At 42.9% G+C, this 243,793-nt stretch overlaps 4 protein-coding genes and 1 long non-coding RNA gene across 10 annotated transcripts; 4 read left to right on the forward strand and 1 right to left on the reverse strand.

Annotated features, from left to right (window-relative positions):
• The first annotated feature begins 12,159 nt into the window (after positions 1 to 12,159).
• LOC149981485 (uncharacterized) lies at positions 12,160 to 31,670 on the forward strand. Its single transcript, XR_016482772.1, has 2 exons — positions 12,160 to 12,391; positions 28,999 to 31,670. It is a non-coding gene; the product is annotated as an uncharacterized LOC149981485 (long non-coding RNA).
• Positions 31,671 to 98,926: 67,256 nt separating this feature from the next.
• Positions 98,927 to 225,725, reverse strand: brf1b (BRF1 general transcription factor IIIB subunit b). 3 transcript variants are annotated; one of them, XM_021612195.3, is made up of 19 exons: positions 225,415 to 225,725; positions 224,765 to 224,973; positions 204,798 to 204,878; positions 198,054 to 198,227; positions 193,616 to 193,647; positions 191,509 to 191,581; positions 175,661 to 175,810; positions 173,571 to 173,664; positions 171,240 to 171,366; positions 170,854 to 170,893; positions 170,463 to 170,558; positions 169,786 to 170,091; positions 141,445 to 141,506; positions 140,830 to 140,911; positions 140,147 to 140,199; positions 138,350 to 138,627; positions 121,048 to 121,099; positions 101,886 to 102,081; positions 98,927 to 101,307 (listed from the first exon to the last, which is right to left on the reverse strand). In XM_021612195.3, the coding sequence occupies exons 2-19, from the start codon at positions 224,946 to 224,948 to the stop codon at positions 101,270 to 101,272; spliced, it is 2,118 nt and encodes a 705-aa protein (XP_021467870.2). In that variant the 5' UTR covers positions 224,949 to 224,973; positions 225,415 to 225,725; the 3' UTR covers positions 98,927 to 101,269. The 3 variants fall into 3 exon arrangements, with proteins under 3 accessions (XP_021467870.2, XP_090099217.1, XP_090099218.1); XM_090243091.1 differs by having other exon boundaries at positions 225,368 to 225,680; XM_090243092.1 differs by lacking the exons at positions 191,509 to 191,581; positions 193,616 to 193,647; positions 198,054 to 198,227; ... (1 more) ...; positions 224,765 to 224,973; positions 225,415 to 225,725 and adding an exon at positions 183,852 to 183,932.
• On the forward strand, positions 183,925 to 188,434 carry btbd6b (BTB domain containing 6b). Of its 3 annotated transcripts, none has more exons than XM_036985218.2 (5): positions 183,925 to 184,093; positions 185,507 to 185,801; positions 185,947 to 186,037; positions 186,346 to 186,464; positions 186,929 to 188,434. In XM_036985218.2, exons 2-5 carry the CDS (start codon positions 185,596 to 185,598, stop codon positions 187,959 to 187,961), a joined length of 1,449 nt encoding a protein of 482 aa, XP_036841113.1. In that variant the 5' UTR covers positions 183,925 to 184,093; positions 185,507 to 185,595; the 3' UTR covers positions 187,962 to 188,434. The 3 variants fall into 3 exon arrangements, with proteins under 3 accessions (XP_036841113.1, XP_036841112.1, XP_036841111.1); XM_036985217.2 differs by lacking the exon at positions 183,925 to 184,093 and adding an exon at positions 184,968 to 185,255; XM_036985216.2 differs by lacking the exon at positions 183,925 to 184,093 and having other exon boundaries at positions 185,298 to 185,801.
• On the forward strand, positions 205,868 to 214,668 carry LOC110529728 (uncharacterized). Its single transcript, XM_021612196.3, has 14 exons — positions 205,868 to 205,950; positions 206,080 to 206,138; positions 206,215 to 206,301; positions 206,542 to 206,669; positions 207,024 to 207,167; positions 207,448 to 207,525; positions 207,628 to 207,798; positions 208,024 to 208,120; positions 210,028 to 210,251; positions 211,869 to 212,058; positions 212,200 to 212,408; positions 212,514 to 212,631; positions 212,742 to 212,947; positions 213,468 to 214,668. The coding sequence occupies exons 1-14, from the start codon at positions 205,919 to 205,921 to the stop codon at positions 213,573 to 213,575; spliced, it is 1,851 nt and encodes a 616-aa protein (XP_021467871.3). The 5' UTR covers positions 205,868 to 205,918; the 3' UTR covers positions 213,576 to 214,668.
• Positions 225,726 to 225,929: 204 nt separating the features above from the next.
• xrcc3 (X-ray repair complementing 3) lies at positions 225,930 to 243,489 on the forward strand. 2 transcript variants are annotated; one of them, XM_036985219.2, is made up of 7 exons: positions 225,930 to 226,157; positions 238,716 to 238,853; positions 240,547 to 240,759; positions 241,029 to 241,183; positions 241,499 to 241,711; positions 242,133 to 242,179; positions 242,446 to 243,489. In XM_036985219.2, the coding sequence occupies exons 1-7, from the start codon at positions 226,085 to 226,087 to the stop codon at positions 242,738 to 242,740; spliced, it is 1,134 nt and encodes a 377-aa protein (XP_036841114.1). In that variant the 5' UTR covers positions 225,930 to 226,084; the 3' UTR covers positions 242,741 to 243,489. The 2 variants fall into 2 exon arrangements, with proteins under 2 accessions (XP_036841114.1, XP_036841115.1); XM_036985220.2 differs by having other exon boundaries at positions 225,962 to 226,087.
• The last annotated feature ends 304 nt before the right edge of the window (positions 243,490 to 243,793 follow it).

Raw genomic sequence — 243,793 nt, forward strand, 5'->3', positions numbered from 1 at the left:
AGGCTAAAATCCAAAAGGAACATTTTCAAATATATGATAAAATGTATATTTTTTTCTTATCCATTTCTCACACATCCATGTACTTTTATGGAAAAAAGTAGGAGGATTATATAGCATGTACGTTTGTAGTCGTACATCGTAAACGTCAAAGCTCTCTGGTGTTGTTAAATAGTGGTCGTTTACCCACTACTGCAATCACGGACTGGTTGTGTGATCCACTAAGTTATTAACCAGAAGGTGATGAGATACGACAGCTGTGAGTTTGAAGCCCATTCGGGCTTGAAGCCCTGCTGGTCCCAGAGTAAAATAGGTCAAATGTGACGAAGTACCTGATTATAAAAATGCATATAAAACTTTGTGGACGTAGCCTACATTTAGTTGTACCTGTCCATGTAGCCTCATAATATACAATATATGATTATTAGACCCTAGCAGTGTGTTTGTGTTCAAGGCTGAAGAAAGTCATAGCTTCTTATTGAATTCATTATTAATCTTAATTTTCAAGATGTTGACTGCACTTCTCTTCTCAACACAATAACACAATGAATGTAATTTCAAAGGGGGGAAAAACGTTCCATGGGAGAGTTGTGACACAAGTTGTGACATCACAAGCTGTGACAGTTGTCAGGAACTTGGCACACTACGCTGTGAGCTATTTGTCCAGACACATTACCACACGTGACGTAGTTATTTTGATTATCAGAACGTGCTAGTGGACTACTTTTGTGAAAATGTGTTGGATCACATCTAGCTACATCGACCATTTTAAATTGGCTGATTCTAAATCTGTTAACAAATCAAATCAAATTGTATTGGTCACATACACATGGTTAGCAGATGTTCATGTGAGTGTAGCGAAATGCTTGTGCTTCTAGTTCCGAAAGTGCAGAATATCTAACAAGTAATCTAACAATTCCCTAACAACTACCTGATACACACAAATCTAAAGGGGTGACTGAGAATATGTGGATATAAAAATATGTGACGAGCGACGTAGGCAAGGTGCAATAGATGGTATAAAATACAGTATATACATATGATATGAGTAGTGTAAGATATGTAAACATTATTAAAGGGACATTATTTAACGTGGCATTGTTTAAAGTGACTAGTGATCCATTTATTAAAGTGGCCAGTGATTGCGTCTCAATGTAGACAGCAGCCTTTCTGAGTTAGTGATGTCTGTTTAGCACTCTAATGGCCTTGAGATAGAAGCTGTTTTTCAGTCTCTCGGTCCCAGCTTTGGTGCACCTGTACTGACCTCGCCTTCTGGATGGTAGAGGTGTGAACAGGCAGTGGCTCGGGAGGTTGTTGTCCTTGATGATCTTTTTGGCCTTCCTGTGACATCGGGTGTTGTAGGTGTCATGGAGGGCAGGTAGTTTGCCCCCAGTGATGCGTTGGAACGGATATAATGATGTGCTCAGCTGGTCGTCCTCAGCATCTTGGCTAAGGTACAACCCCCCCCCCCCCCCCATGTTTATAGTGTATGGTAGGAACTACTTTAAAACAAGTGGTATATAGCCTAGTTAACATTCAGCAGTTGTAAGAGGGGTGTCCTTTACCATGAAACACTGTCCATTGGTGGAGGGGGAAATGTCTGGTTGTGGAATAGTAATCCAATACACATGAGATGAATGTGTGCGATCACATTACAAAATGCCTGTCCCCAAGCTGCATAGTCTAGTCTATTTGTTCTGTTTTTCCTACGAGGAAAGGGGAGTGCTGAAAAACACTCCATTGCTGAAGGCACCTCTTAGCCCCCAAAATGAAGCATTCTCCTGGGGCACTGGTAGCTGGGAATGCTGCAATTGCCTCCACACCAGATCATTAAAAACAAATGCTGCATAGTGGCACACAAGCTCCATAGGGACCTGAGGCAAACTCTCAAAATACTGGAAATATGAAGGCCTACAGGCACTATTAGGCTACGCTAAGGTATATGCATATGATGTGAGAGCCGTGATAAGGTCTATCTGCATATGTTGCCATCTTAACTGCCTGGAGGGAAGGAAGGGGAGCAGGAGGGATGGTGGGTATAAATAGACAGAGTTCAACTATGAGATCCTTCGGGGTCCAAAAGTGGGGGCTCGTCTGGGCCTGGGTTTTGATTTCCCCCAAGATGAGGAGAGAGGTACTTTGGGTACAAGCTGTACCTTAACATCTCTTGTAATCTTGCCACTTCTCAAATCGAATCAAATCATCAAATAAAATGTTATTTGCCACATACACATGGTTAGCATATGTTAATGCGAGTGTGGCGAAATGCTTGTGCTTCTAGCTCCGACAATGCAGTGATATTCAACGAGTAATCTAACCTAACAATTTCACAACAATTACCTTATACACACAAGTGTAAAGGAATGAATAAGAATATGTACATAAAAAATATATATTAATGAGTGATGGTACAGAACGGCATAGGCAAGATGCAGTGGAAGGTATAGAGTACAGTATATACATATGAGATGTAAACATTATATAACGTGGCATTGTTTAAAGTGGCTAGTGATACATTTATTACATCAATTTTTCCAATTTTTTTTTTTTGATTATATTTTTGTGCAGACCTCACTACCCTCTGGAGAGCCTTACGGTTATGGGTGGAGCAGTTGTGATACAGCCCGACAGGATGCTCTCGATTGTGTATCTGTAAAAGATTGTGACTGTTTTTGGTGACAAGACAAATTTCTTCAGCCTCCTGGGGTTGAAGAGGCGCTGCTGCGCCTTCTATACCATGCTGTCTGTGTGGTTGGACCAATTCAGTTTGTCCGTGATGTGTATGCCGAGGAACTTAACTTTCTACCCTCTCCACTACTGTCCCGTGGATAGGGGGGTGCTCCCTCTGCTGTTTCCTGAAGTCCACGATCATCTCCTTTGTTTTGTTGACATTGAGTGTGAGGTCATTTTCCTGACACCACACTCTGAGGACCCTCAGCTCCTCCCTGTAGGCCGTCTTGTCGTTGTTGGTAATCAAGCCTACCACTGTTGTGTCGTCTGCAAACTTGATGATTGAGTTGGAGGCGTGCATGGCCACGCAGTCGTGGGTGAACAGGGAGTACAGGAGAGGGCTGAGAACGTACCCTTGTGGGGCCCCAGTGTTGAGCATCTGCGGGGTGGAGATGTTGTTACCTACCCTCACCACCTGGGGGCGGCCCGTCAGAAGTCCAGGACCCAGTTGCACAGGGCGTGGTCGAGACCCAAGGTCTCGAGCTTGATGACGAGTTTGGAGGATACTATGGTGTTGAATGCTGAGCTGTAGTCGATGAACAGCATTCTCACATAGGTATTCCTCTTGTCCAGATGGGTTAGGGCAGTGTGCAGTGTGATTGCGATTGCGTCGTCTGTGGACCTATTGGGGCGGTAAGCAAATTGGAGTGGGTCTAGGGTGTCAGGTAGGGTGGAGGTGATATGGTCCTTGACTAGTCTCTCAAAGCACTTCATGATGATGGAATTGAGTGCTACGGGGCGGTAGGTATTTAGCTCAGTTACCTTAGCTTTCTTGGGAACAAGGACAATGGTGGCCCTCTTGAAGCATGTGGGAACAGCAGACTGGGATAAGGTTTGATTGAATATGTCCGTAAACACACCAGCCAGCTGGTCTGCGCACGCTCTGAGGACGCGGCTAGGGATGCCGTCTGGGCCGCCAGCCTTGTGAGGGTTAACACGTTTAAATGTTTTGCTCATGTCGGCTGCAGTGAAGGAGAGCCCGCGGGTTTTGGTAGTGGGCCATGTCAGTGACACTGTGTTGTTCCTCAAAGCGAGCAAAGAAGTTGTTTAATCTGTCTGGGAGCAAGACATCCTGGTCCGCGACGGGGCTGGTTTTCCTTTTATAGTCCGTGATGGACTGTAGACCCTGCCACATACCTCTCGTGTCTGAGCCGTTGAATTGCGACTCTACTTTGTCTTTATACTGACACTTAGCTTGTTTGATTGCCTTGCGGAGGGAATAGCTACACTGTTTGTATTCGGTCATGTTTCCGGTCACCTTGCCCTGATTATAAGCAGTGGTTTGCGCTTTCAGTATTGTGCGAATGCTGCCATCAATCCACGGATTCTGGTTTGGGAATGTTTTAATAGACGTTGTGGGTACGACAGCGCAGATGCACTTGCTAATAAACCCGCTCACCAAATCAGCATATTCATCAATGTTGTTGTTCACCGCAATGCAGAACATATCCCAGTCCACGTGATCGAAGCAATCTTGAAGCGTGGAATCCGATTGGCCAGACCAGCGTTGAACAGACCTGAGCGCGGGAGCTTCCTGTTTTAGTATCTGTCTATAGGCTGGAAGCAACAAAATGGAGTCGTGGTCAGATTTTCCGAAAGGAGGGCGGGGGAGGGCGTTATGCTTCGTGGAAGTTAGAATAACAATGTTCTAGGGTTTTGCTAGCCCTGGTTGCGCAATCAATATGCTGATAGAATTTAGGGAGCCTTGTTTTAGGATTAGCCTTGTTAAAATCCCCAGCTACAATAAATACAGCCTCAGGATATGTGGTTTCCAGTTTACATAGAGTCAAATGAAGTCCATTCAGGGCCGTCGATGTTTCTGCTTTTGGGGGGGGGGGGGGTGATCACACCACGTCTCACCACGTGATCACACCACGTCTCGTTAATCATAAGGCATACACCCCGCCCTTCTTCTTACCAGAAAGATGCTTGTTTCTGTCGGCGCGATGTGTGAAGAAACCAGCTGGCTGTACCGACTCCGATAGCATGTGTCGAGTGAGCCATGTTTCCATGAAACAAAGAAGGTTACAGTCTCTGATGTCTCTCTGGAAGGCTACCCTTCTCATCTGAATGGCCTGTGGGTAGGGTGAACCCTCTGATTATTTTCAATGGCAAAGCAGGTCCGGAAAGATTGCATTTTTTGACCCTTTGCAGACAATAATGCAACCATTTCTCTCTCTCTCTTCAGGTCAAATTTTACGAAAAGCACAAACCTAGACAGAATGCAAGTAGAGTACCTAAGTAGCTACAGTTCGGAAGAAGCTCTTTACCACACACTGGCAAGAGACACACTGATTGTTTTGTTATGGTCTAAGATATTACAGTAAAGATTATGAAACAGTGTGTCTATCTTTTTGCTCTTCATATTTGGGATTTCACAGAACAACAGGAATGCGTACTCGTCACAAAGAACTCTGTTCAATCAAGTGGTCACAAAATATTTTAAGCAGATCACTGTGTGTGTGTGTGTGTTGTCATGACGTTGCCTGTTGGGTGAGTGCCTTGCGAAAGTATTCGGCCCCCTTGAACTTTGCGACCTTTTGCCACATTTCAGGCTTCAAACATAAAGATATAAAACTGTATTTTTTTGTGAAGAATCAACAACAAGTGGGACACAATCATGAAGTGGAACGACATTTATTGGATATTTCAAACTTTTTTAACAAAACAAAAACTGAAAAATTGGGCGTGCAAAATTATTCAGCCCCTTTACTTTCAGTGCAGCAAACTCTCTCCAGAAGTTCAGTGAGGATCTCTGAATGATCCAATGTTGACCTAAATGACTAATGATGATAAATACAATCCACCTGTGTGTAATCAAGTCTCCGTATAAATGCACCTGCACTGTGAAAGTCTCAGAGGTCCGTTAAAAGCGCAGAGAGCATCATGAAGAACAAGGAACACACAAGGCAGGTCCGAGATACTGTTGTGAAGAAGTTTAAAGCCGGATTTGGATACAAAAAGATTTCCCAAGCTTTAAACATCCCAAGGAGCACTGTGCAAGCGATAATATTGAAATGGAAGGAGTATCAGACCACTGCAAATCTACCAAGACCTGGCCGTCCCTCTAAACTTTCAGCTCATACAAGGAGAAGACTGATCAGAGATGCAGCCAAGAGGCCCATGATCACTGGATGAACTGCAGAGATCTACAGCTGAGGTGGGAGACTCTATCCATAGGACAACAATCAGTCGTATATTGCACAAATCTGGCCTTTATGGAAGAGTGGCAAGAAGAAAGCCATTTCTTAAAGATATCCATAAAAAGTGTCGTTTAAAGTTTGCCACAAGCCACCTGGGAGACACACCAAACATGTGGAAGAAGGTGCTCTGGTCAGATGAAACCAAAATTGAACTTTTTGGCAACAATGCAAAACGTTATGTTTGGCGTAAAAGCAACACCCTGAACACACCATCCCCACTGTCAAACATGGTGGTGGCAGCATCATGGTTTGGGCCTGCTTTTCTTCAACAGGGACAGGGAAGATGGTTAAAATTGATGGGAAGATGGATGGAGCCAAATACAGGACCATTCTGGAAGAAAACCTGATGGAGTCTGCAAAAGACCTGAGACTGTGACGGAGATTTGTCTTCCAACAAGACAATGATCCAAAACATAAAGCAAAATCTACAATGGAATGGTTCAAAAATAAACATATCCAGGTGTTAGAATGGCCAAGTCAAAGTCCAGACCTGAATCCAATCGAGAATCTGTGGAAAGAACTGAAAACTGCTGTTCACAAATGCTCTCCATCCAACCTCACTGAGCTCGAGCTGTTTTGCAAGGAGGAATGGGAAAAAATGTCAGTCTCTCGATGTGCAAAACTGATAGAGACATACCCCAAGCGACTTACAGCTGTAATCGCAGCAAAAGGTGGCGCTACAAAGTATTAACTTAAGGGGGCTGAATAATTTTGCACGGCCAATTTTTCAGTTTTTGATTTGTTAAAAAAGTTTGAAATATCCAATAAATGTCGTTCCACTTCATGATTGTGTCCCACTTGTTGTTGATTCTTCACAAAAAAATACAGTTTTATATCTTTATGTTTGAAGCCTGAAATGTGGCAAAAGGTCGCAAAGTTCAAGGGGGCCGAATACTTTCGCAAGGCACTGTAACAAAGCATTGAGATTAACTTTTGTTATTGACCAAATACTTATTTTCCACCATAATTTGCAAATTAATTAATTAAAAATCCTACAATGTGATTTTCTGGATTTTTTTTTTCTCATTTTGTCTGTCATAGTTGAAGTGTACCTATGATGAAAATGAATCTCATCTTTTTAAGTGGGAGAACTTGCACAATTGGTGGCTGACTAAATACTTTTTTTGCCCCACTGTAACTAGCAACAATGACAAGAAGCTGCTATGTGGGGAATCGTAGGTGGCTCATTTCAGCTAGTTTTGTCTTGTTCTTGATACCATGTCTTGTTATGAGATGTTTTGACTGATGTCACATCTATACAATATGGCAAAATGTTGCTAGCTAGCTAACCAACAATGTAACAATGTACTTACAGAGAACAAGTGCTCATTGTGCAAATGTATTAAGGCTTTCAATAAACATTGGACACAAAATATAGTTTTCATGTTGTCAACTATTTAAGTCAACCCCATCTGTTTTGCCTCATTGTTCCGCATGCATCGGTTTTGTTGCCAACCAACCAACCCGTCTATACAATCACCCACAGGATTACATAACTATTCAATTCATTTATCCTGTTAAGGAGACTACAAAGTCTTGTTGACACTTGTGATCCGTTTCTCTTTACCTTCGGACCCACTCCTTTTGTTTTTTTTCAATCAGAGCTCTTCCCAGTTTTCTTGTGGATGGATGATTTGTTCCCCTTCATTAGAATACAGGGAGAAAAACGGGGTAATACAATTAAAAAAATTAAAGAATAGAGTGTTGAGCAACAATGTCACATTTTATATTACTACCTATGCTTTTCATGGCTCTTCCAACATAGAAATTGAATTGAGTTGATGGACCTTATTCACGCGATGGACATTTGAAATCCAAGCTAACTGAAGTGCTCCATTGAAGTCAATGAAGAATCTGGAACTTTATTTTCAACAAGAGTAATTGCAAATAACCATGACTGTCCATTTGGCAGGGGTGCGGTCAGTATGACAGAACGATGTGCAACGTTGAATTCTATGGAAACAGTACTGAACGTCCAGTTGAAAAATGTTGTGATTATGGTGGCCCAGAGGACAATTAACGTATGTTGTGCCGCATGAGTTTTGCAATTTCATATTGATCAGGCCACATCTCCTACCAAACGGCAGCAAATGTTCCTCAAAGGCTGTTGAAGAACGGTGCGAGAAACATGTCGTCCTTTACAAACCGCCACACAACGTAGCAAACGTTGAGCGAACTGAACAAACCCCAGGTCATGATAAGGAGTAATCAGGGAATCTCCCCAACTTCGGTTGTATGTGTGTGCACGTCAGTTTTAATCAAGACCAAGGGTAGGGTGTTCAGTATGACTGAATGGTGTTCAACGTTTTATTCAATAGAAGCTCTACTGTAGTTGAAGAACGTTGTGATTATTGTGGCCCAAAGGGCGATTGTGTATGGTGCACTGCAAAAGTTTTGCAATTTCAAATGGTCACACCCATATTGTTAGGCCACAGCCACCAAATGGGAGCAAACATCAAAACGGGAGGTAACATCAAACTCAAAGACTGTTGAATAACAGTGCGCACCATTTGGGGGAAATGTGTAATTCAGTCAAAACCGCCACGCAACGTAGCAATATTTAAACTGAATTGAACGCACCCCAGGTTTGTGTGGGTGGGAGTGTGTGATCAGTGTCACATGTGTTAGATGTCCAGCTTGTGAGGAATGTCTGCTGCCCCAGCAACATAGTGTCAGGTTGATACATCAGCAGCCAGTTGGCGACTCGAATCAATCAATAAGGCTGTTGCCACGATGCTGGCTTTAAACTGGGGACCATGACGCAGACTGCTCCAGACAACGCTCCACTACACCAGAGCCTGGGTTGACAGGGAGTTTTCACAGACAATATTGCACATAAACACACACATTAGCACACATAGTAACTCAGACACACACAAACAATTTTACTAAAACATAGACATTAGGATACCGAAACATGCACACAAACTCATAATCTACACTGCATCCTCACCTTGGCTGGTATAGGTGGTTTGAAGGTCTCTCTTCGAGGAGATACTGAGTTTTCCCTCGGTTTTCCCTCTTTCAACACCATATTTATGTGTCTCAAACACACACACACGCACACACACACAAAAGAAACACTCACGCATTCACACACACACACAAATTCTCTCTCCCACACCCGCCCGCTCTGTCTCACTCATACTTCAAAGGTCAAACGTGAGAAGTTAGCTGCAGCTTGTACATCTCAACACCACCTTAATATTCCTTCATGCTCAGCCTGGACATACTGTAAATAGCAGGGCAAGAGAAAAACATCACCACAACAAGAGGCAGAAATAATTAAATGCATATATCACAGGAGATGTCAGCGTCACATATTTCTCTCTGATATACGCCGCCCTGCCAAAGAACCAGGCTGCCACGCTAACAGCTATTTCCGCTTCCCAAAAATTATATTTGGTCTGATTCCTCCCTACCCTCTGCAACAATCTCTCCGATATCTCCTTCTTATGACCTCACAAGGACTGATTGATGTATGGCATACTGTGTCCCATTAATGGAAAACTAGCCACACAACCATCCGTTAAGTCAGGGTTGCCCAATCCTCTTCCTGGTGAGCTAGGGAGATTCTCAAGTAGGCAAAAGTCCTTTCTTTTTTCAACTCCTCTGTCCTCCTCCGTGATCTGGAAACCGATAAGCGGATGCCATATGTAGGAGTGCAATTCGTTAATAGGCGAACAGAGGAGTTTGCTTCTCGATTGCCCCCTTCAGGCCGAGGATACTTGGGTGTATCCTATGTGCAAGGGTTTTTAAATTGTCGTAGGGAAAATAATTGTATCTAAAAAAATGACAGGCATATGAGTAAATTTATTTTTACCACTGTACACATACAGTTCCAGTCAAAAGTTTGGACAAACCAACTCATTCCAGGGTTTTTCTTCATTTTTACTATTTTTGACATTGTAGAATAATAGTGAAGACATCAAAACTATGAAATAACACATATGGAATCATGTAGTAACCAAAAAAGTGTTAAACAAATCAAAATATATTTTATATTTGAGATTCTTCAAAGTAGCCCCCCTTTTCCTTGATGACAGCTTTGTACACTCTTGGCATTCTCTCAACCAGCTTCATGATATATTCACCTGGAATGCATTTCAATTAACAAGTGTCCATTGTTAAGTTAATTTGTGGAATTTCTTTCCTTCTAAATGCGTTTGAACCAATTAGTTGTGCTTTGAAAGGTAGGGGGGTACAGAGAAGATAGCCCTATTTGGTAAAAGTCCATATTACAGTATGTCAAGAACAGCTCAATTAAGAAAAGAAAATGACAGTCCCATCATTACTTTAAGACATGAAGCTCAGTTAATACAGAAAATGTAAAGAACTTGCAGTCGCAAAAACCCTCAAGCTCATGAGGACCGCCACAGGAAAGAAAGACCCAGAGTTACCTCTGCTGTAGAGGATAAGTTCTTTAGAGTTACCAGCCTCAGAAATTGCAGCCCAAATAAATGCTTCACAGAGTTCAAGTAACAGACACATCTCAACATCAACTGTTCAGAGGAGACTGCGTGAATCAGGCCTTCATGGTAGAATTTCTGCAAAGAAACCACTACTAAAGGACACCAATCCCTACCAGATTTAGCTTATCAACCAGCTAACCTAAACTTACTACGCAAGTTTACAATAGGGAGTGGTTGTACTCAGGAGTAGGGCAGACAGAGTGCAGTGTTGCTGCTCGCTTGACCCAATGAAATCAATAGAAACATTTATAGTTCATCCCAAACATCAACATTGATATCTATGGCAATGGGACAGACAACCAGCCCTGGTCCCGACTCTGAGCCATAGCACCGGGAAGATGTTTTGAGTTATGAGAGCTGGGAGGAGGGGGCTGGGCGGTGAAACAAATGCACCTGTAAAATGAAGCATTGCATGCATATATCATCACATTTGTGAAGTGGCATAAAGTACAACCTTGTTGTTTGTAGGATTTGTACACATGGGATTTTTTGGGGGGAGCCTATAGAAGCCTATAGGGTCCGGGAAATATTTTGCCTTTTTATAAATGCATTTTATTAAATTCTTCGTAATTTATAGTGGTGAGAGAAAGTTTATGAACCCTTTAGGATTTTCTCTACTTCTGCATATATTTGACCTACTGTATGTAATCAGATCTTCATCTAAGTGAATATGATTAAACAAATTACCAGAGGCATAAAGTAACTATTTACAACTACTGTCGTTACTGTAATTGACTAGCTATTTTGAGTATTTTTTAAAAGTCAGTAGTTTTACTTCTACTTGAGTCAAATTTCATTAAAGTAACAGTACTTCTACTTGAGTAGGATATTTCAGCACTCTTTCCATCCCTGGTGAGTGAGTGAAAGAGGGAGTTTGTGAGTGACTGAGTGATTGACTGAGTGAGTGAGTGAGTGAAAGAGGGAGAGAGTGAAGGAAAAAGTATGAATGGGTGAGTAAGTCAGTCAGCCGGTCCCATGGCACACACCGGTTGAATCAACGTCGTTTCCACGTAATTTCAATGAAATTTTGTTGAACCAAATGTAGAATAGACATGGCGGCAGGTAGCCAAGTGGTTAGAACGTTTGGCCAGTAACCGAGAGGTTGCTGAATTGAATCCCCGAGCTGACAAGGTAATAAATAATCTGTCGTTCTGCCCCTGAGCAAGGCAGTTAACCCACTGTTCCCCGGGCGCTGAAGACATTGATGCCGATTATGGAAGCCCCCCGCACCTCTCTAATTCAGAGGGCTTGGGTTACATGCGGAAGACACATTTCAGTTGAATGCATTCAGTTGTACATCTGACTAGGTATCCCCCTTTCCCATTGAATTGATGTCTGTGTCCAGCGGGTAGTAACAGAAGGGTGAGTGAATGGATTAAATAATCTGTTTATTTCTTGCGTCTGAAGTATATTGAAGTCTGACAAATGTATCGTTATTAGTTCTGCACTTTGTTTTGTATTGCTTTTGTATTTATCAATGCATTTTAATTGCAGTGAATGTTTCATTTATTTTCAAATGTTAAGAGTTTATTTTGACACTTTATACCTCTACTATTCTGTATCTAACATCATCATATCTCAACTCCATTTGAAAACATTTCAATAGTAGGAGACTTTGTATTTCAATTGTTTATTTAAACAGGGACAGACGATTAAAACCTTGACACATTTAATACAACAGTCAGATGAATTGCACCATCCCTAAACTAATCTCCAGTGCTTTTCGGCAAAAAGAGCACATTTGTAGGCCAATGCTTGTGCTGCAACAGAAGTATGACTGCATGCACCCAGGCATTTTGTCTGATATTCTTCTCAGCGCTGTACTGCATCGCCCCCATTGCGTAATCTCAGTTGAAGAGAGTGGGAACGTGAGCGAAACATATTCTCTCTCACCCCAGAGGCAGTTTGGAATATCAAAGGAGTCTCGAGTCAGTCAAGGGAGAAAAAAACAACTCAGCTGTAGTGAAAGAACGTCAGACCACGTCAATGGTAATGACACACACGTACGGATCTATTCCATTGATTTCGGCACCATTTGGTTAGGTGTGGATTTGTTTCAGTATGTAAGAATGCTTATTTTTAATTGACTCTCACATAAATATTTATTTTACTGTACATTTTATAGTGTTTCAACTGAGGAGGGGATTTGGTAGTCTGGTGGAACCAGCATGATTGCTGTGTTCACCATTCTGTTTTACTATAAATAAAATAGATGCAGCGATCAAGCTAGGGATTTGGGTATTCTTGGTGAGTGATGATGTCTACTCCATGCACACTCACTTAAAATACATATTTACACCATTTTAGAGCTTTGACCATCCGCTCTGTAATGTCTCATATTTATTTTAAACACATACTCACCCTGACAGCTCCATTTGATAACACCTTGACACTAGGATATGTGGTTATTGTCTCGCACAACTGTCAATCCACAGTACACTGCAGGATTGTTTAAGCTATACACTTATCTATATGCACTATGGCATATTATTTCATGTACTTCCATACAGAATATCATTTTTGTCATAATTCCATTGCAATATGTGTGTTTGAATGTAGTCAATGCAGCCTTTAAATGTGGTTTCAAATGACGACACCACATCATACTAATCAAAAGCTTGGTAACTATGTCCATTAGGTAAATAAAGGCAAACTAATAACTAACGAGAGGATAATTAAAAAGCTTTTGTTTTCAATCATTGGTAATTACACACAGGCGATATGCTTGATAAATTGCTATATATATATATTGACGTAGGCCTGAGTCATAAGGTTGACATGAGAGTCCTGAAGTGAGTAATAAGAAAGGAAAATGAGCTTCCATCCAACAGTAAAGCCAAATCCCCACGAGCCTGCCTTTTGAATGTCAGACATTTGCATCGCTGATCTACCTCCGCTCCCTTGTTTGTGTGATGAGCCTGAATTCCATTATATTGCATTATGTTTCCCATAATGAGATACTGTAACCGATGGGTTCCATTTAAAGAATAAAGTGGGGGTTTTTCTATCCTTTTGAATGATTGACGACATCTAATAAAATGTCATTATGAAACAGAATGTTAATTTTCCTGCTGGAAGTTGTGTTGATGGGTGTTTGCGAGCATGCGCGCATGTATAAGTGAGTGTGTGTATGAGAGTGTGTAAATGGTCACCCTGATAAATAAAACTGCTCATTCCGAGGTCATGCCAGCTTTACAAATAAGCCATCCCCAGCAGAATATTCTCATCCTCCCCGCAGTTAATTTGCATGACAGATCTGCATTGGACGAATAGATTAAACACCCTCTCTCTCTTTTCTGATTGGTGGGCAGCACTGGTGGATTAGCATACTTAGAATTTGACTGACAGTTATGTCTGATGTCCGTGGATTTAAAAAAAAAATGTTTTTAGGTAAAGCATTTTTTAGCCATGCGTAATCCATAGGGAAGAAGAGGTTGTACTAATTTGCTCGCTTGAAGCGAGTTCATTGAGAGGGCTTTTAACTTTCAGGTCCGTTCACAACCGATAAGGTTGCAAATAAGAAGGTTGGGCTTGTTAAACTCTGGTGCGTTTCGCCTGAATATTGCCAACAAAACTAATAATGCCTCATATAGAGCCGGGTGGCACTCCAATCAATCAGCCATTACAGCAAAATAACAAAGTCCTCACCTTCCCTTCTTAACATATCACTCATGGATGTTCTGTTAGGGTGACGGCTCCTGTTCAATTTACAGTGTCATTAAGCATCGCTCTCCTTAAAGGCAAAGGAAGCAATCTTGGATCCAGTGAGGTTCTGAGCGCACAGTATTAGAGCCAAAGTGTCAGACATACCATGGCAAGTAGTGAGAGAGTGGTCTGTCAGGGTAAAGGGAAGGGTTATGAGTTCATGAGACGGCCATTACGATATCAAATGTATTTGAAAACAGAGTTAAGTTGAAGCTAAGAACACAGTAAACTATGTCAGGCCAGAATGGTGCATAGAGAGCATCACAGAGTCTTATAGCGTGTCATGACATTGCGGAATGTGATTGCTGTTCCCGAAATGAATGAGAGATGATTGGAGGGGAGGTAAAAGAGGTGGGGAAAGCCTCTGCATGCCAAGGCTTATTTGCCATGTGATTGAGAAATATTGTTATGTGTTTTGGCCCCACACTCTTAAAAATGCTGGGTTATTTGGTTTACCCAACTGCTTGGTTGAAGGCATTGGGTCACTTAGTTGGGTTGTTTTCTTTAAAAGGAGCAAGGTTAGATTGGTCAGATCATAATAATAATAATGATATCAGATGACTGAAGGCGTAGTTTAGTAGGGGCGATGCTTTCAGATAGTTATTTTTAGCCACCTGTGAGAGTATGTTACGGTCAAACATTTACATTTTTGAAGCGTCAATGATGCATACAGAAGTGTTTGAGTTCCCTTAAGCCTATGTAAATCCCATTGTTGGGATGCAATAATGTGGCAAACCTTATTATGCAATTAGGTTTTATATTATAATCTATTATAATATGTAATAAATCATCTTAATATTCTAGAAGAATGTGTAAAATGCCAAAACAAATAATAATTTTCAGTATGTAAACTTATCATAATGAACAGGAATGACATTTACCCTCACAGGTGGCCAATAAGACCTATCTGATAGTCACACCTCCTGAAAATAAGGATTACATGAAAAAAATATCCAGCTGCTAGGTCAACCCAGCATGAAATTAAAAAATACCCAATTGATGGTAAAGTTAAACCATGTTTGGGTAATCCAAATAACCCAACATGTTGGGATATTTATGCAACCTGTAGAAAAACCCATCACATTCATGCTCTTTGGCCCTTGGACAAGAGACAAACTTTGCGACTCTGTTGCAAAAGGCGGGCTTCCCCCTATGGGATGTAAACCGGTCATTCACCGGCCAGGTTGCTAGGGTTGCCTTATCTAACTCTCCTAAACAAGTCAGCTGACTGGGGTCAGCCAATCACAGGCCCTTATCTGGTGGTCTAACATACCCCCACTACTATCTGTACCCAGTGGTGTAACGTACTTAAGTAGAAATACTTTAAAGTACTTCTTAAGTAGTTGTGGTGGGTATCTGTACTTTACTATTTATATTTTTGACAACTTTTACTTTTACATCACTACATTCCCAAAGAAAATAATGTACTTTTTACTCCATAAATTTTCCTTGACACACAAAAGTACTCGTTACATTTTGAATGTTTGGCAGGTCAGTAAAATTGTCCAATTCACGCATTTAAAGAGAAAATTCCTGGTCATCCCTGCTGCATCTGATCTGGCGGACTCACTAAACACAAATGCTTTGTTTGTAAATTATGTCTGAGTGTTGAAGTGTGCCCTTGGCTATCCATAAGTTTAAAAAATAAGAAAATGGTGCCGTCTGGTTTGCTTAATAAAATTAATTTGAAATTATTTATACTTATAATACTTAAGTATATTTGAGCAATTGCATTTACTTTTGATACTTAAGTATATTTAAAACCAAATACTTTTAGAGTTTTACTCAGTAGTATTTTACTAGGTGACTTTCACTTTTACTTGAGTCATTTTATATTAAGGTATCTTTGCTTCTACTGAAATATGACAATTGGGAACTTTTTACACCACTGCCTGTACCTCAGTCTCTCGCTACAGCTCCAACAGCTAGTTGACCAACCTCTTGGCTGCATCAACACTCTGAGGACTCACCTGTGGACAGCTCACCCCATGGATACTTCCCTCTCTGGACATTCTCTACTGTGTAGTGTGTACATGACCATTGTAAATTGTAGCCCTGTCTCCTACTGGTCATTTATATCCTCTAAGCGGGTCACTGGGACAGTTGTACCTATAATCTAAACCGGCACCTCTTTCTGAGACCACCACATGGTGGCGCTCTTTTTCACAACCCAACTGGTTGGGTTAATAATCCAGCGTGTGTTCTGTCCAATATTTACCCAGCTCTGGTTTACCAAAGAACCAAAATTGGGCTGTTTTTAACCTAGCATTTTTCTGAGTGCACTATACTCTTCGACATAGAGTTGTGATGGAAGAGTGCTCAGGTTACTCTGAAGAAGACGCCATTTGGCGCCAAAAAACGTCAGTATACCTGTGTGCCTCTGATCACAGAACAAAGCCTGAGTGTAAGAAGATATATGATGATATATTTTTAAACAGAATTTGTACTCTAAGAAGATTTACTCTAAGAAGAAGATATGATGGACAAGTGATCTTCTATGTAAATGTTGCCACTAGGAACTGAGGTCACTGACTGAGGTCACTCCACGCTGCTGTCCAAAGAGAGAAAAAAGGAAGTAGAGAGAGAGAGATCAAGAGCCAAAGATGGCTTCATGAGTTTCCTGAAAGCCTATTGTAACTCTAACATTACATTGAGACGTTGAGTTTATTGCATGCAATGGAATGGGAATGCACCAAACACACCCAAAGTCACACAAATACCCAAACACAGGTGTCATGCACTTGTGATCGTGAACATGCATACTGACACGCACGCACGAACACACACACACACACACACACACACACACACACACACACATATCACTTTCATGTTGACAGGGGCAATATTTAAATACACACACACATATAGCATATGAGTGAAATGAACTTGGATTTCTAACCCTGTCAACTCAGAGGGGACCCTGGTGAAACTGCCCAAAAAACTGAGCCCGTAATTGATCTGACACACAAGACCAACCTGATTGGCTCTCAAAACCCTTCAAAGCATTGGGGGGAAAATAACATTAGCCATCCCCGTCCACCCTTCGGAATCCATTTTCTGTAATTCTGACATTCCGACAAGGCTGGGAGTGCAAAGCTGGTTGAGCTGATTAACAGAAAGTGAACAGGGGAATTTAATTAGCGATGCTCAAGGCATGCGAGGTCCAGGAAAAAAGCCTTTTCTGTCAGAACCTTGGAGTGACAGCGGCTCAGGCCTGGTGAGGAGACAGACAGGAGGTAACAGTGGAGTCATAACTAATCCAGACATTTAATATCCCTCTCGTCAGGGTAAAGTAACAACACCTTTAGCAGCGTGTGTGCAATCTTACTGTAGGTGACAGAGTCAATCAGAAACAGTGTTTGGAGTGATTATATACGGGGCCGTGAGATGCAAGTTTTGGTTACTCCAATTTGCATCACATAAATGGCTCCCAGAATTTTAATCCAAACCGCATTTGAACTTTGAACCTGAATTACGAATCTAATTTGAATTAATTTCCAGTATAACGTTGATGCATGGTAGAGATACTGGGTCATTACTACTGCACATGTGACAGGGTGCACAGGTCCCATTAGTTATAATGTGCCTAGAAAAAGTGTGGTTTGTGTAGGCGTGTGCTGCTGATTTCATTGATAATGAGGGTAGTGTTTAATTGCATGTGTAATGATTCAATCCATCATCCACACTCAGTGGCAATGGAATTCTATCCTTCAGGTAGTCTAGTGAGGAGAAAAGATTCAAGGAAAAAAGACAGAGTGTAAGCAGCAAGCCAGATTTGAGATCCAACAGAGAAATATTTTAAAACAGTGAATTGCTGGGACTAGTCATCCAAGAAATCCTTTCGAGGTATGAAAAAAAAAGAAAGCCAACTGACATTTACTCCTGAGGTGCTGACTTGCTGCACCCTCGACAATTACTGTGATTATTATTATTTGACCATGCTGGTCATTTATGAACATTTGAACATCTTGGCCATGTTCTGTTATAATCTCCACCCGGCACAGCCAGAAGAGGACTGGCCACCCCTCATAGCCTGGTTCCTCTCTAGGTTTCTTCCTAAGTTTTGGCCTTTCTAGGGAGTTTTTCCTAGCCACTGAGGAGTGGCTGCAGAAATCTACACCTGCATTGCTTGCTGTTTGGGGTTTTAGGCTGGGTTTCTGTACAGCACTTTGAGATATCAGCTGATGTACGAAGGGCTATATAAATACATTTGATTTTGATTTGATTTGATTTGACAGTGACTAATAACTGTTTACAATTTCAGTAAAGAATCCCTTAAAAACAGATTAGTTAATGTAAGGTAATTAATATGTAATTGGCATTTTATCATGTGAGTTTAAGTACAGACCAGGTTAATCAAATAGGGGAGAGTGGGGTAAGTTGAGCAGCCCCTTGTTTCTAGGAAACCATACACAAAATCTATAATTTGACCAAATATTTAGGAAAAGGTCATCAGTTCATGGAGTCTGTGAAGGAAGAAACCACATGGAATAAGTGGTAAGCAAGTTAGGTTCCAAAAACAGATTTTCACCAAGTCAAAATAATGTATTGTGATGAAGCTGCAATATGTAACTTTTTGGACATACTGACCAAATTCACATAGAAATGTGAGTTATCGATCTTTCATTCTCATTTAAAGATTAAGAAGCGTTAATATGTTCTATGTGTGCTATTTCTATGCATCCAGTTAGTTTTTGTATCTTTTACTTTGAGTTTTGTACACCAGCTTCAAACAGCTGAAAATACAATATTTTTGGTTATTGAAAATATATTTCACAACGGTTTAGATGGTACAAGGATTCTCAACACTTGTTTTGTCACAAACTAAAATTAGGCAAACTATTTGAATTTTTGCAAACAGAAAATAGAGATTTATGCATATTGCACCTTTAAAGGCTTCATGATGATTGTATCTGAACCAATGTGGTACATTACATTCGGGAAGGTAATCAGATACATTTCCTTTTTCAACATTATTTTAAAATGTATTTAAAAAAAAAAAATGTTCTCATCAATCTACACATAATAGCCAACAATGAAAAAAACAGAAATACCTTTTTTACATAATTATTCAGACCCTTTGCTTTGAGACTCGAATTTGAGGTCAGGTACATCCTGTTTCCATTGATCCTCCTTGAGAGGTTTATACAACTTGATTGGAGTCCAACTGTGGTAAATTGAATTGATTGGACATGATTTGGAAAGGTCCCACAGTTGAAAATGCATGTCAGAGCAAAAACCAAGCCATGAGGTCGAAGAGAGCTAGAGCTCTGAGACCCAGATTGTGTCGAGGTACAGATCTGGGGAAGGGTACCAAAACATTTCTGCATTATTGAAGATCCCTAAGAACACAGTGGCCGCCACCATTCTTAAATGGAAGAAGTTTGGAATCACCAAGACTCTTCCTAGAGCTGGCCAAACTGAGTAATTGGGGGAGAAGGGCATTGGTCAGGGAGGTTACCAAGATCCCGATGGTCACTCTGGCAGAGCTCCAGAGGTCCTCTGTGGAGATGGGAGAAATTGTTCCAGAAGGACAACAATTTCTGCAGCCACTCCTCAGTAAAAGGCACATGACAGCCTGCTGTGAATTTGCCAAAAGGCACCTAAAGGACTCGCAGACCATGAGAAGCAAGATTCTTTGGTCTGATGAAAGCAAAGAACCAAGATTGAAGGCCAAACCTGGACCACGCTGGGCCAATTGTGCACCGCCCTATGGGACTCTCTATCATAGCCAGATGTGATACAGCTTGGTATCGAACCAGGGACTGTAGTGACACCACTTGCACTGACATGCAGTACCTTAGACCACTGCATGTGCACTTTTTTTTCACATACATTTGCAAAAATGTCTGAAAACCTGTTTTTGGTTTGTCATTATGGGGTAGTGTGTGTAGATTGATGAGGGAAAATATCTATTTAATCAATTTTAGAACACGACTGTAACGTAACAAAATGTGGAACAAGTCAAGTGGTCTGAATACTTTCCGAACACACTGTATAAAAACCCTGGATTACTGATGCTATGTATTGCTCATTGACCAATACATCTCTCACAGAAATTATCAATGAACCTACCAGGTACAACCCCAAATCTGTAAACATGGGCACCCTCATAGATACCGTCCTGACCAACCTGCCCTCAAAATACACCTCTGATATCTTCAACCAGGATCTCAGCGATCGCTGCCTCATTGCCTGCGTCCGTAATGGGTCTGCGGTCAAACGACCACCCCTCATCACTGTCACACACTCCCTAAAACACTTCAGGGAGCAGGCCTTTCTAATCGACCTGGCCCGGGTATCCTGGAAGTATATTGACCTCATTTCGTCAGTAGAGGATGCCTGGTTATTCTTTAAAAGTGCTTTCCTCACCATCTTAAATAAGCATGCCCCGTTAAAAAAATGCAAAACCAGGAACAGATATAGCCCTTGGTTCACTCCAGACCTGACTGCCAGTGACCAGCACAAAAACATCCTGTGGCAGACTGCATTAGCATCGAATAGCCCCTGCGATATGCAACTTTTCAGGGAAGTTAGGAACCAATATACACAGGCAGTTAGGAAAGAAAAGGCTAGCTTTTTCAAACAGAAATTTGCATCCTGTAGCACAAACTCCAAAAAGTTCTGGGACAATGTAAAGTCCATGGAGAATAAGAGCACCTCCTCCCAGCTGCCCACTGCACTGAGGCTAGGAAACACTGTCACCACCGATAAATCCACGATAATTGAGAATTTCAATAAGCATTTTTCTATGGCTGGCCATGCTTTCCACCTGGTTACCCCTACCCGGTCAACAACCCTTGCACCCCCCACAGCAACTTGCCCAAACCTCCCCCATTTCTCCAAATTCAGATAGCTGATGTTTTGAAAGAGTTGCAACATCTGGACTCCTACAAATCAGCTGGGCTAGACAATCCGGACCCTCTCGTTCTAAAATTATCCACCGCAATTGTTGCAACCCCTATTACTATCCTGTTCAACCTCTCTTTCATATCGTCTGAGATCCCCAAAGACTGGAAAGCTGCCGCGGTCATCCTCCTCATCAAAGGGGGTGACACTCAAGACCCAAACTGTTACAAACCTATATCTATCCTACCCTGCATTTCTAAGATCTTCGAAAGCTAAGTTAACAAACAGATCACCGACCATTTAGAATCCCACTGTACCTTCTCCGCTATTCAATCTGGTTTCAGAGCTGGTCATGGGTGCACCTCAACCACGCTCAAGGTCCTAAACGATATCATAACCGCCATCGATAAAATACATTACTGTGCAGCCATATTTATCGACCTGGCCAAGGCTTTCGACTATGTTAATTACCACATTCTTATCGGCAGACTCAACAGCCTTGGTTTCTCAAGTGACTGCCTCGCCTGGTTCACCAACTACTTCTCAGACAGAGTTCAGTGTGTCAAATCGGAGGGCCTCTGGCAGTCTCTATGGGGGTGCCACAGGGTTCAATTCTCGGGCCAACTCTTTTCTCTGTATACATCAATGATGTCGCTCTTGCTGCTGGTGATTCTCTGATCCACCTCTTCTCAGAAGACACAATTCTGTATACTTCTGGCCCTTCTTTGGACACTCTGTTAACTAACCTCCAGATGAGCTTCAATGTCACACAACTCTCCTTCCATGGCCTCCAACACCTCTTAAATGCAAGTAAAACTTAATGCATGCTCTTCAACTGATCTCTGCCTGCACCTGCCCGCCGTCCAGCATCACTACTCTGGATGGTTCTGACTTAGAATATGTGGACAACTACAAATACCTAGGTGTCTGGTTAGACTGTAAACTCTCCTTCCAGACTCACATTAAGCATCTCCAATCCAAAATGAAATCTATTTCGCAACAAAGCATCCTTCACTCATGCTGCCAAACATACCCTCGAAAAACTGACTATCCTACCGATCCTTGACTTCGGCGATGTCATTTACAAGATAGCCTCCAACACTCTACTCAGCAAATTGGATGCAGTCTATCACAGTGCCATCCGTTTTGTCACCAAAGCCCCATATACTATCCACCACTGCGACCTGTATGCTCTCGTTGGCTGGCCCTCGCTTCATATTCGTCGCCAAACCCACTGGCTCCAGGTCATCTATAAGGCAGGGCTTTACCTAGCAAAGACTTATCTCAGCTCACTGATTACCATAGCAGCACCCACCCGTAGCACACGCTCCAGAAGGTATATTTCACTGGTCACCCCCAAAGCCTATTCTTCTTTTGGCCGCCTTTCCTTATAGTTCTCTGCTGCCAATGGCTGGAACGAATTGCAAAAATCACTGAAGCTTGAGACTCACATCTCCCTCACTAACTTTAAGCATTAGCTGTCAGAGCATCTCACAGATCATTGCACCTGTACATAGCCATTTGTAAATAGCCCATCCAACTACCTCATCCCCATATTGTTATATTTTTTTTCTCTCCTTTGCACCCCAGTATCTCTACTTGCACATTTATCTTCTGCGCATCTATCACTCCAGTGTTTAATTGCTAAATTATAATTACTTCGCCACTATGGCCTATTTATTGCCTTATCTCCCTAACTTACCTCCTTTGCACACACTGTATATAGATTTTTTCTATTGTGTTATTGACTGTACGTATGTTTATTCCACGTGTTGTTGTTTGTGTCGCACTGCTTTGCTTTATCTTGGCCAGGTCACAGTTGCAAATGAGAACTTGTTCTCAACTTACCTACCTGGTTAAATAAAGGTGAAATAACATTTTTTTTAAATGTAAAATAAAAAAGACTTGAGAGTCTTTGAAGCCACCGGTCAGCCATATTGGCACTCCCCAGTAGGAGCAGTCTTCCATAGGAATGAATTGAAGTCTACAGTATTTCAATGAAATGTTTGACGGACAAAAACATTTTTATTTTGTAGCTTTAAAGAAAAAGTTGTTATATATTATTTCATTTTTATATGTTTAGCTCGCATAATTTAATTTTAAATGGCGCATTAAAATTAAGGTGTCTGTAATATAATAAATGTGGCAAAAATGAATGGAGACATTTATGGCTGCGCAGTGATATTAATACAGCGCCACCTGTCTGTCATCCAGGGTTTATACACATCATAGATCTAAACCAAAGTAGATATATTTAAGATTGTTCAATACATCAGTTGGGATCTCTATAAGCTTTGATATGATGTCCTAAACCTAGCATGGAAGTAGATCCTTGTAGTTGTGTAGGCTAATATAGTATTTGCCTTGTGTCATGTTGAGCAGATTTGACCATGGGGTAAGTTGAGCCAATGGTTGAGCCAATGGCAAGTTGAGCATATTTAAGTGGAATGCATTATTGCTGAGATATGAGGTAACAACAGGGCCTGGCCTTTGTTAAAAGTGTTTTTAAAAAGTACAACATGTTTGTTAGGTGTTAAGCCTGTGTTAAAAGATGCATAAAATGATTAAAAGACAAAACAAGCGATTGTAATTTTGTTGAATTGTGTTTGGGACAGAAAGATAAACATGGATTCAGTACATACAGTACATTTGTAGGCGGGTTAACTTACCCTGTCCCGTGGCTCAACTTACTGTTGTGCCAAGTTGTGACAAAAGACCACTTTTTTTGGACAAGCTATGTTTTCAATACTGTAATGTTTACATTAATTCTGCTTATTTCCAGGGTTACACAAGATCCTGAAATCCTTGTTAGAAAAAGTACTATATTTCCCTTGACGGAGTGATGCTGAATGTAAAACATTGCTCAACTTACCCCACTCTCCCCTACTCAAAGTTTTCAGGAGGCAATCATTGGCAGCCATATTGATATGAACTAGGGTTACAGCAGTGAACGTACAGTATATGATTTGACAACACCGACATCCTTGCCTCTGTTGTTTTGTATCCCAATGGGAGGAGACAGCCTGTCGGGAGGCTATCACCTGATCCACCCAACCACATGGCTTTGACAACTCTCCTCTATCCACACATCTGGAGTGGGACTGGTCCCAACTCTTCACCCAGGCCTTAGGCAATATGTCAGGCTAGGCCGAGAGGAGAAAGGCCATTAATGTTGACAGCAAAGGGGTTTGAAGTATCAGCTTTAAAGAGTTTCTCCCTTGAAAGCCCTGGCAGCCCACAACAATGAATAAACATAAATGATACTACAGGGGATTCACTCACTACACATACATAGGCACACACTCATTCACACATTTGCACACACTCTTACACAATTTCAACCAGATATTGCAAACACACACACTTGAAAACACACACACACACCAATATTTACAATAAGTACAACACAACATAATATATACATGCTACACTACTGGAAGAGTGGGCGGGGGGAACAGTCCTATTGTTCTCGGGTGTGAGCCACACGTAAGTCTGAGAAATTATATCGAACAGAACGTTTGTATCAAGAGCATAGCAAGGTGATGGAGAAGATTAAACAAATTTTGTAAGCCTCCCGGGTGGTGCAGTGGTTAAGGGCGCTGTACTGCAGCGCCAGCTGTGCCATCAGAGACTCTGGGTTCGAACCCAGGCTCTGTAGTAACCGGCCGCGACCCGTGGGGCAACGCACAATTGACCTAGCATCGTCCAGGTTAGGGAGGGCTTGGCCAGTAGGGTTGTCCTTGTCTCATCGCACACCAGCGACTCCTTCTGGGTGCAGGTTGCCAGGTGCACGGTGCGCTGTGTTAAGAAGCAGTGTGGCTTGGTTGGGTTGTGTATCAGAGGACGCATGACTTTCAACCATCGTCTCTCCCGAGCCCGTATGGGAGTTGTAGCGATGAGACAAGATAGTAGCTACTAAAACAATTGGATACCACGAAATAAGGGGTAAAAATAAAAAATGTAAAAAAGTTTTGTATGTTGAAAATACTGGAGACAGAATTGCATTCACTACAGATTGCCTTTCGGGGTCCAAAGAGTCTCTCGTGAGCTTGACTGCTCACTTTATCAACAAGGACTGGAACAGATGTCAAAACTATGACCCAATACATACTGGAGAATACATTGCACGAGTGGGCTATGGACAGTTAATGTGTTCCCAGTGCTACCCAAAGCTATGGGGCGCGCCCCCTAGGGGAGGGTGTGAGGGGTCTGCAGGGGGGGGGGGGGGGGGGGGTGCTCAGTCCAGCTTAAAAGAACTCAGTCCAGCTTTAAACTTACTCTTGAACGTTGTAATAGCAGAATGCATAATTTGCAATTTAGAAATTGGGTAGTGCATAATCAGTTCCTCTTGTCATGTCAGTCATTGCATACCTTAGAGAGCTATTTGTTAGAAATGTCCAGATCAACTAGCCCATGTCAGCTAACATTATTTTATTTAGGTTTTTATCACATAGATATTGTTTTGTCACTCAAATAACATGTGTAGAATTGCAGGAAATAAGCTTTAACCCTGCAAAATTCTCTCCACCAACAAGAACAGTGTGAACAGTTTGTGTTATGACCAGTGCTTGCGCCCATAGAAATAGACATGGCATGTCACTGCACACATAGTGGATGTCCCCAATGCTGGAAGGTGGGCCCGAGTGAAATAGTTTGGGAACCCCTGTGCTACGGGACATCCGCCAAAACCAGATTTGTCAGTTGGACTGCCAGGTGGTGAAGTGTGATTCATCACTTCAGAGACTCTAATGGTGGCTCCCAAACTCCAGAGTCCAATGGCGGCGAGCTGTACCACTCCAGCCAACAATTGGAATTGCACATGGTGATCTTAGACTTGTGGGAGGCTGCTCAGCCATGAAAACCCATTTCATGAAGCTCCCGACTAACAGTTATTGTGCCGACGTTCTTCCAGAGGCAGTTTGGAACTTGGTAGTTAGTGTTGCAACCGAGGGTATACGATTTTTACGCGCTACACGCTTCACCACTCGCCAGTCCCGTTCTGTGAGCTTGTGTTGCCCACCACTTCATGGTTGAGCCGTTATTTCTCCTAGACTTTTCCACTTCACAATAACAACACTTACAGTTGACCGGGGCATCTCTAGCAGGGCAGAAATTTGATGAAGTGACTTGTTGGAAAGGTGGCATCATGACGGAGCCACATTGAAAGTCATGGAAGCTCTTCAGTAAGGCCATTCTACCACCAATGGAGATTGTCTATGGAGATTGCATGGCTGTGTGCTCGATTTTGTATACCTGTCAGCAACAGGTGTGGCTGAAATAGCCAAATCCACAAATTTGAAGGGGTGCCCTTATACTTTTATATATACTGTATAGTGTACATTGATGCTACACACAAATCCCACTGCTGCTACCAGACTCTTATTATGATTGCTAAATAATTACCAATTTAAACTCCTGCCCCCCAATCCCCCCTTCTCCAAAACACATGTTAATATTGGACTATAAATTGTGCCTTCCTGTATTATACTTAACTAACATGTATATTCTACTGAGCCATTTACTTTATGCTTATGTTCTTATATTTTATTATTTCTTACTGTTGTTGCATTGTCGAGCAGGAACCAGCAAGTAAGCATTTCATTGGAAGGTGTATACCATGTGTCCCGTACATATAACTAATAAAAAACTTGTGAGCAAAAGACAGACCTAACGGTGTACTCTGGGGACTATTGACAATGACAAGTGGGACATAGAGTAGTGGGACATAGCAAAGCTCATCCACATTGAACCCAATAGAAGAAATCACCCTGGTGATGAACAATTCTGAGGCCTCTGTCTCATGCATCCACCAGTGAGGAAGGGGATCACAAAAGGCCAAGGTTGGAGAGACAGTCTGTTAGACAACCTACAGGTAACAGCTAAAATAAAGGAAACACTTGAGTAAATTAGAGATATAAAGTATATTGAAAACAAATACTTCCACACAGGTGTGGAATCAACATCCCATCATGCTCAGGGTCATGTATAAAAATGCCCAGTTGCCCATTATTTTGGCTACCATGGCTAGAAGAAGAGATATCAGTGACTTTGAAAGAGAGGTGATTTTTGGGGCACATTTGGCAGGAGCTTCAGCAACGAAGACTGCTCAACTTCCTGATGTTTCACGATATGCCATGGTCGTCTCAGTCACCAGATCTCAAAGCAATTGAACACTTATTGGAGATTCTGGAGAGGCACCTGAGACAGCGTTTTCCACCACCATCAACAAAACGTGGAAGAATGGTGTCATATCCCTCCAATAGAGTTCCAGACACTTGTAGAATCTATGCCAAATCACACTGAAACTACTCTGGCAGCTCGTGGTGGCCCAACATAGTCTATTAAGACACGTGATTCCTTTATTTTGGCAGTTACTTGTATATGACAATGGACTCGGCCAGAGGCACCTAGGGGTCTGGATGAGAAGCTGGAGCGATACCTTAGAGAACCTGTTCTGGATGGCCAAATAGGTATGTTAAACAACTTCAATGTTTTCTCTCTTTAATGAACAGAAATGTTTTTCTCAAAACAATTTAAACATATTCTTATTTGTATTATCACCCTAAGGTGACCCCCTGCAGTGGTGGAAGCTGTCTCCATTAGCCAGATGGTTCCTGACTGCACCACCCTGCCCTGTCCCCAGTGAAAAGGTCTTTAGAGTCTTTAGCCCTCGCTAGAAGACTGTGTTTCAGACATAAGGAAGTGGATGGCTGCAAACTTTCTACCTTTAAACTCGGACAAAACATAGATGCTTGTTCTAGGTCCCAAGAAACAAAGAGATCTTCTGTTGAATCTGACAATTAATCTTGATGGTTGTACAGTCGTCTCAAATAAAACTGTGAAGGACCTCGCCATTACTCTGAACCCTGATCTCTCTTTTGACGAACATATCAAGACTGTTTCAAGGACAGCTTTTTCCATCTACGTAACATTGCAAAAATCAGAAACTTTCTGTCCAAAAATGATAAAGAAAAATTAATCCATACTTTTGTTACTTCTAGGTTAGACTACTGCAATGCTCTACTTTCCGGCTACCCGGATAAAGCACTAAATAAACTTCAGTTAGTGCTAAATACGGCTGCTAGAATCCTGACTAGAACCAAAGGATTTGATCATATTACTCCAGTGCTAGCCTCCCTACACTGGCTTCCTGTTAAGACAAGGGCTGATTTCAAGGTTTTACTGCTAACCTACAAAGCATTACATGGGCTTGCTCCTACCTATTTTTCTGATTTGTTCCTGCCGTACATACCTATACGTACGCAACGGTCACAAGACGCAGGCCTCCTAATTGTCCCTAGAATTTCTAAGCAAACAGCTGGAGCTGGCTTTCTCCTATAGAGCTCCTTTTATGGAATGGTCTGCCTACCCATGTGAGAGCCGCAGACTCGGTCTCAACCTTTAAGTCTTTACTGAAGACTCATCTCTCCAGTGGGTCATATGATTGAGTGTAGTCTGGCCCAGGAGTGTGAAGGTGAACGGAAAGGCTCTGGAGCAACGAACCGCCCTTGCTGTCTCTGCCTGGCTGGTTCCCCTCTCTCCACTGCGATTTTCTGCCTCTAACCCTATTACACGGGCTGAGTCACTGGCTTACTGGTGATCTTCCATGCCTTCCCTAGGAGGGGTGCGTCACTTGAGTGGGTTGAGTCACTGACGTGATCTTCCTGTCTGGGTTGGCGCCCCCTCTTGGGTTGTGCCATGGCAGAGATCTTTGTGGGCTATACTCGGCCTTGTCTCAGGATGGTAAGTTGGTGGTTGAAGATATCCCTCCAGTGGTGTGGGGGCTGTGCTTGGCAGAGTGGGTGGGGTTATATCCTGCCTGTTTGGCCTTGTCCGGGGGTATCATCGGATGGGGCCACAGTGTCTCCTGACCCCTCCTGCCTCAGCCTCCAGTATTTATGCTGCAGTAGTTTATGTGTCGTGAGGATAGAGTCAGTCTGTTATATCTGGAGTACTTCTCCTATCTTATCCGGTGTCCTGTGTGAATTTAAGTATGCTCTCTCTAATTCTCTCTTTCTTTCTCTCTCTCGGAGGACCAGAGGCCTAGGACCATGCCTCAGGACTACCTGGCGTGATGACTCCTTGCTGTCCCCAGTCCACCTGGCCATGCTGCTGCTCCAGTTTCAACTGTTCTGCCTGCGGCTATGGAATCCTGACCTGTTCACCGGATGTGCTACCTGTCCCAGACCTGCTGTTTTCAACTCTCTAGAGACAGCAGGAGCGGTAGAGATACTCTTAATGATCGGCTATGAAAAGCCAACTGACATTTACTCCTGAGGTGCTAACTTGCTGCACCCTCTACAACTACTGTGATTATTATTATTTGAACATGGTGGTCATTTATGAACATTTTAACATCTTGGCCATGTTCTGTTATAATCTCCACTCGGCACAGCCAGAAGAGGACTGGCCACCCCTCATAGCCTGGTTCCTCTCTAGGTTTCTTCCTAGGTTTTGGCCTTTCTAGGGAGTTTTTCCTAGCCACCGTGCTTCTACACCTGCATTGCTTGCTGTTTGAGGTTTTAGGCTGGGTTTCTGTATAGCACTTTGAGAAATCAGCTGATGTAAGAAAGGTGAATATAAATACATTTGATTTGATTTGATTTTAGCACAATAGGGAATATCCTGTAGTTGCGGCCAAATATATTGGCACCCTTGCATTTTTCTCAAATAAGTAAAACAAAAAAATAAAGTAGTATCTACACCAGTTCATTGGATTTCAAAATGTTTTTTTTTTAAACTTAAGTTTAAAATTGGAATTTAATTGAATAGACGCTGCATTATTTAGACCTCAAAATGGATGTTGGGGTCCATGTGACTGTGAACTCCCTTTTTTTGTTTATAAAAATTTGACATTATTTCAAAGGTCACTTGCAAAAGGTCAGGCTTAGTTGGATTAGCCCACTGTGGAGATTGGAGTGTATACACATTGTCCAACATTGACCTTTATGAGCATGGAAAAGGCAAGCTTTTAAAAATGAACTCTGTTTGCAGAGAGCCCCTCATACTCCCTCAGGAAATAGTGCACCATATGTATTTTTCAGGAATAGTGGGACTATTCTTTACTTATATTGACTGGTTTTGATGGATATGCCACTGAGATGCGCTCTGATTTTGACAAAGGGAAGTCCTGGAAGAATTAAGTTTAAAGGAACGGCTGCTCATTCATATGGCCAAAGCAAACTCTAAAACGATTTCCGTCGTAGGGTTGGACCATTTGTTCATGTTCCTCTCGTAAGGGTTGGTCTAAAGATTCCACATTAGAGAACCCTGAATGAACTCTGTTTAGTAAATACTCATTTTCAGAGTACTGTAGGTCAAACAGAGGGCAAATATAACTGACTCACTGCTGAACTAGAGGTTTACTTTATATTAAGAAGGGGAAGAGGTGATGCATTGCCAATGAAATAGTACCACCAACAGACTATTGTGTATGATGTCATTGGATATATTTTGTATTCAGACCATTCTCTGGTGAAACCGCCATCATACAGGCTCTTGAAAGGGACATTACAGGCTGTTGGTTATGCATTTTTACTTTGTCAAAGAGACAAGATTTCTCTATTGGACCTTATGACATAAGGTATGCCCAAAAGAGTCATAAAATGGCTGCCACATCATGAAGTTGGTATAAATGTTTCACCTCCTCCTTTCAGTAAATTCTATGTGTAGTTACGATTCACCCAATAACCTTTCGGCGTCTCCAGGGCACCAGCATATCTTACTGGCTCCTCTGGAAATGTACTGGGAAAGAAAGGATTGAGGAAGGTGGGGGCAAGTGGTTCCTGGTATAGATCAAAGCACAGCTATAATATACACGGTCAGCAGAGGCCAATGCTTTCCCCAGCGGTGTCAGCATCCATGATGATAAATCATCCAAGTTCACTAGGTGCATCCTGGGCCCTTGGAAATCCACACAGGACCACAGAGCACTAGGAGCCCAATGGAGCTAGTTGTTGGCATCCAGCGAGGATCACCTTTCTGAGATTCTTTAAAAACAAATACAATGCAATTTGATCCAGTCCCTTCACTTTTGCAGGATACAGTGGGGCATCCATGGACCTACTGTATTTTCCATATTCAACGCAAGGGTCTGTGGCCATGGTAGTGAAGACTTCCTCTGTGTTCCTGCTCTTCACTTAAAAAAAAAAATCCTTCTCTGTTTGAAAGCTGTGCCATTTGGCTATGTACTTGTGTACACACATGTTTTCCTGGACTTTGCACACGGACAGTGCCATGTATTTAATTTCCTATCATACTGTACATAGCCAACTCCATCCTTACACACAAGCCTTGCAGTGGTGGAATCATATTTTCGCAGTTGCACTTCCTCATCTTGGTTTAGATTCTACAGTGTTGCTGAATTAGCTGCAGATAATGGGTACTGTAGCGTGACAGGGGTGATGAAGGACTGACAGGTCTATGGAAGAGGATTACAATTTTGGTTCCATGGAAATACAGTGTCACATCATTAGTGTGAAGCTGGAATCAACCAACGGCAGTTCGAGTCATAGATTTTAGTGCAAAAGGCAGAAAGACAGCCACCTGCTTAAGACCTGATCGCTCTGTCACTCTAGCAGTACTATTAGAGTAGTAGTAAGAGGGGAATTCAAAATATATTTGCAGAATATATTTATGAAATACATAACATTGAGCACATTATAGAATATGTATGAAAATATATCTTAATTAAATATACTTTTGTACCACATGTATTATGCTGAATTGTAATGTGACCTCTGTTATCTTGGCATTAGGTTCCCAAAGTGTGGTTTGCATGCAAAAGTCCAAATCAATTATGCAGCGATTGACGCTACCTCCCACTTATGAAACATAGAAAGTTTAGCTGTGTTTATTTTGAAAAGAGACATATGAACCTAGAACATTCTCCTTTGCTGTCAATCACAATTTTAAATGTTTTAAACTATTTAAATGTTCCCAAGCCCCACCACCACCAACAGGCAGAGAAGCAGTTGCAATTTTGAATTTTCTTCAGATGAAGGAGAAGAGCAGCTCTCGGTGCCAAAAGTATTTCTCATTGATAATGGCATTTTATTTGATTATACAGTAAAATCAAACATTGATTTAAAATATATCTTTCCACCTGGCAGGTGAAAAAGGAAGAAGATATTTTCTTCAACTACCTGCAAGCAAGAGTTTTCACAGAGCTAGCTAACAAAGCTAGCTAGCTAGCTCTTTTAGCTTGCCAGTGTGACTGACCAAGGTACTATTTTTGGGGGATATTAAAAGCTATGAGTTAATATGTCATGTATGTGTTAGACAATTTAATTACCAAAGCTAGCTAGTTAATGTTAAATAAGGACTATGCAGAAATCGCTCTGCCAAATTTGAATACTGTGTCTAATTTCAGCTTATGTGACAAAACAAGCAAGGATAGTGTAGAGAATCATTGTACCATCTAAACCGCTGTGAAATCTATTTTTCATAAACAAAAATATTGTATTTTCAGATGTTTTAAGCTGGTGTTCAAAACCGAAAGTAAAAGACGTAAAAACTCAACTTAAGAATGGGAAGCATAGAAACAATGTACATAGAACACATCTACCGCTTCTTAGACTTGCTTTCAATGAGAAGGACAGATCTATTACACACATTTCTATGTGAATTTGGTTGTGTCACCCAAAATGTTACATATTGCAGATTTAAATGTTGGTTGCCAAGCAATGTGTTGCTTGCTATTTTAGTGAGTACTGGGTTTCTCTGACAGCAATATAACTATAACTGGCTAGGTTGCTACATTATTTCTAGCTAAAAATAATTAAATTTCTTCCCTGCAGTGGATGTAAATAGTATGTAGAACGATTAGTACACAGTATGCCGTTTTAATAAGTAGTAGGCAAGACACGGACACGGCCATTGTCATTTTTAGAGAAAGTTGGAGCTGAGAAATTCACTGTTGCCAGATGGACAGGCCTTGGGTGAAGTGCAGGTTTGACATGTCTGCTCTTATCTATGTAAGGACAACAAACAGTTCTTTAGTCTTCAGTTCGAGATGGTACAGTAATGCTGTTAGATTTTCCGCATTGCATATCACATTCATAACAGGTAGAGAGTGCAGGCTGTAAGGGATTATAAAGCCAATACGACACACTCGATACGTTCATTACCCTTGCGACGACCTCTGGGGCGGTAGTCAGTCCTGATGCACTGTGGGAATGAGGAAGAATTGCATTTTCCATGTTTGCTGAGCTGTGCACCTGAAGACAGGTTTGACAAATGGGGGCTTGGGATGTGATTCGCAAGGACCTCTGCACAAACCCAATACAACTCCACAACAAACTCAATACATCCCAGTGCAATTTCACCGTAACCTCGATGCAACCTTGACACAATTTTCATCCGAATCTCATTGCAAACCTAGGACAACTTCAGTACAACCTCAGCACAGCCTTACTAAGTACAACTTGAACAAAGAAACCCTGCAGTCGTGTAGCATAATCAGAAACCTAACCCTAACATAACCTCAACACAACCTCTCCTAAACATAATCACATTCATCACACCATCTCACCACAAACTGAACAAAAATGTATCCCCTCAACGTTGTTACAACAACAACAGCACATCACAACAGAAGCTGTTCAAGACACACAATTACACACATCTCATTCATACTCTTCTACTAAGAATACTTTAAAGTGCACCCTTCTTTCCCTGAGGAAATTACTGATCTGACACTGGATTTGTGAAAGCAATCAGGTAGAGACCATGGCTGTGTCTGAAATAGCACCCTATGCACTATACAGTACACTACTGTACTGTACTACTTTTGACCAGAGCCCATAGTGTGCTATTTCAGACACAACCCATGTCTTCACCTATCCAATCACTTACATATCAGGGATTAGGAGGAGTTGGTGTAAAATACATATTGGTGTATTTTAACCCCTTTTTTTCCCAATTTCATGATATCCAATTGCTATCCACTTACGATCTTGTCTCATCACTGCAACAGCTCGGGCAAGGCAAAGGTCAAGTCATGCGTCCTCCGAAACATGACCCGCCACACGCCCGCTTAACCTGGAAGCCAGCTGCACCAATGTGTCGGAGGAAACACCGTTCAACTGGCGACCAAAGTCACAGGCGCCTGGGACGCCACAAGGAGTCGCTAGAGAGCAATGAGCCCCCCCAGCCAAACCCTCCCCTAACCTGGACGAAGCTGTGCCAATTGTGCACCGCCCTATGGGAACCCCGTTAACGGCCGGTTGTGACACAGCCTGGGATCGAACCTGGGTCTGTATTGATGCCTCAAGCACTGCGATGCAGTGCCTTAGACCGCTGCACCACCCTAGAAGGATACATTTCAAAGGTATTCATACAGGGCCTTGGTCTAAAAACTGCGTAGCCTCTTCTCACTGTCTGGGGAATAGGAGGACTGGCTGCTATTTATCTGACTGATTGACTTGGCAAATGTAGACTTATCCTAAGTCTTGTTTGCAGACCAAGGTCACATGCTCTGTCTGGCTAAACATGAACTTAACTGCTACCATGCCCCCAGTGCTGGAGGTAGGATGCCACTAAGTGCAGAATCAGATTTCTGGAAAACAGAGTTTAGACTGTAACGACCCCCACCACCAATATTCCCCACACTCCTCTTTTGCATCCCAAATGGCACCTTATTACCTGTATAGCACAATACTTTTGACCAGGGACCTATGGGCACTGGTGCACTTTGATGGAAATAGGGTGCCATTTGGAACACAAGTCCTTTCTCCCCTGGCCCCAGTCATGATGGATTTCCACCATTGCCCTGCACAGTGCCTCCCTCCCCTTACTCCATTTGCAGGTGTTTGCCTGCTAACAGCTGTCAGGTTCCCCAGCTAAAAGATGAATGGGGTCTTTCTCCCCATGCTGTTCTGTCTTTCTCTCTATCACGCTCTCTCTCTCTCTCCGTATTGTTTCCTCTCTCTTCATACTAATCTCTCTCGCCATACTACACCCACACTCTCTCTCCATACCTCTCCTTTTGCACTACTCCACTTCTTTCTCTCCACTTATGTCTCTTACTGCACAGTTAACAAGCTCTCTTTTAAACCCCTCACTCCATTTCTCTCCCTCTTCACCACTTTCCAATGCACCACGTTCCCTCCATTTCTCTTGTTTTTATACCTCACTCATTCTCTCACACATTTCTGTCTCCCTTTTCTGTGATCAAATGTTTTCTTTATTAATAAATGTCAGCAACCATTATACAGATATCAGAGTTTCTGTCTCTCTCCCTATCACTCCACTTGACCCCCATGTCAGCCTTGGGCTACAGTTTGTATGTGGGTTTGGGGGTTCTGGTGGCTGTCACACAGCGAGTGTTTTGCAGGACTCCCCTGATCTCCGGAAAAGTCGGAGGGAACATGAAATAGATCAAAAATGCATGGTACCTAGTGATAATTGGAATTAATCCCAAAGAGCAAACATGTAATTAGCAGTTTTTTCTCTGTCATTACCAATTTACCATGTAATTTCTTATTAGTAAAATAGGTGGTAATTTTCGGCACTGGAAAATAAAGTGCAAATATGAATTTATTTTAAATACATTACATAGACACTCTGTAACATCACACACTCGCCAGGGGGGAAGGGCATCTGTCATTCTCGCTCATATCTCTCAGGTCTCAGTATACATGACAGCCAGCAGATTCCCCATTTAGTGACTGCCCTTCTCCCCTTCTCCCCCATTAGTTGTCTCTATTCTCTCTCTCCCACCATATATTTTTTTATTTTCAAATATAAAATCTATCCTGTTCTCCCTCCCTCCTTTTAATACTCTTTTTTTCAGACATGTCTTTCTTGCTCTCTCCCTGCCAGTTCACTTTCCTTCTGCTTTCCCATTCTCTCAAACATACACACTCTCTTACTGTCGCTTTCCCTCCATCTCTCTCACACACAATTCCTCTCTCTGCCTCTCCCTCCTTCCCTCCCTCTCTCTCCTGGGGCAGTCCCTGGGTATAATGTGACGGTGCTGACAGTGAAGTATGACAGTAAAGAGAGGTTTGACCTTGTGTTGATGTTCCAGGAAGGCTGATGTCACAGACACCCCGAGCTGCTGCTGATGTGTCTATATCCTGGCTCTCTTCTCAGCACAGATTTACTTGCAGGCCGAATGGATGACCAAGTTTTACTCTACAGGGCCGGTTTCCCAGACATAGATTAAGCCTAGTCTTGAGTGCTTTGTATTATTTTTTTTCTCCATTGTTTGTGGTCAACTTTAAGGAGCTGTTGTCAAGCTAATGTTTAAGTTGAGACGATAGGACTTTTCCACGAGCAGCACCGCAGATGTTACAGATGAGCACAATGGAAGACGATGCACTCACAGTCTTACGGAATTTGTTTCATTAGTCCACTGTTGATGCATGTCAGCAATCAAGTTTTCAAGATATAGAACGTTCAAAATACAGAAAGTTATATGATGCAAATGCATCATATTGTGACACTTTCTGTATTTTGAGACTGTATCGACAGTAGACTAAAGAAATACCAAAAGTATTTTGCCATAAACTCTACTGAATAAAGAGCCAAATTAACAGTACATGTAAATGCAGAAAGTAAACAGCATAGTGGGTCAATTTACGCAACAACTAAGAGCGTTGAAGCGCAAGGCTTAACTACTAAGCTGTTTTGGTCCAGTCGGCTACTACACTATAACAGCGTGAAGTTAACCCACGCAAAAATACTGTGTGTGACTGTGTGAGAGAGAAGTCTTGCATCTCGCTCATTTCAATATCTGCGATGCTGCTCGTGGCAATGTCATTTAGTTGAGTCTACCTTTAACGTCTCTTTTCGGTGAACTGAGAAACAACTCAGAATGCGCATCACTAGTGCTGATTTTGTCACACCCTGATCTGTTTCACCTGTCTTTGTGATTATCTCCAACCTCCTCCAGGTGTCGCCCATCTTCCCCATTATTCCCTGTGTATTTATACCTGTGTTCTCTGTTTGTCTGTTGCCAGTTTGTTTTGTTTCGTCAAGCCTACTAGCGTTTTTCCCTCTGCTCCTGTCTCTCAATTTGTTCCTGTTTTGTAGTTTTCCCGGTTTTGACCTTTTCTGCCTGCCCTGACCCTGGGCCTGCCTGCCGTCCTGTACTTTTGCCCCACCTATCTGGATCACTGATCTCTGCCTACCCTGACCCTGAGCCTGTATGCCATCCTGTACCTTTGCCCCACCTATCTGGATTACTGACCCCTGCCTGCCCTTGACCTGTCTTTTGCCTGCCCCTGTTTGATTAAGAAACTGTTGTTAATTCGATGTTGTCTGCATCTGGGTCTTACCTGAAACTTGATAGTACGAACTGGCCATGACTGACCCAGCAGACCCGGGCCAGCTGTGCAACACCATCTCCTCCCAAGGAGCCACCATCGGTAGGCACGAGGAATTGCTTCATGGCCTTGTGGAGGGGACCCAAACGTTGGCTGAATGCCACGACCAGGCATTGGACATTTTGCTGGAGCAATTCTGCGGGTTGTCTGGGAGGCAGCCTACCACGGTGGTAACCCCACAGCCCCTCAGTAACTCGGCTGTTAGCAGCGTTGTCACATCGGTCACTCCACCTTCTCAGGAGCCCCACTTACCTCCCCCCGTACGCTTCAATGGAGAGCCGAGCACCTGTCAAGCTTTTCTAGCTCAGTGTGCCCTCATCTTTGAGCTTCAGCCCTCCTCTTTCCCCTCGGATCGCTCCGAGATAGCCTACCTCATCACGCTGATGTCCGGGAGGGCTCTCACCTGAGCGACTGCTGTATGGGAACAACAGCCGGCCATATGCGTTAGTCTGGAGGGGTTTGTGGGAGAGGTAAAGAAGGTTCTTGATGCCCCGTTCTCTGGGAGAGAAGCTGCCCGGAAGCTAATCCAGCTTTGGCAGGACTCCCGCAGTGTGGCTGACCATGAGGTGGATTTCCGCACATTGGCAGCGGAGAGTGCTTGGAACCAGGATGCACTGTTCGATATGTTCCTGCACGGCGTCTCGGAGGAGGTCAAGGACGAGCTTGCTGCTCAGGAGTTGCCTATGGATCTCGATTCCCTCATCGCGTTGACCATCCGTATTGATGGGTGATTACAGAAATGACAAAGAGAGAGGAAATATGATTTCGGTCGCACGTCCAGGGATTCCACCTTGCCTCCGAGTCATCCCGGAAGCCCCCGGTGGTCCCGTTGTCGAGAGAACCTGAAGCTTCCTGACTTCCCCCCAAGAGTCGCCGAAGATGGCCAAGTCACCACTTCCCGAGCCTATGCAACTAGGCAGAGCTGGGCTGTCGCCAGAGGAACGGAAATACAGGATCAACACAAAATGTTGTCTGTATTGCGGGAATCTTGGTCATTTTGTGTCCTCTTGTCCTTTGAAAAGACCAGGCTCACTGGTAGGAGCGAGTACTCTGGTGGGTCATATGGAGAACTTTTCTGCTTCCCTTGCCAGTCTAAATCGCTCTAAAGCTTTATGGACGCTACCCTGGCTTCCTGAGCTGAACATCCCCACTCAGCCCCTCTCCATTCCCATGGATGTTAGAGCGCTGGACGGGCGCTCTATAGGCCGGTTCACTCATGATACCACTCCCATCAGCCTACGAGTGTCAGGGAATCACAGCGAGACTATTCCATTTCTGCTCATCAAGTCTCATCAGATTCCCATTCCAGCGACACAATCCCATCATCAACTGGTCTACAGGTGCCATCATGGGATGGAGTCCATTCTGCCACGCCCATTGTCTGAAGTCAGTGCAACCTGCCACGGGATGTCTTCCTTGGGGCTCGGGAAGGTGCCCTGGACCTCTCCCCCATCCCTGTGGAGTACCAGGATCTCCGGGAGATGTTTAGCAAGGCCCGGGCCACTTCGCTTCCACCGCACCGACCCTATGACTGCGGGATTGGCCTTCTGCCTAGCATCAAGCCGCCCAGGGGACATCTGCACTCTCTATTCGGACTGGAGACCAAGGCTATGGAGACATACATTGGGGACTCCCTAGCTGAAGTATTTTTCCGTCTCTCTTCCTCTCCCGCCGGCGCAGGATTCTTCTTCGTGGAGAAAAAGGACAAGACCCTGCACCAGTGCATTGACTACCGGGGACTCAATGACATTACTTGTCTTTTGCCTGCCCGTGTTGTTAATTCAACGTTGTCTGCATCTGGGTCTTTTCTATAACATAATAGATTTATGATCAGTTTAAACTTTTAGAGATGTTGAGATGTTTCTACAACTTGATTGTCCACCTATGGTAAATTTAAATTGATTGGACATGATATGGAAAGGCAGACAGCTGCCTATATAAGGTCCCACAGTTGCCAGTGCAAAAAAACAAGCCATGAGGTCGAAGGAATTGTCCGTAGGGCTCCGAGGCAGGATTGTGTTGAGGCACAGATCTGGGGAAGGGTACCAAAGCATTTCTGCAGCAAGGTCCTCCATCATTCTTAAATGGAAGATGTTTGGAACCAACAAGATTCTTCCTAGAGCTGGCCACCCAGTCAAACTGAGCAATCGGGGGAGAAGAGCCTTGGTCAGGGAGGTGACCAAGAACCCGATGATCACTCTGACAAAGCTCTAGAGTTCCTCTGTGGAGATGGGAGAACATTCCAGGAGGATAACCATCTCTGCAGCACTCCACCAATCAGGCCTTTATGGTAGAGTGGCCAGGCAGAAGCCACTCCTCAGTAAAAGGCACATGAGAGCCTGCTGTGATTTTGCCAAAAGGCACGTTAAGGACTCAGACCATGAGAAACAAGATTGTCTGGTCTGATGAAACCAATATTGAACTCTTTGGCCTGAATACCAAATGTCACTTCCTGGCACCATCCCTACGGTAAAGCATGGGGTGGCAGCACCATGCTGTTGGGATGTTGTTCAGCAGCAGGGACTGCATTCCTATTCAGGATGGAGGAAAAGATGAACGGAGCAAAGTACAGAGAGATCCTTGATGAAAACCTGTTCAAGACCTCAGACTGGGGCGAAGTTTCCCCTTCCAACAGGACAACGACCCTATACACACGGCCAAGACAACACAGGAGTGGCTTCAGGACAAGTCTCTGAATGTCCTTGAGGGGCCCAGCCAAAGCCCGGACTTGAACCCAATCGAACATCTCTGGAGAGACTTGAAAATAGCTGTGCAGCAACGCTCCCCATCCAACCTGACAGAGCTTGAAAGGATCTGCAGAGAATTAGGGGAGAAACTCCCCAAATTCCGGTGTGTCAAGCTTGTAGAGTCATACCCAAGAAAAAAATCGCTGCCAAAGGTGCTTCAACAAAGTACTAAGTAAAGGGTCTGAATGCTTACGTAAATGTGATATTTAAGTTTTTCATTTTTTATAAATGTGCAAAAATATCTAAAACTTGTTTTTGCTTTGTCATTATGGGTTGTTGCATGCAGATTTATGAGGTAAAACAATATATATTTTGGGATAAGGTTGCAATGTAACAAAATGTGGACAAAGACAAGGGGTCTGAATCAATCAAATAAAATGTTATTTGTCACATGCGCCGAATACAACAGGTTACCTTACTGTAACACCTTACAGTAAAATGTTTACTTAAAAGCCTTAATCAACAATGCAGTTTTAAAAAAATACCCCCAACAAATGATTAAAGAGCAGCAGTAAATAACAATAGTGGGGCTATATACAGTGGGGCAAAAAAGTATTTAGTCAGCCACCAATTGTGCAAGTTCTCCCACTTAAAAAGATGAGAGAGGCCTGTAATTTGTCTATTTGGAAGACCCATTTGCCAAACAGTTATATTTTTGTTTCATCAGACCAGAGGACATTTCTCCAAAAAGTATGATCTTTGTCCCCATGTGCAGTTGCAAACCGTAGTCTGTCTTTTTTATGGCGGTTTTAGAGCAGTGGCTTTTTCCTTACTGTGCGTCCTTTCAGGGTATGTCGATTATAAGACTCGTTTTACTGTGGATATAGATTATTTTGTACTCATTTCCTCCCGCATCTTCACAAGGTCCTTTGCTGTTGTTCTGAGATTGCTTTGCACTATTCACACCAAAGTACGTTCATCTCTAGGAGACAGAACGTGTCTCCTTCCTGAGCGGTATGACGGCTGCATGCTCCCATGGTGTTTATACTTGCGTACTATTGTTTGTACAGATGAACGTGGTACCTTCAGGCATTTGGAAATTGCTCCCAAGGATGAACCAGACTTGTGGAGGTCTACAATTTTTTTTCTAAGGTCTTGGCTGATTTCTTTTGATTTTCCCATGATGTCATGCAAAGAGGCACTGAGTTTGAAGGTAAGCCTTGAAATACATCCACAGGTAACCTCCAATTGACTCAAATTATGTCAATTAGCCAATCAGAAGCTTCTAAGGCCATGACATCATTTTCTGGAATTTTCCAAGCTGTTTAAAGGCACAGTCAACTTAGTGTATGTAAACGTCTGACCCACTGGAGTTGTGATACAGTTAATTATAAGTGAAATAATCTGTCTGTAAACAATTGTTGGAAGATTTACTTGCGTCATGCACAAAGTAGATGTCCTAACCGACTTGCCAAAACTATAGTTTGTTAATTAACAAGAAACTTGTGGAGTGGCTGAAAAAAAAGTTTTAATGACTCCAGCCTAAGTGTATATAAACTTCCGACTTCAACTGTACATGTATGTAGAGTTAGGGGGGCCATGCTCATAAAACAATGTTATCATACTCCCTCATCTTAAACGGCACTGACCGCCGCTGGTTCTGGTTCATACCAAGTCAGTGAATCAATTCTCCTGATTCTGTCTTCCATTAGCAGTTTCATTCATTCATGTTTTTTCTTCTTCAGTGTGATTCCCTATAACCACAGCACCAAATTAAAGAAACGTACTGAAAACAATAAGAAATTAAAATGTTAAATGTTGTGCATTGCGTACCCTAATTATCATGCCCCAGTGGTCACCTTGCCTAGAGGAGGATATTTTGCACTGCAATCGTGCATGTTTGTAAAGCTCAATACGCCACCACACTGTAGAAATATAAGCTAATTAAAACTTGAGGTAAATCCCTAACTGCATTATTCAATTCAATTAGCCCTCGCTCCAGTTCAATCCTTTTCACTATCTCTTCCTTTCAATAACTGGCTGATGCTGGTGAAGGGGTTTAAATATGTCTCCTGTAAACCTGCGTGAAGAATGCCATAGCCTATTATGCGAGGAACAAGACCTTCTGCAAGGAACTTGTCCTCTGTTTGTCCTACCATACTAAACCTACCAGAATGAGTTCATAATAGTGATTGAAGTTTGACTCTTTTTACTGACTCTGATCTTTTCAACTCGTTCAGTCAAAAGAACAAATGTTTCAACTAATTTTGTTCATTAGAACTACAATATCTCACATTGTCATTCTAACTTTTTTATCCTTTACTGTATGTGAATGCAAGAACTGTGAGTACATTATTTGTTTGACCCAAGATAACAGGAAGCAGCAGCTCCACCACCACGACTCATGCCTGGAGCGCCTCGGGACTGCCATGGACCAGGTGCTCCAGGCTGTATGCCAACACCTCCACCTTCCCAGCTCCCTGCAGGTGGTTTCAGCCACCCAAGCACTATCTACATCACCTGGTCCGATCAGCAATGTCCACCTGCCCCTCCCGGAACGATTTGATGGCACCCCAGCTCATTGTAGTGTGACCTCCACCTGGCCCGTCATACCGGGACGGCCTCCGAGAAGGACAAGGTGGCCTTGGTATTCTCGGTGCAGACAGGCCGGGCTCTGGAGTGGGCGCACGCCATTTGGGAGAGGGATGGACCAGAAGTGCAGTCCTATGAGCGCTTCACCCAACTCTTCCGTGCCGTCTTCGACCACCCTACAGCGTCGGAGTACGCTCTGGATTTCCAATGGACGTGGCTGCGTCCATTGGCTGGAATGACGAGGCCCTGTTGATAGTTTTCCGCAGTGGCTACAGGCGGACATCCAGACTGAGCTGGCATTTCGCGATGAGGACCTCACGCTGGACCCGCTCATCGCCATGGCTATCCACCTGGATAATCTCCTGCGTGCCTGTCATCGCCAAATCCTGGGGGTTCGGGACTCTCCCAGGAACCTCCAGCGAGACTGAGCCCATGGAGGTGGACACTATGCACCTTCTCCCCGTGGAACATCAATGCCGCCGTCAACAAGGTCTCTGCTCCTACTGCGGGGAGTCAGACCACTCCTGGAACACCTGTCCTAGAAGGAGAACCAGGCAAGGAAGCGACAGGCTGAGGAGCGCTCCTGCACCTTCCCAGGTAGGCATGGACGTGCCTTGGTCTTCTCTGCCCTCCTCCCTGTCATCTTCCATGACTATCCTGGCCCCCCACTGAGTCCTGCCCTAGTGGACTCAGGGGCTGCAAGCAATTTTCTAGACCGGTCAGTGACCTTTCATTACGCATTCCTCTAGTCCCTTTACAACCCCCTATCCCAGTCCATGCCCTAGACAACCGTCCCCTAGGAACAGACTGGTGTGCCAGACCACAATTCCCATTTCCCCCACAGTTACTCACAACCACCATGAATGCATCACTTTCCTCATCTTAGACTCTCCTGCACACCCCGTAGTTTAGGTTTCCCCTGGCTACAGTTGCATAACCCCAGTATATCGTTGACAGAGAGGAGGTTGTTGGGTTGGTCGCAGGAGTGTCAGGGGAGGTGTCTCTCTTTGTCAATCTGTGCCACGTCCCTATCCCGGAGGAGCACGACCCTATCCAGCAGTTTTTACCTAATTAAGTACAATACTATTGGAGATTCATGTTGAAAGCTCCATTTATATTCCTAAAACATACTGTAAGTTGAAAATTACGCTGTTGCTGCTCCCTGTTGACAATAATGTTTGATAAATAGTCCAGTATCAAAATACTGTTTTGAAGTATCCTAATCAAAAAACAGTTTGTGATGTATTGAAAATTTTAACATAAAATGTACTATCCTACACATACATGTTCCACAATAGTAATCATTTAACTGTTGTTTTGCTTTTTACAGACACCTTAAAACCTCTTGAAGCTAGGGGGCAGTATTTTGATGTTTGGATAGAAAACGTTCCCAAAGTAAATTGCCTGTTTCTCAGGCCCAGAAGCTAGAACATGCATATAATTGGCAGGATAGGATAGAAAACACTCTAAAGTTTCCAAAACTGTCAAAATATTGTCTGTTAGTATAACAGAACTGATATTGCAGGCCGAAAACCTGAGGAAAATCCAACCAGGAAGTGCTGTTTTTCTGAAACTACTCTGTTCCATTGCAAGCCTATCCTCCATTTAAAGGGATATCAACCAGATTCCTTTCCCTATGCCTTCCACAGGGTGTGACCAGTCTTTAGACATAGTTTCAGTCTTTTATTCTGAAAAATGAGCGAGAATGATCACATCGTCAGTGGATAGGCAGATGTCCTTAGATTTGTTCATGCGCGCGCCACTGGAGCGAGGCCTTTCCTTTCTCTCTTGTATTGAAAAGTTTACCGTCCGGTTGAAATATTATCAATTATTTATTGTAAAAACAACCTGAGGATTGATTATAAAAAACGTTTGACACGTTTCTACGAACTTTATGGATACTATTTGGAATTTTCGTCTGCGATTAATTTGATTGGTCACGAAAGTCAGAAAAGCAATCTACTTTGCTGTTTGCTGTTTGTAATTTTGTCTGCTGAGAGCTTTCTTCACATAATCGCATGGTTTGCTTTCACCGTAAAGCTTTTTTGAAATCTGACATGCCAGGTGGATTAACAACAAGCTAAGCTGTGTTTTGATATTTTGCACTTGTGATTTCATGAAAATTAAATATTTGTAGTAATTTAATTTGAATTTGGCGCTCTGCAATCCCCCGGATGTTGACGAAAATGATCCCGCTAAAGGGATTGGTGCGCCAAGAGGTTTTTAACTGCATAACTGCAGTGGCAACTAATCACTCATATTGATTAGGGGGGGAAATCAGGTTGTATGTGCTGTTGTAACTAACACAACTCAAAAACCATATGGAAACTGGAAAGATTGTTTACATCACTTGTCAGCTGACAACCTGCTGAAGACAACCAGTTACATTTTGAAGTGATTCATTTTGATTTGGGGGTTGACAAAAAACAGAGAAATGCCACACTTATTTGTCAATCACTCATATTGAAATCAATAGAACGAGAGGAGGGAGTTGGGTTGCACTTCCTGTTCAAACTAACCTAACTAAAAAAAACACAGAATCTGGGAATAATGTGTATTATTATTATTAGTTGCATTTTGTTTCAAGTAAGTGGTAAGTTAAACGCAACACTATTTTATTCATTCGATATCAATTTAAAATCAATAGAGTGGTGGCAAAAGTTTGGGATGTATACACTTTTTAAACTAACACTGAAAGGCCACACTGAATCTGAGAATAATTTCCATATCACTGGTTAGAAGAGAATTTTCTACATTCTTACATTTCTGCCGGAAAGTGGAAGGAAACAAGTCAGTTGCTTTGTTATTTAACTTTAACGAATTACGACCTGCCATAAGATATCAACAGTGACAAGGGTTGGCTGTTGAGTGATAGTTTGACACTCAAATCCATGTATAGGTGTGAGGCCATAGACTTTTATACAGAGTGCACCTGAATTGTCCCTGCCATTTGAGTTTGAAAATGATAGAAGTCCTAAGACCGCCAAGCACGTATTACAAAATCAACAGTACAAAACCAATTATATTATCATTGTTATTACTATAAATGTTTATACTATCACTAATCTAAGGTAAAAAGTATTATGTGCAATTACCCTCAATTCGATGTGGTCAAGAAATTAGGTTGTGTAATGTAGTAACACATACTGTCCACATACAGGAAACTAGCGCAATATAAAATAATCAAACATGTAAAAATAAATCAACATTTAAATTTAGGCTGATAGTGTACACATATATTTATCACGAGTTTAACCATTTACAGAGTAAAAAATGCTCTTATTGTCACGTTCTGACCTTTATTTCCTTTGTTTTGTCTTTATTTAGTATGGTCAGGGCGTGAGTTGGGATGGGCAGTCTAAGTGGGTTTTTCTATGTTGGGGTTTTGCGTTCAGCCTAGTATGGTTCTCAATCAGAGGCAGGTGTCGTTAGTTGTCTCTGATTGAGAATCATACTTAGGTAGCCTGGGTTTCACTTTTGGTTTGTGGGTGTTTGTTTTCGTGTGAGTGTTTGTTGCCACACGGTACTGTTTTTCATGGTGTTCAGTTGATGTCTTAAAATAAACGTTAAGGACACTTACCACGCTGCGCATTGGTCCTCCGATCCTTCTCGGAATGCCATTACACTTATGCACAATTTAACTGGGCACTCCAGACAAAGCTTCCATAGTGACTGTGCAGCAGCCCGTTCATTCGCACTGCTTACTTACAGTATTATAACCTATCAAGCCATAGTATTGCTAATATTCTCTTCATTGTTATTTCAGATCACAGTGTGTGGACACTACAATTGGATAAATACAGCATTATTGGACAATCTCACAGCTACATTTCTGACAGAAACCTGTATTTCTGTTAAACTGCAATCAAGATTAAAGACCAGAAAAACAGAGGAACAGCCTCTCTCCCATGTCCCCAGAGCACAATCTCCATATCTTTGCCTACTCACACCAATGTTGATTCCCTGAAGTTCTCAACCTCTTCAACACACCATCACAATATGGGAGTGATTCAAAGCTGCAAGTTCATTTGATGTATTACCAATATCCTATAGGATTGAATCTTTGGGGCTCCCAAGTGGTGCAGCGGTCTAAGGCAGTGCATCTCAGTACGAGAGCTGTTACTACAGACCTTGGTTCAATTCCAGGCTGTATCACAACCGGCCTTGATTGGGAGTCCCATACGGCGGCGCACAATTGGCCCAGCATTGTCCGGGTTAGGCTTTGGCCGGGGTAGGCCATCATTGTAAAAAATAATTTGTTCTTAACTGACCTGTTCAATAAATATTACATTCAATCCAAATAACTAGTATTTCAATAGAAAAATCCTGTCAGATTTTGGAACCAGTCCTATTTGACTCCTATGGGATTATATCCAATAGGATTCTATCTCCTGCAGCAAAGCACCCCAACAACATGATGCTGCCACCCCCGTGCTTCACGGTTGGGATGGTGTTCTTCTGCTTTGCATGCCTCCCCCTTTTTCCTCCAAACATAATGATGGTCATTATGGCCAAACAGTTATATTTTTGTTTCATCAGAACAGAGGACATTTCTCCAAAAAGTACCATCTTTGTCCCCATGTGCAGTTGCAAACCGTAGTCTGGCTTTTTTATGGAGGTTTTGGAGCAGTGGCTTCTTCCTTGCTGAGCGGCCTTTCAGATTATGTTGATATAGGACGCATTTTACTGTGGATATAGATACTTTTGTACCTGTTTCCTCCAGCCTCTTCACAAGGTCCTTTGCTGTTGTTTTGGGATTGATTTGCACTTTTCGCACCAAAGTACGTTCATCCCTTGGAGACAGAACGTGTCTCATTCCTGAGCCAAGACCTTTCCTGAGGCCTTGGCTGATTTATTTTGATTTTCCCATGATGTCAAGCAAAGAGGCACTGAATTTGAAGGTAGGCCTTGAAATACATCCACAGGTACACCTCCACTTGACTCGAATGTTGTCAATTACCCAATCAGAAGCTTTTAAAGCCATGAGATCATTTTCTGGAATTTTCTGTTTAAAGGCACGGTCATAGGCCTACTCACAATATATTTGTGGATGCGTGTTCAATAGGATTGTGTGCATGCATTGAGTTATTGAGCTTGTTTCGGCTGATCAGTCTGAGTCTATGGTGCTACAGATGACAAACATTCTGTTTGCCTTCCATTTGGGACTTATATTAGCCTACCGATAAACAACATTTGCATAAAAGCATCACTCCAGCATGTCACAACTGAATGGAAGGACATCATATAGGCACTGCTGATTAGATTAAGAATATTTAACATCTATTTAATGCAAACAGATCCAACATAACGTCATAATTTGTGATCACGGATGCATATGAAATTTGTATTTTTTGTAATTTTCCGTTATCGGGAAAAACTATTTATTTCAGCTGTCAGGACGCATCTCTAAACAACTAAGCTGCCAGGACAAAATTCAAAATAACCAAAGAAATGGGTGGGTTTTAACTTGATTCTCATGGTACAATTGGGTAGAGCGAGGCTGTAACTCCGCTTGCTCACTTTCACATCTCACAACTCTCTCCGTCACTCCTATACAGTGCATTCGGAAGGTATTCAGACCCCTTAACTTTTTCCACATTTTGGTATGATACAGCCTTATTCTCAAATGGATTCAATAGTTTTTTCCCCCTAATCAATCACAATACCCTATAATGATGAAGCAAAAACTGAATTAACATATTTAAATAAGCATTCAGACCTTTTACTCAGTAATTTTTTGAATTACCTTTGGCAGCGATTACTGCCTTGAATCTTCTTGGGTATGATGCTACAAGCTTGGCACACCTGTATCTGGGGAGTTTCTCCCCTTCTCTGCAGATCCTCTCAAGCTCTGTCAGGTTGGATGGGAGAGAGTCACTGCACAGCTATTTTCAGGTCTCTCCAAAGATTCTAGATCGGGTTTAAGTCCGGGCACTGGCTGGGCCACTCAAGGACATGCAGAGACTTGTCCTGAAGCCACTCCTGTGTTGTCTTAGCTGTGTGCTTAGGATCATTGTCCTGTTGGAAGGTGAACCCACTCTGGAGCAGGTTTTCATCAAGAATCTCTCTGTACTTTGCTCCGTTCATCTTTCCCTCGATCCTGACTAGTCTCCCAGTCCCTGCCGCTGTAAACATTTCCACAGCATGATGCCACCACCACCAACACCGCCACCACCCTGCATCCCACTGCTGGCTCGCTTCTGAAGCTAAGCAGGGTTGGTTCTGGTCGGTCCCTGGATGGGAGACCAGATGCTGCTGTAAGTGGTGTTGGAGGGCCAGTAGGAGGCACTCTTTACTCTGGTCTAAAAAATATCCCAATGCACCCTGGGCAGTGATTGATTGACAATGCCCTGTGTAGGGTGCCATCTTTCGGTTGGGATGTTAAACGGGTGTCCTGACTCTCTGAGTGACCATCGGACTCCTGGTCACCTCCCTGACCGAGGCCCTTCTCCCCAGTTGAGCAGTTTGGCTGGGCGGTCAGCTCTAGGAAGAGTCTTGGTGTTCCCAAACTTCTTCCATTGAAGAATGATGGAGGCCACTGTGTTCTTGGGAACCTTCAATGCTACAGACATTTGTTGGTACCCTTCCCCAGATCTGTGCCTTGACACAAGCCTGTCCCGGAGCTCCACAGACAATTCCTTCAACCTCATGACTTGGTTTTGCTCTGACATGCACGGTCAACTTTGGGACCTTATATAGACAGGTGTGTGCCTTTCCAAATCATGTCCAATCAGTTGAATTTACCACAGGTGGACTCCAATCAACTTGTAGAAACATTTCAAGGATGATCAATGGAAACAGGATGCACTTGAGCTAAATTTCAAGTCTCATAGCAAAGGGTCTGAATACTTATGTAAATAAGATATTTCAGTTTATTTTTTTATACGTTTGCAAAAATATCCAAAAAGCTGTTTTCACTTCGTCATTATTGGTTATTGTGCGTAGATTGATGAAGTGGTCTGAATACTTTCCGAATGCACTGTAACTTGATGTTTACTGCTACTACTGTATGAGAACTAGCTCAATGGTGATGACATTTACTACCAAGCCATAAATGTACATGATATCTAACAAGGGAGAGCGAGGGTAGGAAAAAATATGAAACAACGATGCGCGTTCTGTCTTCATAACTGAAATCTGCCCATAGTTGGTAAAAAATCAAATCAAATGTTATTGGTCACATACAGATGGTTAGCAGATGCTATTGCGAGTGTAACGAAATGCTTGTGCTTCTAGTTCCGACAGTGCAGCAATATCTAACATGTAATCTAACAATTCCACAACAACTACCTAATACACACAAATCTAAGTAAAGGAATGGAATAAGAATATACACTACCGTTCAAAAGTTAGGGGTCACTTAGAAATGTCATTGTTTTTGAAAGAAAAACACTTTTTTTTTGTCCATTAAAATAACATCAAATTGATGAGAAATACAGTGGAGACATTGTTAATGTTGTAAATGACTGTTGTAGCTGGAAACGGCAGATTTTTTTAATGGAATGTCTGCATAGGCATTATCAGCAACCATCACTCCTGTGTTCCAATGGCACGTTGTGTTAGCTAATCCAAGTTTATTATTTTAAAAGGCTAATTAATAATTAGAAAACCCTTTTGCAATTATGTTAGCACAGCTGAAAACTGTTGTCCAGGCTCAAATTTGCCAGAATTAAAGCACTTTTTTCTGAAACTCAGTCTATTGTTGTTCTGAGAAATGAAGGCTATTCCATGTGAGAAATTGCCAAGAAACTGAAGATGTAGGCAGAGTTGCAAAGAAAAAAAAAACATATCTCAGACTGGCCAATAAGAAAGAAAAGATTAAGATTGGCAAAAACACAGACACTGGACTCTGCCTTGAAGTCCAGCATCCTGGGGTGGCCTCTTCACTGTTGACGTTGAGACTGGTGTTTTGCGGGTACTATTTAATGAAGTTGCCAATTGAGGACTTGTGAGGAATCTGTGTGGACCATTTCAGTTTGTCTGTGATGTGTACGCAGAGGAACTTAAAACTGTTTTCTGAAGTCCACGATCATCTCCTTTGTTTTGTTGACATTGAGTGAGAGGTTGTTTTCCTGACACCACACTCCGAGTGCCCTCACCTCCTCCCTATAGGCCGCCATGTCGTTGTTGGTAATCAAGCCCACCACTGTTGTGTAGTCTGCAAACTTGATGATTGAGTTGGAGGCGTGAATGGCCACGCAGTCATGGGTGAACAGGAGGGGGCTGAGCACACACTTATTTTCCACCATAATTTGCAAATAAATTCATTAAAAATCCTACAATGTGATTTTCTGGATTTTCTTTCTCATTTTGTCTGTCATATTTGAAGTGTACCTATGATGAAAATTACAGGCCTCTCTCATCTTTTTAAGTGGGAGAACTTGCACAATTGGTGGCTGACTAAATACTTTTTTGCCCCACTGTAAATGTCTTACTCACGTCGGTCACAGAGAAGGAGAGCCCACAGTCCTTGGTAGCGGGCACTGTATTATCTTCATAGCGGGCAAAGAAGGTGTTTAGTTTGTCTGGAAGCAAGACATCAGTGTCGGTGACGTGGCTGGTTTTCCTTTTGCAGTCTGTGGTTGTCTGTGGAACCTGCCACATACGTGTCGTGTCTGAGCCGTTGAATTTCTACTCCACTTTGTCTCTATACTGACATTTTGATTGTTTGATTGCCTTGTGGAGGGAATAACTACTCGTATTCAGCCATATTCCCAGTCACCTTTCCATGGTTAAATGCGGTGGTTCGCGCTTTCAGTTTTGCTCGAATGCCGCAATCTATCCACGTTTTCTGGTTAGGGTAGATTTTAATAGTCACAGTAGGTGCAACATCTCCAATACACTTCCTTGTAAACTCACTCACTGAATCAGCGTATACGTCGATTTTGTTCTCTGAGGCTACCCCGAATATTTCCCAGTCCGTATGATCAAAGCAATCTTGACGCGTGGATTCCGATTGGACCAGCGTTGAATAGCCCTTAGCACAGGTACATCCTGTTTGAGTTTGTACCTATAGGAAGGGAGGAGCAAAATTGAGTCATGAGGAGGGCCTTGTATGCATTGCTTGTTGACATCGCTCCAATATCCAATAGTTCTTCCCGACTGTATGTAATAACACTTAAGATTTTCTGGGCTAACATGTATGTATGTAATAAATAATACATAAAAAAACTAAATACTGCAAAGTGTCCTAAGGACTAGAAGCTAGCCCTCTCTGTCGGCGCCATCTTGAGTAATGATTTGCAGCTTTCTTGGACCATAAACATGTAAGAAGATTCTTAGGTAGCTAAACCTATTTCCAATCTTTATTTAGGCTCTTTAAAACACTTACTTCTTTCCCTGTTATGACAATCATCTAATTCGACTATCAACTGTCAATTTATGAACACGATTGCAGGTGGTCAGATCTGCACACCAGTAAAATGCTAACGTTACACTGCAAGTCAGATGGCTCGTTGCCAAAAATGGTGCAGGTTCAAAATGATAACCAGCTAATGTAAGCTAGCTACGTTGGCTATTAGCTCTTATCTGATATCTTAGCACCATGTTTATCTAACCAGCTAGCTAGTATAGTAGCTGATTTAGCTAGCTAGCTAACACCACATATGAAAGGATTAGTTATGGTAATCTTTGCTAACAAGGCGCATAGCTATCTGCTAGCTAACTAGCTAGTTTGCTTATTGCATGCATGTAGGGGCACATTATTAGTAAATTAACTAAACTAATATTTGCAACCGGAGTTCGATTTTGGACACTGTGTCAATTCATCCATTTCTCAGTACTGCACCCTTCTGCTGGAGAATGAGATTCCTTGCTGCTGATGATGATGATTTTCACAGCTAGACATTCCTCGGCATTGTGCAGTGCTCGTTGCTCAGGTGGTGAGTGGCGGCTGGCATAGCAGCAGTTTTGCTATGTAGAGGGACTCTACAGTTCGGCCGATTAGCGGTCGTTTTCTAGTATAAAGTTTAGATGACTGACAGGGCGCTGTTGCGAAGCCACCGTGCAGATATTTTTGTTCTCCTCCACCAATGTAAAAAGGGTTGCTTCAATATGGCCTCAAAGCCTCTCATTGGCCAATATATTGCATCAGCAATCCATGTTTTATGCACATCACTAGCTTTATCAGGGCCTCAACCTGAGAGCTCCTCTACTGTCAGACAACAGCCAAGGAAACAAAGAATAAACAAACGTGGGCTGTGCCAGATTAGTAAACAACACCATTCCAAGTGAGGAAATGTATCTCCTTTCCTCCAAAGTGTGCTCTGGTTCACTTCCCGTCATTGATTTGAAAGGAAATCGCTGATACAACAAATGGTTTAGTGGAAACTCTCACCAGCCCATGCCTCCACCAATCCAATGATTTTAAATGTGTGGGGGAAAGTAAACAAGTGCACACTTCAGGAGTATTGGGACACACATTGAGTGACAAGGACCCTGTTCCAAATATTTTGGCCCAATCCCAAATCAACCTTATAGACCTTACATCATGTATTCTTGTAGAGATCTGAGAGAATTTTATAGGTAAAAGCAATATATTGAAAATTCCTTGCCTGTCACAGAGAAAGGTGGCGCTATTAACATATTGCTTGCACCTCTACATGGGATTGGATATCTGAAAATGCATCCTTTCTTTGCCCCTTCCTTGATGAAATCACTGGTCTAGAATGATTGGATTGGTTAAAGCAAGAGGTAAGAGTTCCATTACATTGCTTTTACCCAATCCAATCATGTTGGATCAGTGATTACATGAAGGAAGGGAAGAAGGAAGGATTTATTTTCATTTTCAAAGTATTCAAACAGAAACGTGTTACTTCCTCTTTTAGCCAGGAATGGCCATGTCGTGCTAGATTCCTTTAGCAACCATCAGGAGGCAAGAGAGGGTGCCTTGCCAGTGTCCCCCTTGGCATCCCTGGCATCACTGAGACAGGCTCTAGTCCCCAGGGCCCAGTGCCTGCTTCGCCACGCACGTGCGCAGTCTGGCACGGGAGACGCAGCAGACGGCGACATGCGAACACACTGGGTGCCACGCAGCTCCCAACAAAACATACAGACGTCTTCATTAGTGATGGGAATGATAATGGATGATCTGACTAGTGGTTGCGGGCATCAACAAGATCAAATACAACAGAAGGGCGATCAGAGAGAAAGTTCACATACTCACACAATATGTTTTTTTTTTCCCCGAACGCCTAAAGAAAAAGACTCGTATGAAAAAGACACAAATGGCTCTATGATCTTCCAATGGATGATCAGGTAAAAGTATATAGGCTAGACAGATTTCCATTAAGGCAGAGCAAAAATCTAGTTCTGATATACACTGAACAAAAAAAGAAACGCAACAATTTCAACGATTTTACTGAGTAACAGTTCAAATTTGGAAATCAGTCATTTGAAATACATTCATTAGGCCCTAATCTATGGATTTCAAGACTGGGAATACAGATATACATCGGTTGGTCACAGATACCTTTAAAAAAAAGTAGGGGAGTGGATCAGAGCACCAGTCAGTATCTGGTGTGACCACCATTTAACTCATGCAGCTCGACACATCCCCTTCGTATAGAGTTGATCAGGCTGTTGATTGAAGCCTGTGGAACGTTGTCCAACTCCTCTTCTGGCATGGCTGTGCGAAGCTGCTGGATATTGGTGAGAACTGTCGTACGCGTCGATCCAGAGCATCCCAAACACGGTCAATGGGTGACATGTCTGGTGAGTATACAGGCCGTGGAAGAACTGGGACATTTTCAACTTCCAGGAATTGTGTACAGATACTTGCGATATGGGGCTGTGCATTGATGATGATGATCATGATGAAACATTAGGTGATGGCGGCAGATGAATGGCACGACAATGGGCCTCAGGATCTCATCCAGGTATCTCTGTGCATTCAAATTTCCATCAATAAAATGCAATTGTGTTACTTGTCTGTAACTTATGCCTGCCCATACCATAACCCCACCACCACCATGGGGCACTTTGTTCACAATGTTGACACCAGCAAACCCGCTTGCCCAAACAATGCCATACGTGCTGTCTGCCATCTGCCTGGTACAGTTGAAACCAGAATTAATCTGTGAAGAGCACACTTCTCCAGTGTGCCAGTGGCTATCGAAAGTTAGCATTTCCCCACTGAAGTCGGTTACGACGCCGAACTGCAGTCAGGTCAAGACCCTGGTGAGGACGATGAACATGCGGATGAGCTTCCATGAGATGGTTTCTGACAGTTAGTGCAGAAATTCTTTGGTTGTGCTGTCCGGGTGGCTGGTCTCAGATGATCCCGCAGATGAAGAAGCTGCATGTGGAGGTCCTGGACTGGCATGGTTACACGTGGTCTGCAGATGTGAGGACGTTTGGACATACTGCCAAATTATTTAAAACAACGTTGGAAGCAGCTTATGGTAGAGACATTAACATCCAATTATCTGGCAACAGCTCTGGCGGACATTCTTGTAGTCAGAATGCCAATTGCATGCTGCCTCAAAATTTGAGACATCTGTGGCATTGTGTTGTGATACAAAACTGCACATTTTAGAGTGGTCTTTTATTGTCCCCAGCACAAGGTGCACCTGTGTAATGATCATGATGTTTAACCAGCTTCTTGATATACCACACCTGTCAAGTGGATGGATTATCTTGGCAAAGGAGGAATGCTCACTAACAGTGATGTAACCCAAATTTGTACACAGAATTTGAGAGAAATAACCTTTTTGTGTGCATGCAACATTTCTGGGATCTTTTTTTTCAGCTCATTAAACATGGGACTAACACTTAACATGTTGGTTTTATTTATTTGTACAGTATAGATCTGAATATAGATATTTTAATTTGCTCCACGAATGAGCCCCATCTCTGAAACCAAAATGGCCGCTCACTCGTCCCTCTACCAACCATTTCAGTTCACTTAAAAAAAGAAGCTATATTTCCTGCAAATACACTGTTCCTCTCCCATTGTGGCAGAAGGCACTGGGAGACCTTGGCAGCGCCACTCAAGCTAACCTCACCATGTTACCACGCCATCTGCTGTGCCTTCCTCCATCTTGTTCTCTCCAATTAAGCATCCCCTGATCCCAATGAGTTTACAGGAAAAAGCATGCCACGTATAAACCAACTGTGGCCTTAGTGCGAATGGAAATGTATGTGTTATTAGCAGCGTCAATTAGCCCTGTTTTCATCTGTTTCCAATGTGGTTAGTGTATTAGTTTAGTGCTAAGAGGCCACATGGGTTTTCCGGGGTGTCAATCATGCTCAATACCACATGGCCCTTGTGGATGTGAATTGTCATAACCATTAAATCGATCGTGACAGAATTCTGATTGGGAAAATTTGTTTTAACACAGTTGCACAGTACACGCATGTCAATACTAAATAACTGTTAAATGTTTTGTCATTAGCGGCAGCTAAATGTAATGTTAAAAAAGAACTCTGATCATTATCGAATTGATGAAGGACCAAAGGGAAGTAATTAAAGCAATAATGATCAACTAATCGACATGAAATATGAGCATACGTGTAACTTGGCATTGCTCTTTTTATAGCTCACCCAATATTTACTTGCTGACTGTGCTTAGAGAGGAGTTTGCAGGGGAGACAGATGGTAGTAGGAATATCGGGTTTGGCTCACGTCAACTCCGGGGAATATCTTTCTTTTGGTTATGTTTTAAGATGTCTTTCCCTGTCAAAGCTATCTGCCTCCTCCATTTTTTATTGCCATAGCACACACTGATATGGCAAGAAAAAAACCTGTGCATTGCCATATTTGCGAACATGAAGTCAACAGTGAAGAGGCAACTCCGGGATTCTGGCCTTCTAGGCAGAGTTCCTCTGTCCAGTGTCTGTGTTCTTTTGCCCATCTTAATCTTTTATTTTTATTGGCCAGTCTGAGATATTGCTTTTTCTTTGCAACTCTGCCTAAAAGGCCAGCATCCCGAGTAATCTCTTCACTGTTGACGTTGAGACTGGTGTTTTGCGGGTACTACTTAATGAAGCTGCCAGTTGAGGACTTGTCTGTTTCTCAAACTAGACACTCTAATGTACTTGTCTTCTTGCTCAGTTGTGTACCGGGGCCTCCCACTCCTCTTTCTATTCTCCTTAGAGACAGTTTGCGCTGTTCTGTGAAGGGAGTAGTATACAGCGTTGTACGAGATCTTCAGTTTCTTGGCAATTTCTCGCATGGAATAGCCTTCATTTCTCAGAACAAGAATAGACTGACGAGTTACAGAAGAAAGGTCTTTGTTTCTGGCCATTTTGAGCCTGTAATCAAAACCACAAATGCTGATGCTCAGATGCTCAACTTGTCTAAAGAAGGTCAGTTTTATTGCTTCTTAACAGTTTTCAGCTGTGCTAACATAATTGCAAAAGGGTTTTCTAATGATCAATTAGCCTTTTAAAATTATAAAATTACTTGTATTTTTAAATGTACTTGTATTTGCTAACACAACGTGCCATTGGAACACAGGAGTGATGGTTGCTGATAATGAACCTCTTTACACCTATGTAGATATTCCATAAAAAAATCTCCCGTTTCCAGCTACAATAGTCATTTACAACATTAACAATGTCTACACAGTATTTCTGATCATTTTGATGTTGTTTTAATGGGCAAAATAATTAGCTTTTCTTTCAAAAACAAGGACATTTCTAAGTGAGCACAAACTTTTGAACGGTAGTGTACATACACATATGAACACTCATACACAAAGTGGCGCACACGGCACTCTCTCACACACGGACGCACACACGCACAATGAAAATGCAATGCACATTGATTGAACAAACCCAATGTGCACAGACTTCAGTTCAACCTCTAGTTTTGATTTACAATCGGTTGAGTTGTCAACTAACGTGAATGAAATGTGAAATCAACAAAAAAAAATCGTTGTCCGTCCTTTAAAGGGATGGTTAACAAAAACGTTATGTTATGATTAAGAGTAAAATAGTATGGTTAAGACGTGATTAGTTTCAGAACATCGAGACTGATTCAAGGGGGAGCAAATGGTTAACGAATTATGCAAGTATAGTGCGTTGCACCTTTAAAGCCTTCATGACGTCTTATATGGCTATTTTATATGTATTTTTGACTCTTTAAATTCAACATGTGATGTATTTTCTATTTAGCTCATACACACCTGTCTCTTGAGGCTCTTTTCACAGGAGCTAAAAAAGGATTTTTACTCCGTTCTGAAAATATGATGTCTGTACATAATGTCTGTTACACACTGTCTGCACGACAAGCTCAAATTACAGCAAGGAAACTACCTACAATTTGGATATCTTAAACACTGGATTTCATATCACGTAATTATTCTCAGAATGTAAGTCTTTACTGACGTTTACTAATCCGACAGACAAAATGAAACGCCCACTTTGAAAGCAGTGAGAAAGTCTCGAGCTTTGGTTTCAAATCCCCCTCTGCAACAGAGGAGACAGACTTTGACAGTGTAATCTGACATTAAGAGAGTGCACGTTATAGGACTCAGAGTATATCATGTTCAGGCAAATAGGTGATTGCTAAGCTTGACTTTTTTTGTCTTTTGCAAAGTCTTGAATTGCTTTTGAAGTACTGCAGACCAGCATTAGTATATTTATAGCAGACAAAGTTACACAAGCAACATCCAATTTGCTCTCCTACACCCCTATACTTACCCACTGTATAAAGGGAATTTCCCTGTTGTGTGTGATGTGGCTCTGAAAATATATTTTTTATAAAACGATTTAATTACTCTGTGCATACAACGCACTGGGCACAGATCTTAGTTCAACGTTTAGTTTTGATTTACATTTGGTTGAGTTGTCAACTAACGTGAATTCAACGTGAACACTAACAACGCTACAACTCTAATGTGGCGTACTTTGTGTATAAATAGCCTTTACAAACATTTATGTGTCACTACATCCCTGTTTGGCCGCCTTTGGCAGCTTTTCTTCTTACCCCACCCAGAACATGATGTGAAGACATGCTAAACCATGTGGAAGGAGTAATAGTGTGAGAGGTCAAGGGTCGCAACCTCTCGGTGCACTTCAATGTAAACGTAGAGGCCAGCTGCAACAGAGACAATTGAGTTAATGTCAAAGACACATGCTGAGTAGAGTGGCGAATAATCTGAGGCCTGAATTGACAAACAAGTGTTTTCTTCTCTCACTGCTGGGGGGCTCTAGTACTCTTCCTCTCTCTCCTCTCACTTTCACCATCTCTCTGTCAATGCAAAGTTGTGTGTACCTAGTTAACAACAAAGTTCCCACAACTTTAGAGAACATTCCATAAAGAGTCTCATTATGTCATTAACTAGCGTTTTCATAGGAATGTTCACACGAGACCATTCACTTAATGTCAAATAGAACTTACCCAGAACGTGGTTACCATGTTCTCAAAATATAAGATAATAATGTTCTAGGATAATATTCCATCAATGTCCCACCAAACATACACAGAAAATGTTTGCCTTGTTCTGAGAATATTTGCTATCAATGTTCTAGACATGTTATATGAGAACGTTTAAAGAACATTTGTGTCCAGTTTTCTGTGAGTTAGGAGAATATTCCATCAACATCCCACCAAACATACACAGAACATGGTTGACATATTCTCAGAATATAAGATATTAATGTTCTAGACCTTTTTCATTGGACTTTGCAAGAACATTCATGTGTCCAATGTTCTGTAGGTTAGGAGAATGTTCTATCAATGTCCCACCCAAACATACAAAGAACATGGTTGACATGTTCTCAGAACATACAATACTAGGCATGTTTCATGGGAATGTTGCAAGAACATTTGTGTCCCCCACAAACTAATTACACATCACTTCTTGTTACTGTTGCCGAGCAAATCAAGGCCCTGGATGGTGAACCACCGATCCATTCTTTGTCTGTTGGCAAGGTTAGGGATACTCACACACACACACAGTGCTTTCAACATACAGTGTTTTCAATGTACATATTTGACATACATGATTATATTGTGCATGTTATTTTATACAGTAATTATTACTCCACATGTCTTCACCTGGGATTTGAAACTCAGAACATCTTGGTTAACAGTACCCCGATCTTCCTGCTATGCCACAATGTCCGTGTCAGGTATCTATAGTTAATCCGACTATTCTTTCATCATTGATTTTATTGACTAATTTCAACATTTTAAGGTATTTTTGTATAGTTGTCCAAATGTAGGTGGGGCAAATTAACTTGTTTTTCTTTAAAAGTTGTTCTTGAGTGTACTTTTAACAGAGCTGAGATTTACTTCGAAGTGCGTTCACCCTATTGCTTAGACATATCAAGATATTTCAGATCTACACAAGTGCCTAGGAAGGAGAGGTTAGGGTTTCTTCTGGACAGGGCCCAACCATACTGGCCCAGGCCCTAGAGATATCCCTTATTGGGACAGTGTTTCCCAAACTCGGTCCTCGGGACCCCAAGCGGTGCACGTTTAGGTTTTTGCCCTAGCACTACACAGCTGATTCAAATAACGAATCATCAAGCTTTGATCAGCTGTGTAGTGTATGTGCACTGCAAACGTGCACCCCTTGGGGTCCCGAGTCCCCTAGTGGTCATAATTCAGACCCTTTGACTTTTTCCATATTTTGTTAGATTACAACCTTATTCTTCCACAAATAAACAGGTATTTTCCTTTCCATGGTAGCAAGATCTAATCGAGTATGTCGACATCACCGTCAAACCATTTTATTGGTAAACCGAACAGTAATGTAAATGTTTTGTTTTTTTGTGAATCTATACGTAATATAGTACACATATCATAATTTGTCTGTAATCCAGAGAGGTTAGAAAAGTATGTGAGCCCTTTGGAATTACCTGGATTTCTACATAAATTGGTCATAAAATTGGATCTGATCTACATCTAAATCCACAACAATAGACAAACACAGTCTGTTTAAACTAATAAAACAATTAAACATTTTCATGTCTTTATTGAACACACTGGATAAACATTCACAGTGCAGGGTGGAAAAGGTATGTGAACCCTTGGATTTAATAACTGGTTGACCCTCCTTTGGCAACAATAACCTCAACCAAATGTTTTCTGTAGTTGTGAATCAGACCTGCACAACAGTCAGGAATAATTTTGAACCATTCCTCTTTACAAAACTGTTTAAGTTCAGCAATATTCTTTATTCCAAAGGGTTCACATGCCTTCAGAAAGTGTTCATACCCCTTGACTTATTCCACATTCTGCTGCGTTACAGCCTGAATTCAAAATGGATGATTTTTTTTCAGACACCTCTACACACAAAACCCCAGAATGACAAAGTGAAGACATATATATTTTAAATGTTTGCAAATGTATTGAAAATGAAATACAGAAATACCTAATTTATGTATTCACACCCTTGAGACAATACTTTGTAGAAGCACCTTTGGCAGCAATTACAGCTGAGTCCTTCTGGGTAAGCTTTCCACACCTGGATTGTGCAAAATTTGCCAATTATTCTCTTGAATCTTCTTCAAGCTATGTCAAATTGGTTGTTGATCATTGCTGGAGAACCATTTTCAGGACTTGCCATAGATTGTCAAGTAGATTTAAGTCAAAACTGTAACTCGGCCACTTGGGAACATTCACTGTCTTCTTGGTAAACCACTCAAATGTATATTTTGCCTTTTATTTTAGGTTATTGTCCTGCTGAAATGTGAATTAATCTCCTAGTGTCTGGTGGAAAGGAGACTGAACCACGTTTTCCTTTAGGATTTTGCCTGTGCTTATCCATTCCTGGGCTTATCCATTCCGTTGCTTTTTTATCCTTAAAAAACAGTCCTTCCTTCTTTTCACTCTGTCAATTAGGTTAGTATTGTTGAGTAAGTATAATGTTGTTGATCCATTTTCAGTTCTCTTATCACAGCCATTAAACTCTGTTTTAAAGTCACCATTGGCATCATGGTGAAATCCCTGAGTGGTTTCCTTCCCTTCCGGCACCTGAGTTAGGAAGGACACCTGTATCTTTGTAGTGACTGGGTGTGTTGATACACCATCCCAAGTGTAATTAATAACTTCACCATGCTTAAAGGGATAGTCAATGTCTGCTTTTTAATTTTTACCCAGCTACCAATACTACCGAACTACCCTTCTTTGCAAGGCATTGGAAAACATCTCTAGTCTTCGTGGTTGAATCTGTGTTTGAAATTCACTGCTCGACTGAGAGACCTTACAATTACATGTATGTGTGGGGTACAGAGATAAGCACATCTTTTACTCCTGAACTTATTTAGGCTTGCCATAAATAAGGGGTTGAATACTTATTGACTCAAGACATGTTAGCTTTTCATTTTAAATGTATTTGTAAAAACATTGGATATTGGATATTGTGTGTAGGCCAGTGTCAAAAAAAATATTTAAATGATCCTTTTTACATTCACGCTGTAACACAAGAAAAGGTTAAGGGGTGTCAATACTTTCTGAAGGCACTGTAGTCCGCAATCACAGACCCAGGTGGCTTGTCATTGTTGATAGACAATCATTTTTTCCCCTGCCCAAAATGTAAGTTGCTCCAAAGCTTTTCACTATCATTCTTCATATCATTTATCTTTGTTTCATAGTATAGTTTCTTATTCTTTTTGTTAAGTTTAGTGACATGATTTCTCAATTTACAGTACATTTGCCAATCGTCTGTGAAGTCAGACTTATTTGCTATTTATTTTGCCTCATTTCTCTCAACCATACAAATGTTCCATTCCTAATAAATCCACAGAGATTGAACAGTGTCAGTCATTTTCTTAATGGGTGCATGCTTATTAGTAAATGGAATAAGCAATTTCGTAAATGCATCAAGTGCAGTGTTCCTCATTACACACCACAGAGCAGCAAATATTCTTACATCTTCAACAGAGGAATCACTGCAAAAACCTCTTGTAAAACCTTATACACTATATTAGGCCCAGCCTTGGAACTTGGTTTTCCTAGATATGGCTAGTATATGATGACTACATCCAATGGATGTGGATACTGCTTTAGAGCAGATTTCTGCAGCATTATTAAAGATGTGATCGATACATGTGGATGATTTCATTCCTGTGCTATTTATAAATACCCTTGTAGGTTGACTGATAACCTGAACCAGATTGCATGCACTGGTTACAGTTTGAAGCTTTTTGTGGGCAGCTTGATGAAAGCCAGTAAATATTTAGATCACCCAGAAAATACAACTCTGTTGATATCATATACGTTATCTAGATACTGTTAGCACTTGGTCTACACCAAACATTAGGAACACCTTCCTAATATATTCCTCAGAAAAGCCTCAATTCTTCAGGGCATGGATTCCTCAAGGTGTCAAAATTGTTCCACAGGGATGCTGGCCTATGTTGACGCCAATATTTCCCATAGTTGGCCCACAGACCTCCCGGTCGCGGCCAGTTACGACGGAGCCTGGGCACAAACCCAGCGTCTCCGGTGGCACAGCCGGCACTGCAGTACAGCACCCTTAACCACTGCGCCACCCGGGAGGCCTCAACACATCACTTTTAACAGGGAAATCATAACGAGTAATAGGACACACCTGAGTGTCATTAATGTCTCTAAGACGCTCTCTGCCGCCCTTTGGTGAAAGGTGGAACCATGACACATCTACACTGATTGAAGTGGATTTAACAAGTGAAATCAATAAGGGATCATAGCTTTCACCTGGATTCACCTGGTCAGTCTTTGTCATGGAAAGAGCAGGTGTTTTTAATGTTTTGTATACTCAGTGTATAGCAACTTCCCACAATGCTTTAAGTTAGGCAGGTGAACCTGTAGCCATATTACTTCAACAGCATTTGAAATGAGATCCTCTCTAAGCTTTACAGGAATATGACTCTGAATATAAACTGCAAAACCACCTCCATTGGCATTTCTGTCGTAACAAGGAATAGATAAATAGATGCCGTAACAAGGAATTTCTACCACTGTGTCATCAAAGGAATTAATTAAGTGAGTTTCGGAGATAGTCAGTACATGAATGTTATCTGTTACTGGCAAGTTATTAATTTGATGAACCTTGTATCTTGGGCTGCATATGTTCATGTGTGTTATTTTTAGCACTTTTCTAGGATTATTGATTGTTTTTATTGCTTTAGGGATGGATCAAAATTTACAGAATGGTTACCTGGAGGAAAATATATTTTTTTCAATGATTTTTCAATGTCAGTCAAGGGGAAGGTTTGGAATTTTTTCAATATTTCTCAGTGTTTTAGAATTAGTTGCTTATTATGCCGCCCCTCATCTCTAATTTTCTGCTGGGAGCGCAATGTCAAGTGCACCTATAGTCTATTCAGTGTGGTCTCAATCAAATGCTCCATAGCCTATAGGCTACGAAGTGCATGCTCCGAGAAACACATAGGAAAGTTATATTTCTAAGATAGCTGCTGGGATGGTGTAAATATAACTGGGCTGCACTACACACTGCAATGGATATTCCAACCCTGAGCTCTGGCTTGCTCTGCACTTGCTGATCATAAACGTTCTTGTGTGCTGGCTAACCAATGGCTGTGCTTCCGAAAATACATTTTGATTAGTCCTTGCGTGCGGACTAGCCTACTCACTCCCGAGTGGCGCAGTGGTCTAAGGCATTACATCTCAGTGCAAGAGGTGTCACTACAGTCCCTGGTTCAAATCCAGACTGTATCACATCTGGCTGTGATAGGGGTCCCATAGGGCGGCGCACAATTGGCCTAGCGTTGGCTGGGGTAGCCCGTCATTGTAAATAAGAATTTGATTTTAACTGACTTGCCTAGTTAAATAAAGGTTAAATAAAATAAATAATATGGCCTCTGTTCAGTTTGAGAAGGAGAGTATGAAAATGAGGACCAGAGGTCAACTCTGATTGCTTGCTACTATTACAATAGATTTTATAAAATATATGTTTTTTGCTCATTATGTATTTATCAGAGTTATTGACCTCACAATAAACCAGATTAGAGTCATTTACATTGTGGTGCTGAAACTTGAAGCAGCAGCCACAGCACAATTAATTTGAAATGGACAGCTCATGGTGCTGAAAGTAAGCAAATTCGAGTATGCATAAATCATTTCAATGTCTTCATTTTAATTAGACTTTGTGTTGGAGCCTATTTAAGAGGCAGGCCTACCTGTTTGACAGATGAAATGAGGCTGTAGGCAGCTATATCCATAGATTTGTCGGTCAATTCCTCCATTCACCATGCACTCAATAAATAACAGCCCTTCACTTACACGGAGGGAGGCTAAGTCAAAACCAAAACTCAAATTCACAGGTATGTGAGGGCAGGCTACGCCATCGGCCTACCTTTTACTAAAGAAAAAGGCCTACTTCTTGTTAGCTTAAGATATTGAAGAAAATAAAACGGATCTGATTATATATAACAGTGATCTATAGCAGCGCCTTGGGCCGCAATGCTTTATGCTAGAAAAGCAGCCTACTCGGGAAAGATGTGCCTCCGATGCATATGGGGATGTCATTGTTTGATTCTTTGACATTCAGAGGCTGAGCTACAACTGTCGATAGCTGAGGAAACAATTTTTTACTTTGCTTGGGAAGCAATCGAAATTATGTTACTATCAATTGATTAAGCTATTCACTTTCTGTACAATAGAAGATGTTTAAACCCAGACAGCTTTTAATGAAACACTTGTGACCTCTTGTTGGGTTCAAATAAAATACAATTTTATTGGTCACATACACATGGTTAGCAGATGTTATTGCGAGTGTAGAGAAATGCTTGTAGCAAAGTTTCCTAAGGACTAGAAGTGAGGCAGATGGGTTAAACCACAGAAGAAGAGGAGCAATCAGTTAAAAGCTTACCTTTTTCTACGTTGGTAAGCGGAAAGGTAGGCCTAACTTTTGAAAGTACCATACTCACATTCCTAATGACGTCTCAGATTGTATTATTTGCATTTCCTAACTAGCAACAGAGATGTATTGGCTGTCTAGATTTGCAAGGATTTGACTCCGCCCAGTAGAGGGTATAAATATATGTACTTGTGTAAACATGTCTTTGTCTTTGCAGCTGTTTGACCCAGTGGGTGAACTTCATTTGTGCTTTTCCTAGTCATTCTTCAGTTTTACTCTATTTAGAATCTAACAAGGGTAACTCCCCTAGCAAGTCTCAAACCCAGGCCACCAGCACCAATGACAAACACCCTAACCACTGTCCTAATAAGGGATATCTCTAGGACATGTGCTTGTAGGTCCTGTCCAGAAGAAACCCTAATCCCTCCTCCCTAGGCACTTGTGTAGATCTGAAACAACTTGATACAGTAGGTGTAAGCGTTAGGGTGAATCCACTTCCTTGCAACATTCTCATGAAACATGTCTAGAACATTATCTTAAATGGTGAGAGCAACCATGTCCTGTGTATATTTGGTGGGATGTTGATGGAATATTCTTCTAACCCCCCTAAAACTGGACACAATGTTCTTGCAACGTCCCATAAAACACATCTAGAACATTGTTGTGTGTTCTGAGAACATTGTAACTATGTTCTAGCTAAGTTCTATTTGACATTAAGGAATATTCTCTTAACTTTATCACTAGAACATGCTAAAAAGGTTCTCAGAAGGTTTGTCTAACACAGAAAGGGGAATTTTCTAACGGCAAACTTGACACTCAAACATTAGGGGAACATTATTGGCAATATTCCAAAAATGTTCTCTCTCTCTCCCTAGAATTGTTAGCTGGGTAGTTGAATATTGAGGTTTTGATCATATTGAACACACATATAGTGATTGTGCTGTCATTCAAATATCACTCCTTTATCAAACTCAGCTGTTTACACAGTAGCTACCACAATACTCCATCCAGTAACATCCAAACCTGTGTGTGATAGGATTTGAATGGTGCTTGTTAAGAATCTGCATATAGAAAGTCAGACCAAGGACAACTAATAGGGTTCTGAGGGTTTTTATGAAGACATCTTTTTAAATTTTGACAATTATGTGAAAAAGCAGTGCTATAGTGTCAGTGGTATTATAAGGGCACAAGGCGAGACCCAGATGCAGACACGGGAGGCAGATGGTTTGAGTCTCTGATATTTATTATAATCTAAGGGGTAGGCAAGAGAATGGTCGTGGACGGACAAAAGGTCAAAACCAGGTCAGAGTCCCGAAGGTACAGAGTGGCAGACAGGCTCGAGGTCAGGGCAGGCAGAATGGTCAGGCAGGCGGATTCAGAGACCAGACAGGCAAGGGTCACAACCGAGAGAAGGCAAACGCAGGAGAATGGGGGGAAAAATGCTGGTTGACTAGACAAACAAGACGAGCTGGCAACAGACAAGCAAGGACCACAGGAACAAGTACCCAGAGACTAATGAGGAAAACAGGTGACACCTGGAGGTGGGTGAAGACAATCACAAAGACAGGTGAAACAGATCAGGGCGTGACAGCTGTAGTGTCAAAAGAGCGTGAATTGACGCACAAACATGTTGGGAGAGGTGTTGACTAATGGAATAGAATTGTTTTAAAATGTTGCTATTTTATTTTGAATACTAAGACCCCTTGAAGTATCAAAAAAATATCCAAACATTATTTGATGAAATAAATTGTTTTGGCCTTAACGCTATTAGGCCACACAAACACAGTGAAAAACAGACTACATTGAACAGGTAGTCCCCCCAAAAAATCCAAAGGAATTTTGCCGCAGATGCGGAAGTGCGAAATAGGTGGATTCGGTGCATTGAGACGCATCCAATGCAAAAAAAATGCAATCCAATGCAAAAAAAAATATATATATACTGTATGTATATCTTGCAGACATCGACCTTAGGGGGTTTTAATGAGTAAACGCCATATAATGTTTACCCATTAAATTATTGGGAGCATATTTAGAGTGTGCGACTATCTTCATGTTTAAGTATTTACTTTAAAAAAGACACCACATTACAAAATGTGAGCTGTAAAAACATTCAACCCAAAAGCACGATGGAGCCGATGATTTTAAGCGCCAAACTATGTCAGTCTGTCTTTTGACCCCAAAGGGTGCTCAAGTAAGCACCGGTGTGTGTTGCCATGGCGTCAGTGCACAGGCAGACTAGAGCGGTAGAGTGTCTTGAGGGGTGGAGTGGGATAAGGGGAAGGTGTAGAGGGGGAGAAGTTTGTGTGGTAAATGTTGGCCTGTTGGATCTGATTATTCATATGAATGTTGTGCACTTTTAATAAACATCTGTTGACGAAGGGAGCAGCGCACAGCTGAGCCTCAAGGGGTGTTGTGTTTGTGTGTGAACCTGCTTTCTTTTATGTGGGTGTGTGTAAATGTGCTTTCTTGCGTGTGTGTGTGTGTGTGTGTGTGTGTGTGATTTAGTTTATAAACTTGCTTTCTTGCTTGTGTCTGTGTGTTTGTGTGTAGGGGGAGGGCGATTTCTAAGGACAGGGGTCCCTTATCCAATAATGAATTAAATAACATCAACAGTAGAGTCTGGTTTTGGGGCCAAGGGCCTAGGAAGAGATTTGAGTTACCAAAAGGAGCATCTGGGAAAACCAGGAAAACAATCTGAGATAGCTAGAGATTTTCCCTAGTAAATATAATGATTTCAGAGGAAACAACAACCTGGCATTTGTGTATCTTTTCACCCATTACATGGAAATTATTTCCTCAATGGTTTTCCTCAGGGTACTTTAGTGGGCTCGAGTGCATTATGCATATGCAATCCCCACGAACTTTAGGGAAATTGCCTTGGAAATTGACAAGTGCAGTGCGCTTGTCATCAACGCACCTTTGATTGAATCCAGTCCTAGGGTTTGAATCCCGTATAGGAATTAAGATCTGTGTCACTCCTGCTCCTCCCCTCCGGCGTAAGACGCCGTCAGGTACTAACCGCCGGTCCTGGGATTCATTATTACGCACACCTGGCATTCATCATTACGCGTACCTGTGCATGTGACTCACACCTGGACTCCATTACCTTCATCATTTCCTCCCCTTTATATGTCACTCTCCCATGTTCACTCACCAGTTGGTATTGTTCTTGTGTATCGGCGTACTGCCGTATGTTAGTGGCAGTTTGTTGTGTCATTGAACCGTTGCAACTGCTTCCGACTCACCACCCCATCATTACAATCTGCTTTTGTGTTTCTATGTTATTATAGTTGAAATACTTCAAAGCAAATTGAGGACTCTCTCTAGCTGTTGCCCACACCATAATATAGACCCACTGCTGAGTGCGAGATCTGTGAACCGACAATGCTGATGGTGCTGGGACCTGACGCTCTCCTCTGGACCCCAGTGAAGAGTTGATTAATGGCAGAGTCAATACTACAGGGAAGCCCTGGTGCTAACAATGACGCTGTACTACTACCTAAACCATGAATATTTGGCCCCATAATAAGCCCAGGGATTCCTCTTCCATCCCTGTATCTTTTAGGTGTAGGATGAAGTTGCCCCTAGACACTGATCTGGGGTCATTTTAGCATTTATCCTTCTAATGATTAAGTTTCAATTTGGGGAAGGGGAACCTGATCCTAGATCTGATTCATTAACCTTTAGCCTTACAATGTGGTGAATTAATTGAAGTGAAACATTCAGAATGTTCCTTTCAGTTGCAGATAGAAATGTATTGAATATAACTGGAACAATTGCCTATTTGTCTTGACAGATAACAATAGATCATCTGTTCTTTATTTATACAACCCATTTCTACCTGAACTTGCTGTAATGTTGCACCCTCTTGGTTTAACACACGTATGGCTACAATCCCTTAGCCTAGTGCTGGAAAATGTATTTTGTTTGCACATTGTTTTGGTAAGGAGTCTATAAGGAGGCAGGAAGAAAGACACTAGAAAGTAACCTAAAAAACCTGAAATTACCTCTGTCCCTCCCACTCCAGAATCTTCCCTCACCCCCCTCTGCAAGGGGGAGAGGGTGCTGCTGACAGCAACCCGTTACAGCCGGGATATTGCACAAACAGTGTTTAACACCGCCCTGTTTGGTGATAGAGGAATGAGAGAGGAGTTTTTGCTCACTCCCACCTGGCTCTCCTCCTCCCACACAAGTGCTCCATCCATTTGCCAAGCGTTCCACGGTCCAAAAGAAAAAAACTAACGCCCCTGCCCTGATCTGAGCAGGGTGATCGCCACTAGCTCCGCTCATCAAGAGAGAGCTCTTATGGGGTCCATTTGAAGCGCAAACCGGCACGTTACTTTGACACCGTGTGGGATGGATGGTCTCCAAAAATCATTCATTATGCTAATGGTTAACAGGTATTATCAATAGAGCTCTGTTCCTGGGAATGAGGAGGTGAGAGGCCACACTCTTCAATATGATAACATCTACCGGTGAAACGCTATAGTACAGGGAAGTTATATAAGTGGGCAGAGTTGGTAGGCACCCACAATGTGGTGTGCTCACTGTTTTCAGCCATTGTTTGGAGCACATTATGTAATCTGCAACATTACTGATTTGTATTGTTTGTGTCTTTTGCTATCCACATTTAAAATACAACCCTAATCCCTCTTGTTTTTAAAGTTAAAATACAAACTGTATACATGTTGATGCAATGCTTATGAAGATGCTGTGTATTGGCTTATGGAAGGTGATATTTAGTTTGATGAATGACTTTCACACTGAAGTGACATCTGCCTTTGCATAGAAACCGAAGGCTAATGGGCTAGACTCAATCTATTTGTGGCGTGCGTGCGTGTGTGTGTGTGTGTGTTGTCTGGGAGGTACGGAGCAGAGCAAAATACACATTTCAAAATGAGAACAGACAACAAGTGACTGCCTGCTTCGCTACAAGGTGATGAATTTGCCCCCAGATGCTGATTTTGGGTCAGTTTAGCATTTTCCCCACTAATGGTTAAGATTAGCAGGATGCTGATCTGTACGTTGAATACATTTCATCCTGGATCCCACAAGGTTCCCTTTCTACTTGTCCCTTTCATTGCCATGGGGACAGAGGGGTGAGAGAGGGATAGACGATTCCATCAATCTCATCTAATAGTAGTCTGTTAGTGGGGAAGGCAGTGCTCATGTTAGGTAAAATACTATAAAGAAAACTGCTGCCACACACACACACACACACACACACACAGACACACACAGACACACACACACACACACACACACACACACACTTGCAAACAGTGGGCCTAACATTGAGTTGGACGCTCAATAAATTAATAAACAGAGCTTCAAACCATTTCTCAGATCTAGGTATAAAATGTACTCCTTGAAAATCAATGCATTGATATTATACCGTTCAATTTGGTAGGACCAGGCAGCGTGGTGCCCAGTCGTCGGAATGGCCGATGACCATGAGAAGTAGTAAAGCCTGTCGCATGCTTCCCAGTCCAAACAGTTTACGCATGCTTCCCAGTCGAAACAGTTTACGCATGCTTCCCAGTCCAAACAGTTTACGCATGCTTCCCAGTCCAAACAGTTTACGCATGCTTCCCAGTCAAAACAGTTTACGCATGCTTCCCAGTCGAAACAGTTTACGCATGCTTCCCAGTCAAAACAGTTTACGCATGCTTCCCAGTCAAAACAGTTTACGCATGCTTCCCAGTCGAAACAGTGTACGCATGCTTCCCAGTCAAAACAGTTTACGCATGTTTTCCAGTCCAAACTTTTCAGTGACGTTTTGGTTCTTGAGGCAAGTCGAAGTTCGGAAGCCGAAGTCTACTCCCCTTCGTCAGTGATTAGTCAACAATACTACTCCTAGTAGGAGGTGAAACTACCGGTGGGATTCTTCAATTCAGTAGTTGTTGTCATTCAACGAGAGGCGACTAGTTTTCATGCACATTTCTTCACTTGAGAAATACTCCACCAAACATCTTAGTTATATGTACAATTGCGTGACTAAGACATCCTAGGCAAAAAAAAATTAATACAGATTTATTTATTTATTTTAGATGAATTCAGACTATTTTTTTAGGAAGTATAAACTGGCTATTTTGTTGCTACGGTGTCTCAAGAGGGACAAACAGTAATATTGCTGCCTTTTTCTCTCTTTTCAAGGTTTTTTTAAGGGAATATGCGAGGCACAGACGTTCGCTTCGCCTAGCCGAGTTCTGCTGGGAGCAAACCGAACCCAGTATGCGGCGCCTTTATTCACCTGCCAGTGTCTCAGACCTCTTATTTGATTTTTTTCTAAAGAAGTAGGGTAGTCCCACTTCTCTTGTATTTTTGTTTATTGGATCGGATAGAGATGTCACACCCTGATCAGTTTCACCTGTCTTTGTGCTTGTATCCACCCCCCACCGAGTGTCTCCCATCTCCCCTCATTATCCCCTGTGTATTTATACCTGTGTTCGCTTGTCTGTTGCAAGTTAATTTTGTTCGTCAAGCCCACCAGCGGTTTCCCCCTTGCTCCTGTCTGTTTATAGGTTTCCCGGTTTTGACCATTCTGCCTGCCCTGAGTCTTCCTGCTATGACCCTGAGACTGCCTGCCATTCTGTACCTTTTGAACTCTGATCTGGATTACTGACCTCTGCTTGCCCTTGACCTGTAGTTTTGCCTGCCCCCTTTTCTAGTAATAAACTTTTGTTACTTCAACACTGTCTGCATCTGGGTCTTCCCTAAAACATGATAAGAGAGATAGGAAAGATTGAAAGAGTTGCTGAAATAGCAGGGGACCAAATTCTAACCCATACTGCTGCGCCACATACAGTTGAAGTAGGAAGTTTACATACACCTTAGCCAAATACATTTAAACCCAGTTTTTCACAATTCCTGACATTTAATCCTAGTAAGAAATGCCCTGTCTTAGGTCAGTTAGGATCACCACTTTATTTTAAGAATGTGAAATGTCAGAATAATAGTAGAGGATGATTTATTTCAGCTTTTATTTCTTTCATCAGTCCACCTGACTGTGCTGCTGCTCCAGTTTCAACTATTCTGCCTTATTATTATTCGACCATGCTGGTCATTTATGAACATTTGAACATCTTGACCATGTTTTGTTATAATCTCCACCCGGCACAGCCAGAAGAGGACTGGCCACCCCACATAGCCTGGTTCCTCTCTAGGTTTCTTCCTAGGTTTTGGCCTTTCTAGGGAGTTTTTCCTAGCCACCGTGCTTCTTCACCTGCATTGCTTGCTGTTTGGGGTTTTAGGCTGGGTTTCTGTACAGCACTTTGAGATATCAGCTGATGTACGAAGGGCTATATAAAATAAATTTGATTTGATTTGATTTGATCACATTCCCAGTGGGTCAGAAGTTTAGTATTTGGTAGCATTGCCTTTAAATTGTTTAACTTGGGTTAAACGTTTTAGGTAGCCTTCCACAAGCTTCCCATAATAAGTTGGGTGAATTTTGGCCCATTCCTCCTGACAGAGTTGGTGTAACTGAGTCAGGTTTGTAGGTCTCTTTGCTCGCACAAGCTTTTTCAGTTCTACCCACAAATGTTCTATAGGGTTGAGGTAAGAGCTTTGTGATGGCCACTCCAATACCTTGACTTTGTTATCCTAAAGCCATTTTGCCACAACTTTGGAAGTATGCTTGGGTTCATTGTCCATTTGGAAGACCCATTTGCGACCAAGCTTTAACTTCCTGACTGATGTCTTGAGATGTTGCTTCTATATAGCCACATAATTTCTCTCCTCATGATGCCATCTATTTTGTGAAGTGCACCAGTCCCTCCTGCAGCAAAGCACCCCCACAACATGATGCTGCCACCCCTGTGCTTCACGGTTGGGATGGTGTTCTTCGGCTGGCAAGCCTCCCCCTTTTCCTCCAAACATAATGATGGTCATCATGGCCAAACAATTCTATTTTTGTTTCATCAGACCAGAGGACATTTCTCCAAAAACTACGATCTTTATCCCCATGTGCAGTTGCAAACCGTAGTCTGGCTTTTTTATGGCGGTTTTGGAGCAGTGGCTTCTTCCTTGCTGAGGTACCTTTCAGGTTATAGGACTCATTTACTGTGGATATAGATACTTTTTTACCTGTTTCCTCTAGCATCTTCACAGGGTCTTTTGCTGTTGTTCTGAGATTGATTTGCACTTTTCACACCAAAGTACGTTCATCTCTAGGAGACAGTACGCGTCTCCTTCCTGAGTGGTATGACGGCTACGCCTTCAAGCATTAGGAAATTGCTCCCAAGGATGAACCAGACTTGTAGAGGTCTACACATTTTTACTCTAAAGTTTTGGCTGATTTCTTTTGATGTTCCCATGATGTCACGCAAAGAGGCACTGAGTTTGAAGGTAGGCCTTGAAATACATCCACAGGTACACCTCCAATTGACTCAAATGATGTCAATTAGCCAATCAGAACCTTCTAAGGCCATGACATCATTTTCTGGAATTTTCCAAGCTGTTTAAAGGCAGAGTCAATTTAGTGTCTTAACTTCTGACCCACTAGAATTATAAGTGAAATAATCTGTCTGTAAACAATTGTTGGAAAAATTACTTGTGTCATGCTCAAAGTAGATGTACTAACTGACTTGCCAAAAGTATAGTTTGTTAACAATACATTTGTGGAGTGGTTGAAAAACAATTTGAACGTCTGCAACCTAAGTGTATGTAAGCTTTCGACTTCAACTGTATGTCCTAGAAGCAGCTGCTTATAATATTATTATTAATATTATTATTATTTTAACAGTACACTTTTACTCTAGCCCTGGACAAGCAAACCTGACTGAACTTGTCAACTAACCATCAAGCCCTCTGAGTTGAATCAGGTATGTTTGTCCGGGGCTACAACAAACATGTACCTTTGAGGATACTTGAGGACCCGAATTGGGAAACACTGCACTAGGCCACCCTAGGCCACTCAGAACGCTTTCTGACCCCAACAGACCCCGGGGAATCATCTGCTTTATACACTGCCCTGTTGTCACTTCAAGTGCTGAAATTCAACTTGACAACCTATTGTCACAGCCTTTCTATGTATCACATAATTTCCCCAAACACAGCACTGACATACTGGGGGCGTAGAGATAGAGCTCTGTGGAGTTCCGCAGAAGTTGTCTCTAATATCCTCAATTTAGCCCTGTGGAAGACCATTTGTGCTCATCACGCCAATTTTAAACACAGGATCATTTGAAAGACACCACAGTATCACACACAACCATGTGGGGCAAGCATGAGGAGGCTATTGCTGATTGCATATCGAATCCGAACGGACTAAAGAAGCCCTGAGGGATTTTTCCCAGTGTGATGATGGGCCTCCATTGGGGACAGAGTGGAGCGTAATGAATAGCCACAGTTGGGACAGGTATTAATCAGGGGTAATCACGTTTGAGGGACTTGCGCTGACGAGGAAAAATATAACCCTTATGGCCTGTGGTTACAGCCATCCATCAGCTTTTCAAGCTAGCTTTTCAAGCTATTTCCAGTTGGGGAGAGTGTGTATCTTTCATTTTGGGCATGTTAACCTTCAAGTTAATGAATGTGTGAATGTAACTTCTGATGTTTTCACAAACACCACATTTTCATGTGTGAAGGGCGTCTGTTTTTGTATTACGTTTGTGTGTGTGTGTATAAATGTTTTTGCCATGAATTTACGTGTGTGTGTGTGTGTGTGTGCAGAGAGGATGTGTGTGTATTCTTGTGCATGCATATGGGTGTGTGTGTGTGTATGGCTGTGTTTGCAAGCCTATGCCTGCATATGCGTGTGTGTTTGTTTGTGTGTGTCTGAGTGCATGTCTGCCTATGGGGAAGCACGATGACCCCTTTAACATTTCCCCAAATCTCCCTAATCCTCATGATTACAACACACAAGCTCCCCCGGCTGAGCTCCAATCATCCCCCCCTCTCCCTTATCTCCTTTAGTGGGGCAACAACCCCCCCCCCCCCCATTAATTACATTGATGCATCCCCTCAAGGGGGGTTTCAGAGGGAGTAGGGGGGATTGACATCTCTAATGGCGGCGTTTAGGCATCAGAGAGGTAACAAACGATCAGGACAACCATGCAGTCCCCAGAGACAGCACACTGACAAGGCATTACAGACTGCTCGCGTCATGACAGTCATGGTGGCCACACAGCAGCAATTGGTTTGTTGAGATTGTCCAATTCATCTATGACAATAAGAACACATGCTACCACAATGATTTTCCCAGTCGGTGGAATAAAAGAGGTTGGATTTTCCAGTTGCAAGAACAGCCAGTCGGTAGATAATGAAAGTGAGTATTTTCTTGTCGCTTGGCATTTGTCTATAGCTCTGTTTTGACTCCAATTAAACTCTATTGAGAGGAGATTCAGCATTGACGTTTTTTCTCTTTTGCTCTTGTTTTGTTTTCACTTGTCGGCTGCGCCCGTTTTGCTCCATTACCCTTTTCGGAGAAGTCGATAAAAAACAACAACATGAAAATACAAAGTGAAAAAAGTCAGTCTGACAAGATAACAAATACACTGGTGTACAGAAACTGAATGCGATGCGTGTCACACATACACACACACACACACACACACACCAGTGTTAATTTTGTCAACAATAACTATAAGGAAAATGTTTAATCACAAACTTTTTTTCCTGCCGAAAATGAATGACGATAACAAGACAAGATGCCATGATAAAAACATAACTGTAACTATTTATTTTTCATTTTAGTTGGTGGAAATGTGACGAGATGAGAAGCTCCTTTAAATCTGTTTTGTCCAATCATTAGCATGCACGCCTTTGTAGCATATTGAATGCAATTCTCTCATTGGCAGAATTAACGTCTTTCAGTTGCACGGTCTGATTGAGCTCATCTGCCCAGCTTTCCTACACAGCTCCCGGGAGGTCACTGACTCACTTCAGTCGCTCATCAATTTTTTTATCTGATGCACAGCCAGCAAGAAATGAGAGATTGACATGCATATCTAATGTTAGCTCTCAGTGTACTTTTAAGGGCCAGCCGTGCTGCCCTGTTCTGAGCCAACTGAACAGAGTGGCAGAACATGAGCATTTTCAGGAGTGAGTTTAGGAGCTATACAGAACACAGTACATTATTAGGTAAAAGGATCCAGGTAGAAATTGCTCCTAACCACAGATCTAGGATCAGATTCATCACTGCCTTCAAACCTAACCTTATGAAACATTATGAAACTATATAGTATCTGACCCTGCCAGGCGGTGAAGCGTGATTCATCACTTCAGAGAGTCTAATGGCGGTTCCAAAACCCCAAAGTCTAATGGCGGTGAGCTTTACACCACTCCAGCCGATGATTGGCATTGCTCGATTTTGCACACATCCGCAACGGGTGTGGCTGAAATAGCCAAATCCACTCATTTGAAGGGGTGTCCACATACTTTTGCATTTTTAGGGTATATGGAATATTTTGTAAAACATCTCTAAGAAAACAGTGTGTGTGTGTGTGTGTGTGTGTGTGTGTGTGTGTGTGTGTGTGTGTGTGTGTGTGTGTGTGTGTGTGTGTGTGTGAGGGAGTGTTTCTATCCAATAACCTGTCATCCAATCACTGCACTTGTTACGGTATGCAGATGGACAAAAGCCAATCAGTATGCATGAACGTGCATAATGGGTATGTCTGAAGGGTTGTGAGGATCTGTCATAAACATATGGTGAAGTTTGTATTGTTCAGGACAATGGAAGGAATTCACTGGCTCTTGGGCTCACACTCTCCCTCTCTTTCTCTCTTGCACGCTCTCTTTCCATCGGTTTCGTTGTGGACGATGAGCCTGTGTGTGTGTGTGTGCTCGCGGAGTGAAGTCGTACGAGTGAGACAGAATGAGAGAATGAAAAAAACACATCTCTATTATTGCCATCTCTATGATCTCCACATCCCCTCACGCAGAAAGTCAATGGACTATGAGGGCAGTATTCCTATGATCAGAGTGCAGTGACCAATTGCTTTTACCCAGGGGACAAAGGTCAAGGGTTAACAACTATCAGAGCATGAGCAGGGAGACCAGCCAGCCAACCACAATCTTCTAAGATGTCATACATGCACGCATGCACGCATGTACGCACGCACACACACGCGCACACACACCAGGCATAAGCGACATAAGCAGTCACTTATGTCACTTGTTTTTTGGGGGGGAACTCAGTCAGGGTCTCAACTTACTGTTGAGAGTTGCAATAGTAGAATACACAAGTCAAAGTTTCAAAATTTGGTTGTGTTTAAGCAGTTTTCCTTTTGTTATGTCAGTCAATGACAGTCACTCAATTGTCACTCACAAAAAAAATGTAGATTGGCAAGATTAGTCTTGTCAGATAATCTAAATTAGTAGTAATCGTGGCTGAATTATTGACCGGGTGTCACGCGGGACTAGGTGGGTGAAGGAATCAGACGCAGAGAGTTCCACTGGGGTAAATTACTTTTTACTTTGGCACACAAAATGATAAGCCCAACAATACAGGGTGCGGACATACAACGTGACAACCCAAAAAACACAGGGTGCCAAGTTCAGAAAATAAATCCACCTCTACCTAAAATGCACACACGTAACATAAAGACAATCCCACACAAAACAAGGGCGGGTCTACCTACTAAATATAAGGAAGCTCATTAAACCAAACAACAGAAACACAGGTGAAACTAATAAGACAAAACAAACAGACAAACGAAAAAGGGATCGGTGGCGGCTAGTAGGATGGTGACGACGACCGCCGAGCACCGCCCGAACAGGCAGGGGAGCCAACTTCGGCGGAAGTCGTGACACCGGGCATCAAGGGCACGTCCCCAGGGGCCCTGACCTACAGGGGGGCTCCATTGATTTTGTTAGCCACTTTCACTAAGATATCATTTTAACGGCATAAATTGTGGCAAAATGTGTAGAATTTCAGGAAATTAGTTTTAAAACTCCAAAAAATTATCTCCACCCCTATGGCAAATATGTAGAATTGCATGAAATGAGTTGCTGTCAAGAGGACAATTTTGGAATTGACTCCCATTCAACTCAAAATCCGAATTCAATTGGTCACACTCCACACAGGATGTAGAATTTGAATTTGTGTTTGAGTGACAGGAAGTAACATTTAATTCAGTGAAATTCAAAGAAATTCCACTCAGTCATAGAACATGAGTGTTTAATTGAATCTGACAGGTCACACTTTCAGATGCCAAAGAATATATCGCTTTTCTCTGGAAACAATGTTCATATACTCTTTTAAAGGTCCAATGCAGCCATTTTTATCTCAATATCAAATCATTTCTGGGTAACAATTAAGTACTTTACTGTGATTATTTTCGATTAAAATGGTCAACAAGAAACAAAAATAGATTCTTAGCAAACAGAATTTCTCTAGCAATAATTTTGCTAGGACTGTTTGGGAGTGGTCTGAGTGGTAATGGAAAAATGGAAAACAATCTGTTATTGGCAGAGAGGTTTGGAACTCTCTTTCCTATTGGTCAATTAACTAATTTACCACATATTAAATTCACCAGGCAGGGCAAAACTCCATCCCACCAAAATAGGCTAATGTGGCTATCATAAAGAACACCAAATGCCATGATGATCTGGACGAGACTGCCAAATTCAGCCAAAGGCAAGAATCTCTGGATTAACAATCTAATGTTAGCTAAAAATAGTACTGAAAAAAAATTGGCAACATTTCTTTAAATGGACATGTGAACCGTTTTGTGCAAGTTTTAAATTGACTCAATACATGTTAGCAAAGGTGTCAGCTAGAGATGAAGTGCAAGAGCTTTCAGGGATTTGTAGTGTTGCATGATTTCGACGTTGATGCTAATTAGCATTTTCCAATCTGAGAGTAATAGAGCTGAATATATTAATAAAAAGTCACCCTGTCCAAGAGAGATTTGCATGGTTATGAAAACGTCACACCAGGGGAAGCCTACAGGAAACACAGCCCTTATTTTAAGTGTTTCTAAGATCCCCTATGGGAAAAATGAATGGTTTTATGGGTATGATGACACCACTGTGGGGCTATATAGACAATTATATTCCACCAACCATTTCATTTGTTTGGCTTCTTTTTGAAGGTTTCAGGGTCAACTTGAGGGTTGAAATAGTACATTCTGGGAAATGTTGTTGATTCCCCCATATAGAGTTTTTTGGGGGTGATTAATGAAAAGTGATAATGCCCGAGAAGCCGGTCTTTGGAGGATATATTGGGACAGTATTGTTAGGCCTGAGATGAAGTCGACGGCAGGCAAATCGTGCCAAAATATCCTCCAAACACCAGCTTCGAGGGTATCACTTTTAAACAACAGGTTACCAACATATTCAAATAATGATTGACATATTTTCATTTAAAACGTTATTTTGATACATTTATTCATAATATTCCATCCTTTCACAAGATACAGTCCTGACACAAATCTAGGGATTTCTACCCAAGCCGGCTGGTCGTTCATTAAGTCGGTTCGGTTCCTAAAGATGCGACCCACTCCTTCAGTCTTTTTGTTCTGTATCTATGGACGCGACCCAGTCGTTCGTTCTAAATGTTCCATTGCCATACTGGCTGGCAATGTTCTTATCCCTTGCTTGCTAGCTAACCAACTACGACTATATCACAGTCACGTCAAAAAGTGCAGCCAGTATAAAAGCAAAGCAGCAGCATTTGCATTTGTTTGGATGCATATAATATCATACAATAAAATCGCAAAGGGCTGCATTTGGCGTCGGAGGGCTCTTAACCAACCGTGCTAGTTTGTTTGTTTCTTCGCATTGTTTGTAACTTGTTTTGTACGTTATGTTGCTGCTACCGTCTCTTATGTCCGAAGAGAGCTTCTGGACATCAGAACAGCGATTACTCACTTCGAATTGGACAAAGAGTTTTTCTTTAATGAGTCGGATGGGAAGGATATACTCCAAACATCCGAACAAGCCCTCATCCCCGTCATTCGCTGGAGATAGAAAATGAGATTTTGTGGAAAGAGATCAGGGTGCCTTGTGAGGATCAGGTGGTGAGTGGCTAATTTGCCTTTGATGTCCGTACTGTTAGCTAATGTTCAATCGCTGGAAAACAAATGGGACGAACTGAAAGCACGTATATCCTACCAATGGGACATTAAAAACTGTACTATCTTATGTTTCACTGTGTCGTGGCTGAATGACGACATTAATAACATACAGCTGGTGGGTTATACACTCTATTGGCAGGACAGAACAGCAGCATATGGTAAGACACGGGGTGGGGGCCTATACATATTTGTAAACAATAGCTGGTGCACGATATCGAAGGAAGCCTGCCTGATCATCCTGCCTGCCCTGACCTTGAATCTACCTGCCCTTTGGTACCTATCAGACTCTGGTTTTGACGTTTTGCCTGTACATGACCGTTCTCTTGCCTACCCCTTTTTGGATTAATAAACATTGTAAGACTCCAACCATCTGCCTCCTGTGTCTGCATCTGGGTCTCGCCTAGATAGTACAAACTGGCCATGACAGACCCAGCAGACTTGGACCAGCTCCGCCACGTTGTCTCCCTGCAGGGAACCACCATTGGGTGACATGAGGAGTTGTTTACAAAGCCTTTAGGAAGGGCTCAGTTCCTTGACGGAACGCCACGACCATGGGTTAAAGGCTATTATGGAGCAAATCAGGGAGTTAGCTCAGAGGATGCCTGCTGCCCAAATCACCCAGTAAATGTTTTCCCTATCTGTGGTGAGTTTGTACAGCCTATCCCGGCTCCCCGAGAACCATGCTTACCTCCTCCGGAGCGATATTCAGGGAACTCTGGTACCTGCCGGGGTTTTCTTTCTCAGTGCTCGCTTATTTTTGAGCTACAGCCATCTTCGTTTCCTTCAAACCGATTGAAGATAGCGTATATTATTACGCTAATGTCGGGGAGGGCTCTCTACTGGGCTACGCCAGTTTGAGGAATTCATGGCAGAGGTGAAGTTTTTGAGTCTCCGGTATCCGGGAGAAAGGCAGCCAGCAAACTGCTTGACTTACGTCAACACTCCTGTAGTACGGCAGACTACGCAGTGAACTTTTGCACGTTGGCCGCCGAGAGTGCCTGGAATCCGGAGTCTCTTTTCGATAATTTTCTGCACAGATTATCTGAGGAGGTAAAGGATGAGCTAGCTGCTCGGGAACTGCCGGTGAACCTCGACTCCCTTATTGCCCTAACCATTAAAATCGATGGAAGCCTAAGGGAATGCAGGAGTGAGAGGAGGTCTCGGGCACACTCGTGCACTCGCTATGGCTCGTTCACCTTTGAGGGAATCCGGAAGTTTCCAAAGCAGCTTTTCCGACAGGATTCGAAGCCACCGAGCAGTCTCGTGAATCTACGACGGGTGAGTTGGATACTCCTGAGCCTATGCAGTTTGAAAGAGCTAGGTTATCAGTTGGGGAATGCTCACAGAGGATGAATAGTAACTGTTGTCTGTACTGTGGAGGGGCAGGACATTTTATGCTCTATTAGGAAACCCTTGTCTCTAGTGGGTACCAGTACTATGGTGAGTCAGACTGGGAGTTCCCTAATTCCCATCACCTGTACACCCTTTTTGTGCTTGTGCTGTGGGGGGAACAATCTAAGTCTCTCCGAGTGCTCATTGACTCTGGGGCTGATGAAAGTTTAATGGATGCCACTTTTGCCTCGGAGCTTGGTATTCCCACTCAGCCTCTGTTCACATAGATGCTAGGGCACTGGACGGCCGCTATATAGGGGAAGTCACCCATAGTACTGTGCCCGTTCAATTACGGGTTTCCGGTAACCACAGTGAGACCATAGAGTTCCTCCTCATTGCATCTCCCCATGTTCTGGTTGTTTTGGGATTTTCCTGGCTCCAAAAGCACAATCCTGTGATTGACTGGACCACAAGCTCCATCTTGGGTTGGAGCCCATTTTGACATTCCCACTGCCTTCAAGCAGCACAGCCTTCCCCTAGTCATCTCCCTCAGGATGTTAGCAAGACTTGGGATGTCTCTGCTATTCCCACTGAATACCATGACCTCCTGGAAGTGTTCAGTAAGGCACATGCTACTTACCTTCTCCCACACCGTCCTTATGATTATGCCATTGATCTTCTCCCAGACATTACACCACCTCGGGATCGGTTGTATTCGTATTCTCTGTCTGGACCAGAGACCAAAGCTATGGAGGAGTACATAGAGGAGTCTCTGGCCACTGGGGCCGTCTGCCTGTCTGCATCTCCTGCCAGCGCAGGGTTTTTCTTTGTGGAGAAGAAGGACAAAACCCTGCGACCGTGAATTGACTACCGGGAACTTAACGACATTACTGTTAAAAATCGTTACCCCCCAACTTCTCCTCTCCTCAGCATTTTAACCTCTCCAGGGGGTCACCATGTTTTCCAAGTTGGACCTTCGAAAAGCCTACCACCTGGTTCGGATATGCGAGGGGGGTGAGTGGAAGACAGCTTTCAACACAGCCAGTGGACATTAAGAGTACCAGGTCATGCCATTTGGACTCACCAACGGCCCGCTGTTTTCCAGGCTTTGGTCAAGAACGTGCTCCGGGACATGCTAAAATGTTTTGTGTTCGTTTACCTTGACAACATCCTGTTTTTTCCCCCGATCTGCATAAAAACATGTACTTCATGTCAGACAGGTTCTTCAGTGCCTCCTGGAGAACCAATTGTTTGTGAAAGCCGAGAAGTGTGAGTTCCACTGCTCTACTATCACCTTTCTGGGATATGTCATTGCTGAAGGCAATGTTAAGTTGGATGCTGGAAAGGTGAAAGCAGGGGATTGGCCTCAACCAAAGTCCAGGGTGCAGTTGCAATGGTTTCTTGGTTTTGTTAACATCTACCACTGTTTCATTTGGGATTATAGCACCCTGGTGGCCCCCCTCTCAGCACTCCCCTCTCCCAAGGTACCGTTCAAATGGTCTCCAGCTGTTGACAAAGCCTTTGCTTCGGTGGCGTGCCCGAGCGCTCTGACAGCACGGCTCCGACCCCAGCTTCGACGCATCCACCTCCACTATGAATGCTAACGAAGGGTCCGGATGCGCCAACACGGGCGCGTCAGTAAACAGCGCCTTCAACTGGTTGAAAGCTCCATCTGCCTCGGCCGACCACCGTAAACGCACCGGCCCCCCCTTCAGCAGTGAGGTAATAGGCGCCGCCACTTGGCCAAAACCTCAGATAAACCTCCGGTAGTAATTGGCAAACCCGAAAAACCGCTGCACCTCCTTTACCGTGGTCGGAGTCGGCCAATTACGCACAGCGTTAACGCGGTCACACTCCATCACTACCCCTGAGGTGGAAATGCGATAACCCAGGAAGGAAACGGCTCGTTTGGAGAACACACATTTCTCAGCCTTGATGTATAGGTCCTTGCGTACCAGAGAGACATGTGCGGCGCGTGTGGCAGAATAGATCAAGATGTCATCAATGTATACCACCATACCCTGCCCGTGCAGGTCCCTGAGAATCTCATCTACAAAGGATTGAAAGACGGCTGGAGCATTCTTTAACCCATACGGCATGACGAGGTACTCATAGTGGCCTGATGTGGTACTAAATGCTGTTTTCCACTCGTCTCCCTCCCGAACACGCACCAGATTATACACGCTCCTGAGGTCCAGTTTTGTGAAAAAATGCGCTCCGTGGAATGATTCCACCGCCGTAGCGATGAGATGTAGCGGATAACTAAATCCCACTGTGATCGAATTTAGACCTCGATACTAATCAATGCATGAACGCAGTCCTCCCTCCTTTTTTTTCACAAAAAAATAAACTTGAGGAGACGGTTGACATGGAGGATGTACCCGAATGTACCCGTCTCAGAGATTCCATAGCCAACGTCTCCTCCTGTGACAATGGGTACACGTGACTCCTGGGAAGTGCAGAGTTCTCCTGGAGGTTTATCACGCAATCCCCCCGTTGATGGGGTGGTAATTTGGTCACCTTTGTTTTTACAAAAAGCGATAGCCAAATCGGCATATTCTGGGGGAATGGGCACAGTGGAAACCTGGTCTGGACTCTCCACCGACGTGACACCGATGGAAACTCCTATACACCTACAGCGCCTTGCGAAAGTTTTCGGCCCCCTTGAACTTTGCGACCTTTTGCCACATTTCAGGCTTCAAACATAAAGATATAAAACTGTATTTTTTTGTGAAGAATCAACAACAAGTGGGACACAATCATGAAGTGGAACGACATTTATTGGATATTTCAAACTTTTTTAACAAATCAAAAACTGAAAAATTGGGCGTGCAAAATTATTCAGCCCCTTTACTTTCAGTGCAGCAAACTCTCTCCAGAAGTTCAGTGAGGATCTCTGAATGATCCAATGTTGACCTAAATGACTAATGATGATAAATACAATCCACCTGTGTGTAATCAAGTCTCCGTATAAATGCACCTGCACTGTGATAGTCTCAGAGGTCCGTTAAAAGAGCAGAGAGCATCACGAAGAACAAGGAACACACCAGGCAGGTCCGAGATACTGTTGTGAAGAAGTTTAAAGCCGGATTTGGATACAAAAATATTTCCCAAGCTTTAAACATCCCAAGGAGCACTGTGCAAGCGATAATATTGAAATGGAAGGAGTATCAGACCACTGCAAATCTACCAAGACCTGGCCGTCCCTCTAAACTTTCAGCTCATACAAGGAGAAGACTGATCAGAGATGCAGCCAAGAGGCCCATGATCACTCTGGATGAACTGCAGAGATCTTACAGCTGAGGTGGGAGACTCTGTCCATAGGACAACAATCAGTCGTATATTGCACAAATCTGGCCTTTATGGAAGAGTGGCAAGAAGAAAGCCATTTCTTAAAGATATCCATAAAAAGTGTTGTTTAAAGTTTGCCACAAGCCACCTGGGAGACACACCAAACATGTGGAAGAAGGTGCTCTGGTCAGATGAAACCAAAATTGAACTTTTTGGCAACAATGCAAAACGTTATGTTTGGCGTAAAAGCAACACAGCTCATCACCCTGAACACACCATCCCCACTGTCAAACATGGTGGTGGCAGCATCATGGTTTGGGCCTGCTTTTCTTCAGCAGGAACAGGGAAGATGGTTAAAATTGATGGGAAGATGGATGGAGCCAAATACAGGACCATTCTGGAAGTAAACCTGATGGAGTCTGCAAAAGACCTGAGACTGGGACGGAGATTTGTCTTCCAACAAGACAATGATCCAAAACATAAAGCAAAATCTACAATGGAATGGTTCAAAAATAAACATATCCAGGTGTTAGAATGGCCAAGTCAAAGTCCAGACCTGAATCCAATCGAGAATCTGTGGAAAGAACTGAAAACTGCTGTTCACAAATGCTCTCCATCCAACCTCACTGAGCTCGAGCTGTTTTGCAAGGAGGAATGGGAAAAAATTTCAGTCTCTCGATGTGCAAAACTGATAGAGACATACCCCAAGCGACTTACAGCTGTAATCGCAGCAAAAGGTGGCGCTACAAAGTATTAACTTAAGGGGGCTAAATAATTTTGCACGCCCAATTTCTCAGTTTTTGATTTGTTAAAAAAGTTTGAAATATCCAATAAATGTTGTTCCACTTCATGATTGTGTCCCACTTGTTGTTGATTCTTCACAAAAAAATACAGTTTTATATATTTATGTTTGAAGCCTGAAATGTGGCAAAAGGTCGCAAAGTTCAAGGGGGCCGAATACTTTCGCAAGGCACTGTACCTGAACATTCCCCTGACCACCCCTGAAGAACCCCTGTCTCCAGGAAATGAGCGGATTGTGAATAGCCAGCCAGAGAATCCCCAACACCACTGAAAACGCGGTTGAATCGATAAGGTAGAAACTGATGCGCCCCCTATGATCCCCCTGCGTTACCATGTCCAGCGGAACTGTGGCCTCCCTGACCAACCCTGACCCTAACGGTCGGCTATCTAAGGAGTGCACGGGGAAGGGTGGGTCTATCTGCACCAACAGAATCCCCAATTTACGGGCGAGTCCTCAATCCATAAAACTCCCAGCTGCGCCTGAATAAACTAGCGCCTTATGCTGGAGAGAGGGAAAAAACGCAGGGAAAACCAACAGGGAGCTCTGGGTGAGTTTGGTGCCTACTCACCTGGGGTGGCCGAGAAGTGTTCCGCCTGCCATCTCGACTCCCAGACGGACTCCTCCAGCACCGGTCCGAAGTGTGTCCTCTCCAGCCACAGTAGGTGCAGGAGGAGCCTCCTCCCCCGGTCCCCCTAGATGCAGCTCCTCCCAACTCCATTGGAGTTGGAGCGGGAGGGCTGGGAGGTGGAACTGACAGGACCCCCTCTGAACGCCCGCGGGCAGCTAGCAGGTTGTCCAGTCGGATCGACATGTCTATAAGCTCGTCAAGGGAGAGTGTGGTGTCCCGACAAGCTAGCTCCCTGCGGACGTCCTCCCGGAGGCTGCATGGTAGTGGTCCATCAGGGCCCTGTCATTCCACCCTGCACCAGCAGCCAAGGTCCGGAACTCCAAGGCGAAGTCTTGCGCCCTCCTCGTCTCCTGTCTGAGGTGAAACAGTCGCTCACCCACCGCTAAATATGAAACAGAAAAGGGGATCGGTGGCAGCTAGTAGGCCGGCAACGCCGAGCGCTGAGCGCCGCCCGAACAGGAAGAGGCACAATCTTCGGTAGGATTCGTGACACAGTCCTCCATAGGAATGAATGTAAATCTGCAGTATTTCAATTAAATGTTTCAAGGACAAAATTATTATTTTTATTTTGTTGTAGTGGGGACAGTCACATAGTATATAGTTTTTTAATGTTTAACTTGCATAATATAATTTACAAGTATGCATTAAGATGTCTGTAATAGAATACATTTGGAAAAAAACAAATATACATATTTTTTTAGAATGGTGGGGTAGTGCCAAGATGGAGGCTAGGTAGCTTCAACAAAGATCCCCCTACCAGTTATCTAGTGTATATATAAATCATTGGTTAGAACCAGGTATAAACAGGGCTTCTGAAACACAATACTGATGTATACTAAATAAACACAGTACATTACATAGTCACCATAATACATAAATTGCACTGACCTTCTAGCTCAGCACATTGTCTATATGTACACCCAGATACTGGTATGAACTAACGTGCTAAATTGGCATTGTGGCCGACCACAGGCACGTACGTGGTCACCAACAGATTTGGGGTAAAAAAAACATTTATTTGCATTGAGGATGAGATGGTGCTCATCGCACCACTTGACAAACCTTTGAATCTCTGACCTGTACCAAGTTGTATCAGCATCTTTACACATCAGACTAAGAATGGCAGAATCATCAGAGAACTTGACATTATAATTATCGTAATTACTGGTATTGCATTCATTTGTGTACAGTGTGATAAGATGGGAGAACTCACACAACCCTGCAGGGCCCCAGTGCTAATGTCTAGACTCAGAGAGTATACTGTTAACTCTAACTGGTTGAGTATGGCCAGTCAGGAATGAGTGGTACCACCAACATTTTATTTATTTAACTAAGCAAGTCAGTTAAGAACACATTCTTATTTACAATGACGGCCTACCCCGGCCAAACCCTCCCCTAACCAGGACGAAGCTGGGCCAATTGTACGTCACTCTATGAGACTCTCGATCATGGCCGGTTGTGATACAGCCTGGGATCGAACCAGGGCCTCTAGTGACGCCTCTAGCACTGAGATGCAGTGCCTTAGACCGCTGCACCACTCTGGAGCCCCAACCGCTAATGGTGTAGTCGTTAACACCCATCTGCTTTAACTGGCTGAGTAGGACATGTGGCTGTAGCATGTTAAACGCTGAACTGAAATCAATAAACAGCAGTCTAGCATAGGCCTTGGGGTTTTCCAGGTGCTTAACAATGAGATGCACTATGCTGTTGATTGCATCATCAGTCCCACGATTTGCCTTTAGGCAAATTGATAAGAATCTAACAAAGGGTTCACATGAACGGAGCTCGCACACCCGGGTGCCAAAGATGTGTATGTCGATTAAGGCAGCGTGAATTTCGATCAAGGCAGCCCCCCACACCTCTCTGATTCTCTGACTCTCTGATTCTGGGTTAAATGTGGAAGACACATGTCAGTTGAACAACTGACTAGGTATCCCCCTTTCCCCTTATCTTTTCAAAACACGTAATTACAATAGGGGGGGGGGGGGGGGGGGGTCACAGCAACTGGTCTGTAGTCATTTAATTCAGAGATGGGACAGTATGGAAGTATACGGACCTCTGAAAGATGGAGCACTAAGCTGGGATAGGTTCCTCTGTACAAGTTTTTAGAAGAAAAGCAGAGATGCCATCATGGCCCGTTGACTTATTTGTTCAGATGTGCTTACTGATTTCCAACCTAAGCAATAACAATCAAATTTAGCATACAAACATTTAATTCATTAGCTTTTGTCAGTTCAGCTGGTGTGTACAAGGATTTTGGGGGGGGGGGGTTCATGTTGGTTATTGTCTTCATCGACCCATGTCTGCATGTCAGGTACTCTGACATGCAGACAGACATAATTAACTTGTGGCTAAGAGCAACTCTACACACAAATTGTCAAACGGGAAGATATTAAATTGAATTTGAAAACCATATGAGCCTCTTAACGGTGGACTTATTCGTGTATCTCTTTCGCTGTTCTTTTAGGCCCTGTACACACTCAGGTTGTACAACTGATGTACAACGTATTTGACACAATGGTTCTGATACAAGTGATATTTTTGTGATACAATGGAAAGTTTGTTTGCACAGAAAAGTTCACAGCCATTGTGCTTATTTTTGTGCCAATAAACTCAATTGTATCACAACTGTGCCAAATGTAGCATGGGTGGTCACATATAGTGATTCTCTGCACATAGTCATACTATCTGTTGATAAGCAACTGCTTGCTAAGGTTAGGGTTAGGTTTAGAACAAGTGTTAGGGTAAGAGTTAAGGTTATGTTTAGTAGATTGTTAGTTGAAATGTTACTCATCTACAGTACAGATGTTAGAACATCTACAGGATTATCCAAATAAAATGTTACTGATCTACAGTACAGATGTTAGAGCATCTACAGTACAGATGTTAGAGCATCTACAGTACAGATGGATTATCCAAAGAAAATGTTACCGCATGGGCAACACTTTTGACAACTCCACATGGACTACTCTTCTGACCACCCTGCCACTCTCCAGTGCCAAACTTGTTTTTTGACGTGTTCACGAAGTTAATATGGTCAATGAAAGAATCCCGTTCCCTAAAGGTTGCTATCCGACCTACGCAGTAATGACACTGCAAATGTCTGCTTCTCTAACTGCATTACCGCCACCTGTCCTCCTCTTCCCTCTCAGATTTGATCAATTTTTCTCCCCTTTCCGTTTGATCATACTCGTAACTGATCCCTTTGTTTGAGGTGCCCCTTGTAGTGCTGTATCACATTAGACTCCTTCAAAGCGTGTGCCGACCTCTTTAGCTAAGGGTTTTTGTGTAGCGGTTGAAAGATTTTGTGTGTCTGCATTATTGACTAGACCACATGGTGGGTGTAGGGTGAAGTTGCCCCTAGATGCTGATCTTGGGTTAGTTTGGCTTTTTCCTCCCTAAGGGTTCAGGCTAGGATTTGGGGAGGGGAAGCTGATCCTAGATTTGTACCAAGCGGAAACTTCACCCCCAAGTGACCTGGTGCCAGTGGTCGGGTATCTGTTGAAAAAGATTGAGATGATGGTCACTTTCTACACATACTGTAAATATGTGTGCTTGTTGTGACTGCGTGTGCTTATGGGGTTAGGGGATGAGTGTATTTCTTTTTAGCAGGCCTTCCTCTACAAGGCTGTGACCCTTCTCCCAAGGCTTCCCCTGTTCTTTTCAATATTCTCCTGTTAAACTCTTACACTTCTGTAGACAAATGTGATTCCTATATGTTTTTTTGTGTGTGTTTTTGTTAAGTGTCCACATTCATAATTACTCATACATGTTCTCGTTGTAATTTGCAATCAGGAAATAGGTACAGTATAACTATAGCATTTTTTAGTCAAGGCCTTAATGTTCAACGATTCAATCTTATCGTACAAAATTGTGAAAGACTAATTTGCTCATTCACAGACGAATAAGAGTGGAAACCAGCGCACACACACACACACACACACACACACACAGACGGCAAAATAATTTTGGGAATCCTACTAAACAGACTCCTACCCCTTACAAAAAACTCATCCCTGAATCCCAGAGTGGCTTTTGACTCGGAAAAGGAACTTTAACTCTGTTAACCGTCAGGTACTGCAGAGAGTCGTCATGAGATCTGGCTGCCTTTCAAAATGTGTTAACATCCTCTGTCTCCTGCATGGCAGTATGAAGGCTGTCATCCTCTCCGGTGGTTAAAGCACAAAGCCAATCGAGGACCTAGATTAAATCAGTTCAGCGTTAACCCGATAATATGTTTTTATTTAGGCGATATGTCGGAAGTGTAACTGTGTTGGAGCTGCTTGTGTGGTCATTGTTACGAAGCCACACATCCCACTCGCTCTAGAAGTTCAGAACAAGAAAGTGTTCAAATTGAAAATCATGAAATTAAAAATGAGGTTTTCAATCAGCCTAATCAACGTGTAGATTACATCACACATTCCAGCATGGGATTCATACTAATCCAACTGTGCAGCCAATAGCAATGTCCATGATAGGTATAACACCGGGAGCTGCTTGTGGATTTGACAGCTGTAACGCAGTTCCACCTCAGACACATCAAAACAACAGCTATATAGGAGTCAGCTAGCATGGATCTGATTGAATCTAGCCTGAGGTAAGGACCGGAGTAAAGCAAAGCTGCATCATTGCACCAACCCTCTTCTTCAAACCAGCATCAGAGTCCTGGAGTGAACCAACTACTTCAGTAAAGAAGTCACAATTATGAAACATCAACTCCGATGGGCAGGTCACCCTGTGAGTATGAACAACTCAAGGCTTCCTAAACAGGTCTTCTACTCCCAGCTCAGAGATGGATCCAGCACCCCTGGAGGTCAGAAAAAGCATTTCCATGACCTTAAAGCACAGATCAAGAAACAGGGAAGAGTGGGTTATGTTGAGCCATTCTTTACATTCAGGATCACTACGTCAAGGTGAATATATCTACATATATTTCAGGATATTGTCTCTTTGCAAAACTTACACTGGGTATGGGGTAAATTTTGCATAGGGACAGGGTAAGTTGAGTCGCCTTGGTAAGTGGGTGATGGTGTCCTGTGACAGTGGGTGATGATGCTGGTAGGTCAAAGTTTAATTCATGAAATGGGGGTGTGGTATATTGTATATCTTAAAATGTATGCCTACATTCAGATATATACAGTGCCTTCGGAAAATATTCAGATTTGACTTTTTTAAATTGATATGGGAAAACAATTGAATCAATCTACACACAATACCCCATAATGACAAAGCAAAAATTGGTTTTTAGAAATGTTTGCTAATTTATAAAAATAAAAAAAAACTGATATAAAATATACATAAGTATTCAGACCCATTACAAGTTTGGCACACCTGTATTTTGAGAGTTTCTCCCATTCTTCTCTGCAGATCCTCTCAAGCTCAGTCAGGTTGGATGGGGAGCGTTGCTGCACAGCTATTTTCAGGTGTCTTCAGAGAAGTTTGTTTGGGTTCAAGTCAGTGCTCTGGCTGGGCCACTCAAGGACATTCAGAGACCTGTCCCGAAGCCACTCCTACGTTGTCTTGGCTGTGTGCTTAGGGTCGTTGTCCTATTGAAAGGTGAACCTTTGCCCCAGTCTGAGGTCCTGAGCGCTCTGTAGCAGATTTTCATCAAGGATCTTTCTGTACTTTTCCCCGTTCATCTTTCCTACGATGCTGGTACCTGCCACTAAAAAACATCCCATCCAGCATGATGCTGCCACCACTATGCTTCACTGTAGGAATGGTGCCAGGTTTCCTCCAGGTGTTACGCTTGGCATTCAGGCCAAATAGTTCAATCTTGGTTTCATCAGACCAGAATATCTTGTTTCTCATGGTATGAGAGTCTTTAGGGGCCTTTTGGCAAACTCCAAGCGGGCTATCGTGTGCCTTTTACTGAGGAGTGGCTTCCGTCTGGCCACTCTACCATAAAGGCCTGATTGGTGGAGTGCTGCAGAGATGGTTGTCCTTGAACCTTCAATGCTGCAGACATTTGTTGGTACCCTTCCCCAGATCTGTGCCTTGACACAATCCTGTCCCGGAGCTCTACAGACAATTCCTTCGACCTCATGGCTTGGTTTTTGCTCTGACAAGCTCTGTCAACTGTGGGACCTTATATAGACAGGTGTGTGCTTTTCCAAATCATGTCCAACCAATTGAATTTACAACAAGTGGACTCCAATCAAGTTGTGGAAACATCTCAAGGATGATCAATGGAAACAGGATGCACCTGAGCTCAATTTCGAGTCTCATAGCAAAGGGTCTGAACACTTACGTAAATAAGGTATTTCTGTTTTATGTTTTTAATATATTTGCTAACATTCTAAAAACCTGTGTTTGCTTTGTCATTATGGGGCATTGTGTGTAGATTGCTGCGGAAATGGTAGACAACAGGAACTAGAGACATACAGGAGCACTGGAAAAATACTGGTAGGCTTGACAAAACAAAACGAACTGGCAACATACAGAGAACACAGGTATAAATACACTGGGGATAATGAGGAAGATGTGCGACATCTGGAGGGGGGTGGGGACAAACGCAAATACAGGTTAAACAGATCAGGGTGAGACAGGTGTGAATACCTCCCGAAGGCACTGTAGATCACTCTGTTCAATATCACTTACCCTTCCATTTCTTGATTAGTTGTCTGGGACAGAGATGTTGTTTCGATGTGCCAATTCGAAGGTACTAAGCCCATGAAACTGGTCCGGGAGACTCTTGATACGTTTATCAAGCTCCATGTCATCAGACAAGACCTTGTGTGCCTCTGTTACTCTCTCATAGCCTTTCTTTCACACAGGTACATGTTCGTTATCCTTTGTGTACCTCTTCAGTGTCATTCAGTCATTTTTTTTATATCTCTTGCTGCTGCTCAAATGGACTTCTTCCATTCTCTCACTTCCTTGGCGGCTCTCGTAAGAACCTCAATGGGGGCTAGACCCTTACTTATTTTACATTTGTATACACGGGGAATGATTGTCTTCTCTGTAACAATAAAATTCACTATCTTAAGTTTATATGCATGACACATTGCAAAAATACTACTATATTAGCCCACATACATACAGTGCCTTCACACCGTTTGAATACAGTATTCATACTCCTTGACCTTTTCCCCAATGTGTTGTGCTACAAAGTGAAATTAAAATGGATTAGATTGTCATTTTTTTGTAAACGATCTACACAAAATACTCCAATGTCAAAGTGGAAGAAAAATGTGAAGATTTATTTGTAATGAATGGAAAATAAAACGCAATATATTTTGATTAGATAAGTATTCAACCCCGAGTCAATACATGTTAGAATCACCTTTTAGCAGCAATTACAGCTGTGAGTCTATCTGGGTAAGTTTCTGGGTAAGAGCTTTGCACACCTGGATAATACAATATTTGCACATTATATTTTTTATTTATTATTCAAGCTCTGTCAAGTTGGTTGTTGATCATTGCTATACAGACATTTTAGACATTTTATTCAAAACTGTAGCTAGGCCACTCAGGAACATTCAATGTCGTCTTGGTAAATTAAATACATTTAAAAATAATCATAATTCCAGTGTATATTTGGACTTGTGTTTTAGGTTGTTGTCCTGCTGAAAGGTGAATGTGTCTGTCTTGAAATTCACTGCTCAACTAAGGGACCTTACAGATAATTGTGTGTGGGGTACAGAAATGGGATGGTCATTAAAAAATCATGTTAAACACTATTGCACACAGACTTAGTCCATGCAACGTATTATCTGACTTGTTAAGCACATTTTTACTCTTGAACTCCTGAACATTTCAGCTTTTAATTTTTCAGAATTTGTAAACAAATCTAAAAACATTATTATACTTTGACATTATGGAGTATTGTGTGTATCATCAGTGACACAACATCTAAATGTAACCCATTTTAAATTCAGGTTGTAAAACAACAAAACATGGAAAAAGGGTGTGAATACTTTCTGAAGGGACTGTAGCTACAAGGATGCACTTTCATGCTCGATTTAGGACCTCATATTGTAGCTTATAGAGACCCCAACTGATGTATAAAACAATCTTAAAATGATCTACTTTGGTTTAGATACAAGCATCATGAAATACAAATTCATTTTACTTTTTGAAAATCATTTTTTTGGACCTAACATGCTTACCACTTTTTCCATGTGGTTTCTTCCTTCAGACTCCGTTAAATTATGACTTCTTACAAAATACTTTGTGTATGGTTTCCTAGAAACAAGGGGTGGCTCAACTTACCCTACTCCTCCCTATGGATCCAAACAACTGGGTAATCCATTCCCTTGACAGATCCTCATGGAAGACCAAAATCACTAATGGAACACAACTCTTCGAGGCCGAAATAAAGATAACGCTAGCCGGGAAAAGAGCACGCCGCAAAGGACAGACACCGGTGCCAACAACAAGCCCTGGCCACAAGATGTACCATCCCTGCCCCCACTGTGACGAAATGTGCAGGTCACGCACGGATTGGCCTATTCAGCCATCATTGGAACCGTGGCCAGTCACACCATAACCCGGACCTGTGACAGCTGGAGGGAAATCATACTCGACTACGAGGGATCCCAAAGGAAGGACGGTTTGTGTAGCTGCATTGGTAGCCTCTTGATACTTGGCTCTATGGCCTACAGTGAATGTGAGAGAAAGAAAGATGGAGGGAGACAGAGAGAACGAGAAGGAAGGGAAAGACCGATACACACCGAGGAAAAGAGAGAAAAGGCAGTGACAGCCATAGAAAGCGAAGGGGGAAAGAGCAAGGTAGAGATACAGTACAGTAGACACAGGAAAAGAGAGTGATCGTCTCCTCTGCCCTACGTATCAGTATGTGCAGTGGGGCTCGAGAGCTGTCCTCCCTCATCGATCACCCTCATTTCAGGGAGGTGAGGATGAGGCACAGTCCAATTCAAGGTCAGGCCATGTGTATCTGCTCCACGTGTGCATGCATTGTGTGTGTGTGGGTGTATGTATGCTTGCATGTGTTTAGTACTGCTTATTCTATACAAGTGGGATTGTGTGCACATGGCAGTAGTCAGTGTAAACATCTATATTCTGTGGGTGCGTGCTTACTAGTGTGCATGCATATACACGTGTACAACCAGCTCCTGCCTCCCCCGCCCCCCACTCCACTCGGCATAAGTACAGTAGCTGAACTCCTGCTATCAGCACATGCAGCCATCTCCACAAGAAAATGTCTAACTAACCCAAGATAGACCAGAGCCTGTCGTTTTTCAATGGGAGCAAACTAATCATAGTGGGCAGAACAAGCAAGGAGGTGGGCAGAGCCAAGCTGGAGCTAGTGAGATCCTATTGGTGCGTTCATCCATTTATTTGCAAATTTCTGTTAGGAATGCCTATGCTGTGAAGTGTGCATGTGCAATAACTAAATTCGCCTTTGCACCCCTTCTACATTTAAAAATAACTTTAGCAAAGGGTAAAGTCTACAAAAAGCTGTTCACTCTGTTACAGATTCTAGTTTTGGAAACAGAAAACTTTATAGAGATCAAATGTTTCATCAATGAGAAAATTAGCAGAATGTCGGCCATTTTTCTCCATCTTCTCCCACGGCTGGCCACTGGGCTTCCTCTCATCACCATATTTGGTAGTGAGTGGAAATGCCAACCGGATGCTTCACATTTATACATCCGGTGAAATATCTGGCTCATTGTTCTATCTGTGATGTCAAGCTTGCATGGGGTCAGCACCGATACACACATTGTGAGAGAAGTTAGCTGTCAAAGTAATTTCAGACCCATGCTCCGTGTTTATGAAAAACATCTTATTCATCTTAGCAATGCCGCTGCCCTGAGGAAGACTGTGCTCCAGATGGCACCCTATTCCCTAGTGCACTACAGTCGTGGCCAAAAGTTTGGAGAATGACACAAATATTAATTTCCACAAAGTTTGCTGCTTCAGTGTCTTTAGATATTTTTGTCAGATGTTACTATGGAATACTGAAGTATAATTACAAGTATTTCATAAGTGTCAAAGACTTTTATTGACAATTACATGAAGTTGATGCAAAGAGTCAATATTTGCAGTGTTGACCCTTCTTTTTCAAGACCTCTGCGATCCGCCCTGGCATGCTGTCAATTAACTTCTGGGCCACATACTGACTGATGGTAGCCCATTCTTGCATAATCAATGTTGGAGTTTGTCAGTATTTGTGGGTTTTTGTTTTTCCATCCTCCTCTTGAGGATTGACCACAAGTTCTCAATAGGATTAAGGTCTGGGGTCTGTGGCTTCTTTGCTGCCCTTCTTGACACCAGGCCATCCTCCAAAAGTCTTCGCCTCACTGTGGGTGCAGATGCACTCACACCTGCCTGCTGCCATTCCTGAGCATGCTCTGTACTGGTGGTGCCCCGATCCCGCAGCTGAATCAACTTTAGGAGACGGACCTGCGACTTGCTGGACTTTCTTGGGCGCCCTGAATCCTTCTTCACAACAATTGAACAGCTCTCCTTGAAGTTCTTGATGATCCGATAAATGGTTGAATTAGGTGCAATCTTACAGGCAGCAATATCCTTGCCTGTGAAACACTTTTTGTGCAAAGCAATGATGACGGCACGTGTTTCCTTGCAGGTAACCATGATTGACAGAGGAAGAACAATGATTCCAAGCACCACCCTCCTTTTAAAGCTTCCAGTCTGTTATTCGAACTCAATCAGCATGACAGAGTGATCTCCAGCCTTGTCCTCGTCAACACTCACACCTGTGTTAACAAGAGAATCGCTGACATGTCAGCTGGTCCTTTTGTGGTAGGGCTGAAATGCAGTAGAAATGTTTTTTGGGGATTCAGTTCATTTTCATGGCAAAGAGGGATTTTGCAATTAATTGCAATTCATCTGATCACGCTTCATAACATTCTGGAGTATATGCAAATTGCCATCAAACAAAATGAGGAGGCAAACCTTGTGAAAATGTATATTTGTGTAATTCTCAAAACTTTTGGCCACGACTGTACTTTTGACCAGAGCCCTAGTGTACTACTAAGGAATAGAGTGCCAATTGGAATGCTGCCTTTGACTTGAGTGAAATGGATTATCTCTGCCTCTGTAATCATTGTAACACGCCTTGGTAGATTTGTGGAGTGGATATGTGTTTGTAAAATTAAATGCTAAAATGTGTATTTATTTTTAGAATGTTATATTCAAAGTTTTCCCACAATAAACATCCGGTCACATTGTACAATTCAAGATATCATTAAAGATGGGCTACTTGGCTTCAGCACCCAGAGAAACAACTGTGTTTTCCTGTTTGGGCTACAGTTGATCATACCAGATTGTGCAATTGGGGCGTGCTGTGACTCACCTGAATCAGTCTTGGAACCCCCAGGGTGTCTGTGCACATCTTTGGTCAAGCCCAGCACTAACACACCAGACACAGACACCCTGGGGGTTCCGAGACTGATTCATGAATTTCAGCCTCTTTCTCCTCCACCTCTCTTAGGCTCTCCCTTCTTTTTCTTCCTGTGTCTACTGTACCGTAGCTCCACCTTGCTCTCTCTCCCTTCTCTTTGAATCAGTGCTCTTATAAGCTATGTTCCAGCACCTCCTGATTAACAAATTAAGCACTGGTGCATACCCTAGGGATCCTCCAGTGATGGATTGGGAAATGTGTCATGTAGGTATTATGTGTTTGGATGCAGTGCATTGTAAGACTTGTTATGAGCATATATGGCATTGTTATAATGCCTTTATAGTCACCTCATAACGATCCGGACTAAATAGCATCATTGTCGGATGAGACAGTTGAAAATGTTGTCCATGGAGAGACATAACATATTATAAGCCTAATAAGACATACAGTTAACACCAACACTAAAATAAAGAAAACACCAACATAAAGACATTGGGCCACCACGAGCCAGAACAGCTTCAATGCACCTTGGTATTGATTCTACACGTGTCTGGAACTCTATTGGAGAGATGTGACACCATTCTTCCACGAGAAATTCCATCATTTTGTGTTTTGTTGATGGTGGTGGAAAGCGCTGTCACAGGCGATGCTCCAGAGTCTCCCATAAGTGTTCAATTGGGTTGAGATCTGGTGACTGGCACACACGCACGCACGCAACACACACACACAAACACACACACCATTAAACCCCCTATGCTCCTTTGAGACCCCTCTGTCAAAGTCACTGAGATCTCTTCTTCTAGCCATGGTAGCCAAGATAATGTTATGTAACTCTGCCAGACAAATAAATATTTGGACACCTTGTAACGATTTCGTTCTAATCCAAGTCAAGGTCATGCTTTTAAATATTCAGAGTATATGATACTGCTGCAAATTCACAAGAGTAAGAGTTTTAAGAAACACCACATTAAAATGTCAGTGTCAGTTCAATATTTCTTAACACCTACTCCTATCTTTCTCTATTTCACCCTTTCTTCCCACCAATTCCACTCTTTCTTTCCACCTGTCCTCGCTTTCTCTATTGATTCAAGCCCCCTTCCCACCCAGTGGAGTCCCCCCCCCCCCCCCCCTCTGCTTGACAGTGAGATACATAGCTGATACGATCATATCATCCAATTAAAAAAATACACACTAACTGAAATGAGTTTATTCACTGATAAAAATGGAATGTGTGTGATTGTGTTGTTGTGAGGAACTATTGTCCCTTAACTAGGGCCGGGATTCAATGCAAGGAACGTTATTGTGTACCACAGTACACTATACCACAGTACACTGTAACCGACTTTAAACAGTAATTTACGATTGAGCTGCCATAAGCACTGTGAATGCTATCTCTGCGAACGTCAAGGAAAATGCCTTTAAAAGGCACATTGTCGGATGTATAGCGATGTGCGCTATAACACACCTTGGATTGAATCCAGGCCTAGATTAACTTGGAATGCTGTTAGGAAATGTTCTGTTCAAAAGCTGGTGGAGTTGACGTGTAGAATATCAAAATACAGAACACCAGGATCTACAATCCTTTTCAGTTTACCAGTGAATTCATATAAAATCATAAAATGACAGAATTTTGTCATAAAACATACTGTAAGTAAATGTACAAAAACACAAAAGCAGGCTAATATTTCATCTGAAATGGCCATTTGAGGCGAAACAACATATATAAACATACAAACAGACTACCCAACAAGGATTGATATTTACATTCATACATAGTTGTAGTTCTTCATATTTGCTTTTGAAAAGTATGCACAAGATAAAATAGCTAAAATACAATGACATTTCTACAAACAAACAAAAGCATTTCAGTAAACTTTCTTTTCTTTTTTTCCTTCCTTTTTACAATGATATACAGAGCTCTACCAAGAGATAGCTGCCTTGGAGTGCTTGTACTATTCTAGGTTTCATGGATACATCAGGCCTCACTTTGTCAAAGCATAAAAGTGCCGCTAGTGTGGAAAGTGACCGTATTACTCCTAATAATCGTAGCAGCATTTTATTTTTGAATCTTTCATTATCAAAACAACCTGGGAAAAAAAATCGGCAACGAGCAGCGCTTATACACGATGCACACAATTTATTTGAAGTGATACGGTTTGTTATGACAACAGCAGCACTTCTTTGCTTTTTCAAAATACCACCCACTGAGTTTTGCATTAGGTACATATTTTACAAAATGAATGCCAGTTAATTTCATTATTTAAAAAACTGCATTTGTGAATACCATCATTTGATGACGATCATAAAGGAAGATTCTACAGAGATCAAAGGACAGGGGGTAAACAAGGATGGACGTAAGCACAGTATCAATTCCCTTTCAACCACATGACAGTCGGTAATAAACAACAAGATAAATACGTCCAAATGTTAATTTCAATGACTGGAATTGAAAAGGGACTGACCAACTCGGGTATTTATTGAGAGAATGGTGATGGGCATTTTGTGCCCATTGTGCTACTCAGTGCCCATAGATGCATTGAATAGCCCTGCCAGCTGAAGCCAACGTCCCGTTTTGACAATTATAGCACCGCTACGAAAGGCGAGCAAGGTTGAGTGGATACACTCCGGTATGCCCTTTCCCTGACCGTTTCCCAAATGGCATTCCCTATATAGTGCACTACTTTTGACCATAGTGCATTATGTAGGGAATAATAGGATGCTATTTGGGACGCAGGCCCTCTCTACAGAGCATAATGCAATGCGGCAATGACAAAAGGCCCATTGCAGTACCAGTGAACTGGCACGACCTAGCTGTTCTCGCCGACTGCTCATTGAGTGGACAGACGGGTCAGTGTGAACTCTGTAACAATAGAAAAGTAGGTGACCGAGGATTGTGGATATTTGTGAAAAATATTTTTCAAAAGGAAAGCACAGGATCAGCGTCCCCCCCCAAATTCTAACCTTCATTACTGGCAAAACTGATTCAAGATCAGCATCTAGAGGAAATTTCACCCTACGCTTCAAGATGGCTAAAGAGGTATAACCACATTGTAGCCATTGAAGATAATGTGAAGCCATTCACTGAAGCCAGTCACTTGCAATCTGCATATACCCTGCACTGCTTTAACTTCACTGCTTCGCGTATATATGTATCTTTTGCTAATGCACTCCAGAGTTCCCAACCCCAAAATGGTACCCCTGTCTTTCTAGAAGACCGGGGATGGCCAACCCTCCTCATAGAGAGCGACTGGTTGTGCAGGAACACACCTGATTCTACTAACCAATTCCTGATCATGACATTGATTGGCTGAATCAGGTGTGTTTGAGCAAGGCTGGAATAAAATCTTGCATACCCCGTAGCTCTACCCACACCCAGCCACACTCCATGTTCACCTTAGCAGTTTATCTGAACAGTGGATGTCCTTTTCCTCTCCTCCCTTCCTCTGGCGACTGTCCCCCGCTCAAAGAGGTCAATGGTGAGACAACTATTTTGGAGAATCCGCAGTATTTGATGAAAGAAGAGGAAAAATCGAGCCTAGAAAATCTCTTCCTCTTCAGCCTCACAGCCGTACTCTAAGAGAAAAAGAGAAAGGGAGTGAAATGCTAGTGTGCAGGTCCATTGGGTTAGCATTTCAATCAGCACCATCACAAGCTCACAGCGCTAGGATTATGTTGCCTGGGGTATGCCTTCAGGGCTGATGCAATTTATTTTACCAGGCAAGTCAGTTAAGAACAAATTCTTATTTTCAATGACGGCCTAGGAACAGTGGGTTAACTGCCTGTTCAGGGGCAGAACGACAGATTTGTACCGTGTCAGCTCGGGGGTTTGAACTTGCAACCTTCCGGTTACTAGTCCAACACTCTAACCACTAGGCTACCCTGCCGCATGCAATTTTTAACAACGTTGATGAAAATAAGCCATAACACCTACGATTCACACGCGTTGAAAAGAGCTTGCAATGAATTGTTACTTACCTATTGTGCCATGGATACGTTCTATAGTCAAGTCTGTAATGACATGCTATGACTCGCTTGTGTGTGTGTGTGTGTGTGTGTGTGTGTGTGTGTGTGTGTGTGTGTGTGTGTGTGTGTGGTGTGTGGATGTTTTTGTACTGTAATGTGTGTGTGATCTGCATTGCATGTTCACTCACCGTTTCCTCCCAGGAGCTGCAACGCACTGACACAGGGCTCCTCCACTTCTTCCTCCTCATCATCCTCTGCCACTTCGTCATAGGCCACCGGGCCACTCTCCACCATAGTGGGTCCTGGAGGGGCCGAGTTGGGGGTAGGCGGGCTGGACAAGTTGGGCAGAACAGCGGTTGCAGCCGGGGTCAGGTTAGGGGTCACCTGGAAAAGGAACGTGTTTACGTTAAGCAATACTGTTCCTCGGCGTACACATCACAAACAAACTGAATTGGTCCACCCACACAGACAGCATCGTGAAGAAGGCGCAGCAGCGCCTCTTCAACCTCAGGAGGCTGAAGAAATTCGGCTTGTCACCAAAAGCACTCACAAACTTCTACAGATGCACAATCGAGAGCATCCTGTCGGGCTGTATCACCGCCTGGTACGGCAACTGCTCCGCCCACAACCGTAAGGCTCTCCAGAGGGTAGTGAGGTCTGCACAACGCATCACCGGGGGCAAACTACCTGCCCTCCAGGACACCTACACCACCCGATGTCACAGGAAGGCCATAAAGATCATCAAGGACAACAACCACCCGAGCCACTGCCTGTTCACCCCGCTATCATCCAGAAGGCGAGGTCAGTACAGGTGCATCAAAGCTGGGACCGAGAGACTGAAAAACAGCTTCTATCTTAAGGCCATCAGACTGTTAAACAGCCACCACTAACATTGAGTGGCTGCTGCCAACACACTGACTCAACTCCAGCCACTTTAATAATGGGAATTGATGGGAAATGATGTAAAATATATCACTAGCCACTTTAAACAATGCTACCTAATATAATGTTTACATACCCTACATTATTCATCTCATATGTATACGTATATACTGTACTCTATATCATCTACTGCATCTTTATGTAATACATGTATCACTAGCCACTTTAACTATGCCACTTTGTTTACATACTCATCTCATATGTATATACTGTAGTCAATACCATCTACTGTATCTTGCCTATGCTGCTCTGTACCATCACTCATCCATATATCTTTATGTACATATTCTTTATCCCCTTACACTTGTGTAAGGTAGTAGTTTTGGAATTGTTAGCTAGATTACTTGTTGGTTATTACTGCATTGTTGGAACTAGAAGCACAAGCATTTCGCTACCCTCGCATTAACATCTGCTAACAATGTGTATGTGACAAATACAATTTGATTTGATTCATCTGCTTATGGCCATTGGATACCACTTCTGCCACCGAAATGTCGCTAAATCATGTCTCTAGCAAAAATTGAAAATATTAATTAAATGAGGGAGTGAGTTAGAGAGAGCAAATGGAGACAAAGAGGTAAGAAAGGGGAAAAAAGAGCAACAGAGGGAGTGAGGGATAAATCAGGGACCGCATATCCCAGCAGGCATGTTTGCAGGAGTGAAGGGAAGCAACGCCGGGAGGTGTGAGAGGCCTAATTAATCATCATGTACTGGAAAAGAGGAGGCTATTTGAACTAATTATAGCATGGCCCTCTCTTTTTTCTCTCGCTCTCTCTTTCTGTCGCTGCCTCTTTCCTTCTCTCTCATGCTAGGGCATAATGAGGACCATCTCCAGGCGGTGACAGTCAAGTCATGACCACCAGTAGGAGACCTGATGGCAGATGGTCAGGGAGAACAAGTTGACTAGCCTCAAACCCCTACAAGGCTCTGACCAAGGGTCTTCAGTACTGTTCACAGGCAGGCTTGTTGAAGCCTGGGCCAGTGGGGCCTGGGCCAGTGGGGGAGATTGACAGAGAGTGGAGACTGGGATAGTGTGAAGCCATGTTGGCCTTAACTAGTGGGTTCACCAACGAGAGGAGAGACAGCACAATGGTTGGGCCAGGGCAGGGAGGATCCCGATTGAAACTGCAGCAGAGCCATGTATACAGAACAAAAATATACAGTTGAAGTTGGGAGTTTACATACACCGTAGCCAAATATATTTAAACTCAGTTTTTCACAATTCCTGACATTTAATCCTAGTAAAAATTCCCTGTTTTAGGGCAGTTAGGATCACCGCTTCATTTTAAGAATGTGAAATGTCAAAATAACGGGGTCAGAAGTTTACATACACTCAATTAGTATTTGGTAGCGTTGCCTTTAAATTGTTTAACTTGGGTCAAACGTTTTGGGTAGCCTTCCACAAGCTTCCCACAATAAGTTGGGTGAATTCTGGCCCATTCCTCCTGACAGAGCTGGTATAACTGAGTCAGGTTTGTAGGCCTCCTTGCTCGCACACACTTTTTCAGTTCTACCCACAAATTTTGTGTAGGATTGAGGTCAGGATTTTGTGCTGGACACTCCAATATCTTGACTTTGTTGTCCTTAAGCCATTTTGCCACAACTTTGGAAGTATGCTTGGGGTCATTGTCCACTTGGAAGACCCATTTGCGACCAAGCTTTAACTTCCTGACTGATGTCTTGAGATGTTGCTTCAATATATCCACAAAATTTTCCTGCCTCATGATGCTATCTATTTTGTGAAGTGCACCAGTCCCTCCTGCAGCAAAGCACCCCGACAACATGATGCTGCCACCCCCGTGCCTCACGGCTGGGATGGTGTTCTTCGGCTTGCAAGCCTCCCCCTTTTTCCTCCAAACATAACGATGGTCATTATGGCCAAACAGTTCTATTTTTGTTTCATCAGAACAGAGGACATTTCTCCAAAAAGTACAATCTTTGTCCCCATGTGCAGTTGCAAACTGTAGTCTGGCTTTTTTATGGTGGTTTTGGAGCAGTGGCTTCTTCCTTGCTGAGCGGCCTTTCAGGTTATGTCGATATAGGACTCATTGTACCTGTTTCCTCCAGCATCTTCACAAGGTCCTTTGCTGTTGTTCTGGGATTGATTTGCGCTTTTCGCACCAAAGTACGTTCATCTCTAGGAGACAGAACGTGTCTCCTTCCTGAGCGGTATGGCGGCTGTGTGGTCCCATGGTGTTTATATGTAACAGATGTGAAACGGCTAGCTTAGTTAGCGTGGGCGCTAAATAGCGTTTCAATCAGTGACGTCACTTGCTCTGAGACCTTGAAGTAGTAGTTCCCCTTGCTCTGCAAGGGCCGCGGCTTTTGTGGAGCGATGGGTAACGATGCTTCGAGGGTGACTGTTGATGTGTGCAGAAGGTCCCTAGTTCGCGCCCGGGTATGGGCGAGGGGACGGTCTAAAATTATACTGTTACATATACTTGCGTGTTATTGTTTGTACAGATGAACGTGGTACCTTCAGGCGTTTGGAAATTGCTCCCATGGATGAACCAGACTTGTGGAGGTCTACACATTTTTTTTCTGAGGTCTTGGCTGATTTCTTTTGATTTTCCCATGATGTCAAGCAAAGAGGCACTGAGTTTGAAGGTAGGCCTTGAAATAGATCCACAGGTACACCTCCAATTGACTCAAATTATGTCAATTAGCCTAACAGAAGCTTCTAACACCATGACATCATTTCTGGAATTGTCCAAGCTGTTTAAAGGCACAGTCAACATAGTGTATGTAAACCTCTGACCCACTGGAATTGTGATACAGTGAAATAATCTGTCTGTAAACAATTGTTGGAAAAACTACTTGGGTCATGCACAAAGTAGATGTCCTAACCGACTTGCCAAAACTATAGTTTGTTAACAAGGAATTTGTGGAGTGGTTGAAAAATGAGTTTTAATGACTCCAACCTAAGTGTATGTAAACTTCCAACTTCAACTGTAAAAACAACATGTAAAGTGTTGGTCACATGTTTCATACGCACAAAAAGGTTATTTCTCTCAAATGTTGTGCTCAAGTTTGTTTACATCCCTGTTTGTGAGCATTTCTCCTTTGCCAAGATAATCCATCCACTTGACAGGAGTGGCATATCAAGAAGCTGATTAAACAGCATGATCATTACACAGGTGCACCTTGTACTAAGGATAGTTTTGTCACACAACACAACACAATGCCACAGATGTCTCAAGTTTTGAGGGAGCGTGCAACTGGCATCCTGACTGCAGGAATATCCACCAGAGCTGTTGCCAGATAATTGAATGTTAATTTCTCTACTGTAAGACGCTTAAGAGAATTTGGCAGTAATTCCAACCGGCCTCATAACCGCAGACCATGTGTAACCACACAGCCTAGGACTTCCACATCCAGCTTCTTCACTCGCGGGATCAACTGAATAATCAGCTGAATCAGCTGAATAAACTGTGGGTTTGCACAACCAACGAATTTCTGCACAATCTGTCAGAAACAGGGTCTTGACCTGACTGCAGTTCGGCATCATAACCGACTTCAGTGGGCAAATACTCACCTTCGCTGGCCACTGGCAAGCTGGAGAAATGTGCTCTTCAAAGATTAATTCTGGTTTCAACTGTATCAGGCAGATGGCAGACAGCATGTATGGCATCTTGTGGGCAAGCTGTTTGCTGATGTCAACGTTGTGAACAGTCTGCCCCATGGTGGCGGCTGTGGTTATGGTATGGGCAGGCACAAGTTACAGACAACGAACACAATTGCATTTTATCGATGGCAATGCATGAGGCAAATGGTGGTCACACCAGATACTGATTGGTTTTCTGATCCATGCCCCTACCTTTTTTTAAAGGTATCTGTGACCAACAGATGCATATCGTATTCCCAGTCATGTGAAATCCATAGATTAGGGCCTAATTGACTGATTTCCTTACATTAACTGTTACTTAGTGAAATTGCTGCATGTTGTGTTTATATTTTTCAGGTTAGTGCACCTGGGCCACGTGCTCCTGGAGGCAGGTTAGTGCACCTGGACCACGTGTCCCTGGAGGCAGGTTAGTGCACCTGGACCACGTGCCCCTGGAGGCAGGTTAGTGCACCTGGACCACGTGTCCCTGGAGGCAGGTTAGTGCACCTGGGCCACGTGCTCCTGGAGGCAGGTTAGTGCACCTGGACCACGTGTCCCTGGAGGCAGGTTAGTGCACCTGGACCACGTGCCCCTGGAGGCAGGTTAGTGCACCTGGACCACGTGCCCCTGGAGGCAGGTTAGTGCACCTGGACCACGTGCCCCTGGAGGCAGATTAGTGCACCTGGACCACGTGCCTCTGGAAGCAGGTTCCACCACTCACTTTCTGTACTGTATCCCTCTCCTTTATCTCTCCATTTACATTTCTCTCACTGTCAATAAAACATGTACAAATTCCTAATAAATATATGTAAAAAAAAAAAAAAGACAACATAAAAGTGAACCTTACAAAGTGAACCTCTATGGTTACTCTTTCGAAAGATGCCCCTTTGACGTGTCTTGTAAACGTTTCACTCCTCTCTCTTTCTCCTTTCCTGAATGCAGGCTTTACTTCCATTCTGAACACTATGCTCCAGCCAATTAGTGGACTTTTTCATTGGTTCCCTGGAGGTAGCATTGGGTTGCCTGGCAACGGGCAGATGACCCCCACAAGGTTCTTGTGTGAGGTCCTTTCTACTGCTGATTGGTGAGCTGTGAAGTCTCATTCAGTTGTCAGAGCACTGAGGGAGCCCAGAGTAGACCACTAACATGCCAACTCCTGTGATAATCAACATTTAGCCCCATGCTAATACCTTATTAACCAAATGCTTACCGAACTTGAGTTACGTGCTAATACAATGTCGACTGCTGACCCTAAGTTGAACAAGAGCAAACCTAATGAGTACAGTGGACTGTATCAAAACAAAACAATGGTAAGTAGTCACTTACAAAACAGGGTATGGAGCGATCTGAAGTGTAAGATTGAAGGTGCTATTTGGTTTAGGGGTCAAGGGAAATCAATGATAATCAAGGCCCTATTCAAATAAGTATTAAAAAATACAGACCTGCCAACTTCAGACTTTTTTATGAGTACCTCTTCAGCACGGTGGCGGTACTCCCAGCCCCGGACCCCATGACGCGCACGTTTAGCTTAATAATGATGTTGGCAGAAAACTGCCTCAGTAGTGATGGGTTCTGACTTCTAAACTTGAAAATATGAAATATCCTTATTCAGGGAGAAGGGAATGCAGAACGTTTACATTCTGTCAGAACATGTTATTGTTAGACATCATGTATCTTATGGAAAGAAGAAGCGCCACAGTCTGGTACAAGTCAACAGGACAGCCAACAGTGAGTTGGGGAGGAGTAAGGAATTTGGCCGAGGTCAGCTCAGATGAAGTGAGAAGTAATCACCAAAGTCCAGTCTAGCAACAGAGATCTATTGGCTGTCCAGATGTGTAAGGAGGAGACTCAGCATAGGAGGAAGGTTTAAATACCAGTGCTTGTGTAAATATGTCTTTTGCAGCTGTGTGACCCAGTGGGTGAATAAACTTGGTTTAAGCTTTACTAGACATCTGAGTTTTTACTCGGTTTATTTAGAACCTAACAGTTGGCACTGCGAGCAGGGTTCACCACGATTTACAGTTGAACTACAGAGTCAGAATCAGTGACAGTTCCTACATCTGTTACCACTCATTCTAACATCTTGGGGAGATGAGAATCGTAGGCTGAACAATTTTAGGATATGGACCTAGAAAGCCTGAGTTTATTCAGTAGGCCAATTGTGTAACGACTGGTCGTAAATATATGGTGTAGGGTAGGTGTTACATCTGCTCCTCCATGCCCTCTACTTCTCATCCTGTGTCTCCCTAACCTGCCGCCACTCCCCCAGTGCTGTCTGTCTGTCTGTGGGTGTATGTGATTGTGTGAGTGGAGACAGGTGTGCTGGAGTCAGAGCGGATCCCCACCAACTGCAACCTGTTCCATAATCAAGACCTCTACAAATATTTAGCCCTGCCACTTCCACTCTGCCAGATCGTAGCCTCTGCTCAGTCAGTCTGCGTTTCAAGCCATTTGTTCCTGCATAGATCTTATCCTGTTGTGCCTATTTTTCCCTAGCCTGACCCTGCTTTTCTCTCCACTACTGTTTCTGTCCGCACTGACTCTGGTCCCTGTCTCCAGTCCGCTCGTCTCGTCAGTCCTGCTTCCCTGCCCTGAACCCCCACTCTACTGCTTCCTTGGATTCCACTCCGGACCTGCTTATCCTGCCCCTACTCCCCTTGCCCCAGCCTCAGTTCCTGGTTCCCTACGACCTGCCTGAGCTTTCCCTGGCCTGCACCCCCCCAACACAAACAGCTGAGACTGGGTTTAACAGCTGAGGGGGTTTAATCTCGTGAGACATTTTATTTCCTCTTATTCTGAAATAAATGTATAGAATTGACGAAAGGGAGGAGGGGTCACGAGAAATTAGATTGGAGTTAATGTTGTAAGTGTTAAGAGTTTTAAAGAATAAATTCTGTCAAGCGACAGCATTGGGGTTGCCAAACCTGAAATTACTTTTTAAAATGTTTGTTCATGAACATGTAGGGCATTGTGGTGTGGTGGTTAAGGAAACTCATGGGGAAAAGAGAGACCAATGAATTGTTAAACTTGGTTGAGAGATAAATGTCACCGTGTCTAAGGGTAGTACATGCTAAATAAGAGTACATTAACGTTGGGGTGGATTAAAACAAACAATTGGAGGGAGGACAGTGGACTCATGTTTTGATTGTAATGAAAACTTTTAGGTTGCTGATTAAGATGTACACTTTCACTTCCAGAAGAGGAGGGGCTGTCATCATATCTCCCTTTAGAATGTTTCCTGAGACTGTTGTCTTGGGAGAGCAGTTGTAATGAACACGAGGGGAGACAGAGCTTGTTTCAAGCGCAGGGAGCAGCAGGTGTTTGCAAAGGACCACAGGAGGAGGCTGGGTCCTGGGGCAGGCAGAAGGTCATACACAGGGAGTCCAAAAGGGCAACAGTACAGACATGGAAAAGGCTAGTAACGTAGTTCGGGAGATCAGGCAATAGGTAGATAACAGGAAATTCGATAGACTAAAGTACAGGCAGGGTGTTAGTGAGGCAGGTAAAAAATATCATACACGGGAGGAGTAAATCACAGGAAAAACAGAGCTCAGAAAGACGTGTGTCACAAAACAAACAATACCTCACAGTGATGGGGTGCAAAGAACTGAACTAAATAGTGTGTGATAATAACATACAGGTGTGTGAACAGGTGATTAGAATTCAGGTGACTGGGATCTGGAGAGTGAGCTGCGTTCAGGGGATCTAGGTGTTTGAGGGTTTGAGTTGGAAGTAGCAGTTAGTGAAATTCTGCAGTTTTAATAAGTATAAAGGTATCCGGATTCAGCCATAAAGGGAGCTCCCAGATAAGTAAGACCTGGTCATGTGTTTGTTTTTTCCCTACGGTTTACCACACACACAAGCACGCACACACAACTCACCGGTTATGAATATTTGTTAGTGGTGTTAATACCGTGTATGATTTATTGTGTGAGGTCTTTTTAATTTGGTTTTAAACTGGGTACGCAGAATGATGGAAATGTTTGACATGTTGTTAAGTGGTTCCTGAATTACAGGGAAAGAAAAGGAAAATAAAATACTTAATGGTGTTAAATTACCTTTGTCCTGACTTTCTGGTGAGGCCTGATCAACCTCAATAGAAATGATCAAGACAATAGGTGAGATTTAAGCATAATATGAATGTGGGACACTCGTCTCTAGTCTATTTTACCATTACCTTATGGGATACAAACTCTTGATAAATTGACCAAGAACAGTGTGAACCCCCCCCCCCCGGCAGAAGAAGTAGTGACAAAGGCATTCACTACGGCCTTGTCTTTCACCACTCCTACCTGTGATCTGAGTCCGAGCCGTCAACCTGTGTACGAGCAGCAGGAGTGCGGCATGAGGCCTGAGACCGTGCATGTGGAGTGAGCATGGAGAGAAATCACGTCCAAACTTCTCTCATGCTGCTGGTGTACTGGTGGGAAAAATGCACCAGCAAGAATGGACTGCACAGAATGGTGGTGGCAGCTCAGTTGAGAGACCCGTGTGCTTGGGAAAATCTGATTCATTTCCCAGATATTGAAATCAGGACATTATCATGGGCCATCAACTGTAACAGGCACGAGTTACCTATGTGCTGTTGGGAACTGTAACGCTACCTGTATCGCTACCTGAAACGCTAGCTGTATCGCTACGTGTAACTCTACCTGTATTGCTACCTGTAACATTACCTGTAACGCTACTGTAACGCTACCTGTAACGCTACCTGTATTGCTGCCTGTATCGCTACCTGTAACGCTACCTGTAACGCTACATGTAACTGTACCTGTAACGCTACATGTAACGCTACATGTAACGCTACCTGTAACGCTACCTGTAACGCTACATGTAACGCTACATGTAACGCTACATGTAACGCTACCTGTAACGCTACCTGTAACGCTACCTGTAACGCTACCTGTAACGCTACCTGTAACGCTACCTGAAAAAGAACATGAAGACACGCTAAAAGGATGAGTCCAGGGAGAAACGGGGGGTGGTCAACCATGCCAATAATTGTTTATTTGGGGTATCAGGTTGATTGTGGAGGTCTGCACACTGCAAAATGTATAGTAATTTAGACTAAGAGTGCATTGAGATACCGATCTGTCATTAACATGCCACTCGTGACAGTAAAACAGGGACAAACGGGGGCTGTAATGAGAAAAGTTAATATGGGTAAAATATGGTCCGGTTTGTAAATGTACATTCTAACCGTGACAATGTGTGCTAAGTTGAGGGGCTTGAATTCAAGTGATGGACTCAACATAGAGTACTAAGGACTGTAATTCTAAATTTGGGTTGGATAATTTATCAAATGTTTTAATTATGATTAGAAGATAAAGAGAGAGAGAGTGAGCACTGCCCCTCAGCTGTGAGGAGAGCACAAACTGAGGGGAGGGTGCACTGCTTGAATTTATTGAGGGTTTTAATTACTTTAAACCTTATCTTTTAGTGTCCTCCGAAAGGGAGGTTATTAGAGAACCCACTAGATGATAGCTTGGGCCAACCATGAGGGGGTACTGGATAGTAGGGATTTCGTTTTACAATATCATCAGAATCATAATGTTAAAGCGCATCAATACATGTGGATTGCTGGATGATACCGTACAACTAATTACGTACAAGGCTCATAGTCTGTGTCTTGCTTTGTCACCCGAGGATGAGGATGAAGGAGACTTGCATGGAGACTAGCATCCCATGGGCATAGAACAGAATGGATGGATGGCTCTCTCCCCAATCTCATCCGCATCAAGGGTGGTGTGAAATTGTTAACATGTATTTTTGTCTCTTCCCTGTTCAAGTCAATATGTTTCTAGATGTCGTGGAACATAAGAGTGATCATTGTTCCAGAAGAGGGATTGTTTGGAAATTGACTAATTGACTTGAGAATGTTTTAGTATGTTTATAACTATAGAAGTGGATTAGTAGTAGTGACTAATGTGTTATGGGTTAGATTAAATGATTTATGTGCAAATCTATTTGTAGCAGGAGGCAAGGTACGTACAAATCAAATCTTATTTGCCACATGTGCCGAATACAACAAGTGTAGACTTTACCGTGAAATGCTTACTTACAAACCCTTAACCAACAGTGCAGTTCAAGAAGAAAATATTTAAGTAAGCTAAAATGAAAAGTAATAATAAAAAGTAACACAATAAGAATAACGAGGCTATATACAGGGGGCACCGGTCCTGAGCCAGTGTGCAGGGGTACAGGCTAGCTGAGGTAATCTGTACATGTAGGTGGGGGCGAAGTGACATATGCATAGGTAACAAACAAACAGCGAGTAGCCAGTGTACAAGAGGGGGGGGGGGGGTCAATGTAAATTGTCCAGTGGTAGATTTTTTAAAATTGTTCAGCAGTCTAATGGCTTGGGGGTAGAAGCTGTTGAGGAGCCTTTTGGTCCTAGACTTGGCGCTCCGGAACCGCTTGATGTGCGGTAGCAGAGAAAACAGTCTATAACAGTTTATGGGCTTTCCTCTGACACCGCCTATTCTATAGGTCCTGGATGGCAGGAAGCTTGGCCCCAGTGATGTACTGGGCAGTTTGCACTACCCTCTGTACACCGACATCAGTGCATTCTGTGGAGTCCCAAAAATCAAGGCATTAACGTTACAGGGAATTGGGAGAGCGGGATGGACCGTGTCTGGGGTGGAGATCTGTGTGGCTCATAAATTAAGGAAGGGGTTAGTAGAGTCTGGGGAACAATACCACTCCGCTGTGCAGAGTGATACCATGGAATAGCTCAAAGAACAGGAAGGACAGCTAACTGTGCACAATATAAAGACAAATATGAAGTTAAATCGTTACGTCACACATACCCATATTATTGTGGCAGAGATACTGTTGTCATTTCAGAGACTATTGTTAACTTTCAATGATGAGTTTGTCAAAGAAGGTATCGACCGTAGCAGAACACAGGTCATTGAAAATGTTGGGTGCTAGGGAACCGGGTATGAGTTGGGAGACAGGCAGGGAGTATCTGAAAGGGTTAGTCCTAGATCTATCAGTGAACCACAAAGACAATAGGAGAGCAGGAGACAGATTCCATGCAATAGCTATTCTCACGGCAGTCGCTGTAGATACAGTAACTGAAGGAGCGGCAGTATGGCGAAGGATATTATAGTAACAGCATGGAATTGGACTACGGCTCAAATGAGGGATTTTGAAGTATGCGTCATGGGCAGTGTTAGTAGTAGCAGGGGTTACCTTTGTAGCATTGTTGGGATATCATCTTCTGAGGGAAACGTATATACAGTGCTGAGTTACCTCCAGATGAGGTAAAGTTGATTAAGGCCACCACACGTGTATATCGGGTGGCCATTCAGGAGGAAGGAGATGGAGAGAAGTGAAATTGATATGGCTTGGGAACATCTTTTTGAAACATGTGGCCGGACAGGGGAAGACTGGGTGAAAGCATAAGGAGGTTTTTTAGAACCTTCATTTTTGTGGAACCCAGCAGAAAAAGTATCCCGAAGGCATAGAGTCAGGTGAAAAGAGATTGGGAATCGTTATGTTATCAAACTGGTTTTTCCTTGCATTTACAGTTGAAGTCGGAAGTTTACATACACCTTAGCCAAATACATTTAAACTCAGTTTTTCACAATTCCTGACATTTAATCCTAGGAAAAACCCTTTCTTAGGTCAGTTAGGATCACCGCTTCATTTTAAGAATGTGAAATGTCAGAATAATAGTAGAGAATAATTTATTTAAGCTTTAATTTCCTTCATCACATTCCCAGTGGGTCAGAAGTTTACATACACTCAATTAGTACTTGGTAGCATTGCCTTTAAATTGTTTAACTTGGGTCAAACGTTTCAGGTAGCCTTCCACAAGCTTCCCACAATAAGTTGGGTGAATATTGGCCCATTCCTCCTGACAGAGCTGGTGTAGCTGAGTCAGGTTTGTAGGCCTCCTTGCTTGCACACACTTTTCCAATTCTGCCCACAAATTTTCTATAGGATTGAGGTCAGGACTTTGTGCTGGCCACTCCAATACCTTGACTTTGTTGTCCTTAAGCCATTTTGCCACAACTTTGGAAGTATGCTTGGGGTCATTGTCCCTTTGGAAGACCCATTTGCGACCAAGCTTTAACTTCCTGACTGATGTCTTGAGATGTTGCTTCAATATATCCACATAATTTTCCTATCTCATGATGCCATCTATTTTGTGAAGTGCACCAGTCCCTCCTGCAGCAAAGCACCCCAACAACACGATGCTGCCATCCCTGTGCCTCATCATTGGGATGGTGTTCTTCTGCTTGCAAGCCTCCCCCTTCTTCCTCCAAACATAACAATGGTCATTATGGCCAAATAGTTATATTTTTGTTTCATCAGACCAGAGAACATTTCTCCAAAAAGTACGATCTTTGTCCCCATGTGCAGTTGCAAACCGTAGTCTGGCTTTTTTATGGCGGTTTTGGAGCAGTGGCTTCTTCCTTGCTGAGCGGCCTTTCAGATTATTTCGATATAGGACTCATATTACTGTGGATATAGATTATTTTCTATCTGCATCCTCCAGCATCTTCACAAGGGCCGTTACTGTTGTTCTGGGATTGATTTGCACTTTTCACACCAAGGTACGTTCATCTCTAGGAGACGCGTCTCCTTCCTGAGCGGTATGACGGCTGCATGGTCCCATGGTGTTTATACTTGCGTACTTTTGTTTTTACAGGTGAACATGGTACCTTCAGGCATTTTGAAATTGCTCCCAAGGATGAACCAGACTTGTTGAGGTCTACAATTTTTTTTCTGAGGTCTTGGCTGATTTCTTTTGATTTTCCCATGATGTCAAGCAAATAGGCACTGAGTTTGAAGGTAGGCCTTGAAATACATCCACAGATACACCTCCAATTGACTCAAATGATGTCAATTTGCCAATCAGAAGCGTCTAAAGCCATGACATAATTTTCAAAGCTGTTTAAAGGCACAGTCAATTTAGTGTTTGTAAACTTCTGACCCACTGGAATTGTGATACAGTGAATTATAAGTAAAATAATCTGTCTGTAAACAATTGTTGGAAAAATGACTTGTGTCATGCACAAAGTAGACTTCCTAACCGACTTGCCAAAACTATAGTTTGTTAACAAGGAATTTGTGGAGTGGTTGAAAAACGAGTTTTAATGACTCCAACCTAAGTGTATTTAAACTTCCGACTTCAACTGTATAATTATGCATAGCTTGACACATTATTAGTCTTGTGCTATCACTCTCTTAGGAACCAGTAGGAGGAAATAGAGACAGTCAAAAGCTCCAGCTGAAATGCCATTATCAGTTGTCCGACGAGAAAGGGAAATAAGAGTGTGCATAGTGTGATTACAGATCAGAGGCCATACGTCTCGGAGATGATGATAATCATGTTTTGTTTCTTTCTTTTTTTTTCTTTTTCATGTGAATTTTTACCCCCTTTTTCTCCCCAATTTCGTGGTATCCAATTGTTTTAGTAGCTACTATCTTGTCTCATCGCTACAACGCCGTACGGGCTCGGGAGAGACGAAGGTTGAAAGTCATGCGTCCACAACCCAACCAAGCCGCACTGCTTCTTAACACAGCGCGCATCCAACCCGGAAGCCAGTCGCACCAATGTGTCGGAGGAAACACCATGCACCTGGCAACCTTGGTTAGTGCGTACTGCGCCAGGCCCGACCACAGGAGTCGCTGGTGCACGATGAGAAAAGAATAAGAATCCCTACCGACCAAACCCCCCCTAACCCGGACGACGCTAGGCCAATTTTGCGTCGCCCCACGGACCTCCCGGTCGCAGCCGGTTACGACAGAGCCTGGGCGCGAACCCAGATTCTCTGGTGGCACAGCTGGAGCTGCAGTACAGCGCCCTTAACCACTGCGCCACCCGGGAGGCCCATGTTTTGTTTCTTGAACATGTTTTATTTTTTTGGTTAATTTCTAAGTAATTTCCAAGTTTATATAATGTTAAACAGTATGGAATTATTGTTCAAAAGGGGGGACTGATGGGTTCTGACTTCTAAACTTGAAAATATGAAATATCCTTATTCATGTCACTGAGGAAGAGAGGGGAATTTCCTATGGAAAGGAGAAAAGCCACAGTCTGGTACAAGTCAACAGGACAACCGTGAGTTGGGGAGGAGTGAGGAATTTGGTTGAGGTCAGCTCAAATTAAGTGAGAAAGAACAATAATCATTTAAGTCCTGCCTAGCAACAGAGATCTATATATTGGCTGTCCAGATGTGTAAGGAGACTCAGCATAGGAGGAAGGTTTAAATACCAGTGCTTGTGTAAATATGTCTTTGTCTTATGCAGCTGTGTGACCCAGTTGTGGTTTGAGATTTACTAGTCGTTCGTGAGTTTTTTCTGTTTATTTAGAACCTAAGAGTAGGAATGGTAGGATATAGACTGCTATGGGTACTTGGTAATTGGCTGGTCTTTAGAAACTACCTAAAAATATATTTTCAATCAGGGCTCTCCCTAGCATTTTCTGACAAGGTGGTGCTGATGAAGGTCAAAGGTCGTGACCCCCTCAGGGAGTTGGAGCATTTAGCATTTTTAAAAACCTGTAACTGCCATTTCCTGAAACCTAGTGTCTTAAATTAAATCAAACAATATAGCCATAACAGTAGTCTAGTGTTTGATCCAGAATTAAATTGAGGTGGTCTCAATGACACCTTTACATGATTGTAGGTCAAATGTAGGGGTAATTTTTATTCCAACGCAGGGGTGTCAAACTAATTTTGCCTTGGGGGCCACATTCGGTCATCAACGAGGTCCGGAGGGCCGCACTGAATTTAAAAAAATATTTCCTAGCTGTCAATTTTTTTTATTATTTCCCTGACTGTCTAGCTTTCATTCAGGTGATTATGAGCGAGCTGGACACAGTCAACAAACTGTTAGAATGTAGGTCCATTATAATTTCTACACAGTTTCGATTTGGTTTTAGTTATTTTGAAGTACAGTGTATATATACAGTACCAGTCAAAAGTTGGGACACACCTACTCATTCAAGGGTTTTTCTTTATTTGTACTATTTTCTACATTTTAGATTCTTCAAAGAAGCCACCCTTTGCCTTGATGACAGCTTTGCACACTCTTGGCATTCTACCAGCTTCACCTGGAATGCTTTCCCAACAGTTTTGAAGGAGTTCCCACATACGCTGAGCACTTGTTGGCTGCTTTTCCTTCACTCTGTGGTCAAGCTCATCCCAAACTATCTCAATTGGGTTGCACTCCATCACTCTCCTTCTTGGTCAAATAGCCCTTACACATCCTGGAGGTGTGTTGGGTCATTGTCCTGATGAAAAACAAATGATAGTCCGACTAAGCGCAAACCAGATGGGATGGCGTATCGCTGCAGAATGCTGATTAAGTGTGCCTTCAATTCTAAATCACAGACAGTGTCGCCAGCAAAGCACCCCCAAACCATCGCACCTCCTCCTCCATGCTTAATCTACTCTCCGTCTCACAAAGACACGTCAGTTGGAACCAAAAATCTCAAGTTTTGACTCATCAGACCAAAGGACAGATTTCCACCGGTCTAATGTCCATTGCTTGTGTTCCTTGGCCCAAGCAAGTCTCTCCTTCTTATTGGTGTCCTTTAGTAGTTGTTTCCTTGAATAAATTTGGCCATAAAGGCCTGATTCACACAGTCTCCTCTGAATAGTTGATGTTGATGTGTCTGTTACTTAAACTCTGTGAAGCATTTATTTGGGCTGCAATTTCTGGGGCTGGTAACTCTAATGAACTTATCCTCTGCAGTAGAGGTAATTCTGGGTCTTTCTTTCCTGTGTCGGTCCTCATCAGAGCCAGTTTCATCATAGCGCTTGATGGTTTTTGAGACTGCACTTGAAGAAACTTTCAAAGTTCTTGATGTTCCGGATTGACTGACCTTCATGTCTTAAAGTAATGATGGACTGTCGTTTCTTTTTGCTTATTTGAGCTGTTCTTGCCATAATATGGACTTGGTCTTTCACCAAATAGGGCTATCTTCTGTATACCACCCCTACCTTGTCACAACACAACTGATTGGCTTAAACGCATTGAGGAAAGAAATTCAGGAAAATTACTTTTTACAAAGAACACATTTAAATGCATTCAAATCAAATCAAATGTTATTGGTCACATACACATGGTTAGCAGATGTTATTGCGAGTGGAGCAAAATGCTTACGCTTCTAGATCCAACAGTGCAGCAGTATCTAACAGGTAATATCTAACAATTGCACAACAAAAACTAATATCTAACAAATTTCAAAACAAAACCTAATACACACAATGTAGTAAATGTAACCTTTATTTAACTAGGCAAGTCAGTTAAGAACAAATTCTTATTTACATTGACGGCCTACGTAAAGGAATGGGATAAGAATATATAAGTATAAAATATATGGATGAGAAGCGACAGAGAGGCTAAGATAGAATAGATAGTGAAGGATACAGTATACAGTATATACATATGAGATGAGTAATGTGAGATACAGTGCCTTGCGAAAGTATTCGGCCCCCTTGAACTTTGCGACCTTTTGCCGCATTTCAGGTTTCAAACATAAAGATATAAAACTGTATTTTTTTGTGAAGAATCAACAACAAGTGGGACACAGTCATGAAGTGGAACGACATTTATTGGATATTTCAAACTTTTTTAACAAATCAAAAACTGAAAAATTGGGCGTGCAAAATTATTCAGCCCCTTTACTTTCAGTGCAGAAAACTCTCTCCAGAAGTTCAGTGAGGATCTCTGAATGATCCAATGTTGACCTAAATGACTAATGATGATAAATACAATCCACCTGTGTGTAATCAAGTCTCCGTATAAATGCACCTGCACTGTGATAGTCTCAGAGGTCCGTTAAAAGCGCAGAGAGCATCATGAAGAACAAGGAACACACCAGGCAGGTCCAAGATACTGTTGTGAAGAAGTTTAAAGCCGGATTTGGATACAAAAAGATTTCCCAAGCTTTAAACATCCCAAGGAGCACTGTGCAAGCGATAATATTGAAATGGAAGGAGTATCAGACCACTGCAAATCTACCAAGACCTGGCCGTCCCTCTAAACTTTCAGCTCATACAAGGAGAAGACTGATCAGAGATGCAGCCAAGAGGCCCATGATCACTCTGGATGAACTGCAGAGATCTACAGCTGAGGTGGGAGACTCTGTCCATAGGACAACAATCAGTCGTATATTGCACAAATCTGGCCTTTGACAATGATCCAAAACATAAAGCAAAATCTACAATGGAATGGTTCAAAAATAAACATATCCAGGTGTTAGAATGGCCAAGTCAAAGTCCAGACCTGAATCCAATCGAGAATCTGTGGAAAGAACTGAAAACTGCTGTTCACAAATGCTCTCCATCCAACCTCACTGAGCTCGAGCTGTTTTGCAAGGAGGAATGGGAAAAAATGTCAGTCTCTCGATGTGCAAAACTGATAGAGACATACCCCAAGCGACTTACAGCTGTAATCGCAGCAAAAGGTGGCGCTACAAAGTATTAACTTAAGGGGGCTGAATAATTTTGCACGCCCAATTTTTCTGTTTTTGATTTGTTAAAAAAGTTTGAAATATCCAATAAATGTCGTTCCACTTCATGATTGTGTCCCACTTGTTGTTGATTCTTCACAAAAAAATACAGTTTTATATCTTTATGTTTGAAGCCTGAAATGTGGCAAAAGGTCGCGAAGTTCAAGGGGGCCGAATACTTTCGCAAGGCACTGTATGTAAACATTCTTGAAGTGGCATTATTAAAGTGACTAGTGTTCCATTTATTAAAGTGGCCAATGATATCAAGTCTGTAGGTAGGCAGCCACCTCTCTGTGCTGGTGGTGGCTGTTTAACAATCTGATGGCCTTGAGAGAGAAGCTGTTTTTCAATCTCTCCAGCTTTGATGCACCTGTACTGACCTTGCCTTCTGGATGGTAGCGGGGTGAACAGGTAGTGGCTCAGGTGGTTAATGTCCTTGATGATCTTCTTTGCCTTCCTGTGACATTGGGTGTTGTAGGTGTCCTGGAGCGTAGGTAGTTTGCCTCCAGTGATGCGTTGTGCAGACCGCACAACCCTCTTGAGAGCCCTGCGGTTATGGCCGGTGCAGTAGCAGTACCAGGGAGTGATACAGTCTGACAGGATGCTCTCAATTGTGCAACTGTAAAAGTTACTGAGGGTTTTCGGTGACAAGACACATTTTTTTCAGCCTCCTGAAGTTGAAGAGGTGCTGTTGTGCCTTCTTCATCACACTCTGTGTATGTGGACCATTTCAGTTTGTTGGTGATATGTACACCAAGGAACTTAACACTTTCCACCTTCTCCACTGCTGCCCCATCGAGGTGAATAGGGGGGTGCTCCCTTTGCTGTTTCCACGATTATCTATGTATGATTGGCTCAGCTCCAACTTCAAACGGTTGAGTCTAAAACCACAATGTGCCAGCTAGAAGCCTCTTTTTGAATATTTTAGAGTAGTTTTTTAACCAGAGTACTTTGACCTTAAATTGCGGGCATGGTATGCAAAATGTTTGCAGGTTGGCAGGTCTGAAAATGGTCATCCTAATTTTTCCAAGTCGCATTAAATACAGTTTATTTTACAGCTCAGTTTAAGGTGGTATTTACGTTGTATTTACTAGGAAACTAGGTGGTAACAATGGATACTTTCTGATACTTACCTCACATAATTTATAACTACTTGGTACCAAATGGTACAAACTACGCTTATGTAAATTAATCTCAAAGAAACTAAATTGTAATTTGTATGCAATTATTATATAACTGTAATTTCAAAGTAACTATCTGTTAAATACCGGGTTGTAAAAAAAAAGGTTTACAGAATTTAGATTTTGTTGTGTGTGGTGGGGCTCACCTGTGAAGCGGCTCTCTTCTTCTTGGTTGCAGAGGATATAAGTGGACGGAGTCTGAAAGAGAGAAGAACGTCTAAACCATCAGAATTGAAAAAGAGAGCACAAGCATGAGTAACCTTAGCTAACACTCGATGAAAAAACAGAATGCTACACAAAAATGTACCAAACTAGCACACCTCCTACATTCTAGGACTCCTGAGTGGTGCAGAGGTCTAAGGCACTGCATCTCAGTGTAAGAGGCGGTCACTACAGTCCCTGGTTGGATTCCAGGCTGTATCACATCCGGGCCGTGATTGGGAGTCCCATAGGGTGGCGCACAATTGGCCCAGCGTCGTCCGGGGTAGGCCGTCATTGTAAATAAGAATTTGTTCTTAACTGACTTGCCTAGTTATATAAAGATACAAAAATTATAATCATTTTCTACATTATAATTGAACGCAAAAGATTCACCAACCTCTCCTCCAATAAAAAAAAAACGAGTTTTCTGGAAATAAACTATTTATTACAGCAAATTAACAACCCCGCCCACCCTTCAACCTACTTGCCGTTTTGACTTTCAAACCTGCGCATTTGAAACATTTCAGTCCAAGACCTTCCCCGCTGGGGTTCAAGAAACCCTCTGGCATTGATGAAACGCTGGGGCTAAATTGGCTAGAAATCAGCTTTTAACATCAAACGCTACTATTTAAAGCTAATGCTATTTAAGGCTTATATCAAAAAGCGCTCTCTTACAAAGTTAATTAGTCTTAAGGGGGAAGTGGGGGAAATGAGGGATTCTGGAAGGTTGGATAGAAAGTGACCTTGACGTGTTTCGGTGTGGAGAAGGAGAATGCGGTGGTACTGTATTTCTCTAAGGTAGGCTACGTCTGTAAGGCTGTTTTATGGCACCTGTTAGTTGGGGAGTTTCCTCTAACTCAGGCATCCGGCCACATTGGGACGCATGAACATGGATGAAATCATACATGCATTCATCAATTGTCTGCTTTTGTCCGTCAAATGACAGCCCAAGTCAACTATTTTCATACAAGTTGCATAAATAAAAGACGGACCAATTTGTGCATTTTTTATCTGACAATCATCTCTGTTGTCCATCATATATCAACAGATGACTCCGGTTGAAAGAGGAATTGCTCAATATGGAATGTTCACACAAAATGTAAATGTGGCCACAGCCTAAATAAGACACCACTGACTACTCTATCCATCAGTGTCGTTGTAATATTGCCTTTATAGAAGGCAGGTGTAGCATATTAAAAAGGAAAAGCAGCAAGAAATATTTTAACAAAACACACAAGTGCCCTAGCCACACCAAACCCAGACATATACACAACTAAGTCGCTCAAACATAACTCATATACCCTGACAAATTAATTCATTAAATATAGTTTACACACAAACAAATGCAAATACAAACTCCCTCCCTTCCTACCCCCCTCCCTCCAGCGTGACACACATACACAACACTCCCTCCCTCCCTGCATGGAAGAGAGAATTTCCCCCATCTCCTCTTCCACCCCCCTTGTAGAGAAATAGGGGGTCTCCCTGAGGACTCAGTGGGAGTGCTTTCCCCTTCGATAAGGGAAAGTGCCACTAATTAATCTGATTAGGGAAAGGGAGGAGGCAAAAAAAGGGGTGTGGGAGGGATAGCGTTTCTCGTTTGCCAAGCAGGGCTCTCTCTCCCTTTGTCGAGCCTCATTAAGAGAGGCTGTAAGCATTAGCCATCTGCGTAGTTTGACGGCACATGCTTCTAGAAATACAGTGGGTTGAACCTCCGTCTTCCATTGAAAGCAGTGGCTAGCGGTGCGCTAGTAGTTTGATTCTAGGCTAGCAGACGTTGAATCAAACTGCTGCTTTAGCCACAACAGTTTTCAGTATTCAGTGTGTTTGTTAGTGTTTTTATAACTCAAATGTTCCAAATTCAATCTCACTGCCACATAGAAAGACCTATTAAAAATGGGTGGAATATGAAGAAGAAGCATGTCATTTCCAGCCATCCCATGTCTACGTCCTCCCCACAACGACCACAATAACCTTCCTCGGCGTGCCAGCGAGTTCACCAGTGCCACACTATCATTAGGACTGCTGTGCGCCCTTACTGGAGAAACACAACCATCCCTGGGGTGGGTATGGCGAGCGCAGCAAACCGTAACACAACCGAGTAGAGTGAGTCAATAGCCTTGGACAGAGAGCTCTCTTTCGCCCAGCTGTGACTAATACACTTACAGCATGGGCCAGATAATAGCCATGTAGCCCGCGGGTCCTGAGTTTCGCGCTTGCACGCTTCCTAAAGTTAAATACAGTCGATGCATATATAGCTATATAATCCTGTCATAGGCGGATCATGGTGTGCTGTGCAACCAGCTAACCAGCAGACATACAGAAATATTCTGGATGCAAGCATGAAACGGAATTGAGGTGTGAGGAATCTTAGTCATATGCACACAGTGTGAATACAGTCACACAGCTGATAGGCGGATCAAAGAGCGTAAGGTTGATTGAACTCAAGGTCGAAAGGTCAGGTTTGTTTTTTGTTATCGTATACCACAGCATTGTTGAATACTTTATTCTGATGTGCTTGTAAGGCATTCTAGAGTGTGCATTATTTTCAGATAAATGGACAGTTGGAAAAGTTATTGTACACCAATTGTTTTTTGTTCCAGCAATAGGTGCCTTATTAACGTTTTAAATCAATGCACCAAGCGGACCTTACTTGTTACAAAGTGACAAAAAACGAAATCAACAACCACACATACAGAAATGTCTGGATGCGAAGGTGAAATTGTATTGAGGTGTGAGGAATCTTAGTCACACGCAGTGCATATACAATAAAACAGCTACTCGGTTGGGTTGATTGAACACAAAGGTCAAAAGGTCCGCTTGTTGTGTGTAGAAGCGCTTTTGATTTTTGTTATCATGCCAGTTAGTATTCTGACCTTCCATTTTGGTCCAAAAGTAATGGAAGGGAATCAATAGCAATTCTACAGAGCACACTGCACACTGGGCCTTAATGCTGTCTGTGAGGGCAACTATGCAACCGCAGACAGACCCGAGCAAAAGCATCTGCCAATTCAATCAGATATTATATGGTTTTCAAATTCAATTCTCAAAATGCATCAGGGTATTTTCCTAGAACGAGCTGCCACTTGCCGATGCAATAACGAGTATCCATTTGAAGGAAACGCATGTGCGTATTACACACACACACTAGCACGCGACACAGAGTGGTAGGTAGCCTAGTTAGGGTGGCAGGTAGCCTAGCGGTTAGAGCGTTGGGCCATTAACCGGGAGATGGCTAGAATCCCCAAGCTGATGTGTCCCTGAGCAAGACACTTAACCCTAATTGCTCCAGGGTCACTGTTGATAATAGCAGACCCTGGCTGTGACCCCACTCTCTGAGGGTGTTCCAGGGGGAGTTGGGATATGCAAAAAACACATTTCCAATTCAAACATGCGTATTAATACACACTTGTACATGAGTTAAATGTGTTTCCATCGCAAAAAAAGCGAATGCGATAAACAGCAAACTTGCCCAATCTGTTTTTGGTGCTTGCTTTCTAGACAACAGTGGACAGGGTAGGTGGACAGGGTAGGTCATGTCATGAGATATGGATAAGGTCAATATCATTTATATTTGATAATTGGCAGCCAAGCATTGATCATCATGTCACCAGCATTCAAATAATAACCTATCATCAATACTTATAGAAAATCCCCGTCCATCACTTAACCACCATAAAGTTTATCATAACTTATACTGAGTGTACAAAACATTAAGGATACCTGCTCTTTCCATGACACAGACTGACCAGGTGAATCCAGGTGAAAGCTATGATCCTTTATTGATGTCACTTGTAAATCCACTTCAATCAGTGTAGATGAAGGGGAGGAGACAGGTTAAAGAAGGATTTTTAAGCCTCAAGACAATTGAGACATGGATTGTGTAAATGTGCCATTCAGAGGGTGAATGGGCAAGACAAAAGAGTGAAGTGCCTTTGAATGGGGTATGGTAGTAGGTGCCAGGCGCACCGGCTTGCATCAAGAACTGTAACGCTGCTGGGCTTTTCATGCTCAACAGTTTCCCATGTGTATCAAGAATGGTCCACCACCCAAAGGACATCCATTCCCTGTGGAATGCTGTCGACATGAAATGAGGCTGTTCTGAGGGCAAAGGGGGTACAAAAAGATCCCACCATGTCGAACTAACAAATTGTGAAATGTATATGTTACAATGACACTATATGAAATTATACCGACACTTCATGTTTCCATCACACCTGTCACAATTTTTTTTAATGCATTACATGACTTAACTCGCATAAAAACTGTGGATGGAAAAGTGGTTAATGCTAGTGAGGCATCCTAAAATCAGGACCATTTCCACCCTAGAGTCTTCACCAATATGGTAGTTAATTACATGAATGGGGCTCCGATTAAAAAAGACTGACTGCGCTGTTGAACTCCACAGACATTCTCTGAGGAGCAGCTATACTGTTCAGTCATGTAACAGTTATATCAAAATGGTTTCTGTGGGCAACTATAAGCACATTTGTAGAACTTTTGCTACTCGTCTCCCTTTAAAAAATGTTTTTACTTAACTGGCCTTTTCTCATTAGCCTGGGAGGGGACGGCTTGGGGACGGATACATGACCTCGTATGATATGAGCTCCCAGATGGCCCTTGGGGACTGATTTGACACTGTGTGAGGCTAACGCAGAGTGACACCCATTCTGTTGGGGGTGGTGAAATGTGACCGGGGGCCACGCACTGAGGTGCTACGGCTGCTCTGACGGCCTTGCAGTCTGGGGGCCCTCTGGTTTGGACTGGTGTGTGTGCGTGTGTCTTGGATCTGCCTGTCTGTCTGTCTCTGTTTTTGTGTGCCTTTCCCATTTCATGTGCATGCTTTCATGTCTGTGTGCGTGTGCTCAAGAATGTGTGTGAAGGGTGTGTGGGAGCAAAGTGGATGTGACTATTGCGTATGTGAGGGGGTAAATTGTGTGTGAGCAAGTGTGTGATTGGGAGGAGGGTCTGTGAGCACTTGTATGATGAGGGTGAGGGTGCAAGGCGGCTGTCGAGGGTTTTAGAATGCGTGTGAATATGTGTAAGCATTGTATATGTGATCAGAATGTGGCCGTGAGGAGTGTAAGTGTGTGAGTGTGTGTGAGTGATCAGAAGGTGTGGTCCCGAAACAGTTAAGATATGTGCATGTGGGTTTAAGTGTGTGTGAATGACATTCTGAGCCTAGGGGTAGATTTTGGACCTGGGTGTGGATTTTGACGATGAGGTAGATTATGTGGCATTAGTTGACAGTGGCTGACTGAAGTGGAGTGAGAGACACAAAGGAACCACTCACTGAAACCCCCACAGGGGCGGAAACTTCACAGTTTGGCACGAGACACACAGCTGTCAGACACACCCCTCCCACCCTCCCTCCCCAAGCACAAGTCAAAGTCTGGGGGGGCAGGGGTCAAAACTCTCACTTTAGTGTTGGGGTCAATTCCAATCTACGTACATTCCAGTCCTTTCAGGAATAGCCCCATTCCACTGTGACGTCAGCATAAACAACATGCTGTCTGAGAAAGGTGAACGGTTGCTAGCCTGAAAAGCAATGACTCTCGGAAAATGACAAAAGTGAGCTATTGTGTGCCATATTTATTGCTTTGAATGCATAGGAAAATGTATAATATACACTACCGTTCAAAAGTTTGGGGTCACTTAGAAATGTCCTTGTTTTTTTAAAGAAAATCCATTTTTTGGTCCATTAAAATAATATCAAACTGATCACAAATACAGTGTCGACATTGTTAATGTTGTAAATGACTATTGTAGCTGGAAACGAGTGATTTTTTAATGGAATATCTACATAGGCGTACAGAGGCCCATCATTAGCAACCATCACTCCTGTGTTACAATGGCACGTTGTGTTAGCTAATCTAAGTTTATAATTTTAAAAGGCTAATTAATCATTAGAAAACACTTTTGCAATTATGTTAGCACAGCTGAAAACTGTTGTTCTGATTAAAGAAGCAATAAAACTGGCATTCTTTAGACTAGTTGAGTATCTGGAGCATCAGAATTTGTGGGTTCGATTACAGGCTCAAAATGGCCAGAAACAAATAACTTTCTGCTGAAACTCATCAGTCTATTCTTGTTCTCAGAAATGAAGGCTATTCCATGGAAGAAATTGCCAAGAAACTGAAGATCTCGTACAACGCTGTGTACTACTCCCTTCGCAGAACAGCGCAAACTGTCTCCAACCAGAATAGAAAGAGGAGTGGGAGGCCCCGGTGCACAACTGAGCAAGAGGACAAGTACATTAGAGTATCTAGTTTGAGAAACAGACGCCTCACAAGCCCTTAACTGGCAGCTTCATTAAATAATACCCGCAAAACACCAGTCTCAACATCAACGGTATCAGAGGCGACTCCGGGATGCTGGCCTTCTAGGCAGAGTTCCTCCGTCCAGTTTCTGTGTTCTTTTGCCCATCTTAATCTTTTCTATTTATTGACCAGTCTGAGATATGGCTTTTTCTTTGCAACTCTGCCTAGAAGGCCAGCATCCCGGAGTCGCCTCTTCATTGTTGACGTTGAGACTGGTGTTTTGTGGGTAACATTTAATGAAGCTGCCAGTTGAGGACTTCAGTTTCTTGGCAATTTCTCGCATGGAATAGCCTTCATTTCTCAGAACAAGAATAGACTGACGAGTTTCAGAAGAAAGGGGGCGGCAGGTAGCCTAGTGGTTAGAGTGTTGGACTAGCAACTGAAAGGTTGCAAGATCGAATCCCCAGGCGGACAAGTTAAAAATCTGTCGTTGCCCCTGAACAAGGCATTTAACCCACTAGGCCGTCACTGAAAATAAGAACTTGTTCTTAACTGACTTGCCTAGTTAAATAAAGGTATAATTTAAAAAAGGGCTTTGTTTCTGGCCATTTTGAGCCACAAATGCTGATGCTCCAGATACTCAACTAGTCTAAAGAATGCCAGTTTTATTTCTTCTTTAACTGTTTTCAGCTGTGCTAACATAATTGCAAAGGGTTTTCTAATGATCAATTAGCCTTTTTAAATGATCATCTTGGATTAGCTAACACAACGTGCCATTGGAACACAGGAGTGATGGTTGCCTATAATGGGCCTCTGTATGCCTATGTAGATATTCCATTAAAAATCACCCGTTTCCAGCTACAATAGTCGTTAACATTAACAATGTCTACACAGTATTTCTGATCAATTCGATGCTATTTTAATGGACAAAAAAAATTGCTTTTCTTTCAAAAACAAGGAAATGTCTAAGTGACCCCAAACTTTTGAACGGTAGTGTATAAGAATTTAGAAATAATAAATAGTTGTGATATATATTTTGCTTTCATCCGAGTTTAGTTTATAGCAGAAATGGCTCGCTCACTAACTAGCAACAAACTTCTTCGGCTGTCCCCATAGGAGAACCCTTTGAAGAACCCCTTTTGGTTCTATGTAGAACCCTTTTGGGTTCCACTGAGGGTTCTACCTGAACAAAAAGGGTTCTCCTATAGACCCTTTCCCAGTACACGACACATTGACGTCATGCACAGATGCGCGCGACTCTTGGCGGCAGTTAGAAATTCATCGCCATCTGCGCCCATAGCCTAGATTGAAGTTTTTATTATTTCTAAACAAAATAACTTTTTGGGGTTCTCATACGCTTACAATGATGTTATGAACAGCTTGAACAGTCACTAAGATTACATTTGTTTGTAATCTTAGCAAAATAACTATTTTGTATGCAGTTGTAGCAAAAGCTAGCAAAAGAGCCATTTTACTGGTTGAAGTTGAAGTGTTTTTTAAGCATTATGTAGTTATGTAGGCTCCCGAGTGGCACAGCGGTCTAAGACACTGCATCTCAGTGCTAGAGGCGTCACTACAGACCCTGGTTCGATTCCAGGCTGCATCACAACCGGCTATGAATGGGAGTCCCATAGGGCGGTGCACAATTGGCCGGGTGTCATCCGGTGTAGGCCGTCATTGTAAATAAGAATTTGTTCTTAAATGACTTGCCTAGTTAAATAAAAAAATATGAATAACATTTGCGATGATGACACAAACATTGTGTTAAGCAGGACATTCATAGGCTAATGTAACAAAAATATAAATGTATTTAATTTGACCATGGGAAAAAAGATACTACATAAAGACTGTACTACAGGTTAAATTGAATTGAGCCTCGACTTTCATTTCATCATATTTGAAACCAAGATTGAGGAACATCTTTTGTGGTAAAAGGGGGAGATGGGACCGCTTGTGTGAAACCGGGGTCACCCAAAAGGGGAAAGGAATCTTCCAGTAGAATTGGCTGGCATAGGGACCACGCCCAAATGTGCCCAAATGCCCGCCCTGTGCACCGCAGGTGCCCTCTCAGCCTTTAGTCAGATGGTCAATACAAGCTCTAATGGAGCGAGTACACCAAAGACAGATCTGCCAGTTAATTATATCATTAATTCCTAGGCTTCTCCAAGCTCCCCCTTGCACCCCCCTCTGAGATGGGGGGCTAGGCAGGGTTGGATGAGTATTCCCATCTGCTTAAAATTTGTATTTTATTTGTACTGATATTTTCTTAGAGTTATGTCTGTCTGAGATGTGGGTCGGTTAGGGTATTACCAAGATTCAGGACTTAGACTGAAGGCTTTGTAAGTCAAAGTAACATAAGTAACACAAGTCTTTTTTTAAAGCAAATCTGAGCTCAGATCAATAATGGCAACATGGAAACTTCATCACAGTTATCAATTGGGGGCAGCAGGTAGCCTAGTGGTTAGAGCGTTGGGCCAGTAACCAAAAGGTTGCTGGATTGAATCCCTGAGCTGACAACACAAAAATCTGTTGTTCTGCCCCTGAACAAGTCAGTTACCCCACTGTTCCCCGGTAGGCTGTCATTGTAAATAAGAACTTGTTCTTAACTGACTTGCCTAGTTAAATAAAATAAAAATATCAATGAGAGAAATGTAACGCTTCTACAGTTACGAGATACATATTAGAGGGCTTTGCAGCAAGCATTTAAATGACAGCCATTGGACTTGACTGTAAAATGTGTGGTGGTGATATTAGAACATCTCTCCCCTCCACCGGTTCAGAGCGAGAGCTTTTTCCAGGCAGGCCCATATGTCACCACGTCAATAATGCTTGTCAATTCAATCTGACAGCAGGGGAAGGGAAGCCATATTTCACTGGAGCCAATATCGCACAGCAGATGTGTGGATATAAATATATTTGAAGGGAGTGTGCACTCGACCATACCATAGTGGGTGGTGGTAGTAGCAGTGATCACCCACAATGGTCCTTTCTGTCCAGCTGGTGTGGGTACCAGTATGAAGGGGCCACACCCTGATTATTTCCCCCCATCGCCTTCCTGCAAAGGGGTGAGCACAGATGGAACACGAGTATTGCCAGGTCCCTCACTATCTGGTGGGTGGAGGCGGACGACCTGTGGGGCGTGGGCCCAAAGGGCTAGCAGGAGCCTCGGAGCTCCACCACTGTGTCCGAGCGTCTGGAAAAACGCTCCTGCGGCACGGCCATTCAGAGCCAATATGTAGAGCGCTGGCTAAAGCCACCTAGTGCGAGGCAGAATGGAGGCAGACGGCCAGGGACAGCCTGGAGGATAGTGCTATAGGCTGGAACATGCCAGAAGTGAGGCCTTCTGGTATGTTCCAGCGCACTGCTGCTTTCACACTCCACTATCAGCACTGAAGAGCGAGGTTATGGATTCTAACCTTTTTTCAGGGGGGCTGGCTCAGGGAACATGAAGCCATCCCTTTCCCCAAGGATAAAGCCATTAAAGATGGAGTACAATGTCTCCAATCCAACAGCCGATACGGGCTACCCCGGAAGAATACAGATGCAATCCGACCAGGGGCCGTGAGTTTGCATCAGCAGTTTTTCCCCTGCACACGTGATTTCACCTCCTCTGGCTGACCAGCGGGCCTTATCACGCTTCTTGCAGACACATTCTGGAGGGCACGGAGGGTCTCGGGAATAGGAATGAGATGGGGAATCTTCGGAATGGAGGAAGAAAGAAGTGACTATTATCTGATGCTCCCACTGAGCAGGTCAGCAGCGGGGAGAGATTTAGTTACACCCACCCCACCCCCCACTGTATCTCACTGTTGTGACGGCACTCTCCCCCATCTCTGCACACCCAATTTCACAGTTGGTATTCTCCAACTGTAAATGGGACTGCCTGTGGGGGGCTTTCTTCCACAACCCCCAACACACAGACACGCTCCCCCTCTACATTTTTCTAACTCTCAATAACATTCACAAATAGTATTGCGAACAGACCGCTTGGTTGGATCAGGTCAGGTTTGTTATCTACTAGGGAAATGTTCACCATGCCCTTCCCTGCAAAACATTGATCATCTGAGATTTATTTGTATTTTTATCATTGTCACATACACCAGATAAGTGCAGTGAAATGTGTTGTTTTACAGGGTCTAGATCATGGGAGATTTTATGACCACTGCGACTACACTGCCAGTCAGTAATATCAAATGGCTGTTCTTGAATTGCATTTAGTCTCATGTTCTCATTCTATACATGAATCTCCACCCCTAACAAAACAATAGGGTAAGAGGTGGAGTTTCTTTATTATAATCCTGCACTGAATATTTACTCTAACAGTGGTCAGAACGCCTGTTCAGCCCAGGCCTATCTAGTAGGACTACAGCTGAGAGCTGTGCCCATGGCAACCCGGTGAGTGGGAGGGAGTTCCCACAGAGACAGCTTGAGACACAAGAAATGTCTGCATCACCTTCCCTTGACGCAGAGAAGCAGATGGAGAAAGAGGGCCGGCACAGAAATGTGTGTGGATCACCACATAGATAGATTTGCAGCACCAAGGCTCCGTGATTTATCTTCACCAGTTGCCCTGAGCAGTTCAACCTCTGAGTCTATGAGGATTCATGACTTCCCTCAAATGGTTAACAACCTGCTTGTTGTTGTGAATGAGTGTTCTTGTGAAAGGGACTTAATGTAATTTACCATTGGTAAATAAGAGCAAAAGTATCAAATGTAATAATGATTATATTGCCTATCACATTAACAAATGTAGCCAATTGAATGGCTGATTGTCTACGATATAAAGAGTACACACTAATACATGAATTAAAACATAATAAACATCAATGAATCAATAAACATGAACTAATGCACACCCTACATAAGGTGAAAAAGATATTTCCTTCATACGTCAGATATAAGTGTTAACGTTTAGCATGGAAGGCAAAATTGACAAAATTACATCCACTGAAGTAGCATCCCCTCAAGAGCTCCTAGCCAAGGAGATTGTATGGTCCAAGCCACCTTTGCCACATTGGGCACTTCCCAAATATAACACCCTATTCCCTACATAGTGCACTACTTTTGACCAGAGCCCAATCAGTACCATAGGGGTACTATTACCTATTCATACTAGGCGGTGTCTGAGGAAGGCCTCAAATAATTGCCAAAGACTCTATCCACCCCAGTCATGGACTGTTCTCTCTGCTACCGTCCAGCAGGAGGTACCAGAGCATCAGGTCTCGGACCATCAGGCTCCAAGACAGCTTCTACCCTCAAGAAATAAGACTCTTGAACAGCTAAACAATGGCTGCCCACCCTCACCCACGGACTATCTGCACTGACTCTATGCACACCAACAGGTGTATACCCATACATTCACAAACACTGACACTGACACGCTTGCACACAAATGTTGCTGCTATAATTGTTATTAATTTATTTATATTATCTATCCTGCTACCAGTCATGTTTTTACCCCTGCTTACATGTACATATCATATCTACCTCTACTCCAGTATCCCTGCATATCGAAATTATGGTGCTGGCACTGACCCTGTATATAGCTTACATTCTCATATTTGTATTATTCGTTTTTTAAAACTTTATATTATTTAATCTTAACTTGATATTGAATAATGCATTTTTGGGAAAGAGCTTGCAAGTAAGTGTCTCACTGTTCTGTTTTACACCTGCTGTGTCCTGTGCACTTTGATTTGAGTTGGGACACAGCCATTGTTCCTAACAGCAGGAAGTGGTTTTCGAGCTCAAACATCAAGGTGCCCTCCAGACTGCCTGACCACAAGCTACAGATAAATCACTGCCCTCAACAATGTGGAACAATAGTGGGTGAGCCATCTATGACCTCTGTTACCATTCACTTTACAGAGAGGTCAGATGTCAGTGCAGCTGAGGGAAGTTCCTTTGAAGAAGGACTTCCACCCGGCCAACAGTCTCCACTGCTAATCTTTAAGAGAAGACTCTGACTAGCTGCTGTTTCGCACAATTGCACAGACGGACAAGGGGTGCCAGTGGGGGAGACAGTGACTGTCTGGCTAAGAAGAGGCTGGGATTCTTCCACACACAAATAAGTGGCTGCCCCTGACAAGAGAGGCACTGCGAGAGTGGAGCGTGGGCAGAGATTTACTGACATAAGAAATGCATCTGCGAGCTTGAGCCATCCCTCAGACTGTTTGAGAACAGAAAGAATGCCAGGCGTTCCGGAAAATACATCTCAGGAAAAGAGCTCTCTGGTGCATTAAGCAGACTAAACATTACAGAGTCTGCTATGTGATCTGTATAGTCCATAGGAAAGAGAAGCCCACACAACCAGACATCCAGGTCCTGTTCTGCACACGTCACTCTGCAAGTCCTTTCCTGCCTACGGGTGGAGACAGGGTCTGCTCGCGTGCCTTCCCTCCGCTCCCCACAGGCATGGCTCAGGGAGACACTGATAGGCCAGATCCTGCCCTCTGGGGAAATCGTCTGTCAACAACTCCAGTGTTTACCAATGCAGGGATACTGGGGATGTGGCACGACATGACAGAGATGCTGTGGAGAGTTGACGAATCAATCTGTCGGTTGGGGGCTGTGCTTAAGGGCATGGAAGGGGGTGGGGGTCTAGGGGAGAACCAGGGGGTCTGGCTGTATGGTGCATCATTCACACACAGCCACAGCACATTCCACACCCAGGTGCCTCCATAACAGGTCCCCTCAACAGCAACCGGATGGGCATCTGAGGGCTTTGGCATGAACCAGAGCATCTGTGTCATCTGTTGGTTTGCAGAGGTAGCCTTTCGCACGGGTGCTGGGAGTGGGTTAGCAGGCAAAGGGGGAGGGGGAGTCACAGCAGAGGGAAAAGTAGCAGCCGGATGGAAATGATGACATTTCAAGAGGAAATTGGAGATAGTTTGAGGGGGAGAAGGCGAGAGGCAATCTCTCAGAGACGAACCCTGCAAAACACATCAGGGTGCCCCAGATCCTGGGCTGCTATTTCTGGCCAGCGTGAGACGAGACAGCCTGTGCTTCTTGCTCCAAACTTTGACCTTTGTGAGGTCAATAAAGACACAAACAAACACACCTGACCCCAAGGTTGACATTATTGTATTGTATCGAAAACTAGTCAGGAGAAAAAAGGTCGCCGGGAGGCTGGAATTACGAGCCCTTTCAAATGCAGAACAGCTCTGTGTGTCTGCTGAAGTTTCCTGCTGTGTCACTGGTCCCGAATGCTACCAGTAAAACGAAAATCATATCAAGGTCAAGTAAAGGGTACGGTTGAGAGGCTCCTGCGGGACTCCCTGAAAAGAGATCAGCACACAGACTTTTCTGCCACCGTTCGTTACAATTTACACTTAAAACAACCAACCTTGACTAGTCAGGGATTGCAGCTTTCATAAAGAGAAAGGGATGGGGCGGGAGGGAGGAGTTGATGAGGGACAAAGAACTACAGGGTAATTAGTTTTGACCTCTCTGGAAGAGCGCTTTTCCATCTTTGTTAGTTTGGTGGGCGCGGAGGGGGCTTTCGTCTGGCAGCTGGTGGAGGACTTGTAGTGAAAGGGAGGGGTGAGACTTCTCGTGATCTGTGGCTGTGGGAAAGTTTCAGTGTTCAGAGTGTGTCTGAATGCGAGACAGAAAATTAATTCTAAGAGTCTCTGCTCTGCGAGTGAGAGAGCACCACAGATAGCTGAGCACGTTCAGACTCGGACAGTTAGCTCCAGTTCTGTCAGTGAGAAAAGAGTTTCAGCCCTGTAATGGGGGAAATATATGTTTAATTACTGTATTGGACTGACTCTGCTGTTGTGTTTGTTGATGTCTCTGTTGATGTGTCCTGTACATCTTGCTGGGCCATTAATGCAGATGACAACTACTTCTCAATTAATTTACCTGGTTCAAATGAGAAGGGAAAAAAAACATGCATCAGATACTGTTCCAAGTTTGTGTCTAAGAAAGTATTTCAATTCAGTGACAAAGTTCTCCGCTCTGAGTGGGAGGGGGAGGCTAGGATGATATTATCAACAACACTAGCTGTGCGTCATCCGAGGAGAAGGAGTCTGGGGGGGTTGTGTAAGCGCGGCGGCGCACTAACCAACAGGATCACAGCGAACAATGGATTTACTGTCAGGCTCCCTTCTCCCTTTCCACTCCTTTCCTCTAAGGGCTTTTAAAACACAACGCACGCTCTGAGGTACCAGGTATAACAGCCAGATCCAAGAGCAGGCTAAGCCACCTGAATCCCACAAGCTCGACTCGCATCGCGGTTCCTCATACAAATGGGAGGCAGCAACAACTTTAAAGAGAGCAATCTTGCCTCCGACTAATGTAAGATGCATCACAATGACAAGCACTGAGCATTTTATGTGACAACAAACTGAAATGTGTTGTGCGGGGATACCAAGTCACATACCAAGTGCTAGCTTTCAAACATTCAAGAGAAACACTTAGAGAAAGTCACTCTGTTCCCTCAGTCTCAGATATCTGGCTGTGATTCAATACTAGATGCTGATATAAAGTTGAGGGAGTATTAAAAATGCACACATTCTTATTTGAATCCAATGAGGAAACACGTACGAAACAGAAACAAAACGTAGCCATTTCTCACTGACGGGAATAGAAGGTGCTTTATGAACAGAAGTGAGGCTGGCATACCTTATAGTTCAGGGTGCTGGCCCAAGCTAGACAAAACCAGGCCAGCTAAAGTGCACACAGGGAAACGAATCTTACCCCCCTCTCATCATCCCAATAGACAGAGTTCCAGATGCTTTCCCATAATCCAGCAGGAGGCTCAGATCCGCTGCTGTAGCACTGGAACTAAAACTCGAGTTCATTGTCATATTTTTGGCCTTTCTAGGGAGTCTTTCCTAGCCACCGTGCTTCTACACCTGCATTCCTTGCTGTTTGGTGGTTTTAGGCTGTGTTTCTGTACAGCACTTTGAGATATCAGCTGATGTAAGAAGGGCTATATAAATAAATTTGATTTGGTTCACGTCGTCTACTCCCCACCTCCCCCCACGTAAGCTGATCACATTCTGAGAACCGGTAGTCTGTTCGGTTGAAGCCCAGAGCCTCAGCAACTTCAAGGTTGCAGTGATGGGACACAAGTGCATCAATGAGTCAATAAGACTGTAAGGCTTTGTGCTCAAACAATAGGAGAAGACGTGCAACCTTAAATATGACGAATGAAAGGCTGGACCCTTCTTAGTTGAAACATGATGTCTAGGTCTTCAACGTTCATAAAAAATCATACCGTAATGCTTGTATCTAATTCATTAACACACTGAATAGCCAGAAGTGACACGATTCCATCAAATGAGCTCTACTTCCATGGACACATAACATTCATAACTGATGGCAGTCAATCCATTGTTAGTGGGAGAAAATTGAATATAAACCCAGCATCTGCCTTTTGATGAAGAATCGAGGCCTGAAGGGATAGCTCCAATCTGTTGGAGTTGACCAGAGACTAGATAGTACCGACCCCGGCACCTGAGCCTGCTGAAGGGGGAGTAGGGTAGGTGATGGGGGGCTTTGTAATTCTACCGGCAGTCTACTCATCAGCTCTCCAACAGTGCCTCACATCTCATTTTCATTACCAATTCAGAATTCATTACCAAAATGTTAATTATCATTAATGTGGCCGTGGCATGATCTAGAAATTATTGGCAAAATGAGAAATGGTCTGCCGTGGCGTGTCAGTAACAGAAGTCGTGATCTCATGCTCCGTCTGCTCTGCATTCATTACATCTCTCACAAGGACATTTGGAGTCCAACTGGAGGATTAATTGGAGAGAGGGGGGAAGACGGACACCTCAGACATGACGTCCAGAGGGCAAGATTGGCTTGTTTTCGGCAAACCAGCCTAGGGATCAGAAATGGGGTGGGTGGTAGTGGGGGACTGAGGAGGGTGTACAATTTGAACACCTCCAGAGGCAATAGGGGACCTTTACGCCACAATTGGTGCCTATTATTGGTGGTAAAAAGGGCCTGGTTCCTGTGGTTATGTGAAAGTGTTTCCATGTTGTCAGGAAATTATAAAAATGGCTTGTTGAATAGCCTGTCTGTTTAATACCTCGATAAGAGAGAGGCATCATAAGCAACATTAGCCTTGTTGTATTTTCTATCCCAGAAGTGCTTCTCAGAGCCCAGCTATTGGGATATTTTCCAACCAAAAGGACTTTTCGCAATCTAAACATTTCTATATAACTCCAATTCCTTCTCTGTTGAAGCATAGTCCTGACATTAGCATTTCACTACTGTACCTTCTCCTATATTCACACATGAATAGCATTCAAATCAAATCTAACTCCCATCTAATTTTTGTCACATACAACGAATACAACCTTACCGTGAAATGCTTACTTACAAGCTCTTAACCAACAATGCAGTTTTAAGAAAATAGAGTTAAGAAAATATTCAATAAATAAACTAAAGTAAAAAAAAATAAAAAAAAGCTATAAAAAAAAGCAACACAATAAAATAACAATAATGATGCTATATAGTCGAGGTAATTTGAACATGTAGGTAGGGATAAAGTGACTATGCATAGATAATAAACAACGAGTAGCAGCAGTGTAAAAACGTTAGCGCAATGACTGGAAGTCTATGGTTGTTAGCAATTGCTCTAACACTAGTTAGCCACTTCCTTAAACTGCACATAGAGACATAAAAATGGTATCCACAAGTTCATCTGACTCTGGGAAAGTAGATAAAGGGCTTTCATTGCCAAAATCCCAAAGTATCCCTTTAAGAAATAAAACCTGCAGACCTACTAATGAGAACAGAATTAGCTCAACCCAAGCTAATTCTCCCGTGTGGATCAGTTGGTAGAGCATGCTGCTTACAACTTCAGGTTTGTGGGTGTGATTCCCACGGTGGACCAGTAGGTAAATGTAGGCACTCACTACTGTAATTGCTCTGGATTAGAGCGTCTACTAAAATGTAAATGTTAGTTACACTCATCCATATGTGAAGGCTAGGTTACTTCTAACAATTCTAGTTGAAATCCCCTTACCTCTTGCCCATGATGGTGGTGGCCAGGCCCATATTGGTCTTGTTGGGCTGCTTCTTGCGGCGGGTCAGCCTCTTCCGCCCAGGGGGGCCACTAGGTGGCTCTTCCGTGGAGGTTGGCTGGGCAGGGCTGCTGTTGCCACTGCCACCCTTGCTGTTAAGGTCACGCAGCACGTCGTAGTTGATCTTGCTGGAGATCTTCTTCTGCTCCAGCATCTTCTCGATGGCCTCGCCCGCCGTACTGGCACGGATGGGCTCCCGCTTCTTGGACGTTTTCTTGGGCTGCAAGGGGAAGAGAGAGGGGGGAGAGTTGAGAAGATCTGGAGTGTGTTCATTAGTGCACACCATAGTAAACCGGAGCAAAATGTTTTGCAACGAAAACAAGTGTTTGTTATTGGACAAGTTCAGGTTAGTCCCTCCCCATTTCAGCCATTTGCTTACGTTTGGTTCCTAGTGAATACCCCCCTGATATGTCGGGAGGAATTTAAAATTGGTTGAATGAGTTCCATTAGATTGTTGGAAGCATTAAGATTACCTTTATTATTTCTTTTTTATTTAGGGAGGAATTTGCGAGACTTAATAATGCGATGCAGATATACTGTACATACTACTATGTCAGATATGATAGATGTATAGAGTGGCATTCTCTAATCTGGTCCTGTAGACTTTTGTTCCAGCCCAGCAACCAGTAGTTCTCCAAGACCAGAGACGGAGAACTCAGCTGCAGGACATTGCAAGCCGGGAGACACCAAGTTGAGAGTTACATTCACAGATTGATATATTGATATTAGTGATAACGTATCAAATGGTAAACTCATTAACTAGAATCGCTGTTGATAGTAATAACAACAGTAGCTAGTTAAGTGTTGTATTAAGTCAAGGACGATACGCCCTTTTTCTTTGGGGTCAGGAAGCATGATGTCACCCTAAAAAAGTCTGTGATTAGCGAGATGACAGAAGCTCAGTAGGCCCTGAAACCTTTCCATGCCTCTCGGTCGGCCGTGACCTTCAAGTGATCTCCGAAAGACCTTGGGTGTGTCCCAAATGGCACCCTAATGTAGTGCATTACTAATTTTGACAGGGCCTATAGGGCTCCGGTCAAAAGTAGTGCACTATATAGGAAATAGGGCACCATCCGGGACGCAGGTCCTGTTTATCATACAGAACGCTGTATCAGCACAAGGAAAACCCCCACTGCCTTGACCACAATAAGACCCCAACTACTGTGGACCTTGAGCCCCTCCTCCATAGTTGTGCCTCTTGACACTGATCTTGGGCCAGTTTTACATTTTCTCTAGTAATGGTTAAGGTAAATATTGGGGGGAGAGGAAGCTGATCCTATATCTGTACCTAAGGGTAACTTCACCCCTGAGCATCTGGAATAGGTATCATGTCCTCTCTGCACCTCATTAGGCGGTCTGCTACTCTGCTAGAGTACGGCTAATCCGACCGGGTTGAAAGCGGGCAGATGTGGAGATGGCGAGACAGGTTAGTGCAGGGTTAGCGCACCCCTGCCATAGTAGTCATATTCATATAGTCTCTGGAGCCTCTGCATTGAAACTGAAGACCAGAACAGAGCACAGGCTGATTTGGCTCAAACTGAAAATATGCGAAAGCTCTAGACAAACAGCTGTTCTGTGTCTGTAGCCAGCCGTGGGACTGAGGAAGGGCCACCTCTACACACACGTGCACACACAATTCTTGAGCACACAGCTGCAAAAGCATGCACATGAAACAAACGCATATAAAACCCAGACAGACAGAAACACACACACACCATATCCACCCTTCAATTCCTTACCTTTTCCTTGTAGGTCCCTTGCTCTTTCTCTTTAGTTATCCTCTCCTCCTTTTCTAAAAAAAAACAAGAACAAAACAACTGGATATATCACCTCCACAATAGACAGTAAGGACTGAATAGGTCATTATGTATAGACAATAGTATAGTATAGGTAATTACTGTATTCTGGTACTGATAGAATAGAAGACTTAGTTACAGCTGTATTTCAGAGGGAATAGAGGATGCATCCCCAAATGGCACCCTATTCCCTATATAGTGCACTACTTTTGACCAGTGCCTTATGGGAGGTAGTACACTATAAAGGGTATAGGGCGTAATTAGGCACACATCCTTTTTTGTTGACCCTAGCTATTAAGCCACTTACAACAAAATAACAGCCTAATAAATTCCATTGGTTCAACTGGGCGAGGGTGAATTAACATAAATTAACATAGATAAATATATTGAAGGGACTTAAAGGGACAAGTACTTAAAATGCTCAACAAAGAGGTTAATGACCATGATGACAGCAGAAAATCTTAAACAAACATTTTTGACCATCGAGGATTGGGAACAATTGGTTCGTTACAGAGCTGGCTAATATGAAAACCTGTTTGGGAACTGCGTCGTAACACGGTGGATCAATATGAATATGTGTATTTTGAATGGGGCATGAGAGGTTTTGCCTTTGTCTGTTCACTCACCTTTCTGCTCCCTCAGATATTCCTCATTCTGCTTCATCCACAGAGCCGTCTTAACTCTCACTTCTTTGTCGTTGAGGATATACTGCAAGAAGGAAGGGGGAAGTAAGGGTTTTAGTAAGGTGCTATAACGGTAAAGTGCTAGGGTACGTAGACTAGCAGTTAGAGCATAGGGCCAGTAATTAAAATGTTGCTAGTTCGAAATCCCTGAGCAGACAAGGTGAAAAATCTGTTGATCTGCCCTTGAGCAAGGCACTTAACCCTAATTACTCCAGTGTCGTTGTTGATAAAAAACATTTTTATTTAACTAGGCAAGTCAGTTAAGAACAAACTCTTATTTACAATGACGGCCCAGGAACAGGGGCAGAACAACAGATGTTAACCTTGTCAGCTAGGGGATTCGATCTATCAACCTTTCGGTTACTAGTCTAACGCTCTAACCACTAGGCTACCTGCCACCCCATAATGGCTGGCACTCTGTGGGAATTGGGATATGGAACAACAAAAAAGCTCTCATGTAAGGGACATAAGTAGAGGAAGCTTGTGTTTAAAGAAAAATCATTATGATTTGTGTTAAAAGTATTCTTATCTCAAAAGCACTTAAGAGGAAGAGCATACCCTCTCAATTTCATTATCGTCGATGCCGTCCAGGTCCAATTCCCCGCTCTCCGACTTGCCATCTGAGAAGAGAGACAGAGAACAACACATTTACCAGTCTAATAACAACACTTGTCTTCACATTTTCTGGAAGACAGGGCTCCGTTTAATGTCGTATCAAGGGTAGCATTCCAAATGACACCCTATCCACAATATAGTGCACTAGTTTTGACCATAAGGCTCTGGTCAAAAGTAATGGACTATATAGGGAATAGGGTGGTATTTGGAATGCAGACAAAGCCTCCTGTTTTCACGTTTTTAATAAAGAGGGCAGTTTTTTATTTTTTATTTGACAGGGACTTGATTTCCATGTTTCCAGGGGGACGGGGCAAAAGGCTTGATTATCTGATAATGATTTCCCCATTTTCTTTTGGTGCCCTCGAAACCTTGCATGCCTTCAGGCGTGACTCTGTGATTACTGCGCAGTCAGGTAATTCATTGGAGAGGGAGGCCATTTTGAAACGGAGAGATAATCTTCTCCGCCTCGCTGGAGTCTGGAGTGTTCAGAGTCTCTGAGACAATGCGATGCTACGCTGTTTAGTATTAACCCAAGTTGCATCAATAATGTAGGCGGACCCCGGGCCGCCTTTGTGGTATGCTGTAATTGTCGTAACAGGCTTAGCGGTGAGAGCTGAGAGGATTGAGTTTTATTTGGAGAGATTTTGGAATTGTCTTCCACTGCAATGTGTGTTTTGTATTAATCTCCAGCACCCATTATAATGTTGCATTTTCAGGCAGATACAAGGGAAATACACAGAGAGCCTGGTATAATGACTGACACCATTACATATTCATATTGTGTGATGCAGTTCATCAATATGCTCACGTTTATCAGTAGCTTGACATGGGTTAAATATGGATATCCGAGTCTGAAATTATTTGGGCAAATTCAGAATATTGGGGATATTGATTTACATGGGGTTTTGGTCGGGAAATGCTAATATAAAAAAATAAGTGTGGATTGCAGACATTCCTTATCCAAATACTTATTTTAAGGTAAGGAAACAAATATCCCCCTTGTTAAAATTTGAAATTGCATTTGGAGCCGATTAAATGGCAAATTCTTATTTCAACATGCGAAGAAATATTGAATTACAAGGTGCCTATATCCCTCTATGAATAGTTAAAATCCAAAGGTAGAACTGAGGAAAAAAACTATAGAAAGTTGACTTGTGGCATAAGAGATCTGACCTCTACTTAGCGAAAAAGGATAACATTCTCAAAAGCGATACAGTAAAAATACTCTCCATAAAGTCCAAATACTCTTTACATAGAAGGACTGGATGTGTGACCAGGACACCACTATAACCAAACAACACAAATAGCCCTACCTAAATAAGAATCTAAATAAGATTGTCCTGTCCCCATAGTTCATTTCACCTCAATAAACTGTCCCTAAGCAACGGTTTGTGACAACAGTGCAACTTTCAAAACCAGCAGAGCACAATCTCATTTGACCCATCTTTCTTTTTCAAACTCTTCCAATGGCTTCCATTTATAAAAGAGGCATCATCCCTGACATTCTTCTCCCAGGATCTCTTTCCTCCGTTTCTGAGACTCTCCTGACTTCAAAAACGTATTTTGTGTGATAAAAACAAGCTTTGCTGGATCATTAAGAGCTATGAAAATTTCATTTATCCGTTATTTTACCAGGTAAGTTGACTGAGAACACGTTCTCATTTACAGCAACAACCTGGGGAATAGTTACAGGGGAGAGGAGGGGGATGAATGAGCCAATTGTAAACTGGGAATTATTGGGTGACCGTGATGGTTTGAGGGCCAGATTGGGCATTTAGCCAGGACACTGGGGTTAACACCCCTACTCTTACAATAAGTGCCATGGGATCTTTAATGACATCAGAGAGTAAGGAAACACATTTTAACATCCCATCCGAAAGACGGCACCCTACACAGAGCAGTGTCCCCAATCACTGCCCTGGGGCATTGGGATATTTTTTTGACCAGCGCAAAGAGTGCCTCCTACTGGCCCTCCAACACCACTTCCAGCAGCATCTGGTCTCCAATCCAGGACCAACCCTGCTTAGCTTCAGAAGTAGGCCAGCAGTGGTATGCAGGGTGGTATGCTGGGATAGTTTAACAGCTTAGCGCAATATCTACTAATAGGGACCTATGCCGATATTCTTTAAGCAGGTTCGGTAAATGTTGAATGGCGTAATGGTAGACTTAGGGAGATGACATCATCATCATAAACACTGGGGAAACTTCCTGGTTTAGAAGCTCTTTTTGGGAAGAGCCATATGTTATTTAGATGTAGGCCGATATAATGTAGGGAAGGTATAAGACACCTTCCCTACATAAGGAGCCACGTAGCATAGATCTAAATTGATAGCTTTGCAACAGAAAAAGGCAACCAGAAACGAGCATTCAAAAGAACGAGCCGTGTGTGCCAAGCTGCCAAGAAGATCAAGGGAACGCCAGAGAACGGGGTTGGTGGAAACCCATCATGAGAAATAGCAGCCTAGATATGGGTCACAATCTGTCAGCCATCTTAGTGCCTTCATTATGCTGTCATTTGGGGGTTTGGATGGGACCCTGCAACGACTGATACAGGACGTCGTACTGTGATGAAAATAGCAGTTGTGGGGGACAGAGAGAGAGAGAGAGAGAGAGAAAGAGAGAGAGAATGAAAGAAAGAGAGGCAGATGGAGGGAGAGGTAGAGAGAGAAAGACAGAGAGAGAGGGAGATTAATTTACAGATCTGGGGATTATCTATCCAAGTGTCACTGTGAATTTCAATCCAAATGACACAGCAGTATAGAGTCTCCTTATTGGTGACAGATCTAGTCACAGGCAGCTACCATCTTTGGACTGTGCTTCCATGTATAATGGCAACAAAGCTGCCAAACCTCAGACTCTAACGTTCTGTATATTCAATCAATTCCATTGTGTATTCCATTCAATTACATTATTTTCAATTAACTTTCAATTCAATGGAGGGCGAGAGAGAGAGAGAGAGAGAGAGAGAGAGAGAGAGAGAGAGAGAGAGAGAGAGAGATAGAGAGAGAGAGAAACCCAAAGACAGACATGAAAAGAGAAGTGAAAGGGGAGGGCAATAAAAAGCAGAGTAGAGCAAGATTGTTTCCAGCATATATTTCCAGCATATTGACAGGGGTCCCCAGTGGCCAGACTGTCTGTTGGGTAAGATTGGAGTTGGGGCTGCCAGTAAACATTAGCCACAAATGCACACAGGCAGAGAAATGACTCCCTGCACGTTCAGGGGCCGTCTTGGGGTCAACAACAAGGCAGTACAGAGCTGCACAGACACAGGGCTATGTAGCGTGCAGACAGGAATACTGTGTGTGACTGTGTGTGGACTGCTTGCTCAGAGTGAAGAGTGGAACTGATATTTCCAATATTCGAATGGTGAGAAAGTTCCAAAAGTGTAAACTTTAATAGGGAGAACCTGGTTACCGAGATTTACCGCCCAAACCCACTCCTGTTTCCTGTTGTGAATAAATGTTCATTTTTATTACCTTTTATTTATTCAGGGTAGCCCAATTGAGACCAGTGTCTCTTTCCCAATGGTGACCTAAGTACAAACATTTTCTCACAAACAGGAAGATAAATGTACATTACAAATAAAACAAGAAGAATAAAAATAACCACAAGGCACAACCTCAACACCACAATTTCTACAAATAAACCACTACAATCAATCGAAACAACTGCAATTAATGAATTCAACACCAGAGTCCTAAACTGCACTAGTGGCACCAGGGAATTAAGATGCAACGATTTTGGGGGATTATTTCAACATTGGGGGGAACTAAAACTAAAAGAGGATTTAGCTAAATGGTTGAGACCAGAGGGACATAAATAGTTAATCAATCCTTCGAGCAGGTTTGGTAGCTCATTATTTTATGCGTTAGAAACAAAGTTAAGTAAACTGGAATCTTGAGTAGAAGTGATCTACGGGACTTTAAAGAGGACCAGCCAACCTTTTGATACAGGATGCAGTGGTGAGTATTAAAACTGTCCCCTGTGATAAAGCGAAGGGTGCTATGGTAGATGGCATCCAAACGTTTAAGAATAGTGGCTGCTGCAATCTGATAAATGGTGTCAACATAGTCAAGAACTGGCAGAAAAGTTGACTGTACAATCTGCTTCTTGCTATTTAGGGAGAGCCAAGATCTACTTCTAGCTTATCCATATACACTGCTCAAAAAAATAAAGGAAACACTTAAACAACACAATGTAACTCCAAGTCAATCACACTTCTGTGAAATCAAACTGTCCACTTAGGAAGCAACACTGATTGACAATAAATGTCACATGCTGTTGTGCAAATGGAATAGACAACAGGTCGAAATGATAGGCAATTAGCAAGACACCCCCAATAAAGGAGTGGTTCTGCAGGTGGTGACCACAGACCACTTCTCAGTTCCTACGCTTCCTGGCTGATGTTTTGGTCACTTTTGAATGCTGGCGGTGCTTTCACTCTATTGGTAGCATGAGACGGAGTCTACAACCCACACAAGTGGCTCAGGTAGTGCAGCTCATCCAGGATGGCACATCAATGCGAGCTGTGGCAAGAAGGTTTGCTGTGTCTGTCAGCGTAGTGTCCAGAGCATGGAGGCGCTACCAGGAGACAGGCCAGTATATCAGGAGACGTGGAGGCGGCCGTAGGAGGGCAACAACCCAGCAGCAGGACCGCTACCTCCGCCTTTGTGCAAGGAGGAGCAGGAGGAGCACTGCCAGCGCCCTGCAAAATGACCTCCAGCAGGCCACAAATGTGCATGTGTCTGCTCAAACGGTCAGAAACAAACTCCATGAGGGTGGTATGAGGGCCTGACGTCCACAGGTTGTGCTTACAGCCCAACACCGTGCAGGACGTTTGGCATTTGCCAGAGAACACCAAGTTTGGAAAATTCGCCACTGGTGCCCTGTGCTCTTCACAGATGAAAGCAGGTTCACACTGAGCACATGTGACAGACGTGACAGAGTCTGGAGATGCCGTGGAGAACGTTCTGCTGCCTGCAACATCCTCCAGCATGACCGGTTTGGCGGTGGGTCAGTCATGGTGTGGGGTGGCATTTCTTTTGGGGGCCGCACAGCCCTCCATGTGCTCGCCAGAGGTAGCCTGACTGCCATTAGGTACCGAGATGAGATCCTCAGACCCCTTGTGAGACCATATGCTGGTGCGGTTGGCCCTGGGTTCCTCCTAATGCAAGACAATGCTAGACCTCATGTGGCTGGAGTGTGCCAGCAGTTCCTGCAAGAGGACCAGAACTCCATGGGTTGATAAACTTGATTTCCATTGATAATTTTTGTGTGATTTTGTTGTCAGCATATTCAACTATGTAAAGAAAAAAGTATTTAATAAGAATATTTCATTAATTCAGATCTAGGATGTGTTATTTTAGTGTTCCCTTTATTTTTTTGAGCAGTGTATATATATTTTTGCTTTAAATCTTTGTCAATCCAAATGCTCAGATATTTATAGGAGGGAACCTGATCGATGGAAGAACCATCCAATGAATAAATATGTAGTCCATCTGAAACTTTTTTGTGAGAATTGGAGAACAACATATATTTAGTCTTACCTGCATTAAGTACAAGTTCTAAACAAACAAGGGCTTTCTGTAAGGCAACAAAGTCACATTGCATCTCTAACATAGCCTGGTCAACAGTTGGGGTAATGGCATACATATCAGTGTCGTCTGCATAACCGATAGACCAATATTATTGATTAAATTGTAAAGAGAACAGGCCCCAGTACTGACCCCTGCGGTAAAACCTTTTGTAATATCCAGGAAACTAGACTTGACACCATCAGAAATCACGCATTGAGTACTATCTGACAGACGATTCTCCAACCACATGCAAGAAGCCTGATACAGGCTATTTCACTCAACCTTAGAATAAGAGTGTTTTGGTCAACAGTGTCAAAGGCCTCGGAAAGGTCTATAAATAAGGCAGCACAATGATTTTTATGATCTAAACAATTCAACACATCATGTAAAACAAGCGTAGCAGCTGAAACAGTGTCCAGGTCTAAACTGAATTGGTGCACATTAAGAATAGAGAGAGAAGTTAAAACAATTCTTAGCTGACAGGGAAGATAATTTGGAGATTGGACAGTAGTTATCTAAGTCAGAAGGATCTCCTCCTTTATGTACGGGGAGGACATGTGCTGCTTTCCAGATTTTAGGGATAACAGCAGAAACAAAATATGGGTCAATGGTTCTACAAGAATGGTGCAGAGAGCTGCAGTAAGAAGGGATTAAGTGAGTCAGCGCATATGGATTTTTTTTTAAACATCAATCTTTAGCAAAGCACTTAGTACATCATAGATATCAAGTAGCTGAAATGAAAATAAAATATGTAAGTCTGTTTGTGCATCATTCCCTACAATCTGTTCTGAGGTGACTAGAGGACTCTCTAGTAGAATTATATTAATTTTTAAAGATTATCCTTTCAAATACGTTGCCAGCTGAAGCAAAATACACTACAAATGTACATTTTGTTTAGTATGGGACCAGAGGCTGTCAAAATGTGCTGTAGTAAGAAGGGGGTGTAGTTTTGTTTCAAAGATTTGACCACTTTCCTGAAATTAGCTGGATTACCACCACTCTCCGATACACAAATAAATATGGTGATTTTGCTTTTCTAACCCCAGATATAGACATTCATTTTTCAATTGTCTGAAGGACTGCCAATCTGATGTAGAATCAGTCAGTCTAGCGTTAGCCCAAACTAAATGTATTTCCTGTAATTTCAGACAATTTATGCGTGAACCAAGGATTAGAACTGTTTTCACCCTTAGCATTTTGTGCGGTGCATGTTCATCTGCAACATCTCTTATGCAGGCAATGGGACAATGGTTACTGAACTGATATATCCCATTGGCTGTAAACTCATGAGGGGTATTAGAATAATATCGAAGAGAGAAGATTTTTCAGGGTGTTTAAAGTTGGAGCGAGTTGGATTTAGCTCAGTACAAATATCTTTAAGCCCATCAGATACTGGAATCAACCAATCCAGATTAAGATCGGCAATTATTAATAATTCGGATTTAGCATAGTTAGACAGCAGGTGACACAATTTGATCAGAGCATTAATTATAATACATTATCTCTATGAACAGCATGATGTGAAATGGGACTGTTCAATGATATGCGATGTCTAAATCTGGCTTCTCTACAACCTTCTCTGCTCTACTATCTGCATGATCAGTCATCAACGTTCCGGGTGGGGACAAACAGCTCATCTTAGTATAGAATGCAGTTCACAATGCATGTATCATCTCATCAGCTGGAAGCTTTTCTTCTTGTGACAGGTACATTTGCTGCAGAATAGCCTATGCTACAGTAAAATTAGGACTAATACAGTGCACACAACTTGACTTTCCCCATATTTTGTTACATTACAGCCTTATTCTAAAATGTATTACATTGATTTTCCCTCAGCAATTAACATGCAATGCCCCATAATGACAAAGCAAAAACAGGTTTTGAGAAATGTTTGCCCAATTTAGATTTTTTTGTTGTTGTTGAAATATCACATTTACATAAGTATTCAGACCCTTTACTCAGTACTTTGTTGAAGCACCTTTAGCAGCGATTACAGCCTCCAGTCTTCTTGGGTATGATGCTACAAGCTTGGCACACCTGTATTTGGGGAGTTTCTCCCATTCTTCTCTGCAGATCCTCTCAAGTTCTGCCAGGTTGGATGGGGAGCGTCGCTGCACAGCTATTTTCAGGTCTCTCAAGAGATTTTAGATCGGATTCAAGTCCAGGCTCTGGCTGGGCCCCTCAAGGACATTCAAAGACTTGTCCCGAAGCCACTCCTGCGTTGTCTTGGCTGTGTGCTTAGGGGCGGTGTCCTGTTGGAAGGTGAACTTTCGCCCCAGTCTGAGGTCCTGAGCGCTCTGGAACAGGTTTTCACCAAGGATCTCTCTGTACTTTGCTCCGTTCATCTTTCCCACGATCCTGACTAGTCTCCCAGTCCCTGCCACTGAAAAACATCTCCACAGCATGATGCTGCCACCACTACGGTTCACCGTAGGGATGGTGCCAAGCGTCCAGACGTCCAGACGTGACGCTTGGTATTCAGGCCAACATTATTTTGGCAAACTCCAAGTGGGCTGTCATGTGCCTTTTACTGAGGAGTGGCTTCCTTTTGGCCACGTACCATAAAGGCCTGATTGGTAGTGTTGCAGAAATGGTTGTCCTTCTGGAAGGTTCTCACAGAGGAACTCTAGAGCTCTGTCAGAGTGACCATTAGGTTCTTGGTCACCTCCCTGACCAAAGCTCTTCTCCCCCGATTGCGTAGTTTGGCCGGCCGGCCAGCTCTAGAAAAGGTCTTGGTGGTTCCAAACTTATTCCACTTAACAATGATGGAGGCCACTGTGTTCTTGAGGACCTTCAATGCTGCAGCATTTCTTTAGTATCCTTCCCAGATCTGTGCCTCATAAAAATCCTGTCTCGGAGCTCTATGGATAATTCCTTTGTTTTTGCTCTGACATGCACTGTCAACTGTGAGACCTTTTATAGACAGGTGTGTGCCTTTCCATTTAATTTCCAATCAATTTAATTTATCACAGGTGGACTCCAATCAAGTTGAAGAAACATCTCAATGATGATCAATGCTCAATTTCGAGCTTCATAGCAAAGGGTCTGATTACTTATGCAAATAAGGTATTTCTGTTCTTTATTTTAAATTTTTAACAAAATTGTCTAAAAACCTGTTTTCGCTTTGTCAATATAAGATACTGTGTTTAGATTGATGAGATTTAAACACATTTCTTAAAATCAATTTTAGAATAAGGCTGTAGCGTAACAAAATGTGGAAAAAGTCAAGAGGTCTGAATACTTTCCGAATGCACTGTATATCTGAAACCGGTCGACTTATTTTTAAATTGTAAAGATGATTTTTATTTTTGCAGCTGCAGAGTTTTAAAACAACATCACTCTAAAATGGCTGCTTTAAATCAGTACAAAATAGATGATCCTGTTCAAGATTGATATATATACACATATGTACCAGTCAAAAGTTTGGATACACCTACTCATTCATGTTTTTGTTTTTTTCCCACTATTTTATACATTGTAGAATAATAGTGAAGACATCAAAACTATGAAATAACACATATGGAATCATGTAGTAACCAAATAAGTAACCACCCTTTGCCTTGATGACAACTTTGCACATTCTTGGCATTCTCTCAACCAGCTTCATGAGGAATGCTTTTCCAATGGTCTTGAAGGAGTTTCTGAACCCAGAACTGTTTATGTTCATGCCTTATCCATGCTGCCATTCAAGTCAAAGAAGGAGTGGCAAGGAGTGGCATGATAGCACCCAGGCTAGGAACAGGCCGCATTAGACTGCCTTTTCGACAGTCAGCATATTTCAAGGAAGAGTGTGCTCCAGCTACTTCTGTACACTTGACTGAGCATTGTCCCAAATTACATAACAAATTATGTAAATAATTACGAATTATACATGAATCAGCCTTGGCACTCCTGTCGTAACTAACAAACACACACACACACACACACACACACACACACACACAGACAAACAAACACACACGTGAATATAATTAGCCTAAATATGATTCAAATAATCCCAAAAATGTACCAAAACGTGTTATGTTGCAGCAAATTGCCTAGTAATGGTTATGAGAGCTATAAAAGCTAATTTCACCTCAAAGAACACCGAGTGAAACATTTAGTGCAATCCTACATAATAGCATTGGAATATAAGAGGAACACTGCTTTTGGGCTATACAAGGATACATCTGCCGAATAGAAATGTATAGAAACATTTTACATTTTAGTCATTTGGCAGACACTTTTATCCAGGGCGATTTACAGTTACTGTATTCATCTTAAAACAGCTAGATGGGACAACCAAATATCACAGTCATAGTAAGCACATTTTTCCTCAACAAAGTAGCTAGCAGTAAAATAAGAGCTAGTAAGAGGGAAAAGAGTCAAGCGCAAGTGTTAGATCACGAAAGGTTTTACTACATTTTGGGGGGAGGGTTGAGGAGGGGGTGCTGTGGGATCATTTAAGATACTCTTTCTGATGTTTTCAGAAAGATGGGCAGGGACTCTGCTGTCCTAGCTGGTTCCACAATTGGGGTGCCAGGGCAGAGCTTGAACTGGGCTGAGCGGGAGCTGCCCTGCCGTAGGGGTGGGAAGGCCAAGAGACCAAAGGTGGCAGAATGGAGTACTCGGGTTGGGTGTAGGGTTTGAGTAGAGCCTGAAGGTATAGGGAGGGGCAGTTCCTTTTGCTGCTCTGTAGGCAACTACAATGGTCTTGGTGTTAATGTAAGCTAGTGGAGTGTGCGGAGGAGTGGGGTGACATGGGAACACACAAACATTCTAGAAACATTGTACTAATGACTTTCAGAGGAATCCTATTCTATTCACATTGGGCAAATATTATGATATCATATCGCATTGCATTATACAACTACAGTCGTGGCCAAAGGTTTTGAGAATGACACAAATATACAGTTTCACAAAGTCTGCTGCATCAGTTTGTATGATGGCAATTTGCATATACTCCAGAATGTTATGAAGAGTGATCAGATGAATTGCAAAGTCCCTCTTTGCCAAGCAAATGAACTGAATCCACCAAAAAAAATGACCACTGCATTTCAGCCCTGCCACAAAAGGACCAGCTGACATCATGTCAGTGATTCTCTCGTGAACACAGGTGTAAGTAAGTGTTGGCGAGGACAAACCTGGAGATCACTCTGTCATGTTGATTGAGTTCGAATAACAGACTGGAAGCTTCATAAGGACACCCTTGGTGCTTGGAATCATTGTTCTTCCTCTGTTAATCATGGTTAACTGCAAGGAAACATGTGTCGTCATCATTGCTTTGCACAAAAAGGGCTTCACAAGCAAAGATATTGCTGCCAGTAAGATTTCACCTAAATCAACCATTTATCTAATCATCAAGAACTTCAAGGAGAGCGGTTCAATTGTTGTGAAGAAGGCAATTTATGTGTGGGGTTGCTTCTCAGCCAAGGGAGTGGGCTCACTCACAATTTTGCCTAAGAACACAGACATGAATAAAGAATGGTACCAACACATCCTCCGAGAGCAACTTCTCCCAACCATCCAGGAACAGTTTGGTGACAAACAATGCCTTTTCCAGCATGGTGGTGCACCTTGCCATTAGGCAAAAGTGATAACTAAGAGGCTCAGGGAACAAAACATCGTTATTTTGGGAACATGGCCAGGAAACTCCCCAGACCTTAATCCCATTGAGAACTTGTGGTCCATCCTCAAGAGGCGGGTGGACAAACAAAACCCACAAATTTTGACAAACTCCAAGCATTGATTATGCAAGAATGGGCTGCCGTCAGTCAGGATGTGGCCCACAAGTTAATTGACAGCATGCCAGGGCGGAATGCAGAGGTCTTGAAAAAGAACGGTCAACACTGCAAATATTGACTCTTTGCATCAACTTCATGTTATTGTCAATAAAAGCCTTTGACACTTATGAAATGCTTGTAATTATACTTCAGTATTCCATAGTAACATCTGACAAAAATATCTAAAGACACTGAAGCAGCAAACTTTGTGGAAATTAATATTTGTGTAATTCTCAGAACTTTTGGCCACGACCGTACATAAAAATAAGTGTTGCATCAGATCGGCAGATGGCTATATATGACGTATTTCAGGAAGCTAGGTGTATGTCACACGTTACAAGAGAGACATTTCAACATATTATTATTTTTAGCAATTGCGTTTTTTTGGTAGAAATACCTTCTGGAACATGTGAACTTTCATGGGCCTTAATAACAAACTTGTATTCCATCTGTAAATACAAATAGCATTGTTAAATTACTAGTTGATTTGCCGCGGAAAAATACAGGAACCTTCCCGCTAGCCATGATTGGCTGAGATAATGGATGGAATTGTATGTGCAGAGAAATAAGTTTGGATTGGCCTGCCATGTAGCGTGCTTCTGTCTATAACGTGAGCTGATCAATATGTGTTGATAGTCCTTTCTACCTCAGCGCTTTTGGAAGATATAACGTTTGCCATCGAGAACTACAAAAGGTTTACTACTTTTCTCAACAACATTGATACCCTGAATTTAGCAGCCGCGATCGACAGATCAGTTGGAAAAAATTGTGATGGGCTACTTTCTGCAGACGCAACGGTCAGTGTGAACCGGAGTAACTTGACACAATGCTGGCCAAACAAGATGTATACTGAACAAAAATATAAACGCAACTTGCTAACATTTCAACGATTTTACTGAGTTACAGTAATCTGCAGATTGAAATCAATTCATTAGGCCCTAATCTATAGACTGCACATGACTGTGCAGTGGCGCAGCCATGGGTGGGCCTGGGAGGGCATAGGCCCACCCACTGGAGGGGCCCAGCCATTCAGAATGAGTTTTTCCCCAACAAAAAAAGGGCTTTATTACAGACAGAAATACTCCTCCGTTTCATCAGCTATCCGGGTGGTCTCCGATGATCCCGCAGGTGAAGAAGTCAGGTGTGGAGGTCCTGGGCTGGTATGGTTACACGTGGTCTGCAGGTGTGAAGCCGGTTGGACCTACTGCCAAATTCTCTAAAACGATATTGGAGGCAGATGGTAGAGAAATTAACATTAGATTCTCTGGCATAAGCTCTGGTGGATATGGCTGCAGTCAGCATGCCAATTGCACGCTCCCTCAAAACTTGAGACATCTGTGGCATTGTGTTGTGTGACAAAACTGCACAATTTAGAGTGGCCTTTTATTGTACCCAGCCCAAGGTACACCTGTGTAATGATCATGCTGTTTAATTAGCTTCTTGATTTGCCACACCTGTCAGGTAGATGGATTATCTTGGCAAAAGAGAAATGCTCACTAACAGGGATGTAAACCTGTTTTTTGTTCGTATGGAACATTTCTGAGATCTTTTATTTCAGCTCATGAAACATGAGACCAACACTTTACATGTTGTGTTTATATTTTTGTTCAGTATAGCTATAAACAAAACTAAGTTAAATGGTTCCCGTCTGCCATGAAGTGTTCATCCATGTATACTGGTAAGAGTCTATCTACATATTCAGATATTATGCGTTTCTAATTTTGCCAGAAAGTCATTTTCATTGCAAGTTAAAGCCTACTGTGAGAAAGCTAGCGAACGTTAGCTTGCTTGCTGGCTCACTAGCTAACATTACGTGTATGATCTGTGTAGTAATATTATTTGAATCAGAAATCCAATTGTATTTCTAGTTATAGCCTAATGTTAGCTAGCTAACATTGAACCTAGTTGGTTAGCTGTAGCTACATGCAGATTCATACTACAGCTATAACAATGTTTGTTTTGTAGTAGTATGAGTTGGGATTATGCCGGTTCATTGTTTAGCTAGCTAGCTAGCTACATGTCTAAACAAAAGACTCCATTTCGCCAGATGATTACATGACCATCAAGATAACCAGGTGTGTCTGGGGGTGATTACGGCCATCTATTGCATTTCATGAACATGTGTACATGTCTATAGACAATAGTGACCCATCCACTTCAATGAGGGGTGGTTATAGCATTTATTTCGCATGACCCATCAATTTAGACAAGTGTATCAGGTAAACATAATCTAATAATTATAAAATATTTTTATCTGGACACTTTCTGTTTTTGATATTGCTACCATGCAAGTGACCATTTCACTGTACCATTCACAACCTCTGTATCCTGTTCATGTGACAAATAAACATAGATTTGTATTATATATAGTGTGTGTGTTTAGCAGAGACAGTAATGTGAAGAACAACATGACCTGCACCAAAGTCAGATTATGATATACAGTGCCTTCGGAAAGTGTACTATTTCCACATGTTATTACGTTACAGTCTTATTCTAAAATGGATCAAATAAATAAATATCCTTAGCAATCTAACCCATAATGACAAAGCTGAAACACATTTTTAGACATTTTTGCAAATGTATTACAAATAAAAAATAGAAATACCTGATTTACATAAGTATTCAGACCCTTTGCTATGAGACCTGAAATTGAGCTCAGGTGCATCCTGTTTCCATTGAACATCCTTCAGATGTTTCTACAATTTGATTGGAGCCCACCTGTGTAAATTCAATTGATTGGACATGATTTGGAAAAGCCAACACCTGTCGATATAAGGTTCCACAGTTGACAGTGCATGTCAGAGCAAAAACAAGCCATGAGGTCGAAGGATTTGTCCATAGAGCTCTGAGACAGGATTGTGTAGAGGCACAGATCTAGAGAAGGGTACCAAAACATTTCTTCAGCATTGAAGGTCCTCAAGAACACAGTGGCCTACATAATGTTTTAAATGGAAGAAGTTTGGAACCACCAAGATTCTTCCTAGAGCTGGCCGCCCGGCCAAACTGAGCAATCGGGGGAGAAGGGCCTTGGTCAGGGAGGTGACCAAGAACCCAATGGTCACTCTGACAGAGCTCTAGAGTTCCTCTGTGGTGATGAGAGAACCTTCCAGAAGGACAACCATTTCTGCAACACTCTACCAATCAGGCCTTTATGGTACGTGGCCAAAAGGAAGCCACTCCTCTGTAAAAGGCACATGACAGCCCACTTGGAGTTTGCTAAAAGGCACCTAAAGACTCTCAGACCATGAGAAAATCTCAGACCATGAGATTCTCTGGTCTGATGAAACCAAGATTGAACTCTTTGGCCTGAATGCCAAGCGTCATGTCTGGAGGAAACCTGGCACCATGAAGCATAGTGATGGCAACATCAGGGACTGGGAGGCTAGTCAGGATTGAGGGAAAGATGAAAGGAGCAAAGTACAGAGAGATCCTTGATGAAAACCTACTTCAGAGCGCTCAGGACCTTAGACTGGGGCGATGGTTCACCTTCCAACGACCCTAAGCACACAGCCAAGCAACGCTGGAGTAGCTTCGGGACAAGTCTCTGAATGTCTTTTAGTGGCCCATCCAGAGCCTGGACTTGAACCCTGGAGAGACCTGAAAATACATGATCAGCAAAGCTCTCCATCCAACCTGACAGAGCTTGAGAGGATCTGCAGAGAAGAATGGGAGAAACTCCCCGAATACAGGTGTGCCAAGCATGTAGCATCATACCCAAGAAGACTTGAGAAGTAATCGCTGCCAAAGGTGCTTCAATAAAGTACTGAGTAAAGGGTCTGAATACTTACGTAAATGTGATATTTCAGTTTATTATTTTTAACAAATTAGCAAAAAACTCTAAAAACTGTTTTGGCTTTGTCATTATGGGGTATTGGGTGTAGATTGATGAGGGAAAAAAAAAAACAATTTAATACATTTTACAATAAGGTTGTAACCTAACCAAATTTGGGAAAAGTCAAGGGGTCTGATTACTCTCCAAAGGCACTGTAGGCCAAGGACTAGATAAAGTGTATTTTTATCTGGAGATTACTACACTACTCACTCTGTTTAGCACATGGCCTCACATGTGAATCCTTAAAGAGATGGGTGTGGCTAAGGCTTAAGAGAGTGTGAACAATGATTAGTGGGTGTAGAACTCTCCAGTAAGTGTACCAAAACATTCAAGGGACATTTTCTCAAAAGTGGGGTTACAAGTTTGTCAACTTTCAAAGCAGAATTACTGTACCATTATTCCTCAACTGCAGTGTAAGATATACAATTTTCTAGCTCTGAGTCTACTTTTAAGCAATTTAAAAAACGCAATTTAAAATGTTGCTACATTGGACCGAATCCAGGTGGTGGGTCACATATTTGTAACATGACACATTACATCATATTACTGGGGCATGTAAAGCTCCCCTTCAACATTATCTCACTTATAAGCATAAAATGTTTCTCAGGACAATATCCAGGCTTCTCTGCTTTGTAGCCCAAGTGTGTTTTCTGCGTGACAGGCCCTGAGTGTAGCTGATGTGTGTGTGACTGTGTACACCAGGAGGGGAGAAAGAGAGGAGGGTGCCACTTGCTTGTCTCCCTTCCTGTCAGTTGTCATCCGTTCAAGGCGAGCTCCTCTGTGGTAAGCTGTCAGTTCCACAAACACATTTAGATACAGTGTGTACACACACAGAGACACACACAAACACTGCATATTCTGTCTCAGGAACCACACTAATAAGATATAAGAAATAACAAATCTCCTGAGATAACACTGCAAAAAAGACAAACCGGAACAGTGTTGCCTGTCCCTTTAAGATGAAGGCCAGGTGGTACGGCAGAGCAGAGCTGCAGCTGTACTGTCACTGGCAGGGGGGTAGGCAGGTTGGCCGGAGCAGCTGTCTAATTACATCACGGCAGGAGGTCAGTGCATGGCCAATCACCCTCCTTCGCCGACACACCTTGCAGCTCCAATAGAGGACAGAGGGAGAGAGGAAGGGACCGTCTGCATGGACAGCATAATAGAGACCTAGAAAGTCACTCAATGACGTTGACCATAGTACTGCTTTCTGCATTGAAAAGGAACATGAGGAAGGTCTGTACCCAATATTTCCAGTGAAAGAAAGAAAGGAAAGCTTTCGACAACACATGGCTAGAAGCCAGGCCTGGCTAAACATGCATTTGAAGTACCAAATACATATGTGAAAATCTTATAGTAAATAATGTTGTGTTTCTTCAAAAACACATTCAAAGAGGTACCAGTTCCAGAGTTCATGTAAGTCTAGTCTATATTAGGAAATAATGCAACTAGCTGATAGGAGCATATTGGCTCAAAAGGCAGAAAACCTGATTCAACAAGCAGCCGGTATAGCCACTAGTAGGAATACCATCAAGTGAACCATTGTCCATGCTTTCCTTTCAGACTACAAGCCACACCATTTGCATGTTACACCTTGATGTCAACGTAAAATGCTCAACGTAAAATGTCACTCAGGGGTAGGTACTCAAGCCAAACTCATTTTGAGAGATTATAAAAATCCAGAAACGTTGTTGGTATTGCATTTGTTGGATTGTAAAAGTAATTCACAATATATATATTTTATTATAAAAGTCAGTCGACACGGTTTACATTTAATTTGTTAATCGAACTGGCCAAGGCTTTCGACTCTGTCAATCACCACATTCTTATTGGCAGACTCAACAGCATTGGTTACTCAAATGATTGCCTCGCCTGGTTCACCAACTACTTCTCTGATAGAGCTCAGTGTGTCAAATCGGAGGGCCTGTTGTCCGGACCTCTGGCAATCTCTATAGGGGTGCCACAGGGTTAAATTCTCGGGCCGACTCTCTTCTCTGTATACATCAATGATGTCGCTCTTGCTGCTGGTGATTCTCTAATCCACCTCTACGCAGACGACACCATTCTGTATTCCTCTGGTCCTTCTTTTGACACTGTGTTAACTAACCTCCAGACGAGCTTCAATGCCAACTCTCCTTCCGTGGCCTCCAATTGCTCTTAAACGCAAATAAAGCTAAATGCATGCTATTCAACCGATCATTGCCCGCACCTGCCCGCCCATCCAGCATCACTACTCTGGACGGCTCTGACTTAGAATACGTGGATAACTACAAATACCTAGGTGTCTGGCTAGACTGTAAACTCTCCTTCCAGACTCACATTAAGCATCTCCATTCAAAATGTACATCTAGAATCGGCTTCCTATTTCTCAACAAAGCTTCCTTCACTCATGCTGCCAAACATACCCTCGTAAAACTGACCATCCTACCGATCCTTGACTTCGGCGATGTCATCTATAAAATAGCCTCCAACACTCTACTCAGCAAACTGGATGTAGTCTATCACAGTGCCATCCGTTTTGTCACCAAAGCCCCATATACTACCCACCACTGCGACCTGTACTCTCTTTTTGGCTGGCCCTCGCTTCATACTCGTCGTCAAACCCACTGGCTACAGGTTATCTACAAGTCTCTGCTAGGTAAAGCCCCGCCCTATCTCAGCTCGCTGGTCACCATAGCAGCACCCACTCGTAGCACACGCTCCAGCAGGTGTATCTCACTGGTCACCCCCAAAGCCAATTCCTCCTTTGGTCGCCTTTCCTTCCAGTTCTCTGCTGCCACTGACTGGAATGAACTGCAAAAATCACTGAAGCTGGAGATTCCCATCTCTCTCACTAGCTTTAAGAACCAGCTACCAGAGCAGTTCACAGATCACTGCACCTGTTCATAGCCCATCTGTATACAGCCCATCTATCTACCTCATTCACATACTGTATTTATTTATTTTGTTCCTTTTGCACCACAGTATCTCTACTTGCACATCCATCTTTTGCACATCTACCATTCCAGTGTTTAAATGCCATATTGTAATTACTTCGCCACCATGGCCTATTTATTGCCTCAACTCCCTTATTTGACCTTATTTCAGTCACTGTATATAGACTTTGTTTTCTTTTTTTTCTACTGTATGTTTTGTTCATTCCATGTGTAACTCTGTGTTGTTGTATGTGTCGAACTGCTATGCTTTATCTTGGCCAGGTCGCAGTTGCAAATGAGAACTTGTTCTTAACTAGCTTACCTGGTTAAATAAAGGTGAAAAAAATAAATAATAATAATTTCATTGGGGGTAATGGAAAAAACGCTCAGAAGTGGGGTGTGGGAGGGGTTGGGCAATTGTACCGTAATATTGATTGATTGTGTTGTTTATGTGATTCCAATAAAAATGAATTGTTTGCTAAGAAAGAAAGAAAGAAAGAAAGAAAGAAAGAAAGAAAGAAAGAAAGAAAGAAAGAAAGAAAGAAAGAAAGAAAGAAAGAAAGAAAGAAAGAAAGAAAGAAAGAAAGAAAGAAAGAAAGAAAGAAAGAAAGAAAGAAAATTCAGGCCGAATCGGAAGGATTGGCAACCGTAGCCTCAAACCCACGTTGCAGTACACCACCAAGCGAGGTTTGTAATTCACAGAGACGGCTTGTCTGTGAGGTAAATTCTGCTAAACTCAGCCCTGAGTTTAGCATTTTTGTTCAAAATGGCAGAGTTCACATAAAGTTAATGCCAAACATCGTTTTTAAAAACAGTCTACAACAAAAGACAAGTTTGCTCAAACCATGCAGAATATAACCATAACCAATATAACCACTGGTCTTGGATTGGATTTACTGGATAATCCTATATCTGGCTAGCGCCGTCAAAGTCAGGTGAACAGCCGCTGCTCTAGTTTGGGGAATAGGTCTCTCCTTATCCTGTATTTAGGCTAGATACTTCTGTTTAGATCTAGTATGAAGAGACATTTTGATGACATCAGCATGAACTAGTTACAACTTTATTCTGAGGGAGATGCCTCTGGGGAGTTAAAAGCGGCGTCCTCTCCTTGGGAAAGTGGGACTGCTTTAAATAGGCACCGGGTTCGAAGGAGGTCGTCACATCATCGGTCATTTTGGCTCATCACGGAGCGCCTATTAGACCTATTAGACCAGTAGCCCAGTAGACCTCACACACACACACACACACACACAGATAATGCGGAGACAGACAGGCAGGGAGGCACAGATTTATATAATGCCACACAAACAACACACACACACACTTTTAGGCAAATACTTGAGCAGACACACTCACTTTCGGACTTTATGGGAATGCTATGAGGTCCAAAAGTTATGGGCAGAGTTAGAAAGTTGGCTGTCAGAAGTATTACAATGTAATTCTACTTTAATCCATCTGTCTGCATATTTCAAGACTTGCAGTGAGATACGCAATGGCTTAGACAATACTCTTCTTGTCAATTATCTTGAAAAAGCATACTTAAAAACTATGAATCAACCAATCCTCCATCGTTAAGTCAATGGAAAGATCATATGCTTCATTATCTAAATATTGAAAGAGCGTGAGGGTTGGAGAGGAACAAAATGGTGCAATTTGAGGACGTGGCGGAGAGTAGTGCAGGCAGTGGAGATAGAGGTGGGAACAGGTGGGTCTGGTCAGGTGTGATGTTGTTGATGTTTGTGTGCATCTGTATGTTGTCTTTTGTATGTTTTGTATTGTATTAAATAATTAATTAAATAAATAACACCAACACATTATCACCGACACATACACGGCAGGGTTTTAAATGAGCAGGACGCTGAGCCAGTGAGCCCACGCCTATATTTCTGTGTGTGTGTGGGATTGGGGAGATTTATCTCTGCTAAAGCCACTAAAGCCCAATGTTTACGAGTCCTGGGGCCTGAGCCTCTCCCAAAGAAGCTTTCCCTCCAGCCTCTCTGCTCTGTCCAAAATTATTCCCTATATAGTGCACTAATTCTGACCAGAGCATTATGGGTCCTGTTCAAAAGTAGTGCACGATATAAGGAATAGGGTGCCATTCGAGACACACACCTCAGCTTCCCAGGCACAAGGACAACGATGAATAATATCCATCCACTCCGCATAGCTACCGTTACCAGCTAGCTAGCAACCTATAAAGAATGCTAGCCCAACTACATTTCACATCACAGACTTTAATTAGGGTTATTGTATTCAGGGAGCATGTTAGCTAGTAGTGCTAGTGCGCTAAATATTTTATTAGGGTTCCTGTATTCAGGAAGCGTGCTAGTAATGCTAGCACCAGCTTTTTACTAGGCTTACTGTAATTCAGAAGTGTGTTTGGGTGCCTCAAGGAAATATGAGCCAGTTTGTTTGGACAGGCGACAGTGGCCAAGTGGAGAAGGAAATGGGAGGTCAAATAGGGGTAGAGGGGTAAAGAGGGTCGGGTCAAGAGGCGAGCAGCTGTGAGGATCTGCAAAGCCTGACCAATGATCTACTACTATAACATTCTATTTCACTTCTCATACCATTTCAATGAATGTGGAATTTCTCCAAATCAATAATATCATACTATCACAAAGAAAAATAACTTGGTGTTTTTCTCTTGTCCCTGATAATGATGCTGTTAGCCTGAATACTGTTTTTATTCACATTAAACACAATTTAATTATAGGACAAACTACTACAATGTAGCCTACATAGTCAAAAGGAAGCAGCAGAACTGTAGGAAAATGACTAGGTAGTTTATATGGACTAGAAAAGTGTAAAGAAGGTCAACATCAGTCCCCAATTAATCTGAAGGAATTGATTGGACTAAAGGCTTCGCACACAACCCTTCAAACGCCAATCAATGTTCTACAATACCATCCAAGGGTCCCTTTACACTCACAGAACTAGGCATGCGTCTCAAATCGCACCCTATGGTCAAAGCTCTGGTCAAAAGTTGTCCACTGGCCTCCCGGGTGGCGCAGTGGTTAAGGGCGCTGTACTGCAGCGCCAGCTGTGCCATCAGAGTCCCTGGGTTCGCGCCCAGGCTCTGTCGTAACCGGCCGCGACCGGGAGGTCCGTGAGCCGACGCACAATTGGCCTAGCGTCGTCCGGGTTAGGGAGGGCTTGGTCGGTAGGGATGTCCTTGTCTCATCGCGCACCAGCGACTCTTGTGGCGGGCCGGGCGCAGTGCGCGCTAACCAAGGTTGCGCGCTAACCAAGGTTGCCAGGTGCACGACACATTGGTGCGGCTGGCTTCCGGGTTGGATGCGCGCTGTGTTAAGAAGCAGTGCGGCTGGTTGGGTTGTGTATCGGAGGACACATGACTTTCAACCTTCGTCTCTCCCGAGCCCGTACGGGAGTTGTAGCGATGAGACAAGATAGTAGCTACTACAACAATTGGATACCACGAAATTGGGGTAAAAAAATAAATAAAAAAAAGTTGTCCACTATAGTCGTGGCCAAAAGTTATGAGAATGACACAAATATACATTTCCACAAAGTTTGCTGCTTCAGTGTCTTTAGATATTTTCGTTACTATGGAATACTGAAGAATAATTACAAGCATTTCATTAGTGGCAAAGGCTAAGGCAACATGAACATGATGCAAAGTTGATGCAAAGAGTCAATATTTGCAGTGTTGACCCTTCTTTTTCAAGACCTCTGCGATCTGCCCTGGTATGCTGTCAATTAACTTCTGGGCCACATCCTGACTGATGGAAACCCATTCTTGCATAATCAATGCTTGGAGTTTGTCAAAATGTGTGGGATTTTGTTTGTCCACCCGCCTCTTTAGGATGGACCACAAGTTCTCAATGGGATTAAGGTCTGGGGAGTTTCCTGGCCATGGACCCAAAATATCGATGTTTTGTTCCCCAAGCCAATTAGTTATCAATTTTGCCTTATGGCAAGGTGCTCCATCATGCTGGAAAAGGCATTGTTTGTCACCAAACTGTTCCTGGATGGTTGGGAGAAGTTGCTCTCGGAGGATGTGTTGGTACCATTCTTTATTCATGTCTGTGTTCTTAGGAAAAATTGTGAGTAAGCCCACTCCCTTGGCTGAGAAGCAACCCCACACATAAATGGCCTTCTTCACAACAATTGAACCGCTCTCCTTGAAATTTTTGATGATGTGATAAATGGTTGATTTAGGTGCAATCTTACTGGCAGCAATATCTTTGCCTGTGAAGCCCTTTTTGTGCAAAGCAATGATGACGGCACGTGTTTCCTTGCAGGTAACCATGATTGACAGAGGAAGAACAATGATTCCAAGCACCACCCTCCTTCAAGCTTCCAGTCTGTTATTCGAACTCAATCAGCATGACAGATTGATCTCCAGCCTTGTACTCGTCAACACTCACCTGTGTTAACGAGAGAATCACTGACATGATGTCAGCTGGTCCTTTTGTGGCAGGGCTGAAATGCAGTGGAATTTTTTGGGGTTCGGGATTCAGTTAATTTGCATGGCAAATAGGGACTTTGCAATTAATTGCAATTCATCTGATCACTCTTCATAACATTCTGGAGTATATGCAAATTGCCATCATACAAACTGACGCAGCAGACTTTGTGAAAATGAAAATTTGTGTCGTTCTCAAAACTTTTGGCCACGACTGTAGTTGTATAATGTAATGCGATATGATATCATTATATTTGCCCAATGTAAATAGAATAGCATTCCTCTGAAAGTCATTAGTACAATGTTTCTAGAATGTTTGTGTGTTCCCTCCGCACACTCCACTGGCTTCCAGTGGACTGTATATAGGGAATAGGGTGCCATTTGGAATGTAACCTATGATTAATGCAGTCCATTTATGTGGTCAACATTGGCCAATGGGTGAGGCAGTGTCACATTTGGAATTCGGCCCATATGCCTTAAATGTCTAAGGTGTCTGTGTATTTCATTGTTTATAGTCTCCTATGAATCATCCTCACTAATAACCAATGGAATTTTCTCCTAGGAAGTGTGAAAACGCTGGCTCTCAGTATCCAGCATATTTTGGGAATGAATGCTAGTGTTTCTGGTAGACTTCCAGTCATTGCGCTAACACTAGTTAGCATTGGCTCTCTGAACTCCTAAATATAAATATCTGTGCACTTCATTCCCCTTTTCAAGGGATTAATGCAAGGGCACCGATGAAACGTTCTGTTAATGTTTGCCAACACAATCCCCCTACCAAATCTCAAAGAACACTGACGATAAGGCTCCAATAAAAGCATTTTATGGATTGGTCAACAGATCAAGGAGAAATACTAGGGCTTCAAAATAAGGTTGTCAGAACAAGGGTTGGCAAACAACCATCCATGAATCAAATCAAATGTTATTAGTCACAGTGTGCCGAATACAACAGGTGTAGTAGACCTTACACTGAAATGCTTACTTGTAATATCTGTCGAAGTTGGATATTGTACACGATCAATGCTTTGGTACCTAAATAATAATTTGGTAAAATGGGAATCCTTCATATAATTTCAAAATGTTTAAATAATACTCTATGCTTGTTTTGTTCCATAATAATAACATAGGGTTTAAATAACAGTAGAGTTTACCCTATGAGACAGGCCTTTAAAATTCAACCTGAACTTCCAGTGACTCTGTTTGGGATAGCGCCCTGCAGATTAATGAAGATTTATGACAACAGTCTGACCACTGGTCAGGATAATATCAGCCCAGCCCAGCCTCACTGAGCTGCTGAAACCGAGGCAGAGAGAATTTGTACCAAATGGCACACTATATCCTATGTAGTGCACTTGAAGTGCAATACTTTTGACCAGGGAGTAATAGGAGCCATAGGAGCCATAGGGCTATGGTCAAAAGGAGTTCACTTTAAATGTTTTATTTATTTTAATTTTAACAGGGAAGACATATTGAAACCTTTTCCAAATTCGCCCTGAATAAAACAATATACAGTTGAAGTCTGAAGTTTACATACACTTACGTTGGCGTCATTAAAACTCGTTTTTCAACCACTCCACAAATTTCTTGTTAACAAACTACAGTCAAATTGTTAACAGACAGATTATTTCACTTATAATTCACTGTATAACAATTCCAGTGGATCAGAAGTTTACAAACACTAAGTTGACTGTGCCTTTAAACAGATTGGAAAATTCCAGAAAATTATGTCATGGCTTTAGAAGTTTCTGATAGGCTAATTGACATAATTTGAGTAAATTGGAGGTGTCCCTGTGGATGTATTTCAAGGCCTACCTTCAAACACAGTGCTTCTTTGCTTGACATCATGGGCAAATCAAAAGAAATCACCAAGACCTCAGAAAGAAAATTGTAGACCACAAGCCTGGTTCATCCTTGGGAGCAATTTCCAAATGCCTAAAGGTACCACGTTCATCTATACAAACAATAGTACGCAAGTATAAACACCATGGGACCACACAGCCGTCATACTGCTCAGGAAGGAGACGCGTTCTGTCTCCTAGAGATGAACGTACTTTGGTGCGAAAAGTGCAAATCAATCCCAAAACAACAGCAAAGGACCTCGTGAAGATGCTGGAAGAAACAGGTACAAAAGTATCTATATCCACAGTAAAATGAGTCCTATATCGACACAACCTGAAAGGCGCTCAGCAAGGAAGAAGCCACTGCTCCAAAACCCAGACTACGGTTTGCAACTGCACATGACGACATGTGCAGTACATTTTGGAGATAGTACATTTTGGAGAAATGTTCTCTGGTCTGATGAAACTAAATTAGAACGGTTTGACCATAATGACCATTGTAATGTTTGGAGGAAAAAGGGGGAGGCTTGCAAGCTGAAGAACACCATCCCAACCGTGAACCCCGGGGGTGGCAGCATCATGTTGTGGGGGTGCTTTGCTGCAGGAGGGACTGGTGCACTTCACAAAATAGATGGCTTCATGAGGATGGAAAATTATGTGTGAAGACAGTGAAGAGCCGACTCCGGGATGCTGGCTAAGGGATGCAAAGAAAAATCCATATCTCAGACTGGCCAATAAAAGATTGGCAAAATAACACACACTGGACAGAGGACCTCTGCCTAGAAGACCAGCATCGCCGGAGTTTCCTCTTCACTGTTGACGTTGAGAGTGGTGTTTTTTGTACTATTTAATGAAGCTGTCAGTTGAGGACTTGTGAGGCATCTGTTCCTGTAACGGCTGTTGGAAGGAGAGGAGCAAGGTGCAGCGTGGTACATGTTCATACCTTTAATTTGAACTGAACACTGAAATAACAAAAAGAACGAACAAAACCGAAACCGTTCTGTCTGGTGCAGACCCACAAAACAGAAAACAACTACCCACAAAACACAGGTGTGAAAAGGCTACCTAAATATGGTTCTCAATCAGAGACAACGATAGACAGCTGCCTCTGATTGAGAACCACACCCGCCAAACACACAGAAATAGAAAACATAGAACACAACATAGAATGCCCACCCCAACTCACGCCCTGACCAAACCAAAATAAAGACATAAAAAGGATCTCTAAGGTCAGGGCGTGACATTTCCTCAAACTAGACACTAATGTACTTGTCCTCTTGCTCAGTTGTGCACCGGGGACTCCCACTCCTCTTTCTATTCTGGTTAGAGACAGTTTGCGCTGTTCTGTGAAGGGAGTAGTACACAGCGTTGTACGAGATCTTCAATTTCTTGGCAATTTCTCACATGGAATAGCCTTAATGTCTGAGAAAAGGAATAGACTGACGAGGTTCAGAAAAAAGTTATTTGTTTCTGGCCATTTTGAGCCTGTAATTGAACCCACGAATACTGATGCTCCAGATACTCAACTAGTCTAAAGAAGGCCAGTTTTATTGCTTCTTTAATCAGCAAAACAGTTTTTAGCTACGCTAACATAATTGCAAAAGTATTTTCTAATGATCAACTAGCCTTTCAAAATGACAAACTTGGATTAGCTAACACAACGTGCCATTGTAACACAGGAGTGATGGTTGCTCATAATGGGCCTCTGTACGCCTATGTAGATATTCCATTAACAAATCTGACGTTTCCAGCTGCAATAGTCTATTACAACATTAACAATGTCTACACTTGTATTTCTGATAAATTTGATGTTATTTAAATGGACAAAAAAATGTGCTTTTCTTAGCAAAGGAGAAATGCGCACTAACAGGGATGTAAACAAATTTGTGCACAACATTTTTGAGAAATAAGCTTTTAGTGTGTATGGAAAATTGGGATATTTATTTAAATTAGGATATTTAATTTCAGCACATGAAACATGGGATCAACACTTTACATGTTGCGTTTATTTTTTTTCAGTATATATACATTGTGTAGTATACATAGTGAAGAGAACAGGTCCCAAAATCGTCTGCTGTGGTACACCTTTTTGTACCTCAAGAAATTCAGACTTAACCCCATCAATTCTCTTCATAGGGTATAGGGTGCCATTTCGGAAGCAGCTACAGAGAGAGGTGGTGGGCGTATTGATTGGTTAAGTGAGGCTAGGGGATGTGCTGGAGTTAATACCTTTTGTCACGTTCTGACCTTTATTTCCTTTGTTTTGTCTTTATTTAGTATGGTCAGGGCGTGAGTTGGGGTGGGCAGTCTGTGTGTTTTTCTATGTTGTGGTTTTGAGTTCAGCCTAGTATGGTTCTCAATCAGAGGCAGGTGTCGTTAGTTGTCTCTGATTGTGAATCATACTTAGGTAGCCTGGGTTTCACTTTTGAGTTGTGGGTGTTTGTTTTCCGTGTGTGTGTGTTTGTTGCCACACGGTACGGTTTCGTTCATGTTCACGTTTATGGTTTTGTATTTTCATAGTGTTCAGTTTATATCTTAAAATAAAACGTTATGGACACTTACCATTGGTCCTCCGATCCTTCTCGCTTCTCAGAGGAGGAGGAGGAGGAATGCCGTTACACCTTTAGCCATCCAGTCGGGAGCAGAGAACCAGAGAGCTTTTCGCTCGGCACACACTTGCTCACATCATTGATCCGGTATGTTAAATAAAATATAGAACCCACTTAAGCCAAATTAAGGCATGTGGTCAAATCAAAATCAATCAAATCAAATGTATTTATATAGCCCTTTGTACATCAGCTGATATCTCAAAGTGCTGTACAGAAACCCAGCCTAAAACCCCAAACAGCAAGCAATGCAGGTGTAGAAGCACGGTGGCTAGGAAAAACTCCCTAGAAAGGCCAAAACCTAGGAAGAAACCTAGAGAGGAACCAGGCTATGAGGGGTGGCCAGTCCTCTTCTGGCTGTGCCGGGCGGTCAAATGCAGTCAGGGCTATAGGGGAGTCAGTGGGTATGGTGGGTAGAGAGTGTTTTAAGTTGTGTTTGAATGACCCCTCAACCCGCGACTGATGTGAGGGGTGTGTGGGGAGAACTCTGAGGCCAAAATGGCAGTTATTAAGAAAAGAGAGAGAGAGAGAGATTTGGTGATCGCTTGACTGACAAGTGCTCAATAGGAGATTCTGACCAAAACGTCATGCTGATAGACACACAAAAAATACATCTAAATTATGTCCTTTCACAACCAGTATACAACCTGACTGTGACAACACAAACGTTTTGCACACTGGTATTACTAGCAGTTTGGGGGTGGACTCACAATATCACTCAAACACAGCTCAAGGCTTTCCCGGACGATTATGGTTAGGGGTAACAACACGCACTGTAATCTTGGGTTATTACACGGTTAAAAGGGAAGTTTAGGACTTTAATTTGATGTTAGATGGTTCCTCACCCTGAAAGTAGTCTATGGGCCTGGAGAAACTAAAATCCATGGTTCAGTTTTCTTTAAATGGATACTTTGGGATTTTGGCAATGAGGTCCTTTATCTACTTCCCCAGAGTCAGATGAACTCGTGGACACCATTTTTATGTCTCTTCGTGCAATTTGAAGGAAGTTGCTAACTAGCGTTAGCGCACTAGGTAAGTAGCATTAAAGTAATGACTGGAAGTCTATGGGTATCTGCTATGGGTAAAACTACTTCTACCTCCTTCATACTGCACATAGATATAAAAAATGGTATCCACTAGTTCATCCGACTCTGGTGAAGTAGATAAAGAAAATTGCCAAATCCTGAAGTATTTCTTTAAACAGCCATCACAAACTCCAGCTAACATAAGCCACTGCTAGAGAACAATCAATGGAAGTGATATGAGCAATTGTGCATTTACCAAAACACTATGGAGCTGATTTGATTTGGCAATGTAGTCTGGACTCACCACTGTCCTTGTCCTCTGCAATGCACTCATGGATGGACTCACTGAGCCCCAGGCTAGCCGCGCTAGGCAAGGGACCCAGGATGGAAGCTAGGGAGGGCCCTCCTCTGGGTGGTGGATGTGGAGGGGGTGCCTCCTCTGTCACTCCTTCTTCCCCTCTTTCGTCCCCTTGCTGTTCCCCCTGGATGACCTGGCAGAGGAAGTCCTGGTTCAGGTGTTGGGCGACTGCCTCCAGCTCCTCGTCCTCCTCGGGGTCCACCTCCCTGGGGCTGGAGCACGAGGCCTGAGAAAGCACCTCGTCCAGCGGGTCTGAGGGTCAGAGTGGAGAGGATGGGTCTTGGGGATATATACAGTACATACACATATTCAGGGATTGAGTCACATAGGTGTTATGTGCATAGCTGTACTTTAGACACACACACACGCTGCTCTTTTCAGAGAACTCAAAATGACAATCATCCGCAGTTCTCCGCCTGCCATTTTCAAAGGGCAAAAGTGTGACCTCATGACACTGATGAAGCACCTTGTCAGAACTGACCTACAGCGTCGCCTTGATTAAAAAAACGACAGAAGCCACAGAGACGTGCTTCTTGTTGAGTTAGTATAAAAAACACACTAAAGGCAGTGGGCACACACACGCACGCACGCACGCACGCAAACACACACACACACACACACACCTATTTCTTTGGCATAGGCAGCGTAGATCCCTCTGAGCTTTGGCCTGCTGTTTTCCAGCTCCGTCTCGATCTCGTCTCGATACAAACTGATTTCACCTGCAGGGGTAGAGAGACGGTGAAACTGAGATGACCCTTCACATTACATTGTTTGTTTTCACATTTACAATTCTCTCAATCCTACAGTGACCTAGTTGATCGCATGCATTTTATGACATTTTACATTCATTTACATTACATTTTATATCACAATTATTTTGATGAGATTTTTGAGTTTTATTTACATACAAAATGCTCAAAGATCTAATCAAAAATGCTCACAGACTTAAAGTTTCAAAAATTTGTGGTAGCCTGCGCTGAGGCTACCTATTACCACAATATAAACCAAACATACCTTGAACTTCATCCAGCTTTTTGGCTAACTCTTGTTCAAGCTACAATGGGGTAAGGGAGAGTCAAAGTGAAAAAAACTATTGATGGGATTCAGTGAATTGCAGATTTACGGATAGTGCTTTCAGAAGTGTATTGGAATTGCACAGTAGCATGTTCTGGATGGATGAGTTGACACTTGATATGGAAACTGGCAGTCTGGTCACATACCAGATTACTTCTCATCCACGTTTGTGGTAAAAACTGAACGAGTCACGCCATGCAACTAAAAGTTTCTAAATCAAGTGTCAACTCCTTCCATTCGGGCCACGCTTCTGTGCAAATCAAATGCACTGAGATATGATTGACAGGGCAAGCCAGCCAATGCCTGGAAAGAGTCAGATAACGTACCGCCTGCATCTTGACCTTCCTCTGTCCAGCAGTGAAAGAGGGTGGGTCACACTCCTGCTCCAGATCCACCCGCATGAACTCATCGATGGTCAGCTGACTGGTGGGAGTGTCCTCGAACTCTGTCAATCTTGACAACAGAAGGAGAGGTGTGTCACATTCTGACCTTAGTTCCTTTTTTCTGTCTCTATTTTGGTTTGGTCAGGGCGTGAGTTGGGGTGGGCATTCTATGTTTTTCAGTCTGTTTTGTTCTGTTTGTTGTATTTCTATGTGTTTGGCCTGGTATGGTTCCCAATCAGAGGCAGCTGTCAATCGTTGTCTCTGATTGAGAACCATACTTAGGTAGCCTGTTCCCACATATGTTTGTGGGTAGTTGTTTTCCGTTTTGTGTATTGCACCTTGCAGAACTGTTCATTTGTAGTTTTGTTTGTTCAAGTATTCGTATTGATTAAAAGATATTATGAAGACTTACCACGCTGCACCTTGCTCTTCTCCTTCTCCCGACAACAGACGTTACAGAACTTACCCACCACCAACGGACCAAGCAGCGTGGTAAAAAGGAGGAATGGACATGGGAGGACATTCTAAACGGGAAGGGAGCCTACACATGGGAGGAGATCCTGGCTGGAAGGGATCGCCTCCCACGGGAACAGGTGGAGGCAGCCAGGAAAGCGGAGGCAGCCAGGAAAGCGGAGGCAGCAGGAAAAGGGAGCCAGCGATATGAGGGAACACGGCTGGCAAGGAAGCCCGAGAGGCAGACCCAAAAATGTATTGGGGGGTGGCATACGGAGAGACTGGCGGAGTCAGGTAGGAGACCTGAGCCAACTCCCCGTGCTTACCGTGGCGAGAGGTTGACCGGGCAGGCACCGTGTTATGTGGTGAAGCGCATGGTGTCCCCAGTGCGCACGCATAGCCCGGTGCGCTACATCGCAGCTCCTCGAATAGGCCGGGCTAGAGTGGGCATCGGGCCAGGAGGGATGAAGCCAGCTCAGCGCATCTGGTCTCCAGTGCGTCTCCTCGGCCCGGGTTATATGGCACCAGCCCTACGCACGGTGTCCTCGGTTCGCCAGCACAGCCCAGTGCGGCCTGTTCCAACTCTCCGCACTTGCCGGGCTACAGGGGGTATCCAACCAGGACGGGTTGTGCAGGCTCGTTGCTCGAGACCTCCAGTGCGCCTCCACGGCCCAGTGCATCCGGTGCGTCGGCCAAGGAAGAGGCCGCCTGTATGTCTCCCCAGCCTGTCCGGCGCCGCCAGAGTCTCCCGCCTGTCCGGCGCCGCCAGAGTCTCCCGCCTGTCCGGCGCCGCCAGAGTCTCCCGCCTGTCCGGCGCCGCCAGAGTCTCCCCCCTGTCCGGCGCCGCCAGAGTCTCCCTCATATTCGGGGCCCGCGGTAAGGGTCCCCACACCAGAGGCACCACATAAGTGGGTCAAGACTAAGGTGGAGTGAGGTCTACGTCCCGCACCAGAGCCGCCACCGCGGTGAAATGCCCACCCAGACCCTCCCCTATAGTTTCAGGTTTTGCGGCCGGAGTCCGCACCTTTGGGGGGGAGGTTTGTTATGTCACGTTCTGACCTTATGTCTATATTTTGGTTTGGTCAGGGCGTGAGTTGGGGTGGGCATTTATGTTTTTCAGTCTGTTTTGTTCTGTGTTGTATTTCTATGTGTTTGGCCTGGTATGGTTCCCAATCAGAGGCAGCTGTCAATCGTTGTCTCTGAGAACCATAACTTAGGTAGCCTGTTCCCACCTGTGTTTGTGGGTAGTTGTTTTGTGTATTGCACCTTGCAGAACTGTTCGATTGTCGTTTTGTTGTTTGTTTTGTTCAAGTATCCGTATTGATTAAAAGGTATGAATACTTACCACGCTACAACTTGGTCTTCTCCTTCTCCCGACAACAGACGTTACAAGGTGTCACTATCTGGTCAAGTTACAAAGGACGGATGAAGACCTTTTCTCTATACACACTGATGATGGCCTAACAGCTGAAATATTTGTATTTTGCTCTTGTTACATTCAAATAAAAGCAATAAATAACTCTGAAAATCAATTTCTTAACTCAAACCTTACCACCAACTTCCAGCCTTAATTTAACCATAACCCCAGAGCTTGCATGGTCATCTAGCAGTGTATGTGTTAGGGTGCGGGGTTAGGGAAAGCATAGGCTTTACCAACAGTCTTCAATGGACCAAACTGCATTTGCCAACATGATGGGATCTACTAAGCTGCAGTAGGCTAGTGAAGGTTTGGTGGCTAGCGAGAGGATATGAGCCCTGTCCAGAATAGGATTCCAGCCATGACAGAGACATGCCCTCATCTGCTCCCCTCTTAGCTCGTACCTTTTCCTCAGTGTGGCCTCGCACACTTTCACCACTCCGATCACGTCCTTGACGGTGCGGCGGAACTCGTGCATCCGGGCAGCCACCAGCAGCGCTGGGGAAGAAGCGAGGATTACAGTGATCAACCAACACACACCTCTCTTTTTCACCCACAGAAGAACACACGTGCATAGTTTAAAAAAAATCAGTCTCTCGATGTGCAAAACTGATAGAAACATACCCCAACCGACTTACAGCTGTAATCGCAGCAAAAGGTGGCGCTACAAAGTATTAACTTAAGGGGACTGAATAATTTTGCACGCCCAATTTTTCAGTTTTTGATTTGTTAAATTTTGAAATATCCAATAAATGTCGTTCCACTTCATGATTGTGTCCCACTTGTTGATTCTTCACAAAAAAATACAGTTTTATATCTTTATGTTTGAAGCATGAAATGTGGCAAAAGGTCGCAAAGTTCAAGGGGGCCGAATACTTTCGCAAGGCACTGTACTTCCAAAGTTGTGGCAAAATGGCTTAAGGACAACAAAGTCAAGGTATTGGAGTGACCATCACAAAGCCCTGACCTCAATCCTATAGAAGATGTGTGGGCAGAACTGAAACAAGTGTGTGCGAGCAAGGATGCCTACAAACCTGACTCACTTACACCAGCTTTGTCAGGACGAATGGGTCAAAATTCACCCAACTTATTGTGGGAAGCTCGTGACAGGCTATTCAAAACGTTTGACCCAAATTAAACAATTTAAAGGCAATGCTACCCACTGGGAATGTGATGAAAGAAATAAAAGCTGAAATAAATCATACTCTCTACTATTATTCTGACATTTCACATTCTTAAAATAAAGTGGTGATTCTGACTGACCTAAGACAGACATTTTTTACAAGGATTAAATGTCAGGAATTGTGAAAAACTGAGTTTAAATGTATTTGGCTAAGGTGTATGTAAACTTCCGACTTCAACTGTACATGCTTAGTACTTTTGACCAGTGAACCAGTATCTATACCCTAATGTTCTGTGCACACTGGTTGGGACTGCAATAAGTAGGCTAGACCCAATCACTTGTTTCCATGCGTGAAGAGACAAAAGAGGCTGTTGTGCCATCACCGCGTTGCACTTGCGCACACTTTTGTCGTTCTATATCTGAACAGACCTCACGGATAGAAGAGAAGGCTTTTCTGTTTACAGCTCATCTTCCACCCCAGAGGACAGAAGCCATTTAAAGCCATGTGTCCTAGTCTAAACTTCCCCTCCTTTGCTCCAAATACTTTGAATGATTAATGAATAAATTATGAATTATTTAGATATCGCAGTAGGCAGCAAATATTTGGGAGGGAAGGCGGGTGGCAGTAGTGGTTGGGGGGTTTTAAGAGCTGAACCTTACACTTGAGGAGGAAGCTTGTTGTGCTATTTATTCCTAAACTATGGGATATTGCTGACTCCACAGCGCAGAATAGAATAGAAGCTTAAATGCACTGCTTTAGGGGTTTGAGGGCAGAGGGGTCTCAAGCTGTTAAATTTTGAACACTGTGTTCTTAGACTCCAGGCTAGGTACTGAGTAGGCTTTACAGCTTTTCATGACTGTTGCTTCTCTGCCACCCACAGCACATTCATAACCCACAGCACCTTCATAAAGAACTATTAACGGTCACTTCAATCTTTTTTTACATTTATTTTTTAACCTTTATTTAACTAGGCAAGTCAGTTAAGAACAAATTCTTATTTACAATGACGGCCTACCCCAGCCAAATCCGGACGACACTAGGCCAATTGTGCGCCGCCCTATGGGACGGCAGGATGTGATACAGCCTGGATTTGAACCAGGGACTGTAGTGACACCTCTTGCACAGAGATGCAGTGCCTTAGACTGCTGTGCCAATTGGGAGCCCAATGTTAAGACCAATGTTTCAGTCACAAAGACAGTTGAATCTATGGTTCTAGCAACCTGTCTTTTTTAAAAGTGTTATGCTGGCACTTTTGGACAGGAAGTCTTGTGTAAGGACAATTGCGCCGATCAAGACCTTCAGGTGGAGAGACTGGTCACTCCAAAGGTCAGGCCACGTCCTAAAGTTCATCCCCATAGCAACCAACGTACCTGCCCCACACAGCCCAGAGGGCCTGCGTCCCGTGTGCATCCAGTCCCTCTTCATCCTCTGTAGTAGGCGCAGTGCAGTCATGGACACCTCATGGGTCTTCTCCCCAAATTCCAGCATGTGGGCGAAACGAGGGATGTACAGGCAAGGGTCTTCGGGAAGGAGGAGAGGAAGTTAACAATACAAATATGTAACATCATAAAAATATAAGGAGGATGAAGGCACTCTTCATTAAGGGTGTGCCGACCTGGCCATACTCATATTCATAATCGTATCTGTAAATTGACAGTTGATCGGATGATACTCGTGATCGGAAATATAATAATACCTAAGTACAGTGCCTTCAGCAAGTATTCACACCCCTAGACTAAAATAGATTTAACAGAGTACCACAGTATGAGTCATAATACCCATAAAACCTATCAGTCAAACAAGGAAATGGTTCCAATAGTTTTTCCAATGAATAGTGGAAAAACTATTGGAACCATCTCCCTGTTTGATCGCTAGGTTTTATGTGTATTATGACACCTCTACTGTGGGGCTCTATTGTCATTTTTTGTCAACGATCTACACAAAATACTCTGTAATGCCAAAGTGGAAGAAAAATTCTAACATCGGACAATAAAACACTAATATACAGTATCTCTAATAAATAAGTATTCAAGCCCGAGTCAATACGTTAGAATCGTCTTTGTCTTTCTGAATAAGTCTTTAAGAGCTTTGCACACCTGGATTGTACAATATTTGCACATTATTATTTTCAAAATTCTTCAAGCTCTGTCTAGTTGGTTGTTGATTATTGCTAGACAGCCATTTTCAAGTCTTGCCATAGATTGGCCTTGTGTGTTTGGTAATTGTCCTGCTGAAAGGTGAATTTGTCTCCCAGTGCCTTTTTGAAAGCAGACTGAACCAAGTTTTTTCCTCTAGGATTTTGCCTGTGCTTAGCTCTATTCTGTTTCTTTTAATTCTAAAAAACTCCCTATTTCTTGCCGATGACACGCATACCCATAACATGATGCAGCTAGCACCATGCTTGAAAATATGAAGAGCGTTTCTCAGTGATGTGTTATCTTGGATTTGCCCCAAACATAACGCTTTGTATTCAGCACAAAAGTACATTTTTTGCAGTATTACTTTAGTGACTTATTGCAAGGATGCATGCTTTTCCCTCTTTTTACTCTGTAATTTATGTTTGTCGTTACTCCACAATACTATGTTGTTAATCCATTGTCAGTTATATCCTATCTCTTCCATTAAACAGTAATTGTTTTAAAATCACCATTGCACTCATGGTGAAATCCCTGAGCGTTTTCCTTGCTCTCCGGCAGCTGAGTGAGCAAGGGCGCCTGTATCTTTGTAGTGACTTGGTGTATTGATACACCATACAAAAGTGTAATTACTAACTTCACAATGCTCAAACATTCAATGTCTGGACACTGGTCTTACACATAATGAACATTTTATGATTCTAATTCCCACGTAGGCAGGAAATTAGAGTAAATACATTTTACCTCAACTATGGCGTGGGGTTGGAGTCAATTCCATTTGAATTCAGTCAATTCAGGAGATGAATGAGAAAGTGACATTTTAAATTCTTAAATCGACATTTCAATTAACTTTCAGAATTTATATGAAAATAACCCCAACTCTCATTTACATACAATTCCATGTGCAACTTAACAAATGCTTGGCAGCTAACTCTAAACTCGCCACTGGAGCCAAGGTTACTGAATGGGTGAGTGACGGTTATAAAGCAATAAGGTGAGACAGGCTTTGCTTAATTAAGGGCTTGAGGTAGTGTTATGTCAAGAAATATGATCCCATAAGGGCCCTTTTTTTTTTTTTTTAATACAGTGTGGCTAAAGAAACTGCGAGTTTAAATAGGAAACTGGATCTGGTGAACTCATACCCCCTATATACCATAAAAAACAGACTTCAATTTGAGTTTTCATAAGTACCTTTCACTGATATCCTTTCTACTGTATAAAAGGAGCTTGAAGAAGATGAAAAGACATTCAGCAACTCTTGGTAGTACAATGGCAGATTTGGCTGGTTTTTGTTAAAACCAATGCGTTTCAGCAAATGTCATGGAATTAATTAATTAAAGGTGTTGAAAAGCACAGTTTTGAGTCCTCATCATCGGCTTCAGGGCAAATCTGGGTCTGTTTTGTAGAGCAGTGCTGCTCTGTGGGGACAGTTGTTCTCTGTGGGTGTGGTGTCACACCAAGGATATATGCCCAGTATCTTATATAAAGTAAGTGAGAGATAGTGTCACCTAGATCTAGCTAAGTCCTTGGCAAACTGTGTAGCTGTCCCACCAAGGCTTAATATTTCCCTGCAGTCCCTATTCCAGTGCCTATTCCAAGCTATGGCCCACTTTATACAGAGCAACTGGCATACTAGGCAATATAACCAATCATAGACCTCCTTTTATTTGAATCATTGCACATCCTGAGGGCGACCATTTTGAATCTATTTTCATGTTCACTCTGTTGGTAATGTTTAGAAATTGGATCAAAATTGTAAAAGTAGCAGAGATGCTACTCTGGAACTTTGATAAGCCCATAGAGTTTATGTTCAACAATATATATATATATATATATATATATATATATAAAAAATGCAAGATAAAAAAGAATTGATATAATATAATTCAATATCATGTTTACATTTTTCAATAACCACCAAAAACTCTGAAATCTCCATCCCTAACTACAACATTTTCAGACAAGATAGAACGGCCAAAGGGGGCGGTGTTGCAATCTACTGCAGAGATAGCCTGCAGAGTTCTGTCCCACTATCCAGATCTGTACCCAAACAATTTGAACTCCTACTTTTAAAAGTCCAACTCTCTAAAAACAAGTCTCTCACCGTTGCCGCCTGCTATAGACCACCCTCTGCCCCCAGCTGTGCTCTGGACACCATCTGATTTCCCCCCCATCTATCAGAACTCATGCTGCTAGGTGACCTAAACTGGAACATGCTTAACACCCCAGCCATCCTAAAATCTAAGCTTGATGCCCTCAATCTCACACAAATTATCAATGAACCTACCAGGTACCACCCCAAAGCAATAAACACGGGCACCCTCATAGATATCATCCTAACCAACTTGCCCACTAAATACACCTCTGCTGTTTTCAACCAAGATCTCAGCGATCACTGCCTCATTGCCTGCATCCATAATGGGTCAGCTGTCAAACAACCTCCACTCATCACTGTCAAACGCTCCCTGAAACACTTTAGTGAGCAGGCCTTTCTAATCTACCTGGCCCGGGTATCCTGGAAGGATATTGACCTCATCCCATCAGTAGAGGATGCCTGGTTATTTTATTTAAATGCCTTCCTCACCATCTCAAATAAGCATGCCCTATTCAAGAATTTTAGAACCAGGCACAGATATAGCCCTTGGTTCTCTCCAGACCTGACTGCCCTTAACCAACACAAAAACATCCTATGGCGTTCTGCATTAGCATCGAACAGCCCCTGTGATATGCAACTTTTCAGGAAAGTTAGAAACCAATATACACAGGCAGTTAGAAAAGCCAAGGTTAGCTTATTCAAGCAAAAATTTGCTTCCTGCAACACAAACTCAAAAAAGTTCCGGGACACTGTAAAGTCCATGGAGAATAAGAACACCCCCTCCCAGCTGCCCACTGCACTGAGGATAGGAAACTCTGTCCACTATAATTGAGAATTTCAATAAGCATTTCTCTACGGCTGGCCATGCTTTCCACCTGGCTAGCCCTACCCCGGTCAACAGCGCTGTACCCCCCACAGCAACTCGCCCAAGCCTTCCCCATTTCTCCTTCTCCCTAATCCAGTCAGCTGATGTTCTGAAAGAACTGCAAAATCTGGACCCCTACAAATCAGCCGGGGTAGACAATCTGGACCCTTTCTTTCTAAAATGATCTGCCGAAATTGTTGCAACCCCTATTACTAGCCTGTTCAACCTCTCTTTCGTGTCTTCTGAGATTCCCAAAGATTGGAAAGCAGCTGCGGTCATCACCCCTCTTCAAAGGTGGGGACACTCTTGACCCAAACTGCTCAGACCTATATCTATCCTACCCTGCCTTTCTAAGGTCTTCGAAAGCCAAGTCAACAAACAGATTACCGACCATTTCGAATCCCACCACCCCTTCTCCGCTATACAATCTGGTTTCAGAGCTGGTCATGGGTGCTCCTCAGCCACGCTCAAGGTCCTAAACGATATCTTAACCGCCATCGATAAGAAACAATACTGTGCAGCCGTATTCATTGACCTGGCCAAGGCTTACGACTCTGTCAATCACCACATTCTCATCGGCAGAAATCATCGCCTTGATTTCTCAAATGATTGCCTCGCCTGGTTCACCAACTACTTATCTGATATTCAGTGTGTCAAATCGGAGGGCCTGTTGTCCGGGACTCTGGCAGTCTCTATGGGGGTGCCACGGGGTTACATTTTTGGGCCGACTCTCTTCTCTGTATACATCAATGATGTCGCTCTTGCTGCTGGTGAATCTCTGATCCACCTCTACGCAGACGACACCATTCTGTATACTTCTGGCCCTTCTTTGGACACTGTGTAACAACCCTCCAGACGAGCTTCAATGCCATACACTCTCCTTCCGATCGCTGCCTGCACCTGCCCGCCCGTCCAGCATCACTACTCTGGACGGTTCTGACTTAGAATATGTGGACAACTACAAATACCTAGGTGTCTGGTTAGACTGTAAACTCTCCTTCCAGACTCACATCAAACATCTCCAATCCAAAGTTAAATCTAGAATTGGCTTCCTATTTCGCAACAAAGCATCCTTCACTCATGCTGCCAAACATACCCTCGTAAAACTGACCATCCTACCGATCCTCGACTTCGGCGATGTCATTTACAAGACCCTGCCACATACGTCTCATGTCTGAGCCGTTGAATTGCGACTCCACCTTGTCCCTGTACTGGTATTTTGCTTGTTCGATTGCCTTGCGGAGGGAATAACTACACTGTTTACATTCAACCATATTTCCAGACCTCTTTCCATGGTTAAATGTGGTGTATGGCGCTTTCAGTTTTGCGTGAATACCGCCATCCATCCACAGTTTCCATCCTTCCATGGCGAGGGGCAGTCATTGCACTAACGCTAGTTAGCAATTGCACTAATGATAGATAGCAACTTCCTTCAAACTACATACAGAGACATAAAAACATTTGACTCTGGGGAAGTCGATAAAGGGCTTAATTACTAAAATCTTGAACTATAGCTTTAAGTACTATGTAAAAACATGTTATACAATGTTGTTACTAATGTAATTACATTGTTGCTACACAGGTTAAGAGCAACTTAATGTAAAGTGTTACCACTTGATGATAAAGAAATAAGAACAGTAGTTCAATTCGAAAGCTTCTCTAATAACAACCCAACAGAGATAAATACTAGTCTGGTATCTAATCTGTCATTGTCAAGCCAAACATGAGTAACAAGTAACAAGGACTTGGCATGATAGCACAAACAGACAGCACTCAGGCTAGATAAATACTAGCCTATGATAACAATTTCCACAGTGGTTTATTGATATCATCGGATTGACCTACTGCGGTTTTCTACTGTGCTATCTTTTATCACAATAGACATGATTGTAAATATTGGTCTGATATACACTAAGTATACAAAACATTAAGAGCACCTGCTCTTTCCATGACAAAGACTGACCAGGTGAATCCAGGTGAAAGCTATGATCCCTTATTGATTCCACTTGTTAAATCCACTTCAAATTAGTGTAGATGAAGGGGAGGAAACAGGTTTTAAAGAACGATTTTTAAGCCTTGAGAAATGGATTGTGTACGTGTGCCATTCAGAGGGTGAATGGGTAAGAAAATATTTAAGTGCCTTTGAACGGGGTATGGTAGTACAGTAGGTGCCAGGTGCACCGGTTTGTGTCAAGAACTGCAACACTGCTGGGTTTTTCAAGCTCAACAGTTTTCCCTATGTATCAAGAATGGTCCACCACCCAAAGGACATCCAACCAACTTGACACAACTGTGGGAAGCATTCAAGTCAACATGGGCCAGCGTCCCAGTGGAACGCTTTCGACACCTTGTAGATTTCATGCCCCAATGAATTGTGTCTGTTCTGAGGGCAAAAGGGTGGGGTGCAACTCAATATTAGGAAGGTGTTCCTAATGTTTGGTACACCCAGTGTACATATCATATACATTTTGCTCCAAGCAACATTAGCACCGAAGCAGACATTTCAAGGAAGCCATTCACAACAAAGAATAATGCAGTTTCAATGAAGAATGAACCCCAGGATATGCTTCATATTACACTGGAATTTAAATTGATCTGGAAGTCACTATTTCATTGTAACTGCATGGATAATATAATGTGTGTGTGTCAAACTTTGATTAGCGAGTGTGATGAATGGTAATGGGTTGAGAAGGATCTTCAAACAATAGCAGAGTAGTGTAAGTCTACTGGGCGGCTGAGTGCCAACTCTGGACTGGCTGACCTGAGTTGCCTCCCAAATGACATCCTATTTCGGATATAATGCACTGATTTTGACCCCTATGGATTGACAACTCAAATCGCTCAACAAAAAAAAGAAAAAAGGGCTTTCTAATTAGCCTTCTTACCTAATGACAGCTTATAGCTGTAACAAAACAATACCTTTACATTCAATATTGTTTAGACAATCAAATAGTTTAATTGAAACTTAAATAAACCATTTCCAGAATCGAATATAGGCTGCAAAAATACATTTATTTAGTAGGCTTTCACCAGCTGCACCGGTTTAAACATGATATAGCCTGCATAGCCTATGGTCTAAATCATGGGTTTCAAACATCTGGCCCACGGGTGGTTTGAGTAAAAATAAAATTTAAAAAAATAAACGTTTTGTATTTAAAAAAATAAAATAATGGGGGTGTGTGGGACGAGCTCAATATCCTAAAAATCAATAAAACCAAATCGAACTGTGTAGAAATGATAATGGACCATTCATAAAGTGTCTTGACTGTGTCCAGCTCGCTAATAATCACCAAAATTAAAGCTAGACAGACAGTAAAGGCGCATCGAAAATAAAAATGTAACTGACACTCTTTGTGTTAATGAAGGAAAGCCTGAATTAACGTAATAACTAACTGATAATAAACTGAATTAGTCTATCGTAAACAAAGAATCCATCTACCGGGTTGTTGACTTTGTCCACAATGACTCGTAAATCCTTCCAAACCAAACCGGGGCTTTCACTTGTGCAGGACCTGTTTCCAAGACGGTGTATTTCATAACATTTATTTTTACTTATCTGGTTACGTTAGGCTAGCCAGGGAAAGTAGTCTAAACTTGACAACGTATTCTCACGTGGGGGGATGAAACATATGTTCTAGCACTACACAAATAATCGACAGTTCCTTTATCCATTGCATGTACTGTACTGTATGTCTGCCCCACCGCACACAGAATGGGATTCACAACACAATGCAACACAACAAGCTCCAGGGTTTGTAAAAAAATATTATCTTGATTTAAAACATTTCCAACCTTCAATATAATTGCTCTGAACCACGAACTGACCCGTGGGTTGAAATAATTTTTTCATTACACCCACCAAATAATTTTTCTATAGGTCAATCGGGAGGAAACGCAGATATCTGACCAGATACAGGACTCTACTGTACTGAACTATACTCTACAATTGGGGCGGCAGGGTAGCCTAGTGGTTAGAAGGTTGGACTAGTAACCTAAAGGTTGAAAGTTCAAATCCCCGAGCTGACAACAAATCTGTTGTTCTGCCCCTGAACAGGCAGTTAACCCACTAGGCCGTCATTTTTCTTAACTGACCTGCCTAGTTAAATAAAAGGTTAAAAAAAAAAAAAATTAAAATCATGGACTTGTCGTCTATGTTTTGGCCAAATCAAGTCCGGTCCAAAAAACAACCTCCTTAGACGTTGAAATCAAGACCGGGGCAGACGACCCGGTCAATGTATTTTCCAACGTCCATGGACGTGGGCGTCGAACTGTGCTCACTGGGTATCAATTGCCAACCATTAAACGATGATGAATAGCCTACTATCAGTGGCATTGATGTAGCCTATTCTTGATTAAGCTTCCTCTGCATGCCACTGTTTAGAATTTATAATAGACAATAACAAGACCACAAGATCTGCCAGGCAAAATACCATTGTCTGAAATTGTATTAAGTATAAGCTGCTTACTTCTGGACCCGTCCGTTTTTAAACCCCTTCCAAACGATTCCATTTTGTAGCTCCGTGGCCCTCTGTTGGAAAACCGGGGAAACTGGCCTGGGAACAGGACAAACAGTTGAAGCCCAACCCCCCCTCTCCCTACCGTTTACCAGTCCTCCGGATTTTAACATGGCTCCTGGCTGCGAACAAGCGTCCAGTAACCGAACCTGAACGTTTTTCTCTGTCAATCGACCCTCCCGCATTTCAATCAGGTAAAGATTTATTAACTGTTCGGTCGTGGGGTTTCCCACGACTGGAAATGTTGCTGAATCGAACGCTATAGTTGGCATCACTTCGACTGTACAGCCTGTGCGATTAGGGGAAGACATTTCAGCAGATATTTTCTGTGTAGCCTACTTCGTCTTCTTAAAAATGCACCGTTTCGAGAGCAACATTTTGGGCTCATATAACTTGAAATTGTGTACATTGTGTCTAACTGAAAGACTGGCGATTGCATCTCACAATTGTATCCAAATATTTCAATATAATTTACATAATTGTGCAAGCACTTCGCTTCATTTGTTACATGGAACGCAATTAAAAACGGCGTCCGTTTGGCGAGCCATGTCCCGCACTGTCAGCAAATTAATTGTTTCTCAAGTAGGCTTTTGCACCTTGAATATGCTATAGCTCGATATGCTCTATAAAACACACATGATATATATGTCTGTTCAATCCAGTTTTCGTGGAGCGTGTTTTGGTTCATAATTCGTAGTTTAAGTAACTTTGTGCAGTAAACTATTCATGTGGCGTACAAACCAGATGGATTTCATAGTAGGCTACAATGTAGAATATATCATACGCTATCTATGAACCAAAATCACAAACGGGGCCTCTTCTGATATAAATATGCCTGAAATGAACCATATTGCTCCCATTTATGTGGGCAATTTAAGTAGTGACGAGAACGTTACGGTAAGGGTTAACTCTCTTGCTCGGATCTTCGCCATGTAATATTGTACAGATCAACTGTGGGAGGCGCATGCGGAATACTGACGTGCAAAGGCATCAGGGAATCTGATTTGTCAAACTCGAACTGGGCGCCCGCCCTCGATACACAAAACTACAGTACCTACAGTCATAAGAGTAGAATGATTGTTGGCACAGGGATGGATCACGTACCATTTGGATAATGATTTGAACTCGCGTCCGCCTGGATATCTAATAATTGTGACAACATCGTCGCCGCAGTGGAGTTATGCAACATTGTAACAATTTGCAACAGTTCGCCCTTTGTGCAACGTGGATGTGATTATTTTAGAGGGGATACATTGTCGCTTAAAAGGAGGACGCTATGAGAGATTAAATTGTAACCGCTTCGGATGTAATTCCGCTGGACTGACACCTTGATGTTGCTGTGCAAATATTTTCAGGGTGCGTAGGGGTTTTGTTTGATTGTACATAGACCTACGACCGATGACAGAGGGTATCGGTTTATAAACGTGTTACATTATGTGGAATTATTTTTTTTAAATCTGAACTGTTATACATTACTTATTTGCACTTTAAATGCACGTCGCCTTGTCCAAAGGTTGATAGGTGGATTTGTTTTCTGATGCCAGAACCCCCAGATTGCCTGTATGGCCGAATCATGAAGTTTTTTACATTTTTGCTTTTGCTTCCAGAAACTTTAAAAAGGACTAAAAAGAGTGGGAAGCAGTCCGGCAAGCTGCCAGTATGCTATGAAATCGTGACTTTGTCCGTGAAGAAGAAGATGGCTGCAGAACTGTACCCTGCCAGTTTAAACACCAACCTCCCTAACAGCAACGGCGCGGTAGTGACTGCAGCCAGCAAGAAAAACATCGTTCAGGTCACCCAAGCTGTGACCGTGCCGACTACGACTGCCACTCAGCAAAATATCAACAACAACAACGTCGAGACTACCAGTTGGCAGTCCACTCACCCGACATTGCGAGAAAGGTATGTCAAGCTTCAGTTCTCGTTCTATTTTATAATGCAAATATTATATTATGCAAAACCTTGCGTAGTGATTGCCCCTCCGTGATTAAATATGTCATCGATTTAACGTGGCATGATACATTATATCTTATTTCGCTTCTTTCAGGAATGCCTTGATGTTCAATAAAGAACATATGGCCGATGTTCATTTCATTGTGGGTCCCCCTGGTGAATCACAGAAAGTTCCAGCGCATAAAGTAAGTGCGCTTTTCTTCTGCGCCACAGTCTCAGCGTGTTGGCTCTGTAGATTAGAAGTCTGAAGCAGTCATGTAGGCATATGTATAGTAGTAGCCTACCATGCTTTTCCTGCCATTGTGGCCCATTGGACACTGGATTTTCTATTTGTTTTAGGAATTACATTAAACTGTCATATAATTTACATTTAAGTAAATATAAGCACAACAACTGTGTAATGTGCACATGCTTTATTAAGAATGTATCCCATCTTGCCAAACAATATGCATAACCATATTGAAATAACCCACTTTCCCTCTTGTGTTTACAGTATGTTTTGGCTGTGGGCAGCTCTGTTTTTGGTGCCATGTTTTATGGAGACCTGGCAGAAGGGGAGTCTGAGATTCACATCCCAGACGTGGAGCCTGCTGCTTTTTTAATTCTGTTAAAGTGAGTAACACATCTCTGTGTAAGACTTGCTAATGCATTTCAGTCCTTTTTGTCAGCAAAGTTGCCATGCTTTTGTCATATAGCCAATATATAGGGGCGGCAAGTAGCCTAGAGGTTTGAGAGGCAGGCCTGCAATCTGAGGTTCGCTGGTTTGAATCCAACGTTTCCTATTTAGTGCCCATCAGCAAGGAACGTAACCCTTTAACTTCCTTTAAACCCCTTGGTGTGATTGTTTGATTTCAGGGGGTTGGGTTGGACAATAAAGTATTTTTTCATGTATTGCTGTGGTTGGGGTCAATGTCATTTACATTCAGGATATTCATTGAATTGGCTCATTGAAATGGATTTGGTCCCCAACCCTGATCGATTGGATGTTTAGCAATCATTCTATCATACATTGTGATGGTGGATGTGGTTATAATGGCTAAAATCCTCACTCCCCCCCCCCCCCCCCCCCCTTCCAGGTATATGTACAGCGACGAGATTGAACTGGAGGCGGACACGGTGCTGGCCACTCTGTACGCCGCCAAGAAGTACATTGTGCCTGCCTTGGCCAAGGCCTGCGTCACTTTCCTGGAGACCAGCCTGGAGGCCAAGAACGCCTGTGTGCTGCTCTCTCAGAGCCGCCTCTTTGAGGAGCCAGAGCTGACACAGCGCTGCTGGGAGGTGATCGACGCCCAGGCTGAGCTAGCCCTCCGCTCCGAGGGCTTCTGTGAGATCGACCTGCAAACCCTGGAGATCATCCTGCGCCGTGAGACGCTGAACACGCGTGAGGCAGTGGTCTTCCAGGCAGTGCTGGAGTGGGCGGTGGCTGAGTGCCGGCGCCAGTGCCTGGGTGCCACGGCACGGAACAAGCGAGCGGTGCTGGGCAAGGTACTGTACCTGGTGCGCCTCCCCACCATGACTCTGGAGGAGTTTGCTGACGGCGCGGCACAGTCGGACGTGCTCACCCTGGAGGAGACGCACGACATCTTCCTGTGGTACACGGCGGCCAACAAGCCCAAGCTGGAGTTCCCGCTGGCTCAGCGGACAGGCCTGACGCCGCAGCGGTGCCATCGCTTCCAGTCATCGGCCTACCGGAGCAACCAGTGGCGATACCGGGGCCGCTGCGACAGCATCCAGTTTGCCGTAGACAAGCGTATCTTCATTGCCGGCCTGGGCCTGTATGGCTCGAGCGGCGGCAAGGCTGAGTACAGTGTCAAGATTGAACTGAAGCGGCAGGGTGCCACACTGGCGCAGAACCTCACCATGTTCGTGTCGGACGGCTCCAGCAGCACATTCTCAGTGTGGTTCGAGCACCCGGTTCAAGTGGAACAGGACACCTTCTACACGGTCAGCGTCGTGCTGGACGGCAACGAGCTGAGCTACTTTGGGCAGGAGGGCATGACTGAGGTGCAGTGTGGAAAAGTGACATTCCAGTACCAGTGCTCCTCGGACAGTACCAATGGGACGGGCGTGCAGGGGGGGCAGATCCCCGAACTGGTCTTCTATGCATGAACCCTAGGGTTGGTTTGTAACACATCCCCTCCCCTGCGTGGAAGTGCATTCTACCACTGGATTCGTTGAACATGCTGGGGATTATTAGAGGGTCCAAAAGCAAAAGAGTTCCTTTGCCTTCTTCAACAATGTAGCAGCAGTGAGAAATTATGTAAATGAAAACATGCCTGTTAGTCCTTTGACAAAATGTTTGAGTGATGGAATGCTCTTTAAATTTTTATTTATTGAGATAAAGATAAAACCTATGATTTTAACTATTGAGCGCTGTGGCATGCAGCCTGGTGTAAATATTACAGAGAAGTTGTATTATTGCACTCCTACTGGGCCACTCCCTGTTAGCGTGTTGTTTTTTGTAAATAACTTGAGGCTAATTTGTTTACAGCTTGAGGTTGGCTGACAAATGACATGTCTTGTATTTAGTGCGCAGCTTAATGGAACTGCAGAACATAAAGAAAACGTTTTTGTGACTCAAACTCAAAGGTGTTGATACTTGTTCTTTGGTAACACGCCCTGAGATTACATGACAGAGTATACTGTTAGACGATGAGAGAATTAGGGGTCACCAGGGAACCATTTTCTTACATAACATCTCCACCTCTTCCAATAGCAAAATGATGCATACCATGTAGTCTGGAGTTTGAAATACTCAGTCATGTATTTTTTGACACAAAATGAGGCGTAATGGAATTATGACTCTTTATTATGCTGCAGCAAACTCAATTTCGAATAGGCCGACAACCTCATATAGTGAAATGTTAAAGAACTAACAGTAAAATCATGTTTCGGCTTGCCACTTGTGCCTTTTTAGGAGGGTTTGATCACCAATTTAAACTTGAAAGGCAAATGACCTTCGCACAACCCTGACAAATCACAACGGATTCATACGTTTCTCTCACGCTGTGCTTTCAAGTGTTCCACAGGACAACATAATCGCTCTGTAATCAAAACAGAATAATTTGCATAAATTGCAGAGGCGACGAAGCGACTCGCAGTGCCCTTTTTTCCTGTTTCAACCAAAGCTTTTTACTCACATCTCCAACATATTCAGGGGACTGTCTGGCTCATCTTTCTGGTTGGGTGCCACCTCTCAAAGTTGTTAAGTGAAATTGGGAGATGGATTTGAATTCAATCCATTGAAATGTGCTTGCAGTGCTTTCATCATTCTAATGAGGGGTAAACACTAGAGCAAGTTGGAGATGGTAGAATGGCAGACTTTCTGCTGACAGGCAGCTGGATAGGAATTACCTAGCAGGGAAGACATACTGACATGCAACTCAGGGCCCATATTCACAGTCTCCGAGTGCTGCTGACCTAGGATCAGTTTTGAATTTTCGCCAATATGAATTTATGGACAGGGGGAACATATTAGGGTAGCCTAGCCGTTAAGAGCGTTGGGCCAGTAACCGAAAGGCCGCTTATTCGAATCTCTGAGCCGACAAGGTGAAAAATCTTTAGGTGTGCCCTTGAGCAAAGTACACATTTTTCCAGGTTCGCGGTTGATAATGGCTGACCCTGACCCTGGGATATGCAAGAAACACATTTCCAATTCATGCATATAATACATGTGTGAAATAGGAAATGTATTATTATTATAGATCAGCACTCCTCTGGGTCTGTATTCAAAGAGCATATCAGAGTAGGAGTTCTGCTGATATAGGATCAGTTTTTCCTTTTAGACCATAATGAATAAGATTATATAATTCTTGGAGGGATTTATTTTAGTTTTTTGTTCCTTTTTTGTACTTTTTTTTAACCCCTTTTCCTCCCCAATTTCGTGATATCCAATTTGTAGTTACAGTCTTGTCCCATCGCTGTAACCTCCGTACGGACTCGGAAGAGGCAAAGGTCGAGAGCCAAACACGACCCTGCCAAGCCGCAGTGCTTCTTGACACACTGCTCGCTTAACCCGGAAGCCGGCCACACCAATGTGTCGGATGAAACACCGTACCACGGGCGACCATGTCAGCTTTCATGCGCCTGGCCTGCCACAGGAGTCGCTAAAGAGCGATGGGACAAGGACATCCCGGCCGGCCAAACCCTCGCCTAACCCAGGCGACACTGTGCGCCGCCTCATGGGTCTCCCGGTCGCAGCTGGCTGCGACACAGCCCGGTATCGATCCCGGATCTGTAGTGACACCGCTAGCACTGCGATGCAGCGCCTTAGACCTCTGCGCCACCCGGGAGGCTCTTCTTGGAGGGATTTTAAGTCTATTAATCCCAGGTTGTGTACTTGGATGATTACCTCGTTTACTCTCTGTACCCCTCTCATTACATTAGTCAGATGAGAACGAAGCAGAGATGTTGATTTTTTACGGGAGGGGAGGGGATGGGAGGCGGGCATAAAATGACTGCATAGCAAGTTGTCAAAACACTTGAAAGGTATGGGGACACAGTGCCCCCACTGGTCAAATTGCAAAATGAGGTACAGCACTTGTCTTCACAATGTGTATGCTATTCAAATGGAAAAGTCTTAAGAGAGATCCTTGGGACGTCCAACTCTTGACTTCATCCCAATGAAGTTGACATTTAAAATGGTTAGGGTTCAGGGTAGGGATGTCCCAAGGGTGCAACGGCTGCTGGCATATGTAAAAGTGCAAACACTCATATGGTCTGCATATTTCTTGGCAGGGTGATTCCAAAGACTGTACAGTATGAAGATAGGCAGAAACTGCTTCGCCAATAGAAATCCCCGATCACACTTGACATTGGCGAGCTAAGCTCATGCGCAGAAACACTTTATCGGGTAAAACGGTCGTCTCGTGCCGAACTGCGCATGTGCAGACCGGCAAATCAAACACACTCCTATATAAAGTTGTTTTTGACTAAAAAGTTTGTCACAAAATGAAGTTAGAGTAATAACATGTTCATCCTACTTGAATCTAGGTTGTGCCTTTTAGATTTCGAGAAACAGCTATGGAAGAATTTTTCACTTCTCTCCTTGACTTCTCATACCCCAAACCCCGGCCTGGTCTTCTTGGTCTGCTTCGTAAGCGTTCCCGGAAGTCTCTTGATGTTGGGCCTCGGGGTTTAGAAACTGTGGTGATTCACTGTGATGTGTCCAATCCTTCAATAGTTTTTCCCTTTCTAGAAGATGACTCATCTATCTGTTATCCAGTCTTCCATCAGTGGCCATAATTGAAATGAACTAAATATGGAAGGTATTGTTGGTCACTTAAAGTGTAGGGACATAAAATAGCCTTTTAGCTTTCAGATGGTTTGTTAAAGATAGAAAGAAAACAATGAGTGAGATACATTTACAATCGGCAAGGATTGGATAGCTGTAACAAACAAGCCAAAGTTCCACCCAGCCTATCAGCAGTGAAGCAAGTACCATATTGCTTATACCTATCCAATCCCTTTCAGATCTGACCAAGTACTCACTGGCCAGGTTGGAGGGCTATGGATCGATTTTGGAATTCAGCCCTTGAGCTAAAATAAGGAGTAAGGTGACGTTGCCCCTAGACAATGATCTTGGGTCAGTTTTAAATTTTCCAAACTAATGGTTAAGGCTAGGATAGTGGAAGTGGAAGCTGATCCTAGATCTTACCTATTGCTGGGGAGTTGATGCAGAGCTCTCGAGCCAGCAGGAGGAAGGTCTTCCCTAGGATGTACACGTTCACCTGTAAAGCGGAGGAGAGTTGGGCTCTGTTCCAAAACTTTAAGAACGCATCTTTCCTGCCTGCCTACCTTGAAATTCCTGATCGGATTGGTGAAAGCCATGTTATTTAACTGTTTCCCACACCTGTCAATTTGTGTTAGATCTGTTATTACATCAATGAAAGAATGCACATCCTTCCCGCCTCCCGTCCTTGAAGAAATCCCTGATCTGACGTGGCTGGATTGGTGAAAGCTATGTGTTAGAACCGTTTCTTAGACCTATTGATTTGTGCTAGATCAGTGATTATGTCAAGGAACGGAGGAAGGAAGGCTGTTTTTAAAGTATTCAAACAAGGCCTTGGCCCCTGTTCCAAAACTTTAGAAACATATCCTTCCTTCCTTGAGGTAATTAATTATCTGTACCTACATGGGTAGATAAGTGAAGGCAATGTTTCCAATTACTTTGTCCAATCAAACCTAGGCAGATCAGTGATTTCTTCAAGGAAGGAAGATTGCTTTGCTGTCAGCTAATTATCATTTAAAGCTTAATAGTTGCAGTCATATGAAAGTTAATTCAATTTCAAAGCAGCACAATTGAGGAATTGTATATGGAACTGGAGTAGGTAGAGAAAGTATGTTTATATTGTGTTCATAGATGTAAAGTGTGTAAGGGGGTGAAGAGCACATTACTCAAAACCCTTCCACCCTGTGCCTTAGCCCCCAGTGTCATGAGAAGTTGCCCCAACTCTGTACATACTGATCTAAGGTCAATTTTGTATTCCCCGGCTAATGGTTAAGGTTAGGCTATGGGGTGCATCAGCTCTTCCCAGATCAGTGTCTATGGGCGACTTAGGACCCACTCGGGGGACCAGGGTCACATAGCACTTAGGATTCCGTAGCCTGGTCTTAAATCGGTTTGTGCTTTCTTGTAAAGTCATATGGTTGTTGTTTGGCATCAATGGCATGAAAGCCACTATGGGAGTGGGCTATATAGCACAAACAGATCTGGGACCAGGCTAAGGATTCAGTGCATTGGTGGCATATTTCTGGAGAGGCTCCACCCTTGACACCCTGGCCTGACCACGGCCTTCCAATACCAAACAGGGGTGAGTCTAGGGTGGGGGCCGTGCTCCCAGGACAGCTGGCCTGGACTGGGGGTAAAAATATTGCACTGCGCCAGCTGTGTCGGACAGAAACGCTTCCCCCAGGGACCCAACAACTGAACATTAAATTCCCTGCATTGAATTGACATACTCTCTGTCCTCTAGTGGCTAGATACCCCATGGGAGATTAGGACTTTGTTCTTCATACATTTAATGATGTTTTGGGAGGTTTTACTATGTGAGGAGCTGAAATGAAAATGGTTTGGTTATGACGGATCTGAGATTTAAAATGTCCTTCATCTGAATATCCTTTGGTTTTTCATTTTTGGTAGGAAGTTCAGTTGTTTAATTTGGTGGTCAGCTGACTTGCTTGTGTCACACTCCCTGCAGACCACATCATTCATTGTGATGAGGCTATACCCAATGGCATTAGTATGTGGATATCACATATCGCCTGGGGCCGTATGTTTTAAGCATCTCAGGCTAGGAGTGCTGATCTAGGATCAGCCCCCCCCCGCCCATGCAATCTTATTCACTGTAATCTAAAAGGCTAAATGGATCCTAAATCAGCACTCCTGCTCTGAGACACGTCGTACATACGGCCCCCTCAAATACTTGAGAGCAGTGCATGATTTAGTCTGTGCTGTACAATGGATCCAATGGAGTAGTCCCAATAGTGACACTTTATCAGTAGTTAAAGGCAACCTTTACCTTACTTCCCTGAATGGTTGTCCTGCATGGCTACATTCCGTTTCTCTACCACTCTCACAATGTGTACACTCGAGCACTACCCTTATGGATTTAAAAGAAATAGACTGGTGCCAATAATAAGGTGGGAACTCCCTCCAGCCATGCTTTCACCAATCCAATGCTTTTAAATGCATGAGGAGTGAAGTGCACACATCTGGAGAAGGGTAGAGAATCGTAATGGACGAAGACAGAGACTAAACGTACCTGTAGGAGATCACTCAGGTCCAGAAGCATGTCTGAAGAGGGAAGGAGCGTTAAGGAAGGAAAGGTGACAGCAACCAGGGCTTTACCGCAAAGAACAGAGATACACCATGGTTGTGTTCAGTAGGCACTAAACAGAAAGTAAATGGTCTGAAACTGCAGGGTACTATATGAACTCAGTTGCATGACCCATTTCTCAATGGGTTCAGCACTTACAAATACTGTTCAAAGCAAAGTATACAACATTATTACAAGCCAAAGGCTATTTTAATTATTTATGTTTTTTGCCGAAATGGCCCAAATCGATCTGTCAATAACATTCTAAGAATGACCTAAAACATGTATTCTTAATAATGCTAATAAGTAAGAGGTGCAATGTACTTTTCCATCAACAAAACTGAGAAAACAAATTCTAAAAAGAGAATGCCGTCCTTTCAAACTGAAAATAATGTAAAAACATTCAATCCGGTGTTCAAGACAAGTAAGTAAGTCTAGGGCCTTAGAATTGTGCACTAGGTTTGTTTTTTGCCAATTACTACGGTGAGTGAGACGGTGCATACGTTGATGCCGGGGTCTTACTGCAGTCAAGCATCGGGTGACTCAAACTCCCCTGATGCTTGGCCCCTTCGGCTGCCGATGCGCGGCTAAATATAGAACTGGTCCCGCAGTGCCTCAGCTCCGCCCTAGCAACCTGCAGACGAGTTCACCTAGAGACGGGACAGAGGGAGCGAAGTGGATTGACTCGGGAAGACTGCCGGCTGAAGCTCACCTCACAACGTGGTGAATGGACGGAAGTGTGCAAGCACACACAGACACACACACAGACTGGAACATACATTCCTAATTGGAAGACAAACACACACCTGGAACACAAACACATATTATAAATGACTACATACCTAGCGTACACGACTACTATTTACACATTGCAAACTTCACAGCCATACACACACCTGACCAACCTCTTATTTACCATTACAAACAAACACCCGAAAAACACGCGCGCGCACACACACACTAACCAACACACACTGGATAGGCTACATTGAAAACAATCGACTGCCAGTTGAAAACACACACTTCCCTTCCGCCCTCTGATGTACACACACGCTCGTACCTGAGCAACACACACACGGACACACAGACACCTGAGGTGACACACACATAGCAGGTGTGGCCGGTGGAGAGATTACAGGGTCCATTAATCTCAGCGGGGTGAGATTAGATAAGCGCCACAGAAAGGGAAAGGATAATCTGATAGTTCCGCCGCCATTCGACAGATAATGCAGACCGTCGCTAAACCTCACACACTAGGGATGTGTTCCAAATGGCATCCTATCCCTACATAGTGCACTACTTATGACCAGGGCACCCTATTCCCTAGATAGCCCTATGGGCTTTGGTAAAAAGTAGTGCAGGTACTTATATTTTCCTACTAGCACTGATAACTACTTTGTTGACGGAAAATGTACTTGCTATCTTAAGATGAATGCACTAATGCAGGGGTGTTTAACTAATTTAACTAAATTCGGTCTTCAATGAGTTCCAGAGGGAAAATGTGCTTTATTTCTTTGCTGTCAAAATTTGCTAAAATATTTTCCTCTTTCCATCATTTATGGAATGTTTTATGCTCCCTGACTGTCGAGTGATTTCAATCAACTTTATGAATGTAGGTCCATTGACTGTGCATAGTGGTTATTAGCGAGCTGGACAGAAGAAACTGTTTGACACACCTGCACTAATGTAAGTTACGATGGAGAATAGTGTCTGCTAAATTACCAACATGTATATAGGGATTAGGGTGCCATTTGAGATGCAGTCAATCACTCACAAGTAGGGGGTTCCCCTGCCAGTATCATAGTACTGTCAGTTGCCCATAGCTCGCTTTCAAAGAGGGACAGACAGGCGTGGGGCAATGTTTTTACACTTTGGGTTTGTGATAAAATAGTTTTGGCGTTAAAAATAACAGCGACGAGATGTGTATTTGTTCCCAGAAAGCATTAACGAAAACGCTAATTTCCGAAGTGGTCCACAAGAAAAAAACCTAGGAATTGTACCTTGTATTGATAGTTCTTCTCCAATGGACTATTTGGGTAGTTCGAATCCACTGAGGATTTGAATAGCAATATCAAGGAGAGTGATAGGTTAGACAGTCCTGTATAACGCATTCGCCTTTGGGCGAGTGGTGTTAATGTTACTGGATGAATCCATGTAGATAAGGCTAGACAGTTCCCTTCAACGGTTGCTTGTGTGTATTATAGTCTAGTAAAAGGGTGTGGTTGTGTGTAAATCAATAGGATTGAATGAAGCCCCTGAGGACCTGTATCTTTCTATCTGAGTCCCCTGTGACTAACCGGAGGAGCCCAACCCAAACCCGACCTAACCCCCAAGGAAAGAGAGGTGCACCCTTCTCCCAGCAACGCCACAATACACAGACAACTGCTGAGATTCTCTGGTGTTACACAAACACATTTCTCTTTAGTACAGGCCTTGAACGTTACAGTGGTACAGAACCCGGGTTGGACTGCTGAAGTGACAAATGAAGACTTAGTATCACTACTGTGAACCTAACACCAGCAGTGATGTGGTGGTGCTATACCCTGAAGCAGGACACAGCGACCTGAGAGGGATGGCTAGAGGTAGGCCAGATACAAGCATCATCAAGTCACTGTAAGATACAGTAATTCCTTTCTCCCCATCACTTAACCATATGTGGTTACGTCAACTGTAAATAGAATAGAATCTACAACGTATATGGTCCTCCCATTGTTATTCTAAAAGAGTCCATGCAAACACACATATGAAGAAAACGCTGGTCAATGGTCAATAAGAAGACTTTCACGTTACTTTGCAAAAGGTACTACTGAGCACGACCAGGGTGAGTAGAATCTCTGCCCAATCAGTGCGACCTTAATCAATTCACTTCCATGGGAGGAAGAAAAACAGCAGTGCTCCAGACCTTCAGGCTTATATTTGAATATCCTTGATGTAGATCAGTCATGGCTGGAGACACTTTAAATGGGAAGGACAGGCTCATAGTAATGGCTGGAACGGAGTTAATGGAATGGTCTCAAACACATCAAACACCTGGTTTCCATGTGTCTGATTCCATTCCATTCACTCCATTCATTAAAATGAGCCGTGCTCCCCTCACCAGCCTCCTCTGATGTAGAATTACTTATGGTGGTCGTGTGGCGCTGGGTCCAATTCCGCTGGGGCCACAACTCAAAATGCATCCACACATGACTGTAAGTCACTTTGGATAAAAATGTCTGCCAAATGGCATATATTATATTATTATATATTATTCCTCACACAGACAAGATGGCCTCCCTTTATGACAACAGCTTCACCAAACTTACACCTTTGTTTGCTTTACACTCGTCCACACTGTCGCACCTGAGGAAAACATTTGTTGTTCCACTCTCCACCGTTTAACAGCAATAACTAAAACGCTGATGACATCCTCAAGGTTGTGGAACTATAACTGTAATGGCTCTTACGGGAAAAGGTGGGAGGGCAGGAGTGGCGCTTCCTCAACGCGACACCAACAGAAAGCAGATGAGCTTCCTCAAAAGACCAATTAGTGAAAAAAGATCAGAATGCGGGCTGCCTGTGTAAACGCAGCCTATGTGATTTATAATCTGGAGTAGGGTGATGTTGCCCCTAGTAGACACTGATATTGGGTCAGTTTTGCATTTCCTCCACTAATGGTTAAGGTTATAATTGGGAGAGGGGAAGCTTATAATGCATTCTGATCACTGAGCGGTTTGATCTGGACGCTGTGGTAAACATTCCAGCTCTTCTGCGGCCTTGGAATTGGGAGGTGTGTCGTTGGACCTGATTGGAAAATAATGGGTCTCTGAGAGATGGGTGTGTAGAAGCACGTGCTCCTCTCTATTACACACATGGATGCACAAACACATCCACAAATACACACATCCACAATAACACACACAGACAATACGTCACAAATACAATCATTCTCCCTTTCTCTAATCTCCCCTGGGCAGATTCTGTGTGTAGACCGAAGAATCTGCCGGGACTAAATGATATGCGAGAGATAACGAACAGCCTTAGTTCTGGTTTTTGTCACTGGTTATTTTGATATATCTGGATCGGGCGAAGGCGGTGCTTCACCTCGAGTTCTTCGCGCATGTACCCAAAGTAGTTTCCTTTAGCGAGGGTGGAAACTTTGTTTTTGTAAGAACACATATGAACACAGTTAATCATGCAGCTGACCAAAGATTGTACTTCTGGGTTAACAGAAATTACCCTTTCTTTCACAGATACAGTACTCAAACACACACACACACGTTAATCTGTAACCATTGATATGCCTTGGAAACACCGTCACCCCAACCCCCCATGTTCAAATACAATCTCCCCCCTTTGGCCCCCTTTAGGGCAGCAGGGGGTGTGGTCCCAGTCCCAAGGATACGGGGCGTGCCCTCAGTCCGGCAGACCAAGTAGAGGCAGGCGGCAATGACGTGCGCCATCTTGCGTCCGCGCGTCAGGTGCTTGCTCACCACCATCTTAAAGAAGTTGAAGGCCGTGTCCAAGCAGTGCTGGTTGAGCTGCAGCTGGCTGCCCAGGTTGTGGATCTGCCGCTTTCCTGTGGACCGAAACACAAACACACACACGTTAGGGTAAATAGTTACACACACATTGGTAGGCGTAACTTACACACACACACACAAACATAGACGCATATGCACAGACATGGATAAATAGTACACCCACACACACTAGACTACTAGAGTTTTGGGTTGCCAGCAGCGGTGATGTCATGAGCGCGAGAGCGGGGCAGACAGGCCTAGTTAATAGGGCCTGACAAACCGCCCCAGTGCTTCTCCCAGGCAGAGAGAGAGACAGACAGCTGTGTACTTACCAGAGAGAAGCCATCTGCAGCACAGCCTCACACACGCACACACGTATGCTTGCAAACACATACACACTCACAGACACACACAGACACACACGCAAATAAGCAAAATCCATGAACACACAGATGGTAATACAGAACACACATACTGTATACAGCAACTCCAGTCCAAACACAAACATAAAAAATATAAAAAATATGCATGTTCAGTTCCATTCCCCGTAGTAGGATATATTTGTGTTAGGCTATCAATAAACCCGTCTCAATTGACATTAACATCTCCCTCAACGTCAGCAAGACCAAGGTGCTGATTGTGGACTACAGGAAACAGGGACGGGTGAACACCCCCAACATTCACAAGGCCGCAGGGCCAGACAGATTACCAGGACGTGTACTCTGAGCATGCGCTGACCAACTAGCAAGTGTCTTCACAGACATTTTGAAACTCTCCCTGTCCAAGTCTGAAATACCAACATGTTTTAAGCAGACCACCATAGTGCCCAAGAACACTAAGGTAACCTGCCTAAATGACTACCGACCCGTAGCACTCACGTCTGTTGCCATGAAGTGGTTTGAAAGGCTGGTCATGGCTCACATCAACACCATCATCCCAGAAACCCTAGACCCACTCCAATTTGCATACCGCCTAAACAGATCCACAGATGATGCAGTCTCTATTGCACTCCACACTACCCTATCCCACCTGGACAAAAGGAACACCTATGTGAGAATGCTATTCATTGACTACAGCTAAGCGGTCAACACCATAGTGCCCTCAAAGCTCATCGATAAGCTAAGGACCCTGGAACTAAACACCTCCCTCTGCAACTGGATCCTGGACATCCTGACGGGCCGCCCCCATGTGGTAAGGGTAGGTAACAACACATCCGCCACGCTGATCCTCAACACAGAGGCCCCTCAAGGTTGCGTGCTCAGCCCCCTCCTGTACTCCCTGTTCACTCATGACTGCACGCCAGGCATGACTCCAACACCATTATTAAGTTTGCAGATGGCACAACAGTGATAGGCCTGATCACCAACAACAACGAGACAGCCTATAGAGAGGAGGTCAGAGACCTGGCCATGTGGTGCCAGGACAACAACCTCTCCCTCAATGTGATCAAGACAAAGGAGATGATTGTGGAATACAGGATAAAGAGGACCGAGCACACCCCCATTCTCATCAACGGTGCTGCAGTGGAGCAGGTTGAGAGCTTCAAATTCCTTGGTGTCCACATCACCAACAAACTAACATGATCCAGACACACAATGATAGTCGTGAAGCGGGCACAACAAAACCTATTCCCCCTCAGGAGACTGAAAAGATTTAGCATGGGTCCTCAGATCCTCAAAAGGTTGTATAGCTGCACCATCGAGAGCATCCTGACTGGTTGCATCACTGCCTGGTATGGCAACTGCTCAGCCTCCGACCACAAGAAACTACAGAGGGTAGTGCAAACGGCCCAGTACATCACTGGGGCCAAGCTTCCTGCTATCCAGGACCTCTATACCAGGCAGTGTCAGAGGAAGGCCCTAAAAATTGTCAAAGACTCCAGCCACCCTAGTCATAGACTGCTCTCTCTGCTACCACACGGCAAGCGGTACCGGAGTGCCAAGTCTAGGTCCAAGAGGCTTCTAAACAGCTTCTACCCCCAATCCATTAGACTTCTGAACATCTAGTCCTGAACACCCACCCCCCCCACACACACACCACTACCACTCTCTGTTGTCATCTATGCATAGTCACTTTAATTAACTCTACCTAAATGTACATACTACCTCAACTAACCAATGCCCCCACACATTGACTCTGTACCGGCACCCCCCTGTATTGTTATTTTTTTTTTACTGCTGCTCTTTAGTTACTTTTATCTCTTATTCTTATCTGTATTTTTGGAAACTGCACTGTCGGTTATAGGGGCTCGTAAGTAAGCATTTCACTGTAAGGTCTACTACACCTGTTGTATTCAGCGCATGTGACTAATAACATTTGATTTGATCCACATTGACGGGGCAGCAGCGGAGAGGGTCAAGTGCTTCAAATTCCTCTGTGTCCATATCCCTGAGGACTTAACATGGTCCTCTCATCCCTCAGATCCTTAACAACTTTTACAGCTGCACCATCGAGAGCATACTGACTGGTTGTATCACCATCTGGTATGGCAACTGCACCACCCTCGACCAGAAGGCCCTACAGAAGGTGGTGCGGACGGCCCATCCAGGACATACATGCCAGGCCATTGTCTGAGAAAGGCCTGAAAAATTGCCAAAGACTCCAGCCACCAGAGACATGGACTGTTCATAGTCTCCATGCTTCCGTCTGGCAGGCGGTACCGGTGCATCAAGGTTCAGAACAACAGACAGCTTCTATCCTTTGGCCATAAGACTGCTAAATGAATAACACACTACTGCTCTCCCTCACACCAACGCTGCTGCTGAAATTATTATTGATTAGATTCATTATTACCGCTTCGCTGCTGCTCATTGATTATTGACTTCCATTACCATTTATCTATCTATATATCATGCTACTGGTCACTATTACTCCTGTTTACATGTATTACCATTATTATATTACCATAAATATTTATATATTCCTGCTACCAGTCACTTTCCAGCAGTGTTTACATGTATATCCGCCTTTCACTCCTACACTGACACTCTGACACTCACACTTGCATACACACACACACACACACACACACACACACACACACACACACACACACACACACACACACACACACACACACACACACCACCACCACCACCACCACCCACCTCCTATGCTGCTGCCATACTGTTTACTACTGTTATTATTATTTATCCTGCTACCAGTAACGTTCTCGTAATCTCTGCCTACATGTAAATATTTATCTCAAATACTTCAGTATCCCTGCACAATTATGGACCCTATAGCTTCCTTTCTTATTTCTTGTGTTTTTTTATTACTTATTCTATTTGATATTGAAAACTGCACTGTTGGGTAGGGCTTGCAAGTTCAGCATTTCCCTGTACTTTTGAACGTGACAAATAAAACTTGAAACTAAATTGGAGCGTATGAGAGCTGTATAAGTAATGTTTAGTGTGACAATCAAAGATACACTCAACTATTGACGGTAACAAACTCAGTTATGATTACTAATGACTGTTTATGAGCAAGTGTGTTAGTATGACTGTGCACAAACATACACACACAAACTCAACCTCAGGAGACTGTAGAAATTTGGCTTGGCCCCTAAGAAACCCCTCACAAACTTTTACAGATGCACCATTGAGAGCATCCTGTTGGGCTGTATCAACGCCTGGTAAGGCAACTACACCGTCCGCAAAGACAGGGCTCTCCGGAGGGTGGTGCAGTCAGCCCAACGCATCACCGGGAGCACACTGTCTGCCCTTCAGGACACCCGGTGTCACAGGAAGGCCAAGAAGATCATCAAGGACCTCAGCCACCTGAGCCACGGCCTGTTCACCCCACTATCATCCAGAAGGCGAGGTCAGTACAGGTGCATCAAAGCTGGGACCGAGAGACTGAAAAACAGCTTTTATCTCAAGGCCATCAGACTGTTAAATAGCCATCACTAGCTGGCCTCCACCCAGTACCCTGCCCTGCACTTAGTCACTGTCACTAGCTGGCTAACACCCAGTTACTCAACCCTGCACCTTAGAGGCTGCTACCCTATGTACGTAGACATGGAACACTGGTCACGTTAATAATGGAACACTGGTCACTTTAATAATGCTTACACACTGTTTGACACACTTCATATATATCATATATCACTTCATATATATTATATATATATACTGTATATTTTAGTCATGGCCATCCTATTCAACTATTGCTGTACATACAGTGCCTTCGGAAAGCATTCAGACCCCTTTCCACATTTTGTTACGTTATAGCCTTATTCTAAAATTGAATAAATAAAAATGTTTCTTTATCAATCTACACACAATACCCCATAATGACAATATGAAAACAGATTTTTTGACATTTTTGCAAACGTATTAAAAATAAAAACAGAAATACCTTATTTACATACACTGGGTATTTTTGCTATGAGACTCGAAATTGAGCTCAGGTGCATCCTGTTTCCATTGATCATCCTTGAGATGTTTTTACAACTTGACTGTGGTCCACCTGTGGTAAATTCAATTGATTGGACATGATTTGGAAAGGCACTCACTTGTCTATATAAGGTCCCACAGTTGACAGTGCATGTCAGAGCAAAAACCAAGCCATGAGGTTGAAGGAATTGTCCGTAGAGCGCCGAGACAGGATTGTGTCGAGGCACAGATCTGGGGAAGGGTGCCAAAACATTTCTGCAGCATTGAAGGTTCCCAAGAACACAGTGGCCTCCATCATTCTTAACTGGAAGAAGTTTGGAACCACCAAGACTCTTCAACATCTCTGAAGAGACATGAAAATAGCTGTGCAGTAACACTAACAATCCAACCTGACAGAGGTTGAGAGGACCTGCAGAGAAGAATGGGAGAAACTCCCCAAATACAGATGTGCCAAGCTTGTAGCGTCATACCCAAGAAGACTCGAGGCTGTAATCACTGCCAAATGTGCTTCAACTCAATAAAGGGTCTGAATACTTATGTAAATGTGATAAAGCTGCTTTTGCTCTGTTAATTGAAATGCATTCCAGGTGACTACCTCATGAAGGTGGTTGAGAGAATGCCAAGAGTGTACAAAGCTCTCATCAAGGCAAAGAGTGGCTACTTTGAAGAATCTAAAATGTATTTTGATTTGTTTAACAATTTTTGGGGTTACTACATGAATCCATATGTGTTATTCCATAGTTTGATGTCTTCACTAGAATTCTACAATGTAGAAAAAAAATAAAATAAAGAAAAACCCTTGAATGAGTAGTGTCCAAACTTTTGACTGGCACTGTACATATATACATATATATATATGCTCCGGATTCGAACATTGCTTGTCCTACTATTTCTTAATTCCATTCTTTTACTTTTACATTTGTGTGAATTGTTAGATACTACTGCACTGTTGGAGCTAGGAACACAAGAATTTTGCTGCACCCGCAATAACATCTGCAAAATATCTGTATGCGACCAATAAAATGTGATTTACATGTGTTCACGCATACTGATATGTGAGTTGGATGTGCATGCGCACAGGATGTGTGTATATGTGTATGTGTGTTTGTGTGTCAGGCAGGTTGGTCTGGAATGCAGAGTGGAGTGAAGGCCGGTCACCAGTGTCAGAGAACCATTCAACCCATCACCAGAAATAACCCAAAAAGCTTTTAAGAGCATTATTCGTTCTATTCTCGAACCTCTGTGTGTATATGTGTATATGCGTATATATGCGTATGCAACTACCCATGCGTGTTTACGCGACTACTCGTGCGTGTGTATGTGTTTCTGTGTGTGTATCCCCTCCTCCCCCGCCCCACTAGCTCCCCTCAGTCTCAGGAGAGTTTCATCCTGTGTGTTTGGATGGCAGAGAGTGTCGGATTAGATGTGGATTGTGTGTGCGCGTGTGTGTGGTGCGTGTGTGTGAATAAGTGAATGTGAGGTTTGTGTGTGTGCATGTGACAGAGAGAGCGAGAGAGAGAGGGACAGTGTGTGTATGTGTGCGTGTGAGAGAGGGACAGTGAGTGAGTGAGTGAGTGCATGTGAGCGGTAGAGGGACCGTGTGTGTGTGTGTGTGGGTCCAGGTGTGGAGTGTGCCCTGAGAACACAGTGTTCTCTCACAGGTATGTACTTGTTCACAGTGATCTCCACAAACTATACAATTTCTCATCAAACCCCTCTCTCTCTCTCTCTCTCTCTCTCTCCCTCCCTCCCTCCCTCCCTCCAATTTGAGACATACACCAAACTAGCCTCTCCATAAAACTGTCTTCTATACAATGATTGGATATGAAACTGTCAAGTAAACCAACTTCCCAAAATGTAATCTTAGATTTTATATGATAACAGACCAAATGAAACCAAAAACATCCTGGTTAATTTCACTCACTATCTCACAACCAATCATTCAGTTTCCTGCTTGAACAGGTTTTGTTTGGTCCCCAGATACAGAGTTATGCATACAGGGGTGAATCCCAAATTCCATTTAAGTAACATTTTCACTTAATCTCCCATTGACATCAATGCATTAAGTGAAAATAGGTCTTAATTGGCAGAATTCACCCAAGAATGTATATTAGTTGGAATAGTGAATCATGTCCACTCTGTGTTGCACTTCTATCTCCAATATGCTGAACAAGCCCCAGCTGTTTTGAGAAGGAGAGAGGGCATGGTGGGTTTTAGTTCAGGACTCACCGTTCTGCAGCGTCTGAGCACGGGACTCTTTTCCAAGGCTGGTGTGGAACCCAGTACCCAGGACTGGGGCTTTCACTGGACCTGGAAGGAGATTAATATATTAATAATAATATAATAATAATAATAATATAATAATAATAATAACAATCACAACAATATATATTTTTTTCAGGTACTCAAAGCACTTTTCATTGTATTGGGGAGAATATAATCATCCACTACCAATATATAGAAGCACCTACCTGGCTAATGCCACTGAAGCCATTCGCCTTTCTGATGTCAAACACTAAAGAGCTGACAAAAATGTTCTGTCAAATTAAAAAGTCATTATTGCAAATTATAACTACATAATTGCTAACCACTCAGCATATTTGAAGAGAGCCCATATATTTTACCAAACATTTAGTCTATTTTGAATGAGTTTATTTTTAATCAGCATATGCAAAACAATGTTAATTTAGAGAAGAAGTTTGTTTGCATTCTAAATCTCAGAGTATAAAACAAATGAATATTGCCATCTGGTGGTTTGTGATAGCTAGACAGCACAGCTCAGCAAGAGACGAGATAAAACGCAGGCTTATGACAATTTACCTCCCTCTGCTGGCTTTTTTCTGTGATAAACATAAGATTTTGCTTCTACAAGACCAACGTTTCCCAAACTCGGTCCTAGGACCCCAAGGGGTGCACGTTTTGGTCGTTGCCCTAGCACTACACAGCTGATTCAAATAATGAACTCATCATCAAGCTTTAATTATTTGAATCAGCTGTGTAGTGCTAGGCTAAATCAATTTCATATTCAACCACCAAATATAACATTTTGTGCAGTTGGCTATGCATACCCAAATAAGCTTCACTCCTTTTGCAAGAAACGGTGCCAATGGAAGTCATCAAACTTTTTACAAAGCAATCAAGTTCAATCAGTTGCACCTGGTTTCCATTCTGCCTCCTTCTTCTGGTGGTGATTAGTTTACCTGTGACTGAATTAACTTTTCTTTTTTTTTTGTCCCTTTGGTTCGTAGCAAGGGAGTTTCAAAGCAACCTGTTTTGCTTTTCTTGCCATCTTTATTTTCTGCTACTATCTGACCAGTACTGTATTGTTTGCTGGGGATTTGTATAGCGAAATGATGGCTCCAAGCCTTGGCATTAGTATTGGGTAAATTTGATATTCTTAAATTCTGAGTTTGAAGTCACTTGGAAAAATGCAAAACAATTTTGATGTGTTGTGGTTCTCCATGCTTTTTACCCGTGAGAAATGTCAGATATTAATTTAACTTTCTCCCAGAATATCATTGCTTTACATGGGGGTTCTTGGAAGTCCCAAAGGTTACAGTATTCCAGAAGGTATGCAGAGTTCTTTTCATTGATCAAGGTCTGCATGAGTCTTCTAATGTACCCTAACCTGAATTGTCTCGTGTAGGAGTGGATATACAGTCAGAATGTCGGGATCGATACCTGTGGGTGCATGTTGGTTCGTCTGGCAACGCCCCTAAGTTTGAGGCTGTAGGTGGGTGATGACAAGGTTTAAGTATTTTTTTGTATTACTTTAGACCTTAATTAAAGTATGGCTCAATTAGATTTAAACGGTTTATGATTGAAAGATTTGGTGCCCTCTGTCTTAGATAGTGGGTCCTCAATATTGGCATTAATGACCATAGTAGGCAATAAGTATCCAATAGTAGGATGGAGTATATTTGTTTAATGTAATTGATGCGCAGAGTGAAATGTAGTGTCCTCTTCTCTGCAGATGCGGTTGGTGTGCATCCCATAGATGAAAAGAATGCGTCCCGGTGTGGTTACACCATCAGCACCTTCAAGATGGATGGCTACACCACTCTCAGGGCTTCCTACTTCTCCTGTCACATTGACAACCAGGTAGCCTATTGGTGCATCCCAATATCTCGTTCCTCCTGAAGTGTTCCCGCAATGTGAAAGCGTTGGATTGGTGGAGGCATGGGCTAGTGGGAGGGGGATAATTGGGATATACTGTAGGTCTCACTCTAGGACAGCAGAGTTCTAAAGTCTTAGCCCAACCTGATTCAACTGTCTCAATGAATCAAGGGTGGTTTGATGATTTGAATGAGGTGGTGAATAGGGTGTGTTGGTTTAAGGGATGGAACAAAAAGGTGCAGGCTGAGGACCCGGACTCAAACTCCTGTCTTCCCATGCTGGACTGTCATCTTGCTGAGCTGATCAAACCTGATGACTAACAAATATTTGCTGTTTCAGAACGATGAGGTATTCACCTTCCAGTTCAATATCATTGTCATGGATGCCAAGGACCAACAGTCGCGCTACCCTTTGTCTCAGACCTGCTCCCTGCTACTGCCCTGGTCCCAACGGGAGGTTATATGTGAAGAGGACTACATGGAGGTACAGTAAGGCTGCCTTTTCCGGTCCTGGGCCTTTCCGGCCTAGCCTAGCCTAGTGTGCATACTGGGTTTCACACTGAGTAGAAATGCAATTTGCTTTGTCAAATGAACCCAATCAAATGAGTATGTTTTTGATCATTATTTAAGAATCAAACTAATTGATTGATTAATTCTGCTGGCATATAGTGGGCCTCCAGAACCAGAATTGGAAAATCCATAATTGTTTTTCTTTGACACAAAGTTAGATGACCCCTCTTTAAATATAGTCCTATATCCCTTAGGTAACTGTGGGGAGAGATGTGCCTTGTACTACCTCTGAAGGAACCTCAAAGGAAGCATGGAGGGCTGCCCATTCTGTTGTAAGCCACATCCTTTAGAAGCATTCAACATGTTTCTTAAGTATAATCTTTGCATTGAAACATGTTCAAGCTTGATCTTGACTCAATACTGACTCCTCTTAGGCCCAAAATATAGCCAATTCTGCATGGCAGGTAATGTTCCTAAAGAATGAGGATGAAATGGCCACCATGCCCATCACCGAAGCACATCGACTGGGTTACGAGCTGAGTGCCACTCTGAAAAGGGTTCTCTTCCGCTCTCCCTACAGACAAACTCACTCGGAAATCATAATGGTGGGTATTTCAAGAAATTCTATGCGTTTCAGTACTCTGCGCTGATCTGAAAACATTATTGAAAGAAATATGGTGGGAGCCCTCAAGACGCTTGCTCTTATAGCGGTGTATTCCCAATCGGTGCAGATGACGAAAAGCAAGAAACGTTGAACGTCTAATTTATTATATTTTAAGGCCTAAAACTGTCAGACCCTTTTCCCAACCACATTGTCTTTCTACTCTCAGGTTGACGGTGTTGCGGTGGAGGTCATTCATGGGACAGTGTTCTTCAGTCAGAAAATGATGGTGGTCATGATTGACATATCTGTGGCCTGCACCATAAGTATATTTATTTGTATTCCCCTATATTGCTAAAGAATGGTCTTTAACAATGCCACTACAATTAGCTGCAGCAGATTTTTTGATAACTCCATGCAAATGAGTTTATTATATTCAAATATAATGCACGTAACAATCCAAGACAACTGTGGATTAATATTTCTTCAAATAAACCATGAAATTGTGCTTCAATGACCAGGTTTCCAGTGAAGAACATGTAGGATAAATGACAGGCCTGATGGAAACTGGACATTCTGTTAAACTTTCCAAATGTTGACAAAACAAAATACATAAGATGGGATCATTTTGTCAGTAAAATTATGAGAAATGTCGGAAACGCTAACGCGCAAATATTGATATAATAACCATATCGAGAACTTGTGACGCGATGGCATGTGTGGTTCTCCCACTACAACTGGTCCGGCAAGCATGCAGTTTATTAGGCTACAGATGAAATGAATTAACTTCACAGGGTGGTGAACGTACAAGGAGGTGCGCTTGATGCTCCTTTCCAATAAGAATTGGTCTTATTCTGGTGACATGATGATCAGCGCTTGGCTTCTGTTTGACAAATACTCGCTCTTTTGATACATTTTCTCATGTATGCTATAAGTGTGCTCTAGGCAGCAGCGCCATCTGCGCGTTTTTGGCTGGCGCGAACATGCCACTAACATGCTGACCAGACCGGACACGTCGCGTGCGCGAGCGTCGCAAAATAAATTTAGAAATGCATGTTGTTCAATTATTGCACCCACACTGCTCGCGCACGCCAATGAGCGTCTGCGACGCCAAGGGCTAAATTAGAACTCATTCCTATTTCTGACCGCAGGTCGCGCTGCAAGTCCGGCCTCTCCCATCTCCTCATTGGTTTATAGAAGCAGGTACCCAAGTGCCATCTCCTCACGTGGGTGACAAAGACTAACTGTTTTGCTGGTAGTCGCGGTAATACAATGAGCGTTTAGATGCGATCACCATATAAGTTAATTGATGAAAAGGCCTGGAAGGAGGGGAGAGATGACTAGAAACGATTTGGTTGGCCGTGTTATGTGTGGATTAATTGTCGGAGTAGAGGTCCTTGTGCATTTCAGGTAAAAAAACAACTCAATGTTTATATCCCAGGACAAATTAGCTAGCAACAGCAAGCTAGCTAAATAGGACAAATTAACGTTAGCTAGCAAGTGCAAGCTAACTAGCTAAATTGCCATACATGTTTAATGATCTTTGACCTGTCCCCAAATTAATGTCATTGGTTCAGACTTTGTTTTGATATTTTAACCTGCGTGTGGGGTGGGGGGGGGCAAAATAAATGTATGCGTGGGTAAGCTCTTAACATTTTTAACAGTGAGTAAGCTCTTAACTTTTTTTGAACTATTAGTTGAAAATGCAATTGAACCCCATTTAACTAGTTTTAGATTATTTTTTTTTATGTGCACTGTCATCTGCAACAATTTGATGGAAACATCTCTGAAATGCCGGTTTTATCCAGACTTTAGAATATTCTCATGAAAATATGTTGGCAATTAGATGGAAACCTAAATGTAAATACAATCACTCATCCACCTCTTGAAAGGAATTTGCATTTGAAAAATTCTGTTGTAATTGCTGAACTGTTTCAAATTGAGTACTTGTTTAAAATCTACCTACTGTGTGCACATAGTGGCATTTGAAAATGGAGTACTCATTTAGTGATCATGTACAAACCTTCAATCGGGTACTTGTGCACAAACCTTCAATCGGGTACTTGTGCTCATCCCTACACTGTTAACCAGAGTTATTCAAATCTGAGCCTGGAGGTTCAGGGGTAGACCTACAGATGGTTTTCTGTTCTACCTGATAATGAAGGTCTGAATATGTCGCTGATTGGCGACATGGCTACCATTCTAAAGACTTGTATTTCTTTCTCGCTCTCAGACCCAGGATACTTTGACGGGGTCAGGCTACTCTGGGAGACCCCCAGGATCATGACACCGTTGGTTCACAGCGGCTTTGGCTTTGAGAGCAAGCAGATCAACATGGGTGTGGAGAGCCAACTGCTAGATGCGGGCACGGCGAGGGCCAGGGGCTACACTCTAGAAGTCAAAGGGCTCATGGTACAGATGGGTGTCCCCTTTGGTGCCGAAGGAGGATATAGGAAGGTAAAGGCCACTGGACTTTAGCTCCGATCTGGGTTCAGACATAGCCTGGGTGGCAGTCTGTTTCTGCTCAACTACAAACTCCTTATGGAATTGTCATGCCAAACATAGTTTGACAATGGAGTAGGCAAAAGCAAATACTGATCTGGGACTAGGCTAGGTTCAACTGGTGCCAGGTTTTCAAACTGCAGCCCCAGAGAGCTTCTGGGTGTAAAGGCTTTTTTCCCTCCAGCCCAGCACTAAGATGACGCTTGTTTAAATGTCCAATACAGCTGTTTATCACTATCAAATCATTTCTGGGTAACAATTAAATACATTTGTGATTTAAAGAAACAATTGGCTTCTTAACCAAGGGCAAATTTTCAAGAAAATATCTTGCTAGGACTGTGGAAGTGGTCTGAGTGGGGAGGGGAAATCAGAAAATTAGCTGTTATTGGCAGTTTGAAACTTTAAAAAATTAAAATTGGTCTAAGTAATTTACAGCATGGTGAAGTCACTACGGAAGGCCAAAATTCATCCCACCAAAACAAGCTGTAACTTATCAAACCGCTCTTGCACTAAAAGGGCATTATCATCATTTTATATTTCATTTACACAGGAAAGTCAAGTTTGTCTACACTGGGCCTTTTTTCAACTTTAAATAAATCAACTAGGCCTAATCTTTCATCTGGACCACAATTGAGCAAGTATTTTTGTGCTGGGCTGACACCCAAGCCTGCACCAAGTAGCTCTCTGGGACTGGAGTTGGAAGACCTGATCTATAGTGATCAAAAATAAACGCAACATTTCCAATTATTTTTTTCAGAGTTACAGTTCAATTGACTGATTTCGTTCTATGAAATGCATTCATTAGGCCCTAATCTATGGATTTCACATGACTGGACTGGGGCGCTGCAATGGGTGGGCCTGGGAGGGTGTAGGGCCCCCCACTGGGGAGCCAGGACCAGCCAATAAGAATTAGTTTTTCCCCACAAGGGCTTTATCACAGACATACTCCTCAGTTTCATCAGCTTACAAGGTGGCTGGTCTCAGATGATCCTGTATGTGAAAGTCCTAGACTGGTGTGGTTACATGTGGTCTGTGGTTGAGAGGGTGGTTGTAAGTACTACTAAATTCTCTAAAATGACGTTGGCGGCAGCTTATGGTAGAGAAAAATAAGAGAAACTAGTTGAGAAACTCTCTGGCAACAGCTCTGGTGGCCGTTCCTGCAGTCAGCATGACCATTGCAAGCTCCCTCGATGTAGACATCTGTGGCATTTTATTGTACCCAGCACAAGGTGCACGTGTGTAATGATCAAGTTTAATCAGCTTCTCGATATGCTACACCTGTCAGGTGGATGGATTATGTTGGCAAAAGAGAAATGATCACTAACAGGGATGTAATCCAATGTGTACACAATGAGAAATAATATTTGTGCATATGGACAATATCCGGGATCTTTTTATTTCAGCTCATGAAACCTTATACATGCTGCGTTTTAAATATTTTTGTTCAGCATAATATATTCATAGATAACGTTTACCTAGTGTGCTTTTAAACTTAAATTGGTTCTAAAACTAGATTGTTGCTTATTCACGACAGCTTGAAGTGCAAGCTAACACAGTAAACTGTATTTTTAGAGTTTGGTGACAAACAATATCTACCGGGAGATGTACGTGGCTTGCCTATTCTATGAGCATGTGTTCTCTCATGTCTACACTGATGGTAGCACTGTTGAAACGAGACACCGGCTGCTCAGGGTAGTGGACACTCCATTGCTGTGCCGACACCCCTTCACCGTTGATGTCGACGCCCTTCCTCCATACCACAGTATGTTCATCCTTTTTGCACATAACAAACATGTGGTTACAATAACCAAGGTGTCATTTCCAATGTGCTTTGTGGCGTTGCTGATTTCTTGTTAATCATGGTTATTTGGCTACTTAACTATTTCCTCCATTACTACTCCAGATACCAGCTTTGAAGAGCATACGTTCAACGTGTACTTGGGGAACATTCCTCACGATGTGGCTCTGATGGGAGTGAAGTTGAATGAAAAGCAGTTCTCTGTGTCAGATGCTGCAGAACATGGCTACACCATCAGTAAGATCGTCCATGCCAATGGCACCCATGCCTATACTATCAGAGTTCCTTTTGACGACAAGGCTGTGCATAGGACGGTGAGTACATTTTGGATCCAACACATTTCCATAAATGGAGCTTATAGTCATGAATTGCAACTTTTGAAATAATACTTGATTTTTAAATGTTTTTTTTCTTAATAGTACTTAGGTGAGGGGCTCTTCCAGTACTCCATGGACATGAACTACACGTTAAGCATCATGCCCCTGGAAGAGGCTTACTACCATCTAGCCTCTGTTATGGAACAGCTCAGCAACGCATGTAAGGACTTGATTTGAAGACGTCTTTATATTTTACTTTCAAGCGTAACATTTTACTTTGAAGACCTTGCTAAAATAACTTGCTTTCAAAAATCTGCATTCTCACCCCAGTCCCTCCTGAGCTCAAAGGGGTTTGCACAAGAGGAGGCATTGTCTTTGACATGACCCAGCCAAGACTGGGATACCTGTGGGAGATCGGGGTCGGTCATGACCCTCTAACACCTGAGCTGGTGGCTGAAAGAGGGTACAACCTGCGAAACGAAAGCCATATTTTGACCTTGGAGGTGCCACTGTTCACTGTTGGCTACACTTATGAGGTACAGTATGTTGTCAATTCTAAAGCTGATTCAGCTATTCTCCAAGCCTGTGATTAGCTGTATCTGCTGTGTTGATGCTGGTCTAGAACAAAAAAAGATCAGTCTCAATCCATTCTTAGGCAGCGGTTCCCAAACTTTTTGGCTCACCCCCCCTTATACATTTGGGTCACAGCTCGTGTTCCCCAACACACTCACGCATTTATATTTTTGAAAGCCCTATTGCTGTACAATGATGTACACACATATATATATATATATATATATATTTGTTTGCATTTCACTTCATACTTTTATTTGGTCATTTACATGGGTAATTACCATAAACCCATGAATACTCACTCTAATGAGATGGCTGAGCATGACGCTGGGAACACAGCATTTGTATTCAGAGCTTTATGCTTGACACAGATAAAAGTAGTTAATGTTCCACTCTCGTGAGTCGTAACATTTTAATGTATGTAAGTGCGGGAAAAGTAGCTTCACAGATGAAAAAGCAATCAGTTTATCAATGCGATTTCAGATGATCCTGGTTATTCTCCTGCGATTGACAGACCGAATTCAACCAGCGGGGTTGTGGCAAAGGCTGCACGCAAGGTCCTGTCACTGGACAGTTCCAGGAATACTGTAGCTCCGATGACAGCGGTGGTGGCAATGAGCGGTTGTTGGCTCCAGTTGTGGTTTTCGTGGCCTCTTGAAAGTACCTCCTGAAATGTCCATTATGTTTTGGAGGTAATGAGTGATTGTTGCTTTTTGTGACATCCAGGTACAGTTCGTTCTCCTCAAACTGAATCCAGTGAACGCCTCCACACTCGTCCCCTCTACTCCACTTGCACTGCCCAGCGCTCCAGCTTCTTCACAATCTCCTCAACTTTTTCAGCCAATGACATAATGTTGGTAATGGGGCCTTGCCATGACATGTCCATTCAGTCTATCAAAAATGTCTGCCAGGTTTGCCAGCCAATCTGCATTGGGTGACTCTGTATCCAGTATGAATAGGTGCTCTTCATCTTATTTCAAACAGACGCAGCAGCATTTTACCTCGACAACCACCTGACCTCAGTATGCAACAGTAGCGATTCATGCTCAGATCCCATATGTCTCGTATTTGAGGCTTGCCTTTATGAAGTACACCATTTTGTTTGAAGCATACTAATAAGCTTATTATCAAGGGCCTTAGAAGAAAGAGCATCCCTGTGTAACACAATGAGGGAATACTACGCGTGGCACAACAGCTTGTACCTTTGCCTTCAGACCCTTGTTTGCCCATCTGTACACACGCCCATACAGTTCTCCCAACACAGCCCCTCATCCCGCATCATCAAATGTTGAATGTCCCCTCAAGCACACTGCAAAATAACACCTCTTCATGTTTCCAGATAGCAGTATTTGATGAATACGAGAAGGTGAGCTTCATGTGACATCAGCTGACTCATCTAGTTGTAGAGAGAATTTCCCACTTTTTGTTCGCTCAATCTGACGCTTTCTTTTGCCGCTTCATATATTCGCCGGGCAACAGTGTTATCAGACAGCGGGATTTGTTTGCGCTGACGTGCTATTTTCTCTCATACCTATTGCTGCGAGGAGATTGAGTCTCACCAATAGTATGTGGCTTTTTAGATTTCTTGTATTTGAGACACTTAATGATATGATACTTAATAACAAACAGCTTGGGCTTTGGTAGGGGTTGTAGTCTGTGGTCAATGCATGCTTTTGGCCACGCAAATCTTGATCTTTGCCACGGCCAAAATCCACCGGTTTATCAGCGTAGAGTGTTTGTGTAAATGTCTCTTCAGTTTCACTGGCTTCAAACTGTTCGATTTTTATTTTTTTAGCACATGCAACACATTGTGGATGTGGATCCCAAATCAACCATGAGACATGTGAAAACAAACTGAATGTATCGCCTTTCTCTTTGCTGATTTCGAGTGCCAGCTCACCCTTGTGCTCCTTTCCCACTGGTACTAGGGTCTCAACAGGCGGTGCCTCGCTCGGCCTAGGCTCAGTGTCATTATCAGATGGCGTTTCATCGGTTGTAGATTCACCCTCATTAATGGTTGCATTGTCTTTATTTTTTTAAATCGACCACCGGTTCATATGAGGAAATTAGTCAATCAAAATAAATTCATTAGGCCGTAATCTATGGATTTCAAATGACTGGGAATACAGATATGAATCTGGTCACAGATGCATCTCAGTACTTCTGTGCATTCAAATTGCCACCAATAAAATGCAATCGTTTGTTGTGAGTAGCTTGTGCCTGCCCATACCATAACCCCACAGTGGGACACTCTCTTGACATCAGCAAACTGCTCACCCACATGATCCAATACATGTGGTCTACGGTTGTGACGTACTGCCAAATCCTCTAAAATGACGTAGGTGGCAAAATGAATATTAAAATCTCTGGCAACAACTCTGGCGCATATTCCTGCAGTCAGCATGCTAATTGCACACCCCTCAACTTGAGAAATCTGTGGCATTGTGTTGTGACACAACTTTACATTTTAGTGGCCTTATCCCCAGCTCAAGGGGCACTTGTGTCATGATCATGCTGTTTAATCAGCTTCTTTATATGCCACACCAGTCAGATGGTTGGATTATTTTGGCAAAAGAGAAACACTCACTAACAGGAACGTAAATTCATTTGTGCACAGTTTGAGAAGTTGTCTGTATGGAACATTTCTGGGATCTTTTATTTCAGCTCGGCAAGCATGGAGACCAACACTTTACATGTTGCGTTTATATTTTTGTTCAGTGTAGTTAAAACATTTGCACTAATTTGGGGAGGTGGTCGACCAGTTAAAAAAATAAAAATAATATTGACTAGGCCCACTACTACATTGGTGTTGAAACTATGCCACCCCCTAGAGGCTCAAGGTAAAATGACTGGCAAAAAAAAAATGATGCCGTTTATCTCCGCCTACCTGTCTGTGCCGACACCACAGTTTGGGAACCACTGATCTAAGGTATGACCATCAACCAAATTTGGCAGGACATTGCCCTCACTTTTAATAGTTGTTTATAGGCCTACTTCACTGCTATGGGCCAAAACCTTTTCATTTCAGGATATCAACTTGAGGCATTTTTATGGCATATTTGAAATACACTCAAGAGATTCAAGGACTTTGGAGATCCAGACAGCAACAGCAACGCGCTGTCTTTTCAGACGTGATCAGCTTATAAGTGAGTATCCATCCATAACTCGCATGCTTTGTTTTTGTATTGGGATGTCATCTGCAGCTTTGACCTTTTTTGTCTTTCCAGTCTGTTCAACTGATGGGATCATGACTGTGTTGACCAGTACAAAAACTACCTGGCCTGCAGTGAATCCACGCAGTACTACCCTCTTGGACAGAACCTGTAAACCAAAATTAATGGACGACTCAAGAGTTCTGTTTGAGTTTGGCTTGAACACGTGCAATACCACGGTTATGGTATAATCTCATTTAAAATATACGTTTGGAGCCTGTGGAATTTTTTGTTTTAGCTAAATTTGAAAGGTCAGCCTAATTGATTTAAATACTTTATTAGGGGGGGGGGGGTTCGATTTTAACATTATCTAGGTCTAAATGACAATCCCATAGAACAAACAGTATACAATAATGCTATAGGCTAGATGGTGGGAAAATTCAGTCATGAGCTTTTGACTGACCTGAGCTACACATTAAAGTAACAGAAGTTTCCACTTGTCTTATAGGTTGAAGACTCTTCTGTAGTGTATGAAAACGAGATCCTGTCTTATAGGGAGCTCATACTTGACAGCGCTTCTTTAATCTCCAGGGATTCTAAATTCAGGTAAAGATCAGTCATGGTTATTTGGGAACATGATCGATCTTAGCATTTCAATGCTGTCATTTTCATGATACAATGCCCTGATCTGAATATGATCATGTATTTGTGCAATAAACTACTTAAGAATACAGTAGGTGACCTAGGTGTGAATAATCATAGTCCCAAATGTCATTAATAAATCTGATCAAGAAATGTGGATTAACTGTGGCTGCATATGGCACAGCTCTAATGACCTTTCCTTTTTAGACTCACAGTGCGATGTCTCTACCCACTTAGCTCGGTCAGTAGGCTGTTTGTGGACAGGACTTTTAAATCTGAAATTTCTGGGGTTGGCTCAATCAAATTCACAGGGAGCAACAAAGGTAAGATTGTTTTACATAACTACATGTAGTCTACTTTGAGCACGGTTTTGAGGAATGTATAAAAATAAATCCTTTGTTTTTAGATGGTGCAGCCAATAAACCAGTGCCTGACTGTCCACAGCAAGTTCCCACCAACACTGAAAGTGTCCATGTTATTGGCACAAAGCCTTCTCCAAGCAATCATGAGGTGTCACAGACAGGGGGGCATTATAGTACCAACTATGGATCTTTAACAGCTGACAACATCCTGGATCCTTCTCTCAGACATTACAGCGGTCTCCAAAGAAGTGGTGCCCCACAATCATCCAGCAATGTACAAAGTGTTCTGAATCGCTATGGACTTGTGCAAGGTGGAAGTGCTTATGGTACTGGCCAACACAAATTAAGTGACACCCCAGCCATAAATGCCTATGAATCCACCCAGGATGTAAATACTCCACATCAAAAGGGTATGGGAATCAGGCCTGAAACTGATGGAGGCAGCAGGCTCGGTGGATATGGGCAATTTCCCATCCATAGCCCTGTCCAGGGTGACGGGATCAAATATATCCCAGGCCACTATAGGCCTACATCTGCAAAGACGATCAATGTCCAATCTAGTGTCCTCAATCTAGTTCCCAGCCACTTAAACACTACTCCTGGTGGCAGCACTCAAAATGCACAGCAACATTTGAGACCTCACCCAAACTATGAGGGTAAGAGACCAAGCAACTCTGCCCAACATGAGATGTACAGTGCTGTACAATCAGCAAAGGTGCGCAAACCAGCCACAAGCCATCATGCAACTGTCCAAACGGTGAACAATAAGCCCACTTTCAGTAACCCCACTGCACAAAGTGGCAGCACACCGCAGCATTCTGGAGGTAATGTCCTCTCTGGCTTAAGACGCTATAGCCAATATGGTGTTTTGCAAAGTTCTGATGGCATATCTATCCCCCAGCAATATGTCAAGCCAGCCAGTGAACAATATACTCCTGGCACTGTCAAGACCCCAAGACACTATGACACTCCAAGCAAGGTAAACCCTTTCCTTGCTTCCTATGTTTACCAGAATACTAAAGTACAACCTGGTTCCAACTACAACACAGATGCCCAGCGTTTTGGTGTGAAACAAGTCCTTCCTGCTAATGCATATGGTTCTTCTCAAGTAAGGAACAGCTTCCAGCAAGTCCCCAGTCACAAAGTTCCACTAGGGACTGACCGTGCCCAAGGTACCTCAAGTTATGTGAAATCTGCTTCCAGAGACAACTTTGTTGTCCAAGGTATAGATCGTCAACCTACCACCAGCAAAGTCCCTGAATACAGCACGTATGGGGATAGCCAAAGTGGTTTATCTCAAGTTCTTGGCCATGATGAAACCTCCTTTGGAGAAGTGAAGTCCACCAAAGCTCAATTGGCACCAATTAAGATGCTTGTACCTAGCCAACTTTCTGTAAACAAATATGGACCTAGCAAGGGACAATATGCCAAACCAGCTTCTGGCCATTATGGATCCTCAGTTGGCAGGACTGAAATTGTCTACAGTGGTGCAAAACCTAACACCGACTATTACAGCACAGCACAGGGCACGGTCTACCAAGCTTCAGACAATGTCCAGTCTACCCCTCAGTTCCCATTTGTGAAGGCTGATGGCAAGATCACTCAACCTAACCCCAGCAATACAAAACCTGTTCACTCTGGTATATGCCAAAGCCACAAACTTCATAATAGTGCAGCCTCTAGCTTCTATGGAACCAGCCAGGACACACATTATGTCCCTGTGGCTAGCAAGTATGATGCTTACAAAAGCAATCATGTCCAACCAGCTTCGAACCAGTATGTGGGAACGCAAACCAGCATTGTTACACCTGGTCCGTACAGTGGAACTCTGCAGAAACTAGCTACTATCCTGCATGCTGCCTCTCAACCACATAATGTCCAACCCATGACTAGTTGGTATGGTGCTACTCAACACATTGCAATCAAACCTGCCCTTAGCCAAGATCAAGTTTCACAAAGTGATAGAGTTAAACCTGCTACTAGCAAGTATGTAACCCTTAAACACCACAGCATCCAACAAGTTCCTGGCCAGGATGTTTCTCAACGCAGTAGTGCGAAACCTGCCACAAGCACATCTCAATTGGTGCCTAGCCAGTATGATGGTTCTCAAAGCAGCAGAGTTGCCCATGCCCCTATTGGGACTATTCTTTTTCAGCAGAACATCATACATCATACTTCTAACCAGGACAGGGGTCCACAAAGTGTCAGCATTAAACCTACCAAGTCTGCTCCTACTCACAGTAATATCAACCAACAAGCTACTGGCCAGTATGGAGGTTCACAAAGCTACAGAGTTGAGCCAGCACCACCACATCAGATCAGGATCCAACCTGCCACTAGTGGCATAAGGGAACCCTCTCCCGGTCAGTCTGCTTCTTCTCACCTAAACATTGACCAACAAGCTACAAGCATGTATGGAGGTTCACAAAGCCACAGAAGAACTCCAGCTCCTAGCAAGTATGGTGCTTCTACTGTTCAGTATGCAGCAAAAGGACAAGAGCGAAATCCGCTTGCAGTCATAAGTGGTAGCAATGTTGATACTGACGGATCAGATCCTTGTGTGGAATGTTCCCTGGGCAACTCTGGAGGAAATTCAAACTTCATAAAAGTTAGCAGTGGAGGCCAGCCTATGGTTTCTCAAGACACTGGTGCCCAAGACAATCCCAGCTGTGTCAGTCCTATTTATTGTTTGTTCAACCAAGGGTCAGCCCAAAGTGGTAGTGCCCAATCAGTGGAAAAGCAACAGAACTTTGCCCAGAGCCACATTGTCCAGGATCCACCCAGCCATTTCCAACCAACATCTCAGGGTGGGAAAAAAAATGGCCAACCTGACCCAATTCATGGTACCACTTCTAACTTTCATCAACCTGTGCAGCATGGTGGTCATCTTCAAGCATTAAACAGAGGTGAAACTACACTAGACTACCATGGGTCTGCACAGCTTACCAGTGTCCAGCTGTCGCCCAGCCAAGTAAAACCAGCTTCCGCCTATTACAGTAAATACCAACGTGGTTTTAGCAAGAATGCTTATGGAGCTGTACAATCAGCCAATGGTGCCTATGAGAACACCCAGGGCAGCAATGGCCAACTTAATCGTAGACAACATGGGTCACCTTTAAGCTTCTATAGAGCTGTTCATGTTAGTGCTAAGAAACCTTTATCGATGACCAGTGTTCAATCCCCAAGATACGGGGTTGTACAAACGGGCAATATCCAACGAGACAGAAACCCCAACACTCATAGTGAGTATGGAGCAAACTGTCTTGGTTGTGGACAAATTCTTTCAGATCACCATGGGTACTTATCTAGCCTCAAAGGCATGCAAGGTGGAGCTGAGAATAAGCCCAACAACTTGAACTTCATCTCTACAGAAAAAGGAAAAGCTACAGACCTGCCCAAAGTCAGTGGTAACCATATTGATGCTGAAGGATCACATGAAAACTGTCCTGACAACTCTGGGCCAAGTTCAAATAACCCTCTAAACCCCAGGAGCAGTGACCCAGGCTGCTACGGTGGTAGTGTGCATGAAGGCATCTTGAGAGGTAGGCAATATGTCCTATAATTATCATTATGTAACCCTAGACTATAGCTGTGATCAAAGCAGATTGCTTATCTTATTTTCTCAAGTAGTTTGCTTTGACAATGTGCCTGTGTAGCCATAATTTCTGGATAATACAAAATGTAGATCCTTTAACATGTAACTTCTATTTCATCAGGTAAGCGTGGCCAAAGAAATGAAAAAGCCAACGTGAGTTGAGCACCTTGGAACATCACTCAATATAACTTGTCAATTGTTCCTCTAGGATAATGTTGCTTACTGGGGAATCTTCCATGCCTATCAAGATCTTCTATTGCAATACATTTCTATTTCAGATATTACGGCGTTGGAGTGTTTTTAGTCTAACCTTTAAATTGAACCTTGTCTATTCAAGTGCTATTTTTGATTGGGAGGTTAACTATAGCCCACAGACTGGGTTCATAAGCTACATATTGCATGGTTCTAGGACAACTAAAAAAAAGTAGAAAGTAATGAGCTAATTCTTACTATTCCGTCAAAATTAAGCATCATACAAAGAATATAAATAAGTTGGTAATTTAAGATGAAGTAACATTTCAATGAACTTCTGGACCAGACTTGTGTTTAAAGGCCCACTCTGAATTTACGTGTGTTTAACATTACAGCCATCTCAAATAAAAATGTATGTCCGTTGATTCAATGTCACATTTTTAAATGCCTCATGCACTTAATTTAAAATGGTTTATAACCCAAAATAAGGTTTTAAGCCATTTGTAAATGATCTTTAACCATATTTTGAAGCAATACATTAACTGTCATGGACTGTTAGTCCTTGCAGCTATAGTGTCATCTCTGCACTGGAGTAGTTACATTTTTCCAGCCCTAGCCATCTCAGTATAGCAAACGAAGTGGCAGGGTAGCCCAATATTAGATCTCTGATTTAATTAGACAAGTTCTAAAGGCATTCCATAGTGACTACCTGCTAGCAGCATGTGTTCTGAATCCGAAGTGACATCCATAATAGGTAGATGGTTCTGATTGGAGAATCGCTATTTGCATCACCGAGCAGTGAACGTAACTATTAAACCATGTTTTTTTTTTTAGCTGCTTCCCCTCCCCAAATAAATCTAATATGGATGCCAATGTGTTCTAGCTTCGCACGTAGATGTTTCCGTCACTTCTCGTCTGGGGCAGCACCTGCCTGTTTTGCAGGACTCATTAGCTAACTGACAAGTGTGAACCACAGACGGGTGTACACAGAAAGCAAAAACCAAACATTGGCATCCAAATTAGATCTTGATTTGGGAGTTGGCATCTAAAACATGGCAATGACAGAGTGGGCTGCCTCGCTTCTAGCCTTAAGGAACTGCAGTATTTGTGTATTTTTCTTACATTGTTAGCCCAGAAAATCTTAAGTATTACATACCGACCCACCCAGGGCATTTGAACTAATTCCAGAGGCTGACCCAAAACTGCATTTATTGTAGCTGCGATTTTAACAAGGCAAATTAGAGCGACAGACTGGATCACTGCTACGTTAACTTCCGCGATGCATACAAGGCCCTCCTTTTGGAAAATCTGACCACGACTCCATTTTGCTCCTCCCTTCCTATAGGCAGAAACTCAAACAGGAAGTACCTGTGCTACACTGGTCTGACCAATTGGAATCCACACTTCAAAATTATTTTGATCATGCGGACTGGTATATGTTCCGGGTAGCCTCAGAATATCAACGTATAAGCTGATTCAGTGAGTTTATAAGGAAGTGTATAGGAGATGATGTACCCACTGTGACTATTAACCTACCATAACCAGAATCCGTGGATAGATGGCGGAATTCACGCAAAACTGAAAGCGAGAACCACCGCATTTAACCATGGAAAGGTGACTGGGAATATGGCTGAATACAAAGTTATTCCCTCCAAGGCAAGAAAAATGTCAGTATAGAATAAGTGGAGTCGCAATTCAACGGCTCAGACATGAGACTTATGTGGTAGGGTCTACAGACAATCACTGACTACAAAAGGAAAACCAGCCACGTCACGGACACCGTCTTGCTTCCAGACAAACATGTTCACCCATGACTGCATGTCCATGCATGCCTCCAACTCAATCGTCAAATTTGCAGACGACACAACAGTAGGCAATGACGACACAGCCTACAGGGAGGAGGTGAGGGCTCTCGGAGTGTGGTGTCAGGAAAACAACCTCTCACTCAACGTCAACAAAAGTCAGTTGTACACCTGAATGCATTCAACTAAAATGTGTCTTCCGCCTTTAACCCAACTTTGAATCAAAGGTGCGGGCGGCTGCCGTAATTGACATCCACGTCTTCGGCGGCCGGGGTAAAATGGCTCGGGCAGAATGACAGATTTATACCTTGTCAGGCTCGGGGATTTGATGGAGCAACCTTTTCGGTTACTGCCTGGTGCCCCTATCAAAACAAAGGAGATGATCGTGCACTTCAGGAAACAGTTTTAAGTTCCTCTGAGTACACATCACGGACAAGCTGAAATGGTCCACCCACAGACAGTATGGTAAGGCGCAATAGCACCTCTTCATCCTCTGGAGGCTCAAGAAATTTGGCTTGTCACCTAAAACCCTCAAACTTTTAGATGCAAAATTGAGAGCATCCTGTCATGCTGTATCACCGCCTGGTACAGTAACTGAACCGCCCACAACCGCAGGGCTCTTCAGAGGGTGGTGCGGTCTGCACAACGCATCACCGGGAGCAAACTACCTTCCCTCCAGGACACCTACAGCACCCGATGTCACAGAAAGGCCAAAAAGATCAAGGACAACACCCACCCGAGCCACTGCCTGTTCACCCCAATACCATCCAGAAGGCGAGGTCAGTACAGGTCCATCAAAGCTAGGACCAAGCGACAGAATCTGTTTTTCAATCTTAAGGCCATCAGATTGTTAAACAGCCATCACTAACACAGAGAGGCTGCTGCCTACATACAAATGTGAAATCTTTGGCCACTTTAATAAATGGATCACTAGTCACTTTAATGCCACTTCAATAATGTTTACATATCTTGCATTACTCATCTCATGTGTATATACTGTATTTTATACCATCGATTGCATCTTGCCTCTCATCGCTCATCCATATTTTTATATATTCTTAATCCATTCCTTAGATTTGTGTGTATTAGATAGTTGTTGTAAAATTGTTAGATATTGCTGCAGTGTCAGAACTAGAAGCACAAGCATTTCGCTACACTCGCAATAACATCTGCTAACCATGTGTATGTGACCAATTTGATTTAAGTTTCTTGCTCATTGTTCGGTGATGGAAATTGCTTCTTTTTTTTAAAAATATTTTTTATATATGGATGTAGCTATGGACATGGGGCACATGCTGCTAGCAGGTAGTCATTGTACCAGAAGTTCTCAAATGCAGTCGCTATGGAATGCCCATCGACCTTGTCTTATTCATTAATCAGAGGTCTAATATTGGGCTAGTGGCATGATTGTATACTTCAAAACCATATGCATATCATTCATTTAAAATTCCCATATTTATGATGTGCAATTATTTTTTTATGACTGACCTTACAGCAAGACCATAACACAATTAACTGAACTTAGAACAGTATCTTTCATTCCAACTTCCAGGGTGAACACTTCATAATGGGTTTGTGAAGGCTTTATTATTGTTACTATTTCTCAAATCATAAGAAAACAGCATGGGGGTTACGAAACATTTAGCAAAGCCCACAAGACGTAGCCAAATGCTGATTTTTATTTTTTTTAAAGGTAGTCTATGATTTGTGAAACATTTATGTAGCCTAGTGCTTATGATGACATGCACTATATATATACTTTTTGTTTAATCTAACTGCAATGATTTCTTGCCAATTGTATTATACCATCAAGCTTATTTGAACAGTTGTCTTTATTTGTGAAGAACTTTTCTTACATTGTCTGCTTAACATCAGAGACAAGCTTGCATGTAATATGGTGCATTTTCACATATGCAATATTTAGCATCTCTAAATATGGATTTGGGCAGAGGATATTTGTGTAATACTGCACAGTGGTAAGCTCAATTTCTTTTTTTTTGTGGTGCTGAAGTCTTATGCAAAATGCAGGTCTTACCATCTGCTGAGACGAATTGCCCCACAGCTGACGAAATCCCACCACTGCCCTCCACGAATTGCACCTCGGACACGATGATGTTGTCCTCCAGCACAGACCCACAGTTCGTGCATACTGCATTGCCCCGAGCCTGATCGAGGTCGATCTCGGAACAACCACAGTTCTTGCATATGCGGGAAGTCATGTCTGTGGTGTCCGCCCAAATAAACCTGTATCAAAAGAGGATCATTTGTCACTTCTGTGTAACGTTTGCTACATAATCATATTTACACATTCCCCATGCAATGTGTTGATTAGACCAGTAGGCCACCATTGACAAGCCATCAATATATTTGTGCATGCTAAACTTTGCTTTAGAGAAGATTTTTCAAGCAATTACTGAAATTGTTCGGACAAGACATGAGATCACAGTAACCTGGGACAAGGTTTGCGCTCATTGTCACAACAGTACCAAAGTCAAGATAACCAGCTAGCTAACCCATTTAATGTGTAGCTAGCTACATTAGCAACTAGATATCACACACCCACTACTGTAATGCAGAAGGGGAGACATGCATGGCAAATATGTTTTCATTTCATTTTCAAAGCCGAGATAGTACTTACTATCTTTATATTTAGCTAGCTACCTGACGTTATTCAAAGTTTAATACCTGCGCGGTGTTAGCTAGTACTTGTAATGGCGACAAAGAAATCCAGTACAGGAGGAAACACTTCAGACGCTATGGATACTTGGTTAACTCTTTTCTCATAGTAAAAAGACTGTGCATATGCTAAAAGCTTGTTCTCAAAACATGTTCACGTGATACAACGATATGCCGTTAAAAAAAGGTAATTGTTAGCTAATTTCATATCCCATTCGACGAGGTTGCTTATGTTTTGGTGTTTTGACTTTCGCAAAACCTACTCGGCATAAGCTAAACCAAATATTTTATTTTCAGGGTAAGGATGACAACTTCAGGATGAGTATTGAATTTATTGAAACTATGTACACAGTATTCTTATTTATGTATCTCAATTATTATGTACACAGTATTCTTATTTATGTATCTCAATTATTATGTACACCGAAATACAATGAAATCACTTTACAGTTAGTAGCTATTGCTTTTAAAAAAAAGGTTTTAAATGTACACCCCTAAATTTACATTTAGTTCCTTCCATCACTAATCCGGGTGCGACGCGCTCTGTGATGACGATTGGTGGGCGGGTATTTCGCGCGCCAATCCTCCAGTGTTTTTGTTACCACAATAGTTAACCAGCATGCCGTTCACATTTTGCTTGCTGATGCCTCACAGAATGGAGAAATGTATCCCAGACTAAATGGTATGTATGGGAAATATGGATTGGGAACAATTGGAGCTCAACCCAAGGATTATAGCAGCCGTAAAGAAAGGTAAAAATAAACGGACGTTCGCTAGCTAGCCATAATTCGGCTAGACGTACATTAGCTAATTTTATATAACAGTTGGGACTAATCTTGGATGCTGATTGGTTAAAACCGCATTCCAGCCCGTGTCTATAATTAAGCAGTAAGGCCCGAGCGGTGTGCTATATTGCTAATGTACCACGGCTAAGGGCTGTTTGTAATTCCGACGCTATGCGCGGAGTGCCTGGATACAGCCCTTCGCTGTGGTATATTGGCCATATACCACAAACTCCAGAGGGGCCTTATTGCTATTATAAACTGGTTATCAACGTAATTAGAGCTGTGAAATGAAAGGTGTTTTCATACCTGTGGTATACAGTCTGATATACCACAGCTGTCAGCCAATCAGCATTCAGGGCTCGAACCACCCAGTTGTATATTCCACAAGTTACCACTGGCTAAAGCTATGATGTTGAAATGTCTATTTACTTTGATCCATCTCACTGTGCAATCCACTGTGATCAGCCCAGCCAGCCAATTTATAGATTTGATTTCCACTATAAAAAGCATCTAGACATTTAATTTAGACTAGCATTTGATTTTAAATAGCAGATATTTGTATAAACCTTGCTGTCTGTCTCTGATATTTGCAACATTGTTTCAATATTGAAATTGGATATCCCGCTGTCCCATAGTAATGAACATGTCGAGACGAGACGGACAGGCATCTAGTCAGCCAGTCAAAATCATGAATCAGCTGGCAGCATTTTTATGGATGTATACATAGAAATGTCAATAGAAAACAGGTGAAACGAAATGCAGCTAGTTTGATGTCTTTCCAGCTTCAGTTTGAAGTGATTGTGTTGTTGGCTAGCTCCTCTGAACAAGTGTCCTGACGAGAAAGCACATCTTCTATGCCAGGCAAAATCGTGGATCATTAGCTCATTGTTGTGCGTGTATCCAAATAAATGTCACTAGAAAACAGCTTAAACAAATGCAAATGCAGCTACTTTGCTGTTATTCTGGCGTAGTTGGCTAGCTAGCAAGAAAGGGTTATAAGAATGTTGCCAGCCAGTATGACAATGGAACATTTAGTACGAACAAAAGACTGAACGACTGGGTCACGTCTCTGGCAACCAAGCCAATAGAACGAATGATCAGCCGGCTCTGGGTAGCAACCCTAGATTTGTGTCAGGACTATATCTTGTGGAAGGATGAAATAGTATGAATAAATTAATCAAAATAATTTTTTTTAAATGAAAATGTCAATCATTATTTGACTATGTTGGTAACCCATTATATGAAAGTGATAATGCCCTTAAAGCTGGTGTTTGAAGGATATATTGGCACAGCTGATTAAACAGCATGATCATTACACAGGTGCACCTTGTGATTGGGACAATAAAAGGCCACTCTAAAATGTTCCATTTTGTCACAACACAAAGCTACAGCTGTCTCAAGTTTTGAGGGAGTGTGCAATTGGCATGCTGACTGCAGGAATGTCCACCAAAGCTGTTGCCAGATAACTAAATGTTCATTTCTCAACCATAAGCTGCCTCCAACGTCGTTTCAGAGAATTGGTCGGTACGTCCAACCGGTCGGTACTTCCAATGGTCTTGGCCTGACTGCAGGTCGGTGCCGTAACCGACTTCAGTGGGCAAATGCTCACTTTCGATGGCCTTCGGCACACTGGAGAAGTGTGCTCTTCACAGATGAATCTCAGTTTCAACTGTGCTAGGCAGATGGCAGGCTGTGTATGGCGTCGTGTGGAAGCAAACAGTTTACGCATGTCAATGTTGTGAACAGAGTGCCCCATGGTGGTGTTATGGTATGGGCAGGCAAAAGCTATGGGCCGCGAACACAATTTCAATTTGAACCAACAGAGTTAACGTGATGAAATCCTGAGTCCCATTGTGGTGCCATTCATCCACCGCCATCACCTCATGTTTCAGCATGATAATGCACGGCCCCATGTTGAAGGGATCAGTACACAATTCCTGGAAGCTGAAAATGTCTTAGTTCTTCCATGGCTTGCATATTCACCAGACATGCCACCCATTGAGTATATTTGGGATGCTCTGGATGTGACGTGTACGACAGCATGTTCCAGTTCCCACCAATATCAGAGCCACTTTGCACAACTTTCCACAGGCAACAATCGACAGTCTGATCAACTCTATGCGAAGGCGATATGTTGCGCTGCATGGGACAAATTGTGGTCACACCAGATACTGACTGGTTTTCTGATCCACGCCCGTACTTTAAAAAAACTAAAATATACAGTGCCTTGCGAAAGTATTCGGCCCCCTTGAACTTTGCGACCTTTTGCCACATTTCAGGCTTCAAACATAAAGATATAAAACTGTATTTTTTTGTGAAGAATCAACAACAAGTGGGACACAATCATGAAGTGGAACGACATTTATTGGATATTTCAAACTTTTTTAACAAATCAAAAACTGAAAAATTGGGCGTGCAAAATTATTCAGCCCCTTTACTTTCAGTGCAGCAAACTCTCTCCAGAAGTTCAGTGAGGATCTCTGAATGATCCAATGTTGACCTAAATGACTAATGATGATAAATACAATCCACCTGTGTGTAATCAAGTCTCCGTATCAATGCACCTGCACCGTGATAGTCTCAGAGGTCCGTTAAAAGCGCAGAGAGCATCATGAAGAACAAGGAACACACCAGACAGGTCCGAGATACTGTTGTGAAGAAGTTTAAAGCCGGATTTGGATACAAAAAGATTTCCCAAGCTTTAAACATCCCAAGGAGCACTGTGCAAGCGATAATATTGAAATGGAAGGAGTATCAGACCACTGCAAATCTACCAAGACCTGGCCGTCCCTCTAAACTTTCAGCTCATACAAGGAGAAGACTGATCAGAGATGCAGCCAAGAGGCCCATGATCACTCTGGATGAACTGCAGAGATCTACAGCTGAGGTGGGAGACTCTGTCCATAGGACAACAATCAGTCGTATATTGCACAAATCTGTCCTTTATGGAAGAGTGGCAAGAAAGCCATTTCTTAAAGATATCCATAAAAAGTGTTGTTTAAAGTTTGCCACAAGCCACCTGGGAGACACACCAAACATGTGGAAGAAGGTGCTCTGGTCAGATGAAACCAAAATTGAACTTTTTGGCAACAATGCAAAACGTTATGTTTGGCGTAAAAGCAACACAGCTGAACACACCATCCCCACTGTCAAACATGGTGGTGGCAGCATCATGGTTTGGGCCTGCTTTTCTTCAGCAGGGACAGGGAAGATGGTTAAAATTGATGGGAAGATGGATGGAGCCAAATACAGGACCATTCTGGAAGAGAACCTGATGGAGTCTGCAAAAGACCTGAGACTGGGATGGAGATTTGTCTTCCAACAAGACAATGATCCAAAACATAAAGCAAAATCTACAATGGAATGGTTCAAAAATAAACATATCCAGGTGTTAGAATGGCCAAGTCAAAGTCCAGACCTGAATCCAATCGAGAATCTGTGGAAAGAACTGAAAACTGCTGTTCACAAATGCTCTCCATCCAACCTCACTGAGCTCGAGCTGTTTTGCAAGGAGGAATGGGAAAACATTTCAGTCTCTCGATGTGCAAAACTGATAGAGACATACCCCAAGCGACTTACAGCTGTAATCGCAGCAAAAGGTGGCGCTACAAAGTATTAACTTAAGGGGGCTGAATAATTTTACACGCCCAATTTTTCAGTTTTTGATTTGTTAAAAAAGTTTGAAATATCCAATAAATGTCGTTCCACTTCATGATTGTGTCCCACTTGTTGTTGATTCTTCACAAAAAAATACAGTTTTATATCTTTATGTTTGAAGCCTGAAATGTGGCAAAAGGTCGCAAAGTTCAAGGGGGCCGAATACTTTCGCAAGGCACTGTATGTATGTATATATCTGTGACTGACAGATGTACAGATATGCCAGTCATGTGAAATCCATAGATTAGGGCCTAATGAATTTATTTCAATTGACTGATTTCCTTTATATAACTGTAACTCAGTAAAGATCTTTGAAATTGTTGCATGTTGCGTTATAATTCGTGTTATTTGTCTTATGCATTTGGTCTTTTACAGCATACTATGCCAGTAGAAGTCAGATACATTTGTATATATAATTTATGTGGACCACCCTTCAAATTTGTGGGTTCAGCTATTTCAGCCACACCCGTTGCTGACAGGTATAGTATGCCACCTTTCCAACAAGTCAGTTTGGCAAATTTCTGCCCTGGTAGTGCTGCCCCGGTCAACTGTAAGTGCGGTTATTGTGAAGTGGAAATGTCTAGGAGCAACAACGTCTCATTCGTGAAGTGGCAGGCCACACAAGCTTACAGAACGGGACTGCTGTGTGCTGAAGCACGTAAAAATCATCTCAGTTGCAACACTCACTATCAAGTTCCAAACTGCCGCTGGAAGCAACGTCGGCACAATAACTGTTAGTCGGGAGCTTCATGAAATGAGTTTCCATGCACAAGCAGCTGCACACAAGCCTAAGATCAGCATGTGCAATGCCATGCGTCGGCTGGAGTGGTGTAAAGCTCACTGTCATTGGACTCTGGAGCAGTGGAAACGTGTTCTCTGGAGTGATGAATCACGCTTCACCATCTGGCAGTCCAATGGACAAATCTGGGTTTGTTGGATGCAAGGCGAATGCTACCTGCCTGAACGCATAGTTCAACTAAAGTTTGTTGGAGGAGGAATAATGGTCTGGGGCTGTTTTTCATGGTTCAGGCTAGGCCCCTTTGTTCCAGGTGAAGGGGAATCTTAACGCTACAGAATAGTGACATTCTAGATTCTGTGCTTCCAACTTTGGCAACAGTTTGGGGAAAGCCCTTTCCTGTTTCAGCATGACAATGCCCCGTGCGTGCACAAAGCGAGGTCCATACAGAAGTGGTTTGTTGAGATCTGTGTGGAAAAACTTGACTGGCCTGCACAGAGCCCTGACCTCAACCCCATTAAACACCTTTGGGATGAATTGCAACGCCAACTGTGAGCCAGGCCTAATCGCTCAACATCAGTGCTCGACCTCACTAATGCTCTTGTGACTATTTTAATTCATGGTGTCAGAATACACTGCTCTATTAAAGCTGCAATATGTAACCTTTTGGGGCGACCGGAACAATTCACAGTGAAATGTGAGTTTTATAGATCTGTCATTATCATTGAAAGCAAGTTTAAGAAGCTGTAGAGCTGTTCTATGTGCACTATTGTTATGCTTCCCATTCTTACGTTTATATTTGGCGTCGTTTACTTTCAGTTTTGTACACCAGCTTCAAAAAAGCTGAAAATACAATATTTTTTGTTTATAGAAGAGTTATTTCACAGCGTTTTTAGATGGTACAATTATTCTCAACATGATTCTTGCTTGTTTTGTCACAAACTGAAATTAGGCAAACATTAGAATTTTAGCAACCAGTAAATGGCGGAGCGATTTCCACGTAGTGGAACTTTAAAGCAATTCAGAACTAATTTGTTGACATGTTTTGTTGCAGATTCAAAGCCAGATGAACTCATTGCAGAATATATCCATAATCATGAATGAATAAGTACATTTATTTGACAAAAATGCACCTAGTCACCGATCAAATCACGTCAAACACCCGAACTCCAACAATTACATTGTTTTAAAGAAATCAAAATAGTAAGCAATTTGTACATATGCCTTTTATACATAACATATGAATTGAAGTAAAATTATGAATTCATCAATGTCACAAACCTGGGAAGAGCACCATATGAACTATTATTATTGAGAGCGCACAGATTCTTATGCTTTTCCATTTTGACGAATTAGACCAGCACAAACAACAAACGAAAGGGAATATTGAATGATCCATCGCATCTCCCAAAAAACATTTTCAACATACATCTGTAAAATGATAGTTTCTAGACTAAAGCTTTGTGGTTGTCTTCCTCTAAGGCTTCCATGTCTTCTCCCTGGACCTCCTCAATGTCCACCTCTTGAACATCAGACTGAGGCCTCATCTTCACTGTCACTTTCCAACCTTGTTGGGGATGGCTTGTTGTCAGGCTCAAAAAGCCTCAAATTTGCCTGGATGACCACCAATTTTTCTGCCAAGAACCTTGCCCTCATCCAGGCCAAGGTGGTGAGACACGGTAGGGATGAAACCATAGGCCTTGTTGAGCTCTGCACCAGCCAGGATGCTCTTGCCAGCATACTTGGTGTCCAACATGTATGCTGTGGCGTGTATGAGCTTCAGGCAGAAGTCTTCACACTTTTTGATGTATTTCAGAAGTACAGTAACCTCTGCTTGGAGCAACAGTGAAGTGGGCAGGGCTGTACAGATTTTTCTTTTACATTTGCAAGTAGAGTCTGAACATCAGACAGGATGGCATTGTCTCCCTCAATCCGTGCAATGGCTACTGCTATAGGTTTTAGGAGTTTCAGGCTGCTTACCACTCTTTCCCAAAATACATCATCCAGGAGGATCCTCTTGATGGGGCTGTCCATATCGGCAGACTGTGATATGGCCATTTCTTGGAGAGACTCCTTCCCCTCCAGGAGACTGTCAAACATGATGACAACACCATCCCAACGGGTGTTGCTGGGCAGCTTCAATGTGGTGCTCTTATTTTTCTCACTTTGTTTGGTGAGGTAGATTGCTGATGACCCTTCACATACCAAACCATTTCCCTGGCTCTCTTGTAGAGTGTATTCATTTTTTTCAGTGCCATGGTGTCCTTGAGGAGCAGATTCAATGCATGAGCAGTACAGCCAATGGTTGTGATGTGAGGGTAGGACCCCTCCACTTTAGACCAAGCAGCCTTCATGTTCGCAGCATTGTCTGTCACCAGTGCAACTACCTTCTGTGATCCAAGGTAATTGATGACTGCTTTCAGCTCATCTGCAAAGTAGAGACCGGTGTGTCTGTTGTCCGTAGTGTCTGTGCTCTTGTAGAATACTGGTTGAGGGGTGGAGATTATGTAGTTATTTCTTGCCCACGAACATTCGACCACCCATCAGAGATGATTGCAATACAGTCTGCTTTCTCTATGATTTGCTTGACCTTCACTTGAACTCTGCATCCAGCAAATGAGTAGATAAAGCATGTCTGGTTGGAGGGATTTATGCTGGGCGAAGAACATTCAGAAATCTCTTCCAATACACATTGCCTGTGAGCATCAGAGGTGAACCAGTTGCATACACAGCTCTAGCAAGACATTCATCATAATTTCTCTGACTACGTTCCTCCAATGAGTCAAAAAAACTTCTGATTCCAGGAGGACCATGAGCTGTTGCTGTTGATAAGGTGTCTGATTCATAATTTTCACCTCGAATAGAAGTAGAGGGACTTTTGTCAGAGGTTGCTTGCTATAGCGCTGAGGGAACTTTATGCACTTGGCCAGATGATTCTGCATCTTTGTTGCATTCTTCACATATGATTTGGCACAGTATTTGCCAATGTACACAGCTTTTCCTTCTACATTAGCTGCAGTAAAATGTCTCCACACATCAGATAGTGCTTTTGACATTTTCCTGTAAAGATTAGTTTTTTTTTTATGTAAAAAAAAAAAAAACGCACAATTCCATGTACAGATAAATAGTTAAGCAGTTAGATTAAACAACTCCTTTGTAAGATAAATGTTTTAAAATGAAACATGTATGGAAACAGGGGAATTAACACTCCTCAGTTAGCAGGCTCAAGTTAGCTACAACCCACATGGTAGCAAAGACTAACTAGCAGAAATCTTTAACAAGTTAGAAGTAATTTAAACACACTTTGCTGTAGGCTACTATTTACTAGTAACAAAAAATGTATGTCATGTAAAATATATATTCACCCCACCCCGTATTGTAATCAAAACTTACCAGAAAGCATGTAGTCCTAGGCTCAGACAGTGTAGTAGTGTGGGCTCAATAGCATCTCATTAGTGTGCAAGATCTTGAGGATCAGCTGTACATGTTATGGAAGAATGCACTGTGCATGCAGAGGGTTGCAATTCCATTGAATTGGGAATAGTTTAACCAAAATATGCCACAAGACCTAGAATTGCCTTGTGTATCCCACAAAAGAGGTTAACTGTTAGCTTATAATTTTTTTTGATGAATTTAAGAAAGATTCCCATGGAAAATTTCCGGATGTTTCCTGGAAAGTTTCCGACCCTTTGTAACCCTAGTCTGAACCCCAGAATTAGCGGGACAGCATTACACAGGTGGGGAAAAAGGTAGCAAAAACAGTACACCACAACACTTTTAAACATGTTACTGAGTCTAGAGGTTATCAAATCAGGAGAAGAACAAGTGAAGGAAGCAGCATAGGGAAAATGGGTGAAGGTAGGGTGTGTTTATAGAGATAAGATTGAGAGTTCCAAAATGTCCGAAGTTGAGGGGGGCATGAAAGGCATACAACTTAATTATTGATGACAGCATTTTGTAGACAACATGGTGGTTTACATTTATGTCTACTGTGTGTGAATGATGGAAGAATCTTACCCCAGCTGTAGGTCAATTGTTTGAGGTCATTTAGGCCTGCACATCAACCAGTACTGGGACCATTGGAGACTTGGAACGCTTGCTCTCAAAATGCTGTTTGAATGTCTTTGGGTCTGCATCTATAAAGAGATCAGGTGGAGTGCTCCACAGTGCCCAAAGTTGAGGGACTATGGGGCATAAAAGGCACACTGTTGAATAAGGGGTAACTTGGGGGGTGGTTGGCTTTCATGGCATCAGTCAACAAGTTCAATTTGAGAGTGGAGCATGCATTATATCAATACCCCCCCTCCCCCAATCCAGATCTGAATGGCAGGAGTGTGTATACGCTTTTGTTCCAGCCCTTACCTGATTACAAATAGCCTATTGCCATGATTCAGTATGTTGATTATTTAAGTCCGGTGTTTGAGCTGGGCTGGGACAAAATTTGTCACACACATCTGGTCTTCAGGACTTCCTGCAATGCCTGAAACAGACTAGAGCAGGAGAATAGTGTTTCAGGTTGAAACCGCTTACTTAGTTGAGAGGTGGCAAGACTCCGGCACACCCACTGGTTCTGGAATAGAGAAGGCGCAAATAAGGTTTTCAATTTGGCCTCAATAACATGACAGTAATTCTACCGAAAAAGCAAATGTTTTGAGTACCAATTAATTAAAAACCCACTATAGCAGGTAGGACTAAACAAGGTTGCATAACTTTGCCTACTAGCTATACTAATGATCTGCTGACCAAAGCGTTACAGCAAACATATCAATGTTTTCCTGCAGTAAAGTAAGCACACTGTTGACTGCTGAAACCTATCAAAGCCAGACTAAAATAATACAGCTAGCTAGGGTAGTTACAAGTAGTAGTACTTGAAGTAGTATGTCTCACCCCTCACCCAGACACAAACCAACATTATCAAGAACGCCTAGCCCTAGCTTCACCATTTAAGTTAATTAGCAAGCTAGACTGTTGGTTTATAAAAGCCAAAGAAGGTTCTCATGCATTTAAATGACTAGACAAGTCGATGGCTAATGTAGCTATCTAGCCAGGCTAATGTTGCTAATTATCTGACTGTGAGCGAGCTAGCTAGCTAGATTACAGGCATATTTAATTGAATGGTCTATTTTAAAAAACTTTAGCCAATTTATTAATACATTTAGCTAACATTAGATAGTTAATCCAGAGATTCTTACCTTTGCCTCGATTTGACAGTCTTGTCCAGGTCATCATGGCCCTGGTGAGGTGACGTGAAGCTTGAGACAGGCATTTGTCATGCTGTATGATAGCAGCTAATTAGCATTTAATTTCAGGGGGGTAAATACAGGCGAATATATTGAGAAGTCGCCTTGTCTGAGAGAGATGTACACGATTATGAATACATCACGCCAGGGTAAGCCTACACGATACACAGCCATTATTTGAAGTGTTTCTAAAATTCACAATGGCTAAACGAGTGGTGGGAAAACGATTGGAACCATTTCCATGTTTGACCGTTAAGTTTGTGTGTTATGACTCATACTGTGGTAGGCTATTACCATGAGCCAATCCTCTCCAATTAAGGTCCCACCAACCTCCTGTGTTGTATTGCCATATGACATGGAAACGTAGCTAATGTTATACCCCTTGACTTATTCCACATTTTGTTGTGTTAGACTGAACTCAAAATTGATGAAATCGTTTTTTTTATATCACCCATCTACGAACAATACCCCATAATGACAAAGTGAAAACCACCTTTTTGGATTTTTTTTGCTAATTTATTGAAAATTAAATATAGAAATATCTTATTTACATAAGTATTCACAACTCTGAGTCAATATTGTGTAGAAGCACCTTTGGCAGAAATTATAGCTGTGAGTCTTTCTGGGTAGGTCTCAAAGAGCTTTCCACTCCTGGATTGTGCAACATTTGTAACAACTGTAACTAGGCCACTCCGGAACATTCACTGTCTTCTTGGTAAGCAACTGTAGTGTAGATTTGGCCTTGTGTTTTAGGTTTTTGTCGTGCTTAAAGGTGAATTAATCTCCCAGTGTCTGGTGGCAGTCAGACTGAACCAGGTTTTCTTCTAGGATTTTGCCTGTGCTTAGCTCCATTCTGTTTGTTTTTTTATCTTAAACTCACCAGTTTTAACGATTACAAGCATACCCATAACATGATGCAGCCATCACTATGCTTGAAAATATGGAGAGTGATATCTCGTAATATGTTTGGAGCATATCCAATACCACACTTTGTATTCAGGCCAAAAAGTGAATTGCTTTGCCACATTTCTGACAGTATTACTTTAGTGCCTTGTTACAAACAGAATGTAGGTTTAGGAATATTTTTGTTCTGTACAGGCTTCCTTTTCACTCTCAATTAGGTTAGTATTGTAACTACAGTTTTCTCCTATCACATTCAACTCTTAACTTGTTGCGTCGAGCAAACCCGTATCTGGGAGCGTAATCATAGCCTCAAGCTCATTACCATAACGCAACGTTAACTATTCATGAAAATCGCAAATGAAATGAAAGAAATATATTCACTCACAAGCTTAGCCTTTTGTTAACAACACTGTCATCTCAGATTTTCAAAATATGCTTTTCAACCATAGCTACACAAGCATTTGTGTAAGAGTATTGATAGCTAGCATAGCATTAAGCCTAGCATTCAGCAGGCAACATTTTCACAAAAACAAGAAAAGCATTCAAATAAAATCATTTACCTTTGAAGAACTTCGGATGTTTTCAATGAGGAGACTCTCAGTTAGATAGCAAATGTTCATTTTTTCCAAAAAGATTATTTGTGTAGGAGAAATCGCTCCGTTTTGTTCATCACGTTTGGCTAAGAAAAAAATCTGAAAATGCAGTCTCTACAACGCCGAACTTTTTACCAAATTAACTCCATATTATCGACAGAAACATGGCAAACGTTGTTTAGAATCAATTCTCAAGGTGTTTTTCACATATCTATTCGATGATAAATCATTTGTGGCAGTTGGGTTTCTCCTCGGAAGCAAACGGAAAAATACACGCAGCTGGAGATTACGCAATAATTGCGACGGAGGACACCAAGCGACCACCTGGTATATGTAGTGTAAAATGGTCAATCTTCCAATGATATGCCTACAAATACGTCACAATGCTGTCAACACTATGGGGAAACGACAGAAAGTCTAAGCTCATTCGTGACCCATTGACAGCCATATAAGGACTCATTGGAACACAGCGCCTTCAAAATCTGGGGCACTTCCTGTTTGAAATTTCATCTTTCATCTTCACCTGTAGCATCAGTTCTGTGGCACTCACAGACAATATCTTTGCAGTTTTGGAAACGTCAGTGTTTTCTTTCCAAAGATGTCAATTATATGCATAGTCGAGCATCTTTTCGTGACAAAATATCTTGTTTAAAACGTTTTTTTATCCAAAAATTCAAAGAGCACCCCCTATATCCAAGAAGTTAACTGTTTTAAAGTCACCATTGGCCTCATTGTGAAATCCCTGAGCTGTTTCCTTCTGCAGCAACTGAGTTAGGAAGGACACCTGTATCTTTTTGTAGTGAATGGGTATATTGATACACCATCCAAAGTGTAATTAACTTCACCATGCTCAAATCGATATTCAATGTCTGCTTTTTTTTCTCCCATTTACCAATAGGTGCCCTTCTTTGCGAGGCATTGGAAAATCTCCCTTGTCTTTGTGGTTGAATCTGTGTTGAAATTCACTGCTCCACTGAGGGACCTTACTATTATCTGTATGTGTGGGGTACAGAGATGAAGTAGTCATTAAAAAAATAATGTTAAACACTATTATTGCACACAGTGAGTCCATGCAACTTATTATGTGACTTAAGCACATGTTTACTCCTGAGCTTATTTAGGCTTGCCAGAACAAAGGAGTTGAATACTGGTCTCAAAACATTTGAGCTTTTCATTTTTTAATAATATACAGGTTATAGTGTGTAGGCCAGTGACAAAAAATGTAATCCATTTTAAATTCAGGCTGTAATACAAAACATTAGGATAAAGTCAATAGGTGTGTGTATACCATCTGAAGGCAATGTATCTATAACATTTCGCTTTGCTAGTCAACGTTGTGGTGTTAAAATGTATGCTGTAGGTGCGTCTGCTCATTATTAATTTATGTTGATCTTAGCTAATGTGAAATCAGCGAGGGAGATTCTCAGTCTCTCGGGTCCGGATCTACAACGACTCACCCACCTGTCAAAGTCAGACGTGCAACACCTGCACACAGCTGTTGCTGTCTCTTACCGCAGACATTCACCTGTAACAGGTAGGCGTGCTCTATTCTATTGCAGGGTTCTCCAACTCCAAACATGGAGAGCTACTGGGTGTGCAGATTTTGATTCAGGCCCAGCACTAACACACCAACTAGCTAGCTATGTTTAGACAGGTGTTTTAGTGCTGGCTAGACTAAGTGATGCAAAAACCATACATTTGCATAGATTTTTTTGTACAGCAAAATCATGTCAACATGCATTCGGAAAGTATTCAGACCCCTTTACTTTTTCAACATTTTCTTATGTTACAGCCCTATTCTATAATTGACAAAACATTTTTACTCCTGAATCTACACACAATACCCCATAATGACAATGCGAAAACAAGTTTTTAGAAATACAAAACAAAACCTTATTTGCATAAATATTCATACCCTTTTGGTTATGAGACTCGAAATTGAGCTCAGGTGCATCCTGTTTCCATTGATCATCCTTGATGTTTCTAAAACTTGATTGGAGTCCACCTGTGGTAATTTCAGTTGATTGGACATGATTTGGAAGGCGCACACCTGTCTATGTAAGGTCCCACAGTTAACAGTGCATGTCAGAGACAAAAACCAAGCCATGAGGTCGAAGGAATTGTCCGTAGAGCTCCGAGACAGGATTGTGTCGGCACAGATCTGGGGAAGGATACCAAAACATTTCTGCAGCATTGAAGGTCCCCATGAACACATTGGCCTCCATCATTCTTAAGTTGAAGAAGTTTGGAACCACCACTACTCTTCCTATAGCTGTCTGGCCAAACTGAGCAGTTGGGGGAGAAGAGCCTTGGTCAGGGAGGTGACCAAGAACCAGATGGTCACTCTGGCAGACGTCCAGAGTTCATATGTGGAGACTGGAGAACCTTCCAGAAGGACAACCATCTTTGCAGCAATCCACCAATCAGGCCTTTATTGTAGAGTGGCCACTCCTCAGTAAAAGGCACATGACAGCCCACTTGGAGTGTGCCAAAAGGCACTTTTAAAGGACTCAGACCATGAGAAACCAGATTCTCTGGTCTGACGAAACCAAAATTGAACTTTTTGGCCTGAATGCCAAGCTGGAGGAAACCTGTCACCATCCCTACGGTGAAGCAATGGTGGTGGCAACATTCTGTTGGGATGTTTTTATTTTTAGGCGCATGTGCGAGTAAAATAGTCGCACTGTATAGCCCTGAAATTCACACACCGAGATGAAGGTGCATCATGCTCTCCTCCATGTAAAGAAATTTGACTGCAGCCAACCACTGCGCACAAATCACACTGCCAACAGGTAACGGGAGGTGGGACAGAGGGCAGATTGTCAAATCAGCAGTGTTTCCCTGTCAGCGCTCGCCTTGCGACTGACTGCCTGTTCAATCAATAGATTGCTATAAGATGCATATCGTTCATTCTAGTGAGAGAGGGCAGGGCAGACTTTTTTTTCTGACTGGCAAATGGAAAAGTAGCCTAGTTTAATTTATTTTCTTAAAAAAAAAATTTGAGTCCAAAACAGGAGGTTTAAAAAGTAACCGAGACATTTTCAGTCCTCTGCAGCATTGCATTAATTAACAAAAGCCTGCACCCCCAGTAACTCACCAGAGTTGGAGATGCACTCTACCACTGTATCCAGCCACCCGGAAGTGATTGTAGCCTAGGCTTTACAATCCTAGTCTCAAACAAGTTTTAGTTTATTATTCAAAGTAACGGATTGTTTGTTTTCACACAGCCTTACAAGTGCACCGTGGAGAGTGTCCCTCTTTGGAACCTGGACACAAGCTAAGTTTGGCTTGCCCTGTTCTGGACGCTCTACTGCGAGGTGGTATACCGTTGAGCGGCATCACAGAACTGGCAGGGGAGAGCAGTGCAGGAAAGACCCAGTTTGGCTTGCAGCTGTGTCTTTCTGTGCAGTACCCACTGGCGTATGGAGGGCTCAATTCAGGTGACCTAATGGATAAAATGGACTGAATCGGGGAGGGACGAATTGGACTAGCCTCTCCAATAAGGAACACATAATTTGTTGCAAAACATTTTAAAACGTTTTCCATTGCATGCCCTTATAAATGCGACCCAGCTCTTTGTTGGCAGTGTTTTGTCCTGATGTTCTGCCTGTAAACCGTATTGTCTAAATATTGTAACTTTTTCATTATTGGCAGATAGTGAGGCTTATGGCATGATATTTTGTATGTGCATGTGTCTTTACACCTGCAGGAGCTGTGTATATTTGCACAGAAGACTCGTTTCCCATCAAGCGTCTGCGGCAGCTCATTACCCAGCAGGCTCGGCTGCGGCCAGAGCTTCCCCATGCCCTGATACAGAGCATCCGTTTCAGCGACAACATCTATATAGAGCATGCTGCCGATCTGGTAGGACAGTGGTGCAACAGACACCCACTTTAGTGGAGAATTACTATAAAACGCCACTGGCACAGGTTGAAAGCAGTTCATGACGTGTCCACATGCAATTGGCTTTCCAGATATGTAGTTAGGTTATGTTCCCATTTATTGCAGAAGTAAAAGATACAAAATATTTTGGTTCAAACATGATGAGGAGCATTCCATAAGCTGTTCTAGTGAGACTGTAAGAACCATATGCTCTCTCCTCTCACCTGTGCTAATACTTTCTGGTCACCTGTGCTTCCTAATATACATGTGACCAGTGTTTCTGTGCTGTGCCAACAGGGTGCACTGCAGGCCTGCGTGTCCCAGCGGGTGCCCATTCTGCTCTCCCGGGGCCTTGTTCGGCTGGTGGTGGTGGACTCGGTGGCGGCTCTGTTCCGCAGCGAGTTCCAGGCGGACGAGGGTATCGAGAGAGCCCGCCACATGCTGGCCTTTGCCGCCACTCTCCACCGCCTGAGTCACAACTACAGTACCCCGGTGCTGTGCATCAACCAGGTAGGGAAAGCCTTAACTACTCAGCAGGCCCAGGTCAAATTCACTATATCAGACTATTTAGGTTTTCCTGGTACTAGTAGGGAAACACTGGAATAGTTCCAAAGTGCAAACTCGAGTATATCCGGAAACTTCCGAGTATTTCACCTAGGTCTGCTGCTACACATGCATGTCCGATGATGTATTATTATTCTTGGCTCACTTGAAAAGGACGTGTTAATCTCAATGTGACTTTGCTGTTTTAAATAAAGGATCAATACAATGAATGATGTTGGATGTGTTCTATTGATATTGCATTGTATAATGTAATTATGTTATGTAATTATTAATGTAATTATATTATGTTAGCCTGACCCTATAGATGAACAAAAGCTAGCGGTATGTTCAGAATAATGTAATGAGTTATTACACCGTACCTATTCAGGTGACAGATGTAATGGATGGGCCAGATCCAGCACACTGTAACTTTGGGTAAGCTGTTTGAGTCTCCTGGTATATTTACTAGTGTGTGTGTATGGCTTTGTGTCTTTGTGTTGTAGTAATAATTAGGTGGGTGCTTACATTTGTCCTATTTCACACATGTAGCAGTGTGTATAAATACGTGTGAATTGGAAAAAGTGGTGTTTGTTTACCCCACTCCCCCTGAAACACCCTCGGAGAGTGGGGTCACGGCCAGGGATCAGACATTATTGACGCGACTGTGTGTGTTTGTGTCCGTCCACATGCTTCTTTCTCAGGTTGGTGGACAATAAGGTGCTGCCCGCCCTGGGCATGGCCTGGGCCAACCAGGTGATGGTGAGGCTGATGCTGCTCCGCCTCCCGGGCTGTGTGGGCACCGGGGAGCAGGGCGGTACCAGCGCCCCTCGCAGGCTGGAGGTGGTGTTCGCCCCCCACCTCCCCAGAGCCAGCTGCCTGTGTGGGGTGTGGGAGGAAGGAGTGAGAGGGCTGCCAAACAGACCCCGGTCTGTCACCAACAGCGTTACCAAGAGACTTGAAACCACAGGCGAATTGGGCCTGAACGATGGTACCTAAATCCGATTAAACTTTTACAGTTATAGGATACAGGAAAAAAGTGCCAAATGGGAAAATGATAGGGACCCGCACACTGTTTAGATGCTCTGCAGTTTTCTTGGTAATATTGTAACCACAAAGGCATTTTTTGTATCAGGTGATTCCAGCAGGGAATGCACACTGGAGGAGAGTGGACACTGCAGGATGGCAGGACTGTTGCCTTACTTTGTGCTTCGACATTCCATAGTGAAGCCTATATGCATTTAAAAGGAGAGAGAAGATAGTAGAAAAAGTATGAAAGTATTATGTGTCAAATGATATGGAAATCCTGACAAACCACCTTTAAAAAAAAATCGAAATACATTTTTAGCAGCAGACATTTTTTGCTTTTCTTTTCACAACAGAATGTAATATAGGCTATTGCAAAAATATATATATATTTTTGCACTACACTTCTGAAGTTTCATTTGCATAGCAGCGTGTTCCTGTTGGAGGGAGCTGACACTTGATTTAGAAATCGGCAGGCCTGTGGTGTATGCCAATTAGTACTGACAACAGCACATCCTAGCAACAGCACTGACGGTTTCTAAATAGTGTAATTTCACTCCAACCAGGACATGCTGTTCTGCAAGTCAAATGCACTTCTGAAAACAGTGCAGAAAACTATCTGCAACGATTGAATTCTGGCCAAAGTCTTTTATTTGTTTCACATGTTAGAGGACGTTCTATCCAGTGATGTAGTGGTAAATAAAATTGGTGGGTAAAGCTAATTGCCATTGGTGGTGAATGAAGTAACGCTTTTTATACTTTCAGTGCATTTTTCCCTAATAGCTGGCTAAACACTCGCAGTGCATTTTTCCCTAATAGCTGGGTAAACACTCGCACAAAAAGAGTAAATGGCATTTACGTGCATTTACTTTAGACGGCTCGGTGCATTCAACACCTCTCAAATACAAGCAGTACTTTGAGCCAGGAGAGATTGACACGCATATTCGTAATATCAGCTCTGTGTACATCCAAGGGCCAATCGTGCTGCCCCGTTCTGAACCAATTGCAATTTTCCTAAGTACTTTT

This window comes from Oncorhynchus mykiss, chromosome 8 (assembly GCF_057628025.1).
Source record: "Oncorhynchus mykiss isolate SJ-2025 chromosome 8, ASM5762802v1, whole genome shotgun sequence".
NCBI classification, from domain to species: domain Eukaryota; kingdom Metazoa; phylum Chordata; class Actinopteri; order Salmoniformes; family Salmonidae; genus Oncorhynchus; species Oncorhynchus mykiss.

Bases quoted from the DNA above. Each gene is read 5' to 3' on its own strand.
- btbd6b (XM_036985216.2), top strand. From the start codon at position 185,437: ATGCCAGAACCCCCAGATTGCCTGTATGGCCGAATCATGAAGTTTTTT. The intron at 185,802-185,946 runs GTATGTCAAGCT...CGCTTCTTTCAG, and splicing joins CACCCGACATTGCGAGAAAG to GAATGCCTTGATGTTCAATA. The intron at 186,038-186,345 runs GTAAGTGCGCTT...TTGTGTTTACAG, and splicing joins AGAAAGTTCCAGCGCATAAA to TATGTTTTGGCTGTGGGCAG.
- LOC110529728 (XM_021612196.3), top strand. From the start codon at position 205,919: ATGATGGCTCCAAGCCTTGGCATTAGTATTGG. The intron at 206,302-206,541 runs GTGGGTGATGAC...TCTTCTCTGCAG, and splicing joins CCCTAAGTTTGAGGCTGTAG to ATGCGGTTGGTGTGCATCCC. The intron at 207,526-207,627 runs GTAAGCCACATC...GACTCCTCTTAG, and splicing joins GGAGGGCTGCCCATTCTGTT to GCCCAAAATATAGCCAATTC.
- brf1b (XM_021612195.3), bottom strand. From the start codon at position 224,948: ATGACTTCCCGCATATGCAAGAACTGTGGTTGTTCCGAGATCGACCTC. The intron at 171,367-173,570 runs GTACGAGCTAAG...TCTGTTGTCAAG, and splicing joins GAGGCCACACTGAGGAAAAG to ATTGACAGAGTTCGAGGACA. The intron at 170,894-171,239 runs GTACGTTATCTG...ACCCCATTGTAG, and splicing joins GGAAGGTCAAGATGCAGGCG to CTTGAACAAGAGTTAGCCAA.
- xrcc3 (XM_036985219.2), top strand. From the start codon at position 226,085: ATGGTATGTATGGGAAATATGGATTGGGAACAATTGGAGCTCAACCCA. The intron at 238,854-240,546 runs GTAGGCGTGCTC...GTTTTCACACAG, and splicing joins CAGACATTCACCTGTAACAG to CCTTACAAGTGCACCGTGGA. The intron at 241,184-241,498 runs GTAGGACAGTGG...CTGTGCCAACAG, and splicing joins TAGAGCATGCTGCCGATCTG to GGTGCACTGCAGGCCTGCGT.